General features: G+C 42.7%; 6 protein-coding genes across 19 annotated transcripts; 3 read left to right on the forward strand and 3 right to left on the reverse strand.

Annotated features, from left to right (window-relative positions):
- The first annotated feature begins 53,181 nt into the window (after window positions 1–53,181).
- Window positions 53,182–93,974, forward strand: GARNL3 (GTPase activating Rap/RanGAP domain like 3). 3 transcript variants are annotated; one of them, XM_082295232.1, is made up of 29 exons: window positions 53,182–53,344; window positions 55,520–55,589; window positions 56,907–56,981; window positions 58,276–58,375; window positions 58,806–58,924; window positions 59,430–59,494; window positions 61,962–62,025; window positions 62,277–62,303; window positions 62,675–62,750; window positions 63,319–63,417; window positions 63,973–64,076; window positions 65,261–65,369; window positions 66,705–66,750; window positions 69,171–69,277; window positions 70,116–70,237; window positions 70,910–71,014; window positions 73,625–73,699; window positions 74,613–74,724; window positions 75,465–75,563; window positions 78,960–79,076; window positions 79,754–79,926; window positions 80,231–80,389; window positions 83,634–83,700; window positions 84,340–84,447; window positions 84,873–84,991; window positions 85,218–85,350; window positions 86,428–86,637; window positions 86,943–87,054; window positions 87,780–93,974. In XM_082295232.1, the coding sequence occupies exons 1-29, from the start codon at window positions 53,289–53,291 to the stop codon at window positions 87,934–87,936; spliced, it is 2,985 nt and encodes a 994-aa protein (XP_082151358.1). In that variant the 5' UTR covers window positions 53,182–53,288; the 3' UTR covers window positions 87,937–93,974. The 3 variants fall into 3 exon arrangements, with proteins under 3 accessions (XP_082151358.1, XP_082151359.1, XP_082151360.1); XM_082295233.1 differs by having other exon boundaries at window positions 70,116–70,231; XM_082295234.1 differs by lacking the exon at window positions 62,277–62,303.
- Window positions 93,975–95,491: 1,517 nt separating this feature from the next.
- On the forward strand, window positions 95,492–106,213 carry FBXW2 (F-box and WD repeat domain containing 2). Of its 2 annotated transcripts, none has more exons than XM_082295457.1 (7): window positions 95,492–95,613; window positions 97,070–97,579; window positions 99,774–99,968; window positions 100,760–100,893; window positions 101,486–101,572; window positions 102,285–102,454; window positions 103,865–106,213. In XM_082295457.1, exons 2-7 carry the CDS (start codon window positions 97,090–97,092, stop codon window positions 104,151–104,153), a joined length of 1,365 nt encoding a protein of 454 aa, XP_082151583.1. In that variant the 5' UTR covers window positions 95,492–95,613; window positions 97,070–97,089; the 3' UTR covers window positions 104,154–106,213. The 2 variants fall into 2 exon arrangements, with proteins under 2 accessions (XP_082151583.1, XP_082151584.1); XM_082295458.1 differs by having other exon boundaries at window positions 102,285–102,384; window positions 103,865–104,095.
- A 10-nt stretch (window positions 106,214–106,223) lies between these two features.
- On the reverse strand, window positions 106,224–114,560 carry LOC309581053 (uncharacterized protein). 3 transcript variants are annotated; one of them, XM_082295454.1, is made up of 2 exons: window positions 113,788–114,560; window positions 106,224–108,842 (listed from the first exon to the last, which is right to left on the reverse strand). In XM_082295454.1, the coding sequence occupies exon 2, from the start codon at window positions 108,840–108,842 to the stop codon at window positions 107,475–107,477; it is 1,368 nt and encodes a 455-aa protein (XP_082151580.1). In that variant the 5' UTR covers window positions 113,788–114,560; the 3' UTR covers window positions 106,224–107,474. The 3 variants fall into 3 exon arrangements, with proteins under 3 accessions (XP_082151580.1, XP_082151582.1, XP_082151581.1); XM_082295456.1 differs by lacking the exon at window positions 113,788–114,560 and adding an exon at window positions 113,292–113,530; XM_082295455.1 differs by lacking the exon at window positions 113,788–114,560 and adding an exon at window positions 108,950–110,262.
- Window positions 114,561–115,274: 714 nt separating this feature from the next.
- RALGPS1 (Ral GEF with PH domain and SH3 binding motif 1) lies at window positions 115,275–200,435 on the reverse strand. 5 transcript variants are annotated; one of them, XR_014227021.1, is made up of 22 exons: window positions 200,326–200,435; window positions 197,905–198,021; window positions 194,017–194,139; window positions 192,168–192,275; window positions 190,292–190,342; window positions 188,062–188,145; window positions 187,480–187,569; window positions 185,817–185,909; window positions 183,836–183,962; window positions 153,003–153,140; window positions 151,173–151,266; window positions 141,164–141,231; window positions 129,597–129,723; window positions 128,890–129,041; window positions 127,631–127,682; window positions 127,276–127,356; window positions 125,802–125,928; window positions 124,656–124,748; window positions 124,376–124,481; window positions 123,264–123,355; window positions 118,629–118,769; window positions 115,275–115,355 (listed from the first exon to the last, which is right to left on the reverse strand). XR_014227021.1 is itself a non-coding variant. In XM_082295450.1 (21 exons), the coding sequence occupies exons 3-21, from the start codon at window positions 194,071–194,073 to the stop codon at window positions 122,845–122,847; spliced, it is 1,749 nt and encodes a 582-aa protein (XP_082151576.1). In that variant the 5' UTR covers window positions 194,074–194,139; window positions 197,905–198,021; window positions 200,326–200,435; the 3' UTR covers window positions 120,094–122,844. The 5 variants fall into 5 exon arrangements, 4 of the variants coding, with proteins under 4 accessions (XP_082151576.1, XP_082151575.1, XP_082151578.1 ...); XM_082295450.1 differs by lacking the exons at window positions 115,275–115,355; window positions 118,629–118,769 and adding an exon at window positions 120,094–122,874 and having other exon boundaries at window positions 125,802–125,907; XM_082295449.1 differs by lacking the exons at window positions 115,275–115,355; window positions 118,629–118,769 and adding an exon at window positions 120,094–122,874.
- ANGPTL2 (angiopoietin like 2) lies at window positions 162,861–179,736 on the forward strand. Its single transcript, XM_082295453.1, has 5 exons — window positions 162,861–163,118; window positions 171,796–172,652; window positions 176,933–177,126; window positions 177,368–177,638; window positions 178,154–179,736. Exons 2-5 carry the CDS (start codon window positions 171,845–171,847, stop codon window positions 178,351–178,353), a joined length of 1,473 nt encoding a protein of 490 aa, XP_082151579.1. The 5' UTR covers window positions 162,861–163,118; window positions 171,796–171,844; the 3' UTR covers window positions 178,354–179,736.
- Window positions 200,436–206,049: 5,614 nt separating the features above from the next.
- On the reverse strand, window positions 206,050–231,627 carry LOC309580833 (zinc finger and BTB domain-containing protein 34). Of its 5 annotated transcripts, XM_082295072.1 has the most exons (4): window positions 231,517–231,627; window positions 230,663–230,711; window positions 228,037–229,266; window positions 212,177–212,345 (listed from the first exon to the last, which is right to left on the reverse strand). In XM_082295072.1, the coding sequence occupies exons 3-4, from the start codon at window positions 229,241–229,243 to the stop codon at window positions 212,326–212,328; spliced, it is 1,227 nt and encodes a 408-aa protein (XP_082151198.1). In that variant the 5' UTR covers window positions 229,244–229,266; window positions 230,663–230,711; window positions 231,517–231,627; the 3' UTR covers window positions 212,177–212,325. The 5 variants fall into 5 exon arrangements, with proteins under 5 accessions (XP_082151195.1, XP_082151194.1, XP_082151198.1 ...); XM_082295070.1 differs by lacking the exon at window positions 212,177–212,345 and having other exon boundaries at window positions 222,841–229,266; XM_082295069.1 differs by lacking the exons at window positions 230,663–230,711; window positions 231,517–231,627 and having other exon boundaries at window positions 206,050–212,345; window positions 228,037–228,160.
- Between the last annotated feature and the right edge of the window lie 56,731 nt (window positions 231,628–288,358).

A 288,358-nucleotide genomic window follows, 5' to 3' on the forward strand; every position in this document is an offset into this window, starting at 1 on the left:
CCTCCTCCCACTGCGCATGCGCGGGCGCGCTGGCCGGCCCCCCACCCCACTGCGCATGCGCGGGAGAGCTGGACGGCCCTCCCCACCCCCACTGCGCATGCGCGGGCGCGCCCGCCGGCCCCCCACCTCACTGCGCATGCGCGGGAGAGCTGGACGGCCCCCCCACCCCCACTGCGCATGCGCGGACGCGCTGGGCCCCCTCCACCCCCCACTGCGCATGCGCGGGTGCGCTGGCCCTCCACCCACCCCACTGCGCATGCGCGGGAGAGCTGGACGGCCCCCCCACCCCCACTGAGCATGCGCGGGGGCGCTGGCCCGCCCCCCACCCCACTGCGCATGCGCGGGCGCGCCGGCCGGCCCCCCACCCCACTGCGCATGCGCGGGAGAGCTGGACGGCCCCCCCACCCCCACTGAGCATGCGCGGGGGCGCTGGCCCGCCCCCCACCCCACTGCGCATGCGCGGGCGCGCCGGCCGGCCCACCACCCCACTGCGCATGCGCGGGGGCGATGGCCGACCCCCCCACCCCACCGCGCATGCGCGGGCGCGGTGGGACCCCCCCCCCCCCCCCCACCCCCCACTGCGCATGCGCGGGGGCGCTGGCCCTACCCCCCACCCCACTGCGCATGCGCGGGAGAGCTGGACGGCCCCCCCCCCCCCCCACCCCCACTGCGCATGCGCGGGCGCGCTGGGCCCCCCCACCCCACTGCGCATGCGCGGGCGCGCTGGCCCCCCCCCCCCCCCCCCTCCCCACTGCGCATGCGCGGGTGCGCTGGGCCCGTCCCTGTGCTGGCACTGCTGGGGCACCTGCAGTGCTGGCAGCACCTCTGGGACAAGAGGGACACGGAGGGGCTGGAGCGAGTCCAGGCAACGGAACGGAGCTGGCAAGGGGCTGGAGAGTTCCTGAGAGAGCTGGGAAAGGGGCACAGCCCGGAGCAAAGGAGGCTCAGGCGGGACCTTGTGGCTCTGCACAAGTCCCTGACAGGAGGGGGCAGCCGGGAGGGTCGGGTTCTGCTCCCAGGGAACAGGGACAGGAGGAGAGGGAACGGCCTCAGGCTGGGCCAGGGGAGGCTCAGGGTGGATATTGGGGAAATTCCTCCATGGAAAGGGCGCTCAGGCCTTGGCACAGCTGCCCAGGGAGGTTTGGAGTGCCCACCCCTGGGAGTGCTCCAACACCTGTGGCTGTGGCATGGGCGGACGTGGTCAGCGCTGGCCGTGCTGCTGCTGGTGGCACTCAGTGATCTCCGAGGTCTTTTCCAACCTTGATTCCGCTCTCAAGGCAGCCCCACGGAGGACCAGAACAAAAGGCACCCCCAGGCTGGGCCCCCCCCACCCCACTGCGCATGCGCGGGCGCGCTGGCACAACACCCCCTCCCACTGCGCATCCGCGGGCGCGCTGGTATTGCCCCCCACCCCACTGCGCATGCGCGGGGGCGCTGGCCGGCCCCCCACCCCACTGCGCATGCGCGGGAGAGCTGGACGGCCCCCCCCACCCCCACTGCGCATGCGCGGGGGCGATGGCCGACCCCCCACCCCACACACCACTGCGCATGCGCGGGCGCGCTGGGCCCCCCCCACCCCCCACTGCGCATGCGCGGGTGTGCTGGCCCTACCCCCACCCCACTGCGCATGCGCGGGAGAGCTGGACGGCCCCCCCCACCACCACTGCGCATGCGCGGGCGCGCTGGCCGGCCCCCCCCACCCCACTGCGCATGCGCGGGAGAGCTGGACGGCCCCCCCACCCCCACTGCGCATGCGCGGGCGCGCCGGCCGGCCCCCCCACCCCACTGCGCATGCGCGGGCGCGCTGGGCCCCCCCCCTCCCCACTGCGCATGCGCGGGTGCGCTGGGCCCGTCCCTGTGCTGGCACTGCTGGGGCACCTGCAGTGCTGGCAGCACCTCTGGGACAAGAGGGACACGGAGGGGCTGGAGCGAGTCCAGGCAACGGAACGGAGCTGGCAAGGGGCTGGAGAGTTCCTGAGAGAGCTGGGAAAGGGGCACAGCCCGGAGCAAAGGAGGCTCAGGCGGGACCTTGTGGCTCTGCACAAGTCCCTGACAGGAGGGGGCAGCCGGGGGGGTCGGGTTCTGCTCCCAGGGAACAGGGACAGGAGGAGAGGGAACGGCCTCAGGCTGGGCCAGGGGAGGCTCAGGGTGGATATTGGGGAAATTCCTCCATGGAAAGGGCGCTCAGGCCTTGGCACAGCTGCCCAGGGAGGTTTGGAGTGCCCACCCCTGGGAGTGCTCCAACACCTGTGGCTGTGGCATGGGCGGACGTGGTCAGCGCTGGCCGTGCTGCTGCTGGTGGCACTCAGTGATCTCCGAGGTCTTTTCCAACCTTGATTCCGCTCTCAAGGCAGCCCCACGGAGGACCAGAACAAAAGGCACCCCCAGGCTGGGCCCCCCCCACCCCACTGCGCATGCGCGGGCGCGCTGGCCCTACCCCCCTCCCACTGCGCATGCGCGGGCGCGCTGGCCGGCCCCCCACCCCACTGCGCATGCGCGGGAGAGCAGGACGGCCCCCCCCACCCCCACTGCGCATGCGCGGGCGCGCCGGCCGGCCCCCCACCCCACTGCGCATGCGCGGGGGCGATGGCCGGCCCCCCCCCCCTCCCCACTGTGCATGCGCGGGCGCGCTGGGCGGCCCCCCACCCCACTGCGCATGCGCGGGCGCGCTGGGCCCCCCCCCCCCCCCACCCCCCACTGCGCATGCGCGGGTGCGCTGGCCCTACCCCCACCCCACTGCGCATGCGCGGGGGAGCTGGACGGCCCCCCCCACCACCACTGCGCATGCGCGGGCGCGCTGGCCGGCCCCCCACCCCACTGCGCATGCGCGGGAGAGCAGGACGGCCCCCCCCACCCCCACTGCGCATGCGCGGGCGCGCCGGCCGGCCCCCCACCCCACTGCGCATGCGCGGGGGCGATGGCCGGCCCCCCCCCCCTCCCCACTGTGCATGCGCGGGCGCGCTGGGCGGCCCCCCACCCCACTGCGCATGCGCGGGCGCGCTGGGCCCCCCCCCCCCCACCCCCCACTGCGCATGCGCGGGTGCGCTGGCCCTACCCCCACCCCACTGCGCATGCGCGGGGGAGCTGGACGGCCCCCCCCACCACCACTGCGCATGCGCGGGCGCGCTGGGCCCCCCCCACACCACTGCGCATGCGCGGGTGTGCTGGCCCTACCCCCACCCCACTGCGCATGCGCGGGAGAGCTGGCCGGCCCCCCCCCCTCCCACTGCGCATGCGCGGGTGCGCTGGCCCTACCCCCCCTCCCACTGCGCATGCGCGGGGGCGCTGGCCGGCCCCCCACCCCACTGCGCATGCGCGGGAGAGCTGGACGGCCCCCCCCCCACCCCCTCTGCGCATGCGCGGGCGCGCTGGGCCCCCCCCACCCCCCACTGCGCATGCGCGGTGCGCTGGCCCTACCCCCACCCCACTGCGCATGCGCGGGTGCGCTGGGCCCATCCCTGTGCTGGCACTGCTGGGGCACCTGCAGTGCTGGCAGCACCTCTGGGACAAGAGGGACACGGAGGGGCTGGAGCGAGTCCAGGCAAGGGAACGGAGCTGGGAAGGGGCTGGAGAGTTCCTGAGAGAGCTGGGAAAGGGGCACAGCCCGGAGCAAAGGAGGCTGAGGCGGGACCTTGTGGCTCTGCACAAGTCCCTGACAGGAGGGGGCAGCCGGGGGGGTCGGGCTCTGCTCCCAGGGAACAGGGACAGGAGGAGAGGGAACGGCCTCAGGCTGGGCCAGGGGAGCCTCAGGGTGGATATTGGGGAAATTCCTCCATGGAAAGGGCGCTCAGGCCTTGGCACAGCTGCCCAGGGAGGTTTGGAGTGCCCACCCCTGGGAGTGCTCCAACACCTGTGGCTGTGGCATGGGCGGACGTGGTCAGCGCTGGCCGTGCTGCTGCTGGTGGCACTCAGTGATCTCCGAGGTCTTTTCCAACCTTGATTCCGCTCTCAAGGCAGCCCCACGGAGGACCAGAACAAAAGGCACCCCCAGGCTGGGCCCCCCCCCACCCCACTGCGCATGCGCGGGGGCGCTGGCACTACCCCCCCTCCCACTGCGCATGCGCGGGCGCGCTGGCCGGCCCCCCACCCCACTGCGCATGCGCGGGAGAGCTGGACGGCACCCCCACACCACTGCGCATGCGCGGGCGCGCTGGCCCTAACCCCCTCCTACTGCGCATGCGCGGGCGCGCTGGCCGGCCCCCCACCACACTGCGCATGCGCGGGAGAGGTGGACGGGCCCCCCCCACCCCCACTGCGCATGCGTGGGCGCGCTGGCCCCCCCCCCCCCCCCTCCCCACTGCGCATGAGCGGGCGCTCTGCCCACCCCGCCCCCACTGCGCACGCGCGGGTTCGCTGGCCCCACACACCACCACCCCCCCCCCCCCCACTGCGCATGCGCGGGAGAGGTGGACGGCGCCCACCCCCACTGCGCATGCCCGGGCTCTCTGGGCCCCCCCCCCCCCCCCCCACCCCCCACTGCGCATGCGCGGGTGCTCCGGCCGGCCCCCCACCTCACTGTGCATGCGCGGGCGCGCTGCCCCACCCCACCCCCCCCCCCCACTTCGCATGCGCGAGCGCGCTGGCCCCCCCCCTCCCCAGTTTTTATATTATTTTTAGAGTCCTGGAAACATTGTTCCCAAAACAATCTTTCTCTCCTGTCTTCTGTCATAAATTGTGGAACAGAGAAAATGGAAAGGAGCAGAGGGTTGTTTAAATTGGCTTTTTTTTTGTTTGTTTTTTAGTCTTAAAATAGCATCAGCGTGATGCATGGTACTTTAGAAATTGGATTAGTGGCACCTATTTCGTCCCACCAGAGAGGTGGGATTTAAGACATCCAACAATAGAAACACCAGATGTGCAAGAGCTCTGTTTTCCACCCCTCACACCCCGGTATCTTGCTGTGCTATTTTAAGCAGCCTCAGCCAGGTATATTAAAATACTGCTCCAAACAACAACAGAATGAAAATGTTCCACCAAATGGGGAAAAATAAGAAAAGTGGGCGGCAGCTGATGTTCATTTTGCAAAGTCAGATGCAAACAATGTTTGCTGGATTCCTGTCCTAGAAAAATGTAGACATTTAATAGAAATCTACCTCTGAGGCTGATAAGTTTGGTATGATTTTAGATCTGGGAGGAACAAAACAGGTTCTAGAGAAGCTGTGATTGTCGCAGCCTTGGAAGTGTTCAAGGCCAGGTTGGATGGGGCTTGGAGCAAAGTGGTCTAGTGGAATATGTCCTGAGTGTGGTGAGAGTTGGAACAAGATGAGCTTTAAGGTCCCTTCCAACCCAACCCATCCTGTGAGTCCATGAAAAGAAACTTTTGGTTTTCCTAAGGTGTTGCCTTGGCAAGGGGAGGTCACAAATACCTCAGGTAGTTTGAAATGCCCTGAGCAGAGCCCAGCTGTGCTTTATCACAGGTGCTGAGGGATTTTCACTTGTATTTTATGGGGGATTTTCACAGGGCAGTGCAAGAGCAGCTGAATGTGTTTGACAGGCAAAGAGGGCCAGTGTGGCAGCAGCTTCATTCAACAGAGCTTTTCCTTCTGTGATCCTGTATCACCCGAGGTACTCTGGGGCTCTTGAACCCGGCAGCTGGGCAAGTTAATCACTATAATAAGTGATAAATTAACCTGCTCCACTCTCCTTAGCATGGGGGGTGATGAGCATTAGGTAGTTTGGGGAGCATTGCCAAGATGGGAGCTTGTTTTTTGCCAAGGAGAAGGGAGAAAATATTGCTTAGAGTAAATAAAGCAGCTCTGCTTCCCCAGCAGGAGGAAAAGAAGCGATTAAAGATGTGAGTGCTGCATGGAATCATTTGCATGAGGATATATCTTGTCTGCTATGCAGGATAGTTCCCAATAAACCCTGCTTTGCCTGACCTTTATTTTTGGATTTCTACCACATAGTACAAGAGACAAGATTAAAAATCCCAAAGTGCTTTGTGGGCAGGGAATGAAAAGTGGGGAGGCACTTTTTTGTTTTCTTCAGCCTGCCTCTTTCTTTTGTTCCCTTCAGAGATCTCACTTCATTTCTGCTGTTTTTTGGAGCACATGTGCTTAGCTCTTCCCAGATCCCCTGGCCTTGGTTTAGCTCTGGGTGTCATGGACACTCTAAATTGTGAGGTTTTTTCCCTCCATCTACCTCTGCTTCTTCAAGTGGTTTACCTTCATTTACCTGTTGGAGTGATGGATTTTTCTCACTTTTTATTACTTAGTGCTTTTTCTGTATTTCCTTCATTCTCTAAAACCAACTTTTCACTTGCCCTGTGGCTGTTAGATGCCAGATATGGGAGCATTAATTCTTTCTCTACTGCTTGTCTGAGCTTTCACAAGGAGCTGAGAGCTCTCTGGGGTTCAACTTGACTCGCTTCATCACCTTCCTTGCTGCTGCCTATGTCCTTGGACACTTAAGGGAAATGCCTCATACTAATTTATGTATAGATTAATTTTCCAATACAGCCTCTCTATCTACCCTAACATATACAGCAATATAAGAAGCTGGGAATAGAGATCAGCAAGTTTTGAGAATAAGGAGCCGGCGTTTTTCTGTAGGAAGGAAAGCAGCAAGCGCCTGGCCCCAGGAGCCGAGACGCTCGGGCTGCAGGAGCTGCAGAGCGCCCGGAGCCGGCTTTTCCCTGTGCTCTGTGCCTGCCCCCGGGCTGAGCTGGGCGGCGCTGCTGCCGCCTGGTGGCGAGAGCGCGGCACTGCCGCCCCCGACACGGCGCCCCGGCGCTGCTGCCGCCCGGTGCCGGCTGAGCCGAGAGGGCGGCGGCCTCGGTGGCTGCCGAGCGTGGCAAGGAGCGGGAGCGAGAGGGGCCGGGTCTGTCAGCGGAGGGGAGGGGCGAAGGGCGGTTCGCAGCGCCAAGGGACACGGCCGTGCATGAGCGGGGCCACAGCTATGGAAAGGAACGGGCGCCGTGCGGGGCGGTGACCGCGGGGAATGACAGCGCGGGGGGCGGCCCGGCGGGGCCGGTTTTGCCGGGCAGCAGAGGCGCGGTCGCAGCGCGACCCGGGCGGGAGGCACCGGGCGGGCACGGTCGGAATAGAGCCGCCCGCGTGCCGCTTTCAAGGGGGCAGCTCGGAAAGGAAGGCGCAGTTCCGCGCTCTCGGGACGGCGTTAAGTGACGTTTTTATTAGAATATTATAGTATTTATTTTATTTTATTATTTTATTATCTGCCAGGACCTTGCAGAGGGTGGTTTACACTTCCGCCACACTCAAGATGGCGGACGCAGTAGGCCCCCTGCGAGAGGTGTCCCTGCCGATGCCTGCCGCCGGTCGCGGAGCCGTCGGCCGCCTCCGGCGCGGCTGACCCCGCCAGCCGTGTCCTCGCACCGGGAAGCACGGCGGAAAATCGCGCGGAAAGCGCGGGGCCGGCGTCGGAGTCCGGGCCGGATTCAGGCAGCCGACTAGACAGAAGCCCTTGTGAGGGGCGGCGGGGGCCCTAAGTGTACCACACTAAAGATGGCGGCTCGACCGGAAGTGGCTTCTGCCAGCACCCAAGATGGCGGCGAAGGGCGGAAGTGTCGTCACTGCCACACTAAAGATGGCGGTCGTGTGCACTTTTCTGACCTTCTCAATATGGCGGCAGGGAAGGCCCCCCCCAAGCTGCGTCTATTCGACTGCCTGAACGCGACGCCGACGCCGACGCCGACGCCAGCCCAGCGCTTGCGCGCAATTTTCTGAGGCGTTTCCCGCTACGCGGACACCGACTGTGGGGTCAGCGGCGCCTGGGGCAGGCGGGAGCATTCAGGCAGTCGAATAGACGGAGCGGGGGGGGGGGGGGGGGGTCCTTCCGGCCGCCATCTTGAGAAGGTCGAATAGCCACATCGGTGCGGTACCGGTGACTTCCGCCCTTCTTCGCCAGGAGCGCCAATGGCGGGGAGCCCGGGGAGCAGCGCTGCCGGGCCGGGGGCACCGGCACGGGTGCTCCGGGCTCGGAGGTGAGCGGGGAACGGGGACAGCCCCGAGCGGACGGTGGGGGCCCCGGGGGATCGGTATTCCGGCCCAGGGATGGGTGTCCCGGCCCAGGGATGGGTGTCCAGGCACAGGGATGGGGTCCTGGACTATCTAATAATATTATATAACGATTGTACAAGCAGATCTATATAAAAAAATCCTTCATTGTCATCCTTCTCCCAGCCCCTCTGTGTTTTCAGGATCTTGGGGGAAGAGTTTGGGTCTGGACAAGGCTCTCGGGCACAGGGTGGGATTCTTGGGGTGCAGGGCCAGGATTTGGACTCGATGCTCCCTGTGGGTCCCTTGCAGCCCAGGAAATGCTGCGATCCTGTGCCTCTGAGGGTGAAATAAAGGGCAGCGGTGGGGTTTGTGCCCGCTGTGTTCACGGCCCCGCCGGCTCAGGGCGGGTTAAAGGCGCAGCTGCCCCGAGACAGCGGGACCGGCCGGGGCTGCTCGCTCCCGGTGCTGCCGCCTCGTGGGGAGAGCCCGGCACTGCAGCCCGCGCAGGCGCTGGAGCACGGGATGGGCGTGGAACAGCAGCGCAGGGGATGCTGAGGCAGCCCAGGGAATGCTGCGGTCCCAGGGAAGGCTGAGGTGTCCCCTGCCCGGGGCACTCGGCAGCAAAGCCCTGATGTTGAGCAGAAAAAGGAAAGTTCTGGGTTAGTGGGAGGAGGTTTCTGGAATGGAGCTGGGACAGGTGCTGATCCACGCATGGAATCACGGGCTGGTTTGGCTTGGAAGGGACCACCAGGATCATTTACACTCTGTTTGTTGTCTGATTGCACAGCGAAGAACATCCAGAACTGCCACCTCACCCTCACGGACAGCAGGAATGTCTTCCATAGCTCTTGTTTTGGAATGGGAATGGCTGTTGGGAGCTCTGGCAGGACCAGGTAAGAACAGAAATGGGATCATTTCGGCTGCTGCTGGAGGTGGTTTTCTGCTTTCAGGCTGGTCTTCTCATTGATCCTTTCACAGCAGTGTTCCAGGGCACATTTGAGGGTCATTCCAGGAATTTCAAACCAGATAAAAACTGGTGGGGAAAAAATGTGAACCTGATCCATTTCTGGTAATTCCAAGCTTCTCCCACAACACCGTTTCAGGGGAAAGCTGATAAAAGGGTAAAGATGCAGAGGAACAAGTGCTGTAAAGCCCCCTGGCGCTCTGAGAGAGCAAACCTTCCAGTACTCCCAGCAGATCTCTTGGAGAAAGTGTGGGATCGCAAGGTTTTCCAGGAAAGCAAAACAAGGGTGGAGATGAGGGAATAGGCTTCCAGTTCTTCCTTTAGCTGAAAGCCTGGGGGAATTGAGAGGGGCCACAAGAACTGTTTGTGTAGGCAAATGGGAGTTTGGGGGCTGAATCTGAGTTTCCCGCTGGGGCATTTTTGAGGGAAAAGCTGAGGTGCTGTTTAAGGGAGAGAATGCACATTTTTGGGGTGGAAAAGGTTGAATCAATATTGTAGAGGAAGTAAAATGTTGGGGGTAAAAGTGGATGCAATCTGGAGGGGACAGATTGAATATTTTGGAGGCAAAATGGGGAACTGAGTAGTGGAGAGATGGGGAACATTTTGGAGGCAACACTTGACAAACTCTCTGGGGTGGAGAACGACCACATTGAGGGAAAAATGAGGTGATGAGCAGTGGGCACGTAGGGAAGGTCGTGGGGGTAAATCTTGAGAAAAGCCCCGTGGTATTCAAGAAATCCTTGGAAGCAGGACTGAGGAATTCAGTGGTGGAAAAATAGGGGAATTTTGCGGGGGTAAAACTTTAAAAGATCTAAGAGTTGAGAGTGTGTGTTTTTAGGTAAAAAGGATGTCTTGTTGAAGTTGGGCGCCTGGATTGTGGCATTTATGGATCACAGGGTGTTTTTCCAGAAAGCAGAAGATAAAGGAGACTCCCAAAGCCTCAGTAACTGTGTTAAGAAATCCCTGCCAGGGAAGAAAGGTACCTAAACCTCCTAGAAGTAGGGACTAATTAGCATGGGAAGGAGAAAACCCACCCCCAGTTGGAGAGAGCACGCCAGGTAAGGGAAGAGAAGGATGCCCTTAAGAAGAAGCAGGGAAGGTGAATTTCTTGGCTTGCTGAAATGTATCGAAAAGTTTGGAACCTGGGTCTGTGTGGAGGCCAGGATTTTCTCGGCCATATGCAGAGCCCAGCACTAGGAATAAAGGAATTCCAGGCTTTACAACGCCAAAAATGCAGTACCAGAGAGTTCTGTTATCCCGAGGACTTGGGGGATATTTGGCAAAAATTTCCGGGGGCCCAGGCTGGACCGAGCTTTTAACGCTCCCCGGATTCATGGGATCGGGGATTCCAGCGTGCCCTGCACGGGTTTTTTCAGGGAAGTCCCAAATCCTTCGTGTGAGCACGAAGCAGAATCCCCTGGGAGCTGTGAAGGCAACAGGATATTTCTTGGGAATTTTGAAGGGTTGGGTGAGTCCTCAGTGTTAGGTTGGAATGAACGCAAATTGTCCGGGAGTTGCTGGTTTGGGGATGGCCGGGTCTGGGTTTGGATTTGTGGGCACCGAGTGTTCCTTGTGTCAGCTTTAGGTCTTCTGGATTGGTGGGAGTAGTCAGAGAAAAGAGAAGGCAATTGAAATGCGGAGCTCCATTCCCGGAGAAATGGTCAGGATGGGAGCGGGAAGGCTGTGGAGCTGCTGGGAGCTCGTGGAGAACGAAAGGATCTGAGGCCTGGAGGCAAAAGCTGTGGAACAAAGCCTGAAAAGGGTGTGGGGTGGGGCGGGAGGGGGAGGAGGGCACCGTGGTGGGGGGAAAGAGGGAAAGGATCCCTGCTCCGGGAATCCAGCAGGGACCAGGAGAGGATCATTTTCCATCCACTGCTCTCAGTGGAATCCTAATAAGGACGGTGGAAGGGAAGTGATTTGTTTGTTCTTAGGTTTGGAATGAAAGGTGCTCTTGCAGAGGGGACTATTGACCTGTTAAAATTCCGTTGGATACAGGAAAAGAGGGAGGAAGCAAGCAGCTGGGGAATGAAGGGGTGGATTTTTTGGTGGATACAGGGAAAGACACGGGAAGGGGCTCTCAAGTAAAATACACCTCACGGGCAGCACCAGGAGAAGCCTCAAGTGCCCTTTTTTTCCAAGCTCTGACATTCCAGAGGAGTAAGCAGTGGTCAGCCCATCACTTTCTGTATTCCTTGGATGCCCAGTGCTTTGTTGGGAAGAGATAATATTTGGAAATGAACAAATCCGGGGATGTAATTTCCTGATAGTAAAGCCCCAGAGAGCCTGGTTTTGATATCCTTCCAGCACCCAAACGCAGCAGAGGGAATCCTGGCGGAGCTGGAAAATGCTGTCGCTCCGTCGGTGGAATTCCTGGGAACTGGAAAGCAGCAGAAGCAGCAAGAACAGAGTTGGAAGCAGGCTCCAGCCGGGTAAGGCAGACACCAAATCCTTTGGAACTGGGCAGGGGTGGGAAGAATGAATTCTTACATTTGTAGCCCATGAATTCCTGAGCAGGATCCCGGCAGGGAATAAGATTTACCAGTTCCAGCAGCCCGAAGAGGAAATGCACCAACTCTGAAGCACGGGGGTTTTGGATGTGCTTCCTTAGTTTGGCCTGAAAAGAGAACGTAAACACAGTTTAACCCTAACCTGAGTGTGCCTTCTCTTTTCTGTCACATGGGGCTAGTGTTGTGGACTGATGAGAAGAGTAAGGGATGGAGGAGTAGGAATCATTCATTTTTATTTTGTGTCCATTTCTAATTCCCAATGAATTTCAGGTGGGGGGGAATACCCTCTCTGTTAAATCAGTGCCTTTAAAGCTAATTTGAACAGACACAGAAGACCTTGGCTTATTTTGAAAGTCCTAGTGAGGAAGGACCAGGATTGCTGGTGCTTCTGCCTCTTGCAGGGTTGAGAATCCCACTAGTTCCATGGATGGAAACAACAGGATAGGTGTTCTGAGGGTCCCCTGGCAAACTGCTGACAAGGGAAAGTCTCCACCAAGGTCTTGCCTGGGGCACCCGGAGCTGCCCTGGCCACTGAAAGGCTCCAAATCCAGTGGTATTTGAGGTGAGCTGTGGCAGAATGGAGGAGCAAACACTTGGGATTGATTTACTGCAAGAACTGGGTTTCAGTAACAGCAATCAGCTGAGCTGTGGTGAGAAACCTCTCCAGTTTGTGCTCCCATTCAGCTCCTTCTCCTGTCCTGGACTCCTGGCACTGTTGCCATGGGAGACAGGCTCCCTGCTCCTACCGAAATGCAAAGCATTTGAAATGCCGGAGATGAAACATTAATGTGGAGTGGGAAGTGCGAAACAACTGCTGGCAGCAGGGTGACCCAATGAACGGGCACTTCCCAGGGACTCGGCAGCCCCATGGTGAGGAACGTGGCAGGACCCCACCACAGTGTCCCAGCTCTGCTGCGTGCTCCACCCTGGGCTCTTGCCAGGAGATCAGCTGCTCCTTCTGATCCTGAGCAGGCACAAATTAGCCATATTTGCTTCTCAAAGAAAAGGCTGGAGCTTGGTATCCTGCTTTAAGGTTGTTTACAGTCTCTTGGTTTTCCTTATTAATAACTGCCCAGGAAGGAGCTTGTAGGATGTGTTCGCTGGACAAGTTTGGTCACAACTGACAGAATTCCTGCTGCAGTGGTGAGGCAGGGACTGAGCCTGGTTCACTGTCCCCAGAGCTCGGGTAGTACAGGACAGTCAGGCCAGTAAAGCCCCTGCTCAGGGCTGGGAACGAGATCCTGGCCAGCTTTCCCTCTCTGCCCCTCTCTGCAGTCCTACTGGGCTATGTCATGCCCTGGGGCCACTCTGCCGTTGCTCAAATGGCCAAAATCTACTCATCCAGGAGTGGGAAAGGGAGGGAGGGCACAGGAATTCATCTTAGGTGGTGAGGCCTGGAAATTTTCAAGGCAACAAATTGATCTTTGGATAATTACAGCAGAGCAGAGAACACGGTGCCATGGGCTCTGGCAGGGCTGTGCTCAGCTCTTTGTTCTCTCCCAGGTCCAAAAGTGTGACCAGTTCCAGCAGCAGCAGCAGCAGTGACAGCTCAGCCAGCGACTCCTCTGACAGCCAGGACTCCTCTACCTCCTCCGAGGACAGTGACAGTGAGGACAGCTCCTCCTCCTCCTCCTTCCCCTCCTCCTCCTCCTCCCCCTCCTCCTCCTCCAGCAGCTCTTCCTCCTCCTCTGACTTCGACTCGGATCCGAGCTCCTGCAGCAGCAGCAGCAGCAGCAGCAGCAGCAGCAGCTCTGAGGATGAGCCCCCAAAGAAGAAGAAGAAGAAATAGCTGGGGAGCTGCAGGACTGGTGTGGAGTGGGGGACAAGCCCCTCCCAGGGGCTGGAGCACACGGCTGCCAAACATTCAATGGTCAACATTTCTACTGCTCACACTTTCCAAGTGTTTTGCCTAGTTGTTCCTAGGACATGGAAGGTATTAAATGGCTTCCTGAGACGTACTGAGAGAGTATTTTTGTGCTTTATCCTTTTATGGAAGATTTTACTTTTTTAGTTCCAAGAAAAATTAAAAAAAAATCTATCATCAGATTCGTTTCCATGAGCTGAAGTCCAGTAACCTGGATGCTTACATGCTGGAAAGCAAAAGCTTTTTATTGCAGGTTATGTTGTGCATCGTGTGCTGTTCCTCTGTTAATGACAGCTTCACTTCCATTGAGAAAATCCTCTCCAACTGTTAAAAGCAGAAGTTTTTCAGCGCTGCTGTGGAGCTGTGGCATAGTTGAAGCTGAATGCACAACGTGTCCCACACAGAGCCTCCCATCTCATCAGCTGGTGCCAAATGGATTCTGTGCTGCTGAGCTTGTGTTCCAATGGCTTTTCCTGATGCTTCCAGGTCCAGTCTTAAGTGCACCATCCAGCTGAGCTGTGTTGGTTTGTTACTGATCAATGGAGTGCTTGTCCTGCCCGCAGGCTCTGGGCTTTTCACTCCCCTGTGGCCTTGGCTCGTGCGTTGGAAGTGTTTGCTGAGACACAGAGTGTTGGTGGTGGGAAGCAGCAGCTCAGTGACTTGGGGCTGCTGCTGCTTTAGGAGTTTCATCTTTGTGCCTTTTTTTTGTCAATTCGGTGTGCCCCAGTGAGACAAGGGCTGCAGTGGGTGTTCTGCAGAGCTCCAGCTCAATATTGCCACGCAGCAAAAGCAGAGAAATAATAACAGCCACAACTGGGCACTGTTCTCACTGGATGCTCAGTAAAAAAGAGACTCCTTGAAATAAAGGGCTCAAAGGAAAGTGCTTCCCTTTGCATGTGTGAAATGCAGGATTGCCGAGTGGCAGTCTGCAGAAATTCAGTCATTCTTTGTTTGTGGGAACTGCCCTGGAGAAGGAAGTGAATGCAAAAGCCCCACAAGCCCTACAAAAGCAGATGCAGACAGGCTGCAGAGCAGGGATTGCTGGATGCAGAGTGGGAATTTGTTGTTCTTCTGGTGCATTGAAGCAGTTGCCATTAGGATTTTATTTGGTGATGCAGTCTCCTGAATTTCTTCTTGTCGGAGTGCCCTTTGTGGGGAGGGGGCATCACTTGTGGAAGAATTCTCAAGTATCTTGGTTTAGGTAGAATACAGTAACTAAAGTATTTTTAATAATTTTTATGGAAAAAGTAGTGCGTAGACTTCCTTTGGAATAAACTGTACTTCTTTAAATGTTTGTGCGTGTGTGTCTGTGTGCACTCCTGTGTTTTACAGAACACGCTGCAGACTGTAAATAAAACTACCAGAAAGGTGTTGAAGTCTTGTGGACTGAATGTACCATTTAATGGGAGAGGGAATAAATTATTAAGCAGCAGTTGCTAAGTGGATGCTTCCTGCAAATATCTGAAATCTTTGTGGTGTTTGTGTGCAGGTTTCAGCTGGAGTTGCCCTGGCATTGCCTCCCAGAGGGGCAGGATTGCTCCCCAGGAAGTTCTCCAGCCAGAAGTCCCTCTGGATCCAGATTATTTTTTTAAAAAAGTTTAGTTTGTCTTGGCTTTTTCTTTTTTTCCTGCCCTTTCTGGTTTGTCTCTCCCTGTTCTTCTTTTACAGAGGAACCCCTCCCCAGCCTGGCCAGAGCCGCAGCCTCCTTCATGTGCCGCTGCCTCACTCGCTGCTGCTGGTGCTGGCTCAGGAATGTGCTCAAAGCCCGGCTAAGCAGGAATTGTTCCGGGCCTGCTCTGTTTAATCGCTTCCGCCGCGAGCAAAGCTGCCCCTGCTCCTTGAGGGGAGCGCTCGCTGCAGCCCGGCAGGAAAAGAGCCCAGGAAAAGCCGCGCCCTTTGCAGGAGAAGCGCTGGGAGCAGAGGGGAGAGCGGGAAAAGGCAGCGAGAGCAGCTGGGCGGGCGGGGCGGCATCAGCGCTGATCCCTCCGCGGGCAGGAGCGCATCACAAATAGTCCCTCCGGCGGATCACTCCGCGGGCGGGCGCCATCACCGCTAATACAAGTATTTGTAAATTCAAAAGAACTCATTAACACAGAAGAAAGCAAGTATGCTTCATGCTGGGTGGGAAACATAGGGTCTAAGGGATAAGAATTTTAAAGTTGTTTATTTTATATATATTTTTTTTTATTTTATGAGAGAACTACATATCCCATGGCACCCACAGAGTTCAGGACGGGTAGAGAGGATGAAACAAACTTTAAAGAGAACCTTAACTGAATTAATAATTGAAACTCAAATGTCATGGGGTAGGTAGTTCTCTCATAAAATTAAAAAAAATTAATATAAAATAAACAACTTTAAAATTCTTATTTTATTATTATTCCATGTTCTTCTCCCCCTCCTGGATGAGGAATAGGGGTCGGTATTTGCGGCTGTGCACTGTAAGGAAATAAACGAGGAGTGGCTGAACCTGCCATCGCAGGTGGCTGTGATCTGGACACTGGAGGAGAGGGTGCAGTGGATCTGGGTAGGGTACTGCCAGCATGCGGGATGGGTGAGGGGTGGGGACCCAGTGCTGCAACCTCTGGAGGCAGAAAATCTGCACGTTCTCTGAGTCGGAAATAAAGGTGACGAACAAAGTCATCCGAAAGCTGAAAGCGACGGTGGAAAAATGAGGGATCAGATGCCTGTTGTGGATTTCGAAGCTGTGAAGAAGGCATATGAGAAGTTGGAGTTGTATTGGTTGTTGTAAAAAAAGGAGATGAAGCTTGGGAAGATAGAGGAATGCTTTCTGAAGCTGTGCTGGTCACTATATCCTTCTCACTGAAGTGTTGAGCAGGCATTTGAGGATGAAAAAGTCCCATAAAATCAGCTGAATGTCCCTGAGAAGTTCGAGAAGAATGTGCATGAAATGGAATGTCTCGATGCGAGACGTCACTATTAATAACACGTGCTTGGTCCTGTTGTGATGGAAGAGGTGTCCACGTATAGTTGAGAAAGTCCTCTTTCTGTTCTGGAGATAAAATCGTATTTGTTTCGCTGAAATGGCACGGGAAACATGGTTCAGCATCGTGTGATTGTTGTGATAATCCTCTGAGTGGTGTTATCAGAGTGATGATAGGGGGTACATGCCGTGGTGACACGGCAGCTGTTGAAATGTCTCTGCTGTGTGTCCACGGCTGTGGCTGCGGTGCAGACGGGGGCTGTGTGGACACAGAGCTGGTAGGAGGTGTAGCTGCCGAAAGCTCCTAGGATGGAACTGCAGTAGCCGAACGAATTGCACTGCTGGCTGGAGGTGCTGTGCTTATCGGTCGTATCGGCGTGGCAGCTGAAGCGTCCGTGTGTGGCTGGAGGTGCCGGGCGGGCGGCCGGGACCGTGGGCGGGACCGGGCTGGCCTGGGAAGCGCTGGTGCCGGGCAGCGGGGCCGTGGCTGGGCTGGAAGCGGGGGCGGGGCGGGGCTGGAAGCGGGGCCGGGGCTGGGCTGGAAGCGGGGCCGGGGCTGGGATGGCAGCGGGGCCGTGGCTGGGCTGGAAGCGGGGGCGGGGCGGGGCTGGAAGCGGGGCCGGGGCTGGGCTGGAAGCGGGGCCGGGGCTGGGCTGGCAGCGGGGGCGGGGCTGGAAGCGGGGCCGGTGCCGGGGCTGGGCTGGAAGCGGGGCCGGGGCTGGGCTGGCAGCGGGGGCGGGGCTGGAAGCGGGGCCGGGGCCGGGGCTGGGCTGGAAGCGGGGCCGGGGCTGGGATGGAAGCGGGGGCGGGGCTGGAAGCGGGGCCGGGGCTGGGCTGGAAGCGGGGCCGGGGCTGGGCTGGAAGCGGGGGCGGGGCTGGGCTGGCAGCGGGGCCGGGGCTGGGCTGGCAGCGGGGCCGGGGCTGACGTCCCGGGCAGGGCCGGGGCCGGGCCAGGAGCGGCTCGAGCCGCGAGCGGCGTTGCCGGGGTAACCGGCACTGAGGAGGGGCGGCCGATGCCGCGCCGCGCAGGCGTGGAAGCGAGGGCTCCCGAAGGCGGAAGTAAGGCCGGGATGGAAGCGGCGGGAGTGATGACGTCAGCAGCAGGCGCCGCCGTTCAAACGCGGAAGCGGCCGCGAACCCGGGCCGCGTGGGGATAGCGGGAGGGCCCGATGGAAGCTCCGGGACCGCCCCTGGCCGCGCGCATGGCTCATCTGATGGGAGGACCCCAGGCTCGGGAGGTAGGGACCTGCCTCTGCCTTGCGCCGTAACAGATGGATCGGGCGAGATGGAAACCGAGAAATATTCTCGGCACTCTCGGTTCCTACACTCAGGTGTATTCCTGGTTCCTGACATTCCTTTAAAACTACCGAATTCTTCTCTCAGGTCCCTGGCAAATGGGGCTTTGCAGCCTGGGGGAGTTATTGCAGAACGGGCTCTAGTGAAGCGCTCTGCAGGAGTGGTTGTGCACCTGAGCGGTCATTAATTGTCTCCTCTAATGAGGGAAACGTGATTAAACTCCCGGTGCTGTGCTGCTGTTGTGTGTCGGCCTCGAGGTGTGAGACAGTCCTGTGTCACACTGGAGTTGCTTAGTGGCTGGACTGGGACTGGGACTGGGACAGGTCTTGTTGGTCAGGAACAAAAGGGAAAATTTATCTTTTGGCTTGCTTAATATCTTGGCTTTATTAATGTATCAATGTCAATTTTTGTCATTTGCTGCCTCCTGCACAGTGTGTGTGCAGCTCTGTGTGAGAGCAGACTCTCCCCTGTTGGGGAGTGAGACAATCCTGGAATATCCTGAGCTGGAAGGGGCCCACAGGGATCACCCAGTCCCACCCCTGTCCCTGCCCAGACCCCCCAACAACCCCAGCCTGGGCATCCCTGGCAGCGCTGTCCAAACGCTCCTGGAGCTCTGGCAGCCTCGGGGCCATGCCCATTCCCTGGGGAGCCTGGGCAGTGCCCAGCAGCCTCTGGGGGAAGAGCCTTTCCCTGATCTCAGCGTGAGCCTGCCCTGGCCCAGCTCCAGCTGCTCCCTGGGTCCTGTCTGTGTCCCAGGGAGCAGAGATCAGAGCTGTAGGCCCCGATGTGTTCTGACCTCACACTTCTCTACCTCAACAAACCCAGTGCCCTCAGCAGCTCTTTCATGGTCCTTCCACACCCTTCCCCATCCCCATGTCCCTTCTTTGGATGCTGTCAGCTTTTTATCTTTTTTATATTGTGGCATCCAAAAGTGCCCCCAGGACTCCAGTACAGTTTAACAGCAAGGAAAGAAAACAGTGGATTTCAACTTTGATCTCAAAAGCTGTCTCAGGCCCCTGATACTGCCTCGAAATGTCTTTGCAGTTCTTGCTTTATGACTTGTGTCAAACACGGAGAGAGTGAGACTGAGCCCCTGGGGTCAGGTTCTGTGTGAGAAGCCACACAGCAAGCCAGAAATCTTTGCTCCAGATCACCAGAAATTTACAGTATTGAGGGTGGAAATACTGAGAGTTGAGTCTTGGGAGCTGAGCCAGGAAAGCAGCACCTCTGCCATGGGCAGATTTGGCACGTGGAGAGAGCTCGAGCAGCTTGCAAGAGGTCCCAGCAATGTGTGTGTGGAGCTGGGAGGAGCATGAGTTGCAGTGTCGTGTTTGGAGTCCCCCTGGGTGAGGATGTAGGAATAGACTGGAGTTTTTGGTGACTGAGGTTTCTTTTCTGTGGCAATAATTGTTCTTGGCCACGTCATTTTGGTTTGTTACTCGCCTGTGGTTTGTTCTACAGGCCTGTTTCCTTTCTCTCCTACTATGGTGTCTCAGTTATCTTCAGCAGAGGCTCAGCAATAACTAAACTTGAGCTTAGATACTTAAACTTCAGTTCAGAGTAGATACATGGAAGAAATCCTTCCGTGTGAGGGTGGGCAGGCCCTGGCACAGGGTGCCCAGAGCAGCTGTGGCTGCCCCTGGATCCCTGGCAGTGTCCAAGGCCAGGCTGGACACTGGGGCTTGGAGCAGCCTGGGACAGTGGAAGGTGTCCCTGCCCTTGGCAGGGGTGGCACTGGATGGGCTTTAAGGTCCCTTCCCACCAAGGCCTCGTCTTCCTTTGCCTTCAGTGTCTGCCTCAGAGTTTGTACCCAAACCAAAGTGAGGTTGGTGTCACCTTCTCTAAACTGGGAGAACAGATCACTCCAAGCTGTGGGGAGATGGAGAGGCTGTAGGATGGAGAGGGTGCAGCCCTGCAGACGCCGAGCTGTGGGGTTGCTGCTTTCAACAGCCTCGTTGTTGCTGCGGACACAGCTCAAGGTGGGTCTGAGAGAGACAAACTCTGCTTTTGGGGGTTTGTGTTGATGAGGAGGGGAGGGGAGGTCACTGCTCTGCTTCTTGTAACTGCTGTGGCAGAGCCAGGAGCCCAAGGCAGGACAAGGGCAAAGCAAACCTCTCCGAGCTCTTGGGTTCTCTTCATTCCCAGATATTCTGATTCCTGCCCAAGTCCAAGTTCATTGTGCTGTGCAGGATGCGAGTTTAATCAGGTTTTAGTGCTGGTTTAGCTGAGTGTTTCTAGGGCTTGAGGATGAAGCCAAATGCTCTGCATTGAGAAAGTGATGGATGTTCAGCACAAGATTCTCTTCAGAAACTGGCATGAAAAGTGGTTGCTGAAGCTGAGGGAGGAGCAATTCACAGCTTGGCTGGAAGAGGGAGAAGTGCTCACTGCTGGTCTGTCACTTCATCCTCATGAGTGAGTCTGGGAGCTCCCGAGATCGGCCAGGCTGCAATTTCAGATAGTTTAGATGGGCTGGCCTTGAAAAAATCATATTTTGGTGCCTGGAGCAAAAGCTGAAGGTGGCAGGAAGTGGCAGCAGTGGCAGGGAACTGAAGTGACACCACCCTGAGCTCAGAACTAATTTTGATTGTGACCTTGAGCAGTCCCTGGGCCACACCAGAGCTTTTTGTGTCACCTGCTTTGGGAGGTTCTTCCTTGCCCGTGGAGAAGTTGGGTCTGGCACAGGTCTGCTGTGGAGCACCTGTGCCACCACCTTTAAAGAGCCACACTGGAGGTGTCAGTGAGCCCCTCAGTGCCTGCCCAGCCTAGAGCAGGGCTGGGAGGGCAGGGGGCTCAGGGAGTGCTCATTCCTGGTGGTGTTGGAGCTCTGAGCCCAGCCCTGAGCTGGGTTTGTGGCTCTGAGGGCACGGGGAGTGTCCGGAGCAGGCCTGGCCTGGGCAGAGTAGGAACTCCTGGAGTAACTCCTGAGTAAGCCACACCTTCCACGCGAGAGGGAGGCACTCCCAGAGTCAGGCGCTGTCTCCTCAGAGGTGCTTTGGGGTTTAATTCTGTTCTCACAGTGACTCCTCTCACCTGGGAACCCCGTGGTTACCTCCAGAGGGTCTGAGGCCTTAGGGATGTAAATATGGACAGGAGGGATTGGAATCTGCCTATCAGGGAATCTTCCCCTTGCCCACAGGAGAGTGTGCAGAACTCTTCTGTGTGATGATAATGTTTTCATACTTTAGGTGTGAAAATAAAAAATGGGAGAAATCTCGTTTTTCTGGCAGCACGCAAAGAACTTTCTTCTGTGTCACCACTAAAACTCTGTGAGGGGATGAACACCTGGGAATCTGAAAGAGACATAGCTGGAAAGCATCAATATGAATGGATTTTTCTGCTTCTTTTTGCACTTGAAAGAAAGGTGAAAGTTACAGGCTGAGTCAAGCTTTTACCCTTTATTTCAATCAATTCAGTTATTGCTAAATATGGCTACACACAGGTAGCCCAGGTGACAGAGCTGCCTCCAGCTGCTCCTTGGCCCCAGTGTCCCACACGGGATGCTTGAGTTATCCACTGAGAGCCCCCTTGAGACTGGAGCACAGGTAAATCTGCCTGTCTGAAGGGCAGGATTGTGTCCTAAGTCCCTCCTCATTCCTTCCTTTCCTCAGGCCCCACCATTGTGGCTTGGGTGGCAGTGGCACATTGGAAAGGCCTGGGGGTGCCAGCTGGGGTGAGAGCTCGGGGTGCCAGCCCAGGCTCCACCAGCACTTGGCCCGCACTGGGGCACAGATTGAGAGATGAACTCTTGGAAGCTTGTCCTGAGGAGGATGAATGGTACCTGCTGGTGAAATTCGGTGCTTTCATGGAGCTGTGATAAACCCCAAAGTCTTAGACTGCCAACCTACAGCCTCTGCACTGTCACATTCCCCAGTTGCATTTTGTATTGGAATTTTACCTGCTCCCACCTGCGTCCTCCTGCTGGCAGTGCCAGCAGCCCACGTGCTGCCTCTCCTGAGAGCAAGTTCCTGCCTGTTTCCTCTCCCAGCCCCAGCTCTTGCTTCCCTCTGGCAGAGGCAGCTTTAGGTGCAATATCCTGATGTTTCTGCGAGTGGGTTTTGGAATAAACCTACACACGGGATGTCCATGGGTTGCTGCTATGGATTCTGTGAAAGGTGATCAGGAAAAGCAAGTTCAGAGTTACTCAGGGGATCCTCTGATTCCTGCCCATCTCACGGAGCTGCTCAGGGTGAAACTACTACTCCCATGCTTTTTATTTTGCTCCTCTTAGTGCTGGTTTTTCCCCAGGTAAGTCAGTGCTGGAGCAGCCCTTGTGGGTTTATCTGTGATGAGCAGTGGTTGTGTCTGCACACGGAGATAGCAGATTCCAGCTGTAGTGTGCAAACGTCGGTGCTTTGTGCCTTAGTGCACAGCCACATTTGTCAGCTGACAGGGCTGATGCGATGAGAAAACCTCGCACTCTCCAATAACCTGAGCACAGGCACTTCCTGCGTTGTTACATTTAACCAAAGCTCTGATAAAAAATACTACATTAATTTTTCTAATGGAGACCAGATTCCGCATTATCATCATTTACGTTTTTGGATAGTCTTTGATTGACTCTGGTGGGAAGGGAGGTGAATCAGTATCTTGTACTTTAGGGAAAGATCTAGGGGAGAATTGAATTGTACTTCCTTGGAATTCACATCACCCGCCCTTAGTCGGAGATGTTGATCTTGAGAACAACAAGCAGAGAACAGCCCAGGAAGGGCTGAACGTGACAAAACAGTGCAGAGCATACAGAAATCCTCTTTGCTGTGTTCATCATTCTGTCTTCATCTTGGATTGTTTCCACCCTTCTCCTCCACCTGGAAGTCACAAGCATCCTGCAGTGGCAGGTACTCTGGGTTCTTCTGCCAGGAGTAGTCTAAGAACAGCTTTTGCTGGGAGCAGCTCTGACCTTGCTGAAATCACTGCTGAAGCCTCCCCTGACTCTTGCAGTGCCAGAATTTCAGGGTGCCAGTGGTGAGGCAGGGACTGAGCCTGGTTCATTGTCCCCAGAGCTCGGGTAGTACAGGACAGTCAGGCCAGTAAAGCCCCTGCTCAGGGCTGGGAACGAGATCCTGGCCGGCTTTCCCTCTCTGCCCCTCTCTGCAGTCCTGCTGGGCTATGTCATGCTACTATGTTACAGCATTGTTCCATGTCTTTTTTTTTTTTTTGGAAGTAATGCCGGATATTGGCAGTCAGGGGCGATGGAGCGAGGTGAGCAGTGACCGGTGGACAGAATGAGTTGTTACGGCCTCGGTCTCAATGTTTGGAGCAGCTCTAAGCATCTGTTGTTGTTTGTGTGTTTTAGGTGGTCCACTTGCAGGATGTCCTGGCCCTGGATGCTGGAGCGTGCAAGCCTAAGGTGTAGGTGTGGTGTACTTCAGTCGGAGCAGGGAGGCTGTGGTTTCACAGTCTCTCAGCACATTTCGTGTGTTTTTGCTTTGCTTCTCTGCAGGTGCTGCTGCTGCCCTGGGCGTGCCAAGGGCCAGAGGCGAGCAGGTGAGTTGGCATTTAGGTGGGGTGGCTGATAGGCCAGCGGTCTATGGCAGCGTGCTGAGCGTGTCCCTTTTCATTGTGCAGGTTTGTCCTGGCCACCTCCAGAGTCAGATCAGGATTTGAGGTGAGCCGGGGCAGTGGTGTGGAGTAGCCCGGGGATGCTCTTCTGGAGGGCAACAGTGACGTTTTCTGTTTTGTTGTCTTAGGTACCGTGAGCAGGTGTGGAGCTGAAGTTTGGAGAGAGCAGGTAAGCGCTGAGCCTCGGCAGTTTCGAGGGAGGGGGCCTTGCGGAAGGGGTCTCTTTTGGCGTGTGTTGTCAGAGGCTGAATTTTCTCCTTGTTCTCCGTCTTTCGCAGCTGCCAAAGCGGACCGTGGGGAACGTGTTGACATCTGAGGTGCTGATGCATTTTTTCTGCCAAGGATGGATTTTGTCCGTTTGTCTTCAGAAAGCTAAGTGTTGGGAGCGGTGGTTGGGAGAAGGGAAAGGCCTTTGGAGTTCCAGGAGGCAATTGGAAGTTAGCTTAGAGGAGAGGGCTGTTGTGGGAGGGCCCCTTGGAAGTAAAGGGAGAGGGTTTCTCCTCAGCATCACCCGAGCCTTTGCTGGGCAGGGCAGTTCCCACCCATCTCTGTCATCGGCCTTTGAGTCTCGCCGTCATCGTGGATCTTTTTGCCCGAGGAGCTCGCCTTTGGGTCTGGCACGATCGCCACGGTCTCCATTTCATCTACTCGCTGGCGTAGCCGCCCGCGGGCATCTTGGCCACTTGCTGGATGGTCAAAGGTAAGGGATCAAAGGTCGGGTTGTCAAGGAATGGGTCAAGGGGTCAAAGGTCAGGGGATAAAAGGTCAAGGCTCGGGCTCAGGATTAGAGGTTCCAGCATGATTTTCCGTGGTGGTTCCCAGTGTGGGGACACGGGGTGTGGGGTCAGTGGCGCCGGGGGCGGGCAGGAGCCCCGTGGGCAGTGGCCGGCAGCGGCGGGGACGCCTCCGTACGGTCGCGCCCCTCCAGTGCCAGCAGAAGCCCCCCTGCGCCATGCGGTGCCCGGCCCCACTCCTTGCCCTCCCCGCCGCTGCCTTCCCGCACTCCCACCGCACCCCCTGCTCCCCTCCAGCCCAGGGAAATGCAGGAAAACACAAAATCATGGAGGTGGAACAGTCACCGGAGCTGCCCGAGCCATCCCCCCGCCTGAAGGCAACAGCTGCCCAGAGCCAGGGGCACCCAGCAGGATGCAGCTCCTCTTTCCCAGGAGCTGGAGGCAGGGTTTCCCAGGCAGGGGGAGCAGGGAGAATTTCAGCTCCCAGCAGCTCTCTGTGAGTGCTGGATGGACTCTGGGCTGAGCCAGGTGGGAGGTGTGGGTGGTGTTCATGTCCCCAGGAGCTGCTCAAATCCACCTTAAACTCCTGGAATGGTCTGTGCTGGCAAGAACCTTACAGACCATCCTGTTCAGCCCCTTGCCATGGTCAGGGACACCTTCCTGGGGTGTCTGTGCCAGAGTGGTGGAATGGGCAGGACTTTCTCCCTGAGCCCAGTCCCGGGCAAGATTGGGGTTCCCATGGGAAGAGGCCTGTGAGCTGCATTTCTGGAGCTGGGAGCCTCCATGCCCGGGAGTGTTTCCAGTACTGCTCTTTGGCTTTTTCCATAACTGGGCATGATGTTTCTCCCCAGAGCAAGGTGGTTTTCCCTGGATTGTTGGGGTTACACACTGGCTGTTTGACAGCTCTGTTGTCTCTTTCTCCTGAATGGAAGAGTGAGGAACGGGGGATGCTCCCGACTGTCCCAGGGATGTGGGAACAGCCCAGTTCCAGTGAGGAATGTGACGCCCAGCTCGTGGCGTGTGCCCTGAGATGGTCTTTGCTGTTGTTTTGTCCTTAGAGCCTGTTGGAGTGCTGGCCTGGATTTGGGAGGAGCCAAGTAGCCTGGAGCAGTGAGGTTTTTCCTGTCAGAAATCCATGCTGGGGATGTTTTCCCTGGCTGTCCCAAGGGGAAGGAACAGCTCTGGAGTTTTTGCAGCCACAGGCTGGGGATGCATCCCCTGAAAACCAGTTCAGGATCGTTCATCTGACTCTGTCCCTGACCTGTGGCTTCCAGGGAGCCTTCTGGTCTTCTGGATATTCCCAGGAGAGGATATTCCACCACCTGACTTTTAAGCCAGGAATTCCAAACCCAGTAAGTTGGTCACATTCTATGGGAGCTGCCCCAATGGTGGGATGGCAGAGGGCACACCCCACGCTGCTGTTTGGGACATTCCTGACTGGAACGGGAGCCAGCTGGGCATTTTGGAGCACTGAGGCCACCAGGGCAGCCTTGAGTGGCATTCCCAGGCAATGCTGAGGCATCCCATGCCTGTGGCACGTGGCAACAGATGCCTGATGTGGAGCAGAGAGAGGAAGGGAGAAATTCTGAGTTGATGGGAGGAATGGAATTGGGCTTTCCAGAATGGAATTGGTATAGGTGCTGATGGTATCATGGAATCATGGGGTGGCTTGGAAGGGACACAAAGACCCTCTGGGCTCTGTTATCCCATCCCGTGGCAAAGAACACGTCCAAAACTGCCTCCTCACCCCCATGGAATGGCAGTGGGTGTTGGGAGCTCTGGCTGGAGCACCTGGAGACCAGGTAAGAATAGCAGTGGCATTGTTTTGGCTGCTGCTGGATGTGGTTTTCTCTTTTCAAGATGTTCCTCTGATGTTTTCACAGTAGCTTGCTAGGCCTCATTTGAGGATAATTCCAAGAATTTTGAAGTAGTTGGAAAAGAATGAGGAAAAAAGGTGAACCTGATCCATTTCTAGTAATTCTGAACTTCTCTTGCAGCACTGTTCCAGGGGAAAGCTGGTGAAAGGATAAAGATGCAGAGGAGCAAGTGTTGTAAACCCCCCTGCCTCCCTGACAAAGCAAACCTTTCTGCAATCCCAGTAAATCTCTTGGAGAAACTGTGGGATCATAAGGTTTCCTAGGAAAGGAAAACTAAGGACAGAGATGAGGAAATAGGCTTCCAATTAACAATGATTTGATGGAGGTAGGAATGATTCTTGTATGTTTGATGCACCCCTTTTTATTCCTGGGATAATTTTAAATGATTTCTTTAAAAAATCATTTCAATTTGGGAATTCAGATTAAAGAGGAAACGATGCAAAATAAATGCAGGGAGAGATCACAGAATCATCCTGGAATGGCAGAATAGTTTGAGTGGGAAGGGACCTTAAGGATCACCTCATTCCATCCACAGGGTGCTCCAAGCTGCGGCCAGCCTGGCCTTGAACACTTCCAGGGATGGGGCAGCCACGATTTCCCTGGGTTTACGGGCACAAGAGGAAATTTCCAGCAGGAACTGAGGGGTTTCCCTTGCTCTGCCTGGCCCTAGCAGGGCTTTGGGAGGCAGAGGCTGTGGGAACAGGAGCTTTGTCCACTGCCTTGGAGGAGTCTCTGATGTCCCAAAACCCAGCAGAGCAAGTGGTTGTGGTTTAACATCCCGTTCAAAGGAGATGCCAGGCCAGGAACGGGAATGGACTGCAGAGCAGGGATGGTGGCCAGCGGAGGGGTGACTGTCCAGGGGGTCCCAGCAGTCCATCCCTGCTGCCCAGGTTTGGGATGAGCAGGCTGGTGAGTGTCCCTGTGCTTGCTCTGCAGGATGAGGAAGCCAGGCCTGCTGAGGAGGAAGATGAGGAGGTGTGGGAGGATGGAGACAACGGCCACCAAAGGCTGGGGAAGGCACAGATCCAGGTAGGAGACGTTGCCTTGCGAGGAGAGGGACTTGTCTGTCCTGTTGGAATTTGGGGCGTGAGGCCAGTGGAACAAAGGCTTTGATTCCATTTTCTTGCTCGGGTTTTCACGTGCCTTAAGAGAGCTTTGTGAAAATGTCATTATCCCTGATTGAGTCTCTGAAAAACAGGGATTGAACCTTTCAGAAGGGGCCCAACCCTGCCTGCATGTATCCAAGTACAGCCCCCACTCCCTGTTTTTGTGTACAGCTGGGATGAGACCTCAGCTGCTGTTACTTGCCAGCTCACAAGTTGTGTAGCTCAGAGCCTCAGCCATGAAGGGCCAGGCTGTGTTTAAAACAGCCCAAGGTGCCAGAGAGCTGGAGTCATTTCCTAGCAGGTAACTTGACTTGGAAGCTGCATTCTAAAATTTGTCCACATTTAATTGATGTCCCACATGGAGACACCTAAAGAAGCAGAGGTGGGGTGTTCCTAAGAAAAGAACATCTAAATTCTTTGGTGGTAGAAGGCTTAAAGTCTGAGTGAGGTGCCTTTAGGACACTTCCATTCCAGTATCTGAATGGAATTTAAATGAAGTAGCCAAATCCTGACAAGCTTGTATGAACTCCAAAGCCTCTGCAAGTGGTTTACAGCCAGGGAAGGAGATAAGAGTCTGGAGTCTCTTCCCCAAAACCTGGCTCCTGGTTTCTTTGGCCAGGCATAGGAATAATTGCGTATTCCCTCGGGCTCTCCTTATGGGGAGAGGTTTACTTATGTACCCTGGGTTTATTCAGTGCATCTTCAAAGTGATGGAAACTGATTGCATTGAAATGCCAGGGGTGCCAAATGTTTTCCCCAGCCAGAGCTCAGAGCCAGCCCAGTGGGAAGGGGTTTAGTGGCCATTTTCCCGCTCCCTCGGGGCAGCAGCACTGGAGCACTCGCACCCACCCGTGCCCGAGGTGCCGAGTACTGGCAGGAGGCAAAGCCAGGGACTGGGCAGGAGGAGCTTGCAGTGCTCCTGGAATCGCAGAGCTGGAGCTGTGGGTTAGAACTGCCAGGAGCTGCTGCCTCACTCAAACCTTGTTTAAAGCTCAGCATCCCTCCTGCTCCCTTGGAATGATTGTTGCTTCTGTTGTTGCTCTTTCCCGATCCATTATGATTATTATTGTAAATTCCCACTCCATTTCTTCCATAGCCCTTTGCTTCCCAGAGGTGGTGCTTTAGGCAAGCCCCTCCAGCCTGGGAAGGGGCTTTTGGCTCCAGACTCATTCCCAGTCCCCATGAGCAGCTGGAGCTGTGCTGTCCCCAGCAGGTGCCTTTCCTTCCTTCCCTGCTGCACTTTGGCTTTTTGAGGGCTCTCTGGGGGGGCTGAGGGAGAAGTTCTTTGTCATTCCAGGGCAGCATAAGCCCTGATCCCACTCAAAGCAGGAGGAATCATTCCATCCTTGGTTTTGGATACACCTTTGGTGTTTTCTCTCTTTTGCTGACACTGTGTGGTGAAGCAGCAGCTCCCTGGAATAATTTTTAGTTGTAAAACAATGAATTCCCTGCTGGAATCCCAGTCCCAGCCCCCCAGATCAAGGTGCAGTTTAAGGCCTTACACCCTGACCAGGACAAGTTCCTGTCCTTAGACATGGAAAACAGGGGAAAACTCAGACTGGATTGGAGCCAGCATCCAGAATGGGGAGAGTGAGGCAGCGTGCTTGGCCCAGGCTGGGGCTGGTACAGGGGGTGTTCCCCATTGGATGACACCCGTGTGGAGCAGATCCTTCTCTTCCTTTGTCCAAAGTCCAATGGCAAAGGACTGAAGAACCCACAGGTGGGGCCTGGAAGGAAAACGGTTCTGTTAAAATTAGGCAAAGAATGCACTAAGAAAAAATGGACATCCTTTTTATGTATGAAAGTAAGTAGGGGAAAAATGTTGAAAAAGAGCTCTTCTATTTGGTGCCACCTCTCATTGTTTTATGGATAAAACCCTCTAGTGGGCAATCAGAACAGGAGTGGGAAAGCCAGGAGCCTTTGACTTCCACAGTGGACCTAATTTCCATGCTTAATTTCAACAATTTCTTCTCTCTCTCAAGACAGGAAACCCCACTTAACTTGTCCCATCTTTGCCAAAAGCTTTGGTGTTTGAGCAGCCAAACCCAAGGGGCTCTGGCCCCACCAGCCTGTACTGGAGGGCCCCTGGTCCTGCCCATGGTGTGGGATGAATCCCCAATTGTCCCCAGAGGGGGCTGCCCTGGTCCCTGCAGTGCCCAGCACCTGAGACACAGAGAGAGCCCTGTCCAAAGGGGCTCCTTGTCAGGAATGTGGCAGCAGCCCCAGGAGCAGGCTGGAGGTGAGAACTGGGGCTGTGTTTGAGACTGACCAGGTCAGCTCAGTGTTTACCTGTGGGGGGAGTTTGGCCCCCCATGCTGAGTTGAAGCTGGATCAGGGTGACAGATGCTGCATTTTGGGCACCCTGAATTTCTCTCCCCCTTGGAGATTTCCTGCAGGGATGGGGCAGGGCAGGGAGCAGAATTAACCCTGCACCTCCCGTGGGCACTGCTGGCCTTTGTCTCTCTGCTGTGCCATCAGCCTGTGGGAATTTGCTGCTGCCGCTGCCACCCCACCTGGGGGCTGCGTGCTCCTGGCAGCCCTTCCCAGCCCCACACCCGAGCTCCAGCACTGCCTCCAGGCTGTGTTGGGAGAGTTTGCTGGGAATGTGCCTCATCCCTGGGAGTATCCTTTCCTTCCAGAGTGGATGGATGGAGCTTCTGGGCTTGTCAGCTTCAGAGTTTGCTTGCAAAAGTCACTGCAGGGAAGAATGACAAGGAGGTTTGTCAGAGTGCTGCTGTCAGACCCCACCTGCCAGTCTGTGCTTTGGCTTGGAGGTTGTTGTGTATTGGCCCTGCAGGGAATGAATGTCCCCTTCCCACCTCAGCCCAGCAGATCCCAAGGGCTCTTCCTGGAGTACTTACTCTTTGCTTCCCTTTGGGATAACTTAATCTGCACCCTTCCAGGAGCAATTCCTTGGCTTCTCCTGGAGAAAACCCCATGGCAGAGGCAGTCTGCAAAGGAGCCCCGAGCTGTGCTTGGAGCAGGGAGTGCTGAGAGCTGCGTGTGCCTCTGCTGCCCCAGGCAGGCAGTATCCCCATGGCACAGACTGGGCAAATGGCATTAGAGGGAGCACAATCCCTTCCTGGAAGAGGTTTTCTCCTGTGCAGATCAGGCACAGGGCAGGAAGGGAACTTTGGAGATCAGCTGCTTTCCCCCAGAAAGCATCACTCACACCAGCATGGATGACATGACCTGTGCCCAGCGCTCACCATGCACCTGGCCAGAATCAAGAGCAAAGGTGGGTTTGGGTGTGAGCACTTGAAATAACTTTGAAAGAGAAGCAATCACCTTTTGCTGCTTCTTTCTTTCTTGCAGATGCTGGGATTGCCTCTGGGCACATGGGCTGAGCTCTCCCTGCAGGGAACTGTCAGGCCTTAACAGCTGTGAGGTTGTGTTCTTCTCAGTGGGGAACTGGAAATAATTATTAATTAATTGCAGAAATGTTTTCTGAACCTTTCCCCTTTCCTGGTAGATCTTCTCTCTCTGCCTCTGAATTTACAGCTGTTCCCTGGTGTCATTGGCCCTGCCTGAATTCCTTGCAGCTCCTCACTGGGAAAACCTGGGATGACTTTGAGGGGACAGAGGAGACATTTTCAGCTGAAAACCTGGGGTGACTGAGAGGGGACACAAGAATTGTTTGTGTAGGAAAATGGGAGGGGATGTCAAGCAGAGCAAGGTGGCATTTTTGAGGGAAAAGCTGAGGTGATGTTTAGGGGAGAGAATGCACATTTTGGGGGCAGAAAAGAGTTAATATTGTACAGGAAGAAAAAATTGGGGGGTAAAACTTGATGTAATCTGTAGGGGACAGAATGAATATTTTGGAGCAAAAATGAGGTACTCAGTAGTAGACAAAGAAGAAAAATTTTGGATGCCAGACTTGACAAAGTCTCAAGAGCAGAGAATGAACACTTGGAGGGAAAAAGGAGGTGATGAGTACTGAGCATGTGGGGAAAATTGGGGGCTAAATCTGAGCTAATCTCTAGGGGAGAGCATGAACACACTGAGGTAACATGAGGGAATCAGTTGTGGGCAGATAGGGAAACTTGTGTAAAAATAATATTAAATAAGCTGTAGAAAGAACATTTTGAGGTAAAAATGAGGTAAGCAGTAGTAGGACAGATGGAAAACTTTGTGGGTAAATCTTGATAGAAGCTACATGGTAGAAAGGAAATAAATATTGAAGGAAGAATGAGGGAATCAGTAGTGGACAGGTAGGGGAATTTTGGGGGGTCAAACTTGAAATAATCTAAAGGTTGAGAATGAATCTTTTTTGGTAAAAATGAGGTAATAAGTTGTGGACAGTTAAGGAAAATTTTGGGGGTTAAACTTGAGGTAATCTCTAGGGAGAGTGTGACCACTGACATAAACTGAGGCAATCACTGGGGCTAGGCAAGGAAATTTGGGGTGTAAAACTTGGGAAGATCTATAGGGCAAAGAATGAACATATTGAGGAAGCAATGAGGTGATCAGTAGTCAAGACGAGGTAGAATGTGGGGGGCAAACCCTGAGGTAATTATGTAGGAACCATAAGTGGTTTTGAGAAAAAATCTGACCTAATTTGTAGGGGACAGAATGAACATTTTGGGGATAAGACAGACATAACCTGCGTGGTTTGGGTTTTAAAATCTAGTCAGTGCACAGGGGACAAAATAGACATTTTGGTAATAAAATCCGAGTTCATCTGTAGAAGAAAGAACTCATGTTTTGAGGTAAAAAGGACGTGATCAGAACTGGGCAGGTAGGGAAAACTGAGGGGGTAAAATGTGAGGTCATCTCTAGGAGAGAGCAGGAGCATCCTGAGGTAAACTGAGGGAATTGCTGTGGACAGGTGGGTAAATCTGGCAGGTAACACTTGAGGGAATCTCCATGGTAGAAAATGAGTATTTGGAGGTAAAAATAAAGTACTCAGTCAGTGGTGGAGATGTACGGAAAATGTTGGAGGTAAAATCTGAGGTGATCTGTAGCAGAGAGAATGCACTTGATGGGGTAAACTGAGGTAATCACTTATGGACAGGTAGGGAAGTTCAGAGGGGTAAAAATTGAAAGCATCTGTAGGGCAAAGAATGAAAAGATTGAGGTGGAAATGAGGAAAGAGGTAGTGGACAGGTGGGGAAAGTTTTGGGGGCAAATCTTGTGGTAATCTCCAGAGCAGAGAAAGAATGCTTCCTTGTAAAAAATGAGGAACTCAGAAGGAGGCAGATGGGGACATTTTGGGGGTAAAATCTCAGGTCATCTCAAGGTGAGGGAAGGACTATTTGGAGGTCAACTCAGCACTCACTGTGTCTTCCTTCCTTGGCAGCAGCTGGCAGGGAAGGGAGAAGAGGCCTCAGGCTGGAGAGGGGCAGGAGAAAGGCACTGTGGGCAAAGGCACCTCCCTGGCATCCCCAGGGCACCTGTGGGGAACACAGTGGACACTTTGGGAGCAAAGGGAGGTGATGGCATTGTCCCTTTGGGGGATGCTGGCATTTAGATCATTCCATCCATTTGCCTGCTGACATTTCCCAGCCCAGGGGCTTTGGCTGCCAGGGCAGCACAAAGATTGTTCCCTGGGTGGTGCGCAGATTTGGGGGTTGGCTTTGCTAGTTCAGATGAATTCTACCCAAAGCCCTGAATTCCCTGCTGAATTGCCACTGGCATAGCCTCCCAGCGCCTCCCGGAGCATGGATATTCCCATGCAGAGCTGCCTATTTAACACCAGGTGTGTCAGGAACCAGCAGAGCTTCCAGGGAAGCTCAGCAGGGTCAGGGCAAGGACAGCTTCATGTTCCATAGAATTTGCTGTTTGTAACCCTCATCCCCCAGCCCCCCCCCCCCCCCAATGTCCCTGGGGGCACCTGATAGAGTTCCCTGGAATTCAGCTGCCTGCACCCCCCGAGCTGGGGCTCCAGGTGATATTTTAAAGCAGGAACAGGCGCTGGCTGGACACGCTCCCAGCCTGTGCTGAGGCAGCCCCTGTGCCCACGGGAGGACTTCTCTCCCTGCAGGAGTTGATTTCATTCCAGAGCCTCAGGAGTGGCCTCTGCAAGTTCTTTTCCCTCAGGAAAGGGATGCACATCCCTGCCCTCAGGGCACCTGCAGTGGGAGCCACCTGGGAAAGCTTTCCATCAGTTGTGCAGTTCCAGCTGGCTCCCCAAAAACTCCCAACTCAATCCAAAGAGATTTCTCTGACTCTGACCTTTCATTTGAAGGCATCTCTGAGGGCATTGCTTGGCATTTCATTGCTGTGGGCGAAGCTTGCCTTGGCTTTAACACTGCTGAGGGATGATGGCCTCAGGCTGGAAGGGAAGGCATTTTGGGTGGCTGGGACATAGCTGGCAGGTGTGTGGGAGGTCAGCACTGGGAATTGCTGTCTGAGCCCCTCTGCAAACAGCCCATTCTGACATTGCCCAGTGCCAGCTGTTCCTTGGGGCATTTTTGGGGTGTCAGTGGGGTCTGTCGGGACTGAAGCATCTCTGGGTGCCTGTTCAGAGCAGCCCCTGGCCGAGGGGCCGCGGGCAGCCCTTTATCCATGTCCATCCCAGCGCTGCCCGGGCAGCCCAGTGCCCGTTCCGGGGATGTGTGTTTGGCACACTGCGTGCCACGGGCAGGACACTGCAGGCACAGCTCCTCTCTGCAAATCCAAAGCACAAGAGCTGCTGCTTCCCTTCCTGGGCCTCCTGGCCTTCTCCTTCCCCCCATTCCCTGCCAGCTGGGACACACGGAAGGAGCACCAAGGAACACTCCTGGCAGTGAGCAGGAGTCGCTGAGAGCTCTGTGCAGCTCTGGGCCACAAAAGCTGGCCCGGCCTCAGCAGCCCCTGGGATTTTGGGCTGTGAACACTCACCTGTGGGAAAGGCCCCTCTGCAGGCAGGAGCAGCCCTGACCCTCTCCAGAAGAGCTTTGGCCGTGGACCAAGTGAACCCTCAGGACTTGCCTTGCTCATTTCTCCCTGGAAAGGGCCATGGAACGAGCACCTTTACAGCTGTTGGGTAAATCCTGGAAAGGACAGGAAATCAGGGTTATGGGAAGAGTTCAGTGCTGTCACACAACTGCTCACCTGTGTTGTTGCATGATCAGGTGCTGGCCATGGAGCTCTGCCCTGTGGCCATTGCAGGGGCTGGTGTGGAAAGCAGCATTAGCATAAAAGAAGGAGCTGTATTTGCATAGGAATGACCTTGCTGGCACTTGGCATTCCTATCCCAGGCAGGACATTGCCAGGAGCTGAGATTGGCTTGGCTGGAGCAGGGTGCTGAGAGTGCCCAGGTGTGGGTTCAGTGGCCAGAGGAGGCATTCACATAAGGGTTCGACTTGGTGGTCCTTGTGTAGCCATTGCCACTCAGGATCTCCTGTGCTCTGGAAATAAAGAAGAAACATTTTTCCCTGGCCTTTTAAAGCCAGAGGTTTTTGCAGTGGAGCGTGCAAGCCGCAGAGAAAGCGGGGGGGAGGAAGGAGAGCATCAGGTCTCAAGTGGCAGTTGTGGGATGAGCGGCTCAAGCAGCAGCGAGCCCCGGCGAGGCCCCGGTCCCGCAGCGGGCGCAGTCAGAGCAGGAGCGGCAGCAGCGGCCTCGGCGCCAGCGGCCGGGCCGGGGCAGCGGCTCGTCCCGCTGCAGCCGCGCTGGTTGGGCGGGGCCGCGGCGGGCGGGAGGCCCCCGGGGGAGCGGCCCGGGGCAGGGGGAGGCGGGCGCTGCCGTGCGCAGGGGGTGCGGCGGCCTCGGCAGTGCCGGGGCTGGGGGAGCTCCGCGTCCCCGCGGGGGCTGCGGGCGGGGCCGGGCCGGGAGCGCCGGCGCTCCGGTTGCGCCAGGGGGCGCCCCACAGGGCGGGCGGCGCTGAGGGAGCGGCGGCCTCGGGGGGTGCCGGGGCGGGCACGGGCGGTCCCCGCGGCCCGGCCGCTTCCAGGCGCGATCCAGCGCCTGCTGCGGGGAAGCGCCGCCCTCCCGGCGGGCCCGGCACCGGCACGGCCCCGGCTCCCCACGGCCGCAGCGGGAGCGTAGCCGGAGCTCCGGCGGGAGCCCAGCCCCGCGCTGGCCGCAGCCGGAGCGGCAGCGCCGGGCTCGGCGCCAGCGCCAATCCCGGAGCGGCACTTGCCAGCCGCGGCGATCCCGATGCCTAATGCCATCCCCCATCCCACCTCAGTTCTCCGAGCCCGGCAGCCGCACCCCGCCCGCCGAGAGACAAGCGGCTCGGCCCGGGACCCCCAGCAGACACCGACAGGACCCAGCCCCGAATCCCAGGGCCCGGGTCCCGTTCCCACCTCAGCGCCTCGGGCTCGGCGCAGCGCCGGGAGCAGCCCCCGGTGCCGGGCTCCGCACAGCGCTCCGAACGACGGTCCCGCCACAGCCCGGGAGGAGCAGGATGAGCATCCACCGCACAAAGCGGAGCGGGCGCGGATCCGCCGGCATTTACGGGCGCGGGCGGGGCGGGGCGGGCCCGGCACAGGTGTGAAGGGCGGGGTCCGCACAGGTGCGCGGGGCCCCAGAGCGGCTGCGCGGGGCGGGGCCGAGGGGATTTAAGCCTCGGGAATCGGCGCCTCCGCCATTTGCTCCCTCGGCGCTCGGTGGGAACGGTTGTGGCCGGACCGGGCTCTAGATCTCTGTATTTCCATATTTCTATGTCTCTGTAGTTCTTTTCCTTTATATTTGTGTTTGCTTCTCTTCTTCTAACCCTTCTCCGTTCTCCCCCCTCTGCCTCCCCTTCCCCACCCCCTACACCCCCCCCCTACCCCCCCCCCTCTCCCCCCTAGCCCTCCCCTCCCTCCCCCCCCGGCCCGGTCCCCCCCATCCCCCCTCCCTGTCCCCCTACACACCCCAACCCTGCCCTACCCCTCCACCCTCTCTCCCCTTCTCCACCGTTCCTTCCCCCCCCATCCCGGGTCCCCCCTGCCCCCTCACCCTGCTCCCCTTCCCCTCCCAATTCCCCCCACCTGCCCTCAATCCTCCCCCTCCGTCTCCCACCTTTCCTTCCCCCTCCACCTCCCCCTGTTCCTCTTCCCTCTTTCCCCCTCTGCACCTTGACCCCCCCCCCACTTGTGCTCCGTCCTCGTCCTCCCCCGCCTCCTTTCCTGTCCCCCCATCCCACCTCTCCCTGCACACCCCGAACCCCCCACCTGCGCTCCTTCTTTGACCCCCTCTGCTCCCTTATTCCCGTCCTCTGTCCCGTCTTTCCCCCGCAGCCGCGGGGCTCGGGGCGCCGGAGAATAAAGCCCAGAGGGCCGGAGCCCGGCGCCCCTGCCCTCGCTGGAGCCTCGCACGGGGGACCCGCTCGGCGGGTCCCCCGTGCAGTACAAAAACAGCGCCGGGGCTCCGGCTTTCCACACATCACACTGGGGATCCCCTCCTCAGGAGGGGTTCCCGGGGGGGTGGTGGTTTTCGGGGAGGGTGGTGGGTTGGGGTAGGGTGGGCCCCCTCCTCAGGAGGGGTCCTGGGGGGGGGGGTTCGGGTATGGGGTGGGTTGGGGTGGGCCCCCTCCGGAGGAGGGGGTCCGGGGGAGGGGGGTGGGGCGGAGGGGGGGACTTTCCCCCCCCCTCCAGTCCCCGCCCCCTCTCCCGGACCCCCTCCTCCGGACGGGGCTCACCCCGGCCCCCTCACCGGGACCCCCTCCTCCGGACCGGGGCCACGGGGGGGAGGGAGGGGGGTTGGGGGGGAGCAGAGGGGGTCACGTCACTCTGTGGCATGAACAGACATAGAGCTCACAAGCCAAACCAACAGCCCCTCCCGCCCGGACCCACCCCACCCGCCCCCCCCCGGGGCCCCGGTCCGGAGGAGGAGGTCCCGGGGAGGGGGCCGGGGTGAGCCCCGTCCGGAGGAGGGGGTCCGGGGGAGGGGACTGGAGGGGGGGGAAAGTCTCCGCCCCACCCCCCTCCCCCGGACCCCCTCCTCCAGAGGGGGCCCACCCTGACCCCCTCCCGGGACCCCCTCCTCCGGAGGGGGCCCATCCCACCCACCCCCGCGGGACCCCCTCCTAAGGAGGGGGCCCACCCCAACCCCAACCCACCACCCTCCCCGAAAACCACCACCCCCCCGGGAACCCCTCCTGAGGAGGGGATCCCCAGTGTGATGTGTGGAAAGCCGGAGCCCCGGCGCTGTTTTTGTACTGCACGGGGGACCCGCCGAGCGGGCCCGGCCCGTGTGGGGCTCCAGCGAGGGCAGGGGCGCCGGGCTCCGGCCCTCTGGGCTTTATTCTCCGGCGCCCCGAGCCCCGCGGCTGCAGGGGAAAGAGGGAAAAGGGAGGGATGAGATGGGGTAGGGAGAGGAGTCGGGGTGGGTTGGGGAGAACGAGGGGGGAAGGGAAAGGTCGGGTGAGGGGGAGGGATGATGGTCAGAGGAGGGGGAAGAGAGGGGAGTCGGGTTGGGGAGCGGGGTACGGAGAGGGGAGAAAGGAGGGGTGGGGGAGAAAGGAGGCGGGGGGGGGGTCGGGGATGCACAGGGGAGCAGGGAGGGGGGGGGCGCTGGGGAGAGGGCAGGCAGGGGGCTGGGAGAGACAGGGAGGGTGTGGGGGAGAGAGAAAGAAACGGGGGGGTAGGAAAGAGGTGATAAGCGGGGAAAGAAGGAGGAGGATAAGGGCAGGAGAAACAGGGGGAAGAAAGAGGGGGAGCGGGGGCCTCTCCCGTGCCACGCCGGGGGAGCCCGGCCCGGCCGCAGCCTCCCCGAGCTCTGAGGGAGCAAATGGCGGCGGGGGCGATTTCGGGGGCTTAAATCACCTCGGCCCCGCCCTGCGCAGCCGCCCTGGGACCCCGCGCACCTGTGCGGACCCCGCCCCGCGCACCTGAGCCGGGCCCGGCCCCGCCCCTGAAGCCGCGCCCGGCCCCGCTCGGCCCCGCCCCAGAGCCCCGGCCCCGCCCGGCCCCGGGGCCCGCCCTGCCCGGCACGGGGGCGGCTCCATCGCTCGGGGCCCCGCCCCTCTCTCCCGGGCCGGGCCCGCCCCGCGCACCGGGGCCGCACCGGGGCCGCTCCCGAGACCGGGGCTCCGGGTGCTGCCGGCGGCCGCTGCGGGTCCCGGGCGGTGCCGCCTCTCCCCCGGCGGGATCGGGGCTGGGATCGGCACCGGGAGGAGCCGCTCCGGGACGGGCGCTGGGGCCGAGCCCGGCGCTGCCGCTCCTGCTCCGGCCGGCTCTCCGCGGGGAGCCGGGGCTGTGCCGGCGCCCGGGCAGCCCCGGGATCCCGAGCCGGGCCCGACGCGCCGGGCCGGGCTCCGCTCTCAGCCCTGAGCCCCTCCCGGAGCCCGCCTTGGGCCCCACGACGCGGCCCCGGGCTCTGCCGCCAGCCCCGGACGCGGCGCTGAGTCGCTGCTCCCGAGCTCTGCGTGGGGCCGGCGAGCCCGGCTTCGGGCTGTGCCTGAGGCAGGACTCGGAGCTCAGAGACACACACTCGCCCTGGCCCGAAGAGCCCGCTTTGAGCATCAAAACACGGCACTTGGCCTTTAATTCAGGTCCAGCAACACGCAGCACTTCCGTTTCTCTTTGTGAGCCCAAACACACAGGACTCGCTCTCTTCCTCAAGCCCTGAGAACAGGATTTAGTCACTGTTTCTGAGTCCCAACTCTGGCCATACCAGCCTGCTCTCAGGACTCTGTAGATCGAGAAATGCTGCTAGCAAGGATTTTCTTGCTATTTTCTGTGAGAGACTTTTCTCTCTCACAGAAGAGGTAGCAGAATTATGTAAACAACCAAGCCACCTGCAACCTTGAAAAGTCTTCTTTATGGTACAGTAGAAAAATATTTTGACAATGGATGTTTTAGGATTTTAGCCAATCACCCCCAAGAGGAGGCTGATCCTTTGTCCAATTAGACTGTGAAGAAAGAAGTCTATAAAAGAGTTTGTAAAATAATTAATCAATCTTGCTGCACAATTCCTGCCTGCTGGATCTTCTCTCCTCCTCCACCTCCCTACGGCTGCGGGACACAGTGATATACCCTAGGGCCTTGGCCTGCGCTAATAGGACTCTACAATGCAGGATTTAGTCTCTGCTTTTAAGCTCTGCGCCTGCTTCTGAGCCCCAGAAACGCAGCACTGGGTCTCTTTTTGTGAGCCCAAAACCGCTCCTGTCCCTCGGGTTCAGAGCCCCCAGAAGTGCCCGGGGCCATGGCTGGACCCCAGCTGGGCACCAGCAGCCGCTCCCTCACCCCCCCGTGGGATGGGGAAGAGACCAGAGACAAAATTCCAGCTCAGAACAGTTTAAGAATGGAAACCAAGACAAATACAATCATTTGAGATTAATGACAACACATAGTAACAGTGAGAGCAACAAGAGCAGTGGTAACACTAATGAACAGGAGAGGGAGAAAAACCCCTCCACACCCGTCCTGTTATGATCCGGTTTAAACCCAGAAAAGCAAAGCAAGCTCAGTCTCTGTGCCTAATCCAGAAAGAACTTAGAAGGTTCAAAATATCCCCAGAAACGAGATTAAAACCAAACGAGGCTAGATGTTGTTGCCAAAAAAATGGATGTATTTTATTTAATAGTAGAGAGACAAAGAGAAGGGAAGAGAGAAATAGAAAACAGAAGGGTGCATGGGGAACAGGGAGAGGGGTTGGATGGAAGCCCATCACCCATCTGAGGGTGCCAACGACGTCTCGTTGCTCCCCTCCATCCGCCCTGCCGGTGGTGAGGGTCCCCCGTGGGCGCCGTGGCCACGCCGCCACACGCTGCCCCAGCCGAAGGGTGCAGAATTCCGTGGGTTAATGCACACTTTGGGCCAGCTGGGAACGCCCACGTGCCTCTCTTGCAGGGGCCGGCTTGACGCTGTCCCTTGCAACACTGAGGGTCTGCTGCATCATCTCTGGTGCTCTGGTGCAGGCTCTGGGGGCCCCTGTGCTGGGCCATGTCACCCCTTCTGCTGTGGATGAGCTTCCTCCCCCCGGTGAGGACCCCGCAGCCGGGCTCTGCACAGTGCAGGATGGGCAGTCACTGCGGCTGTGACCACCGGCTTTTCCAAGGTACCCAAAGCCTCTCCTCCCTCCACCCCTTGGTGCCAGCCCGGGCAGCTGATAGCCCTGGGGCTGTGCTCCTCATCTTGGAGGTGTTAAGCCTGAGCTCCGTGAATATCCCCAGCCCTGAGCTGTTACTTTATCTTACCTTCATCAGCGAGCAGTGTCAGGCCTCGGGGCCCCATTCAGGGTGTGGGAGTCTTCTGCAGCTCTTGTAATACAGTTTTAAAAGTCTTTTAAGAAAATGTTTGAGTCATAAAACATAATATTTCAGTCTTTGAAACCCCTCCCTTTAACATTATAAATCCAAAATCTAATCCAGAGCACCAGAATCTCCCACTGTGGGGGATTTCCATATTCCTGTTGCTTTCTCTGTGTTCTGTCCTGGGGATTTGTGGACTGAGGGAGGCACTGGCCGCTCCTCTGGCCAAGGGGAAGGCTCCTGTGCTATTCCCATGAAGAGAACACCTGGAATTACTGCCCTGGGAGCCCAGTCCGGTCTTTCCAGTGACTGGGGGGCACCCAGAGGGTCTTTACATGAAATGAAAATGAGACCCCGGCCCAATGCATTTACAGCAGGATTGGACACTCCTGGCCAAGGTGACCAGTCCATGGAAATCGGACTGGTGACAATCCAGGGGGGATTTTAAGTTGGATACTTGCAGATTTCATCGTGCAGAAGCTCCAATTCTTTTTGGCACCTCTTGTTTAAATGTCTCCCCACTGGAAGAGGTCAATTAATCTTTGTAATGACCTGACTGCCAGAGGCAGGGAAAACCAATCAGCGTTCCCTGAACGCCTCCATCACTTCCATGTCCACCTGCAACGAGTGGCCGATGGGCAGGAGCCTGCCCAGAACAGGCTCAGAGATGGGGCTTTCAATGCAAACCATTCCATCATTCCATGATCTCTGCCTGTATTAATGTTGCACTGTTCCCTCTCAAATTTAAATTCCCAAATTTAGATGATTTATTCAAGGAATCATTTTAAAATTATTCAGGAATAAAAAGGGAAGCATCAAACATACAAGAATCATTCCTACACCCACCAAACCATTCCTAACTGGAAGCCTATTCCCTCATCTCTGTCTTTGTTTTGCTTTCCTGGAAAACCTTGTGATCCCAGAGTCTCTCAGAGCGATGTACTGGCATTACTGGAAGGTTTGCTCTCTCAGAGAGCCAGGGGGGTTTACAGCACTTGTTCCTCTGCAACTTTATCCTTTCATCAGCTTTCCCCTGGAACAGTGCTGTGGGAGAAGCTTGGAATTACCAGAAATGGATCAGGTTCACATTTTTTCCCCACCAGTTTTCAACTGTTTTGAAATTCCTGGAATTACCCTCAAATGTGCCCTAGAACACTGCTGTGAAAGGATCAATCAGAAGAACAGCCTGAAAGCAGAAAACCACCTCCAGCAGCAGCCGGAATGATCCCATTTCTGTTCTTACCTGGTCCTGCCAGAGCTCCCAACAGCCATTCCCATTCCAAAACAAGAGCTATGGAAGGCATTCCTGCTGTCCGTGAGGGTGAGGTGGCAGTTCTGGATGTTCTTTGCTGTGGAACCAGACAACAAACAGAGTGTAAATGATCCTGGTGGTCCCTTCCAAGCCAAACCAGCCCGTGATTCCACGCGTGGATCAGCACCTGTCCCAGCTCCATTCCAGAAACCTCCTCCCACTAACCCAGAACTTTCCTTTTTCTGCTCAACATCAGGGGTTTGCTGCCGAGTGCCCCGGGCAGGGGACGCCTCAGCCTTCCCTGGGACCGCAGCATTCCCTGGGCTGCCTCAGCATCCCCTGCGCTGCTGTTCCACGCCCATCCCGTGGTCCAGCGCCTGCGCGGGCTGCAGTGCCGGGCTCTCCCCACGAGGCGGCAGCACCGGGAGCGAGCAGCCCCGGCCGGTCCCGCTGTCTCGGGGCAGCTGCGCCTTTAACCCGCCCTGAGCCGGCGGGGCCGTGAATACAGCGGGCACAAACCCCACCGCTCCCCTTTATTTCACCCTCAGAGGCACAGGATCGCAGCATTTCCTGGGCTGCAAGGGACCCACAGGGAGCATCGAGTCCAAATCCTGGCCCTGCACCCCAAGAATCCCACCCTGTGCCCGAGAGCCTTGTTCAGACCCAAACTCTGCCCCCAAGATCCTGAAAACACAGCGGGGCTGGGAGAAGGATGACCACGGAGGATTTTTTATATAGATCTCCTTGTACGATTGTTATATAGTATCATTAGATAGTCCAGCAATCAATATCTTCCTTATACCTCGTTATAGATAATCCAATAATCAATATGTTCCTCACACCTCGTTATAGATAATCCAGTAATCAATATGTTCCTTACACCTCGCTATACATTGTTACACGTCGCCTTCCCGGCGGCGGCTCCAGTGACCGACCAGGACCCCTCCTGACCCCCCCTTCCCATTCCCGCAGTCAGACCAGGTTTCCTTCCCGGCTCCACCCCAGGATTCCCGCGGCAGTCTCAGGTGTCTCTTTCTTTCCACAAAGCAAATTCTTCACAGCAACACAGAACCAGCCCGAGCTGGCCCCTCCGGCGAGCACCGATCAGCTCATTCTTACCCCAAACTGTTCATTCTCTCCCCTGCAGATTAACCCAGATTTTACCCCAAAATGTTCATTTTGTCCCCTACAGAATCCACCCCGGAGCGACGCCTTGGGCCCCGCACAGCCGAGGCAGCTCCGGTGCCCCGTGCCTGCAGCTCCCGCTGTGCCAGGACAGCAATCCCTGTGCCAAACACCCATCCCTGTGCCAAACACCCATCCCTGGGCCGGAATACCGATCCCCCGGGGCCCCCACCGTCCGCTCGGGGCTGTCCCCGTTCCCCGCTCACCTCCGAGCCCGGAGCACCCGCGCCGGTGCCCCCGGCCCGGCAGCGCTGCTCCCCGGGCTCCCCGCCATTGCCGCTCCTGGCGAAGAAGGGCGGAAGTCACCGGTACCGCACCGATGTGGCTATTCGACCTTCTCAAGATGGCGGCCGGAAGGACCCCCCCCCCCCCCCCCACTCCGTCTATTCGACTGCCTGAATGCTCCCGCCTGCCCCAGGCGCCGCTGACCCCACAGTCGGTGTCCGCGTAGCGGGAAACGCCTCAGAAAATTGTGCTGAAAGCGCTGGGTCTGCATCAGTGTCGCGTTCAGGCAGCCGAATAGACGGACCGGGAGTTCTTCCCTGCCTCCATATTGAGAAGGTCAAAAAAGCCTCATAAAGGCGCCATCTTTAGTGTGGCAATCACGTGACTTCCGTCCGCCGTCTCCATCTTGGGTGCTGGCAGAAGCCACTTCCGGTCAAGTCGCCATCTTTAGTGTGGTGGATTTAAGGCCCCCCCTCCCCAAGGGCTTCTGTCTAGTCGGCTGCCTGAATCTGGCCCCGACTCCGACACCGATCTCGCGCTTTCGGTGCGATTTTCCGCCGTGCTTCCCGGTGCGAGGACACGGCTGGTGGGGTCAACGCCGCCGGAGGCGGGCGACGGCCGCGCGACAGGCGGCAGGCATCGGCAGGGACACCTCTCGCAGGGGCCTATTGCGTCCGCCATCTTGAGTGTGGCGGAAGTGGCACCAGCCCTCGTCAAGGTCCTGGCAGGTTCTAATAAAGTTTCACTTAACGCCGTCCCGAGAGCGCGGAACTGCGCCTTCCTTTCCGAGCCGCCTCCTTGAGAGCGACACGCGGGCGGCTCGATTCCGACCGTGCTCGCCCGGTGCTCCCCGCCCCGGGTCGCGCTGCGACCGCGCCTCTGCTGCCCGGCAAAACCGGCCCCGCCGGGCCGCCCCCCGCGCTGTCATTCCCCGCGGTCACCGCCCCGCACGGCGCCCGCTCCTTTCCATAGCTGTGGCCCCGCTCGTGCACGGCCGTGTCCCTTGGCGCTGCGAACCGCCCTTCGCCCCTCCCCTCCGCTGACAGACCCGGCCCCGCTCGCTCCCGCTCCTTGCCACGCTCGGCAGCCACCGAGGCCGCCGCCCTCTCGGCTCAGCCGGCACCGGGCGGCAGCAGCGCCGGGGCGCCGTGTCGGGGGCGGCAGTGCCGCGCTCTCGCCACCAGGCGGCAGCAGCGCCGCCCAGCTCAGCCCGGGGGCAGGCACAGAGCACAGGGAAAAGCCGGCTCCGGGCGCTCTGCAGCTCCTGCAGCCCGAGCGTCTCGGCTCCTGCGGCCAGGCGCTTGCTGCTTTCCTTCCTACAGAAAAACGCCGGCTCGTTATTCTCAAAACCTGCGGATCTCTATTCCCAGCTTCTTATATTGCTGTATGCGACAGAGTAGACAGAGAGGGCTGGCTTATTTCAAAATGAATTTACATCTACATCAGTAGCATTTGCCTATAGATGTAAAAATGAAGAACTTAACAGGTTTTAGTATTCTGCACACATCCCTCGCTGGGAGGAATGGTAAAAAGTTAAATAAAATTTTAAAAGTAGAAAGTTAGAAACAAAGTTACAATGGCAGAAATTTAGAAACAAACAAAGAGGTAAAATAAAAGAAACGAACACATTTCTAAAGGTAGAAAGTTAAAAACAAACAAAGTTAGAAACAAAAAAAATTAGAAACAAACAAAATTAGAAAGGTAGAAATTTAGAAACAAAGTCACAAAGGCAAGTGTTGAGCCTTTGACAGGGTACCCCTCCTTCTCAGACCAGGGTGAAAGAGCAGAGGAGGCTGCTGTTCTGCTAAGTTCTTTATTTCACGGTCTCACAGCTGTCTTGAAGGCAGAGTTCGAATGGGGTTACATGATAAAGCCAAGCAGCAGCAGCAGGCAAAACCAGCTTCTTCTATATGCTCCATACACTCTATTTTTTCTTACAGAAGTGTGGATTCCATTTGTTCATTGACCAGTAAGATTAACACACGATTCTAGTTTTCTTTTTCTTAACCCATCCTGGTCTAATTCTAACAGTCGTAAGCCTCACACAAGTGTCATCTGCCCTTGTTCCATAAGGAATCCCTCTACAGACAGGGAGTTGTCACCGGCCCCGTGCTCATGGGCTGCAGGGGACACCCGCACTGAGGAGGAAATGGAAATGGGAAAGAGGGAACTGCAACCTGATGGGACGCACCTCTGGCACCACATTTCCTCTTCTTCCTGCTGTCCTGGAAAACCCCAAGTAAATCCGGTCCCTCAGACCTTGCATCCCTGAACACCAGGAGAGCCGGTGCTTTACCCAGATCCCAGTGCCCTGCACGGCTGCGCTGACACGAGCACAGGCCGATCGCTCTGCCCAGCACCATCCCTCATTTTCTTCCCATTGCTCCCCAAGCGGCCCCAAACCACCCCAGCGTGTCTGTGCCGGGGCCAGGGCCTGCCCCGAGCCCGACCAGAGGCTGTCACCCAGCCCTGCACCAGCTCCCACCCCCGGGTGAGCTGGGAATGCACTGAGAGCTCGGCTCCCCGGGCTCCCCAGCACCCAAACCGGTCCTCAGACACACAGAAATGCCCAACCTGCCCCTCTGGGCACAGCCAAACACCACAATTCCACCATCCCCAAGCAACTCTGGCACTTGCCTCTTCACCTCCGCCCATTTCCAGTAGCCGGGGCTAGGACCGGGCTGTCAGTAATAGCATTCCCTAGGCAGTTCATCCCAGCACAGAGGAGAAGAGGAGCCTGTCCCTGACCCACACCATGGGCAGGACAAGGGGGGCCCTAGCTGGCTTTGCCTACTCCAGCACCAAAGCTCTTGGTCCCAAAGATGGGGCGAGTTCAGTGGTTTTTCCTGTCCTGAAAGAGAGCAGAAAAGGGAAGTTAATCCCACTGTGGAATCCAAGACTCCTGCATTTCCTATTTCTGCTCTGATTGCTCACCGTGGAGTTTTAGCTATGGAAAAAAAATGAGAATGACACCATATCAAATAAAAAGTTGATTAATCCACATAGGGGCTGTGGAGAGGATACAAAGGAACTTTTCCATGATTTTGGGGCTTGAAGAGGGACTGAATTTCCCTCGAAGCTGGGAAGGGCCTGAGGATAATAAAGCAAAGGAGCAGCTTCATCTCTCCCTGGCAGAGAGCTCTGGGCTCCATTATGGATACAAATCAATCCCAGCAGGATTTCAAAGGGTTTCTTTAGGATGTCAGGTCCCTCTTTATCAGATCCCTGCTGGGATTCAGGGCCTGCCTGGTCACGGGGTGCTTTGATAAGGGCTGGATTTAAATCCCAGATCTGAGAACAGACATGAAAGGTCCCTGGGTTTCTAGGGGGTTGAAAAACTCAAGCTGGATTCGCTGCAGAGCTGAAAAATCAGGGTAAGAGAGAGCAAGGAGTGGCCAGCAGGCCCAGGCTCCTGATCACGCCCCTGGGATCCATGGGATCCATAGGATCCACGGCCTCTGGCACGCTGCTCCAGCACCCTGCAGGGTGACTGACAGCCGGGCAGGGGAAGGAGCCACCAGCAGCTCTGCCATGTGCACCATCATTCACCTTGCACGTGGCCTAAACAGCTACCAAGCACTGATGGACTGACTGAGCCGAAAATATCGGAGAGATCTCAGTTTGCACTCCAAATTCCCTGCAGCCTGTTCCCTTCCTGATCCATCCCTTCAAGCAGCAAGAGTGGAATTCCTTCCATCGTTGCTCTTTCCCTCCTGTTTTCCACTCAACAAGAAAAAGCAGCCACGTGAACAGGAGTAAAAGCCCCAAACCCACAAAAAAGCACATTCTCAGCATCACTAATCCCTGCCAAACTGCCAGGAACCTTCCAAAACTACATCCAAGCTTGGAAACAGGGATCCAGTTGTTTCTTTAAGCAGCTATTGATCCAGTCTCTTCCAGCTAATTAAACTATTCACTATTTAAACTCATTAAACTGCTCATCCTGCTCCTGGCAGCCAGAGGCAAAGAAGAAATCGTGTCTAGATTAAATGGTGATGGTGAATGTGCCCATCCCAATCCTTGGAGAGGTTGGAATTGCATCCCTGTTCCTCTGCTCTCTTTTCCTTCCTTTTTCCTGCAGTGATTCCCACCCGGATTCCTCAGCTCCAGCTCTCTGAGCAGCCTCAAGGGGAGCATTTCATCCCCTTGGAGCCAACTCCATTTGTTGCATCCTTCATGCCTCAACCACCCCTAAAAGCAGGGAAGTGCTGATGGGCAGTGCAGCTGCTTCCACTTGGGAATGTTTCCAGTGGAACAGGGAGGGAATTCTGAGAAGCTTCCACCCACTGCATGTTATTGCTGGATAAGAGGTGAGGCAGCAAAGGATCAACAAAGGGAGATTTCAGCAAGACAAAGTCCAGACAGAGAGGCTGCAAGTGTGGCCGGGGCTGCTAAACTGGGAAAACTGCAAGGTCAGGCTGTGGGAACATGGATTATACTGAGGTCTGGAACTGGTGTTGGGAAGAGAGGGAGAAGGAGAAGGAGAGAAAGGGCCCAAAGTAACTGCACAGTGAATTTCCTTACCATGAGCCAGGCTCATTCCCTGAGCTGACCAATATCTCCGAGCTCCCCTTCATGGCACAGCCCTGCCAGTAAAGAACAGAAGTTCCTGCTGCTCCCACTGGAATTCTGTAGCGTGCCTGGCATTCCATACGTTCTGCTGCCTGAGAATTCCTGCAGCCGTCCTTGGGAAGAGCAGTTCACTGCCACAGGAGGAACAAGAGGAAAGCAGCTGCCACTCTCGGGTTCTGTGCTCTGTAAAAAGTAAAAGCAGATAAAGATCAAAGCTCCATAAAGCTGGAACCATCTCCAACCTCGGGACAGCACTTCTGTGGGAAAAGCGTAGATGGGCAATTAGGAAGGAGATCATCATGCAAATGGGCAAGGGGGGGGGAATTAAATTCTGCTGCTTTCTGATTGAGGCCTGCTTCAATTTGCAGCCTTTATAATATCAGTTTAATGGGACTTTTTGTGCTTTAAAGAGGTTTTTATTAGCTGGGGGTTGTCCCTGCCTGGACTGAGGCACAGCACAATGAGTCTCCTGCCTCCTGAAGCCGTGTCGTTATCCCAGCATCTGAAATTAAAAACCAGCACTCTGGGAAACCTCTCTACTCTGAGGAGAAGTGTGAGGAGCGTTTGGGTCTGTGGAAAGCCTGGAACAGCTCTGAGAGACACCAAACATCCTGTGGATCCCAATAAACAGCAAAACATTCCAGCAGCTCCTTCCAACACCGCCCTTGTAGGGAACTCTGTCACCCCAGTGGGTATTTGTGGGAGTAAGGAAGAAATCCCACTGATGACCTCAGTGTGAACACCTCTGGTTCGTCTGGGGATAAATCTCCTTTATCCTTCTGGGAGAATAAAGGAATCCAATGCTGCCTTAATCCCCAGCTCCTCAGAGTCTGCATTTCCAGAATCCATCTCCTGGCCCAGCATGGGAAGGGTTGTCCAGCGCTGGAACAGCTGCCCAGGGCAGTGGTGGAGTCACCAACCCTGGAAGTGCTCATAAAATACATGGATATGGCACTTGAGTGTTCATAAAATACATGGGTAAATATAGGGATAAATACATGGGGAAATACATGGATAAATATATGGATACATACAGGGATAAATATGTATGGATAAATATGTATGGATAAATACATGGCACTTGAGGTCATGGGTTGGTGTGACCATGGTGGTGGTTGATGTTTGGACTTGATGATGCTAAAGGCCTTTGCCAGCCTCAACAACCCCAGGATTCCATGATTTTCTGCCTTTTTTTCCTGCACTGGGGCTGAGAAACTCCTTGAGCGGAGCAGCAGTGGGAGCAGGGAGCCACAGGCTGCACATCAGAGCTCTGCAGGCACTTTTAATCCACCTCTCTTCATGTTCATGGAAGATGGCACAGGAAATCTCTCGGCCCCAAAGCATCTCCCCAGCTCTGCACATCCAGGACAAAGCCGAGGTGAATGATCCCCTCCAAGCTCCTTCCAGAGCCATTCCAGCGGCAATCAGAGGCAGCAGTTCCTAGAGAAATGGCTCCTATCCAATTTAGGAGCCTTCCCTTGGGGAGGAGACATCCATTTCCCCTTCTACCTGTCATTCTTCTTCATTTATGGACTCAATAAGGCAGGAAATCTGGCAGGCTTGAAGTAAAAAACGAGCTGTTCACAGCAAAGAGAGCCTCAGCAGGTAAAAAAAACCAAGCCCCAAACTGTTGGAATCAAGATGCAGTTAATAGGAGCAAAAATAAATAGAAACAGACCCTAAATGTAAATGAACATTACATCACCACTGGCATTTCAGCTTCTTTTCAAATACAGAAATAGCAGCAGATTTAACTTGCAGAAAGCTGCTGTGTTCACACAGCCAGAGCTGCTTTGGGGGCACAGCCCTGAACCTTCTGCTCCCCAGAACAACTCAAGACTCGAGAAAGGAGAAACAGGGATCAGGCAGAGGGGGAAAATCCCAACTTCCCGGTCAAAAGAGGTTAAGAGAAATACAATTTCATCCTTTAACCCTGTGGAGATGGGATCTGTTGGCGTTTGCCAGCTCCAGAGGAGTTCACTCCACCTTGGGCAGATCGGAGGTGAAAGCAAATAATGCAACTGCAGCCCCGGAGAAGGCTGAGCTCTTAATTGACAGAGATTCCAGAGAGAGGGAAATAACCTCCAGTGCCATTTGAGCAGCAGGTTTCTCTCCCAGCTGCCACCTCAAATCCTCGAGATCCCCGTTGGCCACCCAAAATTCCAGGCACCATTTCCAGCCTGGAAACAAACTCGGAGTGCTCTCAGAGTGAGACCTTAAAGCTGGAGCACCTCAGCCCCCACACCTGCTCAATCCCTGCTCTCCCAGGGGCTCAGCCTGGAGAAAAGGAGGCTCCAGAGAGACCTTTTCTCTCTCTGGAATTCCCTGACAGGAGGGGGCAGCTGGGGGGGGTTGGGCTCTGCTCCCAGGGAACAGGGACAGGAGGAGAGGGAACGGCCTCAGGCTGGGCCAGGGGAGGCTCAGGGTGGACATTGGGAAAAAATCCTTCATGGAAAGGTCTGTCAAGCGTTGGAATGGGCTGCAAGGCTCCTGACATGCTCAGGTCCTGGAAAAGTTGAGGGAGAACAGGGAGAATTCTGCAGCCTTCAACACGGTGCCTTCATCCCCAGGTGTTCTGAGTCATTTCAGGGAGTGAAGAGTTACAGGGCAGGGAACAAAGGCAGCTGAAGAAGGTCTGAGACGATTTTCCCTTATTCTTACACACCTCAGACATTCAATTTTGTCCAAGTTTGTGTCTCGAATTTAAACCCAACTCCTTCCCTGTGGGAAGGAGGAGATGATCCTGGCCTGCCATGTGCCAGAGCGAGAGTGACAGAGGGAAGGATGTTATTTGGGGAAGGGTGGCACACTGACATTTCATCATGGCTGATATGGCAGAGAGATTTCATTTTTTTTAACAGCAAAAGCTTCAATATTTCACAAAATCTGTGTTCCCTGTGATTATTTGTAAAGCATTGTGGATGGGCTTGGCACTTCCCTGACAGAAACACTGGCAGGGCTCTGCCTGGAGGGATCTATAATTGGAGATGGGAAGAGTGGATGGGAGGACAGGGATGCAGCAGAGGGAGATCAGGAGGAGAATTAGGAATTCTTTCATTCTTTTCTGGATTTTTTTGGTTCTTTTAATGTGATCCATTTTAAATCCAGGCTTAAGATCTGATTCAACTTCAGATTTTTTTTGCTGCCCAAACTTTCTTCTGTCCCTGGCTGGAGCAGAAAACCAAAATTTCAAAATTCCTCATGAAATAAATAGGAGGGTGGTGTGGGAACAGCCTCCCTTTCCCAGGTGGAAGCACTTCCCTCCGGGTTTATCATTCTGGGAACAATTCTGGCCCAAAGAAGGGGAAGCACAGAGCGGCACTGCCAGGGCGCGACACGGCCAGGGCACAAGGAGGCCTTGGGTTCTCCTCCAGGTTTGTTTGTGGAAGGTTTGGGGTGGTTTGGGGTAGCTGAAGGGTTTCTGACAGCATTAATTGGGAGTCAATCCCCCTACGGATCCCCATTCCCAGTTCTCCCAGGAAGCTCCTGCAATGGTCTCTAAGGGGTTAATGGAATATCTGCTTTTCCCTGCACGGATGACGGGGCCCAAAGCACTTCCCTGGCCCTGCAGGAGCCCCAGCACTGAAAATCCCCGAGCAACACCTCGGAGCTGCCACAGGCACCCAGACAGAAGGGGAAGGTGCCCGTTCCCTCAGCTCCCGGCTGCCAGATGGGGGAATATTTTGGGCTTTTGGGAAAAGCGTTGGGTTTCCACCTTTTCCCTGCGTGTGAGGAAGCGTCTGCCACCAGGGAATGCTCTGCTGAGCTGGGAGGCCCCGGCATTCCTGGAGAGAAGTCTTTAGGATTAGGTGGGAGATTACACCACCTGCTCCCTTTCCCTGTGGCTGGGGGCACCAGGCCGAGGGTACAGTGGGAGGGATGTGCTGGAGACCCAAATCCCACTGGAACCACGGCGTTTTCCATCCCCTGGGGTCCAATTCCGGGCAGGAGCAGCACCTGGAGGACAAAGCTGTGCTGCAGCCGAATGCTGGGTGACAAAACCCCTGAAAAACAGGCTTGAGGAAGTGGCTGGGTGGAAGGGTGAGCTGAGGGAGGTGCTAATTAGAGCACTGGGGGAAGGTGGCAATTAGAGCACTGGGGGAAAGTGGTAATTAGCTCTGCTGCTCACCATGGCTCAGCCGTCAGCTGTCACTCACCCACGCCTGGAGCCTGTGGAACACGTTCCTGTCCCATCTGCTTCCCCTTCCCTCTTCCTGCAAAAGCAGAGGAATCCTTGTCCTTGGATGACCAAGGCCGGGCCAGGGGTGGAGACGCCATCCCTGCAAGGCTTCAAAAACCGTGGATGTGGCGCTGGAGGAGGTGGAGGAGAAGGAGGAGGAGGAGGAGCTGTCCTCACTGCCACTGTCCTCGGAGGAGGTAGAGGAGTCCTGGCTGTCAGAGGAGGAGTCGCTGGCTGAGCTGTCACTGCTGCTGCTGCTGCTGCTGGAACTGGTCACACTTTTGGACCTGGGAGAGAACAAAGAGCTGAGCACAGCCCTGCCAGAGCCCATGGCACCGTGTTCTCTGCTCTGCTGTAATAATCCAAAGATCAATTAGTTGCCTTGAAAATTTCCAGGCCTCACCATCTAAGATGAATTCCTGTGCCCTCCCTCCCTTTTCCACTCCTGGATGAGTGGATTTTGGCCATTTGAGCAACGGCAGAGTGGCCCCAGGGCATGACATAGCCCAGCAGGACTGCAGAGAGGGGCAGTTTTTTGTATTTTTTTGCACAAATGCACCCCCTAAACTTCCAAGCATTTTTGGGCTGTAACCTCCCTTTTTTTGGGAGGACCCCACCTAACCCCTCCCATACCCTACTCACCTTCTCCTCCACTGCATCTTCACTCTCCCAGTGACATTGGGGTGCCCCAAATGACATCATCGCCCCCAGACTCCAACTCCCTCCCTTTTTACTCACTCCCAAAAAAAGCACAAAACAAATCAAACTAGCCCGGACAGCAGCATGTTGCTTTAATAATGCCATTTACATACGTACATCCCCCCTCCGAAAGGGTCTCTGCTAGAAAAATAGAGGGCAGCCCCCCAAATGGTTGAAGTCCCTCCCCAGCTTCTGTCGCGCAGGCTGGCGGCTGCCCCATAGCAAATAGGCAGCGTGTCCGAGGATGGTGCCTTGTCTCCCGCTCAGGCTCTTCTCCGCCTTGTTCCTCCACTGTTCCTGCGCTCCAGCCGGTGTCTCATCCCTTTCCTGTGATGCTACTGCAGGGAGATCACTGTGCGAGGCGGGAGGACACGGCTGTACCGCGACGGGAATCTGCGCTCACGGACCCACCGCAAGAGCTCCAGCCCTCCCACCGCTGCTGCGTAGCTCACTCGCTTGGTCGATATAGCTGAAAGTCAAGCATGAAAATTCTCTGCTGCGTCATGTCTGATTGGTATGAAGAAATGTGATGCTAAGTACGCTTCAGATAATGCTATTGTGGCACTTCTAACTTCATACTTCTAAGCAAAATTTTTATTACAGTAATAGATCTGTGACAAACTCTGACGACTGGCTTTTCTCAGTGTTAAGTACAACGCTGTGCAGATGTGTCTTGTAGTCCTTTGCTTTTCGTCTGGCGGGCAAGTCACCACGCAAGCTCGCTTTCGGTCACGTAGTGGAAATGGAAATCATTGTGGTGTAGCATCTTGACTTGAGAGCAGCATTCCACGGCAAATCTGACCTATCTGCTTGGCCGTCTTGGAGCTGACTGGTTTCTGTTACTTGCAGGCATATCGAATAGGCGTGCTTTCCATGGAAAACTCTCAAGAGATGTCTCAAATGATGTTTCACCGTTACGTTTACAAAGCCTGCATTCGGGAGGGGCGGTGCTGGCTGAGGTCCCTCCCTGCACAGGGGCGAAGGACCCGTTCGCTCCCCTTGCGGGACTGCAGCTCTCGGCGGCGGAGGACGGACCGGTCGCTCGCAGCCCGGGACTACAACTCCCGGCGGGCACTACCGGCGGCGCAGCGGCCGACGCGGTGGCCGACGCGGCGTATGAGTGGTCGGCGGGCCGGGGCGGACGCGCGGGGCCGTGCGCCGGGGGTAGCGGGATGTGCGCGCGGAGCTCCCGGCGCCTCTCCCGCGCGGGACGGAGCCGCGGGAGCGACGCTGGAGGGGTGAAGCCTCCGTCTGGCCGTCCGCATGGAGCTGAGCAGCGCGGAAGGGGCGTCCACCCGATTCCTCGGCCTCACTCAGCGGTACCGGAGGCGGGGGCTAAGCTCGGGTGGGGCGGGGCGTGGCGTGCTGCCGGCCGGCCATGGCGGAGAGGAAGGCGGTGCTTTGCTTCCGCCGACCGGGAGCTGGAGGGGCCGCCGGGGCGAGCGGCGCTGGAGGCTTCCGCGGCGTGGGGCGGCTGGCCCTCGGGCTAGCGGAGCAGCAAGAGCTCCCGAGCTGCAGCCGTCTGCCTTGGGGGCTGCTGCAGGTGGTGTGGGCGGAGTCGGACGAGCGTCTTCAGAGTCGGTTTCGCGGCGTATTCAGCGTTGCGCTCGTGCAGGCGGGTAGCGCTGGCATATCGCTGCAATTACACGACTGCTGACTGCGTTTGTACCTGTGACTCTTTCTTAAATGAAAACAGGTTGGCCGATACTGGCAAGTAAACATATAGATGGTAAGGAGAATGGTAAGCCCAAGGGGCATGTAGGCTACGTCCTTTCTGATCACACAGGTGCAATCTGCAAACTTTATCCTTTCTGCCACTACCTTCCCGACCCCCAAGTAATGTACTTTCCGGTGTCGAACTTCTAAAAGACAAAACTTGGGATTTGACGCTAGGATCCTCAAAACATCTAGATTTAGTTTAGCAAGTATGTTCAATCGTGCTTTGTTGTTCAGCTTTCAGGACTGTCTTGTAGGAGCTTCTGTTGAAAAGGGAGGAAGCTAGTCCTCTCTCCTCGTCGTCCTTACTGTTCATTTATACAACTGCACCTGTGTTTCTAGACAAATGGGAAAGGGAGGTGGAGTATACTGTAGATGCCGTACAAATGAACATAAGCTGGTTGGTTTTATTCACGTGAATAAAGGTGCATCCGTATTTAAATACTTTGCAATGTCAGTAAATTTTAAATTATTAAGCCCAGCTAATCTGAGGCACTGACGAACTGACCTCTTCAGTGCCGGCAGTTCATCTTAGTAGGGTGGAAACGACTCTAAAAGTGTCATAACTGGAGCAGCTGTTTTTCTTATATAGGTCAGGACTGAGGAAGGATGCAATTCAGTGAAGAAAATGAATATGAACAGCTGATTTTAATCACAGCGTATTTTTTAAATTAGCAGATGTGGTGTGTCAGAGAGTTGAGTACAAATCTTGGTGGTAACCGAGAATGGAGAGCCAAAGAGGTATGCAGGCAAGAATTCATTAGGGAGTATATGTGCTTATGCAAATAGCACGACGATGTGAATCTTACCTGTGCCTAAAGTGAAGCTGCCTAATTTTCATGACGTTGTCTCTGTAGCATTTATGTTGATGTAAGATTCTGCTTTAATGACTAGATGTGAAGCAGGTGACGTTAGGTTGAGAAGAAGCAGAGATTAGCTCTTGGGCATAATTCTGACTTTTAAAAGGACTGCTAGTGTGTTTGAAGGTTAGGTATGTTTTAGGTAGTTTGAATTGGGACACAAATGAATGAGAATATTAATATTAAAGCAGTCTTGTTTTAATTGTTAGCTCAGATATATTCCCGGTTTTTTAATTAGTGAGAGAGCGGTGTCAGAAAAAAGCTTTTCATACCAAAGTGTATGGTTTGTGGCAAGACAGTATATGTCTTCAAATTATTGGAATGGAGTTGCGTAGAGGCGGTGCTTAATGTGGTACGATGGTATGAGGTTATATGTGGTAACGCAGGTGGATTTTGACCTTTGCATTATAGGATTACTTTTGTTTGCTGTCTTTGTTAAGGCTGTGGAGGGACACCTCCGAAATGCTGTCGTTTCCTTGTGCTCTTAAATGGAAGTACTGGTCTAGTTTCTTCTTGCGTGTAGGCCGAAAAAAGACTGAAGAAATCAGCAGTGACACGCTAAGTGCGGTCTTACTGAGTCGTATAGTGCGGTTGTCCCATTTGAGGCATTAAGTTTACATTTCGGACGCGGTTTATAAGCCACCACCCGCTTTGGAACTCTGATTGCACCGTGCCTAAGTATTTAATTTAACCGTAGCTTTTGCTTCCGGTCAGGACACGGCCATTTCTCTTGGCAGTCATGTGAAAGCCAGACTGCAATGGCTACTAGAGATTGTGCACGCTGTAAGAAGTGTTCCCTGCAGCAATGAGTTTATACGCTATGAAGCTTGTTCATATTTTTTTAATGGCAGGGTATAGCATTGCAGGAAGTGTGAGGCTAGTTGACCTGTGTACACTGATGAAACGTTTCTATTCCAGCTCTGTCTCTGAAGATCTGGGTTGCAGACGTGGAGAGTTTAGCAGAAAGCATTATGGATCTGTGGAGCTTGTAAGTTTATGTAGCCTGTCCTTCGGTTTACCAGCTTATAATGCAGAGCTCTAATCCTTTTCATTTCCGAGTAAAAAAATTGGATCCAGTTTGGAAAACGTGCTTTCTAAGCTGGACTTGAAAGTAATAAGCTAATAGAAAGAGGCTTCTGAATAGATACGGATCAGACTGGTGATAGGGGATCTTTTTACCACCTTTTTTATTAATATTTCGTTGTAACACTTCAGGAAGCATTATGTAAATACTGTGTTTACTTCCAGATGGAAGTTGAGCATTTTTCCCTCTTGGAAGCTGAAGATGGCAAAATATTAGGGTAGTATTTAATGAAGTACTTGCGATTATGTAAGTTATAAACTATGCATGCTCACATGTGTACATACACGTGTATGTAATTTTATAGGTGCGTGAATCATAATAGTGGGAGAGGGCTTAAAACTAAATGAACTAGTCAGAATTAGGATTTTGACAGGGGTTCCCTAGAATCTGTCAGTTGTTCTGCATTTTCCTGAAATTCAAAGATTAAGCTGGCACTTCATTTTCCACAGTGAAAATATGTCAGCAGTTAAAACTGTCATTCTGATTACAGGGTCGTAATGAAATTACATAAATTTACTGTAGGAAAGCGGAAGTGGGGAGGAGTTATGAAAATGAACGCCAGTTCTCTTACTGTGGGAAGAAATCGCAAATTTTCTACTAGCTATAGTTGTAATTTTAAAGTTCTCGGGTGGTATATTTACTAACACTAAATTGGGCGTAAATTGGCGGCCCAGTTGCTGGTGCGTTGCGGGGAACACCAGGTATCTTTCTTTCCTTTCCATACGTTCCGCATAACAGATGCGGTGTTTTAATCCAAAAATGCGAGTAAACTGTTTTCGGGTAAGAGGCTCTTTCATTCCTCGTACTTAGAGTCTTTTGCTGGGGGAAAAAAAAAAGTTATTTGTCATAATAAATTCACAGTAAGCTCACATGAACAGTCTTGTATTTTGGTTGTTTTTCTTAAAATCTCGCTAGCATTTTATGAAAATATGTGTTTTTTTGGAGTACAGATGTTTAAAGGTTCTTGTTGCCCTTTCAAATTTCTAAATGTTTGATGCTTAAGTTTTCTTGCTTCATGTTTCCCACAGTAGCATCTCATTCATGCCTCGTTAGGGGTCTTCCTGGGTCATTCAAAGCCTTTAGTCAAATTGGTAATAGCTAGATTGATCCCTTTTCCGTGGGAAGTCATGATGCCTGGAGCAAAAAGAAATGGTAGTAAGCTTTGATTGCTGGTCATATGGCTATTTTTGGAAATAGAACCTGTCTTAAACTCTCTTCTAGCTTATATCTAGTGATGCTGATGGAGCCATTCAAAGAGCTGGACGATTCCGTGTGGAAAATGGCTCCTCTGGTGAGGTAAGTGTCCAAAGGTACTCATAGGAAGCTGAAAAAATTATTCAGCTTCAGTTATTTTTCACCTACGAAAGATATATTTGCAGTCAATTACTAGGGAAGAGGACTTTGAAAATTCTGGCATTTTATTTCATTTTGGTAATGTTTTTGCTCACTTGATTGTGTTAGGAGAAAAATACCTCTGAATGATGCTTCACGGTCTCTAGTTCATCACTCTTTATATATATATGCTATCCCGGTGGTACTACAATGTTCAAGCCGACCTCTGCGCTTTACAGTTTGCTCCTTGGTGTAATGAGGTTATAGCTTCATTTTTTGGACCCTCAGTTGCCTTTTGGCAGCTGTGCTTGTCTTAAATAAGAGATAAAGAAGTTGAGCAGAGCCTCAGAGCGTCATTCCCTTCGTCTTTCTTGCTGCTAAACTCGCAGTGTGTTCCTGCAACTACTCCGGTGGCACCTAGGTTTCCGCTTACCTTCATTTGTAAAACCTTTTTGTCTGTAAATATAGTCTTAATAATGAAAGAAAGGGGACCTCATATTCTAGAAATACTGGTAACATCTTGGTAAAGTGTGCATTGAACTAATAGTAACAGCAAACTGTTACCGATCATCTGTTTGCATCAGCGCTGGCTGCAGAGTTGAATGCAATCTAACTATTCTGCATTGATTCTTTGGGAGGTCATGTTTGGTACTCTGAGTCTTTTTAGCTTGGTTTCATGCAGTTCAAAATCGTGGAAAGACTCGTAGAGCGGGTGATGAATGGCCGTGTGGCGAATGAATATGAAGAATGGCTTTTTCTTTGCGTGTTAATTTGTAGCGGGGAAGGACTTGAGGGATGCTTGGGAATTTACCTTAATTTATGAGAAACAACGCTGAAGAACTTCCAAAGCGTGCTTTGGTCAAGCAAGGAGACTTTGAGGATTAATTTGGGAAGAACTGAGAAAATAAAACCTGAGGACATTCATTTATTTAAGTTTTAAAAATATTTGTCTTCAAATTCCACATCGAAAGACCTTTTTTTTGCTGACATTCTAAGACATTACTGTAATGGTGGTACAGTAGGGTAAGACTTAGCTACTTAGAGAGAAATTAGAAAAAAGGGTGAATGAGAGGGAGAAGTTTTTATTTCAGCTATGCACCAACTGACTTCGGAAAAATCCTTGCTTTTTAAAAAGCAGTGTACAGCTAAAATTTCTGGTGAATCAGCTGGTCTTTATTTGCTTTTGCCTATATTTTGTCCATTTTTTTTTTTTTTTTCACTTGGCATTTAATGTAAGGGTCTCCTGATTCTATTTCAGAATACAGACTCCACTCCGGGTACGTGGCACAGAACGGATGTGCATTTGGAAAACCCAGAGTATCATACGAGATGGTACTTCAAATATTTTTTAGGGAAAGGTAATTCTTTTTTTGCAAACGGATTGGAATTGGTTCAATGAAAATGCAATGCAGTTTTGAATTGTTATTATTTCAATATGGAAAAAGGTATGGTGTTAATTTAGTATTAAACCATTTTCTGTCCTTTACAGAAAACAAGTCTGTTTCATGTGTTTTTAACCTGAAAACAGAGGATGGGTGTCTGTAAAGAGCGAAACCCCTGCTACCAAAAAGGGATGTTTTGAAACCCTTCTTGGCTTTGAAAGCTGTACCTTTCTCTTTGGGTGATTTTTTTACACATCCCTATATAAGTACATAGTTATTTGTGGAGACAATAATACATTTTTACATATGAATGCATATGTTTACAGCTGTCTGTCTCATTCTGGACACGAGTGGGTGGGTGCGTCTTTTTTATGGTTGATAGTGCTGCTTGTTTTTCTCCCAACAGTTCATCAGAATTATATAGGTACAGATGCAGAGAAGAACCCTTTCTTTCTGTCTGTTGTACTGTCTGACCAAAATAATCAGCGCATTCCTCAATACCATTCGATACTTTGGAGAAAAACAGTAAGAAAGAAATACTTAACTGCTATTCTGACTTTTGTTTGTTTGTTTTGGGTATGTTTATCATACGCTTTTTCTCTTTCTCCAGAATTCTGGTATTTATTACATATTTTCATTTCATATCATAAGAACGTATAATTCTACCATAGCAGATAAAACTAAACTAAATTTGCAGATAACATTAGACTAAACGTTTTGACAGAAATCTGTGATGTCAGATATTTTCTAATTGTTCTAACAACTGCTTTTTTTTTAGAAATGATGCCTAAATTTTCTTGATTACGTCCTGTGATCAAACTCTCCTGTAGGCGTGCATGGTTCACTTTTTTTTTCTTTGCGACATCCATCTGGCTTTTTTTTCCCTCTAAATCAGCAGTAAATATGGCTAAGTAAAATTACCTTGGTTTTCTTGGTTTTTTTACGTAATTGTTTTTATTAATATTCCTATTTGAATATGCAGAAAAAGTTGGTATGTCCTGTAACATATCCTAGCTTTTCTTGTTTACAGGGTACTCAGAAAATATGTCTCCCTTACAGTCCCACAAAAACATTATCAGTGAAATCTATATTAAGGTATGCATTTACGAATAAGTTACCAGTTTAGATATTTGCCTGTATACCTTTTCCTGTAATTCAGAGCTTGCGTTCTGTGGTTTTTGTGATAAATTTATAAAAACCGTAAAAATAGTTTTGCAAATCTTGCTCATTGAAGGCAGCGAAAAGTGGTTTTAAAGCCTATTCTGGAACAGGCAAAGTGAAAATTTAAAATGGAGAGAAATTCTTAGCACCTTTTCTTCAGCAGAGGGACAATTTCAAGTTAATTGGAGAACAGGTACTAAGTGGAACTGCCATGATGGAGAAGAAATAGCTTTTAAAATTAGACAATAAAAAGAGCTAAGGAATAGCAGATTTTGACTGGCGATTATGATGTGGCCCTAGCAGGAGGAAGCAAGCAGTCAAGATGCCGAGAATTATTTCTTCAGCTGACTGTCTTCATCTAGGTCTCGCTATGGGTATATTATGCGCAGTGAAGCCAAGAAAATTCCTACTCTCGGATGGAGTTTGTATGAGCATGCTCATACTCTGCCCTGCCTCTTTGGTGGTAGAAGAGAATATAAAGTGAGCAAACCCAGCACTGTTTCTATTTCTTTGAACATTTTAATCAGCTGAAATGTCAGAGCACTGGTTTTCAAAGCACTCATTCAAATTTAATCTGCAGTTTTACAATCTTATCATGTGGTGTGTTTTCTCAAATCCCTCACTGATAATGTCATCAAATGGATCTTCTGTAAGGGTTTTAGCTTCTCTAGGAAGCCATTAAAAGGGCCTTTTAGTAAACAGCACGTACCAGATAAATGAGGGCTTTGCAAGTTTCTAAAACCTTTAATCTGTAGAGAGTAGGAACGAGTATTTCTTGTTTGATTGAAGCCGGGCCACGGGTTAACACTGACAGTGCCTATGTGAAAGGAGAATTCTGGAAGCAGAGCATGTGTGTTGGTGTGAAGTCACTACCAATAGATCTGGATGTTCCTGCTACGGCACAAGATTTATGAGAGGTCCCAGACCACTGAATGTGCCTGAGAGGCTATCGGGCCATTGAGCCTTGCTTCTTAAATCTGATTTCCTGGGCTGAGGCTCTGTTTTGGAGTGTCGAGATGGTGAGTCGAAAACTCTTCGGATATCTATCATCTTCTTCATCAAGTTGAACTAAGTGCCTTCTTTGAACTCCTACTGTGTTGGCTCGAATAGTGTTCCTAGTTGTCTGTACTGCGTTCTTGACCTGCGTAAGTACCTGATTTTCCATGTCTACCCACGAGCCACTGAAGTATCTCTTCCTAACATCCCTTTCCAACCCAGCCTCTCTCTTCACTCTGCCCACAAGTGTGTGTTTCATCAGGCATCCCAGAGTGGAGGAACTCTATCATCTATTAGCTAGGGTCATAACTCTGTGGCTTAAACACCCTGATGTGTTCCATCCTGTGATGCTCCAGTATTCTACAGAGGAAAATGGTAGGCTTGTTTCAGACCTTGTTTCTCTCTGTGCCACGTGCGGTCGGGTGCATAAACGTCATCTCCTTTTGCCTGCTTCAGCTTGGACTGAAAACTCTTCCCTGGCTTTGGTTTTTGGTTGGGGTTTTTTTTTTTTTTTTTTTTTTTTTGCTTTTACGGTCCTTGAGCCATGCCTCAGGCCTGATTGGTAGTCCTTTGACATTTCAACCTGTTCACACCTGGTGTGAATCTAGGTACAAGACTGTCTCAAAGAATTTTGGTTATGTTTATAAACGTGCTTTTTCTAAGTTCTTTGGAAGGCTTTAGTACCTTTCAAAAGGAACTAAAGAAAATGATGTCTGCTCTGTGATCTGACATAAGCAACAGTGGAAACATTTGACCTCTATGTTAGTTCACTGTGCCCCAGGCAGATTGTATTTGGTACTCTGTGACATGCCGCACAGTTCTATAATGCTCAGGGGGGGAAAAAGGAGCATAAAAAGAAGAGTAAATGCAGAAGCATGAGTTAAGAAAAAAGTTATATGAATTAGATATTTCTGTTTCTTCAGGCAGTTGATCTTGCTTTTTATGTAAGTAACTTTTCTGTTCCACCTGTGAATCATTGGTGTGTGAATTTGATGCTGAACTCTCATTTTTCATTTGACTTGCCTTGAATTACTTAAGAAGAGAGAGAAGAAAAGCTTAAAAATAGAATAGGTTATTGAGCCCTCCTAAAATGCTCACGATGATTATGTTTAAAGCCAAAGTGAAGGTTGATGTAGTAGAGCTCTGTGCTTTATACATAAATAAATTTAAACCTGATCTCCAGACAGGGTCTTACTAATTTCTGTTTCTAAAATACAAATGAAGTTTAAAAAGTGTTGGAAGTTAGTATTTTGGGAAAGAAATGGCAATTCCATGAAATATTCCATTTAACAGAGGCTGTTCGAACAATTCATTTTTTAACGTGTTGTAACTGCAGTCAGTCGGTGGTTCAATGTTGAAATGCGTACTTGCTCTTCTATAAAGCAGTATTTCACTTGCATTTCAGTGCTATGAGTCTTGATAAATTTGAGAAGAGCCCAAGGGAAATTTTTCATCCTGAGATACAAAAGGTAGGAAGTGAGTTTTTTTGTTTGGTTCTTTTTCTTTATTATTTTCTGGAAATAAAAGTAATTAAGTATAAGTGCTACTAGTTTGTTTCTTCCAGTAGCAGCTAATAACGATGATTATACATAATACTGCTTAAACCGTCTTCATCCATTGAACTGGCCATTTCAAATCAAAACTTAAAAACACAAATGAAACTGTCATCCTCATAGAATCTTTAATACGAGTGTGCTAAAGATACTGTTTTTGTTTACAGGATTTATTGGTTCTTGAAGAGCAAGAGGTAAATGTAAACTTACCGCTTCTAGCTCACAGATCTGTTCGGTGAACACGGCTTAGTATTTTGATGTGCTTATGATGACTTTGAAATCAACTGCTGATGACAGTAAAAAATGTAATGTTTTTAGAATGTGACATAAAAAATATTTTTAAGTACCAACTTAATATCTCATATTAATAGATCATCAACTTACATTAATAATTTTATGCTCTACTATAAAAGTTTAAAGGTGAATTATTAGGTATTAGGAGATGGTATAGAGTGTATGTTCCAAAGTGTAAGATGTATACAAAGATACACATATAAAAGTCCTTGGAGGGAACATTTTTTTTGGATCTTCTGTTTATCATACAATACTTGGTTTTATTCCTCAGGGCTCTGTGAATTTTAAATTTGGAGTCCTTTATGCTAAGGATGGTCAGCTTACAGATGATGAAATGTTCAGTAATGGTGAGTTTTTCACCTTTTCCGTAATTTTTTTATTCATCTGAATTACAAAAAAAGGAAGATAGGGTCTACAGCTGGAAGCAAGACAGGAGGTAATGGTTAAGTGAACAGTCATTTTGTTGTGTTTCATGTGTTGGGTGAAAAATTGTAGCATAGGGCCTTCTAATGCTATAAAAAGTTGCTGTAGGAAGCTTAGTATTACAACTTGAAAGACAGTGAAATGTTGACGTAACGTTTACAAAAAAGAAGCAGTTGAAGGAGGCAACTCGTTAACTCCCTGCTTGTAGTTCCTTCGCTCTTTCACGGACTGATCACGTTCTCTTGTGTGCTTGAACAGCATTGGTGTTAGCAAAAGAGGTCACTGTTTAATGTCACGTGATGATGCCTATTTTGAAAGGCTGGGATGCTGTTTCTGGAAAGGCAGTAGGCTTGGAAGACATGAAAGGAAACTAATTCAGCTGAAACTGGTGTCCTGGAAGCAGGACCCATTTCCTTATTTTGATTATTTTTAAGACATGTTCTATTACTACATGTGCGCTTTTTTGGTAACGTTTCTCCCTCCCACGTGTAGAAACCGGAAGTGAAAGCTTTCAACGATTTTTGCATCTCTTGGGTGACACGATTACTTTGAAAGGCTGGTCAGGCTACAGAGGAGGACTGGACACTAAAAGTAAGAACTCATCTGAAGCAATAAAGGGGGGGGGGTGGAGCTGCAGTGTAAATGTTTCTTCTTATCTCACATTATGCATATTTTATATGTTGTAGTTATAAAACAATCCCAAAATGGACTTTCTCGTGTGCATACTAAATGCTCTGCTTCACCAAAAAAGAGTCAGGTCAGCTTAAGTCACTGGTATGGAATGCAGTTGAAGAAAAGTATTTATGACTGAACATAATACAGGTGAACAGTTTCATTTTAAGTTGGAATGAGGTGAACAATAACCTGACATGTTACTTGCTTCATGATAGTAGGACATTATGGCTTGAAGACCCGTGTGATTTCAGGAAGGTAGGTGAAAGATGTCATAGGTTTTAAGTGTGAATATGCAGATTAGTTGCAAACTTGGGTTTGGACTTGCATAAAACGTGCAGTGTGGACATTTTCTAAAAGGGATTGGACAAAAAAGGATAGCTAAGGAAGATTTGGTAGAAGGACTCAAATATATCTTTTGATCTTCAGAAAACTTAGAGGATGTACTCCTTAAAGTGTTGTCTTCCCTTGCAGATGATACAACAGGAACCTGTTCCATCTATACAGTTTTTCAAGGGCATGAAATTATGTTCCATGTTTCAACCATGCTACCGTATTCTAGAGAGAACAAGCAGCAGGTACATGGTTCTCTCTTTCTTTTTTATTTCCCTATTTATTTGTTAAATCACAAAGTCTGAAACTTTATTTAAAAAAAAGGCTTTCTTGTCTGTTAATATTTTAGAAATGTAAGCCTTGAGACTTTTGCTATTTTTTTCTCAGTATTCTACCTAATGTTGAAAATTTCATGATGTTTATTAGAAACAGTGCATCCTATCATCTCTATGAAAGTACAAAAGATACTTGTGAAGAAGATCTAAATTGCTTCACTGACAAGTGATTGAGTAGCGTGGTGTTCAGATGACTTGAAGAGCTTCACTGATGTAATTATTACCTCAAAGATTTTAGGAAGACTGGAAATTAGCCTTGTGTGTGAATTGTAGGAATATTCACATGTGTAACACACAGCTCCTACTTGGGTAGCCATTAGTGTAGCTTGAAAGAAATTCCCCTTGTGAGCATGTTAATGTTGGTAACTGTAAAGAAGTGCTGTCACACTCTCATAGATTAACTAGGGGGGTTCTTGGGTACTTGTTCGAATGTGCTGTTGTTCATTGCTCAAGCTGTTCCTTGTATTTATGATGAAAAGAATACTTTATAAGCACATGCGTTTACTATACACTGTACATCCATAATGATTTACCTAAATTACTTACAAATTACTTGGTGTACTATTTATTATGTGTTCTAGTTAGGCGATATGATTAAAATGTACGTTTTCTATTTCTATGTCAGTTTTCTCATGCTTTTTCCTTGGACTGATGACGAGGTCACAGAAGAAAACGGAGGCCAATCAGGATTTTTTTTTTTTTTAAGAATAACTTGGCACCAGAGTTTTTTGTCCTTTTATTTCATGCGGTAGATCTGTTTTTGTGGAATGCTAGAGGTTCCATGCCCGATTCATGAATATTACTTAGGGAAACTGTGAGCGTTTTCTAAACATATGCTATATCTGTTCTTCTAGAACCTGCCTTGTTGTGTGCACCGTGTCGTTGCTAGGTTTGTTTATAGTTAAGTTATGATTTTATATTGTCTTCAGTCGTACTGACTATAATTTTTCTGTTAGCAGTTTAGGAATATTGCTTTATTATTCTGTCACATAATTGCTAAGATGCTTACTTATGTCTTGTAAGTCACTGTATCTGTCGCTTCTTTTTTTGCCTTTTCTTTCTTTTTTCCTTTTTTCTTTCCTTTTTTTTTCCAGGTAGAAAGGAAGCGACATATTGGAAATGACATTGTCACTATCATATTTCAGGAAGGTGAAGAGTCTTCTCCAGTGTTCAAGCCATCCATGATTCGCTCTCATTTTACACGTATCTTTTTCCTGACATTTTCTAATTTTTTTTTTTAAGATCAATATTACTCTTAATTCTGCCCTAAGTCCTCCCTGCATGCTGTTTGTTGAAGTGAGAACTATTTTAGAAAGACAGTTGCATTATTGCGTTCTTTACCTTCAGCTGCTTGACTAGGACTTTCCAAGTCTGCAACATCAAACAATGTTTGCTCAATCCCTTAGAAGATGAGGTAAAATCAAGAATGTGATTTTTAAATCGTGTTTTTATTGAAAGCGTTTATATGTATCATTTCACAAACTTAATTTTACACCTTTTCAAAAAATATAAATTCATAAATCTTTCTCTTAGTTATGTAAATTAATTTGGCATTAGATTTTGGCATTTTACCGAATACTGCCTTTAAATGTTTCGATGCTGTTTATTTTAAGTATTTATGTATTTTAGATCAGTGATTGTCAATTTTTTCAGACCATTAACCACATATTCTCCAGTTTTTTGACAGCCTGTGCTTTTCAGACTTCTGGTTGAAAACATTGTGAAGATGATATGATTCCAAAAACCAGCAGCCAACTTCTTGGAGTTATCATAGGGTCACACTAGTAATATGTAGACCTCGATTTGGCATCTGTTAGACTAGATGGAATAGAATAAAGAAAAATGGATGAGAAGAAGAAAACTATAATTTCTATCTATACTCTGTTGCTGAGTCTTAAAAAGTTCTCACAAAGCTTAAGAGTTCTAGACTTTGTTCTCAGGCAGACTAAATGTTCTTAGAAGACTCTTGCTAGGGGTGAATGAAAACTGAATAAAGATTGAAAAAAATAATAAAAATGTTTAGATACCAAAGGAACCTAAATACTAAGAAGAATTGTTTACCAAATCAATGTACCTCTTCATTAGAGCATCAGCCTTAGTATAACTTGCACTTTAAATCATTCTCTCTATTTTCTTATAATTCTGTTAGCTAATTTATTTCATTGGAATCTTTTCTTTGGTGGAAGCTCTGGTATAAACAAAGTTCAGAATTGGTACTGCTTTATCAACCAAAAGAATTTTTAATCACAAATATATCACATAAAAATAAAACACAAAATTCTATAGTATGTCTTAATGCTGTGTCTGTGGTAGTAGCTTGATTTTTAAAACTGCTGATCAAACAGTAATATTTTTCTATAGGACCTTCTTTATAAATAGTAAAATCTGCATAGTCTAGATGTTTTTATATATTTACCTTGACTTAATTAATAAATTTAACCTTTATTAAATCTGCAATGTACTGCAGGAAGAGAAGAGTTTATTAAAATACATGTGAGCTTTATTAGAACTGGATTAACTTCCTTAACTGTATGGCAGATATTTTTGCTTTAGTGAGATATAATAAGCAGAATGATAGCTACAGGTAGGTGCTGGTTATAACAAATAATTTCACACTGAATTTCTGTTGGTTTAGAGAAAATGGGAAAACATTTTGGCAGTGGGAAAACTTTCTGGCATACAGACAGGTCCACCTGTCTGTATGCCAGGAAGCCGCCAAATGAGCTTTAGAAACTGAAGAGCAATATGGACCTGGATGCAGATATCACTGAACTGGCTATAAGTAGCATGTTTCTAACCATCAGAAAAATTAAATTCTGGAACAGGCATAAGCTAAGGGGGAAACCCAGAACTGGTTTTTAGATAAAATACAACAAAATGATAAAAGATATGCTTGGAACTTTCAGACCTGGTGAGATCAATGACGTAGTAAACTTACGTGGATGACGAAAGTTAATTAATGCACGTTATGTTGGGATAGCCATGGACTACAAGTCCTTACAGATCTCAGTTTGGCTGTAGCTGAGCAAACTAGGTCGTTTGTAGGGATTTTAATGGAGTGCTTGTATAGTTGAACGTCACGTACTTAAAACCTACCAGAATTTTACATACTGCTATGTTTCTCCAGCATGCCATTAAATCTAACTCCAGAGAAGAATGATACTTCAGTTTGTGTGTGGGTTTTTTTTCCCTCGCCTCCTATTTATAGCTAAGGTTTCTTTTGGAAAATGTCTGTAGTGCAGTTAAGCAAAGGAATAGTTTTATTTTGCTCCAAGATCTTGTGAGCTTACTCTTGCAAATTTGTTTAAATTGATTGTCCTCATAGCTTCTGCTTTTCAGCATTCCCAGGTTTGTGAGAAGCACAAAACGTGTTCATGATTCCAATGTGCAGTGAAAATGCAGTCACTTCTTTCTTTTTCTTACTGCTTTGGGACAGAGACTTGGGCATATGTCCCTCATTACTCTTTAAGAAGTGGTTGTTGTCCTGATCGTAAGCTAATAGTCAGTAGATGGGTTAGCCGTGGTAAAATGCTTTTTATATTGCTGTTTATGTGGGGAAGGAAATGAGGTGCAGTAAATAAGATAAATTTGTCTCTCTTGTTTTAGGTAACTGGCTGCGTTTACTGGATTGGTCCATCTTATTTTAGTTGCTTCATTCTGCCAGTCTTGACACATCTTGCCGTAGCACATATCACATAGTATTTTTTTTCCTATATGACAGCCTTAGAACATTATGTTTCAGCTTGGCCTAATTATGTTTCATTCTGTCCTTTCATCGTAGGCCTGAATAGAACTCATTCTTTCTGTTCCTTTTGTGTGCGTGTGTGTGTGTGAAGACAGTCTTCCAAGCGGCCAAAATTTCAGTCAGAAGAGACAGGGGATGCTCTAGGCTTTTGAGGCAAATTTTCCTTGTTTCAAATGCAATGCCATTATGAGGTCTGACTCTGAATTTCTGCTTAGAGTTTATATTTTATATTTTACGTCCCTCAAGAAGTTTTTTTTTTGGTCAGTTTTGTTATGGTTTTCCCTGTCATAATTTATTCTGATCTAGTCAAGGAACATTTCATACCTTTTGTAGTTATAAATGATTGCTTTTTTTACCTAGATGTAATGAAATAGACATAGGGCATCTATGAAATTGTGTCTCAAATATGTGAAACAAATATTAGAACGATCAATATTCATGCAAATGTAATACTGCGTTTCAGATTGTATGCAGTTTCTAAGCTTTCAGGAAAAAAGACTCAGTATCAGTCAGTCACTGCTGGATTTTTGAGAAAGCAAATTCTGACTGGTTTCTATAATAGCAGATATGGGTTGCTGTGCCCTGTGTCATCTGCACGTGCCACTTGGAAGACTTTTGTCAGCAAACTATTACTTGAAATAGCCAAGAACGATTACTTACCATAAAGAAGCTATGCCCCGATGAACAAATATGTGTGGGTTTTGTACCTACCATTCATTATTGCTATGCTGGATTCCTTATGGATCAAAAGAGCTCAGCAGGGTCCGGCTGTTATGGAAGCAATTCTGAATCTTTCTTCCTCACTGAAAATTTGAAAATTGAATTTGCTGTTTCCAAGATACAGCTTCATATGTCATAAACCAGTGTTATTCGGAAAGAATCAAATATTTCATGTGTGTGGTGAATGCATAGGTAAGGTGGAAATCTGTAAGGTGAACATATTTTGTAGGTGAAGAACTGTTCTTTTAGAGCTTTTTTGAACAGGACTGTATTTTGCTAGCGCCGCTAAAACTGTTGGTCTATGAGTAGAACTGCAAAGTTCTGTTCTAATCATGTCCCAGTGTTAGTTTGTGTAAAAGAAGCATAATTTTGCTCTGTCGAGTGAATCTTTTTTTGTTAGACCCTTGGAAGTTCTTACATAAGACATACCCAGATAACACTTCCCTTTCTTTTTCCCCTTTGGTTCTGAATAGTGTCTATAAAAAAGGTAGGGTTTGAACGTGACTTCCAATGTAGATAAAGATTTGTACTTTTAACAGGCTGAAAATATTTTCAGAAGAAAGTGTTCCTCTCTTTGGACCTCCCCTTCCGTCCCCACCTGTGTTTACAAATCACCAGGAATTCAGGGATTTTGTGTTGGTGAAATGTAAGTCAGTTTTTCTTTTGCTAGAAACACTCCTTTAATAAATTAAAATTCGTGATGCTTAAAATGTATATGTGTTTTCTTGTGTATTCGGCTGATCTGTATAGAGGGTTTTTTTTTCAAATCTGTAGCATAGGTGGGATGTCAGTTCCATCAAACTGTTACTGTCAGATTAACAAAAAAAAAATTTCTTCTTGGGCTACTAGACAGAAGCTGACTTGCCCATTTGCGGAATGTGCAGCCGTATTTAGCTTTGCATTTTCTTAAAGGACTCGGAGATACGAAAGAATTTATAATGCTGTTCATTATTTAGTAATAGAAGGTGTTAATTTAGTAGCTCTGAAAACCTGAAAATAGCATCTTTTCTGACTGTATTCTTAAAGGTGCTGAAGGACACCTATGCAGCACTTTTTAATTCTGTAATGATTCAGTTGCAGTTTTCATTGACCTGTATTTGCCCTTCTAGATCAGCGAGAACGAAATCTTTGAGAATTGATCATGGTGATTACAATTAGACGATTTCCTGACAGGAGCTCGACGGATAGCTCATTTTACCCATTTAAACTGTTCAGTGCTTAAATTGAGCAGCAGTTTGTCTTTAATGTTTTTACTAGTTAGGTATTTATTCTGATGCCTTGTGGAATTCTTCTATTACTAATTTTTCTCTCTTAACTTAAGGAAGAGTTGCTCACTTCTAAAAAAAAAAAAGGGGGGGGCAAAAAAGGAGGAAATTCTAAATTAATAAGGGCAGAGCAGGTGTTTCGGTACAGAGGCAAACTACAGTCAGTGGAGATTGCCAAAGTTCATTTATGTAATATATCTTTTTCCCATAATCTTATAGTAATAAATGGTGAAAAAGCCACGTTGGAAACACCAACATTTTCTCAGAAACGTCAACGCACTCTAGACATGCTGATCCGCTCTTTATACCAAGACTTGATGCCTGACCTACACAAGGTAAATGTAAGTCAGAAGTTTCTGCATCCCTCACATGTGCTGTCCTGTTCTAACTAGTAGTTTAAATGTTCTCTTATTTTAAAAGACTGTAATCCTAATGAACACTCAATGGCATATGACTAAGCTAAATACCGATTATCATATAACTTACTTTACAGTTATGTGAAAGCTGGCAGATGGTCCTTTCTGGACAGGACTCTTCACCAGGTGTGAGGAGAAGCAAAACAATGTCATACTTCGTGTAGGCTTACCTGCAGCAAGGGAGGAGGGAATTTAGATACTGCAAATACGGGCATTAATCTTGTCACCATAGAAACTGCCTTTGTTCCATTATGTGTACATTTGGATGATTTTTACCCCTGGGTAGCTACGAGGTAACTTTATTTTAGATGGAGAAGACTTACTCTTAAGGTGATTCCTAACTAACTAAAAATAAGTTCAGTATTTCTAAAACTAACAAGGTGCTGTTTTCTCCACCACTGTTTATTTCTTTTATCTATATGGATCGGCTTAAACTTTTCATATATTCATGTCATATATTCACGTAGTATGATTGTACAGAACATGACAGTGGTAAACTGTGACAAGTTGTAAGGTAAATCACTCCAGGATTGGAAGAGTTGCAGTTTCTCTTCTCTGAGAAGCTATGCGGTTAGAAAGAAACATTTTCTTCTTTAGAACGTGCTCAATAGAAGATCCTTCAGTGATGTATTACCAGAGTCCCCAAAATCAACACGGAAGAAAGAGGAAGCTCGACAAGCAGAGTTTGTTCGGCTTGGTCAGGTAGGATCGGTTTAGAAGGTATACAGCTATGTTTACAAAGACTGTGGAACTCCTTTTGTTAGACTTTGATTAGCTTGCAATTATGTTGGGATTTAATGCAGTTTTCTGTGATCAGAAATAGTTTTGTAGTATTGCATTATTTTAAGTTGCATTCAAATAAAATATGAATGGAAGTATTTTCTATAATGCCTGAGTGATACAAGTACAAATACTTGTATCATACGTGAGTTAAATGAAGGTTGGAAAAATCATACCTTAGGATCAAATGTGAAAGGTCTTTCCCTGCTTCATGCAGCAGATGCTTTCTCCAAGCAGAAGAGTACTCTGTCTTTTTCCGTGCTTTGGGAAAGCATAATCTTTCATGGATTTCCTCCGTATGTTTTTTTAAGATTGAATTTCTTAGAAGATACTTGGACTGCTTTAGTCAGGAAGAAATTTTGACAGTCTCTCTGTTAGTGTATGCCACACATCTTGGAACATACCAAATGCCGACTGCAATCTCCTATGGGCTTATTAACTTTTCGAGTCCGTACTAAGTACAACTTCCTGATGATTTAGATTAGTCTGCTTTCATCTGACAGTTCATTGTAGCAAAAAAAAAAAGCCAACAGTGCCTATGCTCTTCAGTTCCTCTGTCCTTTCTCACTTGTTTCTTCTTGATCCAGACTGGTCTCATGGTTCTGCAGCTTATCCTAAGAATACTTCTTTTCTGAGCTGATTTAACTCAGCAGGAGTTAGCAGAGCAAAAACAAAGCCAAAATAACAAGCCAAACAAAAAACCCCCAGATAAACAAAAATTCAAAACCCAACCACCACCACCACCACCCAAAAAAAAAAAAAACCACCAACCCCAAAAAACCCCCACAAAACAAAACCAAACCCAACCAGCCAAACAAAATCAGCCAACCAAAAAAAAACCCCAAAAACCCACTACCGAGAAAACCCAATTATCTTCTCTTCCCTTTTCTTTTTTTTTTAAATCATAATGAGTTAAAGATTGGAAGAGTCTGAGAAGTTCTAGATCTGGTTAAAGGTAGAAAATGGAGCTAGGCAGATGAGAGCTGGTTCAAAAAAAATCTCAGGACTATAAAAGCTTGGATTGGCAGAGCTGCAAAGACCTCTTTCCTCAGTCACCTTGAAATAACTAGTCACTTTAGGTGGCACTGGAAAATAAAGAAAGCTGAATGTGTAATATTCAGACAGAGGTAACCAATGATTTATTCCTACATTTACTTTACAGAAGGTAAAGAAAAGCAAGAAAAGCATGGTTATTGAAAGTATGGAAACCTATAGGCTTACACCGCTCCCACCTCCCCGAAATTAAATGCTGATAAGACGTTCATGGAACAAATCTAGTTGGGACCTGTTTCTTAAACAAGACTTCCATCCTCAATGTGGTCTTCATCAAAGGGAAACCTATTACGTGGGTTAAAAATTCATGATACCTCTTTGTGTTTTTCTTGGAGGTTCTTTCAACATTTAAATATTTCCCTCCCCTAAAAGATCTTTCCTCTAAGGTACAAACTGTAGGCTTGAACATATTTCAAGATACCTTCCAAGTAACTCATAATCATTCTTGCGAAGCTGGGAATGTATTCCCTCTTTAGTTATAGCCTGTTGACTTTTTAGACGGTAGACAAAATTCACTGAGACTGATTCAGCAGTATATTTAAATCATTTATTTATTGTCAAGGTGATATCTCCTCACTGGTGGGATGAAATTAAAGTGTTCATACAATGAAGTGTTATGTGCATCTCTGTAAGCTAACAGCCATGCTTAATGCAAACGTGCAAATGATGCGTGCAAGTGTTCGCTGCTGCTTCACAGAGTGCCATACTTGATGGTAGGCAAACTCCAGGGGACAGTGAAATTGGTTTAGGCTAGTTCTAAACTGTGCATTAAGGAATGCTGTGACAATTCCACGTGTCACAGTCTTACAGGAATACTGCTGTGAAAGTTAGCAATGAAGGTATATAGGCTGCACTAAACAGACTTACTGTATAAGGCAATGAAACTATGTGTATACGGGATTTCCCTGGAGTTTTTAGCCCTTTCAAAATCACCTTGCTTCTAGTTAGTGCTAACTGAAGAATTTGTGATCCTGTGACCATTTGTCCTTGGGACGCCTGGCAATATATATAGATAGACATATATATAGTTTGACTTAGTGTTTGTTAGGAAGTTTTGCAAATAAAAGGTCGGTTTGTATAATTGACAAGAGGATCCTCTCTCCACCTAGATTATAGGGTAAACTGTGTAGATGGTTAGCTTCTGTAGTTTGAAGTGGAAGTTTTTCTCTGTTATTATGTTTGACTCTTCTTTTCTGATTTTGAGTTGCCATTTAGAAAGCAAGCAAACAAAACAAAACAAAAACTAAACAAGAAACAGCCAATGTGTATTTTGGCTGAGAAGGTACCTAGTAACCATCTAGTGGTTTATGCAGACGTTGTTCAGGATACAGAATTCTGCTTCTTTTTTCATTACTTAAAATGGCATAGGAATTCCAAACTGGAATTACTTTCTAGTCCTAAATTGTCCTTTTTATATAGTCATTAGCTTGGGTATTGCTGACAAAAACTCAGTTTAAATAAAACATCTGTTTCTATTAGGCGTTGAAATTGAAAACTACTGTGAAAGGAGATACCACAGCTAACTTGGCAACCACAAGCTTTTGTAAAAAGGAGGTGAGTGAAACTGTCTGTTATGAAACATTAAGTGTTATCTAGTATGGTATCTATTGATTTATTTCTGTAATTAGATGCTGCGGCAGAAAAGATGAAAGGTACAGTGTCAAAGTGATTCTGCAGTCACTATTAGATTGATAAAGGATGAGCCTGGGGGCAGAAGCACTTCTCAAATTAAAGCAAGTGTGACCATGTTTATACCTGAGAAAATTCAATGAAAGTGACATCTTCCATATGCAATCATCTTTTATTTTAATTCCAGCACGTTTAAAACAAAATTCAGTTGTGTTTCCATTTCCTGTAATACTGGATTTTGTTTGAAGTCATTAGGGAGTGAAGTATGCCAACTGCACTCTTCTGCATGTGTTTTATATACAGAAGCTTCAGAAGTGCTTCTAGAATTTCAGAGATTCCAACTAATATATAAATTGGGAGAGGAGGGGCAGGCTCTGGGAGGTAAGTACAGAGAACACAGGATGGAAGAACAATTTGGCAGAAAGGCAGTTTTAACTGTACCATGTGCTAGTAACTAAACATCACAAACTGAATTATAAAATGTAAGCAAACTGCATATGCATACTGGTACATACGTTTTAAGTATATAGGTTTGGGTTTTTTGAATGAAAATAAGTATTGAGTGAGGGTTGCACTGAGTTTCAGTTGCGTGTGTTTTAATTCTAGCGTTTCAGGTATGTGTCTTACACTTAGGAGTCTCCAAACCAGAATTGATGCAGAGATTCCTCTGCAAGAAAATTGATTCAGTTTTGATATTTCAAATTCAAACAATATACTGTTTGGAAAAGTATCCTGCCAAAAGCATTTACATGTTATTGCCATTGTCCATCACATTCTGTGTCTGTATGATCTGTATTTTTTAGTGTACTTAATATGTATCCCTTATGTTACTTCATAGCCTTGGGAATCTCAGTCTTTCTGCAGTAATTTTCCTCATGAGGTTGTCTGTGCAGATTCTTGGGGCCAGTCCTTGCTGGTTTCTACAGATGCTGGCATCTTGTTAATAGATGGTTAGTAAATGATCTAGTGTTTTTGTGTCGATTTTTATGTATCTGACCATTTCTTGAAAATGTATGTTCTTAAGCTCTGTTCAGGTGTTAGTAGGTCTTTATGTAGGGGGACAGTTACTAATTGAAGTCATTTCATTGCATTTATGTAACCTAGTTGCAAAAATCCTTTCTGCCGTAGAATCGAGCCGTATTGGGGAGCCAGTGTTAATGCAGATTTCTGAATGTTTTCTTATTTCAGATGTTGTTTTCTTGACCATCTGAAAAGCCATAGGAGATCGCATCCAGGTTCAAGAAGTGTCTAAATGGCTTGTCTGGTTTTCTTAGCCCTTGATGATAGTGAGCATGAAGCCAAGGGCTTATGTGACAATGAACTCCTACTTCTTCCCTTAGCAATGATATTGCTGCTTTGACCCCTTATTACCTTCTGTGTGCTACGTAAGGCCAGTGGGACTGAGGGAATGAAGTTAGTTCTTGATCATAATTCTCAAACTTGCCAAAGGAATGTCACTTTTAGATTTCAGTTGCATAATCTGATTCATGACAATAATAAAATCTTCCCATGAGGAAGTATTGACTATGATGCTGTGGCGCATGTAGGAGCTTTGTGCAGTTCTTTTTTTTTAATCTCTTTGTTTTTGTAAGAAAAAACCCAAGACTTTTATTACAAGAAAGAAATGGTTCAAAACCAGCGTCTAGCAAGTTTTAGCAGGATTTTGAATACATATGTGTGTCTTTTTTAGATGGTCAACCATCAGTGCAAGTATTTGATAAAACTCTCCAAATAAAGCAGATGAATGTGTTGGAAGCTCTGGATCTTTTGATTGCCCGAACAGACAAAGGTAGGAGACGTCCCTGTTCTTGGGTTCTTGCATGAATCTGGCTGTTGCTTGGTATGTCTGTCTCGTGACAATTGTGTCTATCAGCAGTAAGTATATTAGATGCTTTATTTAGAATAAGGGAGCACATACAGCAACTGCTGTTACTTTCTAGAAGGCTGGGGAGAGGCTAGAGGTGAAAATACCTAAATGCTCATTCGTGCTTTGTTCAAGGCAAGCTTGAAAGTGGTCACATTGTCCTTGGCCACTGTTGGAACTCAGCATTCTTTGCAAGTGTTTTTTTACCGAATTACATGTTCATTCAGATGTACAGAAATGAGGGGGTAATTAATTACGCTGTCACTATTTGAAAGAATATGTTTTATTGTATATATTCTGTTAATTGTCACCATGTCTTAGAGCTATAGAATGTATTTCCTTGAAGCTTCTGGTATAAAATAGCTTTAACGTTGTTTAAACTGTCAGTATTTCACTGTCAGTCTCACTTGGAAGGACTAAATGTGCATGAAATGTGCACTTTTTTAGTGAGGTAGTTTTACCCAGTAGTCTGTGATTGAGTTTCATAAAGGGAACATACACAAAGCAAGATCAGGATCTTTATGTGTCAGAAAAGAATTATAAACATGGTTGATTTATTACTTTTTACCACATTATGTCTGTTTCCTCAGTATTTGCTGAAGTTCTGTTTTCCCAAGCTTTGGGTAAAACATGATGCCTTCTGTATGACTGGGAGTTGCCCAGTTTGGTTGCATCTGATGAAATTGACCCTGGGATCTTAAAAAACTAGCTCAAGCTACATGAGAGCCATTTGCAGTTCTCTCAAGACACCTGGAGGATGGGTGACATTTCTCAAGATCTGGAAAGTGTAGTTACATTGAAACGTAGTTTGTGAGATTTCTAGAGAAGATGATTGCATTTAATTGTCAAAACATTGTACCGCTTGGTTAAACCTGAGGTGGGAGATGCAAGCGGCCTTCTTGAGGTAACAGAACAAGGTACTGCTGACATTCATGTTCATGACAATTCAAACATAGTTTGATAAGGTCTTACGTATGTAAAAAACTGCGGAGATTTTTAATTCTTGATATGGATGCTTTCTGAAGCATTTAAGTAGAAGTTCTTCCATACTTGCTAGAATTCTGGCCCCCTGTTTTGTATCTGCATGATGTTGAAATTGAGACCAGTGATGGAAGAAAAATACTTGTGTTTCGTTTTCAGACTACACTTCAACAGCAAAAACAAGTTCAAATTATGCTCATACTGGACTTGTAAACTGGATTCAAAGACTTTGTGGGGTTTTAGGGTAAAGAGTTATATGCTTCAAGGCTAACTTTTTAAACTTAACTATCAGGAAGACTTTATTTCGGTCAGCATTCCAAAAGGTGTCAGAACCAATACAACACAGCTGTCAATGACAGGAGCACAAATTGCTTTGGTAGCAGTGGCCTCAGTTCTAATGAAGAGAGTTAAATCTAACTCTGTGGTAGGGTTGTTTGGGACTTCTGCTGGTTTAAGGTAAGGCAAAAAAATTGATTTGTTTTGTCCTCCAAACATGTATTTTTTTGTTCCATCTTCATTTTATGAAACGCCTTTATACAAGGATGGTGGTGGGATGAGGAAGAACTGCTTTGCTTGGAAGAGCCCAGTCTGTAGGAGGTTAAAAAAAAACGTAGAAGTTCATATGATAGTCAATTTTATAGGCAGTCAGATCTATTTCAAACACCAAAGGAAGGTGAAGATTTTTCGTCTCTGAAAGGCAAGCTTATTGTCAACCTGAGGGGTGCACATCTCGTGGTTTATGGGATTTAAACCCCAATTCCTCTTTAAAAGCCTGTCAGACCAATTTCACTGAAGGCAGTGGTCACTGTTCTGCCCTCATAGTGAAATGCCTGCCCAGGAAAGGAGTTACCATACATGTTACTCTTTGCTGCCCACACACCACATCTTCACAGATGTAAATGTATCATGTATGATGGAAGCATAAAAGGTCTTTTGAAGTTTGGCATAACCTCTAAAAATAACAGCACTTAATTTAGGCAGGAATACTTTCTCTCCCCTATGTCTGCCTGTTTACATATATTTCTTGATTTGAAGAGTATGTGCATTCAAATTAGCCAGAAAAAATTCTTGAGTTTTGCTGTGGGTACCCGGTTGTAGTGTTTCAGAATTATCTGCATCACCAAGAATACTTGTAAAATAGCTAGCCGAAATAGTAGCTCAGATACAAAGACTGAACACTCCAGTTATCACTGGAGGAGCACCTCATTAACTGGAGGCAATATCTAGGACAAAATGGTAATAAATTTAGCATAAACATTTTTTATGGCCTTGAGCGGGGAGGCCATATGATGAGCAGCTGAGGACACTTTGGCTGTTCAGCCCAGAGAAGACGTGACTAAGGCGAGACCTCACTGCAGTCTGCAACTTCCTTGTGAGGAAAGATGATCTCTTCTCTGTGGTGACCAGTGACAAGACCTGAGGGAATGACCCGAAGTTGTGTCAGGGGAAGTTTAAGTTAGGTATTAGAAAAAGGCTCTTCAATGAGAGGATGGTTGGGCGTTGGAACGGGCTACTCAGAGGAGTGGTCACAGCACCAAGCCTGCCCGAGTTCAAGAAGCATTTGGACAATGCTCTCAGGCACATGGTGTGACTCCTGGGGATGGTGCTGTGCAGGGCCAGCAGTTGGGCTCGTTGATCCCCCTTCCAAATCAGTTTATTCTGTAATTCTGTGAACTTGCCGTGCCTGCGTTTTAAGAAACTTCATTTCTTAGAAATTACTCTCAAGTTGCTTATTTTCCAACCGCAAATAGTAGTGCATCACTGAATTATTTGTTTTAATTTAGGGATTTTAGATTCCACTCGTATCTATCTTCGTGGAAAACAGATTAGTCATGGAAGTAGATAACTGTATACTTTTGGCAGCTGGACTAGTCCTTGGACCTAACTTGCCAATCTTTGAAGAACTGATAAGCAAAACCAGTCTGTATCTTGAAGGGTTCAAACTCTGTTAAGGATGCAGTTATCAGTGGCTCACCTGGATAGTTTCAGCTCTTAAAGTTAACCCTTCTACTCTTGCCCTGTAGTTTATATCTATTACATTTTTGTTATTTTGCAAGATTCAATATATTTGCAAAATATTGTGCATTTCACTTTTTCGGAGCGCTCAGATCATTCTTTGGTGCAGCACCACCTAATGGGAAACTCAGCTATTGTACTGAAGGGGTTGGCTACTAGAATTGTAAATCCTAGAGAGGTCGTAAGTCTTCTGTTCCCAGAGAGGTATTATGCTTGTTTATCTTTGCTTTGTTTGTTAGCTGCTACTTCTCATTGGAAGTATTAATTTCAAACTGCCGCTTTCTTTTTTTAACTTGTTTTTTCCTGGTTCTCTCCATACGTCAGGGAAAGAATCTCGTATCCTTGTCTTCAGACTCAGTGCTGTCCAAAAAGATATAGAGACAAAAAAAGTGATAAGAAGCAAATACGACTGCAGAGAAAATAAACTGGAGAGAACAAAAGGTGATATTGTTATCCTATGTTAAAAACGTCCACTGTGGTATGATGCTGGTAGTTGCCAGGAGCCTATAAGCTCTCTTTAGGCAGGTGTAGGTGTTCACCTTTAGTTTTTTCTCTGGACAGTCAATTCAAACTATGTTAAGCTTGTATTTGAAAACTACTCTAGTATAGTCCAGCATGACGTTTTTGAATATTGTAAAAATACCATGTTGTTTGGCAATTGCTGCTGATGAAAAGCTTTAGAGAAAAATAGGATTTCAGGGTTGAAAGGTATGAGAAGAATTTTGTGGGGATGTTAGACTGAAATAAAGCACGCTTTAAGTTGGAGGAACGCTCGCAAATCCCCATTAAATAGTAGTGCTTAGATTAGTCTGGATGTTGCCCACTATTTTTGTAGACATAAATGTTTCCTGGTCTTCAGAAGCAAACTGCTTTGAAAAGCTAGAACTTGCAGAACAGTGACAATCCATGTACTTAGGAGTAAGGGTAAAAGCAGATTTCAAAAGAGTCATAGGCTTTTGTCTTTTTCTAGAAGTTGGTGTAATCCTATTGAGGAGTATTTAATTCTGTGTTGCCAAGTCATCCATCAGAGCCCAGTTGCACTAATCATCATACAAATACAGAACAAAAAAATCAGACCCTACCCCAACCACTTAGAGTCTAGAACATTATTTCCTCAGGCTGCCATTTATACGCCATTAATACTCACCATGGAAGTGAACTGAGGATTGTTGTGGCTATTCGGAACAAACTACTTCTTGTCACAAAGAAATACAATTCACGCAACACTTTAACCAGCACCTCTCTGCTGTCATCTCCTGAGTCTCCAGTAGAGGAGTTCCAGTACATCCGGGTATGTGTAATCTAGTTACTAATTATCTTAATACGCTGGGCAGCACTGAGCTAGTATGGGGGGTGTGGGGAAGATGCAGTGTGCATTATCATCTTCCTGAACCTACAGACAAATAAAAGTGAGAAGTCATACGGTGGAGTTCCAATCATATATATGCTAAAAAAATCTTTCCAATTTTTTAAAAATTGTTTCTGCTTGTTCTTTGTTTCTGTGCTTAGAGAACAGCACTTTAAAATCATGTAGTACCTGCAGTACCCACAGTAGGAACTTGAAAAAGAGAGTAATTCTATTATTTACGTTATAGGAAATATGCCTTTCTGACCCTCCAGTGGTTATGACGCTGGTGGATGGACCTACTGGAGACAGTGACAACATGATCTGCGTAGCATATCGGCATCAGTTTGATTTAGTCAATGAGAGTACAGGGGAGTCCTATAGATTGCATCACGTTGAAACAAACAGGGTAAGTTTTCATCACTGAAACTTTTCTTGAAGACCCCCACTGAACATAATTTCTTGCAGACTCAGTGCATGCTGTGCTGACCTCCAAGGAGTGTAATTTATGGAGATGCTCATGTGTGTTACTTTTTACTTCTATAACCACTGCTTTAGGGCACTCTGAGATATTTGTTCCTTTTAGGATACATGATGATAACTCCCAAAAGGGGTAGTTACAAGATATGACACATTAGGAAAGAGCCTGTGTTTCAGGCTCTGGAATGTTGTTGTTGTCAAAAATTTGTTTTTCTTCTTTCTTAGCCAATAGCTTGCTTTTTGCTTTATTTTTGTGATATCGGTGGTTTTTTGTTTAAAAAATTGCATCAGAATAACTTCAGTGGTTGGCCACCAGTATCTTATTCAGATTTGCCTATTTGCATGTACTATGGCTAAAATATTTACATATAGCTTATATTCTATTTAAGAAACTGCTGTCCAGTCAACTAAGAACTGAATCTTTCTGTCTAGGACATAGGGTTGGGATTTAGGCAAATGTCTTGATTTTCAGAAAAACGTTCAGTATTTGCTGCTCCAGAAAAGATCATGATCTCCAGAACCTCAGAAAATCAGACAATTTAGTTTCTAAATAGGGATGTGGACCCGTAGCTGTAGACCAGAAAAAAAAAAAAAAAAAAGGAAGATTTTGCACAGTTACTCTTTTGTTGTTCTTGCTAATGAGATAAGGGACTACTCTTTTCATTTGATAGTTCTTGGTAAGTTACTTTCTTTTTAAATCGTCTGTATTTTTATTTGGATCTGGTGATGAAGAGGTGCTCCTGGCATGGTTGATCAAGCGTAAACTTCTCCACAGTGCTGGGAATCAATCTTAATCTGGATGAGGAGCAACTACGAGTAAAGAATGGGACTGGAGAAGTACGTCACCATCGCCATCCACCACTCCCATTTCTTTTCCACACAGGAATCCTTATTTCCTTTAGGAACACAAATAAAGCAGACAATTAATATGACCTGAGCTAGTGATTTTTCACCATGTTGAAACGGGTTACCAGCTTACTTCTCTGGACGACAGCGCAGCGATGGCTTTTAGTCACTACCAAATATGGGCCAAAATGCATTTGGTATGGATGTGTAAACTTTCAGGTTTGCTTAACAGTTCTTGACCTGCACAGTAATCTTAAATCAAGGAAAGTCAAAGAACTGCCATTCATGGCATCAATCTCTAAGCCCTCTCCCCTGATGTATTGGGCTGACCCTGAGTTGATGGACAGTCTTTAAGACCAATTACGCTTCTCACAATTTACATATTTAAACCGCACAGAAAGGCGGGACTACCCCTTTGGTCGGAGCTCGCCTGCTGGGAGGTGGGGGCTCCGGAGCCTCCCGGCCCCGCCGGGCCGGGCCGGGGCCACTGCCCCTTTCCCCCTCTCCCAACGCTGCGGCACGGACCCTGGGTGGCTGGGGGGGGGGACTGCCTCAGAGCCACAGGCAGCTAAACCCAGCCATGGACTGCTCACAGCTAAACCCATCCAGCGCGGCTTCTGGGGACCGGCGGGTCTCTCTCCTCTCCATGCGGAGCCGGCGGAGTCAACGGGAGCCGGCAGAGCCTCCTGTCTGCAGCCAGCACACTTCGTGCTGAACTGAAGAAGACACCACGCAGCCAGCAGCACAAAGGGAGCGAGGCTTTCCCCACCGTAAAGGCTGAACAAGAACACCCTTCAATGTGGCGGCTGCAGAGTCAGAGAGAAAGAGAAGTGAGTCCTGTGGGACGGAGCTGAGCACGGCGACGGGAGAAAAGAGGGCGGTGCCGCGATTCTGGCGGGCAGCTTAAAAGAAACCTTCTTGCATGCCGTGGTAAGAAGCTGTAATACCACAAACTGTTTGTCTCTTTAATCCATTTGAAGAACATGGGGGGATGGAGTATCTTCGTGTGCCTGTGAAGATTGTGAAGAATGCCGATGTCAGGCTTTATAGTAGTAAGAGGCTGTTAGAGACTTGTGGCAAAGAAGAGCCTTTGTGTGCAGGCCAAAAGAACTTATCCTTAAAAAGATGAATAACCCCATGTGATGGCCCATGTTTTGCAGTGTGAAGGAACTGTGAGATTTTTCATGGGAGAGATGTTCTACACACAGCAGATTGTTTGTTTCCGGGCGGATCTGCTGTTGGTGGCAGTTTGGGAACCACGTGCAACTGAAGGAAAAACCCTTTTTTCCCTTAAGCATAAGAGAGAGACTTTTCAAGAACTGGAACACTGACTAACATCCCATGTTCTGTTATCCCTTGTGTGAGCTAGGTAAAAGGAGAGAAGTACTGGCTGGAGGCGGGGGGATTTGTTTTCGTTTTGTTATTGTCTCTTTACTTTTAATTCTATTAGTAATAAAACTCTTTCATTGTACTGCAACTGTTTAAGGTTTGTGCCTGCTTTGCTTTTCTCCTAATTCTTATCTCACAGAAGGAAAATAAGTAAGTAATGAATATTTTGAACCAAAACCACTACATTTAATTGGTGTTTCTGCCCGGTTTCGAACTCAACCCGCTACACCTGATTTGGGAAGCATTTGTCTAATGCAACCTTATGTATTTCACTAATAAGGGCTCATTTCTGGAAAAGATATCCTACTTTTTGTGGCTGTTTTGGTTTCTTTTTAATCTAAATGTAAAAGACAAAACCAAAGTTGAATTAAGAGAATTTATGTAGCCTAATCTATGTAAAAACTACTGCAGTTTAACCAGCATTGCTTCTCAGTTTGTAAATTCAGACTGTTCAATAGTCCTTAGGTACATCCCTGTTGACCTCTGTAAATGTTAGTGGTTTTGAACCAGTAATTGGTGTATCTGATCTTTTTGAAGTCATGATGTGCATTTGAAGATCGCTTTTTGAAAATAATTGTTATCTGTAACATACCATGTTGATTCACAGCTTTCTGAAATCATCCTATTTCCCAAAATTCTTAATTTTTCTAAATATTGCTAAATAATTTATATGTTTTCATTGCTTTACACTGGGGTGTGATTATGAATGTTCAGTACTGCACAGAAACAAATACAAAAGAAATTGATTTGCATCTTGAGAACATCCTGAAAATTACATCACAAAAGAGGCTATTTTTATTTATTTATCTTTTTGTTTTTTTCTTTTACCTATGGTTGTGCACTTCCCCAACTGATTGTATTGCTTCTTAGTCACAACCCGGTTGTAATAACCGCACTATTCTGTGCCTGTTTGTTAATCTTTTCCATTATTGTTGCAGGTTAATTTTGTTGCAGCTATTGATGTATATGAAGATGGTGAAGCTGGTCTACTGTTGTGTTATAACTGTAAGTGTTTAGGGAAGGCCCGAAAGGGCAATAGCTCAATCTGCATATGTAGATCTTCTTTCATTGAAGTCTAGGTCTGTATTCAAAAATAATTTTAGTGTTTCACAGAAAGTTTGTCAAAATACTTTCTTTGGAACTTAAACACATATTGGAGAAACTAGAAATTCAAGTATTTTAGTCATACTAGCTGTTTTATGGATGTGCAAGTTATGTGATTTGTGCAGTCTTGGTGTCTGTAATACCCCATGTGCGTAGCAGTCTTCAAAAAATGTAAATTACATGAACATATGGCTACTTGAAGGGCAGAGAAATACAATTCTGCAGACACTGCTTCCTGAATTTTTCTTGCCTATTTCTCTATCTATAGACAAGTTAGGGACCTGATAACTGTTGAAACAGTAATACTTACTTTGTGAAATATGACAACTTACTAAAACATAGGTCTTTTATTTTGATCTTTCCAATGTTGTGTTGACAGAGAAAGCAAATTTTGCTTATCTGTGTAGCTATAGAGGGACTTTTACATGAGTGTTTGATTATGTGTACAATGTCCACCCTTCTGCAAAATCTGCCTATAAAATGGGTGGTGGTCACTTACAGTGTAAAGTGATGGATGCTTTTTTTTCTGTTTTGCTACAGATATTTGTCAATACAAAAAGATACATCCTTTCAGTGGAGTTTCTCCGCTGGTCCAGCCATCAGCTTATGACTTCCACTTCAGCTGGAATCAAGTTCCTTATGCTGTTGGTAAGAAAATACCTCTTTTTAGTAGATGTTTTTTGCATTACCATTTTAGTCTGCATTTGGCTTTTAGTGGAATTACTGTATTCTGGGAATAAGCATGTTGCATTCATGATGCCACTTGACCTAAGTTTCTGCATATGATGATTTTGAAAAGTGGAGCCTTGGTAGCAAGTTCATCCCTTGCTGAACTTTTTTTCCCTTTCTCTTTTTATGTGTTTTTCATTTTCCATTCACTCTACATTCTGCCAGGCATGGAGAGTGACATTTTCTTGAGGCTCAATGTAGCTTGGTGTCCATCAGTACGTTAGACAACACTTTTCATAGGACAGGAACATGCCAGAAGAGGTCAAGAACAGTTTTCATGGACCATCTAAGAAACTTTTAAATTAACCATTTTTCCTTGCCAAATAACTTGTATTTTGTTGCAGTCTGTGCTTTCCCTTATGTTCTTGCCTTCACTACTGATTCCATTGAGATCCGATTAGTGGTGAATGGGAACTTGGTCCATACAGCAGTTGTGCCTGAGCTTCAACTTGTAGCATCAAGGGTAAGACACAGAAAAATCGTGTTTGACCACTTCTGTGATATGTTGGGATCTAATTAACATAAGAAGTTGCTGCCGCTAAAAATGCAACAAACAAAACGGAATTATGTGCTACTTGATCGCAATAATTGTTCATCTGTGAGCTCTTAGTTTATATCAAGGTCAGAGAGAATCAGAAGATGGTTAAGAAAGTCTCACTGTACTAATGAGGAGTTATTTGTCATTTCAGTCAGATATTTATTTTAAAGCTACCGCTGCAGTAAGTGGACCATCTGACAGCTCTAAGGAAATGGGTTCAAAGAGTTCTCCTCAAACACCAACAGCTTACGAAAAGCCAGAATTTCCTCTTCCTTCTCTAGAAGGTAATGTGGCAGCTTGAATAATGATCTCTGATTGTTCCAACAGCTGTCATATCTCGTTGCGGCTGATCTTCAGTAAAGATGGTAAAAAAATGTGAGTTCCTACCTGAAAGTCTGGAAGATAAGAGATTTTCTATTTTCCACACATATAAAGCACCTGGCTGAGCTTTTGCACTGTAGTATCTTTTCTGAGTAGATGGTAGCACTGTTCTGAAGAAATAATTTCTGTAGGAAGGGAGGAATTAAACTTTAGTAGTAGCTTGATGAATCTTTCGCAATGTGACCACAAGTAATAATGCAAAAAGGGGCATAAAACTGTGAGAAAGCTTGACATTTCACATACACTATTCCTTTCATTTAAGAAAAGCTGAACAACCACTGAATGGCTGAAGCTCTTTTGCAAAACAAGATTAAGAAGCCTTGAAAAACTTTGCACAGACAATTTACTGTAACGTGATCTGTGAACAGTCAATCTGTAGTGTAACAATAAAGGAGAAACAAGGGACCACCGGCTAGATAATGCAGGATGTAGGTACACCTTTCTTCCTTAAATCTGCTGCTGCACTGTTAGCAGAAAGGGAAAGGGAAATTTAAATTTTTTAAAGGCAGTACTATTTGATGGTAAATTTGGGATTTTGGTTTGTTTTTCTTCTAGCAATTAGGAAAATGTGGTATTTTGTGTTACCTAAGAGGAGGAGTCATAATTTAAACTAATTGGGATCCAGGCTCCAATATATTTGCAGTATATTAAAACACATGGGAAATACTGCACAGAGTGCAGTGTAATAGTCAGAGTACCAGCCTCAAGTCATAAAAATTTACTTCCTGGTTCCTCTGCTGATTCATCATGTTGCCAAGAGTCAATCTTCTTTTTCTCTCTAAGTCAAATTGCTCGTATTTCTTCCTTCTCTTAGCTTATTTATATTGAAAGATCTCTAGAGCAAGAAAGATCTTTGCCATTTCAGTTTAAAAGTGCCCAGCTCAACAAGTATTACTTGTCTTTATAACTTTTCATCTGGAATTATTAAGAACTGATTCTATTGTGAATGCATGATGTTCTTTTTTCTTTCTCTCTTTCAGGTGAAGTTCCATGCAAAAACCTGTACAAAATACCTCTCAGCAATCTGGTTGGGCGAAGCATCGAACGACCTCTGAAGTCACCTTTGGCTCCCAAGGTCATCACTACTACAACATCGAGTGGCATTACCTCTCTTCCAGTTATGCACTCGCTATCTTTATCTCGTATGGAAATTAAAGAAATTGCAAGCAGAACACGTAAAGAATTGCTGGGTAAACTCTCCTCATTCCTCAGTGTTACGTATCAGTTGCCAAACATATACTTTCTAATCTTTGTGCCATCACAGGTAGGTTTGTAACATGCAGCTGGTGTTCATAAATTATTAAAATTTAAAAAGGAAACTGTGAGGAAGCATTATTTTCAAATAGTATAGCCACTGTCTGATCATGTATAAGATGACTATATTCTAAGCCAGGTAGAAATAGTTAATAATGGAAACCAGGAACAGATACCTTAACATTTTCATGAATGCTTTATTTTCTGTTGAGAGTATTAAGTCTTTTATTCCTTTATTGAGGCCTCTTGGATGAGCCTATAACCAAGACAGAAAGTGCACCGAAGCTAAAAAAGGTTTCTCGAAGACAGTCAGACCCCAAGCAGGGAGCAGTAAGATCATCTAGTAGTGACAGGTAAATATACTGCCTTTAGAAAAGAGCCTAAGTTAGACTGTAAATATTTTCAGAATTGACTGCTCATGCTTATCTCAGTTGGCATGAGGCTGACTGAGACCTTTGTATATCCATGTACATTTCGTGCTAATGTGTTTGTTAGAGTATCTGAATACTATAAGTACTGAAACGATTACATTTTTTTGCTAAAGACATGTTGATGAGCAAGGCAAGACTAAATGGCATTTTGTGGGGACCCGCTGCAGTTGAACCTGTTATTAAGATTTGGACTACTGCATCTGCGCTGTGCAGACTCTCTTGCTATTTTCTTTGTATGCTCTTGTGTTGCTATTTTCAGAATAAATTTTGTGAAAAAATACCATAGCATTTGTCTGTTTGGCACTGACCCCAGTGCCATTCTCTTCTTTTCATTGTTTCTGTAACCTACATTTGTAGGCAGAATACAGACATGATACAGGAGACTGAGAGTAACAAAACAAAAAATCTCTTGCAGTGTAAAACTATGTGTGATTTATTTCCCTATTTGGAAAATACTTGGGTGAGGGGCTTCATTAATACTGCTTTTTGATTATTTTTAGTAGACTAAAACAGGAAGAAGCTCAGTTGTAATGGTGTGTGTCTGTCTTCAGGATAACTTGATTGAATCTAGAAGTAGAGTAACCATTGTTCTTTCCTGCCCTGACCTGTGTATTTTTTTTAAGTAACTTTTGTCTTCCTCTTTGCAGGATAATCTCAAGCTCATTTGAAGGCTATTCTGAAAGACGTCATCCTTCCACTAGTTCAGATCCTGATACTTTAGCAAACAGGGAGGAGAGCTCACCATCTAGCTATCCATTTCAGCTGATTTCTTTATGTGATGAAGACATCATTGACTTGAAATGAAGACACTTTTAAAACCTTTCTTCCTTCACATTTTCTTACAACTCTGTAAGCTCTATGGCAGTGTCACAAACACTGCTTCTGGTGGTAAAATGTGGCTGGAAGTACTAGTGATAAATCTTTATAGAACTTGTGTTCTGGTTAGCACAGCCTGATTTGGTGATGCTTATATCTTTGACATAGGTATGTTTTCTCAGTTAATGAAGCATTACTTTTCGTGGCTTTCTAACACTAGGTAATCAATGAGAGATTTAGGCTGATACTGAAGTAAACAAAAAGTATTACTTGTTCTAAGCTTCTTAAAATTTGATGTACCTAAATGACATGCAGCAAAGTTAACTGCTGTTTCTACTATCATGAATTGTTTTACAACAGTGTATTTCATGTGGGGAGAGGAATTTTATAATATAGATCACGGCTTTTTTTGTTTTTGTTTTAAAAAACCAAAACAACAACAAGAAGAAAAGGCTTGCAGGCGAGGTAATTTCAAACAGTGTAGTCAGTCCCTAAATTGATGCATCTGTGGTATGCTCACTGAAGAATCAGGTGAGATAGGAAGATGGTGCTTCCTTTGCTCATGGTTTAGAGAAACTTGAAAGCTCTTTTGGCATAAAGAATCCCTGAACAGAGAAACTTTCTATAGGAAACACAAACTTTCAGAATATTTCTTTAAAATTGGAAATTAAAAAACACAAAAAAACTCATAAACAAACAAAAAATCCCAAAATGAAAACCCCAGTCCATTTACTGGAAAACTCTTACTGTAGTTCATCTGCGGATTTTTCCATTGCTGGCAGAAGAGCCAACCCCAATTGTCTTCGACTACAAAAAGATTCTTATGCAGGCCTCAGCATTAGCTGTTGGCTGCGCTTGCACCAACAGTAAACGTCATTATTCCAGATAGTTGTATTTTTCTAACTGCAGACTGAAATTTCATTGCTAATAAGCTAGTTTTCTATGATGAAATAGTCATCTTGTCTCTTGCTGTGTTAAAGGACAGGGGTTTATATTTAAAGTTTGATATTTTCTTTTTAGCCCTTTCCTCTAGAACACATTTGCAAGGATTTATTTTGGTTTTGGTTTTTTTTTATGAAAGTGTGATGCTTCCAGCCTTTCTGTATATGATGTTTTTAGCTTTATTAGCAAGTGTTTCTTGTTCTATATGTAGAAATACTTCTGCATCCTTGACTTTATTTCATAATACCACTCATACGTCATGATTTCACTTCTGCTCAAGCATGATCATATGCAGATGTGTGCCTTTTGCTTTTGTAAACCTGGTTTTGCAAAGTGATTTTTTTTCTCAGTTTATTGTATATAATGGCTGAATTGCCTCACTGAAGAAAATATGCAAGGTCTTATCTGGAAGCATAATTTCTTACTCTCAACTAGAGTGGCTAATCAACAGCAGAAGCAATATTTTCAACAGTAATTAGTCTAGGAGCAGAATGCTATTATTACTGTAGTGGGTTACACACTCCTAGATGTGTGGGGTGAACCTTAATAAGCATCTAAAAGGAAGTACCAGATCAAAGTCTTTGCGAAAACTTGTGATTATTTGTTGAGGATGTTGTTTCCAGAGATTGTTACTTTACCGTATCCTTATTTATTTGGACAGGTAAGGTTTAAAAAAAATCAATCTGAAAGTACCATGTGGTGCTTATGTTCCTGGAAGTTGTAAACACTTCTGAATCCACTTTTGGGGTCGCTGCTGGCACTTACATATTTTTAGAAAGCAAAAGAACCAGCTTTTTCCCTGAACAGCTTTCTCGATGTAGTATTTGGCTTGTGGCTATTTTTGAAGAGTGTACCAGTGTGTTGCAAAACTGGGGCTTCAGTTAAAATTTTAACTGGAAACTTTGGTTTACCCTGTTAGGATATTGGATTTTAAATATACTGCAGATGTTCACCTGTGCTATTATAGCATGATTTAAAATGATAAACCATTGTTCGATAGCAGTTGAAGCAATATATGGAGATTTTAAAACTTGTTTTGAAGAACCTGAGCAAACACAGGTATCTAAAACTAGCCTTAGAGATGGAGCATGAGGGAAAACAAGAAGAATGAGAAGATCTTGACAGAAAGCTTGACTACTGGCTATGATGGTAGTCATAACGCATATAGATACGGCATTTGCATCGTATCCTAAACATGATTACAGAAGAAAGAGCTATAAAGGAGGAGTTATTTTCTTGAACCAGAAGTGCAGGAGTGGCTGTAAAGTATTACCATAAATTAAGAGAGTGTTGGGGGGTGGGGATTTGTGTGTGTGTGTGCACATGCATGAGAGAGAGAGAACCTTTGAAGGTCTGCCTGTAATTACAGCATTGATGACATCTAGCAAATGAACTATAAGGAGTACAGATATTGGATTACTGAAGCTAGAAAAACCAGATCATACTAGCTTCATGGTACATATCTGGAACGGGATGTTGGTATCATTTGAAGAGGGAAGCCCAGCAACTGCATCCCCACCCACCTCCCACCCGCTTTTATGCTATAGCTTGGCTTAATGGGTCAGGTACAAGCTGTTAAGCAGGTCACACTAGGAACTACCAGACCTTAACAGACTATTACTCATATAGGACAGGAAGGAGCTGAATCCTGCAAAAAAATTAAATGTCTTCATTCTTAATGTATCCAGTAAGTGCCTTAACAAGGCTTTGACTTCTTGAGTTTTTGCTTCTGTACTTAATCAGTGTCTTAGAGGGATAATACCTAATGTGGTGAAAGGAGAGAGGGATACAACATTCAGTTTGGTTTATAGGACACCTAGAAATGGTAGCTGAGGCTTTAGAGTCATGTGTATGTAGTTTACTACTTACTTACTGTATGAGAGCAGCCCAGAATATAGGTAGAAGGCAGAGAACATGGAAATAATACTCCAATTTTATTTCACACAAGCCACAAGAACCAAATTCTGTGAAGATCTTTATTGCTTTTATTGTATCAGAAGACCAAATACCAACACAATCATGTGAAATTGCTGGTGTAACAGGAGAAACCTCTGTTGTACAAGGACGTGGCTTCTTTGAGATTTTAGTAGTCTGATCAGACCACCGTGATTTCTCTGTCTCTTAGTGTGAGGACGACTAGCTTCTAGCCATTGTTTCTCTCAAAAGATCCTTACCATTCAGACTGCTCATTAAAATCTAGAGGCAGTTGGTGGGACGGATACATAAGCTCTTGTGCATCATTTATAAAAGGCAAAGTTCTTACACTCTCCTTCATAAGACTGGTGTAAAATGACAAGGCTTGTTGGAAGGCTGCTGTGGTGGCTATATTGTCGTTCACTCCAGCATTGGAGCCATGTTGTTTGCCTTCTGTTTTTCCAGCATGTGCATGCATATACTCTCTAAAACTTAAATAGTCTTAGGCACAAATTGTAGCCATGTCCAATGTAAGCACAACCCTTTCTCCTTTCACATGAGGTGTCAAAGCTGCCTGTAGGCTGCATTCTTGATGTTGGCTGACCATCTCATGGTTGGGAGAAAAGATAATCTTTGAATCCACAACTATGTGAGATGGGTGTTGTTCCAATAGGAAAACTGAAAAAAGTTGCTACAGATGGATGGAAGGAATTGTTTCCATGAAGGAAGAATTGTTACCAGATTGAACACTTGCTATCAAGCTAAGTTTAACTGAAGGCCCATTCTGGACTCTTGGCTAAGTTTCTGCAAGAAATACTTTCTATCCCAGTGTGCTGGATTTGTTGGCAGCGGCAGGGCTCTTAACTCCTTCTGGCTAAATGGTCTTGGTCACCACTTCATCACTGTGCCTTAGTCTGACTAAATTATAGGAACGTCATTTACTTTGGTGCAAGCATTAGATTATACAGGCAGTTAATTTAGAATGTACTTGTGCCTTCTCACCAGCATGGGTAATGATGCATGGAATCACAAAATAGTTGAGGGTAGAAGGGACCACTGTGTTACCATCTAGTCCAGCACACATACCCAAGCACCACCATTCAAAATTCTGTTCAAAATGGGTATGCAACATTTTGAGCTACTCGTCATCTTTGTCCTGCATTTGAATTAAAGCATGCATGGAAACTACCACCACAACTTTGAAGTGTAACTAGGACGCGAGAATCCCAAGACACATGAGCTAAGTTAATTCTTTCTCACACACACACAATATGCAGCCCTTAAGGCTGAGGCTTTGATAAGCCCTTCCCAAGGTCCCTAAAGCCCAGTTTGGGCTTTAGAAACCATTGCAGACTAGGAGTAATTTTTGTCCGGTTCCTTATTCTAGTGGCAATGCAGTACACATTTTATATAAGTGTTTGAAAGTAACAAAACACTTCCTTCTAATAGGAAACAAAGACCCACATGTAATTTGAAAGGGCTATGGCTATTCATGGTAGCAAGAGAACTGCTCTCTAGGTTCAGTGAATACATGCATACATTCAGTTTTCTGGTTTTACCAGAAAAGAAGTAAGGCCTGTTCTAGTTATAGTCCTTTACTGGTTTGGGGGTGTGGCAGGGATTCTTTGTTTTGGTTGGTTTGGTTTCTTGAGGCTGGGGGTGCATGGGGGTTTTTTGTTGGTTTTTTGGTCAGGATTTTTTTTCAGGTTTTGAAGGGGTGGTTTGATTGGTTGGTTGAGGGTTTTTTTGTTGGTTTGCTGTTGTTTTTCAAAGCGTAACATACGTGCAAGTATGCACCTAGAATGAATAGCAGGTTTGCTGTCTGCCTTCATGTGATTATTTCTATAAATGTGCAAGTATTTCTGACTGATAGATTCAAACTGAGTTTTTTTAGTACTGTGACAGTCAACTGAATAAATATTTAAACAGTAGGTAAGAGAGCAGGGAATAGGTAACACTATTGCCTAACTAGTTACATATGGTTGAGATTGCTACTCCTGACATGTATTTTCTGCTGTTCTATGTATATCTGACCAGTAACGGCTAGCTCGAACACCTTTTCCTAAAGGTGTGGGCCTATAACTTGTGCTTGCAGATGTGGTGGCTTTTCCGGAGCTGTTGGCTTAGTCTGCATTTGAAATACATAACCCTTTCCATTTGGATTTGGTTTTCAATATATATACATATACAGGTATATATACTTGTAATTTCTACTGTAAATGTTCAGGGATTAAAAATCCTGAGATTATATGCACTGGAATTTAAAGTAATGGGATCACAAAAGGCAGGGGAAGGAAAAAATCCCATCAGCAAGTGGTAAGGTATTTCAGAATACTTTCTGTTGCCTTCCGTGTATGAAAATGAGTATCATGCTATTTTCATTGTTAACAATTTGATGTCATGGTTCATATGCACAGTGCTTGCTAATTCTGTTAAAGCACTGTTTTCTCAGATACGCTTAATCTGTTTTTGTGAAGGACTAAACTATACCCTGGGAACCTAATACTAACAATATGGGAAGGCTCAAGAGATTATGCAGCAAACATCTGTACTTGCATGCAGGTTAGAAAATATTTTTACTCCTTTTAGTTGAGCACAGCAACTTCACCAGCCTGTATACTGCTTAGCTGCTTTACTTTGTTGCTGACCTGTAACTGACTGACTTCTGTTTGCTACTGGAAATTGTGGTACTAGCACCTGACTTGAAGAGAAAATTTAGATTATTTTCTGCATATTTATTTGTAGCTCTATTAGGTATGTACCTGGTTGAATGGAAAATATTATGTAAAGGTCTATGCAGAGTGTTATCTATCTGGAATGTCAGTTTAATTGTCTTCGAATGGTAGCAGACTGCTTTGTAATTTAATAATTGCATATTGTTAAGACTGTTGCTACATTTGTGGTCGAAGACTCTTTACCACTGGTCTTAAGTGCTGATGTATTACCACTGTTTTTAATGTCATATGACAGCATGTATGGTTTGTGTTTTAGATGTGACATCCCAATAGAAACAGTCCTATCACATCTGAAACTGTTTTAAGTGCTATTTATCACCTTTGTGAAGAAGAAACATGGTTTATTCTTTCACATGTAATAAACTATAAATTTGACCCCCACTTGTTTCTTTCACACATACAGGACTAATGACTTTCAAATCTGGAAAGTAAAAAGACAAGAAATAAAAAAGACAGGATGCAGCACAGAGCACTGCTTTTTCCATTTGAGTTTTCTGAAGTGCTGTATCATACCTATGAGATTGCTGTTTGTGTCTTAAGCTTTACCCATCTTTGACAAAAGCTATAATCTAGCATTTGTTTATGTTTCCAGGCATCTTCTAGGCTTTCAGAGACCTGCTTCAGTTGGAGATCTTTACTCTGTAAACTAACACTACAAAATAGTTTTTCTCCCTTTCTGGCTAAATGTATATTCTTTACTTTCCAAGACCTTGCAATTCCTTTTGAGAAAGCAGTCATCTTTCCTGAAGTCTCAAAGACATTCTTGTAAGAGCTACAGCCCTTCTTGTGATTTAAATGCATTCCTAGCCAACTTGACAACAATAGGAAAAAAACTTTAAATCAATGAAAGCCAAGTATTCATCTCCCTTTGGGATTAAGACTTAATTCCGTGGTCAGGCATCCCAGAAATAACAGCAACACAAATGTCAAGTACTGCAGTCTGAAATTAACATTACCCAGGCTTCATCGTGCACTTCTTCACTGTAACATACGCCATAAGGAAAAGGTAGAGTAGAGCAAGGAAATTTTATTTATTTATTTATTTATAAAATAGATTTTATTTTATGTCTTAGAAAAAAAGATACAATGAATATTGATAGCTCACATGGCCATTACAGTTACTACACCAGGTGAAAAGAACGCAGGAACTGAAGAAATAGGAGTAATTCATGATGCTTACCATAAAACCATGGAAGTCTTTGGTTCCTACACAGGCCATAACCCAGTTCGTTAACACACAAGCAGCAGTCGGTATGCTTCTCGCTTTAAGTAGGAAGATTTCAGATATCAGCAACCATGGAGCAGGAGCCCAGGCAAGGGGAAAACCTGCAATTACAAAGCGAAGAAAGTAAGTGCAAGTTAAGTAGGGAGAAGTAAATTATGTCCAAATGAATCAAGTAAGGGGGACGCAGTTTTCACGTTAGATTTGTGCATGGTTCCACCACCATCGTACCTCTACCGGAAAGAGAGAAAATAAGTGACTTCAAGTCAGTATGATAAACGCTAGTGCATTTTTCAACATAATAATTACAGGAATATTCTTAACAAACAGAACTTGCCAAACCTCAGGTCCGAGTCGGAAGTGGCGTAACCCAGCACACAGCGGGACTCCTCAGCAGCCATGTCTCACCTGTGGGGAAGCGTCGACACGCCCGTCCCGGGCCGCCTCGCCACGGGCAGCGCCGGGCATTAGGAGCGGGGCGGGCGGGAGCGGCGGAAGCGCGGCGGCGGGGAGTGATGACGCTGGGAAGCGCCGGAAGCCGCCTAGATCGTGAGAGCGGCGATCCGGCAGCGCCTTCTCTCCGGTGCCGGCGGTTCGCCCGGCGCGGGCTCGGCCCAGCCCTCCCCCACCTTCCTCGCCGGGCGGTCCCGAGGCCCTTGTCCTGTCTTGAGGGTGACCCTTCTGTCGTGGCTGCCCGCAGATTGTGGCGCGGGCTGCGGAAGTGCTGTGAGCCGGTCCTGCCGTGGGAGCGATGGCCGCAGGGAAGCACCCGGCCGTGCTGGGCTCCGGGAGTCCGCGCAAGCCGCGGCGACTGCCCGCCGACGGACACCTGGCGCCGGGCTGCTACCTGAGGTGAGCAATGCGGAGTTTACAGTCTCGCCGTGCTTTTTGCGCGCGGAGGTACACTGGGGGCGGGCGGGGGGAGCGGATGGGGCTGGCTGCGTAACGCCTGGAAAAGAGGCTCGAGCACCGGCTTCAGCTGCCTCACAGCAGCGCTTAATTTCAGTATTGGCTTCACGTATTGAATACAACAAACGCCTTGGAGCTCACGGAGTTTTTATTCGTAGCCGGCCTATTAGAATTTTTTACTTGTTTTAAAGAGAACACATGCCTGTTTGAACAGCAGCTATATTCACTGCTATATGTGCTGGGGAAAGCTGGTATGTGCTGTCTGCTGTAAAAGTTACTGTAATGAACTTGGGACTTGATAGGAGTAGCTGCTTCTGTGCATTTGACATCCAGAACTTTCTTGCGGTTTTCACCAACAATTGCATGCCATGTACAGCCTTTTATAGTGACGACTGTACTTTTCGGTACTCCTGTGCCCTGTTAAGATGTGTACTCTAAGATCTTATTCTATGATGGTAAAATGTCTGTATAGAAATAGACATACTATTGAGTCCCTTCTCAGATAACTCAATTCTTTCAGTTTGGGAGCTGCTATGAAATTCAGACAGTTGTCTAATGAATTAGACCTTCCAGAGAAAATAAATAAATATTATTTTTTAACTGTTTACCTTGTTAATCAGTGGTCCTAGGTCACTGAAGGAACTTGAGATGTCACAGGATACAGTGCATACAGGATGTAGTTCAGGAGGTGGTATTCACTTTCACTGTTAAGTCTCAGTGGAAATAAACTGAGAAAATAGGGGGAAAAAAAACCCAACAGGATTTTTTTAATGCATTTAGGTCAAAGTGGTGCAGACATTTCAAAACTGATGCTAGACCAGCACAAGCTCAGGCCTTTACTTGGGCCAAACAGAAAGATGACTAATGTATCCTCCAATACAGTTTGTCAGACATCTCTTTATATGGTTTTTCAAAACTAAGTAGTTACCTGCTTCATATTTAAAATAGTTCAGGACAAAGATACGAGTAAATTCTGTTAGTAACTAGCTTATCACTCTGCTTATGTGCTCTGGTTTTTTCCTTTTATCAGTATAATCCATGAGTAAACTTTAAGACAGTGTTTATTTGCTATAATAGGTTTAAAACTTAAACTAACCCTTACCTTATTGGACTCAGAATTTGAAAGTGTTAATCTAAAACAAGAAATATGTTAACATTCATAATGAATGCTAACATTTGCTAGCTACATACAATTTACTTTTAAGTCTGGTGTGGGACAAATGACAGTTCAAGGTGCATGCAAATGCTTAGTCTAACCTAAAGAATATTTTAAAATGCATTTGGTCACTTCAATCTATGTGTTAACATGCCATTTGGAATACTGATGTACCAGTAATAAAGATGTGATTCTTACCTTATTTTCTGAACGGAACTAATACAGTATTTTGATGTATCACAGGTAAATTTTTCCATAACCTTATGGAGAAAAAGGACTTTGAAGCATGGCTTGATAACATTTCTATTGCATTTCTTTCTCTGACGGACTTGCAGAAAAATGAAACTCTGGATCACCTGATTAGCTTGAGTGGAGCAGTCCAGCTCAGGCACCTCTCCAATAATCTAGAGATTCTCCTCAAGAGGGACTTCCTCAAACTTCTTCCATTGGAACTTAGTTTTTATCTGTTAAAATGGCTTGATCCGCAGACCTTACTCACGTGTTGCCTCGTCTCTAAGCAGTGGAACAAGGTTATAAGTGCCTGTACAGAGGTGTGGCAGACTGCATGTAAGAATTTGGGTTGGCAGATAGATGACTCTGTTCAGGATCCTCTACACTGGAAGAAGGTTTACCTAAAAGCTATTTTAAGGATGAAGCAACTGAAGGACCATGAAGCCTTTGAGACATCCTCTTTAATTGGACACAGTGCCAGAGTATATGCACTTTACTATAAAGATGGACTTCTGTGTACAGGTAGGAAGGACAGACAACTTGGCAGTCTTAAAATTCTTTGTTTTCTCTTCCCCCTCATAAGATTAATGACAATTTGCTTTTCTTTTACCAGAAAAATTATTTTCATAGTGTGAATACAGATGATGATTCAAAATTACTTCTTTTTTTTCAATTTCTGGAAGACCTGGTGTACTAATAAACTCATTGGTCACTTTAATAAGAACACAAGGAGACCAATTTCTTTGTTAGATAAAGAAATAGTAACAGCAGGCATCATTGTCCCGGCCCATGGCAGGGCGGTTGGAACGAAATGATTTTTAAGGGCCCTTCCAATTCAGACCGCTCTATGATTTTGATCATGCTGTTATTATAAGTAAACCCATTTGAGAAGATATGTTAGCTATCCTCTTAGATGATAGCTTTCAATTAAAAGGAAAGCTATGAGAGAACTTCAGTCTCCCAAAGTGTGGAAGAAAATGTTGTATCTTCTTCCTTGCAACAAGGCTGTAAGCACTTTCAGTTGTTAACATAAGTGCTTTATGAAGTGCTGTAAAGTACATTTAACCTTCTTATTAGTCTGACTTGCACATAATTTCAGCTTCCTCCCTAAAGAGGATAGACTTCAAGATTTCAAGACAGAAAATATATGAAGCCTTAGTATGAAAGAATAATAACAGAGTTACAATGAGCTGCTGTCAGAGCATGTTGCAAGGATTTCCAGTTGTTTGGGATGACAATGTTACATACTAAGCTGGGAATGCTGACTTCAGTCGCACATTTGTTGGTACATTAGGATGCTTATTAGAAGCCAACAACTAAATTCTAGCTAGTCTTTCCACTTACCTTTCAGCAGTGAATGTTATACACGGAAAACAGCATTGTGAAAACTGACTTTTGTGCTGAAACCCCCAGGAGAAAAAGCAGGTGTAAGGAGTCCAGGATTTTATTTTGCTCTCCAAAGCTAGCAGTTTAAAAAAAGAGGAGCTTCAGGTTGAGAAAAGGAAGTGGCAGGATACGGGGCCTGGTATTCATCTGTATTTCTAGATTTGGTGGACCCTTTTCCTTCCTGAAAGAAACTAAAGCTTGCAGTATAGTCAGTGGCTCTGTAAACCTGAGAGTGATGTGTCATGTGAAACTTCCATGCATCTGTTTCAGTAGATGCTGTCAGTGCCAGGAGAGGTAGTGCCAGGATCTGCAGAAGGTGGTAAAAGGGTGTGAAGAAACTGGAAGGACAGATACATAGTAGCTTCATTAACATGAAAGCAAGTGGCTTTGCTGTAGTGCTGAGACTTAAAACTAGGCCGTATTTCCCATTCAGACAGCTTAAAAATACTATTTAAAGAGAAAAAGGTCAACAAGGGGAAGTGCCAAGCCCTGCACTTGAAGTGGATTAACTCCACAGCACCAGTATATGGTAGGGGCCACCAAACTGGAAAGCAGCTTGGCAGTAAAGGACCCAGGGGTCACCAAGTGAACATAGCCACCTTTTCCCTTGCTGCAAAGAAGGCCAGTGATATCCTTGGCTGCTGTAGGGGGAGTTGCCAGCAGGTTGAGTGGGGTGCTCCTTTCCCTCTTCTCAGCACTGGTGAGGCCTGGTGGAGTACTGTGTCCAGTTTTGGGCTCCTCAGTAAAAACAGGGACACACTGGAGAGTCCAGCAAAAGGCCATGAAGATGATGAAGGCACTGGAGCATCTTTCATATGAAGAAGGGCTGAGAGAGCTGGGACTTCTTATCCTGAAGAAGAGAGGGCTCAGGATGCTATCAATGTACAGAAATACCTGAAGTGAGGGTGCAAATAAGATGTAGCCAGGCTCTTTTCAGCGGTGCTCAATGAGGGGACAAGAGGCAGTCAAACAGGAGGTTTCACAAACTGAAACACAGGCGTTTCCCTTTAAACCACTTTTTTTTTACTGTGAGAGTGATTTATTCTTTCACATTTTTATGGTGAGAGTGATTGAGCACAGGTTGCCCAAGGAGACTGGGGAGCATTCATCCTTGGTCACACTCAAAAGCTGTCTGGTCATGGTCCTAGACAGCTGGATGTAGGTGGCCCTGTTTGAGTAGCGGGGTTGGTGACCCCTGGAGGTCACTTCCAACCATAACCATTCTGCGATTCCATGAAAATACTTTATTTAAAGACAAACAAAGATGAGTATAGGATCAGAAATATTATTTACTCTCTGCTTCCAATTATCCTGTTCTTTTATATTGTAGGATCAGATGACTTGTCTGCAAAACTATGGGATGTAAGCACAGGTCAGTGCATATATGGTATCCAGACACACACTTGTGCTGCAGTGAAGTTTGATGAACAAAAGCTTGTAACAGGATCTTTTGATAACACAGTAGCCTGTTGGGAATGGAGCTCTGGGGCAAAGACACAGCATTTTAGAGGACATACTGGTGCAGGTATGTTGAAATTTTTAATATTGTAATTTCACCAGTCAAGTAACGTACATCATCATCAAAAAAATATAATTTAAGTTAGCTTTTTGCACACTAGCTTTTTTGGTTTGTTCAGCCTCTGTTCTCTGTCACCTGAGTCACCTCAGTTCCCCTCGACAGGGGAAGTGACCAGAACAGATATAAATTTGTCCTTGAATATGCCAGAGCTTAGCCATGTAGTGTTTTGCAATTGCGTGGAAGTAACACTAAATGCCGTGGTTATTCAGTAGCTTCAAGTCTCAAAGAGGTGCAAACCTTAGGTAGCAGGGTGTACATGGCCATGGCCATTCTTTCTATTCCCAGACTGGACATGAGCTTACAGCAAAGAGCAAAATAGGACCTAGGAATATGTATTTGCAGTCCCCTCATAATTAAATTCTTTGTCGTGTACTTAAAAATATACTCAACTCAGCTGTAGTTTTTTTCCCCCCTGTATCTATAGAATGTACTAATCTTGCTGGAATTGTCTTACTAAAACTCTGGAAATAGGAACTAGCTTAAGTTACACTTTACCATAATCCAGCCATAAAGGAACCACGGATACACATGCTTTCAATTTGGGAAAAAAACCCCAATAATTTTGCAGTGTAAACTTAGGCATCCAGAGCAACAATTCATGTATACAGCTCAAGAACAACAATTAAAAATGTAGTAGCATATGAATTTAGAGGCTGCTAAATTCATACAGAGGCTACTAGTGTCTCACAGAGACATAGAGACTGGTTTTCCTTATTTAGTTCCGTCTTTGCTTGAAGTTTTTAGTGTGGATTACAATGATGAACTCGATATTCTGGTCAGTGGCTCTGCGGACTTCACTGTGAAAGTATGGGCCTTATCAACAGGAACGTGCCTGAATACCCTTACTGGACACACAGAATGGGTCACTAAGGTGGGAATATTGATTTCTAATTATCTCACACACTTACTTGCACAAAATTTGTAATGTGTTCTAAATTCTGATTTCCTAATCCTGACCCTGCAGCTAGGTTTAGAATCTGAAGAACATCTGGCAATACTACAAAATAGCATTACAACAGAAAAAATATTTAAGCTGTAATTAAACCTTTCAGACCATTGAAGATATTTGAATTCCAAAGCAGCTGGGCTAATATTAGGAAGCAGTGTTTGTTTGATTCAAAGACTGAATAAAAACTGGTTCTGAAAGAATACTGCTTAAAAAATTATGTAAAAAAATCTAATGATCTTGATAACAAATATCTGAGCATGAAACAATATTTTTCTTCTGGTTACTTCAGAACTTGGTGGGGGGTGTGACTGTACAGGTGAAGTATATATGTTTGCTTATTAATACAGTAAGTTGTCAGTAGTAGGAATAAGAAGAGTAGCTTTCCCTCTGTTGCTAAAAGTACTGCCTTTATACATGGGTACAATATGCAGGTGGTCAGTGAAGTGAAAAATGCAAATGAAAGTTTGTTTACTTAACAGCATCAACATAAATTATTACCATCCTTCAATTACAGGTCGTTTTGCAGAAGTGCAAAGTCAAATCTCTTATGCATAGTCCTGGGGATTATATTCTCCTAAGTGCAGATAAGTATGAAATCAAGGTATGTACCATATATCGTGCATGTATTATTTTTGTGCACTGGGAAATAAAAAGCTTGAGTACTTTGCTGAAGTTTACAAATAATAGAAGGCTTTATGTTTTCCCACATTTCCGCTTTAGAGGCTGTGTGCAGAACATGAAACTCCTCGGAAGCTAATTTTTCAGTGGTCTTCTTAGCATTTAGTTTTAAATGATAGCTCTACAAGAATGGTAATGCAAAGAATCAGTGCTTTCAGTTTGTCCTTATTGTGCTAACTTGACAGTGAAGGACTTAACTGCAAATACTGTTACTGTTGGGGACTTTGGGGTTGGAGCATGCTGAAAGTTTGTGGCTGTAGAAGTGCTTTGTAACTGAAACACCATTACATTTCTGTCCCAGTTGGGTGATTTTTTTGGGTTTGTTTTTTGTTTTGTTTGGGGTTTTTTTGTTGTTGTTTTTTGGGGACTTTTTGGGTTTGATTTTTTTTTTTCCATTCTTTAAAGTACCCATTTTCACTGGGATTTTTTAGGCTAGAAACAACACATGCTGCACCAATACTGTAAGACACGTCGCTTGAAGAATCGATGTTCCTACCTGAAAGAGATATATATTTCTGAAAAATACCCATGCACACGTTTACTTGATACTTAAAAAGAGACTGTGAGGCTTGCTCATTTGTGTAACAGTTTATAATGTGAATTTTCTATGGTCTTAAACTGTGTTTTAATTGTAGATTTGGCCTATTGGAAGGGAAATAAACTGCAAGTGCTTAAGAACACTGTCTGTTTCTGAAGACCGCAGCATCTCCCTACAGCCCAGACTGCACTTTGATGGTAAATACATAGTGTGCAGTTCAGCACTAGGATTATACCAGTGGGACTTTGCCAGCTATGATATTCTCAGGTAAACTGTTCAGTTTAGGATTCAGTCTTCATTGAATAAATAAGAAATAGATCATACTAGTTTTAGTAACTTCCTGTAGATGTGGACCAAAAGAATCTTGATAAAAATTCTTACTTTACACATATTGAGAGGTTTAATTCTAATTTCTCATCTGATAATATGAATTTTTTGATTGCTGTTTTGGTTTCTGGCCACATGCTAGTTCTCTTCCATATTTTCATTCTGTAAGCTGAAGCGTTTCAGTACAGACTTAAATCAGACTGCAATGCTGTAGTTGTGAATGTGAAAATGCAGTGACCCAGAGCTAATGTTACCATGGAGACTGCTATACTGAGAACCAAACAAGCATTTCTGGGGGTCCTTTGATGGGACAAGAAATTAAAATGACTCTTTTTCCTTATAGCACTAGTGATCTGTCACTATTGCTAATGTTGTGGAATGACAGTGTAATCTATCAGACTGCAATAAGGGACCAAACACGATGGTATTCCATTTCCACAAAAATAATCAGGCTGTACGAGTTAGAAATGGTGGCATCAAAGATAGTAACTTACTAAAGATAAAAATGCATTTTAGAACCGCTATCAGACTCTTAATTCAAATAGCCTGAGTATTTGTGGAGTATCTACCTTTGAAAGATCTACTCCAGAAGAAGTGCTTCTTATCAATAACTGAGTAATTTCACCTCTTAGTTTACCCTCCCATCTTTCAAAAGAGAAAGATGGTCTCTTACTGCTGAGAGCAGATTTTCATCTCCACACATTTTTGTGCCTTAGTTCTGTGCTTTATGTAATGCTATGATGAAATGTGCAGGCAGTTGTGGAAGACTCAACTCTTCAGTTTCTGTTCCAAGTTTTATTTATTAAGGGAAAACATCATAAAGGTGTTGGGGAACTAAAAAATAGTTTGATTTCTCCCCATGCTTAATTTAACATAAAACATTGGTAAAATAGCATTCTAAGGACCAGTCTTGGATGATTTATCTGCTTATCACAAGAAGGCATGTCTATGCCTTTTAGAAGAGTGACCAAAAGAATAATAACAGCTTTTTCCTCAAAGATATTGAGGCATAAAATCCATATGGAAATTTACTGTAAAACAAAAGTACATTTGCTCTTTTGTGTGTATGTGGAAATGGCTCTTTTTATCTTGTGCTCTACAGAATAATCCCTTTCAAACCTTAACCTTTACTTATGCTCAGATGGGTCTGTGCTGAATGCACAAAGTCCAAACTGAAACCACAGGCCCAACTGTAGCTAAGTGTTCAGTTGCTTAATTTGAAAGATTTGCATCCAGTTCTTTCTAAATTATTTCAGAATGATGAGTTTAGACACATTTTCTGTAGACATACAGGATTAGCTCACAACTGCATTGTAAGGGAGATTCTAACACTGTTTTCTTGTCTTCTAGGGTTATCAAACCTCCAGACTTCTCAAATGTGTCCTTGCTGGGCTTTGGAGAGATATTTGCTCTACTGTTTGACAACAGATACCTGTATATAATGGACTTGAGGACAGAAAAACTGATAAGCCGCTGGCCTTTACCAGAATATAGAAAGTCAAAGAGAGGTTCAAGCTTTTTGGCTGGTGAAATGTCTTGGTTAAACGGACTAAATGGCCAAAATGATACGGGCTTGGTTTTTGCCACCAGTATGCCAGACCATAGTATCCATTTGGTGTTATGGAAAGAACATGGCTGAAAAGCTCACACATACAAAATCTTCAGGAATATATGGCTATCAGCAGTGTGTCCATAAAATGAGACTTTGCATGAACCAAAGTTGCACACCCAATGGTATCATCATGCAATGCACAATCACTTACTTTTATTTGGGCATTTGGGAATGGGTTGTTTTGGACATAATGCAATGCAGCATGCTAACAGTATTCACCACAAATTTTTGTCTATATTCATGTTTAAATATACCTGTTTGGGCTCTGAAGTATAGCTTGTAATGTTTAAACCATTCAAATCTGCTTTAAACTCTGAAATCAAGTTGTGCTTGACCTGACTTCTGACCTTTGTTTTGTTGTTGGAACAGAAGGTGAAGCTACTATTTTAGAACCATAGGCTTTTGTACCTGTAACAGCAAATACTGGTTACAGTGCATGGCTGCTTAACCAAAATGAGAAAATAGCAAACCCTTTCGCTCTCCAGAATCTTTCTTTTCAAAATGTTTTTCCATATGATAGCTTTAAATACTTAGCCTTTGAAACAGGAGAAGCAAATGAGTCTTTTAACTAGGACCAGATGTTTTAAGTTCAGGAACATGTCAATACAGTATCTCCTCAGCAAGAATGATGCAACTTTTCATCTATCTGATACAGCCTGCAATCGTGATAAATCCTGGGGAACCTCTGACATATTCATCATACTTGCTGATAGTAACTCAGAATAGCTTGATTGGTATTTTATAGTCCTTATTTCCTACAGTTTGTGTTAAAACGTTGTTTAGTTCACATGAATGGGAAGGTGATGTTCAGTCTCTACAGCAGGTAACTTTCTTACATTAAATGATGTCTACCAGCCATTCACTTTCTCCAAAAGTTGCAGTTAATATAATGCATTTAAAGTAGTTCCTACATCTAGAGTTGGAAAGCAGGGGCAAATGACAGAATGCCACATCTCGGGGTGGGGGGGGAGGGAATCAAGAGTCTGACGAAAAGCACAGGAGTAGAAAAAGGTCTCATCATAGGAGACTTGATGTACAGAAGTTAACTGCTTGTTAGTGTGATTTTTTTTCTTCCCACTATCAAAGGAGACCCGATTTCATACTTAATACTGAATGAAGGCCAAGATTCTCAAATATATGTGGTATGAATTACACCAATGAAGGGGAGTTTTCATATGCAAGAATCAGTATCTGAGTGATGCTGTAGGAGCTCCCTACAGTCACAGTGGAACAGTCTCTTACATACAAGGCCGGACTCTTAAGCACTCAGTTTTCCCACCTTTACTCACACCTATTTACTTTGAGTAATGTTGCCTGTAATTAAGGATTTTACCAACAGGAAACCAAATTCACAACTCTCAGTTCAAACTGCACTGTCTGGGGCATAACTTATGAGCTCTTCGAGCTTTTGTTATCTGACTCCAAAGTGAAGAAAGCTTCCATGAAAATAGAAAGTTTTCAATAACTTGCCTTGAAACCCACTTCTCATCATTCTTTATAGTTATGATGTGTGCAGTAACTCAGCTTCTACTGAAGGAGCAACCTATATAGCACTGCATTAACTTTGAAAGGCTAAATAGAGGCGTGCCAGAAATGTCCTTTTTTCCAAGTCAGCAAAACAGGAAAACCTGGTTAACTACTTTATTAGTGACCTTGATGATGCAGAGTTCACAGAGAGGAAGTGGAGCACAAGGCTGAGAAACTGAGACCCAGGCTCAGCCTTCCAAGGAAGAATGGTGGGGAAAGAGAAGGTGGTGGGCAGGGCATGAGGAGGCACTGCTACTGTCTCCAGCTAACTAGTAAGCTGTACAGGAAATGAAGTCAGACTCATTTCAGCATCATGCAGCAAGACAATGGTAAATGGTTCTTGCAACAAGAGAAATTTTCCACAGTGAGGTTAGTTTAAGACTGAAGCAGGTTGCCCAGCCTTCCTACACGAAGTCCTGAGCACACCATGCTATAAGCAGGGAGATACCTCCAGGTTCCCCTTCAAAACAAGTCTGAAATTCTAAACAGACTTGTTGCCACACGAGATTGTGTGACTGACAGCAGCAGGCATCTGATACTAATACAGCTGTCAGTTTGTTGATACAGACTGGGAGATGCTGCAGTCACTGTGAAGCAAAGTAAAAGTTCCCTCTGGACATCTGCTAATGGTACCAATCCACTAATGACAGAGCTCTTTAAGGGCACAGGTATGTGCCACTACCAGGTAGAGGAACGAAAGCATGACACAAGTGTAGAAATTTTAAAAGGCACACTTCCTCTCACACACACTTCTCTGTCAGACACCAAAGTGTCAGGCTATCGCTGCCTTCAGTAGGAAGGTTCTAATATATTGCCACAACATAGGCAATGCGTATAGTTCTGGGGGCTTGTCAAACAGAAGCTGAAATTGTGAAACTGAAACTCTGAAACTGAAGTGAGCAAATGGGTTTTTTGTTTGCTTTGGTTTCCATCTGACCCTTCAGCAAAAGTCAGCACTATTGCCAGACACAGGTTGGAAAAAATGCAGCTTCTGTACCCTTACACATACCCAAGGAAGCAACATAATTCAACTTACCCATCACATAAAGGACTAAAATCCAACTTGTGTCTGAATTTCATGAAACATTTTCCTACAAGGCTTCAAGTTGCCAGAAGAAAAAAACTGTTTCATAAAAGTTCTTTGGCCATCTTTCTTCCTTGAAATAGGTTCTTTTCAGTTCACAAAAGTATCTTTTTCTTTAAGATAAATCTGTATCCCTTGCCTCTATTAAAACTTTCCAACACAACTCGGCACTTACCACTTAAGTAATTCAGAAGAGGTGGGATCACTCTTCTCAAACTTACGTATCTCCAAAGCCCAGCTGAACACGACATTTCTATCAGCAAAACTCCAACGGCTGTGTTTAGTGTTACAATCCCTCACATCTTTAACATACACTATTTCCAAGAACATAAGGGGTTAATATTTTTTACAAGTGAAAGGAAGATTGTGCTCAATTACTTCTTTACCTTTACTCAAATTGATACATACAAATTTGGTACCCCGTGACATACAAATTGCAAGAATTAAGCAATGCTACCTTTAATACTAATGACCGTAGTACTTTTTGTACATAGGCTGAAAACTGTTTCACATTATTTGATTATTGTTTTAACTGAAAACAAATTGAACATTTCCCAGAAGAAATACGGCAACCCTTGATACCATTAAATGATCCATGGCTTTGCTATAGATTCCCCAAATAATTGCAGCAAAATGTAAACTCCATGTGGAAATCAATTTAATGTGATCTTTATTGATATCCTCTGTCTTCCCACCATACAGGTAGTGCTCCACTTTCCCTCCTTATAACCAAAGTTTCACTCTTGAGCTTGCAGCATGGTTTGAGATAGCACCTTGTTAACATTCATGATTAATGATGAGTTATATCTCCACAGTGTTGTATCCCTGATAAGGGATTCTCTGGGAAGGTCTCTTTGAAGGGCCTTCCGACAGTGATAAATGAGAGCAACATCCATGGGAACATTTGCACTGTTCCCATAAGCATGTAGGACAGAATGGACTGAAGTCTGAATCACCTTTCGTGGATCAACTATCATTTTCCGGGGATTGATCACATCTTTCCTGTCAGGCTCTCTGTATACATGCTGTAATATGTTAACACCTGGCACAGTATTCCAAGATGAAATGTTGAACATGCCAGAAGATACAGTTTCTGGGAAGATATGGTTCTCAAAGAGGAAAACACTAGTCCCTGGGTTTTGTTCCTGAAGACTGTTCATCATTGTTTTCCAGTTTGGGTGCTTAAGGGGAAGAATTATTTCATCAGCATCATTAAGGACCACAAACTTGCTCCTTTCCATGTTACGGTATATACAGTCATTTAGAGCTGTGATTTGTCCATAGTAGCCAATGTGTGTTCCATCTTGCATGAAGTGCCATTTAGAAGAAACCCGGAGGTGTGAGTTTATTGGCCAGGGAATTATTTCAACAGTTCCTTCCTCTACATAAAACTTCAAGACTTTGTCCATCAGATGGCTGCAGTTGTTCTTATAGATCACCACTTTCTGGGCTCCAAGAATCTTGTACATTTCCATACTCTGTATAAACTGTAAGACATTGTTGTAGTTTCCAAACATGGCAGAAATGCACACAGTGAAGTCAACAGAAAAGGTCTCAGCCTTGCGGTTTTTAATTTCAAACCTTGGCAGCTGGTCAATATTTCCATGTGGAGACTGATGAATTGATACATGTGTTGGATCACAATTTTCAGGTTCCAAACAAACTATATCTGCTGCACCATAAGGGAATCCAAATCTATCTGAGTGAACATCGATTTTTGCTTTTGATACATATATCTTTCCATTGGGCTGACAGCAGAACCAGCAGTACAGTTGTTTTACGTCTTCATGGTGAACAATCCCAATCAGACGAGTGACTTTGCTTTCTCTGTCATCAAAGTATGGGGATATAATAAAAGTTTTGTTACCTTTTAATGCTGTTATTGTGCTATTGGCAATTTTCCCCCGACATCTTCTGCCTTCTTGAATTACTTTTGGCTGATGAGAAAGTCTCTGTAAGCTCAGATAAGAAACTGCAAGCATTGAAGTTACAGTAATAATGCACACAGCAGCAGCAAAGTAAGATTTTTTCCCAGCACACAACATTTTGTACGTATCTAAATGTGGATGCAAATTTCTTTGTCCTTTTATTTTATGCTGCCGCATCTGCAGAAAAGAAAAGACATAGTATGAGATAATACTGACCCATGACCATTGCTCAAGAATTTCACAAACAAGATGGGGTAGGTCTCGATCATTTTGCACCGACTTACTCAGAGACCCAGCTACTGTGCTTTTATGAAAAACCAGTCACAGAACATGCCTTTCATGATATGTACGGTACTGTGCGCAACACTCTGAATGCCTCTATTTGTGTGGAGCAGTTTCTGTACATGGAGGGTTCTGTAGAAGAATATAACAGAGGTCTATATACAGCAATACAAGGAGAAATTTTCTCTTTTTCTATAATCCAAATTTTAAAATATCCAATTTAATAACTAGGCAGTAATTCTTAAAGCAAAGCAAAAATTTTATTCCCCCTACACAGTGTGTATGCAAATTACGTTAAAAAAATCCGCTCAACCAGACTTCTCACAGACAAGCGAGAGGCAGATAAATTAAATATATATAGAATTAATCAAGTTCATAATAAACATGCTAATTGGGGATTACACACAATGGTCCAGATATAATCACTAATTTATGAATTCCCTAACTTGCAGTTCACCACAAATGAGACCATACGTACAGAGGAAGGTCAATTCGTACAATCCAGCAGAAGACAGGTGAAATCTATGTAGGTACAGAACTCAGTTAGCTACTCCACCCTATGTAGCCATACACAAGGCAGGAACTGCAGGAAAGGTCATCTCATATTAATGCGTGCTAGAGATCTGGGCCTCCTCACACTGCATTAATGCTGGCTCAGCTCCTGGCACGGTTTGGGGGTCAGGTCTTAAAACTCTTGCTGCTGCAGGAACAGGTAGGCAGTCCTGAGTGCCTGGATGACTGAAGTCTTTAGCAGCACTTGTGCTAGCAAGTGTTAATGCCTGAGTGGGAGTTTATGGCACTCTCAAGCACTAATTTCTGCAAGTGAAGCCTAGATGAAAGTTTTCTCTACAAATTCATCTTTAGGCATTCAGGTATGATCCATAAACAGAAAAGTGACAGCAAATCTCTTCAAAGGCCTGCTTGTGCCACAGAGAGTCTTGGGAAAAGGGTGTCCCAGATTAATCAAATTCACGTCAGATCAGAAAACTGGATTGGTAGAAGAGAGTTCCCCCAACTGCCAGCAGGCAGTGTGGGGTAAAATGCTGAGATGGAATGAACTGCTGCAATTGCACAAGATGACAAAAATGTTTCCAGCAGGCAGGACAAAAATAATTGTCCGTGCCTTCAAAATAATGTACGGTATTTTCACAATTGCTCTTTCATGAAAAAGTGAACTAGGGAGAACCACAGTCACAACATACCCCTAAAAATGTCCCATATACCAGGGCTGATGTGATTTACAGCAGCCTTTGCTAGCTACCAAGAAACTGCTTTTCAGACCAGAACTGTCATAAAGGCATCAAAAATCCCACTACATCACACTAGGCACAAAGCAGAAAAGGAGCAGCAGAAAGCACTGACTCTTCCATCTCTGAAATGGAGAGTCCTCCTCAGAAGTCCTTAAAATTAAGAGCAGAACTGCAAATACATAGTAAGAGTCTGCTACTGCCATACGACTTCCAGCTGGAGTCTGGATGTGACTGAAAACAACTCAAACAAACTTTCTAAATCTTTTTATGAAACATGCTAAAGTACAGGTTTCCCCCAAGCATTCTTATTCCAAGAATGTTATATACTTTAGCATTCTTGCAACACAGAGTAGGTCACATTTAACATTCTTCCCCTTGGTTTTATCTATTCATGGCTTAAAATATTGTTCAGTCTTACAGAATAAATATTTTTAAACTAAATTTCTTTAGTTATCAAACCATGTCAACAGCAAATAACAAAATCAATTTATTACCTGTTCTTCTTCTGCTTTTGCTAGCAATAAATAACAAACAAGAAAAAAATGTATCATTTCAACTATGTTTTGAACAGCGAACGCTGGAAAGGAAAAAGTACCTTTTAAAGCAGATAGCCGAGTGAAGTTCTGTTCAGTCCTCCATTTATTTTTTGCTAAGTTATTTTGTTAAATAATCTATTACTTGTTTATTTTAAACAGATAAAAACTTAAATACTTTTAAGGTAAATTGCAGTAATTGTTCAATACAGAACAATACTGAGAGAAAAAAACCTGGTACAATACCTTCCTGGCACATTTTATTTCACATAGCTATTGCTCTTTTAATGTCAGTAACAGCAGCCACACCTACCAGAAAAACAAGTTCTCCTTCTCTTGAGCAAAGCACACAGTTGTGTCGCAAGAACTTAATTTAAATTACAAATTATTATGGAGTTATTGAAGCAAAACAAACGTTTTTCATGGATTTTTTTAAGGCTACTTAAGTTTTCTTCTGAAAATTAATCTTGCACGTTGATACACACCCAGTTTGCACATATACTTAGAAAGAACTAGAAAAATATATATCTGTATTTCTTGGACAATCTTTTTTTTTCATAACATGCTATAGGCCTAGTTAGATCATGTAGATACAGATTCTGATTAGGAACTGTGAGAGAATGCTGAAACAACTGCAAGTTCTAGAAGCCAAGAAAAAGAGCAAAATGAAGACCTCAAGACACATCAGAACACCGAATCTTAAAGAAAAGAAATACATAATTATTTGATGAGTGAAATTCATGGTTTCCCCAACACGACTCATAAATTTTGATCTCCTGAAATTAACAGCACAAATATGTAGTCATAGAATACATAAAGTCAGTGTAATTAAGAACACTACATTTGTATTTCCTCACTATAGAGAGGATAAAATGGCACGTTATATAGAGGGTAAAATGGCAAGTTTTAACTTTATAAGTATGCTTTCAGTATATTTAAATGAGTTTCTTTTATAGTAACAATTCATTTCGATTTTGTATTTTTTAATTCCAATTCATATGCAAGTAAACATGATACAAAATATGCAGATATGCTTTAACAGTAAATTTAGCTAATGGTATCAATGGCTACTTTGCAGTACTCCCCTTAACTGTAAACAGGCTTTCTTCCTCCCCACTGCCCTGACAGATTGCAGTAATATCACCTCCTCAGGATAGAGGGCAACTGACAGGAGGTGAGTGCAGAGTTTCAAGTGGTAATATAAAGTATTAGCTTCAGCAATATAAGAACAATAAACAACCTAATCCTTGTTTATCCAGGGTCTAACTAAAAACCCCCCGCTAACAAACAGCCTTAGTAACTTAGTACTTTTGAAAAAAAGTTATTCTCTGTCCTTTGGTTTATGATTTTTGTCAAAAGCAAAACCACAGATCACTGGTGCTTAAAGAAGGATTCCAAATATTAACAATAATTTACCATCTTTATCTTGATCGCCTGTTGCTAATCTTTTGATAGCTTACTTTTTTCAGAAAGGTTCTTTGACACACCAGTGTCCTTCCTCTCTTAAAAGATCCAAAGTCAGAAGCATATTGTTTGAAGGATTAAATTGAAGGCAGTATTTTTCCACGAATAAAATACTACTCTAAAAACATTAAAACTGGCTATTTCTATTCTAAATACAAAGACAGTAAGCCAGACCAATATCCAGTGTTGCCATATACTTACTTTGTGCCAGTAGAACTGACAAACCTACACTTTCCTGTATACAGGCAGAAACTTCTCCATTATAATCTCCTCTACATCCCTAAGCCAAACTCCTCCTACTGTAAACAATTAAACTTTGTGTCCTTTGAAAAATCAGTTTGGGCAAATAAAACCTGCATGGCATTTAAAAGACTGTTATTTCAATTTTTTGTCTTTTCCACTGTACTCTTTTAGCTGGGACCGAGTTAATTTTCCTCCTAGTAGCTAGCAGGGTGTTGTGTTTTGTGACCAAAGCAAGTGCTTCAAATACACCGATGTTTAGCTATCCCTGAACAGTACTTAGCAGAGTCAAGGCTGTCTGTTTCTCCTGTGGCTCCTGTCCCAGGTGTTGGGTGGCACAAGAAGTTTGCATGGAACACAGCTGGGACTGCTGAACCAAACCAACCAAAGGCCTATTCTAAATCATATGATGCCATGCTGAGCCATCAAAATTAGGGGAAGAAGGAGAAAGGGGGAAACATGCAACACAACAGCATATGGCTTCCCAAGTCACTACTAAACCTGATGAAGTCCTGCTTTCCTGGAAATGGCTAGAAACGTGCCTCTAAGGGTACATAATGAATAGATTCCACATTTTGTTTTGCACACAGCTTTGCTTTACCTTTTAAATTGTCTTTATCTCAGGGAAAACCCATGGGATTTCCCACGTTTGCTCTTCTGATTCTATCCCCATCCCACTGCAAGAGGAAGGGTGAGGGCTGAGCTGCCTGCCAGGATTAACCCACAACGTACACCGAACTGTGCTTTGGAGGAGTTTTGCATTCTTCAAATCTAAAGTTAAAGGCCACCCTTAGTACGTATTCAGGTAGAGACTCAGAAAACCCAATATGGACAATTAATATGTACCTTTAACTTACCGTTAAGCGGTTAACCCCAGTACCGAAAAATAATGCTACAGCTGATCACCATCCTCCTCTTTCTTGAGTGGAAATAAAATCCCGAATCTGTCGCGCCTCTTCTGCGAGCGCTGCCGTTCACAGTACCCCGAGCAGGTGCCGCTGTCTACCCCTCACTACGGTGCCGGCAGGTTTACCGCGCTTGCACACAGCCAGCAGCGCGCCCGGCTGCCTGTCCCGCGCGACCCGCCCTTCCCCGGGCGGGCAGGAGGGGTAGGGCCGCCGCCGCCGGAGTCCTGTGCGGGCACCGCCACGGAAGCTGTGTGGAGCCGGGCCGGCGCTACCGGAGCCCTCGTGCCCCGTCCCTGGCTCCCTCTGCGGCACCGACAGCAGCAACCGCAACATGCCCTTACGGCCCGGAGCCGGCGGAACCGCTCGGTCCCCTCAACTCCCGCCCGGGAAGGCGGACGCGGCTATGGCTGCGGAGATCCCGCGGCCCCCCCCACCCCGGCCGTACCTCAGGCAGAGCCCCCGCCCGGCGTGGTCCCTGTAGGGCCGTTCGCGCTTGGGGCGGCTGCTCGTCGCTTCGCGCCGTGGTGCTGCCTCCGCGCGCCTTGCTGTCCACGGCATCGGCACCGGCGGTCGCCGAGCGGCCCCGCCAGAGCGAGCCCCGGGGCGGGCTGCGGACTTCCCCACCGGGCCTCTCGCCTCTCCCGCCACTTTCCCACGTTCCCTGAGGCACTGGTCGGGGAGGCCCGGTGTGACACTGCGAATGGGGCAACGCGACAGCGGGCCCCTGGACGCTAATGGCGCTTCAGCGGCGGCGCCGCCGATCCGCCCCCGCCGCGCATTTTGCGGAGCAAGGCCTGCTCGCCCCGCCGCAGACACGGACGCCAATGGCTGCGGAGCGCCGATTACCCAGGTCCACCAGCTGTGCTCCGGGGGCAACACTCCCACACACCACATCTTGGAAATGAACGGCATAGACAGCACAAGTGCAAAAAAAGCACCTCAGCAGTGTGAACTGTTCTTGAGGAGGTCTCCGGATTCGATTCCGACGCTTAGCTGTCAAATTAACTTGTGTAAAACGGAGAAACACAAGCTAGCCATTATATTTTCAAAATGCAAGTCAATCAAAAAAAGCCTACAGATAAATTGATAATTACACAACGACAAAAATCCAGTAGTTTTGATATGCGGAAAAGACTCCACTACTGGAATAAGTAGTAAAGTAGGTATGTTTATTCCGGCGCTAGTACGCATGGGGAATAATTCCTCCAAAGTCATACGTGCCGGCAGCTGCGTTCAGCTTGGTATATATCGGGTTACAAACGCCGTATTAATTAAGTTTCCTAATACGCATATACATATTCATTACCTAACCCCGCCCTGTATTATAATGAGCCCTAAAGACATTTACATCCGCGTTGTGCTGGTCGTGGGCAGGGGTCTCCGGGATGAAGTAAAGGGTCTTCCTCATCCTGAACTTTTCACCTTGCTTCCCTGAGCGTGCTCTTTATGTCCCTGGCCCAAGTCCAAACTTCAAGGCTGGTTTAAGTTAGTTTTAGGTTCAAAAACAGGATCTTTGGTCAAGATTCCTTCCCTTTATCAATAGTCTTATATCTTCTCATTCTGCTTTGGTGGGCACAGTAAGTGTTGAGCAAGCTGTATGCCTTGTTTTTAACAAACAGCTTCTTAGCAAATCATTTAACCTCTGCTTCCCCCTCCTCCCCCTGATTCAGTTTACAGGAGTCCTGTCTACTTTTAGAGACAGACGTGATAGCTGAATCATTTCTACAATAAAATCCAAGGTTGGCATTCGTAGGAATTCTGTGGTGGGATTTTCTTTTCTAGTGCCAAAGGCCGTAAATTACACACTTTTGTTCTATTTATTGAGATCCCAAACATAGACTGTCTTTAGTGCTGGGGAGAACACAGGATTAAAATACTTATTGCAATGAAATGCTTTAAATTTCATTATTACATTTCAAATTGTAGCATACCCAAGACAGTTCTCTTTCAGAGCCAAAGCTGTGTATCTCCAAAGGGATGTATCCGTGATAAGAGGTATGTCACACCAATTTCCTGCAAAGACATGTAATTGCTGTTATTAGGCACTTCCCAAACATGTGCAAATATCTGTATCAAATAGTGGACTGAGGCCTCAACCACCCTATGTAGACCAAATAATTTTTTTCATTTTGAAAGTCTCTTTCCTAGATACATTGATCCAGTTCACAAATCAATTGCATTTACTCATTTACTCTTGTGCAGTATGGAAAAGGGCTGCTGTCCTAAATTTCTGCCAAATGTAAACTTGTGTGGAAATCATTTGAATGTGATCTTTAAATGATATCCTCTGTCTTGCCACAAAACAGGTAGTGCTCCACTTTCCCTGCTTATAACTGAAGTTCAACTTTTTAGCTTACAGTACAATTTGAGATAGCCATGTAATGTCAACGTACATGCAACAATGTATCAGAAAAATTAACATCATCTATACAATTCATAGATATTTTATTGTCTTGCAAATCCAAACTGGATTTGTCTGCTTTATGAACTACTTAGACAGAAAAACTCTCCCTTTCTCTTACTAGGACTTGAGGGGAAGAAGATAGCTAGTGGGGTAGAGGCCTCAGCAACCAGGACCCCGTGCCTCAGTACTGTCGCAAGTCAAGCAGGGCTGACCACAGCCAGGGTCAGCTTCCTGCCTCCCTGCAATCTGAGACCACCCAGCAAGTCTGTGGGATGAGACAGGTTTAAAGCTGAGAGCAGGGAACTGCAGAGCATAACAAATCCAGTGGCTGCAGGGTACCAAGGGGACAATGCTGGACCGCAACCGAGGCCACCTGCAGTCAGGGCCTGAACTACAGGGTCTGTCAGACCTAAGCCTGCTAGGGCAGAGCTCAGGCAGGGGCTGAGGGCCCAGAACGGAGCTTAAATGGGCTCCTGAGCCCATGATGGGGTGGCAGGTGGGCTGGTCAGGATCATCAGTACCCACAGGGTCCTGAAAAAATGCTTTTAAAAGGTACTTCCTTTTTAACTGAGGTACAAGAACTCAACATACATGCTTATAGACCAGATACTTAGGGAAAAAAAACCCACCAAAACTGCATCAACCCCATGACAAACCAAAAAATTATTAGAAAATGTCTTTCACTTTAAGACTGCACATTTACTTTCATAAACCTGTTCCAAAATGCCAGAGCTGCATCAATTTGCCCTGGAGACTATGGATTTTCCAGAGGGCTTCTGCTCATGCCTGGAGTCCTCTTCTTTTCTAAAGTAACTGTAAAGTAACACCTCATAGATGGAAGTGACTCCACACTTCCATACTCACCTTTGATTTCCAGTTTCTTCACTGAAATCTCCTAGCCCCTATCATAATGTCAGAAGATTACGAAGATGAAGAGTGGGAGTCAGAAAGAGGTGTGTCTCTCAGTCTAACTATGACTCAGTAGAAATAACTAGCAGAAGCACCTATGTCATTGTCAATTAGATGTCATACTGATACGTTTCTCTTTCCTGGCACAGCTTTCCTTAGTGGCTACATTAATTGTTAATTAACTAGAGTGAGGGGAATGTTTAGCCACACTAAAAAACATCCTGAAGTACAGTGACAAGTTTCCAGTGTTTCTGTGGAAACAGAGAGTTCACTGTTTGTTCACATTCTGTTTATTCTGTCTAGTAAATAGTAAAAGAAACAATGAAGTTCAGACAGGTAAGAAGGGAGACTAAAGGGTTCATTTCAAGATACAAAGGACTCATTTGGCCCATTCACCTTAAAGCATAGGCAAGGAAAAATAAAAACATCAACAACACCCACTCACACCACCACCTTAAGACCCTTTCTTCTCTGGTTCCCCCTTTTCTCAGTCCAAAAAGTCAGCAAATTTAGAAAAGTTTTAAATTCAAACACAATCATCAGTTGGTGATCTCAAACACCTACACCCCTCATAGTGCATACCAAGGCTGGCAGCTCCATGTAAGCCTAGCAGTGAATTGTGTTCACGGTCTATGTGTGCCCCCCATCACCTCTCCTTTCCATAAATATATACGGGGGCGGGGAAGCCAGTAAAAACTCACAGCAGGATTTGAAGATCAAGTCTCCTCAGCAGTTAAAAATGTACAGCCTTGGAGGCTGGTAGGTGAAGTACCTCCCCCAGCTGTTGAAAGAATTAAAACAATTGCACTGCTAAACAATGCAGACAGGACTAGATGGACTTCCAAGTATGCTGTACTTGAATGCAACAAAGAGCATCTTGTAATCTAAAAGGAATTGTTGCTTGGTGGATTTTTTTGAAACCTTCACCTTCTGCACCAGCTAGCTGCCCTTTCTCTTGCTTTCTATTTTTTTGTCTGTTTGTCCCATGAGAGAGTATGACATTACCTTCAACAAGACAAGACGTATATTCATTGTGTTCATGTCTGGTTCGCTTTTATAGTTTTGTATTATTACAAGAAACGGTAACCATTTACTACAACTATCTTCCAGTGTTTCCAAGTGTTCTAGGGTGTTCCTTTGTGTTCACAAATTGTATTTTTTATTTTATTGTGACAGTGGTATCATTAAAAAATTGTATGTAAAATAATTTATCTAGCTGGTTGTTTGCTATTTTTATTCTGCAGAATTTGATGGACTTTTCTCTGTATCTATGCTAGAACAAATCTATTTGTTTTCTGAACTTGCTTGTTTGCTTTATATTCAGTTACATCACGCTTGCAAAGCCAAAACATGGATCATCTGAAGCAAGTAATCATTTGCAACATTTCTCCCACCACAGTCTAGTCTTCCTGGAAGCTGATTTCTGGCAGAGAGAACATGGCTACAGACAAAGTCCAGAAATACAAAGGATACTTCCTCCAGTTCATTACTACAAAGTCCAGAAATACAAAGGATACTTCCTCCAGTTCATTATTATCTGTACTTCCTTGTGGACCACTGTGTTTTAGTTGATGCAAAATGGGTGTTTCCATCCTTCCTAATATAATTATCTGAGATGCTCTTACATCTGGGGTCTACTGAGACCCGTACACGTTGACTTTTTTTTTCCCCTTTAAACACGCTCCAAGATATTGTGTATTTTCCAGATTTGATAGACAAATCTCCAGAGTAATAGATCAGAGCTATGGAAATACCACAATCAACCATTAATGATTTCAGAAGAAAAACGAATGCAGTGTGCTAGTGCCATCCCTTGCACACCTAGCACAGCCTTACATCCAGAGTAGGGACAAAGTTATTTAATTTTTCATTCTGTTTTTACTCTTCCAGGTTACAAGACAAGATGCTTGGATATAATGAGCATTTAATGAGCTCTTCACTACTTTGGGTGTTGTATGACAAAAGCACATTACCTTATAGTGAAATACAGCAATGCAGAAAGCAGTCCTCTCTCCCCCCTGCAATTTGATTCCATAACAGTGTCAACCTGGTATATTGTGATTGTTGGTTTTCCTTCCTAACATGCTCACTTTGTTTATTTTCTATCTTGTTACCTATGGGAAGGAGGAGAATTCCAGTCAATTTTCCCATTTTAACTGATGCTATTAGTGAAAAGAACCACTTGATAGAAATGAGAGACACTTACAGATCCTTCCTTTATAAAATATTTACAATGCTTTCCTCTTCAGCTGTAGAAGTAACTTTTTTTATATTAGCTTGTTTTGCTCTCATCTTCACATTAATTTTTCACTCAGACAATTCTCATTTTCACATGTAATTTTTCTCTGAGGCAACTGCTCATGAAATTATGTTTCTGCAGAAATTAAAGGACCTTCATTGCCACTCATAATCTGGAGCCTATTTACCTTGCATAAGAAATAAAACCATAGAATGGTTTTAGCTGGATCACATAGTCCAATTCCCCTGCCATAAGCAGGGACATCTTCAACCAGGTTGCTCAGAGCCCTTCTGCCTGACCTTGAACACTTCCAGGGATGGGGCATCCACCGCCTCTCTGCCCAAACCAGTGTTTCATTACCCTCACTGCAAAAAATTTCTTCCATGTATCTAGTCTGAATCAACCTTTCTTTAGTTTTAAACTATTATCCCTTCTCCTATCACTACAGGCCCTACTAAAAAAATCTGTCCCCATCTCTTCTGTAATCCCCTTTAAGTACTGAAAGATGGCAATAACGTCTCCTTGGCACATTTTCTTCTCCAGGCTAAACAATTCCATCTGTCTCAGCCTTTCCTCATAAGAGGTGTTCCAGCTCTCTGATTATTTTTGTGGCCCTTTTCTGGACCCACTGCAACAGGTTCATGTCTTTCCTGTACCAAGGACTCGAGAGCTGGATGAAGCACTCCACATTGGGTCTCACAAGAGCTGAGTGGAGGGGCAGAATCACCTCTGTCACCTGCTGCCCACACTGCTTTTGATGCAGCCCAGAATATATCCAGCCTCTCATCCACCAGCACCTGAGTCCTCAGCAGACTTGCTCTTGATGTGTTCATTAGAAATATGTCAGCCCCAGCCACTCATCAAGCTTGTCCAGGCCCCTCTGGATGGCCCCAGTCTTCAACTGTGGCAACTGCACCACTCAGCTTGGTGTCATCTGCAAACCTGCTGAGTTAAATCTTAAGTGCAAAGAAATTTAAGTTTCTCTCTACTTCTTTGGACTTTCCAAATCTCACTTGAAAAAGCTGCAAATTTGGAGGCTTTTTCAATTTTATCCTAGAAATGTTGATTCTGTTGTATTTATACTACTAAATGGCTAGACACTATGCTCTATAAAGTCTGTTCAACTGTATTATCATTCATTCACAAATAAAACATGCATGCTGCCTTTGAGCTAAAACATTCCTAACGTACCTCTACTGTTCTTTTTCGGAATATTTTATTGTCAACAGCATACATACCCTGCACATTTTTAAACTTACAACCAAATGCAATTACTGTTGTAGTAAACAAACTTTTTTTTACATTAAAGTATTTAATTAGCAAAACAATCATTATTATCAATGTAACAAACTGAAAAATGCAGCAACTTGATACAAGACTGAGGTAACAAAATACTTTGCCAAAAATCTAGATTCCGACACCAGAGTTCTTACAGGTGAGACAGTTCACAAGAATTATAGAAAGAATCCTTTACACAAAGGGCATGCAGTGGACTGCTGGAAAATACAGCCAAAAATAGTGCAACAGTTTCCACACAAAACAAACCAAAATGTTGAAATTGGTTAACATTATAATATGACAAGTCAGTCTCAATTTGAAAACTAGTTTCTTTGCCTCCTTTTAGTGCTATTTGGAAAAACATGCATTTTGGCACTGAATTTCATCAAAATCGCACATTTAATAAACTAATAATATTACCTACAGTTTTTATATCTTCACAATTCTGAAAACAGTAATTCTGACATAATGTTTACTTTTACATAGCGATTGCAGTTATTCTCTTTGATGGAGGAAAACTTGTATGGTTTGTGATATTTTTTGTGAAAATGCTGTAACAATCAGTAGTAATAGGCAATACATTGTATTTCAATAGCAGCTTTCAATTAACCATAGAAGTCCCAGATAATAGCAAGTGGTACCAAATGGCATCATAACACGTCTAATCAGCAGCTATGAACTGTTTAATACTTATAGACTAATTTAAAATTGGTTTAAGATGTTTTACTAATATTCTTACACTGCCATCAATCTGAATTTCTCGATACTGTGCAGCAATTTCACAATTGTGCTATACTGAAAAGATGTTTAATCTCATTGATGACTAATCACAGAAGTCCATAGGTGGAGAGTAATTCAGACTACATCATAGTCTAACAGTCTGAAGTCATTTACTGGTGACTGGTTACCACATTCAAAAGCTTCTACACCATCTCTAATGGTGTTAGATGCTCTGCCCCTGCAGAAAATGATGCTTTTCCTAGTTCAAAGTTCTCTTAAGTTAGCAAAAAAAGAGAAAAATGGTATAAATATATTTTGCATTACCACTCTTTTCACACAGTTCCTCAGTTATCAAATAAACTTTGTCAACTTGACATACACTTTCCCATGTCCCAGGATCTAAATGCAGTTGTCACCAGGAACTGGTTTTTTTGAAAAGCTGGTATGTATTAGGCTTTCAGGATTGTAACTGAAAAACTCTTAAAAGAACAAAAAATTTACTTTTGACCTCCATTTAGCAATACAGGTATTCTTTCCTCCTTTGTTAGAGAAGTCTCAAAATAAAAATGTAGAAAATCACAGAAGTCCACAGAATACATACTGCTAATGCCAGGGAGCTTGTTCTAGTAGAGGCTCTGTTAACTTAAACTGACTTCCACAGTGTTCCCTGGTCTGTAGAGGCTGACTTGTCAATTTTTCCTCTACACGATCTTAGGAAAGTCAGAAGAAGTTTTCTGGTGATTGATGAAGTCTGAATATTGATGCCATATGGCAAGAGTTACAAACAGAAAAAGTAATGAATTCAACATATAAACAGAAAAAGATTCTGACTGCAGGAGTGCCAGGGCACAGCAGGAATACAGCATAGAGAGAGTTCTTTCAGAGGAGAAGGCCCAGTTACACTTTTTTTGTTTGATTGTTTGTTCTCTGGATGTTGGTGTGGAGGCTTCTTTGTACTTGCTCCACTGTTAGACAGTCTTTCACCGCCATCATGATTTTATAATAGCAATACCATCTACCAGTACTAATGACCTGAAGTTGCAACAAATACATGTCATCCACAGAAAGACAGAACAGAAACAATGATATGAAATAATTTTGAGGAGCCAGGACCATGTGATACATAACACCTGATTACCTGCTTCCCTGTACTAAGGGATTTGAAATGAACAACATTCAGACTGAACCAAAACACCAAATTTGTAAGCAACTATGTCACTGGTAAAAGAATGAAAGACAAACTTCAGCACAACGTAAATTTAAACAGCCTTAAATCCATTACCAGGGTGTTCCTGAGTGAAATAGCTGAATGAAAAAGAAAACCAACTGTCCTCTGCCAAAATACATTTTTCCCAAATAGCTCAAGTATAAAGAGCAGAATTGTCCAGAGATTTAATAGAAAATTTGAGGCAGCCACATTGCCAAGCAACTCAGTGCACTTAGATTATAAAAATGTTGTTCCACAATTTTCTATTCTAATTGACACTTTGGAGCAAGTTAACACTGTCAGTCATTCTGTGCATTAGAAAGAACTGAAACCCAACATGGGCCAAATATTCTTCAGTCACACAAAGCAGCTTAACAATAAAAAGAACCATTTAAAAAAGAATAGGCAGAAGATATGATGCTCAGTTTGTGGTCAAATATCAGTTCATGCAGTCTCTGACCACAAATAGTTGAGGGCTCTAGAATCCTGCAGGAGTCAGGATTAAGCTTCTCTCCATCTAACTTGTCTGATTTCACTCAGTGCATGAGACTTTATCTGGTCCTAGGGACAACATTCACTTTCTGCTTTTAAAAGCTGTGTCAGAATCACTTTCAAGTTAATAGGAAAGTGCTGAAATATCTGTGGCTGGCTCATGTCACGAAAACCATTCTCCTCTTCCTCCTTAGAGAACAATAACCTGTTTCTTCAGTTTGGCACTTGAAGTCACACCAGGTAGGAGAGGAAATTATTCGAATGACATTAGATTAGCAGGTACCTGGAAGAGATTGTAAATTACTCATAGAATCATTACATTTAGGAAAGATCTCTAAGATCATCGAGTCCATCCTAGTATGGTTGCTTTCATTATCCATTAGACAGTCCCTTCTGAAGAAGAGATGAGGTTATCTTGCTTGAAGCAACTAAGAGTAGAGGTTATATGCTCTTAAGGTTACCAAACCAATAGCTAGACCTGCACAAAACCTGATTTGATGGGAATTCTCTAATTTCAAATAATTTTTCTTTCTCCTATTGAAAAAATGGATGAGGAATTATGTCTGTCCCTACAAGAATTTGTGTGCACACAGATTGAAAGAGAAATCTTTTCTAGTAAGGATTTTCTGGAAAACAGGAAAAAGTCGGTAGAAATAGTTTTCATAACCTTACCTGAGGCTTGTTGCTTTTGCACGCATCATCCAAGTGTTTATGCCATAATATTGCATGAAACCTTGAACCAGTCTGAAACTTGTAAACATTGCCTACATAAACAAGAAAATGAAAGACTCTGACTTTGCAGACAGACACGTTGTTTCAAAGGACTCTGATTTCTGTGCAGAAGCCAAAGTCCTGAAGTAAACTCTTAAATTCATTTGCACCTCAAATGCTCAAACATCATGCTGCTAATATAACAGAGCCCATGTGAGGCATGTTACTCAGCAATCGCTGGGTGAAGCAAGTATGAAAACACATGTGGCCTCATAGGCAGAAAGGCCAAATTACAGCCACAGAAAACACCAGGTAGGTCAGATCTAATTTAATCCTGGCTTTCTTCTCATCGAGGCTTCTGATAAAGTTTTTCATATCTGTAAACTTAGTTTTCTTCAATGTCCTAGTGCAAATTGTTTCCTGCAATCAAATATTTTATGCATTTTAGTTAACACCCAAAAGATGCACTGCACACAGTAGATGCAGCTCCATATCCAGCACCAAAGCTGAAAACATGAAAAGTGAAGAAAGCCTCAAGAATCTGTAAGCAACCACTCAAAGTGCAAAGTAACTCCAGGAGTTTTCTTATCTTTTGAAGTTTTAATCAAGGGAAAAGAGTTATGGCACTGCAAAATTAATTATTAAAAAGCATTTAATAATTACTTAGCAGACTTATTTTGGTAAATGGTTTGATATTTTAATTGGCCTCAGTGTTAAGTCAGGATTTGATACTAACTGATTTTAAGGAAGCTATTCAGAGACTTGGAGATCAATGCATGGAAACTCATGGACATATTGCAATTTCATTGGTTGGGGAATTTCTGCAAAACTTACAGTAACTGTCAAAATAAAGCACTCCCTCTGTAGGCACCACAGAAGCACCACAGCATATTGTAGAAATACGCTCAATTTAATTTGTACCTTCCCTTGAAAATTCTGTATTGAAGATCTTCCTCTTCAGTCCTTTATGAGTGCCACTGCAAGTTCTATAATTTACAAGCTCATTAATAGATATTAATCTGCTTCCTGTCACAGAAATGTAATGCAGACATTGTCCATCTTGCAATATCTACCTTTGTCAGGGTTATTTAGCTGGAAAATATCAGGATGCTCTGGGTCGTCAGGCAGTGCCACCATCCAGCCCACAATGGAGACTTTTTTCCCAGGTGTAGATTTATACTGGAAAAGACAGACAAGTCAGTCATAGCTGAGACTGTAGCAGAGATTAACTTTTGACTGTAAAAGTTGTGCAGAAATATGTCTTAGCCTGGAACAGAAAGTACACTTTGGATGCCCTTCCAGATCTACTTACGGGTATTTAGTTTCTGTTTTTAGAATAAATTTAAAGCTTACATGTTTTCTTTCAGTGCCTCTTAAAGCTTTTGCTCCGAAGTACAGAAGAGTTGATCCTGAAAGCGTAACCCAGTATCTAGTCCACGAGGAGAGCTGAATGAAAAAGGAAAAAAATTAGGAAAAACTCTGCATATCTCTGACATTTCAAAAATCTATTCACAGGCAAGTCCAGGTACTACCAAAGTTAATTTCAGAAGCAAGGAATGGAGATACAGAGCGTCTCCTGGTGTAAATCAGCCCAGCTACCTAAATTTTGATGGCTGGCTGTGAATACAATCCTACTTAGTTGGCTATCTCATAAAAGTGTCAGTACTGATTGTTTCAGAGTAGAATAGTGTGTTGCTTCCTGCTGGACATATCTTAGACTTTTGATTAAAAAAAAATATTGAGTTGAGAACTCTGCAATTCTTCAGATCTTTTAGCTCCAAACTAAACTGGGTTGCATGTGAAATCAACTCTACAGGAAACAAAGAAATTACCAAATGCATAGGACTAGAACCATGTGAAACCCATGAATTCAGGTTACCTATGAATTGCCATGACTTTGGTGCTATGGGTGGCTGCCCTGCAGCCTTTTCATTTTAATGAGATACCACAAAAGCACCAAAATATATTGTAGAAATATGTTCAATTGAATTTGCACCCTCCCTTGAAAATTCTCTATTGAAGATCTCCCTCTTCAGTCTTTTATGAGTGCCACTGCAAGTTCTGTAATCTACAAACTTGTTAAAAGTTATTAATCTACCTCCTGTCACAGAAATGTAATGCAGACATTATCCATCCTGCAATATCTACCTTTGTCAGGGTTATTTAGCTGGAAAGTATCAGGATGCTCTGGGTCATCAGGCAGTGCCACAAGATTTATTTCTGCCCTCACAACACTGCTTGCTGGTTACACAATTGCTTCACTCCTGCTCTGCTGTTACAGCTAGAAACGTGACTTGCAAATGCAGGGAGAAGCAAAACCGCTGTAGATCAAATGACACACAAATGTTACAACCTTGTTATAACTTTGATCAGAAGATTACAATTGATAAAACCGTTGTTTCATGTGGTATCAAGCTGCAGGTTTAATGTAATCCTGAAAATTAAAACAGCCGCTAATGAATTGCGATCATAGGAATAATTATAGTTAGAATCACTTACAGTAGGTTTCTTGCCTTCTTTGAGCAGTGTCTTTCTTCTTAAAGGCCCTTCCATGGTAATGACTCCTGTGGAACCACCTGCTGTGCAGCTACACGTGCCCGTTGGGCTGGAGAGACAAAGCATTCCTCTATTGTATTTGAGCAGACAAATAAGGACAGTAAGTAAGCAATATAATTTAGCTCTAAAGATATCTATCCTGCACTGCTTTGCATATACTGTATCATCTGAAATGTGACTCTAGAATACGTATTTTCCTAACCTAGCTATCAAATAGGAACCAGGATCTTTCAAAAAGAGGCAGTAGAAGGTTTCAGAAAAGGAAGAATGACCACAAGCATTAGAATTACTTGACAGTGGATAAACATAAGAAATGTATTTTAGGGAATAATTCTTCTTTGTGGATTTAATAGGCTTTTCACATTTTTATCTTCTTACATTTTATATTTCTAGCTTGTGTATGTTTTTTAAACAGATCTACCATGGTCATGTTAAAAAACTATTTTCCAGGAGCAGGTACAATAGCTTAAATACTGTTCCAAAATTTATTCCTTTATGAATTTATAAAGTATGCATTTTTACTCTTGTCTAACCTCTAGCTTGTACTGCTATCAGATGTTACTAGCAGGTAAAGCAGCTGTAATTACATTTATACATTATATCAATACTTCTACAATGGCTGAAGCAAACTAATTTAAACCAAATAAAATCTGACTGGATTTAAACGGCAACTAAATCACAGTATTTGCAGAATACTGAGTCAGGGCCCTATTTTCTTAACTGTTCAAACATAAGTCATCACTTGCTAGCATCACAGAATTTATCAAGTTCAGGTTAGGTATATATGCAAGGAATGATTTTTATCCCTCAAACTATATAAAATTTTCTGTGTCACCTCTCTCTGGTCTGTAAATGGATTACCTGCTTCTGGAAAGTCCATGTCTTAGTGACTAGCAACACTGTGAGTGCCTGCAACATATGGTTTGCATATGTTCCCTCTCTTACTTGAGGTCCAAGGTAATACCCTTTTACTGAACAAAATCAACACACCATACTATAGCTCTCTGACACAAACAGATGTTATGGGTAGCTGTCCTGTAAATCAGGAAATAGATTGTGGGAAAGGGTCAAGAAGTATCCTTCTAATGTCATTACTTGTCACAGGAGTCAAAGATGGCCTTCATGACAAACCTGCTTCTGTAAAGGTTTCATAAAACCCTAAGTAAAGACTAGTTTTCTGCAAAATGGAAGCCAGACACCATTAGTTAAATCAATAACTAAACTGAATTTCATCTGAATAGGCCATAACCCTGCTTTATCATTAGCAGAAGTTTTTACAAGCAGGAAGGGGAGACTTTGTGAATTGTTATGGTCATATGAGGATATTTGGACACAAAATACATTACACTAGGAAAGCGTAAAGACCCAAACTGAAGTTTAGCACCATACAATGAAAGAGGTAGACCCCGAACTGTACCTGTAGACACAGCTTCGACTCCTAGGAGAATTTCGGATTGGTACCCTCCAGTTAGGCCCCAGCGTGGCATATAAACGACCCCTGTTTGTGAATGCAAATATCTGGTGAGGGAAATTCTAGTTTGAGACTTCAACAGTTAGGGTTTGGTACACATGACAGAGATAGCTCCCAATCTTTTCAGGTCCAATACCTTTACAGTGCTTTATTTCAAAATGTTTGCCACTTTTTCCCTAACTAATCAATAATTTGATAAAAATAACTATTGATTTAGGGCTTACCTATGTTAGGGATCATTTTTGAATTTCTTAGCTAAGTCTGTAGAGTGCTCAGTGAGTGTACATGAAGACTAACTCACCTTTCAAGCCCTGACGGCAGCTCCTCACTAAATTCTGAGCTTTCACTGCTATCTAGAAAGAGAGTAGTACAGAGAAGGAGTAAGAAAACCACCCATGGGAAAATACAAAGCCAATGTATGTGGATCACCAGAATACTCTTTTATATAGTACTGTGGACACCATTTACTCAAATCATGTTTTGAAGTAGAAGTGTTTAGAGTTCATGGTAAAATCTTTAGTTGGAAGAGGCTTACATGAGCCACTTCATTTATAGTATCTCACTCTTAACTCACGTTACTGCTGTGTTTTAATACCATTACTTTAATTTTCATCATGCTTTTACTTCAGAAGCTGAGCACTTCAGGAACATAAAATCCAGCTCCTTTGTAAGACAGTATTTGTACCACAATATCCATAAGTCGACTGAAGTTATTAGATATGGTATCACAGTTCATTTTCAAGACACAAACACAACTCTAATAAAGGGTACGTCAGCAGTATGCTGCTGCTAGCAGTTATTAAAAATACGTATGATGGTATTCATAACTAAAGCTCCTATTTCTCCTCCAAGACCATCACCAATTTGTCCCTCCTTTTGTGGCATAACTATTTGGCTCACAGCTTTAATTAGCCCAGGACTGATGTTCTAATGCTCTGTTTTAACACAGTGAGCTGTGCCTGTATTTCCAGAAGTGCAAAGATCATCTCAGTGTCTAACTCTCATCCAAGTAATGTGCTATCTTTCACAGTCAATTTCCTATTCTAGAAATAGTCCTAGTCTCTTAAAAGGTGGCTTTGTCTTGCTTAGAACACATATTCTTGATCACTTTTTTGATATTATAATAATTGTTTTATTAATTATAATACCATATTGTGTTCTTTTTACGTTTCTTTTTAATTCTCAGAGAGTACAGCCAAACAATTCTCATATCTTCTAAAATATATAGTTAAAATTAAAGGTTTCTTTGTGTAAATGTAGCTTTTAAAATATATATCCACTTTTCCCCTTGTGAAAGCTGACAAACACTTTGTGTCACATACCGAGCATCTACAAAACCAATCTTCCTTCATGCCACTTTTACCAAAAGCATCAGTGGATAACTGAGGAAAGCTGAGGTAACGTTGACCAGGTAGCAGTTCTGATCTACTTTCTTCCATGAAAACAATCAGTCTTTGCATGGCAACTAATGATCTTCCTAATTCCCTACTTTTTCAGATATCTGTGAGTCTGCAGCGCCCTGGGACAGGAGCAGGGGTGTTCCCCCCCCGCAGACGATACCTATGGAGAGGCCGTTGGGCAGACGCGTGCTGGGCGCGTGGCCCCGCGCTGGGCTGTGACACTCCAGGACGCTGTCATCCAGCAGGTGCCGCGGCCGCTCCGTGGGAAACGTGGCGCTTTTGCTCTCCACGACGCTCAACTGACACATCATACTGCAACATGGAAGAAGAGAAGAACATGAAATCCCTCTTATGTCATCTAACAGCCACCCTTGGCTCACATTATTCCCACTCAGCCTCTGCCTCATCAGCAGGTTATTAAGGAGGAGGCAATTATACACTACCACTTACTGTACATATGCTCCTTTACTACCTAAACAAGTTTCAGATTTTACTTCTCTTTGTCAGTAACAGTTATTAAATTTCTGCAGCTGGGAAGTTGTAAATGTTTTGACTCCTCTCCATACAAAACCTGAACACCCTTGGTGGCAGCAAAAGCAGAAACCCAGGAAAAGGAGACACACCAGGAATCCACAGACCAAAGCGGATAAGCAGCTTTCAAGTATTGCCAATGCCTGGCACTAGCAGAGGATAGAGTCAGCAAAAGTAACGAAAGTGTCAAGAGAAAACCGAGAGAATACATAGTAAAGCCTGAAACACTCTTGCAATACAAGAAATGGAAAGGACAGATACTACCATGTTCTGCTGCTATCTTAAATCTTTATGACACATGTAACTGCCTGAGCATGAGACACTGGGATCACGCACTTGTTTCCCAGGCTGTGACTCTTCCGGTGCCTTGGTACAGGAGGTGTAGATAGACTTGCTGCTACTGAGGCATCAGGACATGTGGGTCTCCTGCTGAATTTCATAATTGCTGACAAGTCAGATGGACCTAAAAGACAGAGATTATTTAACACTGAACTGATGCAAATCCCAGAAATTTCATTGGCTGGTGTGTTTAGGCACTGATTAAAATGAATTTTTACAGATAACCAAAAGGCACCATTTCTGAAGCACTGTTTCTTGCACATTAGGGTCACACCATCCATTTTTGTTACAAATTCATCTTCATAATCTTGAACTCCCTGGAAGTAATTTTTAAAACGGTTTTGCTCATACTTTTACCAATGAACTCCAAAAACTCTTGGCATCCTTAAAACAGCTGGATGTGCCAAAATGTAATATGCAGAGTCATAACGTCAGTTTGTACTTCAGGTGTGAACAGGAACATTCACACGTGTTTTGAATTTTGTTCACAGCTTCAAGTTGAGAATAAACTGTAAACAATCTGCTCATAGTGACTCACAGCTTGAGCATGTAAGAGAAAGCAGGGGCTTTTCATATACCTAATGGCCAGACAGATGCATTACTTCTCAAACATCTATGAGCTCTAGAGATGTCTCACTGCAATCATTCTTCCTCTCAATTTACCGATTTTATGAGGCCTCAAAGAAAACATGGACAAACTGGTTTTGTTCCAGCTCTTTGATGCTGTTTGCAAAAAGCAGGCAGTGAACTTTGCAACACAGTGGAAAACAAGGCCTACCATCATCCTCAGTAAATGCCAGGCTATTCTTGGCTTCACAGGAATTGAGATTTCACTTTTAAACATCTAGCTGTGGCATTGGTGCTTGTGATGAGAGTGCCCCATATCCTTCTCCTTGGGACAGTCCAGGCACCAGCAGAACAGACCTCCGTCTACATTACAAGAATCACTTCCTGGAGGCTCCAGCAACCTCAGCTTAGTCAGCTTCTGGACTCTAACCAAAACGCACCCAAGAGGTTGACACAAGAAGAAACTTTGTGATGTGAAAGGCCATGTACAATCATCATCAGAATCTTTACAAAAGGTGTCTGGCATCAAGTAAGTAATAAACTGAAACAGAAAAAAACCTCAAAACCAATCCAAAACATCAACATTCCACTGCACAGTTTGACAACAGGATGTGAACATGAACTTTTAACAGAAAAAGTTAAAGTCTGAGAGACAAGACTTCCCAGGGAAGTGGTCATGGCAGCAAGCCTGTCAGAGTACAAGGTGAGTCTGGCTAACACTCTTAGTGACATAGTTTGATGTAGCCCTGCAAGGAGCAGGAAGTTGGACTCAATGATCCTTGTGAGTCTCTCCCTACTTGAGACATTCTTTTTCTATTTGTTATATAGGCTACTCTCTCTATCCTGAAGCACGGAAGGTATCAACTTCCTCTGCCTTGAACAGAGGATTCATGAGACGCAAGAAGAAATAGGAGAAGCAGTAATGAGTTTGTCCCAGTAAGAGCCAAAAAAACCCCAAACCAAATAAATGCAATATGCTTTACTGTCCATACTCACTCTGCAATATAGACTTACATCAAGTTGTATGAAACACAAAAATTAATTCCAAATTTCTTGTATTTTTATTTTCCCACAGCCTAGACTCTAGAATTTCACTGTGAGCTGGGTTGTAACTAGGAAATACTGCAAAGGGTTTTCCCTAGCAGTAAGTGGAAAGATTTAATCCACAGAGTGTTCTCCACATTTGAGCAAACAGCCCATTATGCTGCTTAATTAATAATGAAGGGAGCCCCAAGACAAGCAAAAAGACAAAACAACTTTTAGCAATACAGAGAGGAGGGACAAGTTTGTTAGAGGAATCATCAGTAGTATTATTCATCAGATCATCAATTTAGAAGGAGAACAAAGACACAACCGTTTTTAAGCCTGTTTTCTTCCTCATTCATATATACCATCAGGACAGCATTTTTGCCTGCCTGTCTTTGCTACCATCACACAATTGAGAATTTGTGAAATACAACAGTCATAGCATCAGTCACTGGCATATGCAGCTTCAGGGAAGGTCTTATACTTAATGGCCACATGCAGTTTTTAAAAATGCACTTTCAGTCGTTGCTTCATCCAGAGATTCACCCAGAGACACACATCTGGGAGGTTGGAGACTGCCGAGTACAATGTTCTTGCTGCACATGCAACTAAAATCTTGATGCATTTTGGCTGTAACACAACACTGGAAGCTTCTTCCCTAAAACCAAAGCAGTTTATCTTCCATTTCTGCCATGGAGGTGAAGCACAAATTAGGACAGAAAAAGTATGACTATGAGCGCAATTATGTTTTGCCTAGTTTAATGTAAAAACTGTATGGATTCATATTTCACCATTAGGCCTGAAAAATCTTATCTGCTGCATTAGTAGCAAGAATATACATTTCCCTAAAGTCTTTCACCACGGGTTTTCATTACAAAGTAAAATTTATGCAGACACAAAACAAATGCATTCAGAATTTCAGAAATAATTGTAAGTTCTTTAGTTTGAAAACCTCCAGTTCTTCCGATGGACTAGGTTCCCAAAAATAGGAGTTTGCTCTACAAGCTCTGTTTGTAGTGCCTTTCCATCAGATACTTTTCAATTTGTTAACAGAAAAATACTTAGGACTATTGAGGTGGTTATTACCTGCTAAGAAGCCTAAAATATATTGGAACTGAAACCCAGTACAAAGATAGGGGCAGCTAAAAGAAAATTTCCCTGAAAATTATGAGCATGTATCAGCAAGTTTCACCTGAAATTTAGCATAAACTTCAGTGTTAATGTGCCCACCCTGAAGCTTGTCCCTTAATCTGGCTGCAGGATTTGTTCATTTTTATATTGCTTCCTGCTGTGTCATTCAGGTCTTTCTGGTGCCAGTTCTCAATCCTGATTTACATTAAGTTTTTTTCAAGTGGATGACATCAAGTTCTTTTAAATTCACTGAATGCTACTGAAGTATTATTTTTAACAAGCTACTGAAACCACAGCCTGTGAAAGAGTAGCAATCTTAAGGCACAGCTCTAAAGGACTATCAGTGCAGTACAGTGCTTTTTCACACAGACACTGCACCACATGTAAAAATAACTGTTAAATATTGTAACACATAATAGTTTAAAAGTTTAAGTTTCTCACTGTGGAGAAGCAGTGACCTGAAAGCAGTTCGATTAACTTCATTCCAAAACATTGATACGCAACAAAATAAAAGCATGAGACTGCACCAAAATTACTTTATCAGAAAGAACAGCAAAATAACAAGTCCAATGCTGACACAATCAAGCCATTACAAAACCAGAGATGGCTGGATTTGACTCCAGGTAGGCTCAAATGTTACTATCAAAACCTACCAAGATTAAGAGATATTATCTAGCAAGAAAAAACAGTTAGAGACTTTTCACTCTACGCTCCCTTTTTTTCTCCCTTCCTTTAGAGAGCATGGACTGAAATTTACACTAATATGATTGCAACATGAAACTATTTAAAGACTGATCATTATAAAGATGATAATTGCTTGATTTCAGCAAGAGCTTTTATTACCTGGACAGCTTCAGAACAGAAAAAGTTTACCCCTGAAAGCCCCCCTACCCCTGAAACAAATGATGCAGTATGTCTAAAAGGACTCCACATTTCAGATTGTAATATAATATTAGGGAATATTATGAATAATATGAAAATAATATTAGGGAATAAAATTTCAGTTCACATAAAAATATTGCCAGGCTTAAGGTGTGATGTGTCAAGGGTGACAGAATTCGTGGAAATAGGTGTAAGAGTCTTACAACTTAAGACAACAGTCCAGCTTGGCTTCCTTGCTATTGCATATGGCAATCACAATTGCTTGCACCAGTCCTGTGAAAGAAGGAAATGGACCTGGGTTGACAGACCACTGGAACAGGCTGCCTAGAGAGCCTGTGGAATTTCCTCCACTGGAGGTATTCCAGAGCCATCTGGACACAATCCTGTGCCATGTGCTGTAGGATGACCCTACCTGAGCAGGGAGCTTGGACTAGATGACCCACTGCGGTCTCTTCCAACTATGCCGTGATTTTGTGACTTTTTCAAATTCCGTTAGCTGTCTTTAGTGAAGATCCCAATGGCAGAAAACAGAATGCTTTGTGGGATCAGATGAAAACAGAAATAGCAACTGTGCAGGTATCATTATGTCTGGAGTGACCATTTTCAATGTAGTTCTGCATCCTCCTCATCTCCAAGGCAAGAGAAGGAAATCTACATACAGTTTAGCTCTGTTAGCTCTGTGCTAAGGTAAAAAGAATTTGAACTCAAACACCTTTACAAAGTCTTTGCATCTGCTCTGCTGCCAAATGTCCATGAAGAAGAACGGTGAAGTTTATAGAGCTCTCCTCAGCCAACTACACTCAGTTCAGCAAGAAATCTGGGGTGCAGTGAGTGTCAGCAAGAGTTATGGGGCAGAGGGCAGATGACCTCATTTCTGTAAAGGAGTAAGAGACAAAGAGAGCCCATGCCAAGAAGGATGCCAAAGAGGGTAAGCAGTGAGATACTGATGAAAACTGCACAGACCAAGGGATGTTTATGGACATACCAGACTGCTGAGCAATTAGCTGGGGAAGTTATGCCTGACACTGCTGATAACAAAATTCCAATATTTAAATTCATTTGGGATTGAGTTATTTTGCCCCTTTTTCCAATAAGTGAAGTCATCTGCTACTGCTAACTCTTGTCTTTACTCTTCTGGCTCCACTCCTAGTGCATACTGTTACCATGATTGCTATTCTGTTATTTTGCCTTTCATGGAGACAAAGCACTATTAGCAGGATTTTCCAGTCAGCTGGCATGAACAAGGGTTAGTTTGGTTTTCATTATTTCTCAGCATCATTTTCAAGATTATGCTGACATGCACAGGAATGAGGTATAAAAATATTAAAATGTTATTAAAAATTTGTTTGCATTAGGGAACGTGAGACAACTTCATCAGAGCGAGCCGAGTGCTGTTCAGAGATCTGTGGCAAGAACATTTGGAAAAGTTTACACATATCCCAAAGGATCTCACTGTTTTTTCCTTTGCATAATTTTTCCATGAATAATCCTTCAAATGTTATAAATGAATGTTACTTTTGCAATCCTTCAGTAAAACATGTGAACATTTACAGTCCCCAGAGCTTTTAAAAAAAGCAACAGGGTGAGGGAGTTACAGTTCACAATTTTTCTCCACTAAAAACGTATCAATAAACCAGTACTAGATATGCAAACTAAAAATTTAAAATGAGTTGCATATTATATGACGAAGAACTGAGTGATTTTTCAGGAAGGCAGAACAGTCTCAACTATTCATTATTTTTTGGTGAGCAGTTAAGAAGTAAATCAGATACTTACCAGCTCTGTTTCTAAAACTTAATAAAGACGTTCCAAGCCACAGACTCTCTAGTTAAATCTCCACTGTAAATTTTTACTACTCTGTTTTCATTGTAACCAGTGTATGATAATTAAAACTTTCAAAGAGAAAGACCTACTTACAAAACACACAATAAATAACTTTAGATGAATTTTGTGCATAGAATCAAGAATGACAGAAAAAATTACATCTAGAATAATGGCTATTGTAAAAGAACAGTTTTAATTTTCAGAGTATTGCTTTACAATTCAACAAAAGCCTACTAATGCATACAACATGTAAGAGACATGTACATTATGGCTGCTTCTAAGACAAGAGCAAACTAAAAACAAGAATCTGAGTCCTTGACTGCACCTCCCCATACTCCTACAAGCTCCCCAAAAGCTGTCACTCACACACACACATACATACACACACACACACACACTTCTGACTGCACAGTAAGCACACTTAAGTGTATTTCCTTCAAATGCTTCCCGGATAGAAGTGATATTTTCAATTTCAAGTGTCACTTATATGGAATCACTAATTGTCAGCATTTGTGTTACTTACTCTGTACCAGTGGAATGCACAAAATCCAGACTTACACTTCAGCAAAAATGCTGAAGTTTTTGCAGTTGGATCTGCAAGGCACTATATGGGCTTGGGTGACATCTAGATTGGCAATTAAGACATATCCATCATGAGAGTATAGCTGCAGGGAAACTCTGAAGTTTGGGTTCAACCAAACACATTAACCAAACCATCAAAAAACCCCCCAACTTTTAAAAGAAACTATTTCAGGTGACAGCTGTGAAAAGAGTCAAAACCAAACAACCAAAGCCAACTGAACCTCCAAAAAACAAGGCAGGAAAGCCCTTTGTCCTCTGGCTGGTTTATATTTGTAACATTCCTCAGGATGATAGCTTGGCAGTTAAAATAAGCATCAATGAACTGGGACATTAGACTTGTTTGGTAAGGAAGTCACAGAAAGTAATAGAAAGCAATAAAGTTAAAAACTGAGCACAATCATTCTCTCTCTGGAAACTTTGTTTTGATAGAATATTTTTCTACTATTTTTGTGAAGCTTTGGTATGTTAAAAAAAAAAAACACAGTACACTAATTCCAGCTGGATTTAGTGGTCGATAACATGTCAAATCCACAGATTTGTCTGGTATTGATTTGTTTCAAAAATACTCCAGTGAGTTGTAAAAGTTTCTCAGGAAAGTATCACAGAGGAAGGGACTGGAAACCAAAGAGTAAAGTTTTCTGAACAGTCTGTAAATTTATGTGAAGAAAACTTAGTTCTTCCATTTCTACCTTAAGTCCTGTGTAAAAAAAGCAGACATAGTACACATGAAGCAATGACCAAGAACTTGCACAAGGATTAGACAATCCTCATTTCCAGAGTGACTGGCTGCTAAAGCACTTAACACAAACTATTTATTAGTTGCCAAAGCAACCAGTAAAACAAATGGCAAAACTAAATGTCAAACTCAGTGTTTACATGGAAAATGATGGTGTGGGGCTTTTTTTATTCTAAAATGCTGAACTGCTGTAGAGATATCACTAATGTAGTATAGCTACTTTAGAGGGTTACAAATGTACAAACATCCCCAGACTTTCTTCCATCTGTTTCTACATTTTAAACTCCTATATATCACATACTCTATATCCAATAATTGGCCTCTTCTAATTAATTAAAATATATATTCTAAGTTCTTTATGAGCTAGGTCTCAAAGCTGAATGGACTTAACACAATGGGCTGAATTTTACCCCAGAAACAAGAGAATATATCTGTTTCAGATTAATTACTCCACTTTCCTGGTATGATGGTAACAAAACCTCTGGTCTAATTATTCTCCTCTCAAGAATTACACCAAGACCTACTTGGGGGAAAAAAAAAAAAAAAGAAGAAGAAAAAAAAAAAAAGAAAAAAAAGGAAAAAAAAAAAAAAAAGGAGGGGGTGAGGGTCCATCCCTGACTACTGCAAAACAATGTCAGGAACCAGACACCAATGGAAGTTGATACCCCAAAATCAGGGCTACTCACAGCACAGGCCTGGCTGTTGCTAAAATTGAATGCTAGATGTTAACTTTAATGAAGGGGTTCATTAAAAATCACAGAATTGTTAAGACCAGTCTTTGAGTCACTTGGTATTAGATATAATTTTCTGGATATGGTAATTATTTTCACATTATTTTAACTTTTTATATTGCTTTTCAAGACAGAACAAATATGCTATATTTCAGAGAATGAGTAAAACCACTTTCTATATTCTGATTAGCACTGCACCCTGAACTTTTCCAAATAACATGATGAGAAAGGACATACATAAGAGAACATTTCTCTACTGAGCTACACGATGTGCGAATTCTGAGAAACGTCAGTTGCTTAGAAGGCTTACATTTACCATATATTGCATTAAATCTTTTCCTTTGTTCTGGGAAAATGTATTGAGTTACACCTTCCAAAACAACCCAACAGCCATACCATAAATGACAAGCACCTTTCAGCCAACACTGCAGGAACACAGATGTCTTTTACAGCTAATTCAACTGGAAACTGTGAACAGTTAGCATACTATAAGCTCTCCAGCTACATTCTCTCTCTCTCTCAAACCACAGCAAGGCAGAATGAACAGACTTAAGTTGCTGCCAAGGAAGCTGTGTGAATCACACTGTTCCTGAAAGCATTCAACTAAACTGCTTAAAGCTCCTTCTTAAATGCTACTTGTGATAGACAAGAATCTCTGCAGCATTATGGAAGACATGAAATCTTACTGTGAAAGCACTATTCACAGTTATATATGCATTTGGTAATTGAATGAGACCCTCTTAGCCACTAATATACAAAACATAGCTTGTTGTGAGACAGTCCCTTTAATCAGATGCCTGCCTCCTGTGTTTGAATTTACTGGAAAACTAGTTGGCAAAAGAAGTGGAAAATGGACACATGGTTTTCTCCAGCATTTTGCAAATAGAAATGCTGGAGGATTTAACTGTTTCTATTGAGCCTCACACTCATAAAGATACTTCAAGGGGAAAAAAAGAAACCCACAATGTCCCTGGCTAGAGTAAACTGTTAATATTCTTTTGAAAGACAGAAAACTGGGTAGAAGATAAATTCACAGTGCTGGCAAGTAAAATCCATTTCCACCATCCACACATTCAATTGTATTTTAGAACACAAAGATGACACTATTCCCTGCACTTAATCCCATTATAGACTTTGGAATTATTACCAATGACATTGAGCTTTTTTCCTGTCTCTGGAAACACACGCTGATCTTTAAGGAGGCAGCATGTCACAGGCAGAACTAGACTTATTGCTATTAGTAATGTATTAACTTTTGGACTATCGAGACAACTGAACTGATGACTGACCTTATGGGCTAAGAACCTTTATTTTAACTTAAAATCACTATTATCAGACTCCTATGCCTTATACTATTGACATTAAACTACTGCCCAAAATATTTTGAGATCATCTATTATCATAGTATCTTACCAACTACAAAGGACTTCCTTCTGGCACACAATGTCCGAAGTGGAATTAATGTCAAGCTATAATTTGAATCCAAATAAAATTGACAGCAATACCTGCAAATGTGCCATTTTTAATCTTCCATGTTCAAATATCTGATTACTGATATCAGAGTATTTTAGTTCAGAATTATTCAAGACTAACATATGGCTACACTCCTATTTATTACTGTTGTGAAATAAACAATAAGTTATTGCCTTCATGCTTAGTTAAATTTAAATTTGAATTCATGCTAACTTACTTAATGAACCTTCACCAGGAATAAAATTTTCAGTAAGATTTATTTTCAGTAAAATGTACTGGATTCCATTTAGTAGCATTTTTGCAGCCACACAGGTGCAGCTCACTGAAAAATTCCTGTGGGTATTACAAAATTCTGATGGCATTCATTGTCTAACTGGCAGTAAGTGAAAACTCTCTAGCTGAGCAAGAAATACAGCAGTCCACAAATGGGTCAAGCTTTCGAAGGAAATACTAACAGAAGAATGGAGCAATAGGAATGACTCAGCACTTGGTTTCTAGTCATCACACTAATTCTCACTCTGAAAAAAGCAATCTTACAGAGCACTTAGGGGTACTGAAGATTCAAAAGGGAAAATTACCCTCCTAATACTGCCAGATACTATAGGATCACATATTCAATGAAGGAGGTACTCCTCAATGTAGTCCCAACCATTTTTTGTGGACTCCAGCTGAGCTCACTGCAGTATCATGCTGTATTACTTGCCTTCCACTAGAGTTCTGATACAGTTCTAATAGAGTTCTCAGCCCTTGATTAAGACTTACAGAGTACTGGCAATGATCACATACTATGCTGCTATGACTGAAGCTATATTCCATAATCATATAAATGAAGTGTTAACATCAAAGCCCAAGTGCTGAGCATGGAGACATGAGCAATACAAAGCAAAAGCCAGAAAACAAAGAAGTTTACTTGTATGTCTGCTTTACATATGTGAGAAAGATGTAATCATATGAGAAGCAATAACTTAGTTTCAAGTCTCAAGTATGAAAATCCAAATCCTCACAAAAGCAGAAGAAAATGTGACAAAATGTGGTGGGTTGACCTTTACAGGCTGTCAGGTGCTCACTGAGCTGCTCTATTACTCCCCACCCTTCACAGGACAGGGTGAAGAAGATAAGATACAAAACCTTTGTGGGTTGAGAGAAAGGCAATTTAATTTAAAAAAGCAATGACTGTGTGCAGAAGCAAAAGAAATCAAAAGAAGAATTTATCCTCTACTTCTCATCAGTGGGCAATGATCTAGCAATCATGGCCTAGCCCAAGCATTGCAGTGGATGCTTAGGAAGATGAACACCTTAATAATAAATGCCTTGCTCCCTGCTTTCTCTTAGCTTCTACTGATGAGCGTGTCATATGATACAGAATATCTCTCTGGGCAGCTTAACTCAGCTGTCCCGGCAATGTACCCTCCCAACCCATTGCCCATCCCCAGCTTACTGGCCTTTTTGGCAGGGGGTTGGGTTTGGAAAGATAGCCTTGATGCAGTGGGCACTGCTTAGCAGAAGCCTGGTACAACACCTTTCCAGACACAGATACAGAGTACAACACTGTGATGGCTCCTGTGGGGAAGTTAACTTCCAAATGCATTTCTGTATGAAGAAAGTGTTCATTAAGAACTACTTTTGAACTCATCTAAGTTTACAAAAATTATCCCGTGAACTATTTCTTGATATTGTACACAGCAATTAATACCACTGAGCATCAAGCAGGGAAAAGGAAAGCACCTCCCTAGAGAAATGGAAGACCAGGTCAAATGTTTATCTGACTCTGGGCATAGCAAACACAAGGTTTGTGTGAACCTATAGGAGGTTCCCTATAAATGACTGGTCATTTTACAGCAGCCAACATGAAGAGCTGGGAGGCAGAGGAGTAACACATGGGATTTTTCTTCGTTTAATATTTAGCATCTTCCTTTTTCTTTCTCTCACTTACTTTGCCTTTCATTGGTGAGAAAAAAAGACATTTTGAATGCCAATTGAAACTGCATGTTAGATGTGGTCTGGACGCCATGGGTTTTTACATTCACACATGGTTTTACATAATGGGACAGAAAATTGGCCATTCAGGTTCAAGAAATCAAAACAGAACAGCTTTCGAGATAATGGCTCCTATAGCAGGAAGTACATTTCATGTAGCCTGATGTTTGTTTAGTCTGGTCATAGCAATAAACAGATTCGTTTTTGTCAACTTATGGATGGTACTCTAGTTTTCAGATGTTGCTAGCAGCTATTACGAATCTTTTGCCCTCCTGCTTTCCACAATGAAATTGTCTCAAATTTATGTGATCACATGGAAACCTGAAAGGAGAATTTCCTGTGTTATTCACTGCACTGCTTTTTTTGTACCAAAAGAGGGGTCTTTTTTCTTCACTTATTAAATAATGATGAAAATTCAAGCATTTGTAAAAAAAATCCTGCAATCTGACATCTGTTTCAATGCTAGCAAATACCCTCTGACATCCCTTGAATTGGAAATGTTTTTATACAAGTCAGCAATCCTTCTTGTTGACTCATGCTACTGATGTACCTCTGGATTTTCCCATATACTTCAGTGGAGGATTTCTGTAATTAAAATTATTTCCTTATTCAAATTTTCAAATGATGTTTTATACCTGCAAGATCTTCTTTGGAGGAAACCAGTCGAGGAGAGCTGTTACCTGGCTCAATTCTTAAAGATAATCTGGAAAAACAAGTTTTTAGAGAAATTAACAAAAAAAAATTCTCAATAGAAGTTGAAAGAAATTTAAGAAAGTAATTATTTTGGCAGTGCTAACTAGGAATTTTACTTTCTTGGAAGTGTAGTTATTTATTTTGTGATGTAACAAAACAATAATTTTTTTGAAGTCAATCACTACCTGTCAGAAGCAAGAAAGAAACTGTGAGGAAAGTCTATGAAAGCAGAAAGAGAAATCATTATTTAATCCTCCCTCTCAGTTTAAAAACATAAGTTCATGTAGTCTTTCGCCTTGGAAAAAAAAACTCAAAAAGTTAGTAATTTAGATACAAACCTAACATTTTATTCCCTCTAAACATGAAAGTGAATTTACTGTTACCATGTTGAAATGTGCACAGAGAAATAGCTATTTAGTTACTACGACTTACAGAAAAGAAGCTTAAAAGGGCAAAGTGACCAACACTTAATAGTAAAAGAAGGTAATTAGAAGAAAGTATTATATGACATGCTGCCTCACTCCATGTGTTTTATTATGTACTCACTCACTCTTGTGTTCTCAGCACTCCAACAAATCTCAATCTCCCAATGCATATCACTTCTGCTATTTCTCAAGTTTAGGCAGTCTTCACTTGACATTCATGGGTCCTTTCCTCTGTACCAGTCTGACAAAAAGGTATGAAGGACTACAATGTTAAGTAAATTTTAATGGAATAGGCACAAATCCAAAGGAAATAACTGCTGTCATTGCACAGCAGTGGACACACAAAAAAAGCTGGAAGGTTTCAAGCTGCAGTGTCCTGCTGTGCACCCCAAGGGAAGGCTTTCTGACTTCAGATAAAAACATGGAAAGGGGTGGAGGGAGAAACCTATGACAGCATTTCAAAATATCACATATGGCTCAGCCATCACTTTCCTTATTACTCTTTATTGGGAATACCTTTCAGTTCCTTCTCTACAACATTCCAACATTGTCAACTATGTTTTAGTGTGAAGTCAGTTAACAAAGCTACGGTCCATTTCATGATTTCAAATTTCTATTCTTCTGACAGTACTGGATTCTTTTAACTACCCAAAGTAATGTACTCCAAGTAGGTGATGAATCATTCCTTTCCAGGCTACTTTTCTTTCTGTCAACTTAATTTCTGTGACCAGGAAGCAGTAACGTAACTCTCCCAGAGAGTTACAAAAATACAAGTCAGTACATTATTCAAATGTTGATCACACAGGAATTTCTTTCAGTATGGGAAAAAGGCAAAAGAACTTAATGAAGTCCTCCCCTGTTAGTAAGGCCCTACTGTGTGAATTTATCTTCCATGTCTGTAGAAATGTTCCAGTTGCATCCTTTGAACAGTAGTTACTCTTCTGTTCATTTTTAAGGCTGATCTGTTTCTCACTATATTCAAGTTTCATTGTTGCCATGCTGTGAGCTTGATTCTTGCAAAGAAAGCTTTTTAATTTTTTTGTATTGTTTTGTTTTAATAATCTTCTGCAGCAACTGCCACGGATGCTATTCAGAAATTTGGGTACTAAGCTCATTTTACCGGGTTAGCTTATATTTGACAAACCAAAGTCCTCAGGCAAAGCAGGCATTTCAAATTGTTTCACAGTTTTTCTCCAAATGGAAGCAGACAACCCTTCTGCTGATAACCTGCCACTGTTCCACAATTGCTAATTTCTTCGATGTCTGTCTGTGCAAGGGAGATGTTACCGGTCCTTTCCCGCATGCCATGACAACGGCATTTTTAGTTTCTGCCAGCTTTGAGGAACTCATCTCTGAAGCTCTTTCCTTACCCTGTATCAAAGAAGTTACTCAGTTTTATTACTTCCTCTGTGGCAATAGCCACAGTTTATTTGGTCACTGTGGAAACATTCATCTAATAAGCCCACTGTTAAAAGATATGATCGCAGTTCAGTCCACGCAAGCAAATAGCTGCTTCTTCTTACAGTGATGTGATTTGTAATGCATTCCTCCTGAAAATTTTTTGCTTGGTTAGAACAAAATGAATTTAAATCTGCACGTAAAGATTAGAGACCATATTTCTTCTTAAGCATGCTGAACTGAACTGTGCTCATTAAGCAGGTCCAGTCTATAATTTCAGTTAATACAACTAGTTACAGAATCACGTATTTTTCACAGTAAGAATGGCAGGACTACCTCACACACCTGATAAGGCCAGAAGTCACTTGTCTAACGTCACAATTTTTACCAATTTCATCAGCTTACTGCATATCAAGCTCCCAGACCCAGTACAACCCTTACATGTTTGAAAAACAGCACAGGTGAAATACTGCCTGTGAATATGTACATCAGGGGAAGCGCTATGACCTGCTGACAGATTTAAGGCAAGCGCATTCTTATACCTTCTTTAGTGACAAAAGCAAGTGAGATCAACTTCCATGCAACTACTTGCACTATACTATTTCTCTCTTTCTGTCTAAAATTATTCTTGTAAAGAAGAAAAGGGGAATGTAACAGCAGGAAGAAAGACCTAACACCTTTATGCTTTTAACAAGGTTTTAGGAAGAGGCATGCTATGATTATACCATCTAGAAAGCACCTGTGTTGTGTGCTGCACTTAGAAATTCACTAACAGAGCAACAAATGTGTCTTGAGTGCTATAAAATGAGATTACACCACTCTCCACCGCTCATCTCCCCAGAATATGTGAAGTTAAATAATGTTGATTATCTGTTTGGTTATGTTAAACTACAGTCTGAATCTTAGCCCTTTTTAAGTCTCTGACAGTTTGGACATCGACTTCCATGATGCCAGAATTCTGCAATGTTTCCAGAAAAACTATCAACCTAGGAAAATACAGGATGTATTAAAAGAAGAACAAATAAATGCGAGCCTAAATATATTTTGGTAAACATAAAACACTCATGCTGACATGTTTATATTTAAAATAAACTGTTGAGAAAAGGGAATATATTCTGATGAGATGTCATTCCTGAGCCACCTTCTCTTCTATTCCCCCTCTCCTCCAGAAGACTGGAAACAATCAGAAACATTCTTTATTTCAAAGAAGAGATACTGACAGTCAGTACAATTTCAACCAGTCCTGGCTTGTTTGTCACCACCCAAATTCAATTTTGCAATTCCTCTGACACTCCATTTTCCATGGAGCAGCCCAAGTTCCACACATGCACACAAATGCTCAGTGTCTCCCAAACAGGACTCCTGGAGCCAGAATCTGTGGCCTCTGAGAGGCTTAGTGTGATACTTTCAATAGATCAGTGTAGACTTTGAGCCCTGATGTGCTTATCACCAACGTGCACCATCCATATCTTCACACACCTAATGACATTCTCACAGCTGACTGCCCAGTGTCATTCACTAGCATTACTTTAAACAAAAAACTACTTTGGTTCCAGCATGCCTAAACCACTCAGAACTCATAAAGACACTCTTTTATGTGTATCATCAGAAATTCATCTTGGAAGTCACTATATTCAGCCAATATCACAGTACTGTTAGGATTTCTTTTTTGTTTCAGGAATTCTTTTCAAAAAAACAAATCTTTGCTTTACCATGGTAAGGAAGCCTAGTTTTAGTGCATGGTCTAAATGCCGACATATGAAATTTCAACATTCCAAAATTATACTGCAAGAGTTCAGCTAAGAGACATGTCAGGATAAATCCTAGGTATCAGCCTCAGAAACTGTCCACTAGAAACTGAAATTTCGAAACTGAGGAGTTAGTATTAACAATCTAAGGTGAAACAAAAATTACAAGTAAAATCTCTAGGAAGAAAAATCAGCATGGAGATTTACTGAATTAACAAACACCAATCTACCACTGGGAAATTAAGACAATGCTTCTACAGAATAGGCACAGGAAGAGTATATGAAAGCTTTATTCTTGGATAGTAGAAGGATGACTGAACAGCTTCTGGTTTTTTAAGCCTGATACTCAAAATATTTTCTGGAACATGTTAGGGCTGGTATGCTCTGAAAAGTAAGCTGGACGGACATATATTTCAACCCAGTCTTAAATACTGGGCCATACAGCTCATTTTAGAGTAACCTTCCTGGTAAGCAGGAAAAGAGGAACCTAACATAATGCAGAAAATAAAACAGGGAGTCAGTCTTGAACATAGTTCTCTTTCATGGAAGTATGCTCTCCAGTACAGGATGGAACCACTGCTAGGACAGTAAAGCCACTGTTACGCAATTTTTCTTATAAAAAGCAAGTGAATGAAGACAAAGAATTGTCTTACACAGAAGTTTAGGTGCTCCATGAGGAGGCTGAATATAACTTACTCATCTTTGCTGAAACAAGGAAGATGTTAGTCACAACAAAGCAGTGCAGTTGTCAAAGCTGTCCCTCAGGGCATTTCTGACCATTATTTGTGTACCAAACAAGATGGGTCTGGCCAACCTGGAACTTTTTGGGCTGCCTGTCTAGCATTTAAACAATAGGTTGCTGGAAGCTTCACTGTCCCCATGCATCCCCCAATATTCTCCTGGAGAGGCTGCAGTCCATGGCTTGGACAGGTGCACTCTTCACTGGGAAACACCTGGTTGGATGACTGGGCCCAGAGAGTGGTGGGGAATGGTGCCACATCCAGTTGGGGCCAGTCCCTAGTGGTGTTCCCCACAGCTCAATACTGGGCCCAGTCCTATTTAATATCATTGTTGATGATCTGGACAAGAAGATCGAGTGCCCTCTTGGTAAGTTCATGAAAGACACTAAGTTGGGTGGGAGTGTTGATCTGCTAGAGGGTAGGAATGCTCTGCAGAAGGATCTGGATAGGCTGAATCAATGGGCTGAGATCAACAATGTGAGATTCAACAAGGCGAAGTGCTGGTTCCTTTCCGTTCCAATTCAGTTACAATAACCCCATCCATTGCTATAGGATAGGGAAGAGTGGCTGGAGAGTGGTCCAGGAGAAAAGGAAAAGCAGCTGAACATATGCCCAGGTAGGCAAGAAGGCCAATGGCATCCTGGCCTGTATCAAAAGTACTGTGGCCAGCAGGACTAGGGAAGTGATTGCCCCTCTGTACTGGTGAGGCCAAAACTTGAATCCTGGATTCGGTTCTGGAAACCTCACTGCAAGAAAGACATTGAGGCACTGGAGCACATTCAGAAAAGGGCAACAAAGCTGGGAAAGGGTCTAAAGGATAAGTCATATGAGGAGCAGCTGAGGGAGCTGGTGGGGCCTAGCCTGGAGAAAAGGAGGCTCAGGGGGGACCTTCTCTACAACTCCCTGACTGGAAGGTACAGCCTCTTCTCTCAGGCAACCAGCAACACGTCAAGAGGGAATGGACTCAAACTGTGACAGGGGAGGTTCAGGTTGGACATCAGGAAGAACTTCTCCACAAAAGGGATTGTCAGGCATTGGGAGGGCCTGACCAGGGAGGTAGTGAAATCATCCTCCCTGGAAGACTTAAAGAAACAACTGGATGTGGCAATCAATTTACCTAGTCTAGTTGACAAGGTGGTGCTCGGTCAAAGGTTGAACTTGATCATCTTGGAAATCTTTTTCAACCTGAGTGATTCCATGCTTCTATGACTGTATTTTGTGTCCTGTGGAAGAGGCAGTCAAGCCACAACTACAGCTACTGAACCATACGGCCACTAGATCACTATGAATCTCACACTAACAGTGAAGGTTTTCTTCTGCCCTGCCTTTCACCACAGTTCTTGGTGGAAAAGATCAGGGGAATATAGCTGCCTGGGAGGCTTACTGAAGATGAGCTGCAACCAAGCTTCACCGTTACAAGTACTAATGTAAGTACTAATACTTAATGTAAGTACTAAGCACCTGCCATTTAATTCCTGTTCCCATAGGACTGGAACTAATGTGGTACAGCTAGCACTTCTACAGCACCAGCACTGCTAGGAGTCAGTATAACCTTTTAATTGCCTATTAACGTCTCTTGAATGTTTTCCCATAGCATCTTGCCTATCTGAACCTAAATTTGAGCTGATTTTTCTGTAAGTCATCTTACTACTATATTGCCTAATATGCTCAGAAGAACTGATTTATAGGCATAGATAGCAGCCTGATTGTCCTGTCCTGTCCTGTCCAGACAGATAATACTGTAATACAAATAACAGTCTTCAAACAGGTTTCATTCAAAAAACAACTGTGAGAATACAAGGCCTGTCCTAACAATGACAAAAGGTCAGCAAAAAAATTTGTAGGAATGGCTGCAAGATATGTCTGGTTAGGAGAGGATGTGGCATTGCGCCACAATGTTATATACTGCTAAAACTGAGCAGCTTCTGCAGAAAACAATATATGGGCTAAGCAACAAAGATCTGTTATTTTTAGGATATGACATCATTGCCAGGGGTTTTCTGGAGCATTCCTGCTTGCTGACAAGCATGAACCTAAAGGAAGCAATTGGACTGGCACAAAAAATTGTAGAGAAAAGCTTTGTTTATATAAAGTGGCTGCCATATATTCCTTTCCAATGTAATTGAGGTTCTCATTTGGCAAAATGTGTGTTGGGATTCTGCCAATATATTCCAGGACAACTATCTAAGTGTCTCTCCCTGACAGCCTGGTACTGAGATAGTTCTGTTCTTCATGCCAAAGGTCACACATAGCTCTCTGCAGAGAGCACTAATGCTGTCCCTGGCTCAAAAAGAGCAGTCACTGCAAAGAAAAAGAGGGAAGAGATTCTTACCTCTGCATTTTTAAGGCTTACAGTTTCTTCTGGCACGGGACCAGAAAATACTATGAAACTAAAGTTCCATTAAGGGAAACTGAGAGGAAAATGTGGTATAAAATATTCAAAACAAAATCCAAAAACTTCTTACCAAGTGCAAAAATGGAAGAGGAATGAGAGTTTTCTTTAAGGGTAGATGTGATGCATTTTGATGAATTTAAATTAATTAATTAAAAAAAGAAATTAAAGTTTTATTCTGATGAAACCAACATGGTAGAAAAAGATCAAAGTTCTCCAATGTATATAAGCTGTAGCAACTTTCCTGTGGTAAGAATCAAATCTTTCCCTCTTTTTAATACCTTTTGTGACTTTAGTCCAGTTTTTCCTTGCCACAGTGAAGCCTGGAAAGAAAACCACTAAACTTGATTGAATTAATCTCACAAATAACTGAATCCAAAGAAAAAATATTAAATGATCTTTAAGATATATCAAATACCTTCAAGCACTATCAGCAAGGTTGCTGCTAAAGTCACATTAATATTCAAATTTAAAATGGAATTACTTCTAGTTTTTACAAATATTATGTTATGGTATCATATGCTTATGGAAAACACTTGTTTAATTATTTTTTTCTGGAATAGTACAGTTCATGAAAGCTGTTGTATACATGGTGTTAACACTGTTGCATCATCAGGAAACTCCATCTAAAAATCAAATTGAATAATACAAGCAGTTTCTTTAATCCAGTCCAGGAGTTGTAAAGCCTCTACTAACTACAGTTCTTCACCTTTAGCAGTGACTACTCAGTTTAATTTTTCTCTGTCTTCACAACTTTAATGAAGCACGGAAGTATGTGGGAAATTAGTAAATAATGACCATTTGTTAAATCTTAACGCTGAGATTTATATCTCAGACTACCCTTAACAAAAGTCTTGGACTGCTTGATCTTTTCAAAGGCTGTGTGCACTGCTCATGGCTGATGTGCATCTCTTGCACAATGTGTCTGTGTGTGAAACATATACAGTGTCATGAGACTGAATAAAGGAAGAATTTATACATTCCACCATCAGTACTCTGGCAGGAATTCTAATTCCATGGAGCAGATGAATTTTGCTATGAAAACATTAAACACATTCCTTTTTTCCCCCTAATTATTTTCCTACAGAAACATCACTATCCTCAGTATCTGTGACGAACCAGACACAAAGGCACAAAGATCTCAAACCATCACCAAGCATGAGCTTTTGCAGTGAATGACCCAGTGCTCATTCAGCTTCTTTTGTGGAAGTTTACCCTAAGCAAGTGGACAAATTTTAGACCTTTTATCTCTATTTGAAGTATGCCCTGATAATACTTTGAGAAGTTCCAAAATAACGCCGTGTTCAAATGTTTTTACTTTTAGAACTATTCTCTCAGGGAAAGCAAAGTTCCACATGCATTCATCACAAGAACTCCTATTGACAGATCTGGTCAAGGTATAGTCCTGCATGCCCCGCGGCTGGAGCCAGAGCTCAGAGGAACAGCTGGAGTTACCAGCAACTCAGCTATATTCAAAATCAAAAAAACAAATTGTCTGACCTGTGTTATGCTAAAACATGGGTTGTCTCTGTTACGATGACACCTTTTTTCCCATCTCAGCAGAAGGTTGCATCTGTATGCCAGCAGCATCAGCACTAATTGCAGCAAAACGTAAATGGTTGGTGCAGGTCACTCTTCATATGCTTGTGTACATGACCCCACACTGGTAATGCACAGTCTTCTGATTACCAAATATGCTCTTTTCTTTTCACAGACATTAACTGGTAGCCTTCACTTCACTAACTGATCAGGTTTCAACTTAAAATAATTTGATTATTTGTCTCACTACTCTGAATAAGAAGAGGTTCCAGAATTCCATTACTATGGTAGTTACAAACTGTATTTCAACATTTAACTTCTAAAATTTTCTATGCGTTTTATCCTTGTGTTACCATTAAAATTTCATTTAAATTGCTTTTTACCCTCCCCATTTTCTTCCAGCTGTGTGTACATATAGTGATTCTCTTATCTAAACTTCTCCTTTCCTAGGCTAAGGCCCAACCTAGTTCTTTACATCTGGTGTCACCAGATAGATTTTATTCATCTGATTGCACCAGCATTTATTTAAACTTTCAAGCATGCAAGCATGGATGGCCAGAAATGCATACAATGCCCCATGTAAGCTCTCACCAGCTCCTTCTGAAGCAGTATAAACAACCCTATTTTTTCATAGAAACACTATATTTGATATAGAGTAGGGATGAATTAGTCCTTTCATGCTGTATCTCACTTGTGACTGCTATCTACTGATCAACACCAGAAACTAATGTTAGAATAATTATATAACATTTTGGGGTTTGTGTCACTATCACTTTAGTCATCAGGTCATCAGATTCTTCCTTTGTGATACCCAAACCATGTTCTATTTCAATGAACCCTTCCATCACTGTTTTATTAGCATACGGTCTAAGTATACATCAATTCTGAGACAAAGTTCTTAATTGAAGTATTTAACAAAACTGGTAACAAGACTGGTTTTAAAGTTCATTACCAACTTTGCTCTCTAAAACATATGCTAAAATATTTTATACTAGTATCGTATTACTGAACATATGTTTGCCTTGAATATTTCAAATTCTGCTCGCCTAAATAGTTCCTCTATTTGTCAATAGCTAATTGTATAGCATTGTATCTACCTTGGTTGAGCTATTTAAAACCTTGGCTGCTAGGCCTGTAACTTAATTTGCTAGTTCTTTCAGAATTACTGGCCAGGGGTTCTCACTTCCTTTAACTGGAGTACATTCACATATTGACCGATGTGCTCTCTGGTGTCTGCTTCAAACCTCTGTATGGGTTAACTCTTGTCTTTTGTAAACATTGCTTTAACGTGCTTAAACCCCCAAAACTTAAACCCCCAAACCATAAGTACTAACTTATTAAAAATAATAATCTGAAATTGGTAGATGTTCTTAATGTATTATTTATAATGCCATAGAGGCAATACTAGACATCTTGGGGATGACTTTAGGGTTATTGAACGAAATTCCCAGAACACAATCATCATGTAATAGAATAAAGACTAGATTTTCATCTACTCTGAACTGTTAACTGTTACTTTTCACTGCTATACTTCACTTTGTAAATCTGCTTATAGTCGTAAAGAAAGACTGTCATTCTGGATTTTACTTAGCAGAAACACCCTAAAACATCTTCAGCCAAGGGCTTTTTGTTCAGCTCTTAATAAAACTAATGACTAAGTAATCTTCCTGTTTAATTTCCCAATGCCTGAAGAAAAGAACAGTACTTACTTGTAATTGTCATCTTCTACAAATTTCTGAAGTTCTTCAATGTAACGGACAGACTTCAAATACTTTTGCACATGGGGAAGTGTTGTGAGATGATCTGTGGAGTGTTCAAGCAAACAAACAAAAACCACAAACATTTATGTAATCCAAAATTAATTATTAGTTCAGAGTTTTCTTTCTGGTTCTTACTATACCTTCATGGAAACAGAATTTGAACCTCCTTAAAGAATAAATCAGGCAGAAATAGTACTTTTACTCTAAAAAGGTGTTAAACACTTAACTGAGCGAAAGTGATGCTCTCAGTTGTTAAATAAAATACAGATGCATTTCATCATCATGAAAGCTCATGAATTTTATTAGATGCTATCTCACTGGTGGAAAAAAATTATCTGCTGCAAAACCTGCTTGAATTTTGTGTTCATTGTTCTGGGGAAAATCAAAGCCTGCAGCCATAGCTATTAGTTATAGCTATATTATAATATAACAGCTATAGCTATTTTTTAAATATATATATAAATATATTATAATATAATGGCCATAGCTATTATTATTGGTTCTCAGATTTCCAAGAACTGAGGAGACTTGAAAGTTATTAAATTACTAATTAATAATTACAGTGCTGAATACCAAGAATGAAAGACACTAAGTTCAGAATGACAGAAAAACCTCTTGACACATGGTGCATGGACAGGAACATGCCTTGTAGTACCTCACTTAACTTTCGTGCTCTTGTAAAGATAACTGTTTTAAAGGCACCCATTATCTCAGAGTATTGTTTCAAGACCATATTTTAATTTTCATCCTGATTTTAACAAAAGCACTCAAAATTAATGCATAGCACCGCAGGAAGCTACCAAAACTGTAAAAAGGAAAGGGTCAATGAAATAACGAGGTTTCTTTGTCATCCAAAGTATTCAGAGACAAAATGAAACTCCCAATAAGAAAATGACACCTGAATAATCTAGCTATTCAGAATCCTATGTTATTATGCCTAGTTCCTACCTTTAAGTACTTTGAAATACCGAAGTTGACAAAAAAGGACAAGGGCTGGATACTTAAGCATACACAGTTAACATCTCACCTTGTTTTTTCACAATTTTTTTTTAAGCTCTCCAAAACTGCAGCTTTTAAATTGAAGGCTTTTCAGCTCGTTACATATATAAGCTATGAAAAGTCATACTAAGTCACCAAGAGTACACTGAGTATTCATTAAGACAGCAAAACCAGCACATTTCTTGATATACAGCTTCACTGGCAGGCTAAAATTGCAGAAATTATTTTTAGACTAAAATCCTGTTAACAAAAAGAAACAGCCCCTCATTTTCCAGACTTCATCCAGGAGTGACATACATGGAAAAGCTTAGCACAATTGAACAACTGCTGTATAGACTGAAATATTTGTATTTCATTTTCTAAACGTATCACCAGGATGCTAACAACAAAATGATAACCAAATGAACACACTCCACACTCTAGACACCGTATCTACTGCAAAGTAAAGGGAAGATATTAAGATAATTCTGATTGCCTCTGGTGGAAACAATAGAAGCCAAATGCAATAGCTGCACTTGAAAGTATGTCATTTGTAGCCCACATGTAGCAGTAAACTCTACACACCCTCTCTTATAGCTCTTACAATTTAGAATACGTGCTTATCTGCCCAATTTACTGGTAAGACTGAAGCTACACAGAAGTGGAAGCTACATCCCTTACTAGTGTTCAACTCTACCAATGTTAGCCTCTTGTGCTCCCTCGGGGCCAAAATCTGCTCTCACAATTTCACGCTAAAGAAATTTTAGTTAAGGCTTGACAGGTATAACAAAATTTACCAACCATAGTTGCAGGATACTTGCAGATCAGCTATTATTCGGAGAATATTGTTCATTTGATTGGATCTTTGTTCATTCTCCATTATGCTGTCTGAAGCAGGATACGCAGAATCAATGTAGATTAAATCCAAGAGATAAATTCCTGAAACAAACAAATCAATCAATCAACCAATTGTTCTAGTGTTTCAAACAGAAACAGCTGCATAATTTTTAATGAATATAGCAACCAGAAGTAGTTTACCCCCACTGTGGTCTGGGCCCATTAAACAAAGGAGAGCTTGGAATTTGCATTTTGAAAAATCCTGTAATTACTGCTTGAGTTCTATGACACCTCTTAAAAACACAGAAAAGGTTTTTTGCACTTAGGCTACTGCCTACTATGAGCAATTTGCAGGACCATAACAAGGACACTAAAAAAAGAATGAGAGCTGCCCCAGCCGGTGGAGCTGACAGTGGGGGGACAGAATGCTGCTGGGCCCCATGACCAGAGCCCACTGCAATGCTTCCTGGGTCTGCCACCAGTCTGGAAGATCTCCACTAACTTTTCTGCCCTGAGACTTAGGAATACTTTACAGAAATCCCTTGTAAGACTTTTTTTCACTCAAGCTGAGTTTGCCACATATCTGTTTCTTCAGATCTCTGCCACCTTGACCAGTACGTTGCTCATTGGATCACACTGTGTTATGTCCAGTGTTAGCCAGGCTGCAATACCTAATTTCTTTAGGTTTTTAGCTTATTCATTCATGCATTCTGGAAAAGCCTTACACTGCTTAAGGAGGAATGAATGAAGAAATCATATGACCTGTCACTGAAAACTGAAGAAACAGACAAAGAGGCAGCAACAAGCCAGAACAAACTCAGTTTGTTATGAACTGTTAAATGCTTTGCTTGGAAACCATAAGGCCATAACTAAACTGTCTCTCAAGTCCCCAGCAATCTGTGAATTTGGACTATGAAAGAACAATATGCCCATTAGACCCACTGACATGATAAATAGGAGAGTGGTCCAGTGACCAAAGGTAATTTAATAATCCCACCAAAACCGAAAGGGACATTAAGACCTTGTAAATGAGTGGAATAGAGCTGGATTAACAACTGAACAACATACAAACCAACTGGAATTTCCAGTAACGCTGGGTTAAAGAAAAAATAGGCTTAGAAATCAGGTCAAGTTTTACAGTTAGTTTAACTTCTTGCAATGACACAGATCAGTCCTTCAAAAATTTTCTTCCCATATTAAGAATCTTCCCTTGAAGAAGCAATATATCTCATAAATATGAGTACAGTTTATAAAGCAGAGGTTCATGTGACTCAGATGACCCTACCAGTTTTATCTTAAGAGTAACCTGGGGTATTTATTGCTTTCTCCCAAAAAGTACCTTCTAAAAACCATTCTCAACTTTTCTTCATTTCTATCTCTACACATTTCTATCTCTAGAAAGACAGAATGATGTATCATCAAAAGTTATGAATATTTTCAGTAGTTGTTTTATTTGCTCTATTTTCTTAAAACAAAATGAAACAAAACCCCCTATGTTTTTGTAATTCATATTAATAGTTTGCAGTTCTGGACCTACTGATTAAGCATGCCAATGTGCTTCCCTCAGATACAGTAATATCCCAAGCCAAAGGACAAGTGAGTTTAAAGGAAGAGGGAGTAATCGGGGTTTGCTTTCCTAGATTATCAAAATATATACAAAAGCAGAGAGATAAAAAGAAAAAAAGAGTATGACTTTATCTGATTAGAAGGCAGTTTTCTACAAGTTTGTCCAGGGCAGCAATACCTGCTCTTTCTTTGTCCTTTTTCACTCTTGTGTAGGTAAGATATTAGTCATACTAATTTATTACATCTCATACTAAACTTCACATAACATACTAGAGAAACACAAACAGCACTTTTGTCCTGCTTTGTTTCCACATCTCAGTCTTACTTAGATTCTAGAGGGGAAAAAACAACCCCAATTATTATTTTCAGCTTTTCTGAACTTATCCATTACCAGGGGCTCACACTGGGAGCTGCTCCAGCCGTCATCCCACACACTCAAGAGATCCTAAGATCTACGCATGGCCAACATGGACCAGGCACCTTACACCTCAGAATGAAGGAAGAACTCCCAATTTCCCTAGTATTAGAGTGGCTCTGTAGCAGTTAAGTGTTGAGCAAATCCTGAGTCCCCAAGGTTTTGCAATGGCCTAGAGATCCTACCTAGACTGAGGTTCCATACAGCAGCTCTTCGCTGTCCCCTCTTGTCAAGTGGCACATCAAAATGTAGTTAAGAGTTATAACTGCAAAAATTCTATTTGCTCATAGCCTCTACACTGCAACATGCCTTATGGCAGCCTGAGTCAAGGCCACTTTCCAGCTATTTTGAGCAAGTATGCAGCTATTCTCATTGATATCAAAGGTTATAACCACTCTGTAGAAGTGGTTATAAGCCTTTTTTCAGGACAAAGAATCTGTTTTTCAGGACAACATATAGACGAGGATCACAAGATACACAAGCATCAAAAAACATGAAAGGCGGTTAGCCTAGGCCCTGTGAATTCCAAATAAAAGTGTAAGGAAACGGGCTCTTGGTAGGTAGTGGGGTGTAGGAAGAAAAAACCCAACTGATAGATGTCAAAAAAATTAAACTGAATGTAATATGCTAGAATATAGAAGAACACACTCTTTGTAATTACACGCCAAGCTACACCTTTCCCATATTTTTCTGCTCCCCCCTTTCCTTTAAAGCAAGAAGGATAATTGGGTTTTTATGATTTTTTTTTTTAAATCTGGGCAGTGATATTTTAAACTCTTCTATATATATGATGTGATAATAGGTAGAGATAAGAATCAGTTTATTTTGCACAGAGGAATGACAAAATTATTCCCTTCAGCAAAAGACATCAAGACCCATTTCTCAGAGGAAAGCCTCAGGGCTGCCCCATGCCAAAGCAAACACACAGCACTAGCTTTTCAAACTTTGGCTCATATATGTGCTACTGTGCACTGAAAAAGCTAAGATGTGAAGCCATCGGGATATTTTCCAGAGGGTGAGCTCATGGGCAGCTTCTTCCACAGACAAGTATCATTTTCCAGTGATACTCACTTTTCTCCATTGTCACCAGAACTAATTTTGCAGCTGGATACTGTATGCAGACAACAGTGTTCATTAGTTTATGATATCATGAAGTAACAACACATACAAAGGAAAAGCATGGCCAAATAATCCAGGACTAAATTTATTAATGAAAATCACTCTGTGTAAAGGGGACCAATTATTTTTAAGCTGGCAAAAGAAAACCAAACCTGTAACACTCTAACACCAAGCTTTTAAACTTCTACTGGAGAGATCAAACAAAGCAGTAATACTGGTAACAGTTTAAAGGCAGGAAAAAACTTGTATGACAAAAAAGTGAACTTGAAATGTAGTAGTCAATGCCATCAAGATAGTACATTTTGAGTGCTCCATCCACCAGACAACAACTTCCAAGGCTAAATTTTACTGAAAGAAATATTTATGGAGAACTGCAGTGTCCAGCAGGATGCAAACCTAAGTCTGTGTATTTGTGTCTTGATTCACAGTTAAGCTTCTCCTATTATTTTCTTTATTCAATATGCAGGGCTTCTAAGAAAGTAGCACTGAGACAGGGAATAAATAAGCATATTTTGGAGTTGATGGGTACTAACAAAGAGGTCTTAAGAAAAATATTCCCAAACCTTTGAAAATCAGTGGTTATTCAGCTTCACCCAGTTCTGAAGAACCTGAGCTGGAGCACGTAAGCTTTGAAATGGTCACAAACAACTACAGTGTGTAATTTGTTCCTCATTACAAAAGTCTAACAAAACATGGTAAGAAAGACAAAACACTTTCAGTCTAGTAAATCACATGTACGAAGTTATACTAATGAGAAAAGCTGGGCAGGTATTACTTTAAACAGCAGTAACAGAAATAAAGAGAAATCTGTTTTTTAAGGCATTTGCCTGGAAGTTAGAAAGCCTGGGTTCAAGTTTTCTGTTCTGTCACAGATTTCTTTGACCTGAGCAGCACCATTTATTCTTAAAAATTCAGAATTTTAAATCTCTTTGGGGGTTTATGACAATTTGCAGGCACAAGGTGTAATCCAAAACTTACAGTACCTAAAATTGTTTCAGAAATATACACTGTTGCAAAACTGATCATAAAAAAATCTGTGCAGAAGAAGACCGAAAACTTGCAACATTCTCAACTGTGTCTTTTTTACTTTCTAATTTTTAAAACTTTTTTGTAATGAATATAAAACTATACTGTAAAATAGTAGGGCTAACAAACCAAAAATTAGGTGGTTAAACCACACCACTACTGCATACTTGATATATACTTTTGTGCATAGTGCTCTGCTATGGGTCTGTGCAATTGTGCAAATGCAAGTAAGCTAGGAAACAGCTGCTGTACGGTATTTTTGTAAGTCAGACATTCACTACTTTGCAACAAAGAATAGCTGACGGAGAAGTATTTCACACTAGCCTGGGGACTTCAATTTATTATTCTTAAGGTAACATTTTGATCGAGTACTGCAACAAACTATCGCATTTATTTGGTAAATATATATGTACTATTACTGTGAAAACTACAAACTGTAAAAGGAGGTAAAAAATGCTGTAAAAGGAGGTTAAAAAAAGCTAAATGCTTTAATGAACAATTTAGCTCCCTACTTACAATCATGTACACTTCTAAAGATATTCACAGCCCCTGAATGTACATATGCTGCTGTGTAACACGGATGCCTGGGCATAGAGCATTCCTTCAGTACAGGAAGCACTGTCTGCAAGACACGCAGTAACTGGCACACATAACAAAAGAGAATCTATGGAAAGCAATTATTTTCCATTTTTGCTCCTCACAAATTGAATAATGACACCGGTTTGATAGGAGAGCCAGAAGAGACAAGGATATGTTTCCAATTTGTAGTCAACTATATTTATGAGAGCATTTTCCTACATACAGTAGTGTGGTTGTATTGCACTAAACAGAGCAGAGGACAGAGGGACAGTAACTTATCAATTAACTATGTGGTAGAAAGTCCAAATTACTACAGTCAGCAGTTTGTAAAACCAAAGACGCCATTGTCAGGAGATTAGCTCATAGGCAAAAAAGCCAACTGTTTTGTGGTATCACTGGTTTCAAGTCGACTGGATATTTTCCATGGATTAAGGGCTGGAAAAATTTTCTACAAAACCAAATGTATATACTGGTTAACCTTGGTAGGATTCAGAATACTCTAAAAAAACCTGAAGACAAACCTTTGCTAAGGCAACACCATGTGATCTATAACACACAGAAATGTATTCATTACAAATGTCTCAAGAGAGACATTACACAATTACGACATGGTCCCATGGATGGCAGTCAAGGTGATTACAGGATTGGAAAGCTTTTTTCGTAGGAAAAAAGGCTAAAGGAATTGGGTTTGTTCAGCTTAGAGGTTTGATCAGCTTAAAGAAGTGAAGGGGCAGGAAGGGAACCCAACTGCTCTTCCATAATACCTACAAAGCAGTCACAGGGAAGATGGAAATGCTCTCTCCAGAGTGATAGCAACAGGTCAAGAAGTAATGGGGGACATTCTCTCTGCATATAAGCAAATTTATTCTCTGCGAATACACTTAAATACTGAAATAGGTTTCCCAGAGGAGGAGAGCAATTTCCCTTGCTGGAAATATTCAAGATATGGCTTGACTGGACCCTGGATAACATAATTTATGGCCCTGCTTTCCACAGAAGGTAGACCAGATGATATCCAGGGGTCTCTTCCAGCCACAACTCTATTTTTCTACGACAAGTTTGATAAATGTGCTAGCCTATACCTGCACATCTATTATTGTAGGGGAGTTTGGAATACAGCAGTTATATGAACTAATTTGCTGCAGCAGGAAGGTTCCATGTATACAAGTAGACAATGGACTCTGATTTTAACTGTGAATATAGCACGTACTTCAAGCAATCTCTTGTATCATGAGGTATAAGCAAAATTTACCTTACAAAAAGGTAGACCTAGAGAGAGACCACCTTATTTTGGCTCAATTAGCCTCAGCAACATCAACTAACAAAATTAAAATTTGACATTGATCCCATGGTCCTTCCTGAATAACCTCACCCTATTGAATCACTGGAATTAATCATCCCACATTTGTCACTGCAGCAATGAAGCCTAATATAGAAAAAACAGATCAGCAAGTGCAGCAAAACCCAAGCAACTTTCAAACTAAGATACCAGTGTGAAAGAAAATGTTACGAAGAACTCAACTGGAATTACATTCAAGAAGCTGTACCCCAAATCATCTCTGACTGGTGAAAATCATTTTGTTATCTACTGAAACAGGCTAAAAAATTCTGAAGCGGTCTGGAGCCTTCTACCAAAGCTTTCCTCCTAAAAAAAAAATCAGATTTTCTCCAGAATACTGCCAATTTTTTTTTTCATTTTTCCCCAAAACCCAGCTATTTCCTAATGCTTTCCCCATGCATCAGGAAAAATACATTACAGAAGATTAAATGTTTTAAGAGTGATGCATTTTAACATTTTAAAACATATGCTACCCAGTGTCAGAAAGCAGAAAATGCTTCAAAAAAGACTATAGGAAAAAGGCAAAGGTACAATAGCTGTTTTCCAGATGTTGTTTCCTGTCAGCAGTAAGTGGTGGTTAGGGACTTCCTGAGATAGATCTTATATAAACACTTTTGGGTTTAAGTCTGGGTGGTAATTTTTCTTTACAATGTTTTTTCTCTGGATCCATCCATTTTTTCTTTTTCCTGCTACTCCTAAGAAAACACTTTTCTTTTTTAAATTTTTGGGTTTGAAAGATCTTGTGGCAAATGAATCCAGCAATGGAACTGCACCCTGTCTGGAAAAACAATCTGATTTCTCAAAGTTTACCTTTTTAATATTGGCACATTCTTATCTCTTTCTGCTTACCTTGAATTTCTGATTGCTGATTCAAAGTTAATTTTTATGAAGATGTTTTATAGTATTTTCACTCATTCTCAAAGTCAAGTCTTTCAAACCACTCATTGCCAACTGCATTACACTGCTGAAGACAACTCTCAGACTTCACAGCCAGAAATAACTGGATGTTAGTACCTTTCTGCTAGTAGGATGTTTTATTCTCTAGTCATGGACTTTAATGCAAGCTGATCTCCAAGATTCTCTGTATGAAAGACAAATCAACTATGAAATCTTTTGCAAATCACATAATTCAGCCTAAAGCCTTTTAAAAAACCTATGAACTGCACTTCACAGTATTATAAATACAAGGAAAAGGCATGCCCATTTGGTCCAAGCAGAATGCCCACACAAAGGCAAATCCCATTTTTCTCTTCAGTCCGTTCCAAGGAGCAAATACCTAATGTTATCCAAACAATTCAGATATCCTACAAACACCTGGCACATCCAAATAAAGCTCCCTGTCATCTATCAAGTTGGCACAACTTCTCTTTTTCCCTGTAGACAAAACTGCAACAGTTTGAAGAAATAAGCCTTGTCATATGCTATTTGGAACAACCCATACACAAAGGCTTATAGGAACAGGTTATTTAGACAGCTTTTAAGAGACAAAAAAGTACTCAGTACTTAATCAAAAGGCTGATCTGTATAAAAACATGTTTCTTGTTCAGCAAAGAGGACAGTCAAAGAAACAGTTTCTTTGGCTATTTTTGATTTTTCAAATATTTTTATTTACAACATAATTACCTGTAAGAGAACACTAATGACTCAAAAATACACCGCAAGAGAAGTCTCTAGGCTCCTTCACTGAGTAAAAATTTTAGGCATTTAACTGCACTTAAATAAGTGCCCTAAAATCAATGGACCTGAACTATATGTTAAATACCTTAAAAGTGGTTATGAATTCTTTATAAATATGGTCCTAAATAAACAACCTCATCCTCAGGAAATTGTTTTTTCAAGAACCTTGGTGCTGCGGGGCATAACTGCAAGTTAGAAACCTGTATTTTCCCACAAAAGCAAAGAATCTAAAACTGTTCATTAATCTAAAACTATTCATTTAAAAATGAAAACTAAATACTCCACCCAAGTAGTAATCTAGATAGGGAATCACCTATCTAGCTCTACGAGCAGTTAGGAATTGGAGAAACTGATCAGGAAACGACGACAGGAAACAACCACTCCAATATCCTGGCAAACACTCATGGAAACCCACTCCCTTCACTCTTCCTGCTCCCACTTCCGTCCCTTGAGCAGCTCTGTGTACCCTCGGCTGAAAAAGCATATTGGGAAGGAAGGAGTGTGAATCATATACATGTTGAAAGAAAGTTTAATGGGAATATTGCTAAATCAGTCAAAACATAATAGAATTATCACTTTCTGGTTCTATTAAGCCTGCTTTTTCAATATAAAGCTGGTACATTGGAAAAGCTTTGGACTGCTTTAATCCCAAGCACCCAGACTATGCTACCAACTAGCACTGAAATGGCCACTCCAGTCAGTGGTCCCCTCTCTTTAGAATAGAAAGGAATAAGCTTCTGAGTTAAAATAGAAAATAATGGTAACACAACAATAGTAAATAATTAGAGGCATTAATATTCCTTGAAGGAATCACAGACCATAAAGGAAAGGTACAAAAAACTTTAAAAGCCTAAGGCGTACTGAATTGCTAGTGCAATATAGCTAGACGTGGGGTTTTTTCTGACATTCACTTTTATGATGGAAGTAATGTATCATTATAATAGCAACTACTTGTTCATGTATTAACTTGAACAGAACTAGTTTTAATACAGTATCTTTAGACCTCTTCATTTGTCCTTTGGTTAATTCAAGCATTCTCATATTGGTTTCCTGCAATTCTACAAAACCCAAAGATCTTCAAAACTGACTGACAAATTTCAAACAAACCCATTATTACAGTATGATCTAGCATTCTTATGATGTCAATGACATACAGTGACTGAAACAACCATTTGGTTTCCTAAACTGTAATAAAAAATAACATTTTTATGTTGCGAAGTTTCACCTTTAATTTTGCTAATTTCTTTGCAGGATTCCCTGCAAGTTATAAAGGCAGGTTTTACATTCATTAATTTGACAAATCTTTTTTAAACCTGGAGGTGATAGCTAATAACATTCCACACACAGAGTTCCATAATAGCAAATTTTTAGAAAGGTTCTAGGAAAATTGCAAGAATTCCCAGCATTCAGATGAGAAACAGGCTTTATATTACCTGGACAAGTAGCAAGAACCATTAGAAAATGCACTGAAGTTCAGCTAAATAATGAATTCTCAATCTGCATTAGAGTGTTTTAAGAGCTTGCTTGAATTTGGGCAATTTTATTTTACTTTATTTCTGGTATCGAGCTGTTTCCTGACACAGATGACCTAGGAAGTACTAAGAAAGGAGCCCCTCAGCGCTACAGTGAATGCGTCTGCTGTCTCGGCTTGCGCCCGCCCGAGCGCCTGGGATGAACATCCATCCCTGCATCCCTGAGCACGCTGTGACGAGGTTTTAAGGCAGGAAGTGGCCGCCCCCCCCATTCTGGGGCCGAGTCCCGTGCAGTTACACACCCTCACTCTCACTTGATCCAACAGACCGGGCCCGCGTTCCTCGCGGTCTCCCGAATTTCCCCTTAACCCCGGCATTAGCGGCTGAAATGCGGCTTCCCACAGGGCCAGGTCCCGCACCGTGGGCGGGGAGGGCTCGGCCGGGGTGGCCGAAGCTCCTCCCGGCAGCCCCGCTGCTGCGGCGGCCCGGGGGCGGAGGCAGCTCGCCCGTCCAACCAGCGCCCGGCAGCTCGCCGCTGCTTTGCCTTCTCTCTCCCTTTCCCGGCTAGGATAAGCCTGCCACAAAGAGCAGGGGTTCAAATGAGGCTGCTCCGGGCCGCTTGAAGGGTCGGCCGGGAGCGCCGAGCACCCCGCGGGAAGGTACCGGTTCGGACGCAGGGCTCAGCCCGGGCTGCCGAGCCCAGAACGCTGCTGAGCAAGAAAAACGCAGAAAAGGAAAAGAATTGCGCCTCTGTCCCAAGTACGTCCCATCTAGTCCCAGCACGGCACACGCGGACTGCGGGTCGCCGAGGCGATGTCACCGCGGTCGGGCCGCTGCTGACGGGAGCGGCCGAGGAGCGCAGGGAGAAAGCCGAGGAGAAAGCCGGGGTAAGGACGGGCAGTGCGGGGGGCTGCGGGACGGGCGCGGCTGGTTCCGGACGCATGGCTCCTGTACGGAGCCACCCAGCTAATGTACGCTTATCAGAGCAGGACTGCTCCCTAAGATAAAGCAGCAAGCCTGTTTTGTTGAGTATTAACTCAAACAAAAAATACCCCCAAGCCCAAAGAAAAAATCCGTCACCTATTAAAATAAAAGTTGTAAAGATAGCTGAGACATTACATGCCAGGCAGTGAAAGCTCTGATATTATTTTCAAGAATACGATTTTATTAAAAAAAACCAAAAAACAAACAAAAAAAACCAACAACAAAACCCCTTATTTTTTGATCTTCACACTTCCTTAAACTTGCCTTCCAAGAGTTTTTCTAGGATATACTATTTCCTAAAGGAGTATCTGTATTAAAAATTATTAAATCTCCATTCAGTCTTTTTTACACTCATGTCTGATTAGGGAGATACAAAAGTTTCTGATACTTTAACAGTCTATAAAGCAAATATTTGAAGTATTTCACAAAAACATAATTTAAAAAAGAAACTAGCATTTATGAGTACATTAATGTAGGCATCAAACTATTACATGATCTAACTGCTATTTTTCACGGGTAAAATGAGTCACATTTATTAAAATATGAATCTGTTTAAAGGCTGTTATGGACAATGTGCATGCACACATATGAGCACACACAGTATGAGCACTTTCTGGTAGTGATTGGATTAAATGAAAATAAGGTGAGGCCGCTGTTAAGGGAAGCAACAACAAAAGCAGTGCTCTCTTTCAGTAATTACATTCCACATCTATGACAGAACTTCTGTAAAGACAAAGAACAATCCACAAACAACGCAACTAAAATTCTTGGTAATCAAGAAGAAAATTTGTACTTCTTGTAACTAAAAAAAAGCTTTTGCCAAAACTTAAAGAAAGTTACATGGCAACAAAAGATACATAATCTTCTGCAGTTTCTTGCAGCAACTTACAGTATTTCAAAACAAAAGTTCTCTAAGAGCTCACGAAGACACTCTCGTTCTGAAGTGTTGCTTTAGTCATCCATTCACCTCATTAGAAAAAGTATTACCTTTTAAGAAAACGGAACTTGTGCTTGAACCAAAATTTCACCAGTTTTAAGTGGGCAGAAAATCTGTCAAGATAATGTATTCTAACACAAAGAATCTTAAAGGAATTAATTGGTCAATGCCAGTGTGGCACTTTTTACAAGGGAAGCAAGTAACTACTGGGAAACCCCCCAAAAGTTATTCCCTCCATAAGTTTGGAATTAAATTTCTCAATTCAGTTTAGTATCATGTTTTCATAACTAAAACTGCATGCTACTATGTGTCAGCCCTTTCCTATGTATTTACTTTAAAATTTCAAGCCCAACTTTAAAGTTTTTTCAATACATGTGGTGTACATATTACTGTGCTGTATTTCCACTGTGAATTGCTGTTTCCTTTTACAAAACTGAAAACAAAAATCAGTATCTAGGTTTTTCACAGCAATACTTTTCATCTAAAAGTCAAGATGTGAGTTTATTCTAAAAGAAACCCTGCAGCAGTGGAAGTCCCTCTCCTTAGAAAAGAACACACTTCACATTAACTCTGAAGATTACCTTCGAGAGGTAAAAATTGAGAGAATAAATTAATATAATTCCATGGAAGAAAATGTGAGAAGGAGTAAAAACAGAGCATGAGCTCTAAGACGAGGGGCAGGGAGTAGGAAAGCAAGCAGATTCAAAAAATTCATGCTTGTCTGTCTTATCACAATGGTGTTGTGAAATCCAGATCATATTACTGGCTTGGTGCCTGGAACATGCCAGCTAACTGTAAGTCCACAAACACTGGCTATCAAAGGATTCTGCAGAAGCAAAAACCTAAGATTTGTTTAAAAAAATGCAAAACCAAGCCCTCTGATCTTTGCATAGCAGGATTTTACATTTTCAACACCCTTGCTTCATTAGCTTTTATAATGCAATAAAAATGTAAAACTGCATTAATCTAAAAACACCTTTTAGTATCAAAAAGTATTAAACAGTCAAGATGTGTTGCTAGCTGTTCATGTTTCTTCTTTAGAATGCATAGTTATCAAATTATGTATGACTTGACAATAAAATACAGCAGTTTATCTTTTTGAGAATAAATGCTGTCATAGCTAACACTGTGCCTTTTGTTGAACATGCCTTCCTTTACATGCCTCAGTGCTTGAGGACTCTGCACAAAAGATGGCATATCAGAGGTATGGAGGAAAAGCCAGCCCATCAGAAGGAGTCCTAGCCTCATTTTATTAAATATGACCAGCACAAAAGAGCTGATTAACCCACAGAGCTGAATTTTGGTTTAGTGTAGCTGAATGAGCTCATCTGTATGTATGGTATCATTCTTTCTTCATCGTCAAAGCAACCATTTCAGAAAATACGAGTGTTATGCAAAAGTGTGTATGTCATCCTTTTTATATGTGTGTTTTTCATCTATCTGGGTATTTCTAAAAGGCTTTGATGTGTGAGAGTAATTACAGTGCATTCAGTTCTGGCACGCTGGACCTACACAAACTTAACAATCCAGCCTCTAGACTGTAAGCCCTTCCTGAGTCAGAGCAATTTGTAGAGATGGAAATAAATGCTGAGTGTTGGACCTTGCCTCTCCACTCTTCAATTAAATGAAAGTCACCTATTACAAAAAAACCCAACCCCCCCCAAAAAAATCCCAACCCACACCACAAAAATAAAACCCTATACAGAAAATGGAGTGAAATAATTAAAAAAATTAACCCCCACAATCCTGAAATTAACTTCTAAGGTATGTAATACTCTGTGAGTCTTTTTAGGGAGGCAGAGTAACAATCATTATTGTAAAAACAACAGTTGTTATCCCAAAGATACAATGACTTAAATGGAGAATCCTATTTTATTTTGACAGCTTCTGAGCACTCCTGCTTAAGTCTAAGTCATGTAGGAAACCTACTGCATCACCTTGTTCACAAAAATTATCATAGCCCAGTAAACTAGTCATGCCTCCTTAGTTCCTCAGCTGCAACATACAAGCCATTAAAAATCTTTTCTAACTTGTTAAAGTGAGATTTGCTGCTGTCTGCATCATATACCAGGTTCTGACTATCAGTTCCACAAACTGAACTGGTAGTGCTTTTTCTTATCTTTGCAGTAAACTCAACTATACTGCAGTCCAAATAGCTACTCAAGTCCCCAGAAATGCTCTTGTGTAACATGAGTTTTAGCACAGAAAATTGCCTTCTCTGTAAAGGAGTCTCTCCAAGGGTAGTGAGTGTCACGTATCACATGTTCAAAAGCTGCCTTTCTATGAATGCATCACACTGTCACACCTATGTTTCTCTGGCTTTGTAGCAGTTTACTATACACAGAAATACAGTAATATTTGAAATAGCAACAAGAAATAGTAGCAAGAAGCAATTCTACTGCTTTTACCTACTGGGATCTGTTACGGTCCTTATCTGTAGAAATAACCCGTAATAATGCAATTCAAGATACAAAACTTCTATTCTGGTATGAAATCCAGGGAATTATTTTACCCATTTGTCTTAGTTAAGGTTTTCCACACAAGATTCACACAGATCATTATTTTGCTTTTGTACTTTTCCAAAATGCTACAGAGCAGATGACATCTTAAGTATCAAAACCCTTCCTCCTTAAACTGACTTGTAATGCTAAGCAACACATAATAAAGTTCAGTGCTCAGCCACCATCCAGTAGTCTTCCTACTGTTCTGGCTCTACTTTTTGCAGGACCCTGAAAAGCACAGGTGTAAAACGGACATAGTATGAACTCCTAGACACAAATGCCAATCTCTCAATGGTTGAAAGACTCAACATTGCAAAACCACTTGAGATCTAGATGCAAGAGTGTTGACAATATATACTCAGGCTTTCATATACACATTTCTGGCCAGAGTAATAAGGCAAGTGTCTCTTTTATGAACAAATCTAATTCAACAAAAAACAGCCATAGCAAAAAAAAAAAAAAAAAAAAAAAAAAAAAAAAAAAAAAAAGCAAGCTAGTGGCAGCATTTTCAGATAAGCTTAATGATTTTATGATTGTTATGATAAGTCATATTTTTCATCTGATGGAGACGGACGTTCACTTGTACACAGAAATCTCATAGGGAAAATATTTCATAAAACCTGAAAGAGACAGTTAACCAGTCTGTTTAGTAAAAATGAGATCCCCCAAGGCATGACATCAAAGCCAGCAGATAATGAAAAAAGATATACAATTTGGATTATCCAATATGATGCATATTTTAAGTAGCTGAAACCCAAAAAGACCATAGTGCTGACATTGCTACCTTTAATGCTCCTTCTTAAGACAAGCTGATTGAAAACAGAAGTGAATATTTGCCAAACAGTAATACTTTTGCATGTAAAAATATTTTTACCTTTGTAATTTCAGTCATGACAGTGATTAAACAAGAGGTTGTGAAACATCTATAAAATTTTATATTGTAAAACACTAAAATCTTCTTGAAATAGATAAATTTCAAGATATTTGTAAAAATCAAAAGGTAACATTTTGACTAATGAAAAGGTGCATATAAGCAAGACAGAATACAGGACAGAAAAATGTTTCAAAGGAAAGCCAAAGTAAGATTTTATTTACCTTTTTTTCTCTAAAAGACAGAAAAAGCAATCAAATGCTGAAACATCCAATATCCCTTTCAGAAAGTTTATTTCCTCTTTTGTCACCAGATCATGAAAACATCCTGACTTGGGTAAACAATGAATGAGCAAACCACCTACTTCTAGTTATATACACAGATAGGCAAACATCTGGTATACAAGCTGAAATTTTAACCAAAGCACTTGTGCTGGCTAGGAGTGTAAAGCTGGGACAATTATATGCCACACAACAATGCTGCCAAACATTTTCATACAAATGCAGTTATACTGGCAAAAGACAAACAGGAAAAAAAAGCATTTCGCCTGAATAGAAAGTAAAATATACTGCCATGAAAAGTGCTTTTATGAGTACTGAACAGCTAGAATCTAGAAATGGAATAATAAAATTACTTTAGTCTAATTACAAGCTCCATTTGATGTTTAATCAAAATAATTTCTTTTTAAGTGTGCTTCATTCATCTGTGTTTTGTTGGTATGCTTGTATGTTAAAGTTTTGTCAGTATGCATGAGGATAAGAGACAGATGCTGTATTTCCAGTAATTAAGAAAATTTGCCCCAGACCTGCAAGCGTGCTTTTAGGTTGAAAAGTCTACAGCTGCCTAAGTGGAATTTTGCACTGGGAACAAATACAGCCCTAGTAAGATAGTTTCCTCCCAGGCCACTGCAGAAGAGCTACTGGCAGAGGGTGAGAGGAAGGGAGCCAGAGAAACTGGAAGAACTGAGTGATCAGCAAGCAATGGCAGCAGTCAAGTACAAGGAGCATCAGCAATTACTGGGCACAGGAGAAAACTGAAAGCTAATGTCCTAGACATCAGATACGTTCTTCCTCTCACCTGGAAAGGAATCCTAATGTCCTAAGAATCAGATGTTCTGCTACTCAAAGAGGAAGGTATTAAAAAAGCATTAAATCCTTCCTTAAAATTGTTTCTCTGGCTTCCCTCCCTAGTTCCTCCATTCCAGGAAGCTTTTTTGTCCCTGGAAGATTAATCACTGAGAGTTGTTCAAATGACCATGTTGTGAACTCCATTTTAATCCAACTGCAGAAAGGAAGGAATGCCATTTATTCATGTGGTCCTTCACAATATGCAACAAATAGGCCTCATTCTAAACACTTTTTTTTTTTTTTTACCAAACAAGTACAGACAATAAGAGACTTAGGAAATTTTCATAAACAGACTACAAGAAGAACAGCTGATGACAGTATGGTTCTCGTTTCTGTTTGTACTGGGGCATTCTCCTACCAGTGTGATTTTCCTTCCACTGATTTTTCTTGTAAGAACATCTTCAAAAAGGTAACACACAGGCAGGATAATGACAGAGAAACATTTCAGCACAGTCTAATCATGCTGATGTCATTCACTGGTGGCCTGCCGTCTGCAACCGGTGGTCAAACCCTAGAACAGGCTTCCTAGAGAGGGGTCACCCACATGGTCAGGCAGTGGGACTAGATGATCATTAAGATGGTATGTTATAATGAGGCTGATGAACTTTGTCCCATTATTTTCTTACACAGTTCTTAAAAAAAATTGGGAGGAAAAATCTGTTAGATGTTGCCCTTTCTTCAGCTCAGAAAAGTATGGGTACCCCAAAGCCATGCTCAATTAAAGATATGAGATGCTGTAACATCTGAGCTGTAACAGAAGTGAACTCTGAGGAAAAAATTAGTTTCTTTTCCATGGTCACAGTAAGTACAGGTTTAGAGGGGGGAGAAAAGGATATTAAAATTCCAACAGTGAAATAAAACTGTTTTACACCTATATGCAAGAGACATTTGCAAAACCAGTCATCTGTGCAGGAACATGAGGCTTGGAAAACTGCCCGGTTTTCCAAGTGTGACCTGCTGTGCAAATGCTGATTATGCAAGTTAAAGCTGTCTGAGGTGAATTTATGTTCCCTGTTTTCCAGGGCTCCAAATAGCACTGCTTTACTTACAGAAACCGTGTTAAACTCCAGATTTTCACCTGACATGCTTTCAAGATTTTTGAAAAGTTCTGTACAGCACAATTCCTTTCTACTTGCAAAATGAAAATGAGTTTATTCCAAATAAGAAACTGAGGCAAAAAGATATATCCAAAAGTTTTAAGAAGGATTAAGTCCTGGTCACTTTGTTTGAGTCTTTTACAGAAACATCTATGGTTTATTTCACAAAAACAGAAAAATACGAATGACAACCATCTCTCTTCTCAGTATGAATAATTAAGGATGCATACCCATTATTATCTTGAAATTAAAAAAAAAAAAAAATCTCCTAAAAGTCAGCAGCTGCCTCGAATCATAAAACAGTTTAGATTGGATGGGACCTTACCTTTGTCATACAAAGCAAGTCTAGTTTCAACATTAGATCAGACTGCTCATAGCCTTACCTAAATCAAAACTTCATGTATTTCCAGGAATGGAGAATCTACCACCTATTTGGGTGACTGCTTCAGTCCTCAGTCACCCTCACAGTGAAGCTCATTTTTTAATAAAACCCAATTTCTTCCTGAGGTAATTTGTATCCACCATATACTTTCACTGTGCACTTCCAAAAAGAAATTAATCTTCTTTATGAACACCCATTAAGTAGCTGAAGAGAGCAGTAAGATGTCTTTTTTTACCTTCTCTTCTGGAGGCTACACAAACCGCGCTCTTCCTGCTACTCTTCATGCATCATGTCTGCCAGCCTCCAGCAATCCATGCTGGGTGTACTCAGCTGGACTCACTCCAGTTGCTCACAGCTGTTACTATCACCATTTCATGTAATTTAAAAAAATTTATGGTACTAAAGATGTAAGGTGATAGATACTTAAATACTGACTGGTTATTCCATGTGAAATGTTTTACAAGCAAAGAAAAACAGGATGGCAACACCACCTTGGTTAAAAAGTATCAGTCTTTTTATACACTGAAAAAACTCCACACTGCATTTTTCATTCATTTTATTTAAGAAAACTGGGTTGCTTATGAGTATTAAAATTCAACAACAAAAAAGCTTTAGAAATACATGATATCAAAGTGCTGTTCAAGTGGCTGATCAGAGAGTGGTTTGTGAAATGGGCATTTCTGGCAGCAGTGACAATGCTAAACCCATGTTTCCGAGTGTACTGTTGCCTACAAAGTTCTGGTATTGACTTATTTTTTAAGAGATTGTGAAGGCCTCAGCTTTCCACCTTGAATATGAATCTGCGTGGAGAATAAGTTAGGGTAATTTCACCAAAGGGGAGCTGTTGCAGTTGCCTGTAGACAGTACCAGCTGATTTAGATCACTGTGCACCATACACAGACGCAGCTGCTTTTCCCCTTCCATGAAGGAACTCTGAAGTGAGATGACCAGGCTGAGTGTAGAGACAGTGTCTCCAGTCAGAGTCACAGTAAATGTTTCGGTTGTAAATTCTACTAGTCTGGAAAAATAACAGATTTTACTGCCTATAATATCTGAGTAGTAGAGTTTTTAATTTACAGTTATTAAGGACTAATGTAAAATAAGTTTTTCTTTTTTTTTAACAATGGAGGTTCAATACTGCTGAATAAAGTAAAATTGTTACATGTCATCTAAGCTGTATCTCTTGCAATATATACGCAGTTATAAAATACTGCAAATTAACTATTTGATATTTTTAGAACTTCTAGCAGCATTAATACGCATATTAATTTACATTCTGTTTACATTTAAAGGTTGTATTTGTAACTGTAAGAAATGGAAAGTGTAATTAATATTTAAATGAAAACACCAATCTTGGAAACTTTTGTGGTACTTGCCTAGAAGAAAGGACTCTTCAAATCCTTTTATTTATTGCTTACTTTCTTATGGTTCTTGGCAGGCTTTAGATGAACTAGCAACTAGTAACTACAGTTCTGACCATAGAAAGATACAACTAATCCCCATGATGTCCACTTTAATCAACAGAAGTTGATGCTGGACAAGAAAAATACCTCATCTGTACTCATAGTTACTATGTACTATTTTATAATTTTAGAAGAGATTATTATTTGTAAATCCACACTGATTTCCTACTCCTTACTTACTGTTAAATTTATTTTAAAACAGATTTTAGGAAGTTCTTTGCAGAAGAATATTTGACCAGAACTAGAGGATCATGATGACAACAAGATTCATCTGTTTAATGCTAGTAACTGTTGTGGGAGTTACTACAAGTGAAACACAGGAATTTGAAGGCAATGACAAGGAAAAAGATCAAGAATTCATTTATATGAACAGATATAAGCGTTCCAGTGACACACAGGACAAATGCACTTACACCTTTATTGTACCTCAGCAGAGAGTGACAGGTGCCATTTGTGTAAATTCTAAGGAGCCTGAAGTTTTGCTTGAAAACAGGGTAAATAAACAAGAATTACAGTTACTTAACAATGAACTTCTTAAACAAAAGAGACAAATAGAAACTCTCCAGCAACTGGTAGAGGTGGATGGTGGAATTGTTAATGAAGTTAAACTCTTAAGAAAAGAGAGCAGAAATATGAATTCTCGTGTCACACAACTCTACATGCAGCTATTACATGAAATTATCCGAAAACGGGATAACGCCTTAGAACTTTCTCAACTTGAAAATAAGATTTTGAACCAAACTGCAGATATGTTGCAGCTTGCAAACAAATACAAAGACTTAGAGCACAAGTATCAACATTTGATGTCAATTGCCAATAACCAGACAATAATAATTGCCCAGCTGGAAGAACACTGTCAAAGAATGCCATCCATAAAGCCACTGCCACAAACTCCACAACCACCAATTAAAGTGTACCATCCTCCTACTTACAATCGTATTAACAACCAGATATCTACTAATGAGATTCAAAGTGATCAGAACTTAAAGGTTCTGCCACCTACCTTACCAACCATGCCTGCAGTTACTAGTATTCCAACTTCAACTGATAAACCCTCTGGTAAGTAGTATTACTGATACATTTACTTCAGTTTATGCTAATATGCAGTGGACAATATTTTAATTGTAATAATCAAAAATGCAGTCAGAATTTATTTAGCTGGCAAATTTTACATATATGCTGTAGTACAAACACAGAAAGAAAGCAAAAAAATGAACTGTGAATGTCTAAGACTCAGACGCACTAGCCCCACAGATCTTCTCATGCTACTTTGCAAAGACAAACCTATCATTTTTATTATATGTATGAGATAAAGGCCTTTCAAAAAATCTTACTAATCAAGTCATCTAAATTTTATTTACCTTTGCTCAAGACTGAACTGCTACAAGTCATGACATCTGAAGGAGTTTGACACTGTGTAAACATTTATGAAGTTACTACAAATTTGTTGATCTAGCATACGATAATGTGCTTGTGTAATTAACACAGGAATACATAGTTGCTGTGTATCTTACTTGGGGCACTTGTGCTCTAGACAGGAGAAAAAGGAAGGAAGTGGTGGAATAGTAAGGGATATTATACAGACCTTATGAAGAGTCTTAGGAGTTCTGCCACAAACAAGATTAGATTATGTGAAATCACATTAGGGAACAACTGATCTACGTGATTACAAAAGTAACAGGTAAAGAATTCAGTTTCACCTATGGTCCCACATTTGAAAAAAACCATACCCAAAACAGTTCAGGTATGTGTTCCATACAAGAAAGGTCTGCTCTTCACTGTGTGGACGACACATATCTTCTTCAGAAAAAAAGACAGGGAGTCACAGATCTCTGAACTCGGAGCTAACCGAAATAAAGTAATGCAGGGGAACTGCACTCCGTGTATTTCACGGCTATTTGCAACATACTCCAAAGGCCATCAACAAACTTTTTAGGATTATCAAATAATGCAACTGCCACATGTTAAAAACCAAACCAAAAGACCCCCAGCTTGTTTCTCCATAGAAATACTCACAATGAAAAAAACTTGAGTAAGGTCTCTCAGTCGAAAGCACTGAGTCTCTTAAGTCTTTAAAGTCTCTAAACCATTTTGCTACAAAGCAGCATTTTCATGGAATTGCCAAAGATGAGCTCACCAAAGCCTGCATTTGTGGCATGCAGAACCTCTGCCAGAAATATCACAATTCTGATCTATTATATAAGGAAAAGTTCTCAGAAGAAAATCAGGTCTACTACAACTCCTCTGGAGCAATACACTATGGCCTCTTTAATAATTACATTTTTACTTCAATCTCAAAGTAGGTTCAAGCTTTCAACAGTATTCCCATATCTTTCTGGAAGTGAAATACCTTTCCCCTTCATTCCCTTACACTCTGAGAACTTGTTAATTGGTGCACATCCTCCTTGTGCTTTCAAGTCCTTAAACTGGAGCTGAGGATTCACTATCAAACAGCAGAACAGAAAGTTACCTCAGGTGCACAGTACTTTCACTGATCTATCCTCATACATTTTCCTGCTTTTGGAGAGTAAAACGCTAATTTGGATCCAGTTTGCAACCCAGTAGAACTCCCAGATCTTCACCTGAAGAAGTGCTGGTTATTCAGCAATTTTTCACATTGATCTCCTGAGGTCCCTTTGGCAGTGCACAATTCTAAGATTTGACATCTGCTCCTTCTCCCTGGATTATGTAACTTCTCAGAAAAAGAAGTTTCATGCTTCTTCTGCACAAGTTGATTATAATATTCTCTTATTTTCTCACTTGCAGCTTTTAATTTGTTCAAGCAAATTTCCAACAACTGAAGTTAAGCTAATTAAGCTTTTATTTCCAGGGTATCCTCCTTCCCCTCTCCTCACATTTCTTTTCAGTCAAGAAACATTTAATACCTTTTCCTCATCCTCCAGAATGTTCTCCATTCACAAAGCACATCTCAAACAAAACCCCTCCTTACAATTAATGCCATAAAAGATGCTTTAGTTGGGTGTCCGGACCCTCAAAAAGACACCCACAAACAACATCCTACAAACCAAATAAAACCCACCACCACAACTGCCCAGCCACTGGAAAAAATCCACCCATACTTCATCCAGTCCTTTCCATAGTAAGTGTTGAGTTCTCAACCTTAGCCAAAGCTCCTGGCTGTACTAACCATCTGATCACAGCCAACCTGTGCAATGAAAACCAAAGCAAAATACAAGAAAAATAATGAATGTCTTCTATTAATCTGTTGACAGCCTTCCTTTCTCAAAAAGTATTAGACCAATATTCTCTCTTTATCACAGTCTTACTACAGTCTTACTACTCTCAGTAGCTTTACTATAAACTTTGTCCATGCTGTTTGTTTTCTGGTTGTGGTTTTTTTGGTGGTTTTTTTTTGGTAGGTGCCCCATTCCTGGAAGTGTCCAAGACCAGGCTGGATGGGGCTTGGAGCAGCGTGGTCTAGTGGAAGATGGCCATGCCTGTGGAAAGGAGGTGGAATGAGATGAGCTTTAAGACCCCTTCCAACCCAAGCCTTTCTGCGATTCTATGACTCCCTAGAGACGATTTTATCAAAACTACCTACCTTAAAGTCAGGGTATTCTCGCTTTTTCAAGGGAAAATACCTTAGTGGAAATTTTGAAAAGTTACTATCTGACAAAAAACCACTTATCATGGAAAAACAGTGGCAAATTCTACTTTGACATACTTCTAAAAGTTCATCTTAAATCACTTTCAGAAAAAAGAATTGTGTGCAGTAGAGCACTGCTGCCATGTGCCATATAAGAAACAGCAAGATTAGAATGGTGTAAATACTATACTGCATACTGCTATATATTTATTTTTACGAAGACAAGATCAAAGCTCTTTGACTATTTTAGGAGTCTCTTCAATAATGACTTTCTTTTTTATTTTTAGTAAGTGCCACTACATACATATTGTGATAAAATAAACCAGAGCAATTTACATTATTAGTACTCATTAACATTTTCTTCCCCCCCTCTCATAATGAGCCGTGCAACTGTGTGACAGAGCACAGCATCTGCATCTTAACTTCCAGAAATCTAAACAGTTAGCCACAAAAGAAATGGAGAAGGGGCTTAGAAGCACAACTCCAGGTACACTCTCTGATTATGACTGAGGCAACAAGAACACAGCATTCATTAGCCACAGAACAAAGACTTGGATTGCCTCTTTGTACACTGACTTGCTGATTAAAAGAATTAAAAAGACCAAAAAACCCATAATCTCCAAAACACTGAGATCATTTTTATGAAACTAATTTACTTCTAACTCATTTGCTGAGTACCATTACTAGTGTTGGACAGGGAATTATGAAAAAGCATAGGACTGAGATAATTTAAAACAGAAATTACTCTTGATAGCAGTATATGCTTCAGTAAGGCTCCTAATGAGAAGATCTGACACGCCTGACTCCTTCAGTGAGTAAGCCTTACTCCTTCAGTGGGCGGGGAGAATCAATCCAGGGGCTCTAATCTCTAATCCTGAGGATTCTTTTTGGCTTCACTCTTCTGCTCAGGAAGCAGCTGGGGGAGTCTATCTACAGATATCAACACAGATGCTAAATCATTTATATCTGAATTTCTCAGACTCATTAAAATGGAATCTATCTTACCATTGGAGAAAATGTCTTAAAAAATCAGGAATATAAGATACTTTAAAAAGTGTAAGCTCTTTATGGACTCTACTGAACTGAAGGAAAAAATGCATTCTCTCTCCTTCTGAAAACAAGACTGTGTTAACTGCTATGTCTGTGGATGCAAAGCATTTTAAGAGTGTTCTCATTTATATAAAGTTTCTCTCACAAGCACTCCACGTAAAAAAAAAAAAAAACAACTTAATAAATTACAATGTAACATAGAAATTAAGGCAGCACTAAGACCTACAATCAGAATTTATGTTGTTGCTTCCACTGTTAATGTCTGTGCCAGTGACATTTTTGGGGATCTAAAAAGCTGAAATTTCTCAAAGACAGAATAAAGGTCAAACTTACTGTTTTGTTTTGAAGGAAATTCTTACTGATCTATGGAGTCATTCATATTTATGTTTCTTTGAAGATATAATAGATGGTAAAAGTACCAGTACACCTGCCTTAAAAGAAAATTTTTTTTAGAAAATCTACATTTAGCAGTAATTCACTGTGATATGTTCCAGAAATAAAGTTACAATAAATGCACCTGTCTGAAAACACTTGGTGGATACTCGTCCTTCAATAAGAGGAAAAACAAATACACTATTCAGTGAAACCAATCTACTATAAAAAGCTACCAGTTCAAATACTGCCCTGCATTAAAGATACGCTCAATGGCAGTTTGATGCAGAGCCCTTCTGTTTTGACACAGGGCCCTGGAGAGACTGTCTACAAGCATTAGAAGACGGCCATGACACAAGCTCCATCTATCTTGTAAAACCAGAAAACACAAACCAGCTGATGCAGGTCTGGTGTGACCAACGGCATGACCCCGGTGGCTGGACCGTCATTCAGAGACGTCTGGATGGCTCTGTCAACTTTTTCAGGAACTGGGAGACATACAAGGTTAGGACAAGAGAGCCAGTTAATGTTTTCCACCCTCTAAAACTTATCGGTAAAGTTAATTTAAAGAGTGATTTTAGAGTCTGGCCAAGAGCCTACTTGCAAAAGAACTTGTGTGTTTATCCTTACAGAAGAGGAAGTCTCTATAAAATAAGTTACTGCAGTTTTCTACTTAAGAATACACTCATATTTACCACTAACACAGATGCAGGATATTAACATGCTTCTCTTGCTTCCTTTACAGCAAGGATTTGGTAATATAGATGGAGAATATTGGCTTGGATTAGAAAACATTTATTGGTTAACAAATCAAGGCAACTACAAACTGCTCATAACAATGGAAGACTGGTCAGGTCGAAAAGTATTTGCTGAGTATGCTAGCTTCAGACTGGAGCCTGAGAGTGAGTACTACAAGCTGAGACTGGGACGCTACAACGGCAACGCAGGAGATTCTTTCACTTGGCACAATGGCAAACAGTTCACCACGCTAGACAGGGACCATGACGTATATACAGGTAGGAGGTCCTTCTCAGCTGCCTTGCCATTTTTGCGTTTATATCCCACCCCCCCACCCCTTTAATCTTCTTTTTTTGAAAAAGGAAAAATACTTACAGTTATACATACAAAGAAAGAAATTGCACTTACAAAGGGATTTGTCAGTTAGTACCTTATGAAGTACAAATGGATGTGTCAACCCTTACACATGCTAACACTAAAACTAAAAGTCATTTACACTAGACAAGGGTCTGTAAAATACCCTATGGAGGGTTTTTTGAGACAGTAACACACACTGATTTTCAGGCAAGAGAGTAACAAGAAGGATTCTATCTGTAGAACGTAAGTACTTAGCTGGTTCCTGAAGAAGCCTAAGTTCACCTTGTATCACAGGATATCTACGTGTTAAAAATACAGTTACTAAAAATAACCCAAAAAACCCCAAAACAGCCAACCAACCAAGTTTTGTACATAGCTTGCTTGCTTTAAGATTTTTCATTTATTTCTCAGACTGAACTGGAGCTTTCCTTTGCAGGTAACTGTGCTCATTACCAGAAGGGAGGATGGTGGTACAATGCGTGTGCTCACTCAAATCTCAATGGGGTCTGGTATCGTGGAGGACACTACCGCAGTCGATATCAGGATGGTGTTTACTGGGCTGAATTCCGGGGAGGATCATATTCACTAAAGAAAGTTGTTATGATGATAAGACCTAACCCTAACACATTTCACTGAAATAACTCTTCTCTTGGTTTGCTTTATTGCTCTAAAAATCACATAAAGCTATGATGTTATTACCTGAAATTATCTTTTCAGAAATAAGGAATGTAAGATACTGTACATTTATTGATATGAGGGCTTGTATATTATATTTTCAAGAATCATCCCAGGAAAAAGAGCTGATGAAAAAAAAGGAACTGTAATAACATTCAGAACACGTCTTGGTACTATTAGAACTCACAGTTTAGATGAAAACTGTAGATAAACTGCCGGGTTTTTATTCCCTGTAAATTAAGTCTGGATGATAAAAATATTGCCACCACATTTAAGTATTTTTGTATGTTATGTATAAATATTCTCAAATACAGGAAATATTACAAACTGTACAGCAAGAGTTTTATTATTGTTATTATAAGCAATCATTTGACACAGGAATCATATCCTTTGAACTATGTAGCTGGTATATGTACATTAGTGTGATGATTATGTAATCTTTATTAATTACCATGAATAAAGTTAGTATATAATTCTGTTTTGAGAGCAGATACTCAAACCGTTACCATCCTCATAAATCTGGCCTTTTCCCTTCACTAAGAGCATTTAAATAATCTGCTCCTATAAAAATTCACCATTAATTCAAATATTTTAGATTAAAAACACTAATTATTTTTCTTACCAAAATGAAGTAATTACTTGCATATGGAAATTAATCCAGATTTATAACAGGTATTATGTGCTATATAGCCAACATATTATACTACACAACTGTTACAGTATTTTGTACCTGACTTCAGTGATTACCTGCTGTGTAGCCTCTGTAATCAGAAATGGCTGGATATAAATTAAAGGGTCTATCCAACTTTGCAGGCAAATGATGGATACCAATTTATAAGCTATTTAATATCCTTAGCCTTTAGATAAAAATTATATAGAGAACTTATCAGTAGCCAAGAGAAGTTATTTTTAACGTATTTCACAATTATAACATTACTGTCAAATTATTAAATAGAATTACTCAATTTATATTTAGAGGTCAGTCACACTTATGAAATACAGACTGCCATAATTCTAATATTCTTCTGAAATAGGTTTCTATAACAGATTGTTAACACACCCATTACAAAACAGCAACGACTACAAAAAATACAAGTTAAAGAATGCAGAAAAGAGGCAGAGTAAAAGCCTCCAGAAGTTCAACATATTTTTTTGGTCAGCCTGTAAGACACTGAGTGTTTGTGTGTGTTTGCATACTTTTCCCTCATTACCTCATCACATCTTTACCACAGTATGATGTGTGATTTAGCATGTGTTGTATATAACTGAAAGTAGGGTTTTTAATATATTAGATTACCCCTGTAATATTGTAATCCCTTAATAAAGTAACAAATGTTATTTTGACATGTTCAGATTTCCTCCTGTTGTAGTTCACATTACTTCACATCAGTCCGCCTCTGATTCAAACAAACTCTGATACGCAACCGCTGTTCACATGTGTGAAGTGTTTAAAAATTGCAACATAAAAACCAAAACAATTTTCAGCTGAGAAAAATACAGAATTTCCAAACAGCCCAAGGAGGAACAACTTTTTGTAGGTTAAATGAAATGAATGCCCAACATTTTCAAATGGTATTCAAGCTTTACCTTCCACGGGTTTGTCTACTTAATTCTGGAAAAGATTTAAGTTTTAGATAAGAAATATTAAATGCACCTAAGCATATTCAGTGGCCCCAAATCCCGGCTGCAATGCTCTTACAACCAGTAGCATTACACCTACTTCATGCTTGGCTTGAGGAAAGAACCCAGAGAACTTCAGGTACCCATTGTGCAGATCACAAGAATGAGGCATTCCCTAGAAAAGCTATTACCGTTGCTCTTCTGTAGCTGGAGATATGGCTGCAGATACATCTTCATAGTATACACTCATAATAGGCTTTAAACCCACGTCCAAGCTAACAGTCTTTTGTTAAAATAATCACATTTCTTAACCTTTATACCTAAAAGGTGAATGATTTACCTAGATACTCATCCATGTAATTAAAAAAGATAATGCAAAGAAGTCCGTTCATGATTACCTGGAGATACCACATCTGAGAAGAGAACTTACTAATTTTTTACATAAAATTTGCATAAAATAATTTTAAACACAGAGCCTGGCACATCAGAAACAATTAAACACTAGAAATTTGGAACTTATACTGTGAAGTTATTGGCAAGTATATTGGTAGAAATAACGGATTTGCAAAATTTCTATGCTTATTTTTTAAAAAATTCACACAACAGAACTCAGTTTCCACTAAGTCCACCTACTATAGTAGATGACATTACTATAAACTGTGAAAGGCCTTAGTTTTTGCTGTTTCCCTAATTATTTCCAAAGGTTTCAATTATAGTATTTCATCGCTCCCCAAATGTACATCTTTGACAACACTGCAGTCTAAAAATCCCATACAATACACCTTCCTATCATTAGCAAAAGCACCTTAGGTGAGTTTTTACAAGAGAGAATTGCGGTACTATGGAGAAGATTTCTAACAACTTCAATTCTCCTGTAAACCTCCATTTCAAGAAGTGCCATAGGAATAGTCCTGCAACAGCAAACTCCTAGAAATTGAGGTTGCTCTTCTGAATTTTTGAAATATCTCTACCTTTTTCAGAAGAGTAAAGAAAATGCTGTCAAACGAATACATTATCTATGTATCAGGAATGAAATAGTGGGGCTCCACTTACAGTATTTAGACAAAAAGCTGTCACAAGACTGATGTTACCTCAGACAACAACTAGTTATTTTGTATACACATTTCCAAAGAATTCTTTCCTGAAACTGTTCTATTATCATTCAAAGTTTCCAGATTTAGCCCCACTGTTGTATTCCAAGGAGAAAAAAGCAAACAGTGCAACAAATCTATAGATTATAACATCATACCCATCTTTCTTTGTTCTACAGCATACAGAGACAACCTAAAAGATCACCAGCCATGAAGACAAGAAAGAGCTGTAGCTAGCAATTACACCCATGAATTTTCAAAACAATGTGACTGCTATTTTTTCCTAAATCACACTGTGGCTGAACACTTCCAACAGTCCACATCACAGCCTTGCCAATCCCATGATTTGTTTTTTTCTTTCCTTCTCTCTCTAAAGTTGAAAGACCTGTCTGAAAACAAAACAACTGCTGGATGTTTTAAACATAGTAAGGAATATATTAGTTTCTCATATTATAGCCTGGTTGGAAACATAAGAGCAGTTGTCTGCTGTATTCATCTGGTTACACAAAATGTCCAACTGCATCTCTTAGAACGCAGGGAAAGCTTTACTTTACAAGAACAGCAACACTGCCTAGTCTTTGTAATCAGCAGGGAGAGGGTCTCTCATGTATGAAACGCCAGATACAACATATGCAGGAGGATTCAAAGTCTCACAGAGACTGGCTAGAAACCAGCAGGAATTTCAGATTCAATCCTGTAACTCAGCAACATGCCGATTTTTTCCTTTCACTTTCATTACCCAAGTATTTTATTAGGCTTGTAACACTTAAGTTCATTTCAGAAATATTTTAAATCTTATCTAGAAGTGGCTTGGAGTGATGTAATAATAACTGGATAGTATTAAAACACTTCTTACACAAGGCTGTGAGCCAATTCTATAAACCAGACTACCTGGAAAACTTAAGTGGCAGTTTTAATTTCCCAGTACATTCTCCAGCTCATTTCAAACAATCTCAGGCTTCCCATTCTCTAACAATTAAGTAACTTTCTTGCAGTGAGACAAGAGGCTGTACAGCACAAAACAGGATTCCCATGAACTCTGCAAATCTTCACACCTTGTCACTCTCATTCAATTGTTTTATGTTCAGTAGTTACTCCTAAAATCAGCTATTAGTCTACTTGTTCATTTAAACAGAATAAAGAAGCTGTTCTGTAAGTAATGTCTTCCTTGAGAAGACATTTATTCACTGAAACAATATTCTCTTTTGATAAGCTAATATTCATTCAAACCTGAAGTTATTTACAAAGCAGTTTCAATAACTCGAATCAAGTTTTCAAGACAGTTTTAAAAGTATGGCCATTAGGAATGGCTGTCAAATTTATTAAATAAGAAGTATTTTAGATAAGCAGTGCTAATTGTTTTCCACAGCAAGTTGTACTGGGACTCATGCTGCTCGACCTATTAGTAAGTGATCTGAAAATGGGAATGAACAGTGGAACAAAAATCTGCTAATGATATTAGCTAATTGAGAGGAGCAAAGAGAAGGGCAGACCGATAGGAATTACAGAGGATTTATGAGATAAACTGCTTGAAGAGTAAAACAGAAGATGAAAATCTACAGACAGTGTTACATACAAGGGGGAAAAAAATCCTGACTTTCCATATAGAACAAAAAAAGTAAACCAGTGCCAATAAAGGCATAATCTTAGCATTACAATAAACAGTTCATTATTGCTACTAAACTTTGAGGTAACAGAATGTTAGAAATTATTAAGTAGAGCACAAAAAGCTTCCTGAAGCTAAGTGCATAAAATCTATCCTGCATTTCTATCTTGAATTTTGCAAGCAGTGCACTCCATGTGCACCCTCTTCCCCTAAAAAAGGATACAGGACTGACACGCTGCCCAGGCAAGTTGTCAGGGATGCCAAGTGGCATCTGCACCAGGCATGATCAAGTAACCCAAGGACTCTTCCTTTCGGAAGAGAGGTAACTGAAGATTTACTGCGAAGGCAACAAATAATGACTGAAGTCCATAATGTCAGGAGTAGCCTCCAGCTGCGTAAGGAACAAGGTAGGGTTTATCTAGTGAAGGTAAAAAATACCATGTTCAATTCAAGCAAAAGACTATGGTACTGGAGAGAGCTGAGGAAATCCTGCCAGCTGGGTGCTGTGCACGCAAGTTCATGTGTGTTTAAAGTGAGAGTGCAAGTGTTCACAGAAGATAAATCTATTGAGGCATTAGAGGTTATTATAACAGAGACCGCAATTCTGGCCCAGGAAGGCTAAGCAGAATTCTTGAGCTCTTGTTACCCAGGGTCAGCAATTTAAAAACATTCATCCTTTTTACCTGCAGTTTAGCATCTTACTAAATCACTAATAAAGCCAGAAAATAGTTCATTATATTGGACTACCTTCATTAACAATAACCTTTGTGCAGAAATATTCCCAGGCGAAAACACTGACCAAAAAACCAATTCATCAAATGGCTACTTGGTGCATGTCACAAAAGAAAACGAGACAATATCAAGACTGGACAGCATTTTATCTGTAGGTCTCCCTTTTAATACACCTTCACATTGACTTACACGTGTGTTTATTCAGCACCTGAGAGAAAAACTCCTACAAGAAGCATGTATAGCCTAAAAATCTCAATCTGACCTAATTTTTCTAAATACAAAATGGAGTGAACTGTATCTTTCTACATATGGTGTTCTTCAGGTGTGCAACATGGTACATTAGCACTTGTCTGTCAATGAGCTACAGATAAATAATGTAATTGTTCACACTCACCTAAATATGGAATCGTAGGAACCATTTTTAAGCTTCTGATGTACTCTCGTGTCCTTTTATAATTCTCTTCTTTAGACAGTAAATAGTCTAACTTCTCAAAGGTGGTCTTGTCTTTCCGATTCAAAAGCTACAGAGAAAAAGGAGATCATAAAATTTTCGAAGACAAATCCACACAAACCCAACAATCAACAACTTGTTGAATTGCCCGGAGTAAAGGAAAGCATAGTCTAGTTGTGACTAACTTTATCATCATCACCCAAAGCAGCACAATGTTTGAAAATGTCCTGTTAAAAAAAAGGCAATTCAGTGTAAGTCAAGCTATGAAAAAATATGACCATTATTTCTGACTAATTCGTCAAGGATTCTCATATCACGACATCAGTTCTGAATAACTTCAGCAATATTAAACTTTTAGAGAAAAAGTATGTTATTATACAGTCACCAAGGTTCTCGTAACTTGGAGTTGCTAAAAATCCTCTGAATTTAAAAGTACAAACAGCAATGGAAAATGCTCTAAATAAATGCAAATCATGCCATTTCAACAGTACCTTATCAAAGGTATGACAAAACTATTCAGAAGAAAGTATATGGAAAGTAAACCATTGTGATATTAAATCCACATTTTCTATTTCTTAGACTTATTACAGACAACTAGAAAAACATTTAGGAATTAAAAACTCCTAGTGACAGGAGGCTGAAAAGTAAACATAAAATACGCAACTGTAGCTATAAAAACACATTCCCTGTTTCAGCTGGTTTAAGAAACTCCAGCGATATTTTTAAGATTGTTTTAAAAGCCAATCAAGCTGGAGTGAGTGGAGAATTATGGCACTGTACTCTGGCTTCTTGCATGTGTCCTTTCTGACAAGAGACAGCTGCTCCATAGCACATTCCTTCATATCCCTTTTCCCCTGGGAAATTCCAGTTCTTGTACTAAGCTTTAATAAAAAAATAACATAAAAAGGATAAATAATGTTAATAAAAAAATAACATAAAAAGGATAGAAATGAATGTATCAGAATAATTTTGCTGTTTTCTTTTAATCAGCACAGAGAATTGCTAGAGGCCCTGCCACTGCAATGTATTGCATTTTTGAACTACTGTGCCTACAAAGAGCCTGGCACCTCTTTAGGTCTAAGTCAAATTAGTCACATAGTTCTTTTCATACAAGAGCAATTTTCCCTATTTAAGTTCCAGCTTCATCAAGCTGCTCGAAACACCAGGCACTTACTTTTTTATTAGACTATAACCTTATTCTGAGCAATCAAGTCACAAAATAGTTGCAAGCATTTAAAAAGCTTGATAAACTTATCTAAGACTTAAATATAGCCATCTTTATTTACAAGCTCTGAACAGCCAGTGTGATCCATGGTGTGTGGAATACTTAATTGATGAGAATTACCCAAACTTTGGTACAGTTAAATGTTACATACAGTAGAAATAACCTATAACTGTGTATTCCTCTTTAAAGAAGTATTTAAATTTACTTTAAGTTTTGCTAAGAAGTTCTGCCTTCCAGGGACAGAGTTTCTGAAAACAGAATTATCAATGCTTTTAATTTCTAAAATAAATAAAAATTGAAATGCATCACGCAATAATCACAAAATTAATGCCTGTATATTTGTAACATGCCTTTTTCCTTCCTTTTAGGTAATGTATTAAATGATACACTATGTATCATAAGGGGACACTGATACACCTTCTGTTCTAAGATTACTTATCAACGGAAGTCTTCTTGAGCATATAACCAGTGGCTTCTAGAACACATAGGAAAACAGGAAATTTACAGGAAAATAGACTGTTTACAAATATGCAACCAAAACTCTACTTTTCACAAAACATGTAACAGGCCACTACTTCTGCTACCACAGTACCACAAAAACATAAAAGCATCTTCCTCCAGAGTTTACAATACGACAAATTCCAAAGAAACTCAGAATTCAAACAAGACAGAAGGGACAATGGTCAAGGCAACACTTACAGCCCAAGTTTTGGTCAGCCTGAAGATAGGTGCACTTTGCAGTGCTGACACCACAGACATAAGAGAATGAAGATTATTCAGTTCCAGAAGCTTCTGAAAAAAGGGAGTAATAGCTTTTAGCACATTGAAAATGGAAGCAGGATTAATTAATATCAAAGTTGCATTAATAAACCATGATTTTTTCATTAATAAAATACAAAGTTTTCATCTACGACTGCAGATAACAATATTATCCAATGATGTCATGTGCAAGATTCTTAAGACCACTTTAAAAGTTGCCAATTTTACAAGTATACCCATCAATATAATAGGCATTTCAGTTTAGAGAATACAAACTGTATTTGATTTCAGTTTGTTATTTTCTAAGGCTGTTCCCTCAGGAACAGAAAATAGGAAAAAAGTATTTGATGCATTGATCTTGAAAATTTATGGTTTTTTTGGAAATTAAAGATTTAAGCAAAAACATTACATAAAGATGCTGACAATCCTCTCAGAATTAACACAACTTTTGCCTTTGTAATCTGTTTTATAGGAAAAATTTACCTCACTTCAATGTACTTTAAATTTACTCTGTGTGTTGACAATTAATCAAAACACACAGAGCTCAGGCAGACAATACTTTGGAATACAGCTGTCAAGATGATAATGCTTGCTACAACAAGAATAAAAATGGAAAATAGAAAAATGAGAATTGCTGTCACGTAGCTTCTTTGTAAAGCTTAAAAAGAGGCTGGATTCATCCTTGAGTGATCCATTTACTCACTGCTCAGAAGCATTTAAGGAAGATCTGGACTTTATGGAGGGAAAAGCAGGAAAAGGAAAAAGCAAGAGAATGAAAGAGGGCAGTGTTCCCCCTTGTGCAGGCTAAAAAAACCCCAAACAAGCACCACAACTCTTATTTCTAAGAGCAACCTAGGACCTCCAAATTGAACATTCTCCTATTACTTGGACTATTTTTTTGTGCCAGTAACTTACACAGATAAATATTCTTCTATAAGTACAAAAGTTCTAAGTAAATTGATTGGAAATATGCACAATGCAATAATTGTTTTGTACTATATGGAAAATATTATTTTAATTACCTACACACATATACAATTTCACATACAAAATTAGCACTCAGGACTTTGATCCAAGTGCTGTGTCACTCAGGGTCATATAAAACAGAATGACCACAGGTTGTGGAAGAGATAAATATTTTTAAATTTGTTTGTTTGTTTTAAAGTTAAGAGTAAAATGCAGTGCTTTATACCAGCAACTACATATCACAAGCAGGAATACAAGTCTCACAACAGCTATTTTAGAAGCAAGAAATTTCTTTTCATAGAAGTTTAAGTTTGAAAATGGTGGGAGACAAAAACCAAAACAATTTACAACCTCATTTTATGCTGTCAACACTCAACTGGCCACCAACAATTCAAACCACTTTTAAACTTGGTAGGCAGAGGTACAAGATGAGTCACATTGAACTGGGTAGTTGCATCTAACCAAGTAGAAAAGCACAGTTTTCATGCCTTTATCTTACTCATGTGGTACAACATAATAGATGTGCTAAAACAGAACTGTTAGCCTCTGCAATCCAACAATGGCTCACACGAGTAGTCCAGAAACAAACAAGAAGGAGTTAAGGTTTTGAATGATAGTGTAAGAAATCTGCACTTACTTTTGCTATTTTCACAAAGTGGCTCAGTATTTCTGCCCTTATTTTTAAGGTCTGTGCTGTTAATATTTCTCGTACAACCCAAAAACTGACCTGTGAAGTAAACACATTTAACTTTATTACAAAAAAATGGACTTTATTAGTCCATGAGATTAAACATTTGCAAACTCTCACAAGGCTCCAGGAAGAAAACGGAGTAAGGAAACAAAAAAGTTCTGATCCCATGAATTCTCATATGTATCACTGCAACTGCCCTGAAGCATTACCACTACCATGAAGAGGTAGAGAAGTGAGACAACACCAAGAAAACTGAATTAGCAAGTGAAACAAAAAAAAAGAAAGGAACAAAATTGTTCACGTTGCACCACAGCAAAACATACTAGGAACTAATAATTAGGAACGAATGGTCTAGAGGAACAATATGAAAATGTGGACAAAGCAACTGAAAACAGAGGCTGTAATTTAAAAATCTTAATCCTGATTTGGAAAAATAGGTTTTAATTCACATGAGTAGTTCTGTTTAACTTTATACTCAAAGACAACTGTCAAACAGTACCTGTTCATGACAGTAATCAAATTACTTACCTGGTTAAACCTCCTAGTAAAGGCAACAATATTTGGAGCAAGGGTGTGTTTTTCTTTCTTATTCCATCCACAGCTGGCTAGCTCCTAGGAAATACATTTAAAAATTGCCATAAAAACCAGAAATTAGTTCTCCTTAACACTAGTTCTAAATCAGTCTTCTGTTTTTAGAATCTCAAGTCTCAGTTTCAATCAAAATGTTGTTCAACTTTCCAAATGTACACTACTAACTTTAGACACCTTCACACGAAAAGGCAGAGTCAGCCAAAGAGAATTCTGCTTCTGAAAAGCACTTTGTAATGCTGATAAATGGAACACACTCTAGAGATCTGTACATGCCGGTGTGAGCAGCAGGAGAAGCACTACCAGTTCCAAACATATTTTAAATCCCAATCTCCAGCACTCAAACTTTCTGCAGATAAAAATGCCAATTTGCATCTGTCAGGACACAGATTCTCCACATGAACAGTCCATGTCTGGTCTTATGGTACTGGAAATCATATGTTTACGTGGAAAAAAATCTCAGACTCTACTAGGGACAGCAAAATTTACCTTTGTCAGAAGAGTGGAAGAGGTCAGTAACCTAAGGATATTAAACGGTTGCAAGTGTGAGTAACAATGGAAAATCCTGTGTATGGCAAAATCATTTGACTAGGTTTAAAATTCAGACTGAATAGGAGGATTGATAAAAGTGAGTGATTCAAAATACCCCTGCTGATTTTTTTTACTCTGCTACAATATACCATGTTCTAGAATTACACTTCATCTTTTTTTTTTTTTTTTTTTTTTTTTTTTTTTTTTTTTTTTTTTTTTGTGTGGAAGGATGCTGGCAGTTTCCTCAATGTGCACAGTCACAGGAAACTGAAATTTGTGGAGATTGCAATTTCAGGACTTGGAAAAAAATCTAAGTAAAGTTACATAGAAATCTAGAATGTAAGCATAATTATTTCTGCTGGAGAACAAAGAATTGTTAACTAGACATCCTCTTACTAAACTCTGCAAAGTAAAACGCAGATGTGTTTTTTAGTAATAGCTGTTGAAAAGCAGGAAAAAGCCTCAGTAAATACCACATTTAAAGGATGTTTGTGTGTTTGAGATAAGACATAGCAACCAAAACTCTAAAATCTCAGGTATTTCCATCCATGCATAAGGTCATGTTAAAAGACTAAAACCTTGAATTTCAACCAGAAAATGTTAACCTTCTTAGTCTAATAACTCACCTAATAACAAGGGGCAGGTTCATGACAAACACACAGACTATTTCTTGCTTTAAAACCTAGTCCTACAGTTGGCAGAATTTCAGCACAAACAGTTGTTTATTTTTGGCAAACAAACTATATTGACAATTCCAATAAAATGAAAATCAGAAAGCACAATTAACAACTAATAGTTCCTGGTAACTGCTACGTATTCAAAGACCTGTATTCTAGCAGAAGCTGAAAATACAGTAGTTTTCTTTCTGATCACTCCTCACTGAGTTACATCTATTTGCCAGAGCAACACTTCAGGGAATTTCATTTCAAAAAGGCAAAATGAAGCAATGACAAAGGAAAAGAAGGACAGCAAATCAATTGGTTTGGGATATTTTTTGCTATAAAATTCTATGGCACAGGTCTCATAGTAACTAAAATAAATGCAAAATTTGCTTTAAAAAATGAACATCTCTAGTTTTGTATTTTATTTTTTTGGTCATTCATCTCCTTGGAGTATGACACTACCTCTGCTTTTGGCAAAGGTAGGTAGAATAAAAAAACTCCTCTGCTTTGTTCTGATATTTGTCTAAACAAAACTTCCTCATGAAAGAATATCTATGTATCAATTTGTACATATTGAAAGTATTTTTGTTAGCAGATTTTTCTAAGGGTATTGCTAATTTCTTATGGCCAGAGGCACAAGTCAAACTCTGAAATCAGATACGAATTAAAAATTGGCAGCAGAAGGGAGAATAGAGGATTTTTACGCCTGTTAAACTTATCCTGAAGGAACACTCCACTAAAAGCAAGACAAGACAACTTCTCTGAAAGCAAAGTCATCTCCTTTGGCAACAGATGACAAATCAAAATAACTCATGCTGGATTACATATTCACAGTGCTGACAAGGAATATGCCTAGAAAAATATTAGTGCAGCACAAGAAGGTGAGCATTTTTGAACAAAAAAGCATTATTTAAATCGTCACATTTCCTCAGGCACTGAATTCCAAAGATGTAAGCAGATGGTTTAAGAAAACCTACCTCAGGCTGTATAGCTTTAAATACTGGCATATCCATCAATGTTATCTGGCTCTGCAATGAAGACAGAATTTTACATCATGTAACACGAAGAGCTACCAGTGACATATTTCCATCTGCCCTTCAGTACCTACAAACCATATACATATTCCTCAATGACCAGAACTAACCAGCCCTGGCTTTGGCCTTGCCTGTCCAGGCTGACACACCACAACCAGAAGTGCCCCATCCTGAGTGACACCCTGCCATTCCTCGGCTGTCCCCAGGTGAAGATTTTCGGTACCTGCACCAGTCTAAGGGGAAATACCTGTGCTTGAGAGTCTTCCTGTTATGCAATAAATGCCTGAGACAGTAATGGCAGGAAGAATTACAAGCTTTTCACACAGAGAGCAGCATACATTTTATGTTCACTGGGTTGAAAGGCGATAAATTATTACATGTTAATTAGTTATGACTGGAATATGCTTTAAAGGGGCCATACACAGATTTTCAGTTCCACAGACACACATTTCAGTTTTTCGTTTCTCCGCATGTTAGTGGGGTTTTTATTTGTTTTGCTCACAGCTACAGGTGGCAAATGGAATTGGAGAGAAAAAAACCAGCTTACAGAAGTTTAGAATTGAGTTAAAAAATGTTACAATGATATAAGGTTGCATGGTTGCATACATCTGTGGTTTTAAAGCACAGCACTAAATCAAGACCCTCAATCAACATGCTTCCATCTCAAACCAAAAGCAATAGGAATAGAAAATTCATGTGTTTAAGCTTACAAGCAACTTTACCTTGACTTCATCATTTTATAAATACAGTTCCAAGATAATCAAAAATGTAGACTACACTCTATGTTCTGGGCTGTCTTTGGACTTAAAATTTCTACTCTGATGAAATCAGACATACCTATTTTCACATGATTTTACAGTTCTGTCTAAATTGTGTCTATTAATTTCTGAATCCAGTCCTTGACCATGGATCATCTGAACCTGGATAACTAGGAGCAAAAGCCTTGGGATTTTTTAACTGAGTTGATGCAGATCTGCCATTCAAGTATTTTTGTAATTTTACCTAACAACAGCTCTCATCTGTGTATTCTCTATTAGTGTTAAAAAAGGCTCAAAGTCTCAAAAAGGTTCCAAAGTGACAAACTTAAAGGAATAAGGTAGGCCTATCTCCAAGATTTTTTTTTGGTGAACAGGTATTAAACAAACTTACATCAAATAATGACACATCATTTTGACGCTCAGAATTATTAATGAAAACATTCAACCTTATGTGCGGTAGCTTTCATCCTCACTCCTTCCAGTACCCCAGCAAGTTAACACGGAAATTAAAAACAAGGAGCAAGGACAAGAATTGCATTGGATGTTTGTCAAAACTGCAATTCTGCTTTCAGTTTAACACTGAAAAATTGTTATCAAAGAAAGGAAATTGTTTCCTCTCTGTAAGCTTCTTCTCTGCTTTTAAGAAACTTGCTTCAGGAGAGAAGCTGAGTATTTGTCAATTAAATAAAAAGTTAATCAGACTGTGTTTAGCGGCCAAGGTTGGACTTGATGATATTACAGGTCTTTTCCAACCTTTAGGATTCTATGATTCTATAAGTAACATCTTCAAAGCTATGCTAGGGTCTCCTAAAAGACTTTAAAAAATGCAAATGACTTTCTACAGTAAAACAAATATGCTGTGTCAGGTCAGTACTAAATGACTAAATCCCAAGACAGGCTTATTTTACTGAAGCTGATAAAATCAGAAATTTGTTTTCAAGAACACTGGAAGTTTATTTAAAAGATATTTTTTTAAGAAAAAAGATTTCATGTATTTTTTAGTACTCTAAAAGCTCTGAATATTATACAAGCTTAAATGCAAAAATAACGTTTCTACTTACAGCAAACTCCTCAGGAGTTACTTTCAACACATCAAATACAACTGCATCGTAGCTTTTACTGGCAAAATCTGAACTTCGTCCTTCCAGAGAATCTGAGCTGCTACTACCCTACAAAGAAAAAATAGTAGGCTTACCTGCAGAATGATGAATTTAATCTCAAATTCAGGAAATAAATATCTGTAAAAATACTAAGTAATGACAAGAAAATGTATGAACTTCAAAAAGTTTCAGACACCAAATTATCAAATTTAGTTTTGCACTGTTCACAAATGTTTCCAACTTCCTTCTGCAAAAACTACAGTGACATAAAATTTTAGCTCTATGAAATATTCTGCTTTAGCAAGCCATCTTTAAAATCATAGACTAAATGAAAGAGCTGTCACACAAAAGGAAATGTGTTGAGATTTTGAAGATTCATATTCCACAGGATTTTTAAAATTAAATATGCAAAATAAAGAGTAGGTAGATCCAAGTCAAGCTGCTCTATCCATAACATTATAAAAAAGGGAAAATTGACACATTCTGAATTTTAATTTTCTGCACACTACTGATTAGGAAAGCCTGACATTTGTACTGGTCAAACCCAAGAAGAGAATAAAGGGGAATGAGTAGAAATGCAGACAGTTATGTTGTATCAGGAAAGTGCTAAGTCAGCATTCAGAAAGAGAAGCACTGCCTCAGTATCCACTGAGGGTAGTGAGTGAAGGATCAAGATTAACACAGTCTTGCTGGACTTCCAAAAGATTTTTGATGTTATTTCTCACTCCAAAGACAATAAGCCCTAGCACAGAAATCGTCCTTGCAAAGATAAATAATTAGTTACAAGGCAGTTGTTACAAGCACTGAAAATATGTGAATCTGAAGAGAATTATGTGTAAGTAAGTGATGTTTATTATATATTCAACAATCTGGAAAACCCTGTAGAGTTATTGAAAACTATGGCTCTTAATTTTACTTATTTAATGTGGTAAAACAAAAAACCTGGCAATGAAAAACTGAAAAGGGCCTTCACAGGATTTGATTAAGTCTAGAAAAGGAAAAGAGAAAATATATAACAGATTATTAATATGTCCTTCATAAATCCACATTGCACGCAACTTTGGAATACATATGCAGTATTAGTCTCCATCGTAAAGCTGAAAAAGAGTTTCTCCAATCCCACATTTAAAATGTGTGCTTTACAGGACAAGCTTTACTATAGCTGATTATTTCGTCATAATATTAGATGAAAGCAAAAAACTAGAAAAACTTAGGCAGCTAATTCCCAAGCAGTGTTCCGTTGGCTGTCATGGAGCAACAAACAGGCTGTTAGCTGTGCACAGCAGTTCAACACTGAACATTTTTGGAAGCAGCACAAAAGAGCCTCCTGGTCTCCACAGGATACAAATATTAAAATGAACAAAATCTTAGAGCGCTTTCTCACTAGCAGACCAGTAAATTAAAAAGAAAAAAACAAACAAACAAACAAACAAAAAAACAACAACAAAAAAAAACCAAAACGGAAAAATGCAGCTGGATATTTCTGGGTTCTATTTTTGACTGACTCCATTTTGATGGTATATTACATTGCTCTGAACTCACTAATAATACGTGGCTGCTCTAAATTACAGGTCAAAAAAGCTATTTAAAACTAAATAAAATGAGTAATCATCAACGACAACAATATAAAAACATGGCTGTGAACACCAAGAACCATGGAGTATTCTACAATTACTCTCTTGCCATGTTAGTTCTTTTTCTTACAAATGGTGTGGTATTTGACTACTAGTGGAAAGGGCTGCTGTGAAAGCTGAAACAAACCAAAATTTCCATTTTGATACAGGAGCTAATAAAACCCAAGGAACTGTACCTCTGGAGTGGCGGAGGTAACCATCACATTGGCCATGAGGTCATTCCTTTTATACATGCTCTCCACAAGATGCAGGAAGTTTCAGCTCAGCCAGCACTGGTTGAAAACACAAAACAGAAATTCCTGCAAAGCAAATAATTTGTGGAATAAATAAAATCTATAAAAAAACCAAAATGCACAGAGAAAATAACCCAGCAATACAAGAGATTTCAGTTTTCTTCCTTGGAGCAAAGGACTTAGGAAACAAGATTTTCTTAGGAGATAGATGCTCTTTTTTTTCCAGGTACCAACTGTGAAGGAATACAACTGAATATTGCTAAAGCCATGCTAAGTCCTTACCCTTACTTCCACTCAACTCAAGAAATGCAGGGGGGAAAAAAAAGCATTATCTGTCATTTATGTGGAATTAGGTTTTATATAAAAGTCCCTCCTAGGCAGGACTAAGTCCCAGAAACTGCAGGCTACCGCAAACTGCCTACAGAACTGGCAAGTCAGCTCAAGCTCTGATTCTCTTTAACTGAGAAAACAAACAACATGGTTGTGTCATCATTCCCCACAGCACACATGGATGAGCCCATGGCAAGTACTGCCACTGATTCCTTGGACTCTTTCAGCAAAATCTGTAGTTGCTTATGTGTGCAGCTAGGGATACTGCCGTATCTCCCTCTGGGTCCTTGCGTTCCCTCCCACAACACTGATCACACCAACAGAAAAATCCTGAAAAAACAAACAGCTAAAAATAAAAACAACCTCTTATTTTACTCTCTTTAGAAAGATGAGGTCTTCACTTCTCACTCCTACAAAGACAAACAATTCCCCCCAGGATCTCGCACGAAACAAGTCACTAATTTTGCTTCAAGTAACGTCAAAATCTTCTCTGCTAAACAAGGCAAGATTCAATTTCTTTTATCTTGTCTCCTGATAAAATTAACTCATATTTTGAGCACTAACAGACTTCTAAGTATTTCTAGGTCTGGAGCTGCTCTTCTTAATAGTCCTTACAATACTGAAGTAGAAAGTAATTCTGTAGATGTAATTTCTTTAACGTGTGGCATTTACATTAAAGCTGCAAAAATATTGTGTCCTCCATCCCTGCCTTTCTGAATAGGCTCTCCAGAGTGCAAGGAATCAATAACGCTGTGAAAGGGGAAAGAAAAATCCCATATGTGAACTTGTATCATGCCCATGTTCAGTTTTACACCATGTTTGAATGTTCATTATATCAAAGTGAGACAAAATTGCTCTAATACCTAAACCCAAAAGCACTAATATACTTTTGCCTTTCAACATTCAGCACATACATAAATCTTGCAAGGCTAGGAACGTTCATTCTAGACAGGATCAAAATAGATTTGCTTCCCCTTACAGCCCCCCTGCAAATGTTTCAAATATAACACAAGCACTAAAAATGCACTGCTTCTTCCTATGTGGACAGATTTCTCCAAGATTCACATCTACTAAAAAATACTCCTCTTCACTTGTTTTGCTACCTTGATGAAAGTCATAGGGAGCAATTATCCTTTTAAGTCAAAGTCCACTTGGTCATTTGAAGTGCTTCCCCACCTGCAGAAAGCCTCACTCTGCACACAAAGTGACACAGGAGCTAATACTAAGCCTATGGTACAAAGAGGCTGTCAAACAACACAGAGAAAGATATTAAAAATAATACTCCCCAGGACTTGCAATATTTCACGCCAACAAGATTAAAAAGAAATTTTTGAAAGTTTAAAAATTATCAAAGGTCCAATATGCTGGCAACAAAAGGTAAAAAGTCACTAAAATGACATACAACTTCTTTTCACAGCTTTTGATTCTTACAATTTCTTTCAACTCGCTCAGGTTAATCATTAAAATGATGCATTATGCAAACAGTGCTAAAAATCAAAACTAAGAAAACACCTTATCTGTTTGCACAGAAGGTTCATGGGCACACTGCAGTAGATCTCCTTCATAGGCAGCCAGAAGCAAAGTGGATAAATCAGGATGAAAACATACATACCACCAGAGGTTGTCTGTTCTTCTTTGCCAATTTGACAAACCCATTTAGATACGTAGCGCTCTCTGAAGCAAAACTGAGGACAGTGCAAAAACAACTGGAAAAAACCCCCAAAAATACCACCATCAAAACCAAGCACAGAAGTAAACCTTATAGGCATTATTTTAGCAGCATTTGTCAAATTTTGTTATCTATGCCACAGAAGCAACATTCTCTGAAAGCAAAATGCGAATTTTATATTGCTGTTAGTAATATGCATGTAATGCAGTTCAAGTGCCCGTAAGTTCAGTCTCAGTACTAGTTACCCAACTCAGAAGAAAGTCACTGAGACTCTTAAGCGCAGAAAACCACTTCTGGCCAAGAAAGTCCCTGTGCTCTAATTTCTGAATGCTAGCAGAGCATAGGAAGTTACTGACTGTTCACATTGCTTTCAGCAAATACAAAAATAACCATGTGAGCAACCACTGATGTTCTCATTGTTTTTTTCACTGGAGGGAAAATACTGAACTAGACATGCTTCTTGTCAGCCCTAATTTGGCCATTCTGGACTCCACAAGTCAACTGGCTTAGCTGATTTCAAAAACCATTTACTTACTATTTTCATTAGTTGATTATGGTTTTCCTAATACCACTGAATCATGAACTGAGAGCTGCAACACACTTTTAAGAAAACATACTTCAGTATTCTACCAAAATAACTGTTCTTCCTTAAGCTTAAATTAGCTGGAAAAGTAGCTCAGTGAAAACAATTAAAGTGCCCAAGGGCCCCACCTGGGCACTGATAAACTTGGTTAGAACAAACGAAGTAACCAGTAGGGTTTGGGATTTTTTTAAAATAAATTTAGAACAGAATAGTTCCAGTTGGAAGTGGCATACAGTGATCATCTATCTAGTCTCACTGCCTGACCACTTCAGGGATGACCAGAACTTAAAGCATGTTATTAAGGACATTGTTCAAAGGCTCTTAAACACTGACAGGCATGGGGCACCAACCACCTCTCTAGGAAGTCTGTTCCAGTATTTGACCAGCCTCTCAACTAAAGAAATGCTTACTGATGTTCAGTCTGAACCTCCCCTGGTGCAGCTTTGAATCATTTCCATACGTCCTGCCCCTGGATTCCAGGCAGAAGAGATCACAATCTCCCTTTCCATGTCCCCTCTCAGGAAGCTGCAGAGAGCAACAAGGTTGTCGCTCAGCCTCCTTTTCTCCAAACTAGATAATCACAAAGCCCTCAGCCACTCCTCAGAGGATTTGCCTTCCAGAATTTGGTATCAGACATCAGAATGGTAGCAGGAGTCATCCTACAAAAGCAGTTCATTGGAGACTGCCTGTTGGTACCTGGTAAAAAATAATCACCTTTATAACCATGCAAACATAGTTATCATCTGTTAACTGGAAATGACTCCACACAAATGGAACACAAACATGAAGAGGGAAAGCACTGCTGCACAATGTCAAGGGAACAAAGTGAAAAACATTTCTGGTTGACAAGAGTAATTACAAAAGCAATACATGTTCTCAAAAAAGAACAAATAATAAATCATAAAAACCCCCAAGCAAAGAACCCAATACCATCTTGATCCACATCAAGACGGAGCTGCAGTGCTCTCTCCAGCAGAAGTCCTCCTTCAAAAGTCATTACCCTTCAAGCAAGGCTGCAAACTTGAATCAACTTAGAAGACTAAGTATAACTTCCCTAAGCATGTATCTTGAAGGGAATCTTCATGAAACAGTTATAGGAAAAGAAACATTTATCTGCAAATTACAGTAAAATACTATTACGACTCAAGTTCTCTAAACAGAAGTGACAAACACTTCTGTAATCTCTGGTTATCAAATGTAAGTGAAAATATGAAAGTACCTGTAACTTTAAATACAGTTGCATACTTACAGTGGAATAAGGCAGCTGCGCACTCAACCCATTTTGCTGCACACCTCCATTAGTCCGCTGTTGGGTCTAGCTCTGGCTTTTCAGTAGTTTTATCTCTTGCTTAAAAGCATAACATTCCTGCAAATACCAGGAAGCAGGATTATGGTGACATTTATTTTACAACTCAGTTCTTCTCAAACGGGGCACTCCTCACCTGAAACATGCACTCTGGTATTTTTATTCTTACCTCTCACTCACAACTTTCATTGTTAGCTCCCCATTCTAGTTTCATTGCTATGTGATAAATTTCCAAACTCTAAAGAACTACAAATACCTCACAGAGGGAAGAGCAAGGTATTACAAATTTCATAGCTAAATATACTCCAAATACGTGCTTGTAACTCTCCCTCACTCTGTCAATCAACACAAGGTTCAAGCCAATACATGTTGTTTATTGGTTTCACTCCTTTCAATGTGCTTTATGAATTGTAAATGATACTCATCCTCACACCACTTTCTTCAAGGCTTACCTAAACAAAGCAAAAGGGACACAAACCCAAATACAGTAATTATTTTATCTCTGTATCAGCAAATAAAGCCATAGCTCTTCCACTGAACACAATCAGTAACAAACCAGAGAAAAATATTGCTTAGGTAACTCATTTTGGTAATATTTCTATTAGGCATAGCCCTTTCCTTTTCTCCTCTTTTGCCTTTTACCAACTTTTATAAAACCTAATGTTTAATAAAATTATGCATCAAATGGGAAGAAAATAATCTCAAAGACAGCTTCTTTTACATACTCTGACATGAAAATCCCATTAAAGCCCATGCTGCTTTGATGAAGGTAAAAATCACTGCAGATCAATTGGTGTTACAACTGTGCCTCTACTACAGTCTTTATTTTCCTTCTATCGTTAGGGAACCTCCACTTTAAAAAACTCTATCTTCTAGACTTTAAATATATGCAATGCCTACTGGCATCAAAGCAAGCTATCTTTTGCTGGACAAGGAGTATTCTTTTCACAAACCTAAAACTGATCCAGTAGGCATTCCTCGCATGAGCGAATTATCCTAGTTCATAGAAGAATCAAAATGACAAGTTAAAAATGGGTTAGCACTCACTTAAGTATTTCAATCAAATTATAGACATGATGCCTGTTGTCTGCCCTGCATCATGTGGCATTTTAGTAAAGGGCAAACCTTGTAATTACTGCGCACCTCAACTTCTAGCTGTCTTCCCTTTACTAAAATAAGGCAAATAAACAGAAAATAACTTGGTTTAAAAGTGTTTTGTAATATTTTTCTTCAAACTGGTGCTACATCATGCAGGATAGGCAACATACAGAAAATGAACAAACAACTGTGCATAGTTCTGCCCTTTACAGCATCTTCCTGTCCTCAGAGATGAAGAATATCTACTAGACATGGCATGAATGTTCAACAAGAGAAAAAAAATATCTAACTATCAAAGCATCTAGTGGAAATAAAAGGCACAGATTGCAACATTCATAGATAAGGTTTCTGAGGCAAGGAATATCCTTCTGTATTTCAGAGACACCAACGCATCTCAGTTTTTCCAATAATTAGTATGACAAGAGTATCTAAGCTCCATTTTGTTAGGTTTAAAACAACAAACCACAGACAAAAGGCACGATGTACTTCTATAACCAAGAACTTCCATTTCCATTCCTTCTCCATCCACTACAAGCCAAAACCCCAAGCTGACATAAGCCTACAGAAGCTAGACCAAAAACCGTCTGAAGTGATTTGAAGACAGATCGCAGTCAAGGCTCTTAACAAGACCCGCACGGTATCATCCACAGGATACGCAAATAGTTTTCAAATTTATTCCTAAAGACACAGAAGGACGTGGCCAACCCGAGGTGGTTGCCACCTGTTCCGCCCACACCCCACGTCCGTGCTCCGGCAGCTCTCGCTGTCCGCCCGGAGCCGCACCGCGCAGCACCAACTGCACGTGCCCGCCCCGCCTCAGCACAGCGGGCCAGTCCCGGAGCCTCCCGGGAGCAGGCAGGGCCGTGGCACCGCCCTCCCCGCGCCGCTGCGACATCGCCCGGCGGGGAGGGGCCCAGCGCCCTTTCCGAGAGAGGCCGCGGGGCCGGTCGGGCGCTGGCGGAGCGGAGAAGCGCAGCCCCCCCTCCCCGCCCCCCCGCCTCCCGCGCACCTGCCGCGCCCCGCGCAGGAGCCGCCCGGACCCGCCACGGCGGGCGGCGATGGGCGCTGCCCCTCTGGGGGGCCGGGAGCCGCCGGCCTCCCGCAAGCGTCGCCTCCGGAGGGTGGGCGCCCGTCCGGGCCCGTCGCCGCAGGGCTCCGCCCGCAGCACACGCCCGGAGCGGGGACGGCAGAAGGCGGAGGGACGAGGGGCTGCGGCGGCCGGTCCCACCTTTTCTGCCGGGCACGCGGGGCTCATCCGCTCCTCACCTGTTCAGGGCTTGATGCCCCGAGCAATACCCACGACCCCTCTCGGCGAGAGGGAGGCGCCCTCTGCGCCGCCGGGGACGAGGCCCAGCCCGGTTGGGGACCGCGGGGCGGGGCCGGGGCGCGCGGACTGACGCGCGCGCCAGCCAACCGCCTCCCGCGCGGGAGCGCGCACCAATGGGCGCGGGCGGGGCGGGAGCGCGCGAGCGCAGGTGCTGCTGCGCCGTCCTTGGCCGCGCCCGCCTCGCCCGCGCCCCCTGGCGGTCCCGGCGCGGCTCCGCACGCGGCTCCGTGAGGGCCGCGGGAGCGCGGGGTCCGGGCGGGGGTACACCGCGGAGCGGCGAGCCCGGGGGGTCCGGGCAGGGCTTCCGAACAGCCCGGGCGCCCCGCAGAGCACCGCGCCCGCGCTCCGGGAGGTCCGGGCGGGGCTTCCGAACAGCCCGGGCGCCCCGCAGAGCACCGCGCCCGCGCTCCGGGAGGTCCGGGCAGGGCTTCCGAACAGCCCGGGCGCCCCGCAGAGCACCGCGCCCGCGCTCCCTCCCGGCCCCGAGCAGCGGGTCTGGCCGCTCCCGGGGAAGAGGCGGTGAAGCGCCGTTCGTTCGCGTCCGCTCGCTGCAGCGTGGGCTGTGCCTTTCCCTTCCCGGTGCACTGACGAACCTCTCGGAACCTCCAAACTAAAACCGGGTTTAGGTTCAGGTCCGGGTGATGATGCTGCTGGGTAGTGACTATGTGTGTTCTTGCAAGGCAGTCAAAGAGGGCTTTGTGGGATTTTTGGTAATTGAGAGTGGTACTTGAAGCTACGAGGCAAAAGGATGGTGCACCTTTCTCCGATTTACAGCTTATCTAAAGGTAACGTTCAGGCACAGTGTGTGCAGGCCTCACTACAGAAAAACATTGGCTCTGTGGACTACATGCAGGATTCACCCAGCCCATCAGACTGGCCTGCAGTTTTGCATGTTAGAGAACAAAAGTCCAGTGAGGGTATGCAGAGGAAGCTTTGAGATACTGCATGATGCCCAGAATACATTTAGAAAGTGTCTTTCCAAACTCCTGGTTACTAAAGGTTTTCAGTGCCTATCAAATGCAGAGCAGTTTAAACATCTTCAGATATCCCAACTAAATGTATGAGTGTGCTTTCAAAGCATAAAAATTCAATTTGAGAATAAACTATAAAAATAACTTTAAACATAGATTTGAGATCTGCTTCTGAGTCCTGATGCTCACAACACCAATAATTACATCAAAGCCAAAGGCACTATATGGGAAGGTATTTTCCCTACACTTTCCTCCCCCTCAGAGAGGCTAAAGAAAATTAATTTCATATGAAGCTCCAAACATTTAATAGACTATTCTTATTTGAGTTTATCCTATTGGTGTACTGCCAAGCAACACACTTTCCTCTAATACTTGTAGCATCAGTTCCCACTAGAGAAAAAGTACCGAGTTCTCTCGCAAAATGTTTTCCGCTCTGTCCTGTATCACCATGTCAGGACATTAAAACAGAAGTCCATGGGCTACAGCCTTTCAAAAATATACATTAGTTACTGGTATTTCTACAGGAATTTGGAAAAAACTATCTGAAAACTAGTTAACTTCTTATCCAAATGATTATGAGATTCTGTCAGAGTTTCCAGTCTGCCGCTTAAAGTACGGTAAAATGGTGTTGTTCACTGCCCAGGTAGGTCTCATGCAGCACAGCAGGACAGCCTCTGAAATCCTGGGTATAAACCCTGCTCAGCTAACAATGGAATCACCCAGCACCTGCTCCTCTTGAAGGTGTCATAATGAGGACTAGAAACCTCTTTTTCTGTTCTTGTTTTAGGCTTCTGCTATGTACAGCACCTTAAATGACCCCTACATATTTTAAAAAATCAGCCAGCACCCTCTGGTGGAAAAGAATGCATAGACAAGCAGTGTTACTTTCGACAATGTCATTAGCCATATAATTTCCCAGAATTTTAATGAAATGTTTCTGGCTATAACTCAACTGACTTTTGACTTAATATTCAATTTAAATTTTTCTTAAACCCATGCACAATACAACTGTACTATGCTGTTTCATATAGTTCATGAAATGTAGCATCCATGAGATTGGGCTTCATTTTCTCTGCGTGATTATTGCTGGAAGAGTATAAATTCCATATGTCAACCTGTTTTCAATAAGTTTGCATTATGAAAAGTTAAGCAATGGGGCCTGTGTCTGCATGTACACAAAGATCAGGTGAACAGAACCAGTTCTTTTTAACTGGAACCAATTTTTTCCCTTAGCCTTCTTAACAAAACTTCTTCACAAAATCTTTGTCTTCCATTTCCTGCTTTGCTGAAAGTGGTATTTTATAGCACTTTTTAAATAAGTATCCAATCTCTCAGTCTGTTTTTCCCTTGATGCTGAATTCAGAGATGCCAGCTAGGATGAGAAAAATTCGGGTATTTCAGAACATTCATAGAATCGGAATGGTTTGGGTTGAAAGAAACTTAAGAGCCCATCTCATTCCACCTCCCTGCCATGGGCAGGGACACCTCCCACTAGCCCAGGTTGCTCCAAGCCCCGTCCAACCTGGCCTTGGACACTTCCAGGGATCCAGGGGCAGCCGCAGCTGCTCTGGGCAACCTGTGCCAGGACCTGCCCGCCCTCACAAGGAAGAATTCCCTCCCAGTATCTCATCTCTCCTTGCCCTCTGGCAGTGGGAAGCCATTCCCCCTTGTCATGTCACTCCAGGCCCTTGTCCTAAGTCCCTCTCCAGCTCTCCTGGAGCCCCTTTAGGCACTGGAAGGGGCTCTAAGGTCTCCCCAGAGCCTTCTCTTCTCCAGGTGAACTGGTCCCCAGCTTTCTCTGCCTGTCTCCCATAGCAGAGATGCTCCAGGGACCTGATCATCCTTGTGGCCTGGATACAGTGCTCCAAGTGGTGGGTCTCATGGGAGTTAATTTAGTTCATGGAATAAAGTACTTTCATTGAATATCTTCGCTGAAATAACCTGAAGTACTTTCCACTTATTAGGCACAAACTCTAAACAAGCAGGTAAGTTAAAGTTTAACAACACATACTGTACTATGACACTGTAATTATTGCCACGGATTGCAACTTTAAACAAACATGACCTACCCAATGTAAATGATGTACCCTTAGGTAGAACTAGATAAAGTTGAAATCCAATGCTAGAAAAAAAAGCTGAATTAAAGTAAAAATTGAATAATTTTAAAGTGCAAAGGATATCAGAATTATTCTACTAGCTAGACATTTTTAAAATTTTAAAATCTTATACACACAACTATAATTTCCCTTCTTTCCCTATTTTCATGGGGACAAAACTGGCAGAAAAGGGGTCCTTTGAAGTTATCAGCCAGATTACATGGGCAAATGACCTATGTCATCTCCCACCTGAGCACAGTGGAACTCTGTGTCTTCACATCCAAATATTTTCCTCTCTATACAAGGAGAGAAACCAATATTTCGAAAGACTGGTCAGATACTGTGAAGTCTTCTGATGTGTTATGAATGGCTCTTGAAGTGACAGACACTGTGTTACATTGTGTGAAAATTTCATTGTAACACCATTTAAGCTTTCTCTGACTAGCTTGGCAAATTTCAACTCATAAAACCTACCCAGTTTTCTATTCTTGTTGCTTTGGTGATATCCCTTCATTGTTTTCCCAAGTTTTCTCTTCCAAAAGCAACTGTGGTTCTTCACTTTTATGTGTTTTTCCATTAATCCTCAACAAGTCTATTTTCTTATCATCGCATTTCCTTTACACCTAGCCAGGATCACTGTCCTTTGTCTACTTACTGCGTTTTCAAACAAACACCTCTGTAATTTCTCTGATACTGCCTCATACTGATGAACCTTACCAAACTGCCTCAAAATGTCATCTTCAGAGCCCTCCTTTGTTTTAATGACAGGAGAGTTCACCCTGGGTGCTCTGATCAAAACTCTTCAATCTTTTCCTCTTCTGGCAACATCTGTTGTCTTTTGGTTTAGAGTACAAGATTTTTGGGGAAGTTGTATCAGAACATGTCTGTCTTCAACAAGAGTCCAAAAAAAAAAGCTGTTTGATAGTGGACATAGAAGTATGAGCCTTCATGAAAGTACAACTTTTCTCTGTCCTTGACCAAACTCCACTACATTCAGGGACAGGTTACCAGGACTGGTAGTTTACCACTACCCATAGTGGCATATTTACCTTTTGCTAGTGCTAGAATTTTGTGCTTTTCAAAATTATACAATTTTTAAATGGGAGAAAAAAAAAAAAGGCAATTTAAAGGAAAAAATGTTTTATTTCATTAAGACTTTTAAGTGACTTTTATAATTTCAATACCACTCGTGTTATAGGGCATGCTGTCTAGACACTATTGCACACACCATGCATGCCTGTTGCTCCAGTGCTGCAGACATACATCCCATTATTATTGAAAACCACATTTCCAGAAGCACTAGAAACATACACTTCTATGGGAATGAAACTACCTAGTTCCCTTCCCCCATCAGTCCCAAAACGTTTGGTGCCCTTAGGGGAAGTAAAGGGTAAATTTATCTAGAATCCTTTTAGATTGTACTTGGAGAGCAGTATACAGAAAACACAGCACATTTTTTGATGGACTAAAGGACGTAAAAAGCAGCCAGCTGTAATGAGGATGCTTCCCACTTGCCATCAAACAGCAATTACTGAGGTACCAGGGCCTGGCAGTGCTGTTGCACCTGCACACTCCACGGAATTTCCACAAGGTGTCCAGTGTTGTGTGACACCCGTGCTGCCACCCAGTGCACAGGCTGTCTGCTGCAAACACATTCAGGATGCTTACAGGGCAGGTGTCGAGGACCATGTCAGCTCACGCTCTTCCCAAACTCGCAAGTCTGCTGCTGTTACTGGTCTCTGAATGGAAATTTATAAATGAAGGAAAACCAGCAAATATTTTCTGTAGGACCTGCAGAGCACCATGGCTCTAAAAGTAAACTTCATCAAGTTCCACAGACTAACCTTGCTGCATCTTATTTCTGACCCTGATAGCTGCCTGACCAGCTCAAGCAATTCTCCCAACTCAACAAAACCAAACCAACAGAGGTATGGAATACTAGCAGCACGCCATGTTCTCTCTGTTCTCCGGGTAAAGGCAACAGTGTTTATCCCTCTCCTAACAGTCAGGTCTTGTTTACCTCATTCTGCATTACTGGCAAAGAAGGAGATCTGAAGGGAGGTTTTGCTGGAATAGCTACTCTGACACCAACAGGGACTCAGGGACTAACCCACTCAACTCCAGCCCCTCCAAATCCCAAGGTCGGTCAAGATAACCATGGCCTACAGCTCCACTGGGGATGCTCCTGTTAAATTCAAGGTTGTGGGCGAGGAGGAGTGTACCTACACTTGCTAGGAGCAGCATCAGCCCTACTGATACATGTGGCAGAACACAAAACATAAATGCTGCTGTGGGAAATGAAGCAGGGTGTCTCTCCCCAACAGACCTGCCTTGGAGCGGCACGGATGGATTGCCACCACCTGGCTGGGTTTTTGGTTTTGCTTTGAAAGCTGGATGAGGTTTTGGAGCACAAAACTCAAATGATCATCTGTTCAGAACTAAGCAATTAATGCTGGCAAGTAGTTGTCTCTAAAGACTCTTGATTTCTAGTTGGTAGATGAGTATTAAAATGCTTCTTGTAGTACTTCAGTAATAGCATCTAAAATGCAAGCCCCTTAGTAATTAAATATCTAAATGTAGACACTGACACCACTGATTTGCTCTAGAAGCATTTTAATTTACAAACAGCAATTCCGATTGACTTTATACCATAAAAAAAGCAATTTACAAGCAAGAAACAAATTCATCAGAACAAAATAAAGCAGCACAGAAATATTCATGTCACAAATCTAAAAACAAAGTGAATACAAGAGTAAAATATCATTTGAATAAATATTTTAAAGTTCATGCTATAAAATAATCCTTAATGGCAAGTTACTAATTGTTACAGCATCAGCTTAGCTAGCTTCATTTACTTCACGTGGCGATGAAGTGCAGAGGTGTGAGGTTCCCGGTTTATATTGCAAGATAATGACACCAAGTCAAGTCATTCAAACTGTTCAATTATTTATCTTGAAAAATAACCATACAAATAAAAGTTATTTAAAAATACAACTTTTCAGTCAGAAACAAACACTGTTAAAATCGTGCAAGAGCTCTACCTCTAACCAGATCTACAGCCAGAGGCTCGGTTTGAGTCCAAAGGCTGAATCCCTGGCCTGTGGGAATGGGAGAGTCAGCAGTTCTGTATCTGCCATGGCAGGAGTGAGCTACAGGAGCAAGAAGCGAACCTGCTCAGTCAGTGATACGTGGCTTCACATCCCCTGAAGAAATACAGGAACACATGTCCCAGGCTTACTTATTTGTTTAGCTTTTTTTTTTTTTTTAATGTAAACTTGCGCAACTTAAGTTAATGCTGCCACAGGGATGTGCAAGTAGTATTAAATCTACAATATTAAATACAACTATTCTGGCACTTGATAAAATATATGTAAAATGCACACAGATTATAAAGTTTGAACATTTTGAATGACTTTACTAAACTTCCAATTTGATCACTGAGTATTATGAAATTTACAATTCATGAAATAAAGAGATTCATATAAAGAATTTACATAATTCCCCAAATACTTTCAAATATAAAATTTAATAAATAACCCTGACCAGTCAAAAAGCACCATTCAAGGGTAAAATTCCCTTGGAAAATAGATTAGGTGTTGCATATTTGAGTCCCTTTCAATGGTTTCATGTGAAACCCGTTTAGAAAAATGACAATAAAAGAATCACAGTAAACTAATACAAAAATTCAAATAATATATATATATTTAAAGGTAAAGCTTATTCAATATTTTCCCAGCCCTTGATTTTATTCCTGTTGTTCTTCCCATAATTCAGCCTAAACATATTAAGAGGCCTCATCATTTTGTCTAAAAGTAAACCAAAGGCTTCAGCATAAAACATGAATTTATGCTGGGGAAGACTACATTAAAACTCTCAATTTAGGCCAACAGTCTACCCTGCTGACAGTGAACGGACAGTATCCTTTATGCTACAGAAAGATTTCACACTCAGAAAGCAGAGCCAATCTTGAGGCCTTAGTGACCAAACTGAACCTTCAATATACTGTAAGTATTTACAAAGCTATTTTCTAAATGTATTTACAAGTTTAAAAGAAATAATAGGGAAGATAACTGATAAAGAAAACTAAAATAGTTTAAAACCAGTAAAATAGTTTAAAACCAGAAACATTAGCAAAGGTATAAAATCCTTTATTTTCACAGTTTGTCAGAATAGGTTAAGCATCTAGAGGAAAGGACACTGTCACTGTTTTCACATTTGTCTAGATTTAAAAAGGTAGATTAAGAAGAGACTCAATTATGAACCAGCCTGTATAATTTCATTACTTATTTTGCTGTCAAATATTTCTTCACACATTTTATTGACTTCTGCATTTATTGTAAATGAAATGTGTAACAGCTCTGTGCTGAGAACTGCACAGACACGAGACATTGTACAGTATTTCCATCATTTGCTAAAGTAATGGCCTCCTCCTGGGTGGCCTGGTGACATAAACTTCATCAGGTCATGCCTCGTGTCTGTGACAATGTTGATCCTGGCACCCCGTTATGTGACAAGGCACAATGGAATTGCTGCTGCCAGGGGTGACGTTGGTGCTCACAAGAGCTGCGCACCGGGCGCTGCCCGAGCCCAGGGCGGCCGGAGCTATGGCTTGGCAATCAGGAACGCTGCCCGGGCGGGGAGGGAACGGCGCACCCGGCGCCAGCCGGGGCACACAGGACTTGCACACTGCTGAATCATGGGTTTGTAGAAAAATGGATCATTTCCTGCCCCTTAACAGTCTGTTACAATGTTCTGAACCTGAACCTGTACAATCAACATGATGGTTTTTTGTTTGCTTTTGTCTGAGACAATTTTGGATAAGTCACTCTTTGGTAAACTCAAACCATTTTAATACATTTACAAATACAAAGAACTAGATTTAAATAATGCTAAGATTGTGACACAGAGAAATTCAAGAAATATAAAATTTGTACCCATATCCTGCTATCCTCAACTCATCCTTCCAGGGAAAAAGTCACACCAAAGGCACCACAGCACAGGTTCAAGATAAAGGGTTAAGAATAACTGTACATTTCTTGGATTTTGCATGTCTCAAACTTAAATTACCAAAACACACTTTTTGCATTAATTACGTAAAACAAACACTCAAGGAAAAACTGTATCAGAAACACCATGTTTTTAGGTGGGTAAACATACAGACCACCTGCCCTAGACACAGACTATCCCTTCCCTTACTGGAAACAAAATTTCTGTTGTTGATTCTAGGACAGAAACATCTCTCCACCCCCTGCCTCTTTATTTAGGCAGTTTTAGGACAAAGAGGCAAATGATGTACTCAATTTAACTGAAACTGCTCCAATGGACCGGGGGGGGGGGGGGGTTATACCGTAAATCCATGTTTGAGAGATTAATTCTTATTGCAGACTGTCACAATAATAAGAACTAGTGTATTTAATAAAGCTACTGCACAAATATGCCCCAGCTTCACAGGGGCCAAAATGTTTTACAAGACAGCAAACCTACCATTTTCTCTCCAATAATTTAGAAATGAGCTTTTATTTTCTAATTTTTGGGAGTTAGACAGCACAGTCACAAAGGTATTTTCAGTATCAGCTAAACAAACATAAGACCAAATAATATAAAATCTGTATTCTAAGGAAGTATGTGATTAATTTAATAATTAATTCTGTTCATCAGGTAGAATTCAGGTAGAATGTTAAACAGTAGTGTTTGCCAGTCCATGCTTTTGAGGTCTCTTAAGCTATTGTGTTTTTTGTGGTATGGGGTTTTTTTTGTTTGAGGGGTTTTTTTGTTTTGTTTTGTTGTTTGTTTGTTTTTCTGTTTGGTTGGGGGTTTGGGGGGGGGTTGGTTTGTGTAGGGGGGGTTTTGTTTGTCTATTGTTGGGGATTCTTTCTTCTTAGCCATTATGATTATGTTTCACATTTTATATATTATACTGACCTAAATTATGAAGTTAGCACCATATTAAAAACACGTATTTGGTGAAACAAAAAAGATTAGAGTATTTTTAAAGTTGTTGGTAGCTCCTTTAGGGAGGAAAAAAACACTGAGAAAACAGAGAAGCCATATCAACTCTGTAATACTCACACATGAAATAACATATTGCTCAAAATTCCCATAGAGTATTTGTTTTTCTATACAAAAAAAGTACAAATTCCAAGTGCTGGCATATCACTCGGAGATTTAAGTAGGAAGTCAACGTGCACCTGAAAACAGCTCTCTGTGAAGAGACCTATTAAAATACTGCTTGGAAATACTGTGGTTTAAACTACATCTCTCTCATGTTTTAACCAACCATGAAGAGTGATGAAGTTAAGTTTAATTACCTGGTATGGTTCTACAGTACGAAATGAAGGTAGATTCTGAGGCCAGTAAAAACACATTTTAGACCACAATGCTACTTTTAGGTTTGCTAATATTTTTTTTCTTTTTTTTTTTTTTTTTAATATATATATATATATGTGTGTATATCTATAGATATATAGATATATCTATCTCTATATATATAAAAAGGTCAGCACCACAGGTTGTCCAGCTTGCATTCTAGACAACTAACAAAACCCTTCAACAATTTAACCATAGTTTAATAGATTTATGGCATTTGGTTTACATATGTTATAAAGCAAAGCTATTAAAACAAGGTAATTCACTTTGCTCACTTTTGCACACAAAGTAATAGTTTAATAAAATGAAAACCAAACAACATTCATTTAAAACCAAAACCATCCTCCCAAAGTATGACGTTCTAAACCCTAAGCAGAGAGGAGTACTAACAGTTGAGAGAGTGGCATATGGTATCAGTCTTGACATACTTTTACATTCACCTCAACCAGAACAGGGAAAGTGAAAGCATTTTATATATATAAAGCAAATTTATATATATAAACAGACTCACTACCAAAACCAGTAAGTAAGAGCGAACAGATTTCATTGTGACGCGAGAGGAGTCAAAGCTGTAATATTCTCTCTCCCCACTGCTGTGTAACTCATTACCAGCAACAGGATTTAAGAAATAAAGGAAATTACAGCTTCTCTGAGCATTCAGCAGAGCTGCCAACTTTATTCTAATACCTGTCCCCACTGGCATTTTTGTCTCGCCAGATCAATCAGCAGGGACACTTCAGCAGACTCTTCCTTTCCTTTCCCCAGTATACTGTCTTTATACTCTGAGCATCTTCAAATAAAAAAAAAAACCCCAAAGAACTCAGCCTCCTTCAAAAACAAAGAATACTTTTGTAGCCTTCTCCAGAAACCATTTCTAACTGATTTCCAGAAGGTCAGGAAAACTAAAAGGCTGTTACACTTGTACTGATGATTACTAAAATAATAAAATACTTTAAAAATACATTAGTAATATGCTTGTCTGTGTTGCACTTAGATGTAATATTTCAATCAGATGCATTAGACATTGCATGAATTTCCATACTAGAATCCATGGCTTCAGAAGCTGAAGCATCATTATCTACTTTCTGTTCCACAAACGCTTCTGTTCTGTCTGGAGACTCAACCCTGTTTCTCACTTCTGTAACCCCTGGGTGATTTTTTCGCAAGTGCTGGTTTAGTGTACCCTGGAAAGGAAAGCATTTTCCACAGATCTCACAGCGAAAGGGTTTGTCATCTGTGTGACCACGAATATGATACTCAAGTTGGTCCTTACGGGTGTATTTCTTTCCACAAAACTTGCACACAAAAGGAGTTATTCCCATGTGCAATCGCATGTGTCGATCAAGGCTCCCTTTCTGGTTGAAAGATTTCCCACAGTAAATACAAATTAGCCTCTCATTGTATGGATACCAATGACCTCTTGCGTTTCTTTCCCGTGGACTATTTTCATATCCTGGATTACTCACCATGGACTCACTGTCAGCCCCTTGCACCAAGCCCTGGACATCACTATGCAAGTGACCTGTAGGTACTCGTTTTTGGCGTGCACGACCTCCTCTGAAACAGCTCAGCATGGACCTTGAAGGACTTGTATTGCTCAGACTTCCAAAGGTTTCTGACACACCTGTAGCCTGTGATGAGGCATGGGTAAATGAATAAACATGTTGTAAGACAGACCCATAGGAACCAACATTTACTGCCACCACCTGCTCTCCATCCACCATTTCAGTATGGTATCCATCATCACCAAGGGAAGAGCTATCAGAGCAGCTTGGCCTGTCAGACTTTTCCATTTTAACTTTCACCTCTGCAATCTGACTTTCCCTTACTATCAGGTCTCCTTGCTCATGATCACCTTCAATCTGAATCTCATATTCAGAGATACTCCCGCTGCTCCCTCGGTCTGAATGCCCTTCTTCTTGCAGACGACTACGAAGAGCTTTGCCTGGAGTAGTTTCCATCCGAAGATCGCTGCCTGCTGTTGACTGTCGCACCTGAGAGCAATAGGGAGGAGATATCTCAATAGGGTTGGCAAAGTAGCTGCTGTCTTTAACGCCATTGCGATTCTCTGAATTTTCTTCGGCACCAACAGTGACAGAATCAACATCACCAACACTGATCTTTGAATGGATACTCTCCAGTATCTGCGTGCACTTGTCAATGACGCACTGCATCTGTAGGAAGCTAGCTGCAGTCAGAAAACTGACAACGTCCTTCAGCTGCAAGGACATCCTTCCAGTGTAACAAAAAGAAAGCAACTGTTCAAAAACATTGGGGTTTTTAATAACTGATATAGATAGGCCACTCATAGTGCTTAATGCTGAATGGTCACGAAAATACGGAGAACTGGCAGCTAAGACAGCTTTATGGGCACGGAACGGCTGACCCTGGATGTGCACGATTATGTCACAGAGCTTCCCTTGCAAGCGGAGTTCATTTAACTGGCTCAGAACAGTGTTGCTGTACTCGGGCACATCAAACTGAATGAAACTGCTGCTGTCCATTTCTACAGATGTAAAGAGTAATCTGAAAGAAAAATTAGAAGATTTACAACAGAGAATGAATATGGAGTTTTCCATTTCAAAAATAAATGCTTGCAAATGTTTAATAACCACATTGATCTGTTAAAGGTGCATTACAAGAAAACATTTAGCATAAATACTTGGCATAATAAAAAAAGTAGAGTCTTAATCTACATTTCTTGCATTTCGATAATTTGAATTATCCCTCTGCAACATTCACAACGCAGTTGCTCAGAATACATCACAGACTCTCTGGGACAGTCTGTCCTCAAAGAAACTTTGCAATTTCATTACCTGGCAAGAAGTGCAGAACAATCCACCCACCCAAAAGAATACCAATTTTATAGCCATTAGGCAAGGTAAACACCCTGAGTAGGTGTTCAAGCCAGGTACTACAGTGCTACTTGCAGGGAACTGCATTGTTAAATTTCCCAAGAATGATTGTTGGAAGGTAGTTCATGAAGTTTGAAAAATCTCCTAAGGAAAAGTCACAGGCATGTGTGTATGTGTGTGCATTTGAAAGAAAAGTGTTTGAGCCACCCATGGACTTTCAATTTTTTTAAAAAAAAATTCTTTTGTGATTTTAATTTTTTTTTTAATAAACCACGATGTGAACTTTGAAGCTCATCTGACACAGCAGTGATTTCCTAGCTAGAATAATCTGACATTTAAATTCTAACCTAACTTAAAAGCCATAGGTACTCAAACATGAGGAAAGGGCATTCAAAGAGCCTTTAAAGTAATATATAGAGTTCCAAACAAAAGCTAAAGAAAAGCACTTTCCACAGATTACTATTGTAAAAAGCATACACGCACTTTCAGCCTGAGAACGTCGATCTGCAGCATTACCTTACATTTCCAAGACTGGGCACTAATCAAGTGCCCAAGAACCTTCAGACTTTTATTGCTATTCTTGTTCTTATTAATGCAGAAGTCTAAAGACATAATATTGCCACCATACCTGCTTTTCCAATTGAACAAACAGATCTCAACATCATCCATTGACTTCAGATGCAGGAAGCATGTCCAATGTATCAAAATATACTAGCGGATTTTTTTTTCTATTATGTTACATGCTGTAATGGGACATATGGACAATTTAAATCAAATTATGAAAATTCAGGTGTTCTAAAAAGAAAATCAACAGGTAGAAATAGGATTAAAAGTTTAAAAGGAAGAACTGGAGCTCTATCAGCTGACTCTCACTTAAAACTAACATTCGCAACCTTAGCAAATGGAACTTCTTTTCAGCAGACACAAGAAAGCCAGCTTCCTGACTCAACATTGTCTGACTTAGAAAACTGGCAAAAACTCTCACAGAACATTCAAAATCAAGTTATCAGACTTGCTAAACATGTTCTCTAAGCTACCAATGCCATTATCCATTAAAATGGGTAAACGGGACTTCATTTGAGATTTTTTGGCTGAGATGTAACAGCGAGGAAAAAGACATTTTACAGGCTCTTATATCTGAGGTGGGAAATAAGGACTGCAAGATGGCCAACAGAAGTGATATGACTGCAGCAATCCATTCAGAGATGGCTTTGGCAGGACAGTTCTTTTATTCAGCAAACAAAGCTACAGAACAGTTCAGAGTTGTGAGCGGATACAAGTCAAAAACCAAACAGTACAACACAACCTATCCCAGTGGTGGGGTAGTTACACGGCAAGATTAACTTTGCTTTTCTGAGCATCCCTGCCTGTTGTGCTGAGAACCACTATCCCAGTCCCATGGGGAAGACAGGAGTTCCAGCAGTTGGATGCATGTTTGTGTCACAAATGAGTGTTTTAAGGTCACTTAAAGAATCACCAGGGAGGAGGGAATGCACCACCACAATCTGTCATCTTCACTTGTGTCTTACAGGGCAGCAAGCTTCTTAGAAACCCAACACAGGAAACTTTTAATTTGTGGGACTTATTAGCTATGCACGGAGGCAACATCAGCCATTCCTGATTAAATTTCTCTTTGCTAAATGGAAAAAGAGCTTTTGTTGACCTGAAGTGACACGAATGGACAAGTTACCTGGGTCAGCGACTGTGTACAAACCAAAAGACCAGTCTCCCCAGCAGCAATAATTTGGCATTCCAGTCAAGGATGTACAGAAAGTTTGTCACGCATGGACAGTGGCCTTCTTCCTTGTCCCATATTTCCCTAAGGGCTCCTACCCAGCGAAATGGAGAATAACTTACTCCTGGAGAAAATATTAAAATATAAATTGTCACCACTAGCACTGGTCCAGACAGAAGGAATGAATTAAGGATAGGCACCTGACAAGAAAGAAGATGGACATTTTATGCCGTACAATGGAGGAAAAAAAAATTATGTTCTTTTCATCATGGCATCTCTAGATGAACTCACAGTTCCTGGGACATGGCCACACATTGAAAATGGACTGTAAACATGTACCGGAGAAAGGGTGAGAAGGACACCAAGGAGACAGGAATCCACAGTGATCCTTGCCCATCATGACTGTTAAAACATCCCATTATCTCCATATGCATACACATATCTGTAAGTAACTCTACATCCTTGTTTTCAGTTGTTTCAGCTTTCTTTAGGGAAACAAAGAAGCTTATTTTGCTTAGGATGCTAGGATTAAACAGCACATCCTGGCAGTGAGTGGAGAGGATGATGGGAGTTAAAGGTCTGTAAGTCTGTTCATCAGGGTAGCAGAAAAGCAGTAAAAACCTCCAACAGGGATCAAGCGAACACAGTGCTGCTTTTCAAGCAAGCAAACAGGTCAAGTACACACTGCCTAAAAGGCAGTGCACAACAAAATTCTATACCCATCTGCTCCTAAAAAACAAAGTGAACAAGCTACAGCGCACACTTGTGACTACTTTTCCACCTTAGTTTCTTCCTTTGCAGACGCATGCTTCCTGGGACCGTGAAAACATCTGTGGAAAGCCGGGGTTAAATGACAAGTATTTTGAAATACAGCAGCAGTAGGCAGAAGGGAATCCTTCTTCCACTTTCAGCCACAACCTTAAAACTCCAGCTAGAGGAGAACTGACCAGGTTACCAATGGACACCCCATTCAGGAGCAGGCAGGACTGTAGCAGGAACAGCACTGAGGCTGCAGTAATTTTGCCAGGGTTAGTACCAGAGCACCCCAACTACCTTGTATCAACTTGGGAGAGCAAGACCTGGGGGAAAACCTGGGCATTACATGGATCAGAGAAGCAGGCATCACTTGCTATGTTTTGTTGGTGAATAACAGCCAGAAGAAAAATGATCTTATTTATTCCCAAAAGTCCCAAATGTCACTATCTAGAAAATGAAAGTAATCCATAGATTATATTACCATACACAAGAAGGTTTTATTTTATTTGTATATAGGATCAAGTTAGCAGCTCCATAATAAAATTCTAGTAACATTAACCAAAATAATGTTCAGCAGGGTACTGTACTGTAACAATACTCAAATTATTCATCAGTGCTGGCAGAGCAGTAGCACCTTCAAGACAATAGTATTTATGGTTGAAACATTTCTGAAACAGTCCTGGAAGATCACTACAATTTGAAAAGGCTAGTAAGAACCCCTCAGTTTTTTAAACAGCTTCCTCCAAGTTGAAACATCTCCCTAACCTCTTCTCTTTTGGGGTCAGGCATATAGCATTAAACTGAAGCAAAAAGGTACTCTAAAGCACAAATTAACTTTGGACACATCCACTGTATGCTCTAAAGAAAAAAAATTTTCCCTGCAGTTAACCAGACAGTCATAATGAAAATTATACACACAATAATTCTTTACAAAATTAGCACAGGTGAAGAAGAAAAAAAAAAAGTTGCTCAGTCAGAAGTACCATTCGGTACCTTCCGTGGTATCTCAGCACATGCAGAGGGAACCTGTGTTATTTAGGCTCAGGATAGTCATATAGAGCAACAGCGCAGAATTACGACAGTTTTATTTGCAATATACAAACTCAAGCATTTGGGGGTTAGTGAGAACTAAGACAACTTCAGCTGGACTCGATCCTCTTGGGTGCCTTCCAACTCAGAATATTCTGTGATTCTGTAAATTCACAGCAGTGTCAGGTACACTCATTGTTAAGAAGTAATGCACTTCGTCTTGCTTTAGCTTTCACCCCTGCCTGAGAGTTAGTGTAAAGTTAGGGCAAAGTCCTGTAAAATTTCAGTCTGGACACCTGTCTATGAATAGGTCCTCTCTTAACCTTTCCTCAAAAGTAGATCAAAGTATTTAAGGTTTTCATGGCTATTACGTATCCAAGAAACTGGCTGAAGGCACAGGCCAAAACTGGATACCAAGTTCACTAAGTCCTAGAAGGGCTATGTATTGAGCCTCCTGTCTATTTCTGTAGGAGATGATCCAGTCACACTCAAAAGAATCATATAAATTCTCTTTGCACCTGCATTACATTTATTCATCAGGATTTTATACAACAAATGCAGCCCACAAAATGGCTTTAGTAGTAGTGGATCACTGCCCTGTGTCCTCAAACAAAAGTGTTTATTGAAGTAACCTGTGAACATCAGAGTAATAGGCATTTAACATTTCTTACTAGATTTCAAAAGAAACTTCCTTTAAAAATTACGTTCTATGAAAACTCTTATTTAATTTAAAAAACAAGAATAGATGTTGACAAACCACGTTAGGTATTGAATTTTACTGACATCATACAGTAGCAGGGGAGAAGCATCGTATAACTATAACACGAAACTGTGTGTCTGCCAACATAGTATTAGTTTCTGCTTCTAAGTCTGCACCTGTTTAATTTCCTTCACTCACTGAAGTATGATTCACCATTCCCATAGCCAGATGAATGACACAAATTATACTCATTTTAACTCACACTAAGGTGTGAGAAAAGATCCCTTGCATTTTCTTAAATTAGCGCAGCAACAAGGAATCCTTGGGGAAAAAAACCACATTACAAACCATTACTGTTGTAGCACGTCTGAAAACAGAATACACAGAAAATCTAGGAGGGTCATAGCAAAAATTAAGACAAAAACAAAACAAAGTACTCCATGACACCAAAAATGCCTCTACCAGGCAACAAGCGACAGGACAAGAGGAAATGGCCTCACCCTGAGGTAAGGGAGGTTCCGGTAGGAAATCAGGAAGAATTTCTTCACTGAAAGGGTTGTTAAGCATTGGAACAGGCTGCCCCGGGAGGTGGTGGAATCACCATCTCTGGAGGTGTTAAATGACTGGATGTGGCGCTCAGTGCTCTGGTCTGGTTGAAAAGGTGGTGATCAGTTAAAGATTTGACTCGATGATCTTAGAGGTCTTTTTCAACTTTAATGATTCTGTCACACTCTCTCCATACACTATGCACTACTCAGAATACAGAGAAAAGGCAAGACAATAAACAGGTATTTGTATAAATCAGTGCACTCCTCCCCTGCATTTTGTAGGGGTTAGTATCTGCACCATCTCTGTGAGAACTCAAGACATCATCGCACATACATATCATCATTCAAGAGAATTTTAACCTAGGAATGTAACCTCATCAGCTGTGATCGTGGAAGTTTTTGGGCAACCATCTTCATCACTCCTACTCCTTTCAGACTGCATTTGCATCACTCTTCATATGTACAGAAGCCACGCTAATTAACACTAGCTGTATCAAAGAAAAACCGCCATCAATTATGTCACAGGCTAGAGGGGTCTCTAAGACACTCTTGAAATAATCTTTGAAAATAGGGAAGAGAGTGATCATAGAACATTTTATCAGCTTATACCTCTCATAACAGTAAAATATTAATTATCCTTTAAAAGTCAACATATAGTGCCCTTGGATGGCCTTAAACGATGTGCCACACAGCACTGCTACTGTACTGAAATCTGCTGTACTCCAATCCCCAAAGCAGGGTAAGCTACCCCACTGCTAAAAAACAAGAGTTCAATTTTGCAGCCATTAAAAAATCCCAAAACTAAAAGAGGGTAAAAAACCCTCTCTCAATAATTATCACCCAACAACTGAGATAATTTTAAAGTACAACAAACTTATAATAATACAAGCAGCACTATGCAAATACGTAGAATTGGTTTTTGCATTAATTCTTCACTTCCTCCAAAGTGCCCATTGGAATCAAAGAAGATACAGGCAGTTTGCCCAAATTATCTGTAGGAAAGCACACAACAAGAGGTGCATGTGGCCTATTATTAATTGAAAAACAGCCTTGAAAGTCAGTCTGCTTCATGTCTGGTTTAGGCTACAATACAAAATCAGTTAGGTGAAGACTACACAACAATTTAAAACTTCATTACTTTACCTCAAAAAATGCTGGAAATGCCCCGTTTCCTCAGAAACAGAAGGCGGTAAATACAGGCTGAACTGTAGTTACTAGAAAACTTAGCTCTTGCACTTTTGCGTTGGTAGATACCAGAAAGCCCCAGTGAAGGTCATCATTCCTTCTCTGCAGCCAGACAGGCCACGTTCTACCCAAAGCACACCTACAGAGAAACCATACACAAAGCTCCTGCTGGGCAGGTGAGAGCTCCGGCAGTGCTACGGGCCACAACATCACCAACTGCCTGGGGAGCAAAGCAGTAACCCCTGACACTCAGTTCAGTAAAGCTTTACTAATTCAAACTTTTGTCTAACAAAAGTTCAAAAGGATTTATTTTTATCTCACCAAGATTCACAACATGATGAACAGAAAATCACTTCAAAGAGTGGATGATTTTAGCATAAAAATAAAATCAATTTATTTAGATGTATGTACATATATGGAGACACATGTCAATACCAGGAACACTACAAACCCATTCTCAGTGGTCAGCATGGTGCAGCAGAGATATTATTGGAACTGCATATTTAGCATTTTATAGAAAAAAAAAAGGAGCCTCTTATTTGAGCAAATATCCAAAGAAAGCAGATATGAAACTGAAGTCCAAGTGACACATTTGTCCCTTATTCTCTTAACTGTCTTCTTCACAAATGTTTGCCTGTGTGGGAGTGACTGGGGCAAAATGAAACAACTATCAATGCATAAAAATAGTTTCACCTAATCCTTAGAAACCTCAATAGAAATAATCTCTAAATCTTGACCCTTGAAATCAAATTACCACAACAGTAGTTACAGGTATGTATCCATTTCTGAATGCAAAAAAAAAAAAAAAAAAGTTACCAGGAGGCAAACTGGAGATAAACCAAGATCAAAAGGTACCTTCCAAATCAAACTATTCTATGTGTCTATGATTTCAATATCAACAAAAATATTGTGCCAGATAAATAAAACAAAGGGGTCTCTTGGTGATACCAAACCAACAAGATCTTACAAGTAATGATCAGAAACGTTTATTTTGTGCACAAATTTCACAACATCCCCATTATATAATGCTAAATAGCCACATTCACTGAACATCTGACAACTTTGAGATGTCACTATCATCATAAAAAAACTTCAGCCTATATTTTGAGACTGACAATATATATATAGCCATAATTTCCACCAAGTGGGAAGAGGGCTCTTGAACCTTCTGATATTACAATACTATTTACTACCAAGGTAATACTTCATCACCACTGTCCATTTTAATCTGTCCACTTTTTTTTTTTTTTTTTAATAGTAGCCACTCTTCATCAAATTGTTGACTTTTTGGTTCTGATGTTTCTTTTAAGCAGTGAAGTGACTATGTTCTCTAGAGATCAGCAATATTTTTTGCAGTAGATTTATAATAGCTGCGAAGAGCACATTTTCATGGTATTTTCCCAGCTCGCTACTTGGGATAGATGGAACTGTTCGGAGCTGTCCCTGGACAGGCAACGAAGCTCAGGCACATTCTGATCCAGATGCTGAGGATTCCGTAACATGTAACAACTGCAGTGCAGCTAATCCTACATCACTTTGTTTTCCTTTGAAAACCAGGCTCACCCACATTAATGTTTCCGAGATTGTTCTGCCTTGTTCCAAATTAACTCTCAACTCTGATTTACTCTAAGCCAAATCCACTTCTGCGTGCTGTGCACACCTGCCGGGATTTGGAAAGACCCTTGCATTAGAGAGACTGGGGTTTCACTAGAACTTCCACCTTCTCTGACGGAACAGCAGCAGCTGAAAGGTCCCCCAACTCCGGGCAATAAACACCTCCCCGAATGGGGCCAGGTTTGTTCCGCCCCAATCCGCCGTGCCGAGGACTTTACGCCTCGCTCGGGTTAACAGCAGACCCCGACACAGGCGCGTCCGCCCTCCCTCCCCACACGCCGAAGCTGCACCAGAGCCACCGACTCGGGTTACGCGACAACTCCCGCCGAGGCACGGCCGGGCGAGAGCAGCCTCGACGAAGCCGCTGCCGCCGCTCCAGGCAGCCGAACCGAGCCACGGCCCGCCGGGCCGCGGTCGCCGCCCCCGCAGGGCCTGTCAGGCGCCGGGACCCCTTCCCGAGCACGGCCCCGTCCCAGCTGGGAGCGCCGCGCCGGCCCGAGGGCCAAGCGCCCTTCGCGCGGCCGCTCACCTGGGGCTGTCTGGGGCTCTCACATGGCGGATCCCGGCCGGCCCGGCCCGCTCCCACCGCCGCTTCCCGCCCGCTCCCACAGCCACTCGCACCCGGAACTGATTCCGCTGGCGGCCGTTCCGCTTCCTGGTGACGCCGCGGCAGCGGGCGGTGCCCCCGGGCCGCCCGGGAACCCGCCCCGCTCCCGGCGCGGAGCCCGGGCGCTGCCCGCCGCCGGGCTAGGGCGGAACCGCCCTCGCTGCGCGACTCCTCACGAAGGCAGAAGGATTTGAGCATTAGCTGAAGCCGGTACGTACGCGGGTAGAGCTCCTTCGACAACTCTCACGGTGTGCAGCTCCAGAAGAGAACGCGCACTCAGAGCCATACCCCGTTAGGCACTCACAGATGCAGCGAGGGAGCTTTTGGGGGAGGACATCCCCCACTCCAGCTGTGAGCTGCCACTTTTACTGAGCAAAGAATTAAAAAGTTCACCTGTGTTACACTGGCCTTGTAACTCACAGAAATCGCTTCAGCAAGCACGCGCTGACCTTTTTTTTGAGTTATCTTGCGTATGCTTGTAGGTCAGGTAGTGCAACGATTCAGTTTATGAACCAGACAGTTCATGTACTACTTGGGAACAGTCAGAGCGACTGGTGCCAGTAGGTCCGGCTGGGTTATCCACCTGGTCTAACCGGACACCACATTCTCTCTTCTGGAGGTATGTCTTTCTCTCCCTTTAAGACACAGAACAGAGTCTTCATACCTTAGGTATTGAATGCTGATCAGATAAAGCAGCAGCCTGGGAAGCATCCTGGCCAGGGCACAAATAACAGAGTTAACAAACACACAGACAAATTGTATTTGTTCACTCAGATAAAAAAAACTCAAGCAACTAATTCTGAACAGGCAGAAAACTTTAGGCTTATTCTTCCGTGTTCAGTAAATGTAGCCAAAATAGAAAATTAATTTTCTTGTACCATATTCCATTTGCATTTGCTGAAGACTGTTACACAAATACTGACTTCTCCAGGTATTAACTGAACATGCTTTCAATGAGAGCGAGCTCATTTTTTGCTTAGGTAGCAAGCAGCAGCTGGTATGGTTCCTCGAGGACTGAGCAGATGGAGCTTGGACAAAATCAAGTGTTCAGTATGAGTACCTAAATTTAGTCAGGGAGAGAAGGAATCCTCACAGGAAGGTAAGGGAAACTTAATCTTTAATACTTTCCACAGCATGAAATTTCTTTTATACTTAGACAAGAAAAAAAATCTATGTTATCTGTACCTACTTCAAACGTACCAAGAGGTCTTTGGGACATGCAGTTGCTGCTACTATGGAGTGAGTGTTCTGGAATTTTCCTAACAGCATGTACATTCTGTATTGTAACTTCAGAGATCACCATTCTGTAAAAACCAGTTACAACAAAGCCTGTTTGATAAATTTGAACTAGCATGGAAGCTAATTACCTAAAGCAGCAAAGAAATGGGCCCAATGCCACAAATTCATCAAACTTACTGTGTCTTAAAAATCAGGTTTTAGTTTAGTGTTTTCTTAGACTAGGCTGGCATGTTATCATTATTTCAAGAAGACACATTACTAGATACACTTTTTTATATATTTAATAAAGTTATATATCAACAACTTTTGGATTTGTACTTTTGTTTAAGCACTTATTTTGGCAAAGTGAAATATTAAATACTAGTACTGGACATGCATTCCTTTCATTCAAGCTTAAGAAAACATTTACAAAGTTGACAGATAACATTTATTAAAACATGTTATACAAAAAAAGGGGCGTGGGACTCTTCTATAAGAAGAAAATATTGAACAGTAACATTAAATTAAAACCATGCTGTACAATTAGGACAGCAATATTTATAGACGAAACTATCCAACCTCTGCAATACAGGCATAACATCTCACAAAATATCAAGATATGCAAATTTACTATTATAAATGACTTGTTTAGAATAAAAACTTATAGCTCATTAAGGAAGATTCACTTGACTTGCATAAACAGTTACATTTCTGAAAGAAATATGGAATCCCATGAATTAAAAAAAAAAGGAGCAGCAATCAACGGACACAGGCTTCAAGCAAAAATCAGAACTTGCAATTTAATCACATTAAAAATATACGATTTTCTTTTCCAGCATCTTCCCCTAGGCCACTGACAGTTTACAGCTAATAGCTAAAGAAGCCAAGCTATCCAATGAAGCATTTAAAAGACAAAAAACCAACTTCCTTTGTTGCTTAGAGAAAGGTCCTAATTCTGTTACAGCAAAACACTCAATATACTGCTGTAGGCTCTCATAATTCTGAGACAGGTCACCTTGCTGGCACCCAGGCAAAAGTATTAAGATTACAAACCCTGATGTGCCTCCATTCTTTCAGGCTCAGTAATACTGGAACACTCATTACATCAGCCTTTGATCATCTGCCTTGCTTATGATACAGGATGGTTTCTCAACCTCAGCCACACCTCAGATGAAAAAAGCTGTGACCAAACACTGTACTGACAATACCTTCTGGGGTCTATCTGCTCACCCATAAAACAAACAAGGAAAGTTTAAAAAATGAAACAACAAAAAAGCACCCCTCAAACCAACACTGGTATGTGAAATAGGAACCTTCTCCCTCAAAAGGGTCTGCTATACACCTAAGCAGATTTTAACCCTGCTAAGAGTTGAATTTTTCAGAATGGTAGTTGCACAGATTCCATGGTAATTAACATCTTAGTTACAAAACGGAATGAAAAGGAACTTAGCTGCAGTATCATTAAGTCTTCTTACCACTGCTAGGACAATGAATGGCTTCAAAGCAGCAGGAAAGTCTGAAAGCCGCCTGGGTGTACAATATTGCTGGCTATAAGAAGACACTCACTTTACTACAGCCAACAGCCACATCATTGAAGGTAATGAAGCATATAGGAAGATTAATGAAAGTCATCATATACATATGCATTCATATTACATATATATATATATATATATATATGTATATATGGATTGCTTCCCTCCTCCCCACAAACAGGAAGTAATTTTTCGTACCTTCAACAAGACCACTCCATTAGCAAAGATCAGAAGCTTGACAGAAGCTGCGTCTGTATATCTTGGCTTGCTATGTTCAACTGCACTAGCCACCAGTGGCAGGGACTGCACGGGCTGACGCGCGGCCAGAGGTTGCGAACTGCCCTGTGCTAGTGAAAAGAAGTTCAGCCTGCACAAAAAATGAAAGTGAACAATCCAAGCCAAAATCTCAACCAGAGGTGCACATAATGCTTCTGCTTAAACATACTTAAGGAAGAATGGCAGCTACTAGCAAGAGGTGCAGGGAGACACATGGAGAAAATGCTCCTGGGTATATGTGGAGAAACTGAAGAGCTGCTCTTGGGAAAACACCTGAAGAAGTCACTGAGAACATGTACAGACATACTCACAGAAGGACACACTCTCCACCTGAGGAGATTCACTTCTAAGAGGACTTTGGCCTACAGCTAAGCCCTGCCAGAGCAGGTACACCTCTGAAATAACTGAATTCCACAGGAGAACCAAGCTGGAACAGACACATCCCTGAAGGGACAGTGTCACCATGAACAGTGACACTGACCAGACCAGAGCACCAGAGGACACCCACTAAGAAATGAAGAGCGTCAGAAAGGAAGTGTGCATATGAGCCCAACTCCTGTGTTACCTGTCACCTTACAAAAGGAAATGGCAGGAGCTGAATACAGCTCTTGGTGAAAGCAAGGGAAACTGAGACTACAAAGGCAGGGAGAAGAGGTGTTAGACTTCAGCTGAGCCCGAGGAAGATGGTTTAAGTAATTTTTTATCTTTCCCCCCCAATACCTGAAATGGTGATTAGAAGTTTGACAAAGGGCAATAAACTGAATTCAAGAGAAACACCACAAGACAGCTGTTTCACCTGTGACGTGCAAAAGTAAGGATTTTAGACATGTATCGCAAGCTGCCCTTAAATCATCAGTCCTCTCAATCTGATCTCACGACAATCAGATCAGTATTTTCCTGCAATCAATTGGATTCATGTAGATTAACAGCAGAAAGCCAAATGCTACAAAATCAGTGGAGCAACATTTGTTGGACTTTCAAGACAATGCCATAATATGGGGTAAAACAGCAATAGGCAAATACTAAAAAAAGTTACTATTCATGCTAAGTCATTAAAAAAGGACTTGGTTCTATAATATGATCTACTGAACCTGTTATAAAACCTTTAAAGTGTCTCTCGCAGTACATTTGATTTTAAAGCTTTATTTCAAAGTAATCTTACTGCAAATAGAAGTAATGTTAAACCTAGAAATATCCCATATAAAAGTCATTCCAAGCTGGTAAAAGAAACAGTTTTGCTGGCAGCTCTGTAGGATGGTCTGGGTTCGACACATTTATTGATTTTTTCACCATATTTTTCAGACTGGTGTTTCTGTCCAGCCTTTTTTATGGTTAAATGGGAAGAGGCACCCTTAACCTTTTTATGCAAAACTAAAGTGACAATTGGAAAGGGGCTGAGAACTGATGTAATACACAAGATCATTCTTGAAATGAGTATGAGAATAAACACCCTGCACATGTTCAAGGCCAGGTTGGATGGGGCTCTGAGCAACATGGCCTAGTTGAAGGTGTCCATGCCTATGGCAGGGGGGTTGGAAGTAGATGACCTTCCAAGTCTCCTTCCAACCCAAACCATTCTATGGTTCTAATGCCTTCCTTCAGATGGGATGATGGTACTTGCAGAAATGACGCCATGTATGTGGTAACGCCTTGGAGAATGGAAAAATGGGGCCACTGAGTGCAAGAACCCTTTCCTCTACCCTCATGTAAACAGGCAAGCATTAAAGTATTTTTTAGTATTAAAAAAGACAGTGTTAGCAGTGTGTAAACAAACCATAGAGGGAATATAATTTCTAAGTTTAAAAAACGTACTTATAAAGTTTTATGGTTTGTTTGGTTTTTTGTTGGTTTTTTTGTTTTATTTTTTTTTGTTTAAATACAAAGTGCTTCTATACATTAAGCAGGTTACAGTGTTAGTGAGCAAAATCCCTGTTTTGTACCTTGATCACAAAGGTTAAACATGGCCACCATGGTATCTGTAGAGTTCAATTAAGTGCTAAGAATAGGAACTCTTGTGGTGCTGATCATTCATGCCCATTGCCAGCAATGGGTTCATTGTACTTGGGAACATCTATTTTAACAAAATTCCATATGAAAAAATATTTGAAGCATTAGAAGATCAATAATTAAGAGCATCTTAAAAAAAAAAAAAATGGTTTTAAAGTAGAATGCCAGTAAAGAAATTACAGTAATTACAGCTCACTGAGTAGAAAACCCTCAGCTTGCAGCAGACATTCATTTTCAGGATACAGTTGAGTTGTATCTTAAGACAATTTGTAACTGGGAGTTCAAAAAAGAATCTGAAGTGTAATAATCTTTTGTGTGGTTTTGCTTCACCATACAGGGTCATCTGTTTCAGTACATTATCCTGCACACAGCAGTGCCTAAGACAGAAATTGGGGCCAGACAGGCTTAGGTCTTTAATGCTGGTTAACATTTTCCCCACGTGAACAGCACTATACTTGGATGTCACCTCTTTCTATTATATTCTATGTATATTCTAAAGGCTCTTTCCTTTTCATATTTCAGTAAGCTACTAAGAAGCTTTTGCTTACTAAGAAGCAATTGCTTTTGCATTGGACTGCATTAAGCTTTAAACCCCAAAATCCTGTTGTCCCCTTTAAAACTGATGCCTTTACTCTATCTGCAGAGCTGGCAGCATCTCTTAGAACTATACACACTCCTCCATCTATCTCCACGAATGAGAGCCCCACACACAGATCCTCATCCTGACAAAGAACAAGTGTCACTTTCCCAGCAAAAATCCCAACTTCAGACGTAAGCATGGTACCATGTTCTGCAGTACCATTAGAAGATCCAAATGACATACTTCCTACTTTTTTCCACAAGCAACTTCATTTGAGCAAGTAAACAACTCTGCTTGTGATCACCAGTCACAGTAGTTCAGTACCAAGAATCTGTATTACAGTTCTTACTATTCAAACAGTAAAGAATTAGAAGTATAAATACGTATCAATGACTACATAATTTTCCTAAAGCAGGTTTCTAAAACTAGATAGAAGTTCTCAGAGAAGTTTTTGTACCAATAACAAGTCAGTTCATGAATCCAGAGTTTGGTACTTGCTACTGTAGTAAGCCACAAAAATTTGAACAGAAATTTACAGTTTAAATATTTGATTATTTTGACTAAGTTCCAAATGTTACATCTTTTTGTTGGTTTCTTTTTTTTTTTTTATAAGACATAGTTATTACACATACTTCTAGAAGCTCTCACAACGTAGTAATTAAAATCTAATGAAGTCAAGAGTCGTACAGCATTAGACCCTAGAGGAGCAAGGATGAAGTATACTTAACATATACTGAAGCTTATATGTAAGTGCATTACAGACTCTAAATAGAAATCAGCACAAAATTAGACATTTGTTTTACTGAAGATATATTAAAAAAACAGAAGACAGATAAAGGAAAGCCAAACCACCTTTACCACTGCCTTTCATTAAGCAATACAGCAAAGGCTACTGAATGATGCACACTACCTAAGGATGCATGTTAAGTATGTTGGCAGTCTTCACCCTGAGGTGGAATTCTAATTTTTTTTTCTTCATTAAAATGTGAATCGTATAACGCGATTTGGTCACCTTCATTTTCTTTTCCATTAAGTCGTACTACCTGAATTTCTGGTTCATCTAAGTATTTTCAGGATTTTTGTCAATTTAGAGCTGAGTTTTACTGTGAATTTAGATGACTTAGAAATACAAAACAGCTTCTAAACACTGCTGTGATTACAATGTCAGACCTCATTTTGCAGGCACCTTTCAGATTAACCACATGCACTTCACACACTGAACACCTGAAGTAATACTGCAGAAAGCAAAATATGTTTTTCTGTTTATACCAGCATACTCATTAAAACTTGTTGTTTTGAGAACGTACAATAGCAAGTACCAGACATTATTTGCATAATGAGTTTATTTTTCTTACTCTACTAAACAAATGTAAGCACTCATGTCTTAGTTCATCTCAGTAGTACTCTGCTCAGCTTTAGAAGCCTGATAGGACTTGGTACAAGAGGTCACATGCCGATGGAAACTGTCCCGCCACATAAATCTTTTCCCACAGATGTTACACTCATATGGTTTTATGCCTGTATGAATTTTCATATGGCCTACAAGATGGTGTTTCATTTTGAATTTCTTACCACAGACACCACAGCCATAAGGTCGAAGACCAAGGTGCATACTCATATGCCGATCTCTCTGACTTTTGTGGGTAAAGCTTTTTCCACACTGACAAGGATAGAGCTTATCAGCATGGGAGAATCCAGTGAGAGACGTTTCTTCTTTAATCCCAGCAGCCATATCAATGCTTTCACCATAGCCTGCTGCCATCATAAGATCCTGTCTGTGAGCACTTAAATTTCCATCTGCCCTTTCACCGGAAAATTCTTCCATAGACGAGCCATAGAAGTCAACTTGTTCATCATAATTACTTTCATCTGCCTGTTCATCAAATTCTGCTTCCATCTTTTTGTCACCTATGTGAAAATCTTCAACACCCGAAGACTGGATTGAGTGATCTGCCTGGATGGCATTCATGGATTCAGAAACTTGGTGTTCATCATAAGGATTATCAACGCCTTCACAGTCTTGTTCAAACCTTTCTGGTTTCACATGGATCCACCGCTTGTGAGACATGATGCTGGGTTTGCTATACATTGGTCTGGTGTACTGGTACTCTGCACTATCACTAGTTCCTTCTTCGCCATCCTGACTGGTCATTCCAGTGCTAAGTCTGTCGTGTTCTGTTGAAGAATTACTGGGAAGGTACTCGTGTTCCGTCAGCTGACATGACAGCTCATCTTTAGAGCTCTCTTCTTCATTTTCACCGTCCCTTAGTTCCTGCACTTTGTGGAATTCTGTCTGTCCTCCAGAGCCAAGTTCAAAGGTTTCAACAAGGCCATTGTAGCTACTACTGCTTGGGGACTGATGGTCACTGCCATGATTCATCTTCTGACACAGAACTGTTGGGTTCCCCTCAAGCACTTCAGTGCACTTATCCACTACATGCCACATCTGAAGGAAACTTGCTGCTGTCAGATAACTAACAATTTCTGGCGCAGGCATTACCAGCCGGCCTGTATAGGTAGACAGAAGAATGTTTTCAAATACTCTGGGATTCATCACATCAGGCAGGACTATTCGCCTGCTGTTTTTCAGAAGAACCTGATCACAGAAGTAAGGTGAACTAGCTGCAAGAACAGCTTTATGGGCTCTGAAGAGATGGCCCTGAACCACAATGGACACATCACATAATTGTCCTTGCTGGCGCTGTTGGTTTAACTTCTGCAAAATGGTGCTAGAAAAATCTGGAAATTCCACTCGAAAGGAGCTTGACCCAGACTCCATTTCATTACAAATTTAGTGTTGTGCTGCAAGAAAAAAAAAAAAAAAAATTAGAAATTCTGCTTAATCAAGTACTGACCTTTCCATTTTCTTTTTTTCTTAACACACTCACATGGAACTCAACACAACATTTTCTGGAACCTTTTGCCACTGTTGTATTTCTCTCAAGCCACCTCATTTCTCTCTTCTGAAAGCCGTACTAAGGGCATAAATTGCTATGCCAGCATATTTTGTTGTGTTTCTTCTCTCCAAGAGGACCCATCAACTACAGCAGGAACTACAAACAGCAAGTTACTCAGTTGAGATAGATGAAGCATTTCAAACATGAGTTTAGGCTAATGAAACTGTTATTTCATGAAATTATACAGTAGAGTTCTAACTCCAGGATGTCCCAAAGTTTGTACCAGCACGTGAAAGATTCTGTATTTCAAATGCCCACTAAATAATCTCATTGATCTCCCAATAAACACTGACTTTACTCATGAAATATTTCACTTAAGATCAAGTTTTCAAAAGCAACTGTATCAACTCACAGGATGACACTGGAAGCACAGACAGAACCCCATTAAGAATGAGGCTTATGACCCTTCTCATGCATTTCCCTATTGTTTTATTAATTGAAAGATGGAACAGCAGCAGCTCGTACAGTTTTTAATTCCAAGCTTATTGAGATATTATTATAACACCCTTTTAGGGAAATCATACAGAATTTAAAATGTCAATCAAGAAACTGATATCTTTGCTGCACAGAACTTTTCCTGCCTGTACCTTGTGTATTTGTAACAACATAACAATTACATGCCAGAACCTCAGCTAAAGCTCCCAGATTTTCACACCTGTATTCCCACATCATCCAGATGTCTTACTACAAAGCTAACAGCCCTTTAAGCAGTAATACAGCTTTTTAAAATGCATACTTGAAATTTTAAATTGAATTTGAGATAAATTTGCATGTTATTGTAATTAGAAATGACAGAAGTTTAAATGCAACTATGAAAGACCAACATTAACTGTTTGAGTAAGTTAAACTTGTGCAATTCTTCTATTTGATAATGTGTAAATTGAGTGCAATGGGATTGCTGAAGAGCCGTGGAGCAGCAAGTGGTTTCCTCTGTCAAGTTCCATGACGTTGCCACCCACATAATCACAAAAGACCACCTTTAAATTTACTGTCTTCAGCACTCCTCAGGTTCTTTTCCTCAAAGCACTAGCCCTCTTCAGAACAGAATCAGCTACCAGTACTTTTCCAGTGAGCAACAGAATACTGCACCTGCCAGTTCAATTATTAATTTTTCTTACCACTTTGCTTAGAACAATTTGAAATAATTATTTAAGTATTTCAAGTTATTTTATACCTTGTGTATATTATGTCTATTTTTTGAAACTATCAGATTTTTTTTTTATACAGATGCAGTTCCTTACCTCCCTCCAGAATATTCTCAGATTTAAGATTCTATTTTTCAATACCTGCCTACAAAAAAAAAAAAACAAAACAAACCTTCAGGAGACGTTCAACTGAAATTTAAAGACAGATGCCTACAGAACTTACATACAATTACTGGTAATCTAAACTGCCATCTTTAAGCAGGGAGTCAGTATGTCACCACAAAAACATTTCCAGATGATAGCAGACTTTTTTATATTTTAAGTTCTCATGAAGACAAAATGTAAGTGAAGTATTTTCAATTATCAAAGCCATACCAGTCAAGCAAACCGGTTTTCCAATGGGATTTCACTTCCTCCTTCTGCAGTGTTTTGTTTTGCACTTCCTTTACTCCAAACTCATACAGAACAAAGTCCTTCTACTTCAGTTAATAAAAAAAATAATCTCCATACTAGAGCACTGAGTAGAACATAAAAGGCAGATGTAAGTTGCTTTAAAATAACATTACTTCTAATAAGTGCTAGCAAGGAGTTACTTCCCTTCTCCCCGCGCAGGCCTGCAGATACTGATCTCTCACCCTCCCAGCGCCCCCGCGGTACTGCCGCGGCCGCACGGGCAAGGCCCGGCCGGGAGCCGCTCCAGCCCACGGCACCGGGCAGGCCCCAGCGCTTCCCGCAGCGGCGCCGACCGCCCAAAGGCTCCGGCCGGAGCGGCCCCCGCCGCCCGTTCCCGCCGGGGACACGGACCCGGCCCGACAGAGCGCGGCACCGGCGGACGCGGGGCGTGGGAAGGCCTCGCGCGCCGCGCCGCGCCGCGCCGCCCCAGCGCGGACCCGCGGACCGGGCTCGACGGCAGCACGGCCTCCCGGGGGCCACGAGCGGCAGCGTCTCACCTGCGGGTCGCGACGCCTCTCTCATAGCGGGACGCTGCCGGTGCGGGTGCGGCCCCGGCCCCAGCCCTACCCGCGCCCAGCCCGGCCCACACCGGAAGCAGCTACCCCCCCTTCCTGCGGGCACTTCCGCGTCCCGGTCACGTGAGGCCGGGCGAGGCCGTTTCCTCCCGGCAGGGCGGCTGCTACCCGCGGCGGCCGCGGCGCTCCCTGCTGGTTCCGCTTGGGAGCGGATGGATTTGACAGGAGCGCTCAGTACGAGCGATTCGCATCGCAAAACCCCTTGGGTCGAGATCCCCTCCCCTCTCTCCCCACTTTGCGCCGCAGCTGCTACCCAGGGCGATATTCTCAGCGCTGCTGTGGGCACTGCTAGGAGGGGACCGCCAGACAGTACAACTGAAGCCCGCTGTCCTCGGCGGGCGCTGGCTCGGCCCGCGTGTTCCGCACAGATGACTGATGTGCGGGAGCACAGGAATTGTCCCACAGCCAAACCGTTCCAGCGGCCCCGGCACAGCCGTGCTGGAGCTTTGGCACAGCTCAGCCACGGGCCCGCCCCGCCGAGGCCCGCAGGGGGCGCCGCTCCCCGCCTGGGCCGGCTTCGCTGGCCCGACCCGAAATCCGCCCCTTTCTGCGGGAAAACTTCCCAAATGACTTATAAGAATTCAATATTAATTATGCTTAGTCTTAATATTTTTTTAAAGACAACGGACGACAATATCTCAGTTTTTAAATTCATCACAAAGGGTTCAGCCGGGCCGGCCCTCCCAGTTGGCCCAGGCTGGTTCCGTGTGCCCCGGCCCCGCGCGCAGCTGCGCAGCGGCCTCGGCAAAACTGAACCGGAGCACGAGGTTCTGTGAGGCAGAGTGGTCCCGGCTCTCAGCTCGTGGCACCCGCAAGCCTCACCTGACCGAAAGCCATGAAAATTTTCTGTGGCTGAACTGGAACAAGGCAACCTGCTAAAACCCTGGGGTAGGAGGGAGAGCAAGCAGTTCCACGGGAGCTAAAGAAGTTGTCTTAGAAAGAAGCCATCCCCGTTTTAGCAAGTACTATATCTGAACAGAATTTGGTCTATTGCCTGTATTTTCAAGTCTGGTAATGCACATTCATATATTAAGTACATATCCTTCCTACATTAATAGGAATCCTAATAAAAACTTTAATACAAAAATGAGAAAAGAGAAAGACAATGTTTAACACGACACAATTATGTAGTTGTCTCTTATAGGCATTATGAGAGTACATGACCAAATAAAGCACTACATAAGAATGTTAAACAGTAGGGCAAGGAAGTTCTGAGAGATGAAATAGCACACAGCTAACAGAAGCATATGTTTTGGCCTGTGTGGAGAACAACGTGATCCCACAGTAAGGAGTGCAAAGTGTTGCAAAAAGTGAATGATGATTTATAGAGTAGATGTGAAATCAACTCACAACAGAAGAGAACTCAGCTCAACCTTCAGTAACTTAAACAGCAGCAGGGGCTGCTCTGGCAGTCCTTGTTGCACTTTCAGGAGACAAGAGGAGTAAGGGCTCAGTTGCTCCAGGTGTGGGGAGGCAAGTACTCCCTAGTGGTAGGCAAGTTGTTCATGTATAGCCTCACAAGGGTCATCTAACTTCCACCACAACTGATTGCACAAGCCACTTCTGGAGGGAGGTATTGTGGATTTTCTCTCCAGACTACCATACTATTAACTCTGCACCTTGCTTGGTCTGCCAGGTAGCTTTCCTAAGCATTTGGATAGGAAAGCAACCATGTACTCCACTTTTTAAGTAAGAGATTTCTGTAAAGAGTCAAAACACACACACAATTGATACCTGACTCAACGAGCTTCATCCTCTGGTTATGACAGCACCACGATTCCCCAGCAGGAAGCCCACAACAGCGTATCTCAGTTTTGAAGATATCCCAACTAATGTCAAGTTCATACTGCAAACTGAGATCTCAGTGAGAGTCTTAAAAGCTCCTGCTACCTTCTCTGCTAAAATGGTGCTGATGGTTCTTCACCTGCCAGACTCCTCTGCCCTCCTTGCTTTGAAATGGCCTCTGTCTCTGCCATGTCTAATAGAAGCCAACTGGGATGGGAATTGTCTGGTACACCTCTGAACTATGGAGTAGAATTCTGAGATCATGGTGAAGAATTACAAACCAAACCCTCATTTTCTCTCTCATGATTTTGGAAGCTACTAAATTCTTTGCTAAGATGGATTTCTACATTTATGTGATACAGCATCTTAAACAGAATTAATAATAAAGCATTGTCCTCTGTCCCACCTGATTCTTTGCCAGTCATGAAGCCTTGAATTTTCTTCAAGTTTAAAGAATACATACAACCTTGCTCTTTTTCATAACATTGTCAGTGAAAGATGTGGAATATTATATTGGCTCAGCGTTTATACTGAGTTAGCACTGGCAGTCCCAGTTAAGAGTAAGGATAACACAGGGCTGAGTAATGAGTAAACAAAGGATGTTCCTGCACAAATGTTTGTTGAAAAAGGGATGCAATACATGGCAGCTGGCTGCAGCACATTTAGTGGATGGAATAAGTGGGAGAAGAGCATTGTGGTGTGAGTCATATATGATTATTATTTGAAATACAGAAAAAATCATTCTATATGGTAAAGAAACAGAGAGAACTCAAATTAGCATCAAAACTGCTGTGCTGTGAGCTCCTTTAAAGATTTACTTTTCAGGGTTTGGGGAATTAACAGCTACTTTTGCTACCATTTTCTGCTTTCCTGCTCCAGCATTTTCTTCAGGAAAAAAAAAAAATCATGTTTTTAAAGGTAAAATCTGCTACAGTGCCAGTTATGATTAATCATGAATGTGGCCTGAAAAGCATTTTGGATTGCCTTCCTGTGATCAGTTCTGCAGTCTTCATGTGCTAACACTGACTGCAGGGGCAGGGCTGCAGGGTCAAAGCTAGTTTATTAAATCAAAATTCATATTTTACAAAGGAAGCTAATGGAAACAGCATTAACTAATGTTTGTATGTTTTACTTTTTCCTAAGGTTATGGAAGTTTGGGTCAAATTAATGAATGATCATTCATCTAAGCTTAAAGACCATAATTTTTCTCCCTTGAATGCTTTTTTTATTACAGTATGTTTTTTTAACTCCTCTGTACTCCCTGCTGTGATTCATTTAAATAATTTATTTTTCGGGCAGTGGGTTTCATACCTTTTTCATTATAACAAGAAATACAATGTTCGAATAAGTGAGCTGAAAGGGAATTTTTTTCTTGACATTTGATAGACTGACATATATGTCTTTCCAAAGAATACTTGCTTGGATTTTGAGATGGAGATAGTCTGCATCACCTTGTGTTGGTAAACAAAAGGTCTCTATAATTCTTGCATGAAAAGATTCTACAGTTCTGTGAGGACAACTGCAGCTTTAGCTTCACTCTGATGGTGAAAAAAATGTCCTTAGGTCTGTCCCATAGTGTTCATATATTCTGAAAGTTTGTATTCTTGGTAAATCTAGTAAGATGACACTGGTTATACTTTGCTGTATGAGTCAGACTTTAACTACCAAACTACTCAGAAGGGCAAACTGGTACTTCTGGATTCTGTGTAGTTACATAGAAAAGTTTCCTTCTCCAAGAAACTTGAGGTTCGATGCCACAGACCCTGCTCAGATAAACCTCTTGCTGATTTTCAGTGCTGGAGAACTTGTCCCAGGGACAAATAGGGAGGGTATTTTTTCTTTAATCAGCTTCTTCATATTTTTAAAATTTCTTTCTTTAAGTGAGAAGAAAAAACTGATACAGCTGTAATTATGTAGGGCAGGTCATTTGTATGTTGTCAGTTTTGGTTTTACATTTGTATAAAATTTTACATTTCAGCAGACAGACACTGTCACTAAATGCACTGTAGCACTTTTGCTCAGAAATACAGCAATCCATTAAGCTCCCCATTATATTATTGAAGAATTAAAAAACCAGTGAGCATTGATGGAAGTCTAGGAAATAATTATGTATATATCAAATATTTATTGTTTGCTCATAGAAAAGGGAATGCCACAATGATAAGACAGATACACTTTACAATGTAACAAAAAAAAAAAAAGTAAGATTTTATAGCACTCATCAAGAACAGGAAAGTATTCAGTTCCACAACACCCTTAAATTTTAAACAGACACACATTGCAAAATCCCTTGAGCAAAGCTTAAATAATACATTATAAAAATATAAATTTCATTCTGCTTCTCCCCAAAAAGGGAAGGCTGTGTGCTGAGAAGACCATCCTGTGTTGAAAATAGACTCCAACACCGATGCATGCAGAAAACAAACCAACCAAACAAAACCCCATTTATGATCCAGCTATAGACTTGTGTTTATTGTACTTATAAAATATACATAGCCTTTTATTGAATTGCCTGCTGTCAAAATCTGCAAGAATTTTATTGCTTTTTACTGTCCTGGAGAGGAATAAAGCAGCAGCCTCTGTGTAATTTCATAAGAAGCAAGGACACTAAATCTAATTTTGCTGGATATGGGCTCAATCATAAAAAAACATGCAATGACCAAAATTTAGAATTTTGGTAAACAGAGTATCTTTATGTTTCTCCTCATTTGTATTTTCGAAACAATTTCTATTATATTTATATCTGAACACATACCACATCACAGTGCAATGTGTGCACTACTGTAAGCTTCGCATTTATGTATTTCCCATGATAGGTGCATGAGTCTGTTCCAGTATTAAATCAGGGTTTGAGTCTGTGCCCTTTACAGCAGTATCTCCTTTCTCTCACTTTGAAATGGGGTGGAGTGGACTCTGCAATATGATGGGAATAAGGTGGACTTGACTATTGAACAAAATGCTTTCCTTGCCTTTTATTGCCTTTCCTCTGAACTTAATGAAGGATCAAAGCATGACATACCCAGACTGTCTCCAGAGAAGCCACTATCCTGGAACTTGAAAATTGGGATATCATTTTAAAGTAAAATGTGTAGTTTAGAAATTTCTCAACAAGATTCACAGTATGCTTCTGTTGGCTGTGTTTCCAGCCTTGGGATCCACTGAGTCTTTCCCAAATTTCCCAGATATCCGTGAGAATACTGGACCAATACATGCCTAGTTGTTTGTCACATACTTTCAGGGGTGAAATAAAACTCTCAAAAAATTATTTGACCTCCTATTTGCCAAATATTGATGTTGAGCAACAAGGTCAGTTTAACAGTTCAAGGAAAAAGTAGGAAGAAAAAAGTACTTTCCTACTATAAGTTTTGTAGTTTTACATGAAGGAAGGACATGAAGGAGCTGCTATTACCAAGCATGGCCCGTCTGCTCTTATTCTGGAGGGTTCCAAAGCACTTCACAGTTTAAAGTTCTGATGCAGCTTTGACCAAAGTCCTTGAAACTTTGATCAATAGGAACTGAAGATGTACAGAATCAAACTGTTAAATTAATAACATTTCAGGACAGACAGTCAAGAAGAAATAATAATCCTACTGAAAGTTTTGAATGCAAGGGGATATGAGAGGAGAAAATTTAAAGAAGGAGCAGTATTGCACCCAGATGACTGAGAAAAAAAAATCATCTTCTCAGCACAGGACCTATGAGTAAGAGACTCATTCTGTTGCTACCAGAAGACTACAGCACCTCGGTCACAGTAAAGTACGGAATGGCCTGGAAGGAGGATTTTCTTGTAATGCCAGCTGAAAAGCCCCTCAGTCATAATAACACCTGCCTGTAAGTCATAAACTTGTTGCTATCCAGAGTGTTGAAAATCCTTACTCACCTTTTAATCTGAATTTTGTTTGTAAAGGCTATTAAAGTTTGAATTAGCTATGTTTTCATGTAAAAATAGTGAATTTCATCCCAGGGAGAAACCTGCAGAAAGTTCCCAGGGGAAACAGTTGGGCTTTGTTTGAGTAAATAGAATAAATTCTCCTTAGGATGAATTTGAGTATTGTCACAAAATTCTGTAAAAAGAAGTTTGTGCCTGTATGGGAAAACTCATTAAGAAAAATCTGTAAAGCAGAAAAACATTTTAGCTCAGCTTTAATATAGCTGCTAGGGGGAGGATGCCTCTCTGATGTTGAGGTGGTAGCTTTGGCCAGTGCATGGTTGCCCTGCCCATCACTGGTGATGGACGGAGCCCGTTTAAGGCAGGCAGCAGATCCAGCCATTGAGCGACCCCATGGGATGCCAATGGGCACATTGAGGGGCTGAGGGAGGTGGGCTGTCCTGTCCCACCCTGTTCGAGGTGCTGCATGGAAAGTGCAGATGTGGCTGGAAGCACTTCAAAATTTACTTCTAAATTGTGGTGGTTGTTATGGAAGTTTTCTGAGGGGGAAAAAAGAAAATTGTGTGTCACGTGCCTCAAAAAATGTGTCTTATTCTCAGACATTTCTTTACACAATGTGTTTGCGTTCTATCTGAATTTCTTTTGGTCTTGTTTTTTTTGGAACTGCACAGGCACTTATGAGGGGATACCTCTCTGGAAGCACCATGGACAAAAAAAAAACGGTAAAAAATTATTTAACATCACATGCTGTATCCTGGTATTTTCAAGAAGCAGCTTGATGCCAAAGACTGCAAGTAGATATGTATTTTTGGAATAAACTGATACCAGGCTCCTGCAAGAATCATTTGTTATCAGATGCTGTCTCTTTCAAGCTCTTAGATATAGGACACCTGCAAAAATTCAATTAATTCTTTCTTGTGAAACAATGTGATTCTAAGTCTTTTACTGTCTAAATTCTGTCACAAGGCCAGGAATGAGCCATAGAGCACTGTGTATGTACTGATGCTGTCTATTCTTTCAGCAACCTCCGTGAAAAAAGGTACTCAAATGGAGCTTAAAAGTGTAGTTACTGAGAAAAAATAGCCACATTAACCTTCCCTCAGATGTACAGTCATGAGTGTTACTTACCCATGTATGGAGGACTAAAGCTCTGAGCATATCGCTGGTAGAGGGTCAAAAAGGGTCAGAAAGGGTCAGCCATTTGAGGAAAAATTTACTCTGTGCATGGATCCTCTGAAACTTCTGCTTGATTCCTAAAAGCATATCTCTGGAGAACTGCTCAAACTGGGAGTGTGCTGGGATCTGCTCATGCAGGGCTGGATCTGTGTGGCTGTGTGAGTGAGCTCATGAGCAGGGCCAAGGAGCCATCTGGGCACCCCAGCAAAGGCTGTGCGGGTCCCACACCTGCAACAACCTCAGAGCTGGTGCTGGGGAAAGCAGGTCATCCCCCAAGGCTAAATAGTGGCAGAGGCCAAAGTGAGTGCTGCCAGCCAGTTTAGCACTGGACTTGCATTTTTTAAAAATTATTATTATTTTTTCTGGAATGTGAACTACTGCCTTTAAAATCAGTCTGTTTGGGGACTGGTGGTGGTGTCAGTCTTGCTTTTGTGAGGCTACAACTCTACTGCACATGAAGAGATTCTGTTGACATGTGGCCGAGTCTCAGTCAGGGCAGCACACAGCCAAGGCTGTCTGCAGTGACTCAGCTGATTAACTCCATAGATCACCCTTGCTGTGATGGAATCAATGGCTATGGTTAAAGGTCTGTTAAAAGGCTTTTCCAGTAATGAGTTTATAACAAAGCTGCCACCAAAATAGTTTAGTGCCATGTGTTCTCTCCTTTATTGATTTCAATAAAAAGGCTAATTTGGAGATGTGCTGAGTTGTCATTTCTGGGTGGAGTGTGGTTAATATAACTAATGGCATTGCTGTGGCACCATGGAGACATCGACCCTGACACACTTACAGAGAACAGACAGAGTTTAGCAGGCAAAGAAAGATGTTCCAAGTGCACATCCTGGGCTTTACAAGACATGGCAGCTACCCAGATGCATGCTGGTGGAAGTGCATGGGAAAAGCAGAGCCAGATCAGCCAGGATCTCGCTTGTTCTAGAAAACCAGCACCTGTCTCTGGGCCTTGTTTGTGTTCTGCCAGCCCATGGCCGTGGCAAGGCTGTCGGCCTGAGGTTCTCAAGGCACAATGACATCCAGCAAAGCGGCAGGTGCTGCTGCAGGCAGAGGGACAGAACCAGCCTGGCGTGTCAGGGTCTCAGCCCAGTGGAGCTGAGCGGTGGCCAGTGCTGGGCTCTGCCACAGTGCTGGTGAGCAGGCCCGTGGTGGAAGCTGGCTCTGTCAGAAGGGAGACTGCAGGTGTTGTGAACATCATGCTGGTCTGCTCCAGGCCCCAGCTGTGACCAGGCTGAACCTCCCGAACCACAGTGACATTCAGACCAAAGCTGCTCCCCTCTGTGCTCGCAGACCATGTTAGTGTTTGCAGGGTGAAGCAATCTCTGTGCAAGTATCTGCCTAATCCTCTGAGCCAGGAGATCATGGAGGGCCCCTGAGCACAGCCAGGGAGGTTCCTTCACCTTTGCATGCTGCTAGAATTCACAGGGATTATTTCTTCTGGGCTCGTGTTTCCTTGGGTTTAGATCCCAATCTGTTCACTGCATCCTCTCATCAGTGTTAAGATTATAAATTCTAATGCTTTTCAGAGTGCCAGCACTATGCTCAGGAGAAGGCTGCTTTTAGAGAAGTTCATTTTTTTTTGCCACAAGAGTTTAAGAACACAGAGCTTGCCTAGAATAAAAAACATTTTCGTGTCAGACTCTGTGGTACATGGCTCTGAGCCATTTGAGATTGTGTCCATAGCTTTTTAAAGAATTCTGTCTTTGGAAATATTAGTTTAAGTAGTTCTGAGCAATGTTTCAGGAAAGTATTATATTGGCTTTAGCTACTATAAGTCCAGCATTAGTAACAAAACTCCAGTTAAATACTTGATGAAAAAAAACCCCATTCTCAAAAAACTGGATCTGTTTAAAAGCAGTATCCACTTTGGCTATATTAAAAGTTCCCTTATTTCAGAAGAAAAGGATTAAACAGATTAACCCCTCCCTCCCCCCCCGCCCCAAACTAAACATATTTTGACAATGAAGAAAACCTGCTTAGCTGTGATCTCTTTTGAATACTAATCTCCATTCAGTGCAACATAATGGGAACCTGCAGCTGCCTGCTGAGGACTCTGTGGTTTGCATCCTAACTTTCTCAATGTCATGATGGAAGGTGAGTTAGTCCCAGCACCAGCTGCTTGAGCACCAGTTGCTTACAGCCTCAGACCCTAGCACACTGCAGCTGGTGGAAGGACTCCCACCCGTTTCCACAGAGGTGGAACTAAGCCTATGGTGGTGAGGGCCTGTTCTCATTTCCTTTCCAGACTGGAGGCAGAGAAAGCAACCAGGAGAGAGGTCAGTGAATCATCATGTCCACTCTCTGCCCTGTCTTCCTTGTCCTCTCATCAACTCCGGATCTTCATCTCGCTTCTCCCATGATTCCCAGTCCTGCCTCTCTTAGGGAAGTGCTGATAACTTCCGAGATTGTGTGGTACTAAAAGAAAATCGGTAGTCTTGTTTCCAAGCAAGAGTGTATCCAGTTGCCCTAGTCTGTAGTTTCTGCTTGTGATTTAACTTGTTGTGACCATAAGATGATGTTATGATGCATTTGCTGTGTGTTTAGCTTTTGCATGTTGTTTACTCAAGGAAAAGTTAACTGCTTGGAAACCGGTATGCATGTGATGTATGCATGTGCAAATCTGTGCGTGCATGTGGCTGCCTCACATGTATGTAAAGATGAGTAGGACCTGGAAACCTGCTTTCTCATTTCACCTCTTTTTACTTTCACGGGAGTAGACACATCACACAGGTGCATATCTCTAGTTTCTATGGTCTGGTAGGAGAGTTCTTAAGTTTTCATCTCTGCTTATAAATTAAATTGGTCAAATCACTGTGGTTTAAGATAGAAAAACACAGCAGAAGCTGCTCAGCTGAATGATTTTTGGCACAATATGAAGAAAAAAAAATAGGTGCTGGCTTCTCTTTCAAATAAGTGCTGTTCTCTGCAGAGCAAAGATCAAGCCAAAGTTCACCTTATCAGCTGCTGTACCTCACCTGGGGCTCTGTTACTGATAGGTCTGTCATCCTCCCTAATATTGGAGGGGTAATAGCAGCCGATGATTAGGCCACTCTCAAGCTATTAAGTACATTTCTTATCCCTTTTATAAGAGCTTCTTAGTCAGCTGGGAAACAAAGGCTGCCTTCAGCGAACAAGAGCCCAAATTGTGGGTCTGCATCCTGCAACCTGAAAGACACAACTGTTGCACTTAGAGGAGCCTCCAATGGCAGCAAGGGGGTGGATGTCAAAGGTTACCCCGTGGTGTTATCTGAAATGAGTGGGCTCTGGCTGCCTCTTGTGCTGACAGAAGCTTGCAGAGAAATTACAGAAAATTGCCTGTTTTGTCAACATTTTCTCGTGAGGTTTAGAAAAAAAAAGGACTCTAGTTTCAGCAAGTCAAAGGGGCTCAGTCAGCCTAGAAGTGACTGACAAACACTCTATTATTCATCTATGTAAAAAAGTGATATTTTATATCATTTCTTTGAGTGATTGTTAAGTGACTGGATAGTGACACTGACATGCAAGCTAATCCCAGTAATATTTTCAGTTATTGTTTGAAGGCAGACTTACACATTTGTCAGCACTGACAATAGGTATATTCAAAAAGAAGTGGTGATGAAGAACCAGTGCCCAGTACAATCCCAAAGCACTGGGAGGACCTGTACCCTCAGATCTCAGCACAGAGTGCACAGGCGATGGACAGGACTGTGGTAGAAAAGGCAGTCATGTAGTCCCCTTAACAAGTCATTCACCTAGGGTGAAACTACAGAGATGACCAATAGGACTTCTGCCACTTCTGCCACACTGTAGCTAGAAAAATAGCTTTTACTGTCTGTCTCTTGTTTCAGCCATACAGCAGATTTATTTTTCTGTATAGACTGTTACTGAATTGGAAATGTTTTTACAAGAATGAAACAGCCAGTAAGATAAAAAAAAAAAGTCTTTGTTAAATCTTGGTTATGGATGGTGAATGGAGGCAACAAAAGAATCAGATCTGTAACTCTCCTTGCTTTCTCGAAGAACATGGAGTTTGGTCACTGTTGTCACCGTTGCCTGTTGTGAGGAGACTGCCCTGTGTAGTTTACCTTTGGAGGCTCATTGCTGGTGTCACAGGGAAGAAAGACGTGTTTCGCAGAGTACAGTTCTAGCTGGCCTGACTTATCATAAGCCTGAAGAGTGGTCATGTTACCATTTGTAGCTGATCCCTAGCATTCTACTGAAATGGCCCTGTTGTGTCGTCCAGCATTTGTTCAGCACTCGGGGTAGTTGTTGTCATGGGTACATGATATCTGTCACACTGCAGTCATCACCAGCTGGTACCGTAGTCCTGTGCTGTGACAGTGGCTTGAAATGTGATGTTTCCTTCAGCTGTTTGCACTGGGCAGAGCAGATGCTAGAGGTGACTTTATAAGGCTATTTACATCTTAGGTGAATTGATGTCTCTTAGCTGCAAGTCATAAAACCATTAATGACTTCTTTGATTTGCTGTGTTGCTGCTGGTCAGGGGATGTTGTCAGATTGCCAGAGAAAACATGAAAGAGCAACTGACCTAAAAAGACAATTTGGAACAAACACATGTGAATATACTAAGAGACATTATCTAGGATCAAGTATGAATTGTAAAATAAAGGTAGCTTCGAAGTATATCTGGGATCAAATATGACTTTTAAAGTAGGTGTAGCTTTGAAGTACTCTACTGACATATGTTTTGAGAAAAGATAACTTTACTTTGGTGATAAAGTGCCTTTGGCATTGGTGCTGCTGGTGACAGAAGGCTTACAGTGAAGGAAAGAGATGCAAAAGCACAGCAAAGGCTAGTGGTGTTCAGACTGGGTTTGCACTCTTGCAGTGCTCACCAGGAGCTGCTGGCGTTCACATGTGGAGTCAATGCAAAGTAAAATCTATGGAAGTGCAGACACTGTGGATGTAGGATGTCTGGGTGCCCTCAGCCTTAGAGAGGAGTGAGAACATATTTTAGCAAGGAGAACAGATGGTTTGGGAGAGCAAATTCTGCAAAGTGCAGCCTTTAGTCAAAGAAAAGTAGTTCATAAAAATTGAACAAACTTACTACAAACTGTTAGAATTACATTACTGAGATCCATGCTCTAGGGCTACTCTGTCCACTCCACTTCTCTCATTCTTAAAATGATACAATGCAAATATCAGTGAGTCCATAGACAGGCAACAAAAAGTGTTCAATTTTACTGTAAATAACTTGGTTTTGTTGAGAGAAGAGATGAAAAAGAGAGAATGTAATAATGAGAAATCAAAAAAGTCCACAGAAAATCACACTCTCACATTTATCCTTGCTCATCATGTAAGAGCAAATGCAGCTGAGGATGGGGAAGGCTCTTCTGCTTGGTCATCCTGTGGAATGCACGGGATGCTCTAGCAGGTGCTTAGCAGATTTTAAACCGCAAAAGAAATAACATCCATGGTTCCTTTCATCTTTAGAAAGATCAAAAACTGTTGTTTCTGGTGAGACAAGCATTAATTGTGTGTTGAGGGAGAAACTGGCCCTGCAAAGGGAAGTCAGATGAGATACATGGAATGTCCCACTGCCAGGATCTTCTGGAGAAGATTTGGCCTCACCTTGCCTCTCCTCTCCAATTAGAATTTCTCTCTTCAGTTCTCTCTCATGTGCTGCTATTTCAGACATGAGGAGTGCCTGTATACCCAGAAGCTTGTCTGACACTATTGTGTTAGCTGATATAATAAAAGATATATATATTACTCTGTAAGTCTTGGGTTTGCTTCCACTGTTCTGTCCAGAGAAGAATGTTCTCGCCCTTCTTACCACCCAATGGACATTTTTTCAGCCATCTCATTGGCAGAGTAGAAAGGGCTTTTCCTTTGGCATTTCCTCATGTATTACAGCTGTGACTGCACAGCAGTGTGGCACAGAAGGAAAGGTAAAATGAGATGGTATTTGAGGGCTGTCTCCAGCAATTAGGTTATAAACAGACCAGCATTTATATACTCAGATTAAATAAGACAAAATGCTTAGACACTTTATCACAGTTTATGTAATTACTGTATATCAGCAGAACCAGCACCTCTCCCTCTCTGCACTCAGTGCATTGCAAATGCAAACCAAAACAGTTTGCTTTACGTTTTCCCCATGAGAAAACACTAATGTGTTTTACCTCGTGTTTGTGCCTAGTTTGCTTCAGTACCTGGGTACCAATGGGGGCATGGCTGCTGCTGTCAGCTGGACTGGGACAGCCAGGGAGCACGTGGAGGGACAGAGCAGGTACCACTGCCAGGCACATGTTTCAGCTGATGTTGTCACACTAAACCACTAAGCTCAGAGAACATTTTACATCCTCATAATTTCAAAAACTGTTTTTCTCTAGATAATGTTTCTCTCACAGCAGTCTTTCAAGGTGCATGTAGATGAATAGAAGAACTAAATAAAAAGATGACAGAAATTGTGTAAAAGTCTTTGTCTCCATTGGTTAGTCATTGTCTACACCTTGCAGGGACTTGTTATTCATTCATATTGAGAATATTACTTTAAAAATGTATAGCTTTCAATTCTCTTCAAAACCAGGGAATTTGTTGGAAGAATATTGGCTGTTTAAGCACCGCATTCAAAGGGAACTGCTATTATGTCCCATTTGTAACAATGGTGATGTGTATATGACAATATGTCAAGAATATGCTCAGAAATGTGATACCCTACATGAAATCTCTGAGTTAATTTTATTTGGCGACTGTGCCACTCACCTTGTGACCTCTGCAGTAACATTCTTGGCTCTTTCAGAGTACCAGATGTCAGTTTACTATTAACCATTTGGCTTCTCAGTGTAGCAAGGCAGCTCTCAGCCGCATGCAGCGTTCTTGAAAGAGAGCAAGCAGGAGAAAGTTTCAACAAGGCATAATCATTTAATCTTTTAATTTTTTGGGGGCCAGAGTTTTGATCTGAGCCCATAGCAGCTGTTAGAGACATAGCTCTTGGATGCCACTGCTGCAGTACTATAAGCATTGCCAGCAATGTTTGGTTATAAAACTAAAAATTGAGATTTTTACCACCTCATGTACAATTAGTATTTAGTGAGGAGTTCTGATTGCCTGCTGTCATATAATTCTAATCATACGAATTTTCGTGTGTTACAGGATTAGTATGGCAAATCTTAAATCTTCTCCCCCAGAGAACCTGTATGTTAAGTCTTTCTTTCACATTTGTTTGCTGTGTGACACATTTTGTGTGCTGGGATAATATATAATAAAACTGGCAACTCTAATGGCAATTTAGTATGCCACAGTCCATTAATCTTTGTTCATCTTTGCAGAGGATGTTTTAGTTGTTAAAATATATCTCTCACCAAAGTCTGCAGTTTAAAAGTCCGCAGAGTAAGAGTTCTCACATACCTGGTCTTCTACAACTTGTCTTCAGAGTTGTTTCCATCAAATCAAGGGGTTTGCATGTGCTTTTACAAAAGTGCTCTTCTATTACTGTTTTATATTACAAAGCCTGGATATCATAAGAATAAACTAAGATGATGACCTCCTCTGGGTGTAATCAATTCTTGCAATTATTTTTAATAATTTGAGCAGTTATGTTGTATTAAAAAGAAGGGCTAGGACTGAAAATCAATAAATATATGAAATTGCATAATAACGCATAGAGTCTGTCTAAGATTCAAAACCCTGACCACAGACTGCAGCTGAAGGGCCCAGCGTAAGTGCGATATTTCCTCAGTTTATTTCTGGCTTCTGCCCTCAAAAAGCAAAAACAAAAACAAAAAAAGGACAGGATTGGCATTTTGGAGAAGAGGAGAAGACACATGTCCTGAAGTCCTTCTCTCAACACCCAGCCACTGAAAGTCACCTGTCTCCAAACAGGTTACCCCATCTTTTCTGCAGTGGGTTTTTCACGTTTTTCCAAGAATCTCTTTCCCTCGGACAGCTGGACAAAGAGAGCTTGCACACCCTCATAGGGGACAGGAGAGTTTTTATGATGCTGCACCTTCATGGCCCCATCTAAAGCCTGTGTTTCCCTGTCCTCTTTTAGCATGTTTAGCTTCAGTGACTCATGGAGGATGTGGGAACAAATCCTCACAATCTTCAAGCACAAGAAGAATCCACAGCTGCCTCATGTTTCCCACAACAGTTGAGAGGTGGGAAAGTAGTTAGATTATTACGTGTTTTGTAATAGCCTCTGATTTATACCTGAAGTGGTTTTTGCTTCCAGCACTTCTCTAAGTGTATCTTATTCCCTCCCTCGTTCCTTTGGGCTTACTGAGAGACCTACTGACCGATACTTCCCAGCTTTGCTCCTGTCTCATATCTGTTCAGATTCTCGATCCTGAGAAAGGCAGCATCGGAATCTGTGGAACAGAAGCAGCCGTGAAGTCTGACACTAGAAGACCCCTCAAGAATGGATTAAGATCATTGTCTTGGAGCCCTCTTTAAATACCGGGAGGGGTTTCTTTTCTCCAGGCTGAACACCCCCAAATCTCTTAGCCTGTCTGCACAGCAGAGGGGTTTCAGCCCTTGATCATCTTTGTGGTCTCCTCTGGACCTGCTCCAACAGCTCCACGTCTTTCCCCAGAGCTGGATACAGAGTTCCAGGTGGCATCTCACGAGGGCAGAGTAGAGCATCATCATGCTGCCCACTTCTCTTTTGATGCAGCCCAGGATGTGGCTGGCCTTAGGTAAAACTGAAGACTGGTTTTACTGGCTTTAAACCCTTGGACTACTTCATATATGCCTTCTAAGTAAAAATTAATTTTCTTCCAAACTGCCAAATGTTCAAAGCCCTCTAGAAAGAATTAGTATCAAAGTTCAAGTCAGTCTTTACTGATTTCTTTTTGAATGCTTGGATGCAAATGATTTGGTTTTGCTGACTTAAAAATATCTGACTAATTATTGCTCTTTAGTAACAATCAGACTTACTCTGACCATATTTGTTTCATCACCTTCCATCAAAATAACCATTCTTGGTCATTTTTTTCTCATATTTGGGATAGAAATAATATCCTGAACACCATCTTCTTCTGCCTTATTAGACAGTGTACCATTTTTGTTTGAAACAGCAAGATCTTTAAAACTCTTTGTAGTCTTACTACATACAACACCAATGTCCCAGTTAGACAAAGATGTGTCAAATTTTGTGCAACAAGAAAGACCAAACCATTGTCTTTTGAAACCACAGAAGTTCAGGATTCAGCATGCTACTGGTTGACAATGTGCTGTGATGTGTTTTGTCAATATATTTCTCATTTCTTTTCTTTTCTCCCTTAGCTTATACTTTCCAATTGAAATATTCATAACTGTAAGTGAATCTGTATTCTACCTTCTTCTTTTGAATGGGAGAGTGCTGCCTTAGAACTTTTCATGCCCAGGAAGAATTGATATGTAGAAATAATGTAAACATGACTGTTGATGCTGTTCACTGGCAATGGTATTTTGTATGATTTTATCAAGAGAACAAAATTCTTTAATGCAGCTTTGGAGAGTCTAGTAGTATTCCCAGCAACCATAAAGTCCAATCTCTTGAAAACTCAGTGTCCCTTCTTTACGTCTCAGCAGTGACAGTTCAGATCTACCTGCTACAGAGCAGTGGGGTGCTTCTCTGCAAGTGTTTTTTTTTTTTTTTAATAGACCCTTTAAAGGGCTCTAAAAACGCCTTTCCAACTTGAGTTTTCTCTCAGTGTTATTAATTTTTTTATTAGAGATCTTGTTATTTTCAGGGTTCCCAAAGGACCTATTTACAGCAGACATTTATGGAAAAGAAGCATGTTTAAACTGGTGAAAATAACTGCAGAAGTCATAAGTAAGTAATATAAGCTGCAGCAAGGATACCGTGTGTTGTTTTAATTTCCAAAATAGCAACAGTTCAGACATTTAATTGCATTTTTATGACTCTTTTTTTTCATAGCTGTCTGGTGTAAAATATGTTGCCAGTAATATGTAACTGCTAATAACTTTAAGTTTCCTAAGCTGGCATTAGATTTCTTATCCTATTGGAGAGGAAGGTCACTTAATATACTCTTCATCCTTATGAGGAAAAAAATGCGGATGGTGGATGTATATCTATGTTTTTATACTTGTATTACCTGAAATCTTTTCTGCAGTAAGAAAGATACAGGAGAGTGAATTATTTATGTCCTCTCATAGTCTTAGGAGCGTAAAGGGAGCTTTTTTACCCAAGGGATTTTTTGAGAAGCCAGCTTAGCTTAATTTTGCAATAACTGGCTCCTAGAGTCATATCTCTACCCTACTGTGCCTACCAGCTCTTATTGTGTAGGGACACAGGCTGTAGCAGTGCTCAGCTTGGACCTTAATATTGACCTAAACAAATATTAATACCAATAGTAACTTATGAGGATGGGAAAATGAGGCAGACAAAGACACAATTCTGCTCTGTCTATAGGTCATGTCTGTGTTGTTCAAGGCTAGCATCCTTTGGGAAAGAGCATGTCTATCCATATCTACAGAAGCTGGTCATGTAATTTCTGTAGTAGTGAAAGGTGCAGGGGGCTAGATGATTTTTAAAACATTGCATAGAGGATGAATGTTCTGTGCCTTGTGGCATGGCACAAAGGTGGATTGGAGGCTTTTGAGGTAGTGTTAAGTGCCTGTCCTGGACAGAGGCAGAGTAATTTGCCTCTTCTCATGCACAATTTCTTCCTGGATTAACCCTTGTGTGAATTACTCAGCTAGCTCTGCTTAGGTTGCTTCAAGGATGGAATTAACTATAACTAGAAAGGAACGTAAGTATTGTAACTGAAGTATGGATTATGCAAACACCGGGGTCTACATTAAATAAGGAGCAAGTTAGACTTGTAGGTTAGCCACGGGGAGGACTAAATCCCATATCAAGAAACAATCTGACCATTGAATTTAAGTAACTTCCTTCCTTCTCTGCTTCACATCTTTAATCTTGATGCCAAAAAAAGAGACACACAAGTTCTCTAAATTCATAGCAAGGTATTTACATCATGCCTCTCTCTTGACCTTTTTGTCTTCCATCCATTGACTTCTTTCTAGGTCCCTGACAGTATGCTGAGGAGTCATTGTATTTATTAGGATCCAGTAATTCATTGCATACCATGCATTCTTCCAAGTGATGCACTTCTGATTATTCCCTTGGGGATTATTCAAGCAATACTGATGTTGGGAATATACATTATGATTGTTCAGGTTAATAGCCCAGTGATTAATTAGACATTCTTGGAAAGTAATTGATTGTATTAATTGTTTCACTGAACGGCCCTCCCAGCACTGGCCCAGAGCTTCTGCCGTGGCAGCACCAATGGGGCGAATTGCTGCCAGCTGTTGTGCCACAGCTGTTGGATCTCCTTGTTTTACTTTGCCCAAGGCTGGGATCCGCTGCCATTGACACTCCTTGACTCTAATTCCTCCAGGAAATCTGTGATAACTTCTCTGAGTAGAATTGGTGCTGAGGCATGGGGAGCAATGTGGAGCTGGCAGGGCTGAGGATTACCTGCTCTTTGGCACTGACCAATATTAGGTTACTGGATAGTCTCATTCAGTGCAGCTGAAAATAGGGCATTTTGCAAAACTCTATTAATTCTCAGAACAGCAAATGACTTAGTGAAAGTCATATTGCTCAGAGAGAATGCAGCTGTGATTCAGAAGACTCTCACAACTGCTGAAGGTGAAGACTAAATGCCTTGCAATAGTGAGAGAAAGGAGAATGACAGGGTCTAATATGACCAGCTCTTATGTCATGTACACCCGCACACCTTATAGAGAACATTGCTCAAGTATTTAAGCACTGCTTTGCTACACACATAAGGAAAGCAATCTATTAAAAAAATACAAAAGCAAATACAAATCAGGAAAGCTTCTCTTGTCTTAGAGTCCCTGTAGGGAGATGTTTTGGGTGTGGAGGAGCTGAACTCTTCCTTGCTGCTGGGTGAACACACACGTCTGTGTATATGTGTCAGTCTGTGGCACATGTGGAGTGATACAGCCTTTCAGAGAGATAAGGTAAGATTGGCTTTAGAGAGCCATTAGGTAATAACCTCAATTAGTCTGAACCGGAAAATAGAGTATATGTTTACTGGATGAAAATGCAACATCACTGCCAAGAAACAAGTACCACAAAGAGCACACCTTTGTTTTCGGTGACTGAAGAAAATCATTTGGTACTTTGGAATCAATAAATTTGGCTTAAAGGATGCAGCTCAAGGCAATCTGAACTAATCATTGTTTTAAAAAGCATATAAAATTCAACAAAACGCTTTAAAAAAGAGATATCTCAGTCATGACATTAATGTCAGGGAGAGTAAAATCTTCTTTGAACATCCTGCCAACTGCTAGTCACTTACTGAAGTTTTATAGCATTAGCTTAGTAGTGGCAGCCTTCTGTATCTGTCACATCTTGTTTTATTTGCATCAGAGGCTATAATTATATTCATACAAACTTTACGTCATTTTAAAATCTGAAAGCGGCCCCTGATTTACGTTCCCTACAAGGCAATTCTTTCTCTTCTGGATGTAATATGTCACAGAGGAGAGTGAAGCTGCAACATTGCTGCCATCCTTCTGCCTCCTCCAAGCATACCTCCAGGACACTGCAGATACATTAAACAGGAGCAGCGAGCCCCGGCTTCTCTCTGCTCGTTTGCAGTGCTCACACGCAGGGCAGTGGGAGAGCCCTAATGGGGCTGGGGCAGCACTGTGACTGCAAGAGGGCTTACATTTTAAAGTAAGAACAGAGAGGGCATGGGGGCATTGCAAACCCCTCTGTCCATATCCTGCCCGCTTTTGGCTAAAGCAGTAACATCCTTGCTCGAGCTTCATCCTCACTCATGAAATATCTAAAATAAATTTTGGACAATAAAACTTTTCTGAGAGAGCAGACATACACCACCAGTGCTCCCATTTCAAAGGCACTGGTGTGAAAAACTTTGCCTCTAAACTACTGAATTTTCCTGCAGTCTCCCTGACTTCATTTCTACAGAAATTCAGCTGCACACCCTGTCAACATGCCATTAGCTGACTAGAATGATAGGGCTTTTGGCTAAGAGACTAAAATGCAGATTTATGGCCTGTGATGATTCTCCCTAGGATCATTTCCCAAACTGTCATGCAGAAGTAGCAGGCTGACACTGTCCCCCTACCATATATATGTTTTGACAACTTTCTTCAAGCTGGCTTCTTATCGTTTCTTAAAACTCATTTAAAAAGAACTTTCTGAAAACCCTTGGTAACGTCAGTTAACGTGAAGCCAGCTTTCAGTTGCTTAACAAGGGTTTGAGGTTGACTGGCATGTAAAAAGGAAAAAGAAGGAACCTTGAGAAAAAAATTGAGCTGAATACTCACAGAAGTATTTCTTATGGACAAATATTGCATGGGTTTAAGTTTCTAAATGAATTGAGTTTATACATTTTGGAGAAACAACTGTGAAAGGAAAGCCTGATGTCAGAACCATTTCAATCAGTGACAACATGTGGAAATGCAGGCTTTGTGACTTTTTGCCTGTTTTTATTTTATGTCATTAACATGGGATCAGCATGAGCAAACACTCATGTGGGGCCATGGGCCAGTTCACATCTCTGCTGTGTTCACCCATGGTCTTTGCTGAAGTCACGGTTGGTTCAATGCATGGCCATGTGAGAGCAATGGCTGGAAAAGCCACAATTAGATCTGCCTGACAGGTCTCTCCTGAGGTCATGACAAGGACCTTCACAGAGAGCAGCACCAGGTGGGCATCAACCCCTTGGTGTTTCCAAGCCACCACCGGATCTGAATTTTCCAACATCTTCCCAGCTAAAAAAGTTTCCCTCTGAAAAACCCCTTCCTGCCTACATCATGTCATTTTCCCAGGAGCATCTGAGACCCTCCAGGGATGCGTTGAAGTTTCTGAGGAAACGTGGGTCACGGTAAGCTGCAGGAGGAGTAGGCCTCTGAAGCCAGTGCCCAGCAAGTGGGGCTGAGGAATTTACAGCCCTCGTAGTGCTCATACTTTATTTCTCCCCACAGCCGTGCGAGTCTTCTGTGTTGTGTCAGCAGAGATCTCGAACACGAGAGCAGAGTGCGTTCCTGTGCCTTGCTTGCTGCTGTTTTTCCAAGATTCCCATCTCTGAACTCGGGCACGTTTCCCTCTTGCACAAGGTGTGTGGATGTCATGGGTTCAAGCGAGTGGGGGCAGGGGTTGTCCCTGGGGAGCAGAGGGGAGTGGGGCTGCCATCACCCTGGAGGGAAGTACAAACCAACCCACCGCCCCAGTCGCCACTGGCCCCAGGACAGGGGGACTGATGGCCCCCAGACCCTCCCAGGACAATATGCATTTCTGCTTTGCTCATAAACAAACTTATCTAAACCACCACACTTTATACCCACTTAAAATTCTGAATACCTTTTCATTTATCTAAAGCTTGCTGAGGTGAGTTCCTATAAGGGAAGACTTATTTCATTTCCATGAAATGTTTATATTTTCTGGGAAGTTTCTCTCTCACCTCTTTAAATTTTACTGCAGTTGGCGTGCAGCCTGTAGTAGGGTCCTCCCAAGGAAGCTGGTGAGGCAGAAAGGTTCAAGAGGGACTATAAATTTAAAACTTTCTGGGTTAGAATAATTTAAGTGCAGCAAGTTCTTAACCTTAAAGGATCAATACTGAGGGTTTTTCCTTGTAGTGCGGTAAAACTCAAGCTAAGAAAAAAAACCCCAACAAAACCCAAACCCAAATCAAAACCAATTCCCCCCAATCCAGATTTAAAGTAAATAAAGGCTGTATATGAACAGGGGATTGATACTGAACTATGTTTCTGGAGTTTCAGATTCCATTGTCCGAAGGATGTCTGTTTTGGCTGTTCAGGAGAATAACCATCTCAAGAAAGTGTTTTACAAAGAATATAAATACCCATAACCTAGTACTCATCCTTGCAAAACGGATGTAGTTCTCTTTCTGCAACTAGTTTCTTTGTTTAAAGTCTGGAAGGGACTTGGCCATTTCAGCACAGATTTTTGGAGCTGATTAGGGCTGGTTGATCTGGTATGTGCCCATGGGTGAGTGTGTTGCTGTACAGATGACTTCTCTGAATTACACCCTGCTGTACTTACATTTTCTGACCAGTTTTCTGAGACTCTGGCTTAATATCAGGTATATGTATGCCATTTTAATTGTTTTATATCCTCTTGTACGGCATTTGTATTAAAGAAGGCATTGACCAACCTGCTACCTTCTCAGAATATTAATGCATAGCCTCAGTGAAGTATCTTGCAGTATATTCCGGCATCCATATTTGTTTTGGAAAAAAACCCCAATATCTTCAAATGAGGTTCACAAACTGTTACCAAAAACCACAGAACAAATTCCAGTGCAATACGAAAATCTCAGCTGTTGTTTCTCCAGCAGGTATGTAAGGTAAATGCAACTCAAAAGAAATATTAAGATGCCATATCTAGAAGAATAGATACCACCTTTAGCAGAATATGTGAGATCATCAATCTCATATGGGAAATATAGGGCCCTGAGGTCAACATTTGACAAATAGTGCAGGAGAAACTGTTTTATAAAACACAAATTCCCATTTAGCCTCTAACACTTCACACAGTCTCCAACAATAATTTTCAGTCTGAAACCTCTGTCCTCTGTGGGAGGATGATGCTGAGTCCCCTTTTTACATGGGTAAAAATGACAAGGAATGGAAAGAGTCAGTGCATGCCGCATTCGAGCTGTTTTAAACACTTGTTCCTAACAGCCTGGCCCAAAATAAAAACATGAGACCTAAACAATCAGAGCAAACTAGAGTCTCTGTTTTGGAACTCTCCAGGAGCAGCCCTGTAGATAAAATTCCTAAATCAATCTTCTGGATGCCCTTACTTGATCTGGGATTACAGAGAAGCTCCTTTTGGCATTTTACATAGAAACTCCATTTGTAGATGCCAAGAACTGCTCAGAAGAAATAAAGAATGCCTTGTGTGATAGTGACAAGGCTTTCTACAAGGAAAGTATCATCTTTACAAACCAGATGTGTAGCACAGAACCACCCTGTATGCACTGTACTGGGCATTTCACTCAGTCTGCAGATCCACCTGCCTGTCTGCTGTTATTTCTGGCAACACTCAGTGCCATGCCTGCAGAGGGTGTAGGGCTACACTCCCTGCCCACCTGTGGGGCACCAGTGCAGGTGTGCAGTGATGACAGTAGGTGACTGTACTGCCAACCGCAGCCCGATTCGCAGGCTCAGTGCCTCCAGAAACACCATCCTGGTCAGGCACCTTTTTCTGCAGTGACAGTCCTAGCTTTGCTGGGGTTTAGGAGACATAACCGAATGCAATTGAATCTATGTAAAATTCCGAGAACAAACTGACACCTCTATATTCTAAGGGCTTGGGATACAGGGTAGGAGTGGCAGGGTTTCTCTCCTGATAGAAACATTTAAATTGGGAGTATTCAGTGAGTCTTGAAAAAGGACTAAAGAAACCAGTGTCTTAGATTTAGCTATTGTCTAATAACCCTACTCTGTATATTTCCTGCCAGTTTTTTTTCTGGCATAGTTTGTAACTCACAAAATCGTGTCTGGGCAGTGACACAAACTGTGAGTTCATACTCATAAATCCCCCCTTGACCCATCCGTGGACCTTCTGAGAAGCCAAAAAATAGCAGAGATAGAGCAAAGTTCATGGTGCTTCTAGTCATATCAGCTTCAGGTGAACCTGGTCTTATCTGTCACCAGCCAACTGAAACCAACAGGGACCACTTACCAGCAGTAAGGTCCACCCTTGACTCTCCAGTGTGCATGCAGCCATTGCCTCTGTGTTTTATCCAGAAAAAATACCCAAACATCTTCTAGATGAGCATGTTCAAGCCAGCCACAGCCTTTCCTTCAGATGAGTGACAGCACCGCATGGCAGAGGTTTGTGAAGCTGCAGTGTGGCAGGAGCCAAGGCAGAGTTCCATGCTAACATACTCTGTCCTCCCACAGCTTTCAAGATAAGAAGGCAAGCATGGTATTGATTTACCTAGTAAAAGTGACAGCTCCCAACATGTGGAACCGATCCCTGCTTGTCACTCAGCCCTGCTCATACAAGGCTGCTTGTATGTATGAAGTTATTAAGCAGAAACAGCCTATCAGAGCAGCCTCAGAGCAGGCAGGTACCACAGCAGTTCCAAGAGCCTGGGAACTACCAAATGGCACTCAGAAATCTGCACATCCATCTTCAGGAATGTATACAGACACCTGATTCTAAAGAGACACATTTCTGGTTTTGGACATAAATCCTATGACTCATGAGCCTAGTTCAATTAATAATTAATCCAAGCAACTTTTAACCCATATTTTTTTAATCCATCAAACCTAAGGAATGATACACTTATGAGTTATACCACTGAGAACAGCTTACAGAAGAAAAAGCATAGGAAATGTATACACAGTTAGTCACTGGCTTTTGCTTTATAAATGTCACAGTTGTCAGGTGTATCTACTAAATAATTAAGGCTGATAATGGTCACCTGGTAAGAAGTTCCTCCCAGAGCCTTGGGACCGCTATTAATTAAGGTCTGAGCAGAATAGAATGGATATTTGCCCTTTGTTGATATCAAAAAGTGGTGAGAGCTGGAACTGTGTCTGAGATTAATGTTAATGAGGTTGTCTGTGTTGGAAGGTGAGTCACAGTCCTGCTCATCCTTCCTCTCTCTTCATCCTGATTGTCTTCATCAAACTGTTCAGTAGAGAGGTAGCAAGGAACAATGCCTGTCTGTGACCTTCCCAGGAAGTAAAGGAGTCTAGTTATTCCTAGACTTAATGTTTTTCATACTTAGATGAGCAGTAACTTCAAAGTTCTTGCACACAACTTGCTCTAATGAGAAAAATTTCCTCTGCCATGGCTAATAACGTGAGCTCCAGCGCAAGCTGCAGAGCACTCTCCACAGTTCTCTCTGCCATGTGATCCAGCATTGCAGAAAATGAGCAATGGCAACAATAAATAATGACAGAATCAGAAAGCATGGAACCCCTTTTCCTGTAACAATATATATCTTTCAGTGAAACACTCTGATCTCACAGCAGTAATGCACCATTATGCCCCTGAGGCCACTCCTCTGATTCCACATTTTATGGACCAGCTCTTTATTCCTAAATTCAGCAGATGCATGGCTTATAGCTGGTCTCAGCATGGAATGCATCACAAGCAGCTTGTCTATTACAAGTGACCTGCTAAAGAGAAGAAATAGTGTTTGTATCCTCTGTAGCATTTTTAAAGCTGAAAAAGGGGACATGAAAGATTTCTTTTTTTCTGGATCCTGTGTATTGCTCAATATTAAGTATTTGGAATACAAAAAAAACCCTGAAGACCCATCATTCATTCATTTTTCTCTTGGAAGTAGAGGATGAGTAGTAGAAATTCTTGGGAAAAACTCAGAGCAGTAAGACAACTAGAAATTATCTACAACTACTCTCTGGGATTTTGGCTGAATAATCCTTCTCGTATGGAATTTTAAAGGCTTTAGTAATAGTATTATTTTTTAAATAATCTGTTTAAACTGTTGTAGAAAGTTTTATAGATTTTTAAGGTTTTTTTTGAAGACTTCTGTTCAAATGATCCTTATAGTTTTCCTTTAAGTAAGAGACTGTTGTATTTGTTGTTGTTATAGCATAGTGTATACTAACTAACCACAGAAGTCTTCCTATGTCCTTAAAAACGGTATATTGTATAGCTGTCCTTCCAGACCACAGACTGGTCTATCTAGTGCCTGTTTTTGGGGTGCAGAGCTGGGCTGTGTGCCAGATTTGAAGTGGTGCACAGCCTATTATTCTGGTAAACATCTATCCAAATTCCTGAGATAATGCCAGACAAATCTATGTGTGTGTCTGTTCACCTACACACACACACACACACACACATATGCATCAAATCAGTGCAAAAAATATTTTGGGGACACAGTCCATGGGACCATTGGAAGCACAAGCATTCTGGAGCAGAGATGAGTAAAGGCTCCAGCTGCTGCTGCCTGAGAGCTGGGGCTGTTCCTGTCCTGACTGACAAGTGCCTGTATCCTGTGGAGATGACTGTAGAGTAGTTCCATGTTTGGGGTGTGCTTCTGATCGTGACCATAAGCGACGAGGCCAGTATCCTATGTGCAAGGTCATGTTTCTTTTTGGCAGGTATTACTGGACTGGCCATTGCCAGAAGTATAAAGAGGGCCTAAGAAGAATTACTTCAGGATCTGTCCATTTCCAGTATTTTTCATGTTGTTCCAACCCCAGAATTCTGCAGCTAAGTCATAACAGTATAGGTTGCTTTAATTGCTTTCTGCAAATGTTCTCCTTCACACCCTTGGCTGTTTCATTCCCAGAGCTTATTTACAGGTCAGCTTTCTCAGTGTTTTTGGACAAGTGCTTCGAACAGACATTCTGGAGCTGCTCCCTGCAGACACTGACTTGTGAAGGGGATGCAGAATTAAAGAGGATCAGTATATGCATATGCCCTGGTTAAACACCACCTGCACACTGTGTCATGTCTCAGTTGTGGCATTGCATGGGGAATGGAATTGTCACTGTAGACTGACTATTCTGTAACCATACACCAAAGCATATGGCACAAAGCAGATAAAATATTTTCTTTCTCTCTTATTTTCCTTCTACTGGCTCTAGCAGTTCTCCCTGCCCTGCCCACAAAAGCCAGCTTTGTATGTAAAGACACACCAGGCCAGTGCTTTGCCTCTACAACTCCAGCATGGAGACAAAATTGAAGGAGAAACAGTCACGAGCTGTGAATTAAGGAAAACATTACACTGTGATGTATTGACTGAAGGAATGTGTGCACCCTAAAAAGTGTAGAGAAGGGATAGTTTTGATTCCTCCATGGGAAAAGCTGGAATGGTCTGCAGCTAAGAAGTGCTGATGGTACAATGAGTATTTACTTGTACTTTCTGAAGCTAAATTCTTCATTTCCTCATTGGGAAGACAAGCCACTCTAAAAACCTCTGTGTTACCTGATCACCCAACTCGCTCAGAGTACTCCCAATGTCAGAGTTTGAAATTCTCTCTTTACCAATTTTTTTTTTGCAGAACAGGTACTGCCATTTACAAAGTGAAAAAGATAACATGTTGGGGAAAGGAGAAGGCAATAGAAGAACTAGCTCCCATCTTATGGAAAAATTTAATCTTGGTTACCTGAAAGCATTTGGGCATCCAAACACAATAGGACTGCAGCAGGAAAAGGGAGGGAGTGCTCATTTCTTCCCTGGAATGGAATGAAATGTCTCAAACTAACACTTGGCCAAAGAAGCTTTAATATTGTTGCTCTGATTTCAGAACTATAAGGAAAAAGCTCTGACTACTGATGGGGAGAACTTGCACTTTTACTTCATGGTGCTTAGAATTTTAAAATAATCCCTTGGAAGAGGAGCACAATTGGAATCACAGTTGAATGTGTTGATTCTTTTCCCTGCGATGTCTACAGAGAACCTTAAAAAAAAAAGGGTGAAAATCATCTGTGTGGCCTTGAAACCTTATATAATGTTTCGGTGTTGGGCCAATAAAAAATATCCTAACCGTTATTCTGTCTGAGCTCAAGTCTTGAAGGAAATGTTGGACTGAGTAGGAAAAAAGCTCTACAGTTACAGGTCTTATAATTCTCAGAGCTTTCCCCCAAATACCCCCTATTTCCAAGCCCTGTCTCCAAACACTCAAACTGTGGAAGTGATAACCTGCAGACTTGGCAGTGTACATGACATTTTACTAAGGGAGCTAATACAAATATTATCTCAAGTGAAATGAGGGTTTAATTCTATTATCTGTGGCTTTTCTTTCCCTGGGGTCAAAAGTACAGAAAGTGGTCATGTTGTCTTTATAGCCCAAGAAACAAAAGACCTGTTTTTAAACCAAATAATTAGTCATCCAGAACTAATGTCCCACAGCACTAACCACTAAGGGGGCTTTGGAGTGATCTGAACCAGTGTGCAGTTCTCCAGACACATCATTTCAGAGGTGCTAGTATGGAGCATAGCAGAGGATTCTCTTGAGGTGGCTGACACCATGGCCAGGGAACGAGGAGCAGGGACTCTGCAGGTACTGTAAAGAAACTCTGCAATTGCTTATTTCTCCAAGAGTCCTACTTCTTGTTTTACACTGAAAATTTCATTCCCTGTTGCTTTGTGCAGGTTGCAGGTGTGTGGCTGTGCATGACAAAGCCTTGTGACAGCCAGCAGTGCCCTGCAGAGAGCAGAGGGCAGATCATGAGGGGTGCTGGCAGAATTCAAATGTGAATAGTGTGGTCTGGCATCCTACAAGGCATGTTAAATTCTGCAGCTGTGATCAGAGCTGTTCAGAAGGAGGAATCAGCATCAGCACAGATCTGCTCTTTGGCTTTGACTAGTCACTCATTTTTAGCAGCTCTTGTGCAAAACTAAAGGGGTCCAGACTCAGTTTTCTGCCTTTTAACCTGTTTGTGTCCCAGATTTGGGAATTCTGAAATTTGCAAGGGACTGAAAAGCACCAAAGCAGATTTTTTTTAGTGATGGAACTAAACCTGAGTAACTCCAGTGTCTGAATCCTGTCTCCTCTGCTTCTGCTGAGGATATGGGCTCCAAGGAGCTCACAGTCCGGACCAAAGACTCACGGAAAAGGCTCACAATGGTGGAGCACTGTTTGCTATACATGCTGGTTGACCTACTACTGTAGAGTTACGTCTCTGCAGGTAATGAGTACTGTAAGGAAAAATGACACAAGCTCCCTCTGATCAGGATTTTGGCAGTGGATCAGGTCAGAGGTTGTGCAAAGAACTTGCAGAAGTGGCATGACCTGAAGGAATGCACTGGGCAGGATGCCTGTGTCAGTGATGTGCACATCCATGAGCTCTGCCTTTCCTGGCAAATGATGCTGCAAATAGAACTGTGCAAGCCTGACTCCGAACAGAATGGAAACCCTGAAATGGTCATGGTAGTCATGACATTGGCTCAGGGGCTTCTGGAATTAATAACTTGCTACAGTTCATGTCCAAGCCAAATCCTTTAGCTGGTCATTAATTTACAACCTATGCCCGCTGATTATTGTTCCCTAGAAGAATGACTCAAATCCAGCCGAAGATTTTGTAATGCTTCCCTCTCAGATGCCCATTGCAAGACTGAAAGCTGGATCTTCTTGTTCACTGCAGGTACTTAAGGAGGTTAAATAATTTCAAAATGCTTGTTCTTTTCTCTTACAAATCCATTTTTTCCCCTAGCATTTACTATGGCTACATATAGTCGGCCAACAAATTTTATAGGTAATTCATTTTACTGGTTTTGCCTGGGATAACATTACTTTTCTTCCAACTAGCTGGTATGGTGCTGTGATCTGGATGTATGACCAAAGCAGTCTTACTAACAACCTGGTGTTCCAGTTATTGGTGAACAGGGCTTATACCAACCCAGCAGCAAGGGGCTGGGGGACAGCGGAAGCTGGGGGAGGACACAGCTGGGACAGCTGACCCCAACTGGCCAGTGATGGGTGTCTCACATCATATCACATCATGTGCAGCAACAGAAGCTGGGGGAAGAGAGAGGAAGGAGGGCGTGCTCGGGGTGATGGTGTTTGTCTTCCGGAGTCACTGCTCCATGTGCTGGAGCCCTGCTATGCTGGCGATGGCTGAGCACCTGCCTACCCATAGGAGTGTTGAATTGCTTGTTTTGCTTTGCTTGCGCACAAAATTTTTGCTGTGCTATTAAACTGTCTCTATCTCAACTCACAAGTCTTCCTACTTTTGCCCTCCCAATTCTCTTATGTTCCCCATCCCGCTGTGGGGGAGAGATGTGAGTCAATGTCTTTGTGGGGCTGAGCTGCTACCAGGGTGAACCCACAACTTTTACATGACACAGCAACTGAGACTCACCCCAGATAATTTCTCAGGTAAAAAAATGCAGCACTTTCTCAGGATTCAAGAGATATTCTCCACTTTCTCCTACTTCCAGAGTAATCTCAGACCTTTCTTTCATATGCTTTTTCTCACACTGCATTGGGAGAACCGAATAAATGCAAAAATGGTTGCTTTAATCAAGAAGAAACTGAAAAATATGTTTTGTTGACAGCATGTGCTAGAGTAATAAGATCCAGTGCTGCTGCTGTAGTAATTACAAGTGAAATAGTCCTTCACTCTCAAAGATACTCTGCAGGCTCTGTTTGTTCAGATGGCACACTGTCTTTTTGGTCTAAAGCAATTACTTACATTTTCCACATAACAACTTCCCAAAGATGCCTTTGAAAATTTCTAAAGACAACATGTATTTAATACTTTAATATAAGCAGGTTTGATTCAATACAGATTGTTCAGAAGCACCAAATATCTGTGGATGTATCTTAGGTTGTATCTAAATCTGTACTTCCGTGCATAGTTTTGTGTCTGAAAGCAATCCCAAGCCACATGGTCTGTGAAACAGCACAGGGAGCTTAGTAGAAATATAAACCATGTGAACTGTGATGCCACTAAATCACAGATCTTCCTTTTGTCTGTTTTGATAGCCCTTGATCCTCCAAGGACGTGGAAGTATTTTTCAGTCCAGCAACTGAAAAATAAGGCCACTTTGGATTCTGGAAAGAAAAACATTCTCTTTAAATCCATCCCTTTATAATTTTGTTTTCAGACACTGTCTGTCAGTCTAGCCTTTGAAATTAGCACAAATACCCATGAGAAATTTAATCCAGCTCAAGGCTCTGAATTAAATACATTGCAGCCGATAAATAGTTGCCCTTTGACTTCCAAATGATGTTTAATCTTTGAATCAGGTACAGTAACCTTGGGTAATCTGCTCATCAGTTTTCTAGGTTAAATAAATGGATATATTAGTTTCCTCTAGATTTCAATGTTTTATAATAGCAATGGGAACATAAAATCAGCACCACAAAAAAGAATCCAGAACTATCTGCTATGCTTTTTATTAACAAGCCTCAGAAAAAAAGGATCTTTATTGCCCATGAAGTGACTCTGTGCTGCCCAGGGGGACAGTCAGTGTTTCTGGGGTGAGGAAACTCTACTACAGGCATGTGAGGTCTGCCTTGCCCAGGTGTAACTGCCCAGCAGAGCTGTTGACTCTTGGAGTGAATGGACCTGTGCTTTGTTCTGGGCCACAGGGGACACTGAGGCTGACGCCCTCATTCTGCTTGAGGTGGAAATGATGTCACTAAGCTTCTCTTTTCATGGTTTGCCTATTCCTTGTCTGCATGCCAATATCCCTGACTTTGCAGTTATTTGTTGGAGACAAATTTACTTGGAGTAAAGCACAGAAAAAGAACATGACCACTTCAAAAGGTTAAAGGACCAATATAAAGATTAGTTAAAAGATACTTTTACATACCATTGCATATGCTCAGTAAAATCTTCATAGCAATTCAAAATAATTTTAGTATATTTAAATGAAAATAATTTCAAAATTCAGATTCAGCTCAATTGAGTAGCTGACAGAACCCATTGTACAGTCTATAGAAGTCAGGCAGTTAATGATTTTAAAATTCTCCATTTTTTTTCAAAGCAAAACAAGAAATAAAAATGAAGCTTATGTAGAACAAGGTGTTCCAAATGAACCCTCAGGACTCAGCAGTCTCAAACTCTGTGAGCCTCTGTGTTCATGAGATGGTGTCACACTGCATTAGCTTTTCATAGGACACTGTTACACATTGTTCTCAGTGCAAGCAACTATACTCAGCTTGGCTTCCTTGTCATGCAAATCATCAAAATTATTGGAGCATATACAATTACCTGTCTCAAATCCACACTCATGTGGGACAGACAGTCAATGAAGAAACTGTAAAATTAATTGTTTAATGCAAGTTATTGATCATTTAGAGAGATGATTTATGGAATTACAAAGGTCTGACATTCATTGACCACCAAATTACCCTTTAAATTATTCAGTGCTCTAGAGACTATTTACTGACCTGCTGTGACCTAACCTGAGCTGATTCCTGCAGCAGTGCAGAGCATTGCCTGCTGCTGTGGTGCATGTAGGACACATGCAGATTTTACACCCTGTTGGCAGTAAAAACAATTAATTTTGTCCAAACTGATTTTGTAAGATAAAGCTATAAAAAAAAAGCACCATAGTGAAGGTCATATCAGTCAAAGTTCCTCATATCCTCTTCCAAAAAGAGAACAAGTTGCCCACACCTCTACTTTATTAAGGCTGAAATAAGTTTAGGTCCCTGTTTGCCAAACCCAACAAACAAAGCCAGGCATTTTTCAAAAGGTAGAAGAGGTACACTGTACTTTCATCATCTTGGGCAGTAATTATCTTAATCTGGCTAATTAGGAGGTTTTGTGAGAAAGCAAGCAGCTCGGACATGCTTAGTGGCAGTATCTGTGGCACAAGCTCTGTACTCCAGAACCCCTTGCTTGGTGGAATAATTGTGGCTTTTCTTTTTTTTCTTTTACTCTTGGTTGACAGATAGATCTCTGAAAACAAGGAAGAAAGCCACAGAAACTTCCCAGCTGCTTTTGTGCAATACTCAGAGATTAAATAGTCTTTGTCATATTTATAAGAAAAAGAAAATTGAAAGTTTTTTTATGAATTTCAGACTATGTTAAAATGAAAGCACTTCCTTGGCATATCTAGCTAAATAAGTGAGATTGATGGGGGGATTGCTTTTTAGAGAGCCACTGAAATTATTAGAAAATGATCAAACTTTTAGAGAGACTCATGCAGGAACTGGCAATCCTGAAGGAAGCTGTCCACAACCCAAGTTAATTGGAAACAATGACTGTGCAAAGATGACAAGCTAAAGCAGGTCTAGGCATATGGATGGTAAAAGACTATTGTGTAAGAAGTATTTTGGTACAGGTGAAGAATTCCCTCCAGCTATATAGGTGCCATTTACACAAGTTCGAATTTTGCCCAGAGTTAGACTTGCCCTGTTAGTATAAGGAGAAGAGGTATTACTTTTTCTAAGTTTTGATAAGTTATTGTGAGAAATTATTAAGAAATCGTGTTCCTTCCCAAGTCCTAATGTGTGTCCCAAAGTCTTTCATGGTGCCCTTTTTCTCATGTGATTTTACCAATGTAATCATTATGTTAGTTGCATAAGTTTCCCTACTTAAGTACTTCCTAAAAGGCACTTTAAGGTGGGAAAACTTTCTGTACAGGTGTGTGTAGCAAGCTGGCGAAGCTGCATGAGTTGAATTGTGCCTGGCCAATGTCCATAGAAAATGGAGTCATCTCTGAATTTCCCATGAGCATGCCAGAAACCAGTGGTTTATCTAAAGCTGAAGGTAAGAGTGCATAGAATAAATTTCTTCCTAGATGTGTTACGAGAATGTGCTCTTTAGACTGTCTTTCCCAGCTTCACAGTCCCCCTGTGTTTGTAACAGATTCTGCTGGTAAATATCGTGATCGGCATTATACTTATCTGAATAAGTTATTGTTATTGTTATTCAACTCCTCCAAACACATAAACTACAGGTATTTGGATTTCAGCACACCACAAGAAGTGCTCTTCTTTCCCTGTCCTTGCTATGCAGTATCTGCGGGGGACATCACAGATAATGTGAATAATCATCATGATTATGGAGTTCTTGACCTGCGCTGCTCAGGGTGTTACAGGCGCCCAAGCACAAAAGAAAAAGGGCTGAAAGTGTTTAGGACAGAGTGCTAGCTGGGCACAGGATTACTGCTCTCAAGTAGCTGTGCTAGCCCAGACCTTAGACCCAGAGCCGTCCCTGCTTTGTGCCAGATGCCATCAGGGACTCGTGACTCAGGGAGGCTTTATTTTCGTTCTGAAGATCAGTTGTGCACACGGGCTGAGAGTGTGGGGGTGTGCATGTAAGTGGAACCTAAGGTGCCCTGATCAATCTTGCCAATTTTCAGGATTAGTAATTGTTAGTTCAGACTCAATTGAACAATTGGATTTTTTTCTCTGCTAGCTGTAGTCTCGGTGTTGGTAGAACTCGTCAGCTGCAGGGAAGCAAAGCCGGGGATCCTATGGCCGTTAGGTGGTGCCCCTGCCTTGAGTAAAAAAAAAAGCACATAAAAGACTCTACTGTCCTCATTTTAGTTATGCAAACAGGAACAGCTCTAAGAAGGAAACTGTAGGGCAAGATTAAGGTCTAATGTGGGAATACATGAAGTGTATATATGCACGTATATATGTGTGTATATATATATACATACATACACACACACAAATATACTTTTACTGAAAGAGATTTTGGCTGTTGAAACAATTGGTAGAGGAGAGCAGTTTCTTTCAGTTCGGCTGAGTCTGCCATCCACCTTCACTGCCGCCTTTGTCCCATGGGTGCCGTCTCACCCCTAACCATTCTCACTGCAGTTTGTGCCAGTTGTAGAGAGCCGACATCCCAGAGGTGTCTCTGACATGCAGAGGGACACTTTACACAGAACAGCATGCTTTCTTCTGTGTCACTACCTAAACTTAAGCACTTCTCTGCATTATTTTGGGTTTGCCATTTTTTTGGACCCATTTTAAATCCTGAAGTACCTTGCCTCGTAACCCTCTGATAAAAATGCAGCACAATAAAACTACTTATTTGCCTGTATTTTTTATTGCCTGCTTTTAATTATGTTGTTGTCTGCCCCTTGCCCAGTGGTGAAAGGACACAGCTATTATTCAGTAGACTGAATCCAGCTCATTATGTAATCTGTCTAGTTGCAAGTGACCCACAGAATTCATTGTGATGTCTTTTTGCATGTCATGCACAGTCAGCTGTCACTGTTTGCTGTGTTCTGAGGCTTAGCTCATGGCACAAGGTAGGTGAGCCAAATCCTGAACCTTTCCTAGTGACCAACAGTGAATGAAGCTCAGAGTTGCTGACCACCTGCCTGAGTGCTCATTTATTCCTGGCTCCACAACAGCACCTGAACATCTTGTTCCACTGAAAGAATTTTGCCTGCAAACAGGGAAGATTTTAGGAAAATAAATGTTCCCTGACTTAGATATTCAGCTGCTTCCTAGATAAGCTCCACAGTATAGCTTAGAAGAACAGCAGGTGAGGTGGGGGTACTGCTAAGGATGTTTGTGGCTGCCTTGCTTTAGAACATATTTTACCTTTTTGAGAAAACAAGCATCCCTATTTCCTGTCCATGGATCCAGGACATTCTGACCAGCTGGACAAAAACAGCTGGTAAGAGCAAAGACCTGGGGAGGTACCTAGTGCTCCTGGGTTCCAGCAGTTGCAGGAAAATCAACAGCCTCGTTTCTCCACACCAGCTTTTCCATTAACATAGTTGAGAATAATGAACTGAACCAACTAATATTCAGGTTGGCTTAAGGTTGACTAATAACTACAGCTTCTCTGGTGATGAAAAGCATTCCATATCCTATTATTAGCAGATCAATGTGAATAATTTGCAGACATACAACAAAAGCTACCCATTGCAGATATTTCATTATAGTATTTAAGTAAAATTTAAACAACTACATTTTTATTATTTCAATATTATGTTTTTTTATTTCATCTCTTGAAACATTCAAAATTACTATTATTTTTATAAGTTGCTTACTTACAATTACAGAAACTAGAACCTTGTCCTAACCCCTTATTTCTTAAGGGGTTCATCACTCTCTCTATCCCTGGGTTTTTTATTGTTGTAAAATATGCATCAACATTGCAAGTCTCAGGCTGGGACAAGCAGAAGCAGCAGCTGCTGCTGCCACTGCCATGTACACCCCCTCTCAGTGAATTACCCCCCGTGCTGGCTTCCCTCTACTGGAGACTGTTCAGTGTTAATGGTGAGCTGCTGCTTAGGAGGAGAGAGTTTCTGTAGTTCTTCTGGCCTTGCTGTCATGGAAAGTTGTCTTCCCTCCTGCACATCTGCTGAGCATAAAGGTGCAGTATTCAGCTGGAGTGAAGGAACAAAACAGCTGTCATTTTCTTCTTGAAATAGAAATCAAATCACCTGCAAACTCAAATGAGCTGGGATTGGAGCTGGGTGCTTTCTCCACTGAGCGGGTTATTGGAGAAGGTATCTGGCTGGATGGGCAGCTCCTGTACTTGACCTCACACCTCTTCAGTCAGCAGATCCAGGAATTTTGCCTGGGCTCTGTCAGAGGGGCTGCACAGTGAGGGAGTGCTTGCTCCTCCTGTTTTTGCACAAGTGCTGCTGCAGATGGTCTGTGTCAGGGTAGTCCAGAGACTGGGAAGACGTGAGTTTGGCTGGGGCTGGTCAACCACGTGCACAGCAGGCTTAGCACTACACTGAACTACAGTGCTCGGTGAAGTCCTCATGCTGGAAATGAGTCAGCTCTGGAAAAGCTGGTACCTACAGGCCACAGGTGAGGAGAAGTGGGAAGAAGGATTCTCTCTGAGATGCCATCACTGTACTCATCCCTCCAAGATTTGCAGGATCTGGCCATTGTCTCAGCATTTTACATGCAGTTTATACCAGCCATTCTCCCAACCTTCACCCTGGCTGGGGAGGGGGGGCATGAAGCCTGAGTGCAGGATGATCAGCACATGTTTTGTTTATTCTTTATTATTTATTTATGTTGTGTTTAATTTTTCAAAATACAACCTGTTCATTTTGGGAGTGATTTCTTTTTTCCCTTTTTTTAGTTTCCTAAAATTAATGTAACTAATATGGAAAGTATCTTGCAGTAGGAAATTTGCAGATGCAGATGAAAGCATGTCTCTGGTGCTAGTTATCTGCATTGGACCTGACCCTGACCTGTGGATTGACTTTGTGTCTTGACCCTGGACCTGCCTCACTGCCACAGACTTGCCAGATGATCTGGGCTTTGCTGACACTGGCTGCCATCCCTGGGCTTGTCCTGCTCTGCCCACCTTGTTCAGGTACTCCAGTACAGGCCATAGCTAAAAAGGTCTCTTTACTGCCAGTCATGCTGCCACACTTTGTCCCCACCTCTTGCAAGCAGCTGGCCTTTGCTACTTCTTGGCACCTGCCACATTTCTGACTTGTTTTCTCTAAAATACACGTGCTGCTGATACTATCTCTGACTTCTAAGTCTACAGGGATATTTTTAACAAGCCACTCTGAAATTAGAAAAACTAAATGTCATGTTCTATGTGCCACTGGTTCCTTCTGTTTCAGGGTTTCCTGGAAATCCAAACACACCTTTTCTTGCAGGAAGTTCACTGTGAATCCACCCTGATGCTAGGTGAGACAAGAAATGTTCTGGGGACATGAGGGCTCTGAATTTGCTGTCAGTATTACTCTCAGCAGTGCAGCCCCTGATATAACTGCAGCCAGAGTACAGTTCCTCACTGTAGATGGGGAGAAATTCAACTCAACAGGTATTTTTCTTGCCTAGAATGCCAGGTTTCTACTAAATGAGGGCACAGGGAACAACTGAAAGGAAAACAAACTACTTTTATATAAGCATGGTGCAATTAACAGCCAACTTGCGTTCTTTTAAGTTTGTTGTTTTCTTTTGCTAAAACCAATTATAATCCAAGACAAGTTCAGAATTTGTAAGCCAAAATTTCTCTTGGTTTCTGTGAAGATGAGCATTTGTTTCTCTTGTCCCTCTTGACCTTGGTTTCAAACTTCCTTCCTCATTAATATTTTTCTGACCTGAATGAAAAGCTGTCCGTGTACAGATTGTCTTTCCATCCTAATTCATCTGGCACTGCACCACAGACTACCAACTGTGTGCTCTGGACAGGGGGGAGAGGGCAGCACTGGAGAAAGCTGTGCAGCCACTCCTGATACACCACCCACAGATACACCTGGGATCGTGTGTGTTAGTTTAACTCTGTCTTAGCCAGACTTGGTGTCTAGAGCTTCCCATGGAGCAGTGCACAGTTATTAGGTTATTAAAATCTAACCTGAAGCTGTCAGATCAAGTGCATGTACTGGTGTGTGGAATCTGCTTCTAAAGCCACATTGGCAATCAGTTTGTACCTGTAAATCAGCCAAGCCAGGTATTTCCTCAGTGCATACAACGTTTTCAAAATTCAAAGAGCCATCATAAGCTGCTGAGTCTTTGACTTATGAACAACCACATCCTGGTGGGCTGGAGGTGGAGCCCAACCCAGGACCCAACCCAGTGAATCTCAACAGCATCATTGGAGGGCTGTGTATCTGATGGCAGACAGGTCCCATGCCTGTGACCACCCGACCCTCTGGCTGGGATTCTGCTTCCTCAGCCTTGGCAGCAGAGAAGACAATTTGCACCAAATCCTGACTTTCTGTAGGCTGCCTGCCCTGCAGGTTGACTTGATGGAGCAGGAAAAGTCCACCTCTTGTGGAAATTTTTAACGCTCAGACATAATATATTGAAATATAAAATGCATTCAAATTAGAGACTAGGTGTAACAGCGTTAGTGGCTTACCGCAGCTGGAATTCAGTGCTGAGCAAGGAACCCAGTGCGGGCCAGCTTTAATTTGGATCAGATGGCATGCCAGAACATGTGCACTGAATCTGGAAGGGCTTCTGTCGGTATGGCAGGGGGTAGCCAGCACCACAATAGCGGCACAGATCTGAGCAGTCAGCCCAGCTCTCCTCCATGAAACTGAGCATTGAATACATACACCATCCCAGTACAAGAGAGATTGATCTCAGCAGGATGGCCCAGTCAAATAATTGTGTGTCAATAAGCAGGGGGAGTAAAATATCTTCTCACTTTTCTGAAAACCCCATGGCTCTCCCAGAGCAGGACTGGCACAGGCTAGTAGGGCTGCACAGGAAACAAGTACTCCAGCAGCTTCTGGGGAAGGGCCTGCATTCTCCAGCCCTGGAAAGGTGCAGGGAGGCAGGTGCTGCCCCTTGGCATCAGTGGCAGCTTCAGGCAAGGAACAGCAGGTCAGGCATGACATGTAGGAGTTTGCACCGGCTGCTGTTTCACCATCCACTCTGTCACAAATGGAGAGTGTTGTGATGGGCCACGATTAGATTCCATGGTTTTGGGCAAGGCAAAACACGCCAGGGCTTATGTTTCCTTCTGCTGCGGAAACACAAAGTCAGCCTCAGTGGCTTTTTTCTCTGTGTGGCTCACTGTGGCTCACATGTTTTCATCATTGTTTCTCTGTGATTTTCATTGCTATGTGTGACTTTGGCAGAGGAACATCTAGGTGGTTCACTGCCTGAAGCCAGTTCCCAGTCCCTCCCAGCACAGCTACCAAACACAAACTGTGCAGCAGCCCAGCAGGGGCTGTGCAGTGACCTGTGATCAAAGTTAGACACTACTCTTCTGGCCCCAGTGCCAAGTGATCTTGTTTTAACCTCAGAATGTCAAAATAATATGGAATAAAATACATGAAGAATGATCTCCCATTGCTCATGGAGGGAAGGAGAGATTCCTTCTTGCCTTCCTGCAGAGTCCTGTTAGGGCTGAGTCCTGTTAGGGCTGAGTCCTGCTGTGGGAAGGTGGAGAAGGAAAAGGCAGGACAGAAGAGGAAAAGCGGGGGGAATCATACAGAGCGATGGTGATCTGCAAAAAGAAACACTGTTGCTGCTGGAATGCAATTGTAGAGGAAACATTTAGGAAGGGAATCACCCACTCCCAGCTCGTGAAAGGCTCTGTTGGCAGCAGCTGAGAGGATAAGGATTTAGCTGGTGCTGACAATATCCCACCTCCTTCCCTGCTGTCCTGGTAATAATGCCCTTTCAGACCCTGGTGTCTGTGTTGGAAGGTGCAAGGTTTGCCCATGCCCAGAGCCAGGCAGGTTGGGATGGCAGCGGAGTCACATCAACTGTGCCCATGCACACGTGTGTGCATTACTGATAGCAGCTGGTGCAGGTTTGCAGCCCAATTCAAATGCCAGCTGGCACTGTCAAGTGTTGTCAGGGCAGACACTCCTATTGCTATCTCCAGTAGGTATTTTGTGCAGGAAAAGAAGAAAATTGGCCCACATTTTCCATGGTCTTCAAGAAGCAATCAAATGCAACCTGAGGTTCCCGTGAAAGGCTACCAGAAGCGTGGCTCCCTATGCACCTCTTAGCAGGAGGGGCCTCAGCCCAAGGTCCAGCAGTTGTATGAAGCAGAACTGCAGAACATCACTTAGAGGGGCTGCTCTTGGGCACTGCATCTGATGGCAGTACAACTGTTACTTGACAACAAGGCTCCTAGAACAGAGACACTTTTACTTGCAAAATATCATGTTTTGTGATATTTGCAACAGTTACACGGACAAGGACCACAGTACAGAACACTGTGGGGACCAGGACTGGGGAGTTTCTGATTAATAATCACACAGAAATTAGGTTCAAAAATAGAAGATTTTGCGTTTGCCAGTGCTCATCTGGTGGAGTCCAGCCCCTGAATTTCAGTGCAAATTCACAAATTCTTGTGGAAAGCCATCATCCTTGGGATGAGGATGAGGTAGTGCTGCAGTAGCTGAAGCCACAGTCCAGAAGAGCAGCAAATACTCATCTGCAGATTGTGTATGTGAATATGGGAAGGTCACTGTTCAGCTAAGACTTCTATATGGAAATTGCTGTTGATAGAGACATTCCAGCGAGGTGAAAAGTCAGCCTTGGATCAGACTGCATGGATTTGGAGGTTACTTTAATGTCATCCATCTATTCTCAGCCTGCTGTTTGGCCTGAGTTTTGCCTGATTTACAGGTAGAAGATTTGGGAACTAAAGTGTTAGCTGTAAGTGTCAGGACGTGCGGGTGGAAACTGAACCCTCAAGGTTATTAGCAGAAATTTATTCTTTTGTGGTTTACTGTAAAAAGCTGTAGGAGCAGACAGCTTTTTAAACACTGGCCTGTTTGCAGACTCATCCAGCCATGGCAGACAGCCTCCCACTCAGCTCTGACAGTTCAGGTGTTCAATCTTCAGCTCCATCTCTGCATTTGCTCTTTTATTCAAAAGAAAAAATTGTGATTTTGAGATTTTTTTGTTACAGCTTCTTTATCAGGCCAGTTAAGCAGAGAGTGGAATAATTTGTAATGGGATCAAAGTGCCTACTATTGTGCTCACTCTTCTGAGAGGAGCTGTGGGACATGCACACACCTCTGGCAAGTTGTGTGCTCTTGCTAATTGATTGTACCTCATGCCCCAGCTGAAGTTAGCAACAAAATTATAATTTAGGCAATCCTTGTCTTCTGCTCAGAAGTCTTAAGCCGTGCTACAACAGTAACGATGAATATATGGTGTGAAGGAGAAGGGTTTTAAAGTAGAGAGCAACTACTCACAAAAAACATTGAGTAAAGAACTATTTTGAACACCCTAACAGTGCTTAACCCAATTACTGAGCTTGGTTGGACAATCTGGCTTTATTGCTCTCTGTAGATTTTCTCAAGAGGCTAAGGGCTGCCCTGATACAGTGGCAGTAAAAGAAACTCATCTGACTAAATTTCACATAGTGCTCCACAAACTGGCCAAGTGCAGAAATACCGAGCCAAGAGCTACAAGTATGTGTGAAATGGGAAAACTTTGCCCACTGTCACTACCCACAGTGCAATAAAGCTCTCCCACTAGCAGAGCTCTAGACTTTCATGCTTTATTAGCTAATTACAGACAGGAGATTCATTCAGCTCTATTGCTAACAGAGTGCTGCTACCTCCACTTGATACTTGTCAAGAAAATATTGCATCTGTCTTGGAAAGGAGTTTCACCACCTCCATTTGGAATGGGAGAATTGTAAAGTATCTCCACAGTAAATGAACATCAGAACCTGAATTAAACATTTTCATTTCTTTTTTTGCATTTTATGCTTGGTTTCTTTAGCTAGGACTTTAGAGGATAATGTCCAGCAAATATTCTAATTTTCTGCCTGTGAAATACCAAAAATATGTTATATATTAACTCAAATGCTTTTTCATCTTTTGCACTAATGACTACAAGGAAGCTATTGATAAAACAGTAATCAGAGAGTATATCTGACTGTCCAATATGTGACTACATGTTGGAGAAGAAAGAATAAAAATCGCTGAGGTTTCAGCAAACCTGCTTACTTTGAGTTTAATATCTCCTTTCCTTGATTTGGGATTCCTGCTAGTACAACCAGAGCTGATGCTTGTGGTAGACTCACTGACACTGCCTTCTTGGTCTCAAGTATCCCCTGTATCTTCACCTTTATTCTGCTAAATAATACAGCCCATTGTCTGCAGTTCCCATCAAGACATTTTAAGCAGTTCTTAGTGTCACTCAATCCAGGATGGGTTCTCACTGTTTAGTAATGCTTTTGAACTCAGTAGCTCCTTGGAAGCAGTTGATAAATCAATGTAAACAACACCCTTGGGATAATAGATGATACCACTTTTTAATTTTTTATCTGTAAACAAAATAAGACCCATTTCCACGGGGAATGCAACTGGCCTGGTAATGGGATCCCAGGCCGTGCTAGCATCAAAGTCTGTATTTCTTTATCAAAAGATGAGACTGTCCTGAATATTAACATAATCAGGGTCCCACACTTAGAAAGAACAGCAGATGGGATAAAATATGAAAATAAAAATATGAGATGAGAGGTCTTCTTTTCTTGAGAGCCCAAGTGTGATGGTTGCAAGAAAATAAAGTATGTGCAAAGATACCAGCACTTCTGTGTCAGCTGCTGAGCATTAGTCCTCCTCCTCACCCAGTTACTGACACATTAAATAGCTTGGATCAGCAGCTGCAGAAGAACTCTCTTGGCAGCTCCTGCTCTGGAGATGAGCTTTTTCCGCCCCTCTAGCCCTTGTCAGGCTGGCAAAGAAGGGGATGCATCTGAGGCAAGGTTGAAGAGGTACAGGCCACTGGAAAATGGCACGAGCCTTGTGCTGCTCTGGCTTGTCACTGAGCTCTAACAGTTCAGGAGAGGCTGGGGTTGACAGGTAAGCACGGCAGGGAGATACAGTCTGGCCCTTACCTCGTCTTTCCAATGTTTAGCCTCTTCTCAAACGTTTGGTGACGTCTGCCCTATTACAGTAGATATGCAGCTATAGACAAACTGCAGCTGCCTGGGTCACTGTGTTACGTAGCACAGCAATAACCCAGTGTCAAGGTGAAGGTAGCAGTCCTTTAGGATATATCTATATTCCCAGATATATCTATATTCCTTTAGGATATATCTGTGCTGCTGCTAAAGTCATACCTGCAGTCATAGCTCTGCCTGAAGACAACATATAATCCCTATGGAAAAGATACATCTTCCTTTAACCTGAGCACACCTATATTTATGCTACTGGCTTTAGTAAATTACTCTGGAGCAGCACAGTTTTGTGTAAGACCAGTATTTGGCTTGGTAGGCGTAAATCCATCTAGGTAGGAGGGCACTGGCTTCCACCAGCATGTCTTCAAGTGCTTTGCAATAATGAGAACAAGACATGGTACATTTCTCCAGTCTTGTACCACCTGAATAATACATTGAATAATACAATTTTTTTTTTTTGAGCATGGAATGTATGTGCTTTTTCAGAGTCTGACACCCTAGGATGCTTTGGCATGTGTGGGAATTCCATCTGTCTTCCTGACAGAGGCTCACAAATTTTGTCTCAGTCTAATCCCTCTCTTCGCCCTCACTACAAAAGAAAAAGGGGGGAGCTATAACTTGCACACAAATGCTTATCTAAAAATATCTTCTTTCTATTTCAAATTTATTCTGCAGCTTCTCAATAGGACACCTGGAACTACCATCTGAAATGGACGGGCAGGTTCTTCAAAATAATCCTTCTGTTTGCAGGGTACAGAAATCTGTTCTGCGGCAAAGAGGGAAGACTTTGGAGGGACCTAGCTGGCAGGATGTTTTTATAGGATGTTTTTATGTTTGGCAAAAAGTACTCATGTTAGGCTGAGTAATGCCATGAAACCTCTCCCCTGCATCCCATTTCTCAAATGCTGGAGATCCCAATATCTCAGCATGCTCAGTACAGTGTGCACACACCTGCTGAAAGCAGATTAGAAAGATTTTTTATAACTTCCTGAGATATTGCTCTCCCTTTCAGTAAGTTTTTACTTGTGTCTTGGAAGGAATTTTTAGGGGTTTTCAAGGTTCTTGAGACTGTTAATAATACTGCTCAGGGCCTCAGGGAATGAACAAGATGGTCTAACAGGTTGTTTCCATCTCTTATTTCTGTGTCTCTTTGATTTAAGGATTTTCTGCATTTATTGGCTGTTGCTTCTCTTGGCCACTTTATACACTGTGTAGTGATTTTACCAATCATGGGGAATGGCAGAGGCTACTTGAACCCCCCTGTTGCCATAGAAACACAATAGCATCTAGCTGGCTCTAACCTCACTCTCCCATACCAGCCCCCATGGGAAGCAGAAATTCTGGCCTTAAAATGTAATCAATTTGATGTTAAGTTTTAGAAGTGATTTTCTTTTTGTTGCCTGGGTCTCCTGGATGGATGTTTTCATGCAGACTTAATTACTTATGCTACTAATACTTTATTAAAATTACAGCAACTAATGATTAGCACAAGTAACACTGTGGTTTCCAGAGCCATCATAACTCCTATTGTATGTGTGCTCTAAAGACTAACAGTGTTCATGTTTCAGTCAGCTACTGATGCAGCCACAGAGGGAAACTTCCAGCATAACATGAGAGATGTAAACCCAGAGAGACTGGGAGAGATGTTTGGGCATGTGTGAGGCTGGTGGGTCCTGCACTGGTCTGTGTACCCCGGCCAGTCCCTGCCACAGCACTGCTGGTCCTCTTACACTGGATCAGGTTTCTGTGGCTGCAGTCGTAGGCGCTTCCCAGTCCCCTGCAAAGCCTGTTGAGTGCACAGTACTGTGGCCTCATATTTAGAGATATCTCACTCGGAACTGATTTTCCTCTTTTACTGATGGTTTTCAGATTTCTGTATGTTTTATGGGAAAGTGCTGGCTATCCCATGGGCTGCAGCTTGACACAGGCCCAGTGTGAATCTCCTGACATGATTCCATGACCACTTTAGCCTCTAGAATTCTGTTGCTTTCCCCTCTTACTCCCATTTAAGCATGACAATATCTTCAGGTGTCAAGGGTAGGAAAGCACCTTTGTAGCACGAGTTCTGGGGTGTGCTGTTCCTGTGGTGCTTGTCTCAGGTAGCATGACTTTATCTTTGGGTGCATAGAGAACAATAATTTCAGGTAATCTTTAATAATTTGCAGCTTTCAGGAGTCCCTGGGAACCAGAAGGTTTTGTTGTATTCAGTCGATGTGAGTTGTGACCTTGGGTCAGTTTACTGTCATTACACATCCTAATGAGCACATACTCTGGCATCAAAGGGCAAAGCTGGAGCTGGGATACTTTAAACAGACTGGAAAGAAACCATACAGCTATAGTTGTAAATTGCCATTACTGATTAAAAAGAGATAGCAAAGGCTTCTGCTGAGTGAGCTCTGCATCGTAAAGACTGAGCAGAATCAGGCCCATGGCAGGTAGTGCACTAGGAAAGGCAAGTTAGTGGAATCACCTGCTTCTCCCAGTTGCTCTTCTCCAGTGACTGCTGCTGCCAGAGAAGGCTGGAGAAGAAAAAAATTATAAAGTATTTGCAATATGAATAGCTTCTGGCAAGCAAGATTGTTTCTCTTGTGTACTTGAAGATTACATCAGACCTTACAACCCCTTTCTTGTCCTGGTCTATGGGAATAGGAAGTCTTTAAGAATTTTACCTAGGAGGTGGCTTTTACAGAATTTGCTTAAACTCACCGTGAGAACAGCGGCAAGCTTACCTCTAGTAAAATAAGGGAATTCTGTGAGAAATAGCCCTCTAAGAGTGGTTTATACTGCAAAAGTTTTGTCTTGCCAGGACTGGATTAGGAAATTACAGATGCGCCTGTAGGACCCCTGTTTCCTGTGCTCCCATGATTAGATCAGGCTGTAACCTTTCAATACAAAAAATGTAATTGGTGTGTGTCTCTAAAACTTAAGGAGACAACTTTAGAATGTACATGGAATATAACCGGTTGTGCGTAAGGACAGGGACTGCCTGTGTTTGACAAGAGTCTGAAGAGGTAACTTTGACACAGTTAAGAACTCCTGGCCTATTTCCCATGGGTGTTTACTTCAAGACCAGGAGCTCCGAGAGGTTACCTGTGCCTCTGGGATGGAGCTGTGCACAGCCAGTGAGGACAATGATGATGGCTTGGACATGATCAGAAGCCATCTGATCGTGCTGCTGGGATTGCTGGGAACACGCTGCTGTGTCTGGGAATTGCGCAGATTCCCAGGGCCCCACCATGACACATCAGTACTGAGCTCTGCTGATAGTCTCATTTCTGTAACAGGAATGTACATGTTTTTCTTTTGTAAAACACCAAAAGCATTGATGTCTTTGTGTTGTTAAACTGAGTTTGCCCCTGTAAAGCCCTCATGCCGTTTTGGAGCTGGCAGTTCATTTTCCCACTCTATACTTTTATGTTTCTTGGAGAGCTCCTGTAACTTTACTCTTCCCTTCTCTCTCCTGGCTGACGTGTTTCTGATCTCTACCAGCCCATATAAAAGCCTAGAGAGGAGAAACACTTTCTGTTCTCTTTCCGTAAATTGGTAAACCTCTTCCTGAGCCTTCACAACCCTTTGGAAGCACACAAACTACATTTCATAATTTCCAGGTACAGTGCATGAAAATTCTGCTAAGTAAACACTATAAAGTAGGTTTTGAGAAAATATTAGTCACCATTATGCAATTCTAAAACCAAAACCACAAAGAGAGTGCCAGTATATTTTGTTTTATTGGTTGTGACTGCAAATACTACGCACACAAAGGAAACCTTTGAAAACCAACCAGCCTATGTTTGTATGCATATTACTCTTACAAGGCAATTTGTCTAGTAATCTCAGTGTTAATTTTTTTCATCTGGTACACACTGCTGATACACCAGACAGTTTTCTGTAACGCATCTGAAAAATTCCACGCAGAGATTTTTTTTTTCTTCAGTTTATTCTTAATTTTCTAAAAATAAATTTACTTGCTTTTCTTTTTTTGTCTTTGCTGTTTAATCTAGTGAAGATAATATTTTCATACAGTGTCTTTTAACTTCAAAGTTTTCAAAGTAAATAGAAGCAATGTGCACTCTATTAGAAAAAAAATGTACGAAGTACCTAAATCCTAATTTTTCAGGCCTGCCAGAGCTGCATCTGTTTAAACATGTTACTTATATGCATGTGTACAGTACAGGAAGCTGGACTGCTTTCCAGAACTGCCTGGAGTTGTATCTTTTTTATTCTTCTCTTTCTCAAAACAATTTTAAATCTACAGAAAAGGTCAGGGGAGGTCATGATTCCTGACCCAAAGCTGAACTGAGCTTGCCTATACCGCCTGTTTGATGATCTGACCAGGGTCACTGAACTGGGGGTTATTACTGGCTCCCTGTGTCTATGAGGCACAGCCTATCCCAAACAATTTTTAAATTACCACTGGCATGAGACTGTCAGGAAGGATAGTAGCTGGGAATGTCTAGACACTGCCGCCAAGACAAGCTCCCCTATAGCGGAGCCACTGTGTGCCGAGGGGGTCAGGAAGAGGGGCCGGGAAGCTGCCCCGGAGCCCCGGGCTGAAAGACAAAACTCCCATCACGTGCCCTGCAATTTGCTCCAGGGGTTTAGCCAAAGAATTTAAGATAAGGAAATCTATAGGCATTACAACTGGGAGAATTTTTAACTGCTTTATTGCTTTCCATAGATTCTAAAGCTAGTTGTCTGCTTTTATGAGCTCTTTAAATCACACATCGGTTTCTCTTGGCTTCAGTCACACTAAACTGTCCCTGAATTTATACTGGTTCTTCTTGACTTTATCCTTTAGAAATTAACATTGAGGTATGACTTTAAGATTGTATCAATGAATTCTCATCCTTCTGCAAAGCTGCAGCACCTTCCAGTGCCGGTCAACAGTTCTTTACGGTGTGTAAGGCACGGACAAGGCCACGGGGGTCTTTAAATCATGTCTTTTTCTGATTCATCACTCTGCTTAAGCAGAACTGCGAGGGAAAAGTGCGATTAAATATATATTCTACTCTTTCCAGCTCAATTCATTGCATTTTTTAAAGAAATTTCATTCAGAATGTGTTGGCAAATTATTTAGTAATCATATATCAAAATGTATTAGTATCGTCATTCACTCATTAATAAACACCCTCTTATTTACAATAACAACACAATCATTTTGAATTTTATACTTAAGGATATTTTTAACCGAAAAGTGCACTGATCAGTCAGGTTAGACTGGTGGTGGGCACAGCACTGTTGCAGCCCCAGCCACTCGCTGGGCACTGTGCTGGCACTGTGTAGGCACCACACTGGCAGACAGGAGCAGACCCTGCCCCTAAGCAGGAGCTGGCAGCCGGGTGTGCCTGGGATGTGGGAGGGGGCATCCCCTGCTTTGCATCCTGATGGCTGAGCATAAAAGCATCTCAAAAAATCCCGAGTGTTTCTCTGAAGACAGCTGAATGGGGATTATTTCCCTAAGGAAAAGAAAAGCTGTGTGAAAACTGGAGTGCTCTCCCTTATGTCCCTTGTTAGATCCACCATTCTCCAAAGGGGCAGCTTTCCTGCTTTTCCCCTTGGCCACGCTATCATGCTGTTTCACGGTATCTTTGGGCTAATCTAAATGTCAGTGGGAAAAACTTTCCGTAAGCCCACCCTTCCCTGCTGTTTGTGCTGTGAAAGGTGTGACGTGTCACACAGCAGAGCTCCAGCTCCTCAGTCCCTCAGGCTGGCACACAGCAAGGACACCAGCTTGGTCACAGCAGAGCAGGACCTTTGGTCAGTACACCTGACCTGTCAGAGAGCTCGCTCGCTCACTCACTCACTGCTCTCTCACTGAGCAGAAAACAGGCTCGTACAGTCAAAGCTAAATTTGCAGCATAAATTAATTTACATTTCAGTTGTTAGCTTGTGTGCAATTTAATAACAAAAGGAAAAAACCCCAAAGAGATGATACTACACTTGCTATATATAAACTCTTCTAAAAGTCAGTGGCATTAGGGAAATGACAGTCCTTACCTTGCTCCCAGCAGAAATCTTTCAGTGAAGCTATTATCACACCTGTGCCTCAGATTGAGGGTTGCAGATGGACTTAGGGAACGAAAGGAAAGATTCCTTCGCTCATGCACTGCAGCCTGTTAGCCCATCCAGAGTGTCACTGGGCCACACTGCTGGGAGGCAGATTACAGGTGCTAAGCTTGTCATAAGCCTCAGAGGTCACAGGCAAACCTCTGCTTTTGAGGTTGCATCTCTACAGACAGGGCTGAGATGCAGCTGAGATGTGAATGCTCTTACTGGGTTTTCCTGCTGCTTGGGGCAGCACCAGCCCAAGGAATACAGCCTACTCAGCCTGCTGATGTCCTGGGAAAGGAGAGTTGCCACACTAAGTTTGAGGACAATTTTTAACTCTTCCTTTTGCTAAACTACACTGGAAAATTAATGCACATAAAGTAACACACTTCACATTCCCCACACAAGAGGAGCTCCTTCTAAGGACACTTTCTTTTTCTTTTATTTCGTGTTTCTGCATTAGTTTATTCCATTTTTTAAATGCCTGTTAGTTGACTAGGAAAAAGATGCCTTTGTGCCTTCAAATGGGAGTTAATCAAGAACATTCGAGGCAAGTTATTTTACACTAGCTGCCTTCAGGAGCTGGCCTTCATCTGCTGGGATTTTCAGCCCAGGTAGGACTACAGGTTAGTGCACCTTGTATTACTTTTTCTTACATCCTGTAATAATTGTGTAAAACAACAATTTTTCCAAAGTTGGATCTGCCTGTTAATAATCCTATTTTAAACTAAGCCTCTTTCTCATGAGCTCACATACAGTTTTGTGGGGCAACAGATCCTGTTTCTAAAGATGCAAGAAAAATCAGTCTGTTCTCCCTAATGCGAATGTTTGCAAAGAAATGTATTGCTCATCTATGACCTGCCTATTACTGCTTCAATCTGTTAAGCTTGGGATGTAAGTGCATGTGCAAATAAGGAGTCTTGTGACCTCCTTCCCTGCCCAACCTGGCAGCTCCTCTCTGGTGCATCTGATGTGTGTTGGCCCAGGTGTACTGGCAGCTCACACCGCTCACCTGGTGCCATCTCAGGCAGTCCTGAACTGCATGGATAAACAAGTAACAGATTATAGCTGGACAAATTGGCACCAAATGCTTTTAGAGACTGAGGGGTGAGCCGCTGAGTATGGGAAGGGGCAGGATTTAACTCGTGCTGATGTAGAGGAAAATTCAGTGAGCAAAGCAGCTCAGAATGAAGTGGGACAAGAGCCCAGCCAAGAACAAAGATTCTCCTGGGGCATTACCTGTGAGTGATATGAGTTATGTAATCTGGGACAGTACTAGTTTTGCTGAATGTGATATCTGCATATGGCATAAAAATGCATTTCTATGGAAGATGATGTAAATGTTTCTGAGCAGAAAACAGGGTCTCTGATTTAAGGCATGGGATGTAGTTTTGATGCCTGTTTTTAAGAGTGCTTCTCTGAATACTCCAACTTGAAAAAAGCTGTTGAATGTTAAAAAGCAGGAGCTGAATGTCTAATTCAAAAGAGAAAATTTAGAGTGAGAAAAAGGAACCCTATTAGTCACCGTGGAACAGAAAAGGAAAACACACAGAAACTGAGCGCTTTCCAGAAATCAGTCAGTGAAATATCCCAGTGTCTCTGGACTTTGCTCACTGTATCATTGTGGCTCTCTTTACCCCTTGTGCTTCTTGCAACTATCTGCTATAGACATTCCTATCTCTTAAGAATTTAAAAATATTTTAAAGAACAATTGGTAGCATTATTCAACTTAAAAAACAAAAATAAATTGTTCAAACAATTTATCTCCCAGTGTACACTGCAGTTAGAGAAGCCCAAGAAATAAAATTATTGCTGTTACACTCATGACTTTCATGCAGTTGATGAACACAGGAGAAGGCACAGCCCCCTCCCTGGGACGCCCCACCAGCCATTCTCTGGGGCTGTGCTGTGGGACGACGTGGAGCCGCCCCAGCCACAGGAACAGGAGCCACCATTGGTCCTGCTTGAGTTGGCCATTTTTATTTACCTATGGCAAACAGCTCAAAACTCAAGAGTAAGGCAAATTATTTGTGGAGCTAAGTTCATGTTAGTTGTCTTCTTCATTTGCAAGGTACCCTATCTCTGTGCAGTAGGTGATATACAGACACTTGTGATGACCCATCCTGGAGCCCTGCCCTGCCCTGCCCTGCCCTGCCTGGGAAGCAGTGGCATTGACTTTCTGCCTTTCCTGCTGGCTCTTGCAGTCTCTTTTGGCTTTTTATTTTTTATCTCCCTGGTTCTCCACACTCTTTTTTATACAGAGGTTTCCTGTGTCTCTGCATGTATGAATAATATACTCGATGGGATGTGTGTGTTCTCTCTCTTCAGAGGTACTGTCTTGCCCTGATTTGTGTCATCTCCTGGGCAAATATTTCAGGGTTGTGTACAGTTTAGAAATTCATTTTGGAAGCTTCAAAATTATTGTCATAAGTAGGGAAAATCTAGCAAGTAGAGAAAAAGAGCATTTCTCTATAGATTTCTCTATAGTCATGGGAGCACCATAGTTTTAGTGATGGAATAATACTCCAAAAGAAGCAGAAAGTTGCAGGTTAAGTGTTAAGAGAATTTTGAAAATAAAAAGAAATTCTTATAAGGAACCCACAGAATAAAATTAAAATATTAAATTGGGTAAGAACTGTTTTCTTTTAAAATACAAATTTGGAAGGATTTTCACAACTATGTCTTATATTTTGTACATAAAGTTACTTGGGTGCTTAACTAAAGGTCAAGCCTTCAAATAAAAAAAATCGCTTTTTGTAGTCTGAAAATGTTTCGTGAAAAATATTAAAAAATTAACACACTTCCTTTGTGCCAAATTGTTCCAATCTAAGCCAACTGATTCTAAGCTGCAGCATTTTATTTATTGTTTTCATGTTTTTCTTCTAATTTTCCGATGTGTTGATTAGTATAAGCTCACAGCAAACCCAAGCTGGATGTGAGCATGTGCATAACATGTCCCTCTACATGGGCTGCAAAATAAATAAATTCTTTTTGACTAATCATATAAACTGCAAAGCATTTTCAGTGCAGTGATCATTCAAAAATAGGGTCTTTTCACGTAAGCAGAGTACTGTACCTTACAGCACTACCATAGCGTCCTTTCACACAATTTTGTAGGACTTCTGTATTCTGCCTTTGACCTTTTAAAGTATTTTAGTGTATGATGATAGTTATCTTTTATGAAAAGAAAAGCTTCAAACAACTAATTTTCATTCTTGAAATCATTAGAGCAATTTCTGTTATGATACAGATCATTAAGAAAGGCCAGCAGTTACATATCTGCTACAAATACTCTGTATTGAGTGTGATTTAAGGAACATAAATTTATTAATAGCATGTTTAATAAAAAGAGCCTTTGGGTTCTTCCTGTGCATGACTATCAAATCTATTTGTACTTAGGATGATAAGATAAGACATGGTTCCAAGTGTAACACATATTTCAATAGAATTTGTGATTACTGACCTTCATAGTAAACTGGACTTGTTTTTAAGTTTAACTCGTATGATGTATTTTAAAACAAGAACGTGAAAAGAATCTTGTTAGATCACATGTGGACTAAATGCTTTGAAATTAGAAAATTACCCTAAATTCTGAGGGATGGCAGGCATCAGACTCTTGCCCTCTTAACCACCTCCAAACTTTGATGATAGAGACAGATTTCGGCATGTAACAGGAATGTAACTGGGAAAAATAATTGAAAAAGCCCACAAAACTGGATGTGCAATTTTGACACCGAGTTGTTCAAGAGCAAGAATTCTTTATATAACATGAGGGCAGTAAATCAAGGGATTTTGTCACAGTTCCTTGTTGTGCTGATACTTCAAACAGGAGCACCCACATTGCCTGGTACAGAAAAAATATTTTTTTAAAAGACTTCTTTCTTTTAACTTTCTGTCACTAATAAGCTGTGATTGTGGATTTCTACCTGTAAAACTCATCCCAAACAACACTGTATTTATTGGAGAATATTTTAATCCCTGAGAAGATGAATTTGACTAAATTTGTGTTTTCTAAATTATGACACAAACCAAAAACACTTTGAGAAGATCAATGACATTTAAAAGGAGAAATGATGGAACTAAGTGTGATATTCTTCCCTTTAAAACAGTATTTTTCTCTTGTCACTCATCTCTTTAGGATACATTCAAATGTAACTTGAATTACAGCAGTTTCTGTGGAGGATTACTTCCCATTAGCTAATAAAGAGTAAACTGCAGCAAATAAAATATTCTTTTAATTTATCTCTTATCAATGCTGTAGTTTAGTAGATAAATTGGCATTCTGCTTAGAGAGTTTTCAAAGCATTCAGTTTCTAAATCTCAGCATACTAACACATCTAAAGAGCATATTTAATTTAAAAAAAATAAAATGAATCTCATATATTAATTTATTGGGGTGGTGCAGCAGCAATAATAATACAGACACAGCTTCAGCCCTAAAGACTTTTACAGCTTTGTTTTTCATTAGGCTTTTGAATCCCAAACAAGGTATGTAAAGCATCTATTTTGTCTCAGTATTCAATCAGAATTTAATATTTATTCTTATTGAATCAGATTCTTCAAAGTCTGTAATAAGTCAATTCTTCGTTGTTAATTTTAACATGAGTGAGCTTAATTTTCCAGTGTGCAAAGGAGCTTAGGATAAGTAGTTTTGAAGTTAAATAGAAAACCCAGGGAGCAATATTTATGAAGTAATGTGGCCAAATGCATTTAAAATACAGAATATTTGTGACTTTGCTAGCCAGTAAATCCTTTTCTATTCTCTGCTTGGCTACAGCAGCTGGTGATTTTTCAGTTTCCAGGTACAGTATCAGCAGCATAGCCTTTCTTTTGTGACAAAGGAATATAAGTTGCCTTGGAGATTTTTAATTAACTCTTCTCCTGTAGCTCTGCCTGCTTATCATTTCAGCAGTTATTTAAGCTTCATATCAGATTTTGGATATTATTCTTCAGAAATGTCTTCTTATTCTACACAAATTAGCATTTCAGCAAAACAATGTTTCCATAATGGACCATTCATTACACTTTTTTTAAAGGTGTAGCTAGTATTTACACCCATTAATTCAGCCTTGAAAAACAGATGAATCCTAAAGGGGGAACATGTGGGGATTCTGCGACTAAAAGAAACTATTCTGCACCAAAGATGTGATGCTGATCACTTTCCTAACCTTAATCAGACTAAGATACTTCCTAATTACTTTTTATGATTTGTTCTTATCAATAAATAAAGGTGAATAGAATATTTTTTCATAAATTGGGATTCCTCAGACTAATTTGTTATTTAATGGAGTATTATTCATTTAACAAATAAATTTACCTTGCAAAACGTCCCTAGCTTTTTGAAATGGCCATTTTGAAACGGCTAGCTGTCTCAGCCAAGTGGGTGAAGATATATATATATATTTCTATGTGAGAAAATAAAAGAGAATAAAGTTGGAAGAGGCAGAAAGGTGCTTATGACAGTCACAACCCCTGATGTCACAAATTTTTTCTCTATACTGCTCTTTTAAAAAGCCTGGAATTTACTGTCATCATTGTTGTTAATGCCATTGAGCCAGCAGCTGGGCTTTAGGGGCTTTTTTTTTTTTTTTCCCAGACAAATTATAAATGTCATAAATGCTTCCAAGAATACAGAATCAGAACCCTTTTCTACCCTGAAAATGGAGGTAGGAGTTTGAGCAGATATGATTTACAGACACGGGGTTAAGGCTATAAGCTAGAGGGAGCTCCACCACAACGAAATGCAAAGGTTCCGTTTCATTTATCAATGTGCTTCCCCGGCTTTGTCTGCTCGTGAACATAAAAGACCCGGTTTTATTGCAGATATTATCTACACCATTCTGTGATATGAATGTTATTGTCTAAACTGTTGATGAGATATAAAACAGCTGAAACCTTCTACCAACACCATATTTATGCCAAACCTTTTGATAAATATACAGGTCTTTTTGTTCACCTTCACTGTCTTTGTCCTCATCTTACCACTCAGCCATTTTAAATGAAAATGCATCCTTTATAAATCCCGAGCATAGAAATGCACCAAAAGCCAATCTTGTAGCCATAATTGTGCAAAATAATGTCCAGCAGTTGGACAAGAATTCTGGGCCAGCCCCAAGCCCTGGGTCTGAAGATAAAAATATCTCCCCAGTTCAGTTATTTCATAGTGCTCTTTCCAAAGTAATCCACACCACAAATTCATCCCAGTGACAACCTGGTTTATTCCACAACTAGGCCTGAAGAGGGATCAGTGAAGGGAGGTTGGAGCAATCTGCTTGGAAAGGACGTAGTTATTATAACTGGAACATCAATAATCTTTAATAATTGCTTCTATTGAGCATCTCAGAGACACAGTGATCTATTCACAGTTCCAGTAATTCTCTAGGAATCCTGTTACCCCTTCTGTAGCATTGGCTAAAGGACAGTGTTTGTCCACTATTGTTCTTAGATATCTTTTCAGTGTAAGAATAATTGTTAGTTAATTTGCATCCCTGCCTTGCCTTTGTGCCCTGAAATTCTGGAGCCTACATTTGAGGTTCTTCTTTCTTACTTCTTGGTCCTCAATCTCAGCAGATGATATTGCACTGGTCATAGAGATAATAAGAAAGCACCTAATATCTTCTTATTGATTTTTGTTAATAAAATGCCACTTCAGAGAGAAAGCAACAGCTGAAACCATGAAGGCTGAGTCATGGCTGTGTTAATGAACTTTATTTTTGTCTATATTTGGTGTCTAATTCATGGTGAATAATTTATTAAGTAAATGTGTCCTCTTTCCTGTTTGTAGAATACCCACAAGCAAATTATGACCTTATTCCACTTTTTAGAAACAATATTATTGTTTTCCTCTATCAACTTTAAAAATTTTCAAACATAATTGACCAACTCAAAAACTTTATATATGTGATTGATCAAGTCTCTTCTCCTTCAGCACAACTGACTGCATCTGTAGGGCACGGTGCTCTCATAGCAGAGAACAGGTATCAGCTTTCCAAGCAACCTTACCACTAATGTTGTCCCAGTAAAAAATTAAAATGGAATTTCCAAATATGCTGTGAAGAATACTTCCAACATTTGCTGTGTAACAGCATTCCTGAGCATAAAACCTGGTAGGCTTGACCTCACTTGTGGGAAAAGGCCAGAACAAGGCTTAGAACTGGGTCTGGGGTTGGTCATCTGAGACTCAAGAGGAGGGATTTGAACCTTTGTTTCCACCAAGACTGAGAGCCTTGCATTCACACAGCTCATGAGTTCCTTGAAGCTAGGAACCAAGTAACCGCAACCTTAAAACAACATGTAGCTATTAATCTTACATATGATATATTTTCTACATTTAATGTTACTTTTCTAACTTCTGAAGAGGTTTCTTTTTTGACTGAGACAAACAGAATGCCTTTTTCTCCCATATTTATGGGAGACATGGACTTATTTCTGCTCCTTTTATAAGTTATGGCACATTTACTGAGTTATTCATATATTTGTGCAGCATTTTTTATGCCTCTGTGCTTTAAAAAAGAAGTCTGAGTGTTCTGCTCACAGATGGGCCTTCCAGGATGCTGAGAGGGGCAGCTCTGCCTCTGGCCCCGGGGGGGGGAATAAAAGTTTTAGGAGACATGTTGGCAACTCAGGACCCATTGTTAGGGCTGTCTGCATATGGGCAGGACCTTACCTCATGGGGCTTTAGGGAAAGTTGTCTGCTTCATCGGACTTGGAGCGGATGCTGGCTGAATGGCAGATCAGCCTCAATAAGTATGCCAGAAATATTTATCACTTTGAGAACTCTACCTGCAGAACTGGCATTAACTTGCAGGTCAGGATGTTTGTTTCCAGCAAAACTCCTGAATTGACTTCTTAAAGGATTTTAATTTCTGTAACACAAAACAAAAATACTTAATAATCTGTAAATATCCTCAGACATCACACAAGAAAAAGGACCTCTTTTGAAAAGGACCTTTTTTCTTTCCCTTCCTCAACCTGGAATAAACTTTCCAATGCAGATGTTCTAAGAAAAATATGTTTTGGTCAGAAGTGGCAAAACAAAACTGGTGCTTTGCTGACAAGTCTGGGCTGCCAGCAGAAATGTTTACCAACATCTGTCTTTAGACTATGCAATCATTCTCCTATGTTTCCTTAAAAATATAATAAAAAGG

Source organism: Coloeus monedula, assembly GCF_965178545.1.
Source record: "Coloeus monedula genome assembly, chromosome: 21".
Lineage (NCBI taxonomy): Eukaryota > Metazoa > Chordata > Aves > Passeriformes > Corvidae > Coloeus > Coloeus monedula.

Coding starts and splice junctions, on each gene's coding strand:
- RALGPS1 (XM_082295449.1), bottom strand. CDS start 194,073: ATGTATAAAAGGAATGACCTCATGGCCAATGTGATGGTTACCTCCGCC. Junction 129,042..129,596: donor AGTCACAGCCTGGGAAACAA/GTGCGTGATCCC, acceptor TCCATGTTGCAG/TATGATGTGTCAGTTGAGCG. Junction 127,683..128,889: donor GCCCAACGGCCTCTCCATAG/GTATCGTCTGCG, acceptor CTCTCTTTCTAG/ATAGCAGTGAAAGCTCAGAA.
- GARNL3 (XM_082295232.1), top strand. CDS start 53,289: ATGGAGCTGAGCAGCGCGGAAGGGGCGTCCACCCGATTCCTCGGCCTC. Junction 55,590..56,906: donor ATTATGGATCTGTGGAGCTT/GTAAGTTTATGT, acceptor ACTCTCTTCTAG/CTTATATCTAGTGATGCTGA. Junction 58,925..59,429: donor CGATACTTTGGAGAAAAACA/GTAAGAAAGAAA, acceptor TCTTGTTTACAG/GGTACTCAGAAAATATGTCT.
- ANGPTL2 (XM_082295453.1), top strand. CDS start 171,845: ATGATGACAACAAGATTCATCTGTTTAATGCTAGTAACTGTTGTGGGA. Junction 177,127..177,367: donor GGAACTGGGAGACATACAAG/GTTAGGACAAGA, acceptor CTTCCTTTACAG/CAAGGATTTGGTAATATAGA. Junction 177,639..178,153: donor GGACCATGACGTATATACAG/GTAGGAGGTCCT, acceptor TTTCCTTTGCAG/GTAACTGTGCTCATTACCAG.
- LOC309580833 (XM_082295069.1), bottom strand. CDS start 212,323: ATGGACAGCAGCAGTTTCATTCAGTTTGATGTGCCCGAGTACAGCAAC.
- LOC309581053 (XM_082295454.1), bottom strand. CDS start 108,842: ATGCGGCAGCATAAAATAAAAGGACAAAGAAATTTGCATCCACATTTA.
- FBXW2 (XM_082295457.1), top strand. CDS start 97,090: ATGGAGAAAAAGGACTTTGAAGCATGGCTTGATAACATTTCTATTGCA. Junction 101,573..102,284: donor CAGATAAGTATGAAATCAAG/GTATGTACCATA, acceptor TTTTAATTGTAG/ATTTGGCCTATTGGAAGGGA. Junction 102,455..103,864: donor GCCAGCTATGATATTCTCAG/GTAAACTGTTCA, acceptor CTTGTCTTCTAG/GGTTATCAAACCTCCAGACT.